Source organism: Athene noctua, chromosome 17, assembly GCF_965140245.1.
Source record: "Athene noctua chromosome 17, bAthNoc1.hap1.1, whole genome shotgun sequence".
NCBI classification, from domain to species: domain Eukaryota; kingdom Metazoa; phylum Chordata; class Aves; order Strigiformes; family Strigidae; genus Athene; species Athene noctua.
In genome coordinates, this window is record NC_134053.1 from 3,191,769 (window position 1) to 3,439,083 (window position 247,315).

Sequence of the window (247,315 nt, forward strand, 5' to 3'; positions counted from 1 at the left end):
TAGGAAACCAGGCTAAGAATATCAAAGGAATACTGAGTAGGAATATGGACAGAGTATTTGCCCATTCAGGTTTTTTGCCATTAAAATTCTAATTTTTTCTTAAGGACAGCAGATCTCTCTAGGGGATTTCTCAGCCAAAATAAGCAACCTCCTGGCTGATTTCACCTGTGTCCCAGCACACTCTTGAGGATGCATGGGATGTAAGCATTGAACAATGACAGGGAAGCGCTAGTCTGCTGTGGTGTTTGGCTGCTGGAGTGCAAAGAGATGTATGGCAATACCCAGTAGCAGAACAAACATTTATTTTGTTTAAGATCTGTACAACTTTTGACAGACATGTTGGATATTTGCCAGGGCTGGGGTTTTAGTTTCTTTTAAAATGTATCTGTTCATTTTATTTCTGCTAGTATCCTGACAAAGCCACCTCTGTAAGGTGGTGAGTGCTTTCAAAGATCTAATCATTCTCGAGGTATAAAGGAATAAAGAAGCTGTTTCAACACCTGACTTGCAGAATGTTTTGTGTTGCTTCTTGCCTATTGAAATGCAGCTGCTATTGAAATGCTATGATTCCCATCAGAATGTACAACCTGTTACTTTTTAGAATTCTTTCAATCTTATAAAACTCATGAAATAAGGTTGGCAATTCTAATCAACATTCTAAAGCTATCAGATTACTGAACATTTCAGTTCAGTGCTTCGTGGCCTCAACAGTACAGTTTTACCAAAAAAAAAAAAAAGAATGAAAAGAATGTACCATTTGAAAAATTCAGGCACTCGCAGAGCTTGCACCAAAAGGAAATGAAGATACAGAGAAGTAATCTGGAAGGATATTTTTGTATTAAAATACTTGTTTTCCTGGACACTTATCATTAAACAGTCTAGATGCCATGGTAGCTGGAGACCTGAGAGCCTTTTTAACAACTGCAGCGCATACAGGGAGCATTCTCATTATAAATGATGGAGTATAAAATGTTGCAGCCAGAAAAGTGATGACAGAGATCAAATGGAATGAGTTTAGCTTGCAAATCAGAGCAGTTTCCTCTAACTGGTGTGATGCAAACAACATATGACACAAGACCAAGACAGTTTTGCCCTTGACATTGTCGCCATTGCTCTGAGATCTGTACTTAAGGATACTCATCATGATTTATTTTTTGACAGGACAGTTGGGAGTGCCCCAGCTGGTCCACTACACCACGGTTTTCAGCCGAGCGGGCCAGAAGATGCAGAATTAACGCATGTTGTGCTATCCATTGCCTTTCGATGCTGCTGCATAACACCAGCTCCCAGTTGCTAAGCAGCTGCAGAGCTGTCTTTGCTCTCGCTACCAATCAGCTGTACTACAGGAGCAACATGGGTTCCCCTTGATCGGTGGAGAGGAGCCGGCAGCATGAAAACGGGAGCAGTGGCCATAGCAAAATTGTTCCTTTTCTGGCTGGCTGATGGGCCCCCTGGCAAAAATGCTGGAGTGAAGGGAAGGGACACTTGATGGCCCAGAAGCAGGGGGTGGTGGGGAGGGGAGAGGGAGAGCCAGCATATGTGCACAGCGGAGGTTACAAAGACAGCAGATCTTAGCAGAGCAGGGGGCACACACCGAGGAGAAAGAAATGGGAGAGAGGCCAAATGCACAGTTCGGAATAAAAAAACCCCAGGAGGAGAGTGTGGCATATGGAGAGGGGAAATAAAGCAGAACTTGCACAGCCTGCGAATAATTGAATAGAAAATACAGGAAGAGAGGGAAGGAGCTTGATTCATTACTGCCCTTCACCTTGTGGAGACAGCTACACCCGGGAAGAGGAGGTGTGGAATACAACAGCATCTTTCATGTTTCACAGTGAACTGTAGGTTTTACATTTCAGTCCCTGCCATTTGTGCTTTTCTCACTGCATAGTCCCTGCCTTTTGTTTAGACTTGATTCCTGCAGGAATCTTTGCCTAGTTTATAATTTATTTTTGTATTTGATGTAGCTTTTTGTGTTTTTTCAAGGTAAGTCATAAATTAAAGTACCTTTTCCAGGTAAGTTGTTTTAACCTTCAAGAGGGCAGGCCATCACTAATTCCTAACTGAAGTTTCCACTAAATCTGCAAAGCCATCACTGCTTTTCTCCCCCTCTCCTGGGAGCTGCTGATGGAGAACAGGGTTCCCTTTACTTCACGACACCTTTCCCTGCTTGTATTATTCCCTTTTCCCTGCACAATGCCTGCCAGCAGTCCGGAAAGACTTGCTGCTAGCAGCGTGCAGGAAGTGGTTCCTGTGGCAGCAAATTATCACAAACGCCTGACGTGTTGCATGGGGTGGGGTGGTCAAAAAAGTGTCATGAACATCTGCAGGGGGGGGGACGGACACACAAAAAGAGATTCTAGTTCCACCACCGCTCAGCTGCCCACGTGAAAAAAATACTTCATGGTCTTGGCGCCTAACATGCAATTGGCTGCGTAATAGGAAATGCCAGTAGAGCTGGCAGAGAAGCAGGGGAGCTATATGTTACTCTCTGGCTCCTCCAGACACAGGATTGAGGGGCACATTTGTACGGGAGGGTGGGGAGAGGAATGAAAGCTCGTGCAGCTGTTGCCCTCCTCTGTGGCCAGCTCTGGCTTGCTTGGAGGTTTGTTGACTGAGAACACTTGCCCAACTCCAAAACTGAGTCCTAAAAGGAAAACAGAGGTGCCCACCCAGATATGCAGTGGAAAGGATTTGCTATGGACTCTGTGTGTGTGTGTGTGTGTATATCTCAAGCCAATAAAAAACTTGACAAACGTGTGGCCAGATGTGGTTTATACTTGGAAGATTTTTGTCTAAGATGTCTGATTTGGAGGGAAGCTATATTTGCTTCCTTCTTCCATTTGTCTGGAGTCCTGTATCTTTGAACAGGCACTGTCTATACTATTGTTAGACTCCTAAGTCCATTAAAGGTCTAGGAGCACTGACATTTTACAAGTAGATTCAGCTGCCGTTCACACAGGGGCGTTTTTAGCGTTATGGGAGATGTAAGTTTAATTAGAATGGTTTTACCCAGGAAATCTCCCCACCTTAATAAATCAGAGCTACTGTGTTAATCCCAGTAAGCAACTGGGAACTTGACAGTGTGCCTGTTGTTATGATGAGAGTCACGAAGGGTGAAATGTGTGTAGGAAGGGAGAAGTGCACAGGAAACATGCCATCAAGGACAGCGGTGTCAAGCTCACGCAGGGCAGTGTGCCAGCCCGTGTTTGGCGATGACCGTGGGCTGGAGCAGCGCTGACGGGCGCTGCCCTCCACGTGCCTGCACACACCAGACCACAGCACTGCCATGATTGCTCAAACACCTTCCTGACCCGCTCTGGTGGCTCGCAGTGAGGATATCCAGCCAGGCCACTCTGCACTGTCAACCCGTCCAGCTCCCTGAAGTGTGGCACAGGCCAAAAATCACAGCTCTAAAGCAAACATGACACAATTACAACTGGGTTTATTTCCAGCGCCTCAAGTTATTAATTAGCCTGCTCTGAGCATCACTGTGTCTTTGCAGGATTGCTCTGGATGGGTTAATGGCTACTCTCAGGTCTGCGATAGACTCAGTCTGGGCCTGTCCTTTGTCTAGCAATGCACTGACAAGCCACAAACCTCTCTGGCTCCTGCCAAGCCTCCATCCCTATGTATGAGCTTTTTCCCAGCCAGACAACGACGAAGCAAGTGCTTCCCGCTTAGCTCTCCCCGTACACTCAACAAAAAACAGGCAGAAATGATGGTGTCTCCCATTGGGATATAAACAGAGGATTTTATAATCTCTTCAGTCTGCAGTTGCTGCCTTCGTGTAGGAAGTTTGCACAAATACCAGAGGGGAGGACACAAACTTCACACGTTAACTGCCCTTTAATGTCAGTGTCATGCATTACTCAGCAAAAGCTTACCCCTATTTCATCCACAGTCCTTTCTCTTACAGCCTACTTTGCCATCCTTTTTTCTCCTCCTGTGAATATTCCCAATTTCCCCACATTATTGTCAAGAGGTTTGAGAGCTTCCTGCCTGGGCCAGATGCAAGAGTGATGGTTATTGCACAACCAATGCAGCAGTGAAGTGTTGATCAAAGCCTGACTCCTCCAATGGCTCTGAAAAACACATGCTTGTTCAGGCTGCACTGTAGCTCACATAGTGGAAAGCATATTTAGCAAGCCAAACCTGGGATCATTTAAACTTGAGTTCTCAAAAGCCTCACAAAGTAAGTACAACTCCACACATTTCAGGTTTAGTGCAATCTAACGATCAACTTTTGGGGAGCATAACCCAGATTTGGCCATCCACAGTGGACTCACCTACTCCATACTTCTCCCTGCTGCATAAGCTGAAGAAGCCAAATGCAACTCCTGTTCTGGTGCTGTAGTCATCCTAACTAATATACACTCCTATTGGTTTCAGCCCTCCCTTGTCTCTAAACCAGCAAGTGCATTAAAAGAAAATCTCTTGTCTCTACCAGGAATTACATATTTTGGGAATGGGAGAAGGGAAAAGTAATCTGAAAAAAGCAGATACTCCAGAGAGTGCTCTGATTCAGAAAAAAATAGTATCTCAGTGCTTGCTGGGTCAGGTGAAGTGTTGGTTAATGAAAACACAGGAAGGCATAAGCCAGAGGGATTTTAGGGCTGTATACTAGAGATGGGTTGGATACTGGGTAAAAACACACTGTGTTGCAAGGGAAGCTATTTACAGCCCCTTTCCCAAAATTACTTCCTGATGGGATTTATTCTCTGCTGCAGATCTGGATGCAGAAAAGCATCTGACGCTGATTAATTTCGTGCAGATCTGTAGCAGAGCCGTGTGCTCTCAGCCATGAGGAAGCCTGTGCATCACTCCTGAACCCGCTGCTTCTGACTGTTCCCATGGTAAAACCAACCACAGCTACCAGCGCAAACACAACCTGCAGATCTCGCCTGAAACAAGGCATTTTGAATCCCTCTCTCTCCGGCAAAGCTCCGGATTCACTTCTCAGCACAGAGGTAAAGGATGAAATCCAGCATCACTGCGATAGCTCTGCCAGCCTGTGTTGACAAATTCCACCCCATAGCTCGGTGAAGCTGTGCCAGCACATCTGGGAGACACACATAGCGCCCAGATCCACGGGGGCAGAGTTATGGTGGTGTTGGCAGATACTTGCTTGTTCATTTCATGCTTTTCAGAGATCAGTCATTGTGTTTGATGTTCCAGAAAAGCACAGGATGATCTTAACCTTGTGTTTCCCATTCTTTACAAGAGAATTCAGCTTGAGAATTCACATTTCAGTGAGGAACAGAAACTTGAAACAGCCCCAAGCACCTACTGTATCAGGCTGAGGCCTTACCATGTTGATTTACACACTCTTCAGATTTGTAAAGTGGGGGTGTTTTTTTATCCCACAGCTGCAAAGCCAAGAACCTAGTTTCTAATGAGAGGTGAGATTCAAAATATAGCACGTTGGCCACGCATATATCAGGTAGGCTATACTTGGCCCACATAGTTGGCACCCCTGATTTAAAGCACACCAAGAGAAAATAACCCAAGAAACAGTATGTGTTCCCTATAAATAGCTGCTCTCTAGGTAGTAGTCAGTGTGCAGTTTATGATCAAAATCTGTCCAAACTACATCAAAGTGCCTGAGTATTTGCTGCCTGATTTTGCTGAGTTGTGTATCTAATTTGGCTAACCCCTCCTGTCGCAGACCGTTGCCCTGTTTTCTTTCATAGCCCTCTGAACTCTATGGTAGCATTTGGACAGATTTTATGTAGAGTTTATTGAAAGATTTTTGCACCGATTTAGCACATGGGGTACTTGAGCCAAGTGAAACAGGAACTATATTCCTAAGGCATGAAAAGGCAGAAAGGAAATTTTCTTATTGAAATATAATTTTTCCACATTACTTAATAGTCTAGAAAGTTAATACCTTTCTGGCAGCACTTTCCACTGGGAGAAGAAAATACAGTTCCTGCTCAGCCAAACAACAATGTAATAATGCTTTAGGTTGCATTAAACGTCTTAGAAACTGGCAGGTGTCACAGCCACCTTGCCTTCAATGAAAAAGGCAATTGAGAGCCCTTATGAAACAAGGGATTTACATCAGTAGGGGCTACTACACAAAAAACAGGCACATGGCAAGGTTTGAATAGATGGTGAATCATGTGGCCCAAGGGATTTTTCGGGATGGGGGCGTGTGTGTAAAATATCAGGCCATGAGGACCAGATGGTAGAGCTCTGCATGTGCAAGAGAAACAGCAAGAAACACTGCAGAAATGGATACTGAGAAGCAGCTGAAAGTCAAGGAGACGGGGAGCTTTGATTTTGAAAAGAGATAGTTCCAGGGTTGAGTGAGGGTCAAAAGAGTTTTGGCACTGTGAGCAAAAACACAGCTGAAAAAACAGTTTTGTACAGTTGTTCTGTAAACAAATTGAATTACCTTGAGTATATTCCTAGCTTTGTCATAGGCTTCTCTTCTCCTCTTACACTGGTACTGTCACCCATAACTCCTCTGTGTGTGCAAGGCACAGTTCAGCTCTCCTACATCACAGTTTCTCCTTCCCTACCCACCCTGTCAGTTCACACTAAATTCTGTGGGGCAGAGATTGTTCTTCAGTAAGGGTCTGTGCACATGACCAACAACTGTTCATCTGAAAATTCTCAGAAATTCACTCTACTTACATCATAAGTTCCATTCGTTAGGGTCTGTCTTCCCTATTGTAAACTCAGGGCGTTGTCTCTTGCTCTGTATGTACATGCTGTAGTGGGAATTCATCGCTGAAAACACAAATAATTAATATCACTGGTAGTGTTAAAAATAAATACTTAAGGCTCTGTCTTGTTAGGCACATTCTTAACTAAGTTCATTAATATTTCCTTCAACATAAATGGGGCTACTTGTTCTTATTTTTAAGTTTATGTTTAAATCTGTGTAAAGCTGGGGTCTGTATTATCGAGAAGAAAATTCTTTAATGAATTTCAAAAACATAGGTCTAAAGACATTTAGGAAGAACAAGTCCTCATTCCTGTCTACTTTATATTACCATATAAACTAATAAAATGACTATACAGCAGATGGCGTGTGCTGTTAACTCTTCTCTGCAATTGTGGCTACAAGGAAGTACCAGTAGTCTGAGACCTTGCTGGTTAGCTAAAATAGTTGTATATTCCATTAGAAATATTGCTGCAAGCCATGCTTCTTAGCCTAAGGGCATGCCTTATGATAGAGCTTAATTGACTGGAAACTTAAAAACTTTTACAGTATTCACAGTGCCTCCAAACAGAAGAACGTCGCTAACCAGAATATTTTGTCAAATCTGTTAACATAGTTACTATTTAAAACTGTATTTTGTGAGCAGAAAAGTTTATAATTATGCTTCTCTTCCCTCACTTGACTCTCTATAGTCACAAAACTCATGGGCTTGTAATATTATTGAATCTCAGTTTCCTTGACTTCTTCAAGCACGCCACAAGGGACGGAAGCAGCACAAGTGCATTGGTGTTGCTTCCTGAGGAGGTCAGGCTGAGGATATGCCTTGAGGTTCTTCTGTAGTGCCAGAACTGCCCAGGAGGTTGCAAGCACTTTTCCCCAGGCTTGGTGTTTTGGGAAATGGGAGTATCAATTTATTTCATCACCCTGTATTGTTAAAAAGTCATAGCTTCAATATTGGACCTAATCTGGGCATCTTTTTTGGGTGTCCTCATAACCTGATTTACCTATCAATACCATCTAGAGTGTTAAATCATCTTTTAAAAATCATAAACTTCAAGCAGTTTTCCTAGGCAGTGTCCTAACCTTTCACTCCTTCCTATTATTTTTCTTGGCAATCATGAAGTGACAAATTGGTAACAAGACTGGAACACAGATATTTACCATACCCCATTAAAATCTTGGTTTTGGTACACTCACTGTAAATCTCTATATGCATATTGACTCCTGAGCGGCTGATGTGTGAGCTTTAGATGAAACAGAACTTGGGCCAAAATCAATATACAGGTCAAAACACAAGGAGGAGAAGGACACTTGCAATTAATAATGATTAGATTTGAATTTTACCAACACAGGGTTGAATCTCCCTTCATTTAAATCAGTGGCAGAATTCCATATTAGACTTCAGTTTTTCAGAATCTGCAAAATATGCTTAGCTTTTGCACAGGACTTTATATGCCTAAAGCACTGCATACCTGTTAATTAAAAATAAGGAACTGAGACACAGAAATGCCATATTTCATCAATACTAAGTTGACTCACTAGAAATAGAACATCCATTACTTAAAAACAGTCTTTTGAGTGTTTACAGTTGATTTTATAATCTGCTCATTTTATATTGTTTCATCCTGAATCTGAAGGTATACAAATCTAAAAAGTTTTCTTAAATATAAAATGTAAAAGGAGACAAAGCTCTGAGAAATGTAAAGATTGGTTTGTGAGACTTGCAAAAAAACGAACAAAAAAGCAAAAAACCCCAACCGAAGTGACCCACAAAATACTTTTATCCCCCCAAAAGCTTTCATAGCAATAATTGAAAAAAACCCCAACTGAATTACAGTATTTGGTTACAGGAAGACTACTAAGTCTATCTGTTGATCGTATCATACATAGTGTGATGCTGATTTTGAGCCAGGTCCAAATAAATCGTTTCAGGGTAAACCAATTCTTTCCCGGACCAATCCTTCCTGTGCCATTACAGCTGACAGGAGCTGATGGTTTTACTGTGTTCCAGGTAAGATGTAGAAGATCGTGGTTCATAAAATCTTTTTGACAGCTTTTGTATTCTACACACTGTCATCAACTTTTTCCTCAGTAAAATGGTTAGCTTTAAATAGGTGTGCATTTGGCTGCTTTATTATTATTATTATTATTATTATTATTAATAATAATAATAATATATAACAGTTCGTTGGTTATTTATTTACATGTCCTTCCTCCTCCCTATTGCCGAAATACCCTTTTCTTGCTTTTTGTTTGCCCTCTGCACAAAGCAGGGTCTTTCTTGAAAGAGATGCGGAGCGGGGTTGTGTTTGCATTCGGTCTGGAAGGCCATCTAGTGACACAACCGTGCAGGAGAAAATTGCAAAACCTCGTTGTTTTTTTTTTTTCTTAGTTGAATTAAATGATCTTGCTACACTCAAGCATGCCCTTGGTGGTTTGTTGCTATTCCCACAAGTGGTATTTCAAAAATTTCAGAGTCAATTTTGATTTTTTTAAGAACTGACCGGGTTTGAGACAGAGCACACTCTTAATCCCTGATAGGAAAGAAGCATTTTTTTGTGGAGCATGGTGGCAGACTGGCACCTGACTTGTGTATCATGGCCAAATGTATCCGGCTGCTGTGACCCCCCTGCCTTCCATGGTACAAACCAGCCATGTTGGTGCCTGAGGCCCCCACATCTCTGCAATTAAAATGTAAAATTCCAGTTTATTTTCATCTCAGCTCACCTTGGATGGCTGCGACTGGGTGAATAAGCAACGAGCAGAGCCTGTTGGTTCCTACTCCGGCAATAAATACAGTAAAATCCAGGCAGCAAGTCACTGCCGCTCACGGGGCTGGCAACCTGGGGTAAACCACCATGGCGCTCGAGGCCCAAAGGGGCTCCCTGGAGGAGTAACTGAGGATGGGGGGGAGGACGGCGGCGCCACAGCTGGTGGAGGGGGACGAGCACCCAGGGGTGGGTGACATGGCGGGTTGATGCACAGGGAACCCGGCCCAAGGGCCCCGGGGGGTGGAGGCCATGGAGCCTCAGCGGCAAGACGGGGGTGAGCAGCCCCCGAGGGTTTTGGCGGGAAGAGGCCTGAGGGGGTGCGGAGGGGGCTCGGGCGGTGCCCACCGGGGCTGCGCCCCCTCAGCGCCCGGGCCGGGCGGTGACCCCGAGCAGCCGCGCAGCCCTGAGGCGCCGGTGCCGCGGGGCTCCGGGGAGAGGCACCGCCCGCCGCCCCCGGGGGTTACGCGGCCTGAGGCGGCGGCGCGGCCCCGGGCGGGGCCCGGAGGCACCTGAGGCGGAGCGCGGGCGGTGCCTGCCCGCCCCGGGGCGCCCAGAGGCGGGGGGGGGGGGACACCCGCGTCCCGCCGGCGCTGCGCCCTGCCCGGCTCCGCTCCATGGAGGCGGCCAACGGGGCCCTGCCCGAGGGCTCGGCGGGGGGTTCCCGCGGCGGCGCGGCCGCCCCGGCGGGCCAGAAGGAGGTGAAGGTCGTGATCGTGGGGGACGGCGGCTGCGGGAAGACCTCGCTGCTGATGGTGTACGCCAAGGGCGCCTTCCCCGAGGTGAGCGGGCGGTCCCGCCGCCCGGCCCGGCCTGCCCGGGGCGCGAAGGGGCTGGGGACCGCCCGGCGAGGCGGCCGGTGCGGGCTGCGACCTGCTGGGCCCTGGGTGGAAACCGCTGCTCTTCCCTTTGCAGCAATACGCGCCGTCCGTCTTCGAGAAGTACACGACCAGCGTAACGGTGGGCAAAAAGGAGGTCACCCTGAATTTGTACGATACCGCAGGTAAGGGGTTTCTCACACATCACACCTTCCGTTTGCCCAGCCCCAACGGTATCGGGCGGCAAGAGGCAGTTTCTGTGTGCCCGGTGGGATGGGACCGTGCTGGGTCACCGGCCTGGGACTGAGCCTGAAACCTGCCCTCAGGATTTTGTAATTTCAAACAAATAAACAGAAACTGCTTTTACCAGCATAAAACACAGCTCCTGGGGGCATGCCCTTATTTCTGTTCCAGCTGCTTTTGTTGCGTCAACTTAAACCAGATTGATACTCAAAGACTGTAAAGCTGGACGTATTTTCAGACTGCTTTTCTGCTATCATACTTTGAGCGTAATAGCACAGTTAAGACCGCTAGAGATTGAAGTACAAACAAAACAACCACCATTACCTGTTGCGTGCATAGATGTGCCTTCCAGAAAACAAAAGGGTTGCTCATCTAATGGCAGTTCTAGCCATGGACTCATTCATCATCTTAACAACACAGTTTGTGAAGAAAATCACATCAAATAGCAAACATATCTGAAGGTATTAAAAGTATACCAGTTCCCAGATGCAAAGCATAATACAATCAACCAGGAAAATATTTTAGCCTCCTGCCATGTGTGGTCACGTAGTGAAGGCAAAAAGGGCTGGTTTCTGTTCAAAATAAAAGGGCCATATCAGTAAAAGTTACTTGAGAATGCTGTAGTTTGTTCAGGTTCATTTCAGGAACTTGTGAAACGCTTTGTGTTCAACTTCTTTCAAAGTTGCCAGACGGTTATCCAGCTGCATTCCTAAATGAACCCTAAAATTGACACGTGCTCCATTTCAGCTCAGTGTAAATCATCCGTTTCAGTTCAAGGCTGTGAAGTTGCTCTAAATTTGCACCAAGACAAGTAAGAACTGAATGCAGTCCATATTCATTTTTAATAGTAGTAAAACACACTTACCTTGTTGAATACCATACATGATATCTGGATAATTTTAAAGGTTTTTAATCTAAAAGTGAATTTTATTAGTAATCTTTACTGCAGTATAGTAAGATCCTGAGCACCCAATTTGCCATTCTATCTTCTTGTGTCAATGTTCTCGAGTCCAGTGATTTGGATAATGTAGCTTCTACTGAATGTCAAGGGGCTTGTGTTTAAGTCTTAAAGGAAAAGACAAGGTCTGAAATCTTGTGTGAGCAACCAAAGAGGGTTTCCTTAATATAGCGTGTTGGCACAAAGAACTTGCCACAGTGAAGTTGTCAAGTTTTCATGTTTGCTCACTGTCGGTGTAGAATTTTTGCCTGTCACACAGTTCTTGATAGTCGTCCAGCTCTCGCACCATGCTGCAGCTTCCAGCATTTGCCTTTGGAGTCTTTTCCAGGCTTTAAGGAACATGGGCTGGCTGCAGAAATGGCAGTAGGTAGGGCAAGTTCAATATTGCAGCACTGAACTCTCGCAAGCCTGACGTTAAGTGCCCGGCTCCTTGCGTCACACAGGGAGTTCAGCTCTGTGCAAGACCTACAGCTTCCAGCAGCCCGGAGAGTGCTCACTGAACCCAGGGCTGGCAGCTTATCACAGAATCATAGAATGGTTTGGGTTGGAAGGGACCTTTAAAGGTCACCTACTCCAACCTCCCTTCAATGAGCAGGGACACCTTCCACTAGATCAGGTTGCTCGGAGCCCCATCCAACCTAGACTTGAATGTTTCCAGGGATGGGGCATGTACCACCTCTCTGGAAAACCTGTTCCAGTGTTTCACCAACCTCACCATAGTTTTTTTTTTTCCTTATAGCTAGTCTAAATCTACCCTCTTGTAGTTTAAGACCATTACCCTATGACTTATCGCAACAGGCCATGCTAAAAAGTTTGTCCCCAGTTTCACCCCATTTCCTTGTTCAGGCATGTAACTTTAGCAGAAAAGTCTACCCTTCCACATTTAGTTCATAGCTATAAATACTGCCTTGGACCAAAGCACTGCCCCATTAAAGAACAGCATATTTGTCTATCATAAGACACTTTGGGAAGCAGAGATGCTGTTCTTACCTAGTTGGCAGAGCTCTTCCCCATGAAAGAGCAATTGCTTTCAATTTCTCACTTGGAAACCTTGAAACCCAACATGCTTCACCACCCAGAACAGTGTTATGGCCACCAGGCTACAAGTTGCTAGAGGTTGCTGACACTTTTCTCCTCCCTTCCTGTTAAATTTCTTGTACTTTGCATAAGACACATGAAGATTATCAGGTGCAAAGAAAGGGAAGACATTACCACCTCGGTTAAGGCATTTGCTTGGGAGGGGGAAAGACTCAAGTTTTGGTTCTGTTTCAGAGCTGCTTACATAGTTTTATGCTACAGATTGGTGTCATACTCTGTACTTCAAGCAGCTTTTTATCCTTTTTCTGAAGCTGGAAGTTATGCTAGAGGAAGAAGTCACTTGAGGACACATTTTAATCCCATCCTGTTTTTAATAATACAAAACTGATACTAAGTTCCTTAAGGGTTGGACCGAGACCAAGAGTTGTGTCCTGTCCTCTAAGTTCAGATAGTGAAGCAAGAGAAGAGCAAGAGGAGTGTCCAGTTTGGTTGACAAGAGAGCTCCTGTCCCTCTGCCACATGGATACAGCACGGGACATGCAGTTTTGCAATCAGTGTTTCAGTATGTTGACTTGTTTCTGTCATATCACGCAGCAGCAGCTCATTAAATTCCTCTCAGCTGGGTGATGATCTGCTGGGTGTATAGCAGCAATTCCAGTTTAAAGAGGAGTCTAAACATTAAACTTGCTACTGGAAGTACAGTGGTTTAACAGTGCAGCATGTCAGTCTTATTTTATGAATCATCTTCTGACTTACTGAACTGCTTGAGTTGGTCTCGCTTTTTTCTAAAATCCTAAGACAGCTTTTGTGTTTTGCTTCTCAAGTCTGAAAGGTTCCTAAATCATTCAGATTATCAGAAAGTAATTTAAATGGGATCAAAAGGATGTAAACCCATTTCTGAGGTGAAAGGCTTAAGTGAAGCACCATGTAGCAGTATAGGGGAGAAGGCAAAGCTGTTCTTCTAAAAAGTGTCACTGGGTCTTCATGATGCAGAAGGGACTTTGATATTTTTAGGATCTTGCTAAGAGCAACACTAAGTAGAGCTGCATGTACTTCAGTGTCATGGGAAGGTGAAGGACAGGTTCAGCTCCGTGGGCTGTTTCAAGTTAGAAGGATTCTTTGTATTGTCAGCTCCTGTGCAGCTTGAGACTTTGAGCTTGTCCTACTTACTGAAGGAAAAGGACACAAATAAAGCACCTAAAAATCAAACACTTCAAGCTACAAAAGGTTGTGGGTTTTCTTTACAGGAATTTTGGTAACAAATGAAGTTAATGAGTTAGTCTAAAATATGCTAGAATAACAAATTTTTGTGAGACTTTTGTACTGTGCCACTGTATCTTCCTCATCAGACACCTCTTGCTGTTGCAGGAAGTTGGTGGTATACATATGCAATGTGTAAAGGCTTTGTAACATCACTTGACTTGTCTGCAAACAGGCTTTGCAGCTGCTTACCCAATTAAGTTTCCATTTCTTGCTGTGCTCGACAGAGGCAAAGGCATTGAGAGGTAAATTAACTCTGTTGGTTTTTTACATACTAAGGGAGCCGTGTCGATGCTTTAGTGGCAGTTCAGACACAAGGTTCAATGTCTGATGCTGTTCAGTGCAGGACTTTCTCAGACCAAAGCGAAGAGCTCTGCTGGGCTGTGGAGGAAGTAATGTCTCATCATTGTGGGTGCTCTCTCTGACTGGCAGGAAGCACACGCAAAGCCTCCAGGAGGGTTTTTCAGGTCTGTAATGACAGATGCACAGCATTCTGAGTCCTTAAGAGAAATTTTAGAAGCTGGTATATGCAAGAATAATTTTCCGTAACTTTGAAAGGGAAGGTGTGCCTGAGGAAGACAAAAAACCCCAACTTTTTAATTGGAAGTGTGCCCCACACACACACTCCAAGTGTCCTCTTCTACTGGTCTTATTCCTGCCAAGAACATATTTCCCCATTTTTTTAAAAATGAGTAGTAAAAAAATCATAGCTAAGAACCATGGTATTCCCATGGAGCCTGCCGAATAACAAATGAAGGAGAATTGGGTGCATTTCTGTGTGCCTCTGAGGGCTCACCATCGCACGGTTCCATGTCGATCTTAAACCATGAGTGTGGAGTATTACAGATAACATGTGGCCATATTTAGGAAGTGGTTGGCTGGTCTGGGTGACAGGATATTAACGTTCTTCCTTACCCGCTGGCAGTTGGTGGCAATGGACAGCACATGCTGGTAGACTCCTAGGCTGGGAAGTCTTGACTCTATCATTTACCCTCGGTGGCAGTGGGTGCTGAGCTGAGAAACGTGCAGGCTGGCACTTCTTCGGTGGTAAATTGTGAAGGGTGAAGAAGAACAGAGGTGAACAGGCATGTGAGACCGAGATCTGTGGTTTCACTTCTCCAGTTCACCCTCAACCATCACCTGAGGTCCCGCCCCACCAGTGGGTTACACAGCATGTCACAGAGGCATGCAGGAGCGTGATCTTTGCAAAAAATTCGCAAATTTTTTCTTTAAAAATAGCAAATGGGGTCTCTGATGCTACAGTGAATTGAGGCAAGCAGAGGAAAGTCACAGATACACTCACACATATATTTGTATTTAACTGATTCTTCCACAGCATGCTTTTTGTTAATTGGGGAAAGGAAACAGCTACCTGTGCTTGAGGAAGCACACTTGGGGGCTTTGCATATACATTCAGTTAGTGCTCAGGTTCATTTTAAAACTCTTCTAGAAGACCTAAATCTGTGCCGAATTAGCTCTGACCACAGACTGAGCAGCTTTACAGAGAAAAAGTCTCCCAGGCCCTTTCTCGCATTTCATCAGCAGCACTTAAGGACAGGGGGTGAAAGGGATTGTTTTCAGTGAGAAGGATGTCAATGTTTAGACACAGCTTGATCTGGATCCTGTTACATCCTCAGCAACTGAAGAACTGCATCTGAGCTCTTAGAGAATAGCTTCCTCTCCTTCCAAGTGAGCGCTGCAATCATCCGACCATAATACGAGTTAAGCAATTACCATCTAACCTTCTCCCTGTGGTCGCTGCACTACACCTTGTTCTGTCCTCTGTATTTGAAATTCCAAAGATGTCTGGAGTTGCATTTTATACAGCAGCATTTTCTCATCCATTTATTTTCTCAGTTTGCTTAAGAAAAACAACTGCACAGCTGGTTGTGAACATGAAGGGGCAGTTCACTGGGGCATATCTAGTTTCTGACTTGCAGTACACCATATTTGTGTCACAACACTGAAGACACCTCTTCTGTTACTCCATCCAGGAGAGTGTGAATTTAGCTGTATGTTCTGATTCCAAGCAAATGAACACGTTTCTTCCAAGGGGACAATCCTGTCTGCCTCACAAATTGCCACCAATAACTTGGAAGACCTTTTCATTTTACAAGCTACATTGGTAGAAGCTTAGAGACATTAACTTGAACAGGGAAAACAGAGAAAATCATACACAGCACATAACACTAGAGAAAGTTAGGAGAGAAAAAAAAAAGTTTGGTACCTGATGCGTTTAATGCATTTAGAGGATTAGCTCAGCAACAAACTGGTAGATGAGTTGCAGACAAGTAGGTGGATTTGGGAAACTAAGAAGGGCTAAGCACTACAGTCTTTGCTCTGAATGTTTATACAACATGCATCATTTTGTCAATTGTCTGTTATTTCTGGATTAAACCTTGAGGGATCAATCCTTCTTCATTCTGCACCTCGCCCATGGAGCATGCTGCTCTTGCAGGAACTCAAATACAGAGTAGTCCAAACCTGAGATTCCCGTTTTACAAACATCTCAGGCAAACTGAGTAATGGCTTACCCAGTAGGGATTGCCTTGTAATAACCTGTTTCTCGATCCATCATTTAAATTAAGGAGGGGAGCAAAGTATTATAGAATTACTTGCCTTCTGGTATCTGCAATTCTTCGGATTGCAGCTACAGGCAAGCATGTTGGCTAAGAGTGGTAAGTATGTGACTTGGGACTGAGCCAGGTGCCAGGGCGGGAGTAATTGGTATAAAGTCAGGGCATGCTGAAATTTTCAGCATCCCTTCATTTGAAATATCAGTACAAAGATTTGAGATGTGTAACTTCCCTGTAGGGCAGTTTCTGGGCTGTGTTTATGTTGTGATCGTGGGAAGGAATGGCATTCCCAAGTCTCGTTTTAGAAATCTGGTGCATTACAGAGACATACCTGATTCCAGGGGCAGCATTCAGGTGGCAAATAGATCTTCTACAGACTGCTTAAATCATGGTTTCTTCCTTATTAAGTCTCTGTAAAAATCTCAAAAGATTGGTTTTACTGAGCAGCCAACTATATCTGGTAATGACTCTCTCAAAGCAAGACATCTGCAGACCCCAGCGTGGTGATCACCGCTAAGTTATATGTACAGCAAGGGGAAAAGCACAGGTCTCAAGCAAATTAGCTTCCTCTTGTCACATCACGTGCTAGAATATCCCTAATCAGAAGTATGACAAATCCCCTGCTTTTCCAGAATTCAGCAGCATCCCTAAGATTTGCTGTGCAGTCCTGCTTCAAAGACCAGTTAAGCCTGGCTCATGTCGCGGCACGTCTTATAAAATCACGCACGGGGTGCTACAAGGAGCAGTGGTGCTAAAGGCACAGCGTGCTAATTGCTGCTGCTTCTCAGCTTTCTGGGCTGGGAAAAGCAAGTTTGCCACCAAGATTTTGACTTCAGCATTTGCATCTCGCAGATGTGGTGTTTCTTTCCCTCGCAGCGTCGCATGCGCAAATGTATTTGGGAGAATGGAGCCACTGCCAAATTGCAAATGTTTTAATCGATAACTGTCAGATTCCTCTTGCTGATTTTGCTTGTGAGCAGCAGCTTGGCAATTGGTGATTAGAACTGCTTCTATGTACTTAGCAGTAGGACAAAGCAGGCTTTTTATTAAAACTTGCCAAGGACATGTTTTTATACTCTAAAGCATCAATTTTGTCAGTGAAGGGGAATCTCCTGCATTTAAGGAAAGAAATTTTACAAGTGTGGAAAACTTGCAGTCTATGCAATTATAGTACTGTTGTTCTTGAACTCAGGTATGGATCTTTATATATTCCCATCATACTGCTTGTTAAGGACAGAGGCTTCTTTCATCCAAAACATTCTCTGTGTTTCAGGGCAGGAGGACTATGATCGGCTACGACCACTTTCTTACCAGAACACAAACGTCGTGTTAATTTGTTACGATGTCATGAACCCCACTAGCTATGATAACGTAGCAGCTAAGGTGAGAGGCTTTCATAATTGCTTCAACCTTTTAAAGGAATTGCATACACCCGATATATGTCAGATTAAAAAAGCCAGTGCTTTCAGTGTCCCGTACCCTGGGCGTGTGGATGCACAGATCACTCCTCACGCACTGAGCTGCGGGTCACAGACCTTAGACCTGGAGCTCACCTCTCCACAGCTCCTAAGTGCTCCGAGCTGGGATTGACTCTGCACTACACTAAAAAGATCAAACACCAGCTGTGAGATCACTGCTGTATCTGTAGCAGTCTCACATGACCAACATCACACACCAGCATTTTACATTCAAGCCTGCTTCCACCCCATGCATGTTTAACTACAGGGGAGATGTAAGCAGCCACTTGTCTGTACTAGGATTTCTGTAATGCTCCAAAGTAGAAGTGAGCATTCCTGTACAGAGCACCAGCAAAACTAGGAGCAGAATTTGGACTGAGTCTTGCTTTAATATGACTTTAGAGAAGCTCTTCTGAATTTAAGCAGATGTTAAATAAGTACTTTGGCACAGTGACAGATGCCACCTATGTTTTTATAAAGCAGCTGACTTTGGGTAGGACTCTTAAACATTTCTGTAATGCAAATAGTGCATGTCAGGCCCCTACCACTAGATTAACAGCTTTCAAAACTCTGAAATTGCAGCATATATTAAATGCTGGTTCTGTTCCTTGGCTTTACTGTTTTGATTTCAGAAAAAAATTTAAAAAGCCAGATGTGAAAGTTTTGTTTTTCTACCATCAGTGGTATCCTGAAGTGAATCACTTCTGCCGAGGCGTTCCACTCGTACTGATTGGGTGCAAGACAGACCTTCGGAAAGACAAAGAACAGCTGCGCAAGCTCAGGGCCTCTAAGCAGGAACCCATTACTTACAACCAGGTAAAGAGAAGTGAACTTAAAGCGGTGTCCTCTTGGCAAAAGATAAAGCACGCTTACTTCTGTGGCATTGTTCCTCACAAGTGCAATCACAGACACTCCAAAATCAGGTGACTGCAGTGTCCAGATAAAGAAATTATTGACAGTCTAACAGACCCACTAACAGGGGTTTCTGTAAGTCCCTTCTGGAAGTGGCCAAATCACCACCCACTTTTAGTACAAAATAAAGAGAAATTTGAAGAGTGTTTTGCATATTTTGGAGTGTCTGAAAGGACACTACTAGCTACGCCTTCTAGGCTCGTTACATCTCATTGTTGTTCCCTTTCACAGCTGGGTTACTGCTGTTACAAATTTGTAAGCCCCAACAAGTTTGACTCCCTTCGTAATTTTTATTAGCATACATTGCTCCCATCGCTGGTACTTTGATCAGGCTTGTGATAAAGACTGAAGATGCTAGGATGCACATTACAGGATTAAAAATACTGACCATTCTGGAAAAAATGTGTTTTGCAAACCCTACTTAAAAATAAATCCTTTCAAGGACAATAGCAAAAACATCTCCAAGGCTTCTCTAACATAAGAGGCTTTTGTTTGAAGTCTCTAAAGTAATCTTAACCAAAAATACCTACATATCATCACATGTTTTCAATTTAAGTATTATGAACCAGCGAGACTTACAACTAGTGTTAGAACACTGGCATAGCTGTCCTAGGTACAGGAGAAACTGATGGAACACCTTGTCCCATGTCACACAAGACCTTTCTGCTCTGGTCTCCCACTTTTTTTTTTTTTTTTTTTTTTTTTTAAACTACAAAGCCATCCTTCTCCCATCTCAAAGCAAAACCAGCAGCTTTCGAACCATTTGAGACACAAGGCCGGGGAACAGGGTTAAGTGCACCACAACCTTGAATGAATCACTACTTTTTCTAAACAGCAAGAAAAGAAACTGCAGCTGCGTCACCACTGAACCACACGGGGACTATTAGCTTGTTTTCCTTGCGCATAAGATGAGACACCCATCTTGTCGTTTCGTGAACAGCTGCAGATTGTCCCTCATTTGCATTAATAACTCCCTTCATCACCCTCATACATGAGGTTCAGGGCAAGGAACAAACACTTTTGGCAAGTCTGCTGAGGCCTCATGCAATTAGATTCCAGGGCCCACACGATGTACAAACTTTGTCTCCTATGTGAGCCCTCCCACTTGGTTTTTCTCCCCTTAAATATACACTACCTCAGTCTTTTACAGCTGATGGCATCTTGAGTCATGCGACGTGATGTTTCCAATGCCAGGCACAGAGGAGCTGAACAGTATCTGCCAGCACTGCAGCTTTACAAACAACTGGAAGGAGACAAACTTCGCTTAAACATGCCGAAGAAAAATCCCCCTATAGAAGCCCGAGTGCTCAAGTGACCCCACTCCCAGGGTTTATACTGAATAAATGCAGAGTTTGTGAGCTGTGGGTTGCAGACCTGGAATTCACACTCCAAGGCTCTCACAAGCATTCAAAACTGGGGGCTGACTCTGCAATGACAATAAAAGGATCATAAGCAAAGTAAGAAGTCGCTGTGTTTTGTCTGTAGTGATTTCGTGCAACCAGGATTGCATGCAAATGTTTTAGATTCTAGTCTGTTCCCATTGCATGCGTTTGGGTGAGGCTGAGAAACACAGGCACCCATTTGTGTATACGAGGATTTCAGCCGAGCCCCAGTGATGCTCCAGATTCTGTTCTTGCATGTGACATTCATTACTAAAGGTGACATCACATAATAGTTAAGACCAGGCCTGAAAAAAATACCATGGTGTAGACATCTTATTCTCACTTAAGTATCTACCTCAGCATTTCTTTTAAACGAATTTAACACTGAGAAAGATTTTTTACAGCAGTCTGCATCTTAAAGAGTCTCCAATGGACGGCACTGTTAGGCCAGGCTCTAGATCAACATAGGAGGAAAAAGCCTAGTTTATTTAACAGTGTCTCAGTTTATTACCAATGCCACTTACACTCCAGCACTATACTCAGAGGCAGCTTCTTTCTTCCTGACCTCATGATACAAAGATGTACAAAATAATCCCCTTTCTTTCCCATCTCACCTTCCTTCTCTCATACATTGGGTTTACATATATTTTCTTACCTTTTGTTCTTTCCAGGGTGAAGCAGCTTGTCAGCAGATTAATGCAGAAGTTTATCTGGAGTGCTCAGCAAAATGTCGTGAAAACATAGAAAAGGTTTTTAAAGAAGCAACCACCATCGCACTGAATGCCATGAAAAAAGCCAAGCGCCAAAAAAAACGGACAGTGTGCTCAGTGTTATGATCTGGACTGCAAGACAGCATTGACTGCGTGAGAGCCAAGCAATGATTTTTAAAACAGTATAACTTGAAAGACCTTATTTTTTTTTCTTTTGCTTGTATTCCTAGAACAATTTTTATTTTAAAATTTTAATTATTTTTTAGTATTTTTGCACTTTTCTTGCACTGCTCTCACAAAGTTTTCAAAGCTCTTTATCAAGGTTAACTGATGCTGCATGCCTTTGTCCATCTGGCTTTTGCTCCTAACTGCCAACAACCACCAGTCAGGTCTTGGACTCACTATTTAAACTGCAGTGAAGAGCAACTGCTACTATATGACTTGATTAGTGGGGTTTTCCTCCTCTGCAAAATAACTGTGGCATGTTATAGCTACAATTTACTCTTTTTCAAGCAGAAAAGCCCCATCTTTAAGAAGTGATGTTAGAGCAGCTTATCAGGCACCTTTGAAGAGACAGAAATGAAGTTTTGTCTTTACATTTTCAAATTAATTCAGCCGGTGGCACTGGTGGCCTCAAGCTGCCCCCAGGGCACAGACGGAGTGTCCACTACTGCCCCTATACCACTGGGCCAGCTTTGCAGAGCTGCACCTTTGGAGGCCTTTCAAGGCCTGCTGCTGGAATAGGAAGTGGTATTTATCAATGGAAAGGCACCAGCTGCTCCAGTTCAGAAATGGAATTATCATGGAAAGTATTTAATTTACAGCACTCGGAGCTAGAAGTACTCCAAGCAGCTACTCTGTGTAAAGGCAGTCCTACAATAAAGTGTTACAGTTTATTTAATACATGACAGATGCAAATATTGGTGCACGTTAGGGGAAATACTTAACTCACGTTCATTAACTGATGAAGTAATCTCTACCGCTGTAAATTAAATTTTTCCCTTTAGTGATGAGGGTGTCACTTGCCTGTTCTGTTTACGGATGAGGGGTGCTCCCACTGCACAACCTAGTACATGTGCCTCAAATCTTCTAGTTCTTTTGCACATCCTCCAGCAGCGAGGTCTCAGATTTTAGGAGCCATCACTAGTTTGTAGCCATCATAAACCAAACCCGTGAGGAGGAAGGAGGTTTCTGCCGTATGGGCGTTGCTGAAAGCTTTCTGTATAAGGCAAACTACGGCCCATCTTGAGGGAGAATATATAGGACTTGCGTAATAGTAACAAGACACAACTTTTGCCAAAAAGTTCAGGTGGTGTGTGCCAGGCGTCTACTAGAAGACAAACATTGCACAAAGAGCCTGGTAACTGCAGCATACAGATTTGTGCAACTTTGTCCTTCACTGGTTACATAACCAGCTGGTGAAAAACTCTGTTCTGGAGCAAGCCACCATTATTATTTTACATGCATGGTAAAGAGATCTTGATCCTTGAAATCTTTTTTTCCCCTTTCTTCCCCTCACTTGTTCTGATTTAATTAAGGCTTGTGAATCCCTATGAGCTTAAATGGAAGATTAAAAAAATAAATAAATTACAAGTTAGTGCAATCTTTGCCTATAGAAAAAAATCTTTAAGAATTGTGGAGCCCTTTCTCCACGAGAAGACATTTGTCAGTAAAAGACACAGAACAACCCATCAACTTACCCAGTACAAAACTGAAACATCAACATACAGGAAGTTACAGATTTACCATCAGCTCCACAGCAGGAATCTTGCTTTTTTTAATCTGAGTTTCTCACGCTGCAGAACTCAAGTTACTCGCCATGTGCAGAGCTCCCCACCCCTGGAGAACCAGGTCCACTGCTCGAATCCAGCAGGTTCCAGCATCGCTCTCAAAATAAAACAATTTACATTTCATAAATGGAGCGTTCAAAGGATTTTTTTAAAAAAAAAACCTCACAGGGTGTGCAAACGTCAGAAGTTAATGTAGCAAGATACATCCCAGTTAGCATGAAAGTAGTTCAAAATATGCAAATTGCAATTTATTGTTCATGCCCACAGGACAGTGACGCTGTAAAGGTAATTTTGCTAGCGTCGCAGCAACAGAAGAACTGATGAAACCATTTCAAGTCTGTAGTGCATATATATATATATATTTCTTCATGAGCACACTTACTGGGAGAAGGGCATCATTTTCCAGTCACACTCTGCCAAAGCATATGCCCAATTTGGGCTTTGTACTAGCTCAAAGGAAGCTTTCACCGTTGGGAAAGACCCTGCCTAAAGCAGCTCACAATACTGCAGCTGGCCTTAGGAGGTATGGATGTTACAGCACCCAAAACAAGCTTATTTGCATGAGTAAGGTTAAGTTCAAGCAGCACAAGGAGTTAAGGAGGATGGCAGTCAGTATTCCTCCTCTGCCATCCTCCTGAACGACTGTTTACATTCTCTTAATTATCGGTACAAGTGCAGCATCTAATGAAAGTATTTAATATTTCTGCTGAGCCTTTCCTCCCCTTTCTGGAATGGCACTGGGAGCAAAAAATACTGAAAACAGAAACCAAAGTACAACGGCACTTATTGCCACTGATCAAGGCCATTTTAAGGAAAAATGGTGTCTCGAAAAAACAACCTGAAGGACAGTGTATTTATTATTAAAAAGGGGCTGAAGCAGCTGCATATTGAATGGTTTATTTTGGGTCTGTTCCAGGCCTGGACAGATGACCTGGTCTCCCTGAAAGAGGGCTAGCAGACTTCCCTGCCATCTAAAAACTGCTTTTGCTTGCTTGGTTGTTTTCAAATGAGGATTTCTCTTCTTTAAATAGCTTTTTAAAAGTGTATATAGCAGCAGTACGGTACAAAGATAGGTGGGTTTTGTTGGTGGGTTTTTTTGTCTTCACAGTACACACAGGTTAGTATTGCCACTGAAAATATGCCCTAAACAAATGCCTTTCAAAACCAGCATTCGCTCTGTGCTACTGATCAGCCTGGAGTGTTCATAAACCTTCGCAAATCCAATACCCAGAATTTAAATAATAAAACACGAAAGTGTTAAATATCATTCCAGAATTGGAATTACAGTAGATCCCACATTCTCCCAATGCTGCTTTGCTGGGCAGATACATGCTGCTCTGTATACAGAAAAAAAAAAAAAACAAAAACAAAAAGCAAACACGTTTTGTATTAAATATACATAAATAGCAGGACTGCGGACTGGAGAGCCATGCTTGCGTTAATACTGAGTCTGTGCTGGCAGAGTCCAGATCCTTCACCAAACACGGGAACAGATGAGTCCTTCCGAGCCTGTCCATGGTGTCGCTGGGGTTTAGCAGGATCCGTCCCACACCCAGCGCCTGCTGCGGGCAGAGGGATGGCAGCCAGCATACCAAGGAGGGGTAGTTCACAGCTTCTTCATTTTGTCTTTGTTTTTTTGGAGTTTAGTGTGCACCACTTTGAGAGTAGTGAGGAAGTTCCCAAGGAAGAGCAGCAGAAACGTGAAAGCCAACACAAAAACCTGAGAGGGGAGGAGAAAAAAAAAAAAAAAAAAAAAAAAAGAGGAAAAAAGGTAAGAACTGAGGGTACTGCTTTGGCCACATTTAAGTGAGCTCTGGTGGGGCTTGGCTGGCAAGTCCAGAGATCCAAGGAGAGACAATCACAGCCAAATACATCCAGCTGTGTGGGTTAACAGGAAGTATATTTTTATCATGATCATTTAAGTAGCATTTAAGACTTCTTAATATTATAACATGGATTATATTTAACACTGCTGGACTCTACCAGACAGTAAAAATAAAATCATTAAGTCCAGTTAACATGGCACAAGCATGTTCATTGAGCAATAACACATCTCTGTGGGAAGGTGTGTTCCTCCTGAACAAAGCGAGCACGTGAGTTACAGCAAGATCTGACCAAAATAAAGACCATCAGATTATCTGCACCACTACACGTGTGACGTGGTTCGGTCTGGATCTACAGGAGCAACTGTAGAGCTGGAAAATGAATAGACATGTTTGATGGGTGTCAGCAACTGAGAAAACAAGTGGAAAGATCCCTAAAAGTGGGGAAACAAAGCAGATGATACGTTTTTAAAGTGACCCACTGCCATAATTTTTTTCATTGTCATATTTTTATATGTGTAACCCATGGATCAGCCATAAGAACCACCAGCAACTCAGCAGGCACTGTTATAAATGCCCGTACACTTGAACAATATGGAGAGTTATTTACCCATACATATTTTCTTCCCTCTACATGCTCTGCCTTTCAGTCTGTGTGGTCACCCGTGGGTGCAAATTTCTCTACAGTAACTCACATTTATTTTGAGTTCTCCTGTATAGGCTCTGTGCCACATCATCCTGAGATATTTAGATGGGGTCAGATGCCCAAATATCTAAGGATGTGGTTAAACACCCCCTCTTCCCCTGCTCTGTGCTTTTTCTGAGCAGAACCAACACCCACCTGCCATTCTTTGCACTCCTTATGCCTTGACAATCCAAAAAGCGTGATTGCATTATATAGCTGCCAGAACTAGAAAGGGGAGAAAAAAAAAAAAAAAAGGCAATTACTAGCAAAAAACCCCCAACCTTAGAAACATTTGCCATGGGTATGCGTAATCCAAAGTACCTTTTTATGGTGCTTCAACCACAGTGGCAAACCCTCCCCAGCCCTGCACCAGAGGGAGGAATGGGATTGCCCAACTTACATGCCCAAAGAACAAGAAGGGAAGGAGAAACGTCAGCCCCCGCCACATCCAGGACTGAAATCCTTCTGAAAAAGGTTGACAGAAGAGACGGAGTGAGCACAGAAGAGCCAGGACTGGAGCTGCAGCCCTCTCTGCCCAGACCACCTCCTAAGGGCTATTCCCGTCCTGCTCTGCAACAACCACCCAATATACATAAAATATTAATATATTAAAATATCTACTTGAAGGTGTGGTAACAGGAGGACAGTGAAGACTGGGATAACCAAAGCCTCCATTTAACCCTGTCAAGAGCTGATGGAGATCAGAGTCTTCTCCCAACCCAAGGAAGGAGCTAAAAGCCTCACTCCCCTTCCTGCCTTGGGACACAGGCAGCAGGGGAGGGGGTGGCAGCTCTGCACAGCTCACTCTCAGAAGGCCACACAGCCCTCTCCCTATCGCCACACCTAAAACCTGTGCAAAAACTTCACAAAGTACTGCAGAAAACCTCACCTACTGTAAGGTCCAAGTGGTTTCTCTCCCCCAAAGCACGGAGTCTGTAAAGGCAGCCCCTTTGATAATAATACTGTAGGAACTGAACGCAGCCTGGAGAAGAGAGAAAACATCACTGCATTGGCTATTCAGAAGTATGATAAATGTATCAAACTATTTTAATAATGTTTAATCCAACAGCATTTAATTAGTTTATATTTTTACATTGCCTATTTATATGTAGTCTTTATATTCCTACAGTTTAATACTCCAGTATTTACCAAAAAAAGTCTTTTCTTCTAAGCACATAAAGATACAAAACTACTTTATCCCATGAATTAGCAAAGTAAGATATACTCACTCTGAAATATTGAAAATGCTAAAAATTGACTGCGAAACATTTGATACATGAGTCCATCTGGCCTGAAAGCAAAATACAAAGGAGATCTATTTGATAAAAAGCGTATGATGCAGTGCCCTTCCCCTTCACCGCCAAGCCAGACCCCGTCAGCAAACGAAGCAAGCAGCTGGTCCCCAGCCCACTCCCCCCCACTGGGAGCCCAGAGGGTGCTACAGCCACACATGGCAACTCTGGAGCGGAGGAAATGCTCTCACTGATCAGGTTTCCCCTCTCCAACACATATAAATGCTTCCCCCTCTTATTCCTTTGCTTATCACAGTTTTCTCCAGGCAGCAGTCAAAGCCGTTCAGCAGCGTCTGCAACAAGAATCCAAACGGTGGAGCAGGGGGTGGTTGTGCTCCTTATCCTAAGGGTAGTTCAGGACAGACAGAGGACAGGGGACATTCTGCTCCAGTCACTATGTCATTCCTTACAGAATCAGGAGCAGAAACATTTGTTGGTTTAAAGCAATTTTTAATGATTAACTAATCAGTTCATGCCAAAGTTGAGCCAGGCTGCACAGGGGCTGTACACAGGCTGCATCGCTGCATTCTTTGACCAACACCACCACCCGTGGGAAGGCAACTTGCATTTTTGGCTTTAGACTTGGTTTGTAGTCTGTGTTCAGTAAAAGCACCAAACAGATTTATTCTGTGGTCTCCTCCCTCTCAAGCAAACTGCTGCTTGTTTGCTTCATTACACAGAGACAGAAATCAGGAGACTTGCAGAGATTTTGCTACCACCAGCACAACTACAGCTCACAGTTTGGGTTTCTTTTTTTTTTTTTTTTGAATCAGCAGTGTAAATACAAACTTGCAGTGTTGTATTTATCACTGAAACCATCTGTAACATCAGACAAATATGAAGTCTGATGCTTCACCATGTGCCCATGTGGCCACACTGGATTTAAATGCTCAGATGATGCAAACACTTGAAAAAAGGCTTGAAGCACCTTGAGCAGGCGAGAGCACACTCACCACGTTAACATTACTCCAGACAGGAATGTGGAGACGTAGTGGTGAGACACCCACCAGCCTTTGATCCTGAAAAGAAGAAACATGGCAGTTAGACCAGAAACATGGATTTCAGCATTAATAAGTCTGGTTTTAAAGCCAAAAAAAAAAAAAAGATCCTGACTTGTGGGAGGAAGAGGGACAGGGAACAAAATAGATGGCCTAGCTCAAGCAAAAGGGGTGCTGTGGAACACTGTCCTGGTGATATGGCTTAGCTGGGGCACAAATCCACGACTGCTGGAGCGAAGCTCAGGACTGGGGCACATCTCATGTGCTCCCACGAGCTCTCCAGCACAGCAAGAAGCAGCAGTCGCTGCAGCCCAAGGTACCGCCGTGACTAATGATGCACAAGTTTCAGCCCACACACCCTTTTTTTTTTTTTTCCCCATGCCATGCAAATAAGTGATGTTTCCAAGTCCTTCCTATGAGGTGGCTGTTTCTTTCAGACACGAACGCTGCAGAAAGCAAGGGCTGTAGCGAGGCAGAATCAAGAAGCGAAGAGCTACCCCAGGGACAGCGCTGCTTTGGAAGGTAAGTCAGCACGATGGGTTAATTTGGGGCATTTTCAACCAAAGGTGTGTGGCCTCTAACACAAGACAGCACCCTCGTTGCTGTGACCAGTCTCAGTGGATGTAGTGAACCCAGGCTCAGAGGTTTCTCTGCTGGCCTCAGGCCATCAACTTTATAACCCCATGTTTTGTTTTTTCCTCTTGGTCTCTGGCCCCACAGCGATACCCTCTCTCTAGAAAGCACCCCAAGCCAAGACATCACACTCACAGAAGCCCTGGGAACAGCCGTGCTTGTGGAAGAGACTGCTTCATCCCTGTTCCCCACGGTCTGCACTGGGAACTGTGTCCTCAAGCAGCTCCCAGAAAACAGTTTTTAAGATTTTGCCCCTCAGCAAAGCAGGAACGTCCTGATTTTCCCACCACACAGCCACACTGGTGCCTGCCTCCAGGCACAAACCCCCTCTTGCATCAGGAGTGGGGACCCCAAGCATCCAGCCAGCAATGCCAAGATTCCAGAAACGCTCCCTCTTGTCCCCATTTTGAGGGGATCATAGAAGCAACTGGCTGCAGAGAGGGAAGTGACTGGCTGAAACGAAGAGCCATGAGCTGCTCCTAGTCGATCATTAGATATTGCTACTTAATTAGCACAACACTGATTCCTGTTACTAACGAAAGTGCAGGTGCAGCCCTGTATAAGCAGTAACCACTACAAGGGAGCATACCAGTTCTCTCTGCAGCATTCAGAGCAAGAATGCCTGTGGGAGGCTGGGCTAACACCATGCTGACTGCTCAAAAGGTGACAAACGAGACAAGTTAGAAGCCCAATTAATTAATGCAACAGGGAGCTGCAAACATTGGAGCAGCAGCCACCACTCACCCCGCAGCGACACCCGTGGGAAGAGACGTGGCGACTGCTGCGGTTCCCCTGCACCAGCCCATCTGGATGATGAAAACTGGGGACGTGCAGCCATCAGGTTATTGTAAAAATCTAACATCAGACTCCAGGTTCCACACAAGCACAAACTCAAGCAACATCTTGACCCAGACCCAAGGGAGATACTCCAGAAGCGATTCGCCAGCAGGACCTCACCACCCTGCCTTTGGATCCTACTAAGAGTGCCATAAAGAAATGAGACCTTGGAGTAAGGATCATCCTTCAGTTAACTTCTCTTTACCCAATTATCCCCTCATCGCCAACTTTCCCTTAATACAACTGTGATTTAGTCACACACATCACAAGATGTGGCCGTGACCTGGGGGGCAGCCACACTAACCACAGGGTGTAGAGCCAGTACCTCAGGTTGGTCCTTTCACCAAACACACACACACGCTTACACCTGAGAGCACATCTACAGCTAACCCATAGCTACCAAAACCAGCCAACGCTTTGCACCAAGAACTTATGGACTTTTAGGAACTACACCTTCTCCTCCCTCCCCAAACCTCAGGTGGCCACATCTGCTCTTGGAAGTGACCATGGAGGAGGACATAGACAACAGACCCTGCATAGAGGTATCAGCATCTTGGATTTGCTGAGCTTCAGTGCCAAACTGAATCACCTTTTATACCTTGTTTTTCTTTTAAGGACATTTCATGCTTTAAATAGTTTTGCAGGTGGCACAGTACCTTGATCCATTGCTAATGAGAATGCTTTCCCGTATCGTCAGCGTGCAGTAATACCACACTAACAGAAAGTTAAACACTTCATCTGTCACCCTGTGATAGAAACAACACACGGTAAAAAAAAAAATCCTGTTAAAATAAAGACACATTAAAAAAAAAAATTTCCTATTTTTCCTCCTCCCCTTGGGCAGATGGAAACCTGCCCAAGTGAGGCCACAGACACAAAGCCCCAGTCCTGAACATCCCTAATCCACATGCAGAACTGCAGATGTCAGCAGCACCGCCAGGCTCCGAGTCCTTTCCTCTGGGAAGTGCCCCGTGATATAACACTGCAGATCTTGAGCCGATAAGCAGGTATGCAGAGATGACATTAATTCCTTCTGAAGGAGAGAAAGCACCATGGAAGCAGTGGATGATCCAATTTAGAAAGGCATTTCCAGGCTAATTCAATGAGTAGATTCCATGAGATCTATGTAAATCCAATCAACTAAAAGAGCAGAAGAGCATTACCCTTTGGGGGGGAAAAAAAACCCCAACTTTATTTTGCCATTTGCAAACCCCTGAGGCCAAGAGGATTTGGGGCAGGCTCTGTATAAGGCAGCATTGTTCCCTGGTACGATCCCACACTCACCCAGACCCACTGAGGTCTCTGTGGAAGGCCCCGGCTCCAGCATCTTCCTGATTTTTAAGCAAAACTGAATAGTGGAAGCTTGTTGGTGCTCAGACACTTAGTTACAAGAGACTCCAAAAAGAAGTTAAACAAGGAAAAGTGAGTAGCTAAAGTACAAGTCCTGCTGGTGTCGAAGAAGAGGTGTAAAAGCTGTCCTGCTCTCCAACTGTTCAAAGCCTAAACATTGCCAGAGCCTCTCCCACTGTCCTTAACAGAAGGGAACACTTAGTTCAAACCCAGCACGTTTTTATTCAAAATACTTGATTAAAATTAAAAAGGCTTACCTGTAGTGGAGAATAAACCTGCAGGCAACGGCTCCGAGCAACAAGATTATCGTCAGATAAAGTTTGAATTTCTCATACTCATCCTTGTAGGCGAACCTGAAAGGGAATAGCAAGTGCTTACAGACACAAGTCTGGTGGTTTACTGGAATGTGGCTTCACTTTTTTCAAACCAGATACAAATCCACATGCCAAGTCCAGAGACAGAGGTTTTGCCTGAAACATTTAGACGGCTTAAGTCCGTAAGAGCTCATTTCTTGCTTAAAGGCAAGTGATGAACTGAATCCATCAGAGCTACACAAAGTATCAGGTCATGGTCCAACCTGCCCACCCTCAATGTTTCATTTTTTATCAGAGCTCAGAGAAACCCATTCCTATCTCTGGACTTCAGTCCTCACCCACAGTTGGCCCCAGAGAAACCCAAATTCACACACGTGGAAACACTCACTTACTTTGCTTGGTTACTCAGGAGAGTCACATTCACATTTCCCAGCACCAGATTTAAGTATAAGCTGGAAGACAAAAACCAAGAGCAGACCCAAGTGAGTTTCATTTGAACACCACAGGATGACCCACATTGGAGCTGAAGAGACCAGCGTATCTGCCAAAACCACGTTTGCTGTAAGTTTTTAATTAAGGCAAACTGGAGAGATAAAACTACAGATGAGGATTTAAATGTGTAAAAATTGATCAGCATTTCCAAGCAGTTAGAGAAAAAGTTTATTGTCCTGGTCTCTTTTCTGCACTGAAGTCTAAGAGTGAGGTATGTAGTGGGCACTGTCCAAAACCAAAAATAACAGGGAGAAATTGGAAGACAATTTTCTGACAAAAACTTCCAAGGAGCTGCAGCATTGCACAGCCTTTGACAAGTGAAAGAAATCTGTCCTAGCAACCCCACTTGAAGCAAAGTATAAATTTTAAGTCAGTTGAAAACACTATTAAAAGAGAGAAAATTCTTGTGCTGATTTAGTCTAAAAAAAAAAAAAAGAAAGGAAAATATCAATGTGACACACTGATTGCAAGATCTTTTGCCAATGCAGGGTTACTTTTATTTTAATAAGAAAACCTGCACTGCCTACACGCAGTACATTTACATACACTTCCAGCTAATGAATTCTGTGTACAACTGACACAGCAGCTCAGCAAGAGATTTATGACTAATCCCGTTTTACATGTATTTCTTCAACATGCACATTATCCTTCGGGAACACCACCGCTGCGAACACTTGAAATCAGCTTTCCTGGGGCACACACCTCCCCAGCAAGGCACATACCCATTCTTCTTCGGCAAGTAGGCTTCCATGTCAAAGAAGGCATTTTGCCTCTCCTTGATCTGGGTGCTGATCTCCTGAATGAGAGCAAACTCTTCAGGACTGGCTCTGGGCTTGCACCTGCAAGAACACAGAAACAAGATATTCCTGTTCGTGTTTTTAACTCCTTTTTATTCCAAAGGAAAATAACGTTGTCATAAAACCCACGCTGTTAAAAAGCTAACTGGGTTGAGTCAATGCCATTGCACACTTTGCTCCTGTATTTCTGCAGCACTCTTTGGCTTACCATGATTTTATTTCACTGCCTGGTTTATGCTGTTGTAGGTTATTTCAACCAGCTGGTTTATAAATCAGCTTCTCTTTTCATCTCAGCTCAGTGACAAGATCCCGTACTTCTTTCCTAGTGGACCACTTAAAAGAATATTGTGCTTTTTTGCAGGAACTCCTTCCACTTTGGGAACTTTGTGCACAGTTTCAGGCACTGCCCCTGCAGAGGCTGCAGCTCTTCAGGCATGAAATATTTCAGGACGTAACAAACCGCACAGCTGATGATTTACTGACAAACTGTGGTTTTACCAATTAATATAAAACAGAGAGCAGTGCACGGCAGCATTAGCTGTGGTGTCAGAAGTGGTGTATTCAGACCTGCACACAAGGAATTTAGCATGTGGTTCCTGGGGATCAGCCGAGCAGCCAGAGACAGATCCCTCCTGTAAATCCACCCAGGAGCAAGTTACACCTTCAGGTTCAAGAATTGATGCTGGTCTTCCAGGACAGCTTATGGAGCAAAGCTTTGCTCACCTAGCAAAGCACAGGGACCAAAAGCTGTACGGTCCTGCAGTGTATGGCACATACTACAAGGACACAAACCCACACAGGCTCCCCAAAAGATCTTCTTTATTTTCAGGACTCCATCTCTCATGCAGTTATGAACATTTTACCTGGCTGTGGAGGCAACTCAAGAATAATATGGAGCAAAATTGCCACCACAACACAGATTGCTTACTAAAACACTAAAAATCCAAACATTTCAGCCCTTGGGGAAGGAGAAACATCCTATCCCCGCCTCCTCCACCCTCCAGGTGTCCCGTTACCGTTGCAGAGTGTGCTTCAGATCCCTTAGTGTCTTCTTCTGCCGGTGTATGGAGCTGCTGCAGGCTGTCTGCAAGCTGGTGACTTCTTCCAGTTTCTGCCTGTAAACTTTGTGTGTTTCCTGCAGGAGAAGAGGAGATGATTGGTAGGAAGAACCCTTCCAGGTTACACATTGCATTTGGTCCTCATCTCTGAAGGAAGCAAGCAAAATGCTGGTTTTTGGGGAGTCAACAGGCACCCCTGCAAACAACCCAGGAGGGGATGATGTTAAACCAGTGCAGATCCAACACAGCTTAAATGGACATTGATGAAGTTCCTGCAAACTAAAGAGCGTCCTCTGCACTCATTTAATTTCCTCTTTCTAACAAGCTTTCCCATTCAGAAGCTCGCGTTCCACTCACCCTGTAACGAAGCCCTAATCCTCCGTTTGATCCCAATCTGTTCCTATCAAATGGGTGGCTAAATCACAGAGCAGGATCTCTGATTTCACAGCCAGATTAAATCTGGGAAAAAAGAAGAAAGATGAGGACCCAGAGGGAAAAAAAAAAAAAAAAAAAACAAGAAAAGACACAAAACCAGCTACAAATCCACGCCTCAGGGTTTAGATGCCTCCTGACCACCACTGCCATCTTGACCCCAGGTATGTTCAAGCAACCCACTGCCCCATACTCTGGTTTAAGAGCTTAACCCACCCCTCCCTGTGGCATTAGAAGGTGCTCCTTGAGAGGAATTACTTTATTGATCCCCTGAAGTCCACAATTAGTGTCTGACTGGCTATAACGAGGATGACCTAAGCAACTGCAAGTCCGCTGAGAGGTGTCTCTGCTCTCACATCCCTCCCTCTGCTTGGGAATAAACGTGTTCTGTCTGCTTTTCCACCCTTTGCAATGATTTCACCACCTTCCCAAGTGCAGGGAGACCTCAGGAAGCACTAACCAGACACCAAGCAATGTCCTCTGGGCAAATTTAAAGATTTATAACAACTTGGAAAACTGAGTTTGCAGAGGTAGTGCCAAGACAAGGTGCGGGTTAAATGGCTATTTGCATGGCTGCTTTATCTACCAGCACATCAGAAAATTACCACTGGTTTTCCCAGACCATAAACATGGTGGTAAAACCATACAAAACAATTCTTTGCTTTTCTCCTCATTGGGACCTGGCTGTTAGCTGTTCACTATTTACAGGAGCAATGCAAAACAAGCTCGGGTATCCAATTTACAAACCTTAATAACCAAACTAACCATGTCCAGGCACTGCAGCTCTCATCACTTCAGGATTGGTTTGGCTTTGCTTTAGCACGGGCAGGACTTTGGGGCTCCCTGGATCACACAGTATCTTGTTCTGTTCTCTAGATATCATGCAACAGCCCCTTCTGCACAGAAATCCTTCCTCAGAGCCAGCCTGACCCTGCCCTGGGCAGCTTGAGGCCATTCCCTCGGGGCCTGGCGCTGGGGCCTTGGCTCCAGAGACTCATCCCCCCTCTCTGCACCCTCCTGGCAGGGAGTTGCAGAGGGCCAGGAGGTCTCCCCTCAGCCTCCTCTTCTCCAGACTGAACCCCCCCAGTTCCCCCAGCCGCTCCCCAGCAGACCTGTGCTCCAGACCCTGCCCCAGCTCCGTTGCCCTTCTCTGGCCACGCTCGAGTCATTCAATGGCCTGTTTGGGGTGAGGGGCCCAAAACTGAACCCAGTCATTGAGGTACAGCCTCCCCAGTGCCGAGCACAGGGCTCAGATCCCTTCCCTGTCCCTGCTGGCCATGCTATTGCCGATGCAAGCCAGGATACCACGGGTCCCCGCTGTCCTGAGGGGATGCTCAGTGCTGCTGCACAGCAGCATCAGCCCCTTCAAGGCCCCTCAAGTCAGAGCTCCCCAAATACAAGCATAGCCCCAAGTGCCATGTGGGCACATCAGGGGCAGAAGCTACAACCAGAGTCCGAGGTCCTCCTCTGCAGAAGGAAGACACGGCCCCTGACCCAGAACTTACAACGCAATTATAAAATATGAGACAGGGCAGGAGCGCATTGAAACACAGAGATCATTTTGCCCCACAGGGCCAGCATTGCTCTTGACACACACACAAAAATCTGCCCATCATCAAGTTTTTCTTCCCTGCTGGCATTGCACAAGAGACCCTTTTAGCAGAGGTGACCAAAGTACCCTGGAAAACACCATCCAGGAGCTCTTTGGAACTCAAGCAGCACCTCCTGCACATCCCCAGATCAGCACTTCCAGCCAGAGACAAGGGTGCGGAGGAGGGTCAAGCTGCTGCCAGGAAAACCAGGCTCCTCAAGAGCAAGAGGTGCCACAAATGTGACCAAAAAGCCACGTGCAAGGGCAAGCATGAGAAGCACGAGCAGATACCCACATCGAAGTACTAAACAGTTGGGTTTTCTAACCCAACACATCACGGTTTGACTTGAATCCAGTTCGGGAGCACAGAGCCTTCCTCCAAAGCACATTGAAGCACCACCAGCATCTCACAGAGCTGAAGCAGAGTCACATCCTCAGGACAGCACCTTGCTCCCCTCTTCTGCAACCCGCTTTCAGATATAAGCTCTGCCTGTGAGCCCTGAAGCTCTCAGAAAATGGATGTTAGTCCAACTTTTCACCTCTACAGTACTAACCACGGGGCAGTGATACCTTGTGTCACCAGGAGCCGCTACCCCACCGAGCAGCATTTCTACTCTCCTTTTACAGATGGGGAAACTGAGGCAGGCATAAGTCACTGACATTTTGCTGTGGTTTAGGTCAGACTTAAGTACCACACTCGGCGAGAAGGCCAGTTGGTGCACACAGCAAAGAAGTGATCAACAAACCACGCCAGCTGGTGCTCCCCTCCAACACCCAACCACCACCTTTTCTTTCTGTTAACTAGCGTACAACCTGAACTGACTTTTAATTAAGACAACAAGCTAAATCTGGAAAAAAAATCACACTTTTTTTCTTTTTTTTTTTTCAGCGCACGTTCTGTTTAAGAGCCTAAAAGAGGCTAACAGCCATGCGGAGCGAGAACAGCCGGTCGTGTTTTAAAACTGGCTTCAAGATTTAAAGCACATGTACAGGCACAGCATCGATGACATACGGGGGCGGAAAGGTTTCTGGAGGTAAAAGCATTTTGCAAAAACAGCTCTCAGTCCTTGCTCCGACATCTTTCTGTCCCTCAACGCACTTTTGCGAGATGGATAAACTGCACCTGAACGCCTCATATCCCACCACAGGATATTAAATTCCGTCCCGGAGATGCTGGCAGCATTGGCATTGCCAGCATCACTCTGTGCCACGCCACGAGTGCACAAAAACACCAGGTCCCCCTTTTTCCAGCCTTGCCCCGGTGGCGGGACGTACGTCCCCATGTGTCCTCGGGTACCCGGGTCACGGCCGTGGCTTGTTCTGGGGTGTCCCATGGGGGTGCCGGAGCACAGCAGCGTTTTTGGGGGGCCGTGCAAGGCTCTGCCTCCACGCACAGCTGCGTGCTCCGGGCCCGCACCCCAGACCTGCAGCCCAGGCGTCGCGACAGGCGCGGCCCGGCCAGGCGCAGCCCACCCGGGGCCTCTCCCGGGCGCAGCGAGCAGGGGCTGAGCCTCCCCGCACCCCCGGCAGCTCCTCTCTGAGGCCGCCCCAAGGCGGGCGGGTGGCGGCCGGGGCAGGGGGCAGCGGCGGGAGGGCTGGGGTGCGCACCCCGCTCCTGCGAGCCCCCCCCCGCCGCCGCCGCCGCCCCCCTCAGGCTTGCGGCTGCGCGCCCGGGTGATGGGGGCAGCCCCGGGCGGGGGGAGCCCGGCGCCATCCCCCGCCTCACGCCGCAGAGCCAAGGCGGGGCAGGCAGCGCCACCGAACCTGCGGACGCGAAACCGGGCGCGGAGCCGCGCGGAGCTCCGTCCGCCTCTCCCCCCCCCATCACACCCCGCCCCGTTCCCGCCTCACCTGGAGCTGCCGGAACTCCTCCTCCAGCTCCCGCCACTCGCCGCGGCACCGCTCCAGCTGCACCCGCATGGCGCCGCGGCGCGAGCTCACCCGGCGGCAGCGGCGGCGCGAGCCCGCACCCCGGGCCCGGGGGCCACGTGCGCCCCTGACGTCACCGCGCGGGGCTGGGCGCGGCGCCGCGGCGGCGCGCGCCGCCCCCACAGGCCCCGCCCCGTCCTCCGCCCGCCTCAGGCGGCCGCCGCCCCCCGCCGCCGGGCCGCGCTCAGCCCCGGGGCCTCTGCGTGTGGCGGCGGAGCCCGATGCGCTCCGTGAGGCGGCGGGGAAGGCGGATAAAACCCGGCAAGCGGCCGTGTGGCGCTGCCGGAGCCGTCGTGCCGCGGGGACCGTCCCCTCAGAGCCGGCCGAGGTGGCCGCGGGCGGCTGCGCTGGCGCCGCCCAGCCCAGCGGCTGCTTGAGGCCGGGGCGCAGCGGTTCGGTAGCCTGAGGGAGAGACAGTGACGAGACGATTCCGCGTCTTTGTTAGGATTAGAATAATGACCCGCTCGGCCGCAGGACTGGCAAACTGGGAGCGGGGCCCGGTGGCCGCTGGGCAAAGTCCCGCTCCGAGGAGCTCACGGTGAGAGCGATGCACAGGGCAGGGTGTGATGCCCGGGGGGTGCAAAGGCTGTAAATGCCGGTACTGGGCTTCTTGCGATGTGGGTTTGTTGCAAAAGGGTGGAAATAGGCAAAGTGGAAGAAAAAAAGGAAGGGAAAGGAAGCGATTCAAAATCAAAAGGTATAAGGGGAAGGGAGGCATGAAGCTGAAGTAAAAATTTGAGTGCCGTGTTGCCTTTTCATAGAGCATATCTGTAGGATCCTGTTTCCTTGGATTCGGCACAAACAACCAAAACCGGTCAGTACAGAGTCCCTCCTCGGTGTGCACGCTGCCCCTGGTCCTTTTCTAGGTCTGTATTAGTGCTGTCTGCTCGGTTTATGCCTTTTTTATATGTTCCTTTTTGTATGTGTGTGGGTGGACACCTGAAGTGCAATGTGACCCGCTGCCTGGCTCTGCGCTCGGTTTCCAGAGAAACCTGCTCAGAACTTGGGGTGGTTGGGGATTTCTGCTGATTTAAGAACCACCAACCACAGGGACGTTGCATTGTCCCTTCAGCTCCTCCAGGGAGGTCCATGGTTGCCCAGAGATCAAACACATGTATTGAGGCAGGCCTTGATAATCTTGAAGTAGAATAATTAATAAACGTAGTGTAAATGTCTCAGGAGTTTGTTAGGTCTGTATTAAATTTTCCTTGGATTTCATCCACAATCCTGTGTAATGGGACCTTATGTTACAGGAAGACTACAGGATTTGGGATTACAGAGGAAGAATCACATCTCAGATCATGGCTTTAATTCTGCGCTGGATACAAGGTTGGAGTCCTCCCTACCAGCAAAATTATTTTCCCTTCCCACTTGAAAATAATCCCCCCACCTTTTGCAGTTACTCTGTCAGCTCAGTTTATCACGGAGCCACCCCAAAGATGTAGCTGCATTTGTTTAGGGCTTGCTCTGCTCATTACATCACACTCTGAACCAAGCACGCTACAAATGCAGCTACACCTCATCCCTTCCTGCTCGGGGGAGGCTGGGGTGCTGACACCCCACTGCAGACCTGGGTGAATCCGGAGTGGAGGGTGCCAGCGTCCTTGGCGGGTTGTGAGGTGTTCAGTGAGGGTGGCAGAGGTGGGTTGATCCGAAAGGCGAGGGCACCGCTGCTGTCGGTCGCAGGTTTGAGCCTCACGTGTGTTGTGCACGTGGCCAGAGCAAATATCCCACTCCGTGCTGCTAGTGGGAGCGGTCAGTTCAAGAACACCTGGTTCTGTGGATGTTCCCTTATTTCCTTTAAGTAAAAACACTTCAAGTATTGTAGAACTGCTTGTGTCAATCCTAACATTCAAGAAGAGGTACTTACAGAATATATCATAAATTGTAAATAACCCTTAAAACTATGCACTTCACTCCTGGGCTATAAGCCTCAAAAGAACAGAAGCAAGCTCTCAATATCACTCGTGGATATTTGTCCTGGGCTGTAATTCTGCAGCCTGAGGACATGTTTGTTAGGGCCAGGGTCTGTGTTTCTGCAGGTGCTGTGTGTACAAAGGCAGGAAATGTTGTGCATTTCCTGCTCAGAGCCAGGCCAGCCCCGGAGCTCTCCGGGAACAGCCTCACACCGAGCCATTACCAGACCTTTATTCAAAACTTTCCTACCTACCTCTTCCCTACACCTCTTGACAAGGAACAATTCTTACGTGTATTGAGGCTGTGTATAATTATAACCTCAAAAGATTTCTTTCAAGGTCTTTTAACTAAGACATGCTAATTATTAATATTCATTCAAGAGATCTGTATTTTCTTTAAAACAGAAAACACGAAAGAATTTCATTGAGCACAAATAATAATGTGAGTGTAGCATGGCTGGCCATACGGCTGATTCTAGCAGTATTTAATGTTGCTCCCTTACAAATGATTTCAGAATTACCTGTAATCTCTTTCCACCTCCTGGAAGATTATAGCTGTTTCTATAATCTCATCGTTTCAATCACACCTTTGTGAATAAAACCAAAGCAAGTGAGATAACAGTGATTTTTTTTTTCATTAGAACTAGACAATTTGTTTATTATAGTACATATAATTTTACTTGCTAAGAATGGAAACTGCAGATTTTAATTAGATCTGTCAATTTTAAAAGGACTCTAATTTCTGAGGTAGGAGTCATAAAATTAAAAAATCACATAATATATATCACAGTCTGTAGTCCTGAGTGATTTAAGTTTCTATATCCGTGTTCTCAGCATTTGTTTTATTTATCTATCAACATATTTTTCCGTTTTAAGGCCTTTTGCAATTTTTATTTCTACAACAACTCAAGCATACTCCAAAACTAGATTTCTTGAAGATAAATGTGGATGACTCCCTATTCTAACAGCAGGTGACAGTAAGCCATGATAAATAAAATACTTGGCACATGTTTTGACTGGAAATTGGTACTGCTGATTCATTTTGCCATCTGGATTCAGTCCTCAGTTAAGGACTTGAAGTGAGGCTTAAGTATGGCCAAATTTGTCTGCCTCCACCTTCATGCTGTGATCTGCGTGTTTTAAAACAATCTCGAGGGTCCTGCAAAGCATTCCACAGCTGTGCAGTAAATAATTCTCAGTTTTGGGTAACTTAATATCATAACTCTACCTTTGAATAAATCTTGTTGCAAGTAGTTGAGACAGTTAGCTAAAAATCTGTAGCAAAAGACACTGATGGGGAGAGGGTATCTCCTAAGTGTCAGCTTCAAGGACTTTAACATTGCACTTTGCATGACTATCTAGATGCTTGAACATTGCAGATAACCTCGGGTTCTTACTCTAGGTTGTTTTGGTGTGAAACCAACTTGGTTTTTATCTTGAGAGAGCTGCTCCAAACAAAAAGAAGGGAAGAGTTTTAAAGAAATGCTTTCCCACAAGGCTGCCTCTTAAGCTAAAGTCAACCAGTGAAGTTTACATCTCAAACCTTTCACTTCAGTCCCTCCTAAATCCTGCTAATAATAATTCCTGAAAACAGAGCGGTGGGGAAGCTCCTTCAGTGCTGCACCCACTCTGTGCTCATTGGGCTAAACACGACACAGGCTTGGTCGGAGTCCAAGACCCTCCCACCTCTTCCTCTGGCTTTTCTTTTGAATATAGCAGCAATAAAACACACATCTGAGCATCCTACTTCCACAGTATGTTGTTGTCACATTCTTCACCTTTAAAGAATGCCAGCATATGTTTCTCTAAATGTTTTTTCTCTATTTATTCTACAAAGTTCCCAGAATAAACTTAAAGTATTGATTCTGACAGTTTTCAGTTGGTTTGGGCATTTCACTTGGGTGATTCCCCAAGCTTTGTGAGAGCAAACTCAGCTTGGAGCAGCTGTCTCCTTTCATTGCAAAAATGATTGGTTTCAGACGCAGAATACTGAGGACCTTTGGTTTTGCTTTTTGGTTTTGTTGGGGTTTTTTTAAAATCTTACTCTATTTTAAGAATTTAAACAAATATTAAAAAAATGAAGGCGCATCACATGTCATGGGACCTTGCTCCACAAACGGTGTGTTTCTGGGTATTTCCCCCACGCCTCCTCCCGTTGTTTGGTTTGCTCTTTGGTGTGTCCAAAGCGGAAGAAAGAGGAGAGCTAAAAGTCTATTGCAATAAATTGCATTGGCAGGATAATGGGCTAAGTTAAAGCATAATTTACACTGTCCGATTTAACAGCTTCCTTTCAGTCTAACTAAATGTAAGATTTAATCAAATACCAGACAACTGAAACAGCAATAGTATGAACAGCAACAGAACTGAAGCCCTGTCACTCCCCAGTGGAGGAGGCTTTGCTGGGTCTCCTCAGTGGCAGCAACCAACATCTGTGCAAGTGAAAAGAAAAACCAATTTAAAGAAAAAAAGCCAAGATGGAGATTTGAGGCCAAATTTTATCTGGAAAGGTCAGAACAAGGGGAATTGCATCAAGGAAAAACCAAGTTCTCCTCCTCACCCATCATAACCTGGATTTTGACTCTCCTTTTCATAGTGGCCTCAACCTTGTGTGCTTGGGAGAGGAAGAGGATAAAAGGGTTCAGTTAAGGCACTTCTGGGTCAGTTCAAGTTTATATCTCACACTTTGGCTGAATTATATATTCTGACACCCGTTACAAAAATTATCCACACTTCTTACTTAATAACGAGATTCCTTCTCTTGTAGCAGAATGACAGTTTTTAAATAAAATTTTACTTCAGTGAGTCAAAAGAGTTTTCCGATAAAGCTGCAAATATCATCAGCTTCTTTTCAAGATGACCTAATTTTGCCTTTCTTGTGAGAAGAGTACACTTACGTTTATCTGCTTTGTACCCTTGGAATACCAAAAGGTACAGAATGATAATAATGAATGTCAAAATAATTAAGTATAATTCAGATGTTTGTACGTGGACTAAGAAAACTGGAGATGGGAATCGCACACATCTTCTTCCCAGATAAATAATTAATAGAAGGGGCTAGTTCTGGTTGTAATTTAAGGCTGTAGTTTTGGGGCTGCTGTAAGCATTTTTTTCTTCTCCCTCATGGATTTCTCTCATGTCCTCCACAAACCCCTGTCCCCCACTCTAACCCCGTACAACTGGCCATGGTAAAACACAGGAACAATTGTCTTTGGTAATTCTTAGGCTCTGCCCAAAACCAGGTGGTGTTTAGTCAATGGGTGTGAATAATTCCTTCCTGAACATCTTCATCTCATTTTTAATAACAGGAATTATTTTCTCACACGTAACCTGGTCAACTTCCATAGTTTTCTTTCTGGTTTTCTTGCTTAAAGGGGGGTCTGAAAGTCCAATTTCTCCTACATGCCTGGATTTAGGGGATGCAGCCAGGGAGGAGATGCCGGGACCTGCTCACCAGTGGCTGTCATCTTCCCAGTTCATCTAATCCAGAACGAGAAATTCCATGTTTGTATTTCCTGTGGTACAGATCTCCCTCCCTCATTTCCACACCACCTCGCCCGTTGGATGTAAAGCACCTTTTCCCTCCCTCCAGCTCATTTTCCTTCTCCACCTGATTTCCCAGGGAGCGGCGTTGTCTCCTTCCGCTCTGTGACCCTCAGCCTTGTCATGGGAAACAGAGTATTTGCCTTCAGTCACACTCACTCTTGGAATAAGTCGAAGGAGGAGGGCTCTGTCCTTCCCTGCCCACGGCAGAGACAGTCCTGGGTGAAACAGCTTTACAGTTTCACCATTTACTGTATTCCCTGGTACTCACTGGTTCTCACCATCAAACCTGAAAGATCATTCCCTGCTCGGAGTTGAAAATTGTGTGTTACCCAGCAGTCACCATCCCCTCACACCCCCTGTCCTACCCAGGCATGGCCACAACATTTAAGCCGCTGTCAATGCTACAACCATTGAAGATGGCAGACAAACACCCATCAGGGAAGATCGAGATGTACTGAACCTCCGCAGGCACCCAAGGGTCCCCACCTACTTCAGAATTTGTACCATTCAGCCTGCAGCGTTGTCTGCGGAAAATGTGGTCAAAGGACAAGAATAAACAAACACGTTTGGCTCGTGGGAGTGAGACGGTTTTATACCTGAAATGTGCCCCGTTAAGCACCTGATAGGGAAGATTATCGCAGACCTCCACAAGGCATAATGGCAATCCTTGCTCCCGGTAGCTCGTGGCTCTGGAAGAAATGTAATGGATGAGGAAATTAGTGTCACTTTCACTCAGATTTCTCTCCTAAGACCTCTGATGTGCATTTTCAGGGGGGTTCTCCTTTTTCTCCTGACATTTGCAAGGCTCATTTATCTGTTACCCATCAGTACGGTAATCAGGGCTTTCATTTCCAGCCTTCTGCTGCTGCGTATATAAAAAAAACAACCAGAGGTGAAACACTCGTTGCTTATCAGGATTTTATATTCTGCTGGATAATCCTTAACTCGAAAACACGTAGCTCTGCAAAGAAGCCTGGCTCCGGGTCCATCCCTTGTGCTTGCCATGGGGCACACGCGGCGAGCCCCCGTCCCTCTGCGCTCTCAGTCCTCCGGCTCTCCCGGCTGCAGAGAGTTTGGCAGAGTTGCCATGACGACCCTGCCAATACAGCCGGCAGCACCCAGCCAGCACCGAGCACAGGTTGGTGTCTGCGGGGTGGCTTTCGGAGTGGGGGGTGGCAGGAGAGCGACGCGACAAACTCGAGGGTGCTTTGCAAACCGAGCACGTGGGCTTTCCCCCCCGCCCGCTCCCACCGCTGCTCGCCCTGAGCAACCCCCTTGGAGACACCCCCGTGGGGCGAGGAAGGGCCCGGGATGGCCCCTGTCATGACCTGGATGGGAAGCCCAGAGATTCACAACGGCTCTGTGATCCCCTCGGGTTAAATTAAGGTGAAATGACACCAAGCAACTGGTTAAAATCTTTTACTTGTGGTAGAAAACAATTTAAACTTGGAAAAGGACAATAAGCAATGTGGTCTCTGCCATGGGGGTGAGGAAGGACCGGGGATGGCCCGGCTGCTCCAGAGGGTGCCACAAAGGGACCCCAGCACAGGGCAGTGCCACAGGGCAGGGGTCAACAGGGCAGGGGTGAACTCACCCGGGGCAAAGTCAGGGTCGGGCAGGGTGCTGCGGCGTGGGCAGAGCTGGTGTGGAGGTGACACAACGGGGTGCGGTGTGGTGGTAGGCAGGGGGCTGGCAGGGACAGCCAGCAGCCCCTTCTCTGCAGCCGGGTGTAGTTTTCTACCTTACTCTTCATTAAGTTAAGATGTAAGACTGAAGAAAAAAAAAAAGTATAGTTGTAGCTATGGCATTGCTCTGAAGTTCTGTGAAGAGCCAGGGAAAAAAATGGGCTTCCCGTAGGGCCATGTAAACTAAAGCTGCGTTTTATCAGAGATCTGACAAAACTCCAAGATTTGGAGACTCTGGGACTCTGTAAGATCTTTATCCCCAAGCACAGCAGCGGTGGCAGAGACGCATGGGAGCAGCAGCCTCTAGCCGTCAGCACCGAGAGCTGCAGCTGCTGCTGGGAACCTGCAGCCAGAGCTCTTGCTGTCAGCCTTCCTTCACCCTTGTAGTGGGTGGCTAAAAACATCCAGGCTGGCAAACGCCGATGATGTGAACGCTTATGCAAACCTGGGATCGCTGTCGTAAATTTGGAAGGGAATTCAGCAAACAAAGGTGGCTCCTGCTGGCTGGTGTTAGGCCGGGTTCTCTGGGTGGGCTGTGCCTCTGAGGGCACCATGAGCAGGAGGGCCTGGGGCTGCCCCCGCAGCTGAGAATCCTCCCCGGGGTTTTTAAATCCTGAGCTTTGAGCTGAAGAAGTGGTCAGATGCGTGATGGGAAGGTGATGCTCCCATCTGGTGAGGGCAGCGGGGAGACATCTCACAGGTCCCGGCTGGTGTTGGGGTGGGTGCATGTTGCTGTAGCTTGGCCTTTCTGCTCCCCCAGCAAGGGAAGGACAGATGTGAGCCAGCAACGTGCAGCTTTGTGTCCTGCAAACCCCCAGCCCCTGGGAAATATTGATGAGATCCCCCTCCCTGGGGGCTGCAGCCTCCAAAGACGAGGGAGGAACTTAACAGCTGTGATGTATCCTGGGTTTGCATTGCAGAAAAACCGTCCTCTGCAGCGGGCTGCGACTCTGTCGTACCAAGGGCAGGTCCTGCCCTCAGCGTCCTCAAACCAAGATACCTGCCCAGGGGCCTCCAGCTGCCAGATACTCCTCTGCCCTCACAGACAATCCCGTCCCCAAAACATCTGCTTCAAGAGGTGGCAGTGCGGTGGTCTTCACCTTCCCCCCGCTCCTTGAGGTTGGTGAAGGAGGTACCTGCATTTGGCAGCTGAGGGGGAAGCGACAACCCAAGAAGCCCCTCTCCAGCCCCGCTCCTCCCACGGCAACCTGGCAGGAGCCCCCGGCCCTCTCCGGCTCCGAGCTCACCGTGCCCGGGCAGGTCCCCTCCCAGCCCTGCCTGCACCTCCCTGGCCCTGCCTGTGCTCCCCACAGCCCCGTGGTAAGGAGCCACATGGGATGCACACTCCACAACACAGCTGCGTTTTAGGGAGGAAGGCTCATCATGGACACAGAAGTACTTTTTTTTAGCAATGATATCCCTCCAAATAGCTGGTGAATGACCATTGCCCACAGCTACATGGAGAACTGAGGATGAACACTAATTATATTTTTTTTAGTTATAATTTCTAGCTTTTATTCTGTAGCAAGGACCCGAAGCACCTTTCTTTCCCAAGCCCCATGCTGGGCTCCCCACCACCCACAGCACAGCAGAAGCTGGAAGCTCTGCTCTGCCAAGAAGGGAGAGATGCAGCAAAATCACTCGATATGGCTCAGCCCAGCAGATCAGGACAGAAGGGGGAGCCCAGGAGACAAAATCAGAGAGCATCCCACCCCACCGGGCTCCAGCCAAGCTCTGAATGTTGATGGCATTCACAGAAACTTGCTTTTTGTTTCCACAGTCACCTTTTGGTGGTTTTTTATGGTTTATAGGAGACTCATCTCAGTGTCTGTGCTGGCATTCCCACTGTGCTGAACAGTGAGCGAGCCATTCCACCAGCAGTGCCCAGAAATCCCCACTGTGCCGCACTCTGCCATTGTCCTCTCTGTATGAATGGGCCAAAACATCATCTTCTCCCTCCTCTTCCCCCACGCTGATCATTTCCCTCCAGACCTCTGACACCCGAACCACCACCTCGCTGTGCCCATCTTCCCCTGCCTCTGTTCATGTTTAAAACCCCTGTCGCTGCGGAAGCCACCTCCTTGGCAGCTTGTTTGACTGCCGAGCGCTTGTCCTGCCCTGGGCAAGTCTGCAGCCTCCTGGTAGACAGAAATGTTGTGGGTTTGACCCTTTTTAACAAGACACCTTGAGCTATGTTATTGTTGGGCGTATGAAGTGTCCCAGCTCCTGGTGCGCCCCACGGACACCAGCCAACTCTCTGACCTGCTCCATCTCGTAAATGCTTTTCAATATCCTGAGATATTTCCTAGCAAACAATTTCCTAATTTGTTTAAATGACTGCTCCCACCTCCCACGGAGCCAGTGATGGAGCAGCCGTGGGAAGGAGCCCGGCAGGGTTTTGGCTCTACAGAGAAGGGGCCACCTTTCCCTGTGTTCCCCAAGACCTCTGGCGGCTGCAGAGACCAATGCCCACCACAGACCCGACCTGCTGAGACTTATTTAACATTTCCTAACAGGCCAGGCTCTTTTCAGATAGTGCTGGTTTGTACTTCAATATTTTTAGATATCTTCTGGTTTTTATATCTCTATTTTACCCCTCTGAAGCCAGACATCAATTACTGACTTGGGTGCCTATTAAAACATAGCTCACAAATAGACTGCCAGTACCTACCTCTCTGTAATTTATTGCTGACAATCATTTATTTTCCTCTCCAGCCAGGAACAATATGCCCATTGTAAAATACCCCAGGGCTACAGAGCCTCTCTGGCATGAATGGGACAGGAAAGCACAGAAATGTGGATTAAGACACACAGTCTATGCTGTAAATGGGGATCATTATACTGGAGAATGGCTCAACAACTTGAAACATGGTAAGATGACCGTTTTGAGAAAAAATTTAAATGTCTTTACAAAAGCTCCTAAGGACAGGGAGCAGTCAGTGGTTGTATATGCTCCTGGAAGACCATACAGTCATGTATGATTATATATATATAATGTCTTTGACAGATGTTGTGCAAAAATGTGTTCAAACTTACTTCTAATAGCTAAGTGAAGAGCTTTTGCATGTGCTCAGGAGCAATTACCTGAAATATCTAGGTTATAGATGTTTAAAAATCCCCTACAAACCCAACAAACTGCAGTCAGCTCCCCGCACCGGGACGTGCCCTGGCTGCACAGTCCCTGGAGCTCTCTCAGCTCCTGACTTGGCTTCAGGAATATTCCTTTATTCTGGAATCGTGGTGGGTGCTGCAGGAGACAGAGCAGGGGAAGGAGACCCTGATTGAGCCCTGAGCAGCCAGAGCAGGACAGGCTTGTTTACACACAGTAAACCAAGGTTTGGAAAGGTTTAAGCATGCTCAGCAAAGGCCACACAGGAAGCTCCTGATCGAGATTAATGATGCATCCAACTCGGGAAGCTAAACGGAATCCCAGGCCTCCGTGCAGGGAGCGCTGCCTTGCCTGGGGTGGAGCTGGAAGGCAGCCCCAAAAACCCTTCTAACAACTGCCCTGCTCTCCCCCTCGTTCCTCTTGTTTGTTAAACAGGTAAAGGCACCCAGGTATGGAAACACACCGGAGCTATTTATAGTGGTGACTGGAAGTTTGGGAAGCGTGATGGTTATGGCTCATACAGCATTCGTGACTCTGCAACCAAGGAATACAAGAAGGTCTACACAGGCTGGTGGAAAAACGACCAAAAATGTGTAAGTGCGATTTCCTGCACCTGCCAGTGGCAGCATACCCCAAACCATGGGGAAGATTTGGGTGCACACGTGCAAAAAGATCACTTGAAATACAAATTTTTCCAATACTGAGGAAGAATTGAGGGGGTCTGGGGAAACGAACAGGTGGAATAAGAAACTGAAAGCAAGAGCAAAAGTTCTGGTATTTAAGCCATCTCCCCCTGCCCTCCCCAACCTCGCTGCTCCTGGCATTACTCATGTCCCCACGTCAGATGCTGCAGGAGCTGCACCATGTCCCACGGCCAGCAACAGGGAAGCAGCAGCATGACTCCAGGCAGAGGCTACAGGAACAGACCTTCCTCCAGGCTTGGGTTGTCTTTAAATCTTAGTCTGAACCTGCAGAAAGCCCAGGAAACTTCAAGAGTAAAAATTCATCATTCATAAAAAGCCAAGCGTGGCTGAGGACACGCTGTCACCCACCACGTCCCCGGTGGAGAGGGACTCATCCCACCCATCCGCCGGTGACAGGGCTACAGCCCCGGCCTCCCCCCGCTGCCGCAGAGCAGCAACTGCTGCTCTGACCCACCTGCAGCTCTGCCAAGCAGGACAACAGGTTTCATATCCCATGTCTTAATCCTCCCCACCCATCCCTTTCATTCCTTTCATCCTTGAAGGAGTCAGAGGAACCTGCGGTATAAGCACTGCAGGAAAATGTACCACCTTCTGGGAGTTTTACAGCATATTAAACATTAGACATACTCAATAACATGAGTTCTTTTAGAAGTTAAACCCGTCACATAAATCACTGGTTTTTCTAAAGAGAACACAATGAGGAAGTCATCTGGTAAAAATGACTGCAATCTCATGTGCAAAATCCTTGTAGGAACGTTTTCTGATCTGCCAATGGAAACCTTGTGTTTGCCTTTGTGTCTGCTCTTAAATTAAATTAATAGCCTCTTAGGCTTCTAATTGGCATGTGGCTCGATGGCTCCAGTCTCTTGGAGGGAGCTTCCCCTCCTGTTCTTTGAGGATATAGTTTGGATGATTGAGCTTTGGTGAAAGATTTATAAAGACATCCAAATATCACTAGGGTTGTTTTTTTCTTCTACAAAAGCCTTCCTTTTATATCAATGCAGTTTAGTAAAATTAATGCTCAGTAAAATCAGTTATTTCCAGAACTGATTTTATTTTTTGTTTAGAGATAAATTAAAGCTTTATTCTTATGGGAAAACTTATTAATAATATGTAAATATCTCTTAACTGTATCACTCCCCAGTATAGGGAGTACCTCTGGATTTCTCTTAAGAAATATAAAACAAACACATCTGAGGGTCCCCAGCTTGCACACACCCAGTGATCTTAATTCAGAAGTTCACCAACCAAAGCTGCCAGCAGCAGTGAGCCTGAGGAAGGGAAGCAAAGAAGGAAAGCCCAACGTCAGAGCTCGCCTGCCTGCCGGGGTGACGCCTGCCGCCTGGCACGGCGCCCGGCTGCGGGGGGGCACGCGTGGCACCGCTGCCTGGGCCTGCCCCTCTTGCCGCAGGGGGCCTGCACGGCTGCCCTTAGTTTCTTGTGGAGGAGGAAGGCAGGCAGGCAAGAGGCTCTTTAGGACATGACCTCTTTGGGGGTATGGATGGGGGAGAAGGCAAAACTGTCTCCATGGTTAGCATCACTGAGAGACCTCGGCTCTGCCCAGGGGTGAGGGAAGGAATCACCCAGCCTGGGACACTCCGGGTTGAGAGACGGGTCTTTTTAACACTGCCTATCCCCAGCCAGGTTTATGTACTAGTAAAACCCGCTTTTAGTTAATATTAGCAGCAATCATGCCAATAATAACAGATATAAACCTGAGGTTTTGTCATGGCAATAAAATGATTTGCCAATAAAAAAATCCCATACCACCACCTCTTGTTTCCTTCAACACGGAGCTGGGCTGCCAGCAGCCACGTGTAAGAGTAATAACCAAAGGAGCAGCCTACCAAGAAAGTAACATCCCCAAATTGAACACCGACCGGTTTCAACACAGAGGCTCCTAACCAGCCGTCTCTGTGCTGCCCCCCAGGGCTACGGGGCGACGTTCTACCCCAGCGGGGAGCGCTACGAGGGCGAGTGGAGCGGCGGGCTGCGCAGCGGCTGGGGACGGATGTACTACCGGGACGGCTCCATCTACGAGGGGCAGTGGCTGGAGGACCAGCCCGGTGGGCAGGGCATGCTGCGGCTGCGTAAGTACCGGCCACCCTCGCCCACGGCGACTGCCTGCCCCCCGCTCTCCGGCTGCCTCTGCCGTTCGGATTTCTCGATGCTACACGGGCATCTCCCGCTGCAGCCTCCTGTCAGGGTTGTGGCTGCTCCCCTGTGTCTCTCCCCTCCTGGGCTGGGGCTGGAGGCAGCGCCGGCTGTGCACGAAAGCTTATTTTTGCTGTGATTTACATTTAGATGACCGGGATGGTTAGGGTTAGAGATAATGTACTGTTGGGTCAGAGAAGAGCAAATCTCTCTTTTTAAACCAGGCACTTTGCCAGACGCATTTTCTAACTGCTGCATACCAAAGAGGAGTCCAGTTTCCAGCACAGGAAAAAAAAAAAAAAAAAAAAAAAAGGAGAAAGTTTTGTTTCTGAGTTCACTTCATTCCTTTTCTTACTTCCGACACTGACTCACATTGAGTGAACACGGAGGTTTCATTAGTACACGATCCCTTCCCAGAAATAACACCAAGCACATCATGGATTGGGAATGTTGGGGGCAATCTCATCATAAAAATGGGAATTTGGAATTTTTTTTTCATTTATTTTGCTTGGAGTTTTTCCTCAAAGTCAAGAGTCCAAATCCTTTGCAGTACAAGGCACTGCATTCAAGGAACATCGAAAGAAATGTTATCTCCATATTATTATGCATCTATTCTATTTTTTTGCTTGAAAGTGATCCCAAGGCTAGTAATTAGCTAAGCAAAGCAGCTGGGAGGAACGAGCTGCACATCACATGCACGACTGTGCTCTCTGCTGACTGTAATGTCACTTTGGAGTGATGGCGCATCTGGATGAAATCAGCACCCACTTCCAGGGGTAACTCCTTCCACTGATCTGCTTCCTTCCCATCAAAGTCACTGTTATAAACTAACAGCCTCTGTGGGCTCAGCCATGGCTGCTCCACCATTTCAGAGCCCAGTTGCCTCCAGCGTAGCCTGCAACCGATTGCGAGCTGGATTCCTTTTGGTTAAAATTAACCAGAGCAATTATTTCATACCCACAAGCTTAATGTATTCAGCTCAGCCACTGGAAGCGTGCCCACGTGCCGGCAGCTTTGCGATGGTGAAAGGAGTTCTTCAGTGGAGGTCACGATGAGCTGCAGCTCAAGATTAAATTGCTTGTAGTGGCAGCGTGCCCGGCGAGGGCGAGCTTGGCTGGGAGCACCGCGCTGATTCGCCGCCTCTGCTACAGCCCGTTGCCGAACGGCTTCGAAACGGGAGCGTTGTGTGTCCGCAGAGATCTCAGTCGTGAGCAACGAACACAGCCCCTCAGATGCTCTGGGAGAGGAGCAGATGGGAGCAGCCGGGCACCATGGTGCAGCCAAGGCCTTGGATGGCCCCTCTGTCACAGCTGCGTCTGTGATTTCGGTGGTTTCGGTGTTGTGGGTGGCTGGAGAGGCTGAGCTGCTCCCTCCAGGGCAGGGCAGGGGGTGGTGCAGAACAGCACACTGCCAAATGCAAGCTGAGGGTAACCACTGCCACAGCTCCAACCTCCAAACCAGACCCTGCCTGAAGAACCTGGCAGCCACGCTCCCCAGAAGCATTCCTGGGTTTTCCCTCTTCCCTTGGGGGTTCTGGCAGTCCCCAGCTCCCTCCACGGCATTTTGGCAACCTCTTGCCCCAAAGAATGGCACAGTTCAGCTGAGACCCAGAGATATTTCCACTAAGTCACCTGGTCAGAAATCCCCATGTTTTTTAGCTTAGAAACACTATCTATAGGAAAAAGGGACAGCAGAGGAGTCTCCTAGGGAAAGCAGGGTGTGCTGGATGTATCCCAGCCCCAGCATTACCGTGGGTATGATGCTCCTTCTCAACCAGCATCCTTGGATGAAGCTGTGCTTGCCCTTGCAGCTCCACTTTCCCTCTTGGTGATGGATGGCTGGATTCCTGGAGAGCAGCACAGAACCCAAAAAAACCCCTCTTGACTTGCAGAAAAACTCCAAGAGATGCAGTACAGCTGGAAAAACAGTCTGTAACTGACTGCCTGGACCGTTTACTGACAACAATTCTTGCCCTGTAATTCACTGAGGAAAAAAATAACTACAAGTATTATTTGAAATCAAGATTATTTTGACTGGACAACAATCAGACAGTGCTGCTGTTCCTTGCCCAGACAAGCAAACCTCATCAAGCCAGATATCCTGCATGATTTGTTGCAGTGACAGAGCTGAAACTTGTGTCCTATAAATTTTCATGTTGTCAGGAGCGACTCAGCAACTAGTCCCTTACTCTGAGCTCACTTGCTCCGCATTATCAACAAAAAATGAGTATCACCAGGAGAAGAACAAAGCAGGTGAACACAGTTCTTGTTCCAAGTGGGCAAGTGTGGGCTCCTGTGGCCTTTTCTCCCTCTGTGGCATAGCAAACTGAGCACCATGAAAGCAAAATGACACACTGAGCTGCAGCCCCCTTGAAATGACTAAGAAGAGCCAAATAGATTATTTCCTCCTATGTTGCTTTGCTGTGTTGATTGGTTTCATTTGTAGCCCCTTAATGAAATGGGTGAAAATTTCATGGTCTGTTCATGTATTTAATTGCAGCAAATGAAAATCGGTACGAAGGAAGTTGGCAAGATGGAAAGAAGCATGGCCCAGGGAGATTCTTCTACTTGGATAAGGGGCAGTTGTTTGAAGGTATCTGGGCAGCAGATTTACCAAAATGTGGAATTCTGATTGACTTTGGCAGAGACGAAGCTCCTGCCCCTACTCAGTATCCAATCCCAAAGGTAATTGCTTGGAAATTTCGGTTTTGCTGATATTTGTATTCATCAGTGCACGGGGCAGCTCTCCGGGGAGCATTTCACTCTCCAAGTGATTACCCCTGTGGAGTTCCCAGCTCACGGGGTGTGTGCTCAGTCTTTTGGCCAGCAGTGTCCTGAACAGCCCCATAGGGACAGTTGGCCTGTCCAGCTACTGCTGGAGCCTCCAAATCACCTACACCTGAAAAAATGCACTTCTCGTGCACTGAAACTGCTCAGAGACCTGAAGCAGCACAAAGGAAACGGGGACAATAGAGGCAGAGACAATAGTGGGATTTACGTCAAACCCAAATGATTTCACCAAGCCTAAGTGCTAAGGCTGACTAGACCTTACTGAAACCCCAGCAGCTGCAGCACCGAAGTCAGCTCTTTCCTTTCCTGGGCACCCCGAGCCAGGGGCTCGTCCGTGCCCAGCAGGATACGCCCAGCAGATGGGTGTCTGGGAGCTGATGTGCTCTGCTCCCCTTTTCTGTAAGGTTGACACGGGCTGTGGAGAAGGAGCCAGTCCCTGTCCCCATCCCAGTGACTCGGTGAGATGCACAACAGGGCACACGGACACGCCGGGCTGTCAGCCTGGCCACTGCCAGTTCCTTGCACGTCACATTGGCACAGGACACAGAGGGCGGGAAAGCCTGTGCCCCGCTCCATGCCCTCGGAGGACAGGGAAGGGGGATCACAATTACAAAACCATCTCATTTGGAAAAGACCTTGAAGATCACCTAGACCAACGGTCACACTGACTGCTCCCAACTCCCCCAGATCCCTCAGCGCTGGCTCAGCCCGACTCTTCAACCCCTCCAGGGATCCCGGGGACTCCCCCCTGCCCTGGGCAGCCCATTCCAACGCCCAACAGCCCCTTCTGCACAGAAATCCTTCCTCAGAGCCAGCCTGACCCTGCCCTGGGCAGCTTGAGGCCGTTCCCTCGGGGCCTGGCGCTGGGGCCTTGGCTCCAGAGACTCGTCCCCCCTCTCTGCCCCCTCCTGGAAGGGAGTTGCAGAGGGCCAGGAGGTCTCCCCTCAGCCTCCTCTTCTCCAGACTAAACCCCCCCAGTGCCCCCAGCCGCTCCCCAGCAGACCTGTGCTCCAGCAAGTGGATCAGTTGGGGACAGACAGGGCTCCCAGTGACACAGCTGGCAAGAGTCTCAGCTTGAACCCCTGCAGTCCCGTGCTGCAGGTGTGAAACACATTGCCCAGGGACAGTTCCTGCAGGGTGCATTGGGAGGCTCCTCTTTGCTTAGAGCCGAGCAGGACCACGCCGCTTTACCCCAGTAACACAGGGAATAGCACGGCCCCGGGGCAGGTAAAGCTTCCCACCTTCCTCCTCTGCTCCAGGGACAAGGTCGTTGCAGGTACGGGGCACGCGCAGCCTACCCAACCTCACAGCTGCTTCCCTTCTTTTTTCAAGACTGGTTTCTGTAGCAAGGGCCCTCTGAGCACAACTTCTGACAAGCCAGTTAATCCTGTAAGCACTAGGCACACCCATGGCAGTGCAGAATGATAAAACAACAAACATCAGGGAAAAACAATCTCAGTTTTGCAAAGAGTGAAAGGCACAGTACTTCCACAGCTAAAAATATTTACCTTACAAGGTTTGTCAAAGGTCACCCAAGAACAGCCTCCTCAACAGCCCAGCCCACCAGCCTGGGATGAACTGCCATTTCACCAAGGCAGGACGTTCAATCCTGGCTGTTTATGTTACTCCCTGAAGAGTTAATTTTCTTCTGCTCTATGAGCAAAAAGAAAGCATCAACTTTCACTGCCGTTACTGCACTTCCTCTCAGAAGAGATTTATTGATCTCGGAATATGAAGGAAGTAACAGATAAAAGGAGAAAAATTGACTTCAGATTTTCATAAAGCTTTTGGCAAATTACTGTTGCAAGCAGCTGTTAGAGAAAAGTAGATGACGGGTGAGCGTTAGAAACTGCCAAAACCAGAGATGGACTAGTCAGCTTTTGCCTGGCAAGAGGCCAACAGTGAGGAGCTGAGCTTCTGCATGGGAGAGGCATCACTGTCCATCTTCATCAGCAGGTAAAAGGAACAAACGGTGGGGATGCACAGGATGGAAAATGGCTGAAAGGTAGAGAGCGACTGTCACAAGCTTTGAAGGAATCCAGAGGTAGATGATGGAGTTGCATCAAGGCAGGATTTGAACAGAACTGCAGAGAGCAGAAAGACACAACACGGTGGACTTGGGATATTTGCTGTTGTAATTATTGAAGCCAAGGCTTCAGGAAGCGTGACAAAATTAATGAGATTAGATGTCTTGTGCCTGGGAGAAACCCCCCACCATGAACCCTCACAAAAGCGTCCGGGCATGAAGCAGGTTGGAGTGACAGGACAAGCTCCTGGCAGGGTTTTGGCACTTCCCTCTTAAGAATCTGCATCCTGCTGCCTGCAGGTTTCAGGACTCTGGGGTGACTGCAGATACTCACCTTTTACAGCTGCACAAGAGACCCAACAGGCTACAGATCAAAAGCCAGTTTTGTCTAAGAATGTGTTTTGTTAAAAGCAAATCAGTTCACTCCACACAGAGCTATTTCAAGGAGATGATGTTCGACACACTAATAAAATGAGGAAAGCACAGCAATGTTTCTAAAATAACTGAAAGGCTGCAATATAAATTTTAGTCCTGATACATGGGAGATTCTCTGTTAATTCTCGAATAATCAAGATCTATAAAACCTTAAGCTTCTTCAATTACACGGCATAACTGATCTGTATTCTTTCTATTTAGATTGAACTAGCTGATCCAGATGGTGTTTTAGCAGAGGCCCAGGCGATGTTTGATGACAGCCAAAATTAATAACCGGATGCTGAAGAAAGAAAAAAAAAGATGCAAGATAAGAACATGATCCTGGGTTACTTATTTGAGTCTCAAATCCACACTGTGGCATATCGTGTTGTGGTCTGCCTCGCCTTCCCCTCAAGGCTGCTCACGTAGGCTTCACCCTGCGGGTGGCTTTGCTCAGAGGCCTCCTCCCACCCCCCCAGTATTTTGGGAAAAAAAAGAAAAAAATAAAACCTAAAAGCAAAATGCTGGAAGAGAGGCAGTGACTTGCTGCCCTGCTCCCCTGACTTATTCCTCTTGTAAAGAAATCACATGCCTGCTGGTCTGAAGGCCTTTCACACTGCCTCAGAGAAGCTGCAGGGTTTCTATTACACACTGTAAAAGCAAAGCTCTGGAAAAGTACAAATCATCATCCTCTCCCACCCCACTCCCCAAACCTACCTGTGACCCGAGATGCTTTTGACAATGTAACAGATCACGTTTCACTATTTTTATTAATACAACTCCACTGTGTACATTTTCCATAACGTGATGCTGATTCTCCTCCGTATCCCCCGGGAGCGCAGAGGACGGGATCCCCCCAGCTCTGCTCCCTGCCCAGCCCGTGCCCCCGAGGGCACTGCTTCTCCATTCCCGCCCCCCCTGCCCCCGACAGCCACGAAGAGCCACGACAGTGGGAACTCTGGGCCAGCAGGTCAGGAGTCCACCCGACCAACACCACGCCCCCGAGCCCCACCCGACCAACACCACGCCCCCGAGCCCCACCCGACCAACACCACGCCCCCGAGCCCCACCCGACCAACACCACGCCCCCGAGCCCCACCTCTTGTCTGTGTTCACTTGGTCCCTTGACTCATTTTCTCAGCTGAAGGACAACCCACTTTTCTATTTGAGAACTGAGAGAATAACACCACAACATGTTTCATCCCAAGATTTAAGCAGTGCTGACAGGAGGAACAGCACGTCAACTATGTTATATCCTTTATAACTGCGTGAACAGGAAATTTTATCTTCATATGATGACTGAAATGAGTAACTGAACACATTTAGGAGATCCTCAGAAATACACAGGATTAGCACAATATAGCTGAAGAGGTAAGTGATGTAGAGAAAATAAGCCTCTACTGTAGGCCTCTAGGTAACAAATAATCAGCAACAATATATTTTATTTCATTAAAGTATTTTATATCTAAATAAGTGATATACAATAACCAATGTTTAAAATGCTTGAGGTAAACGCGTAAATACCATTCGTATAAATAAGGGATAAAAAAAAAAAATTTTAAGTGCACTCATTGTTTAGATCCATGTGTTTGGGTCTGGTTACTGCCTCTGGCACGCAGTTAGGAGACTGTGCCCAAGGTGTAACTTTCATGACCATTTCCACAGGTGGAAAACTAGAGAAACATACTCGATAACATGGCTTAAAGCATGGAAAATAGTTAGAAAAGCAGCTGTAATAACAGTGCCATTAGCTCAGAGCCTACCAACTTGAGAAAGATAAAAATAAGGTTGTCCCACTTGCTTCTAATTCTGTATTTCTTAAAACAAAAAACCCCACACTTCTCTGTCACTTTGTAAAAGATCCACAAAATAAAGAGAAATTCAGCTACTTATCCAGGACAGCAAGTCATTTTACAACATAAACTTGGAAAGTATATTTTCTGGACTTCCATTCAAAAGAACACTTTAACTTTTAAATGCACAATTTATGGACAGAAGAGTCATTTTTAAGCCTAACAGCACCCTTTCAACCATTTACTCCAGTGTGAATATTGAGTCAAGTTTTCTTCCATTACTGAGGGTTTTTAAGAGTCTTTTTTTCCCCCCAAGACAGGACTAGTATTCCAGTAAAGGATGGGAAAATACATTTTGTGCCTACTAACAAGATTTTTGTGTTTTGAAATCCTGCTTCATTAATGCTTTGCTAACACAATCCTTCCAGTGCTCCGTGACCGGACACCTGTGGGACTGTACTCACAGTTCTCACCATCAGCAGATTTACATCAGTAACCGAATATATTTGGAGCATCGTGTAATGGCAGAGCTAGAGAAAATCCAGTTTGACCTCTATATGTCAGAAAGACTTGTGAAAAGCGACAAGTGGAAAGCTGTTTTCTGTTTGTCAACTAAGAATGCTGCTGGAAAAAAAAAAAAAGCCCAGCAGGTTTTTTTTAATCGTTATTTTTCAGAATACAAATGCACCACAGGTGACCTTGTCAACACTTTCCACTGCGGTGGTGCTGTCACAAGAAATCAGTCCCATTCGCTTCAGGAGGCTGCTGCTTCAGTAGCAAACACACTCTGTCACCCTAACTCTGCAGGTACATCCTACAGCTCGTAAATACATGGGGATAACCTGAAATGGAGGTTGGGTGTGAGAGACCATGTTCAACCCAGGCTCAGGCAGGTACAGCTCCACTGTCACGTTCACATCTGCCTAATTTAAAAATCACAGATTTCTATTCTACAGAGTTAGCTACGGTAGGGAGGTCAAGTTTTGTTCCACTAGATTGTTTGTGTTAAAAAAAAAAAACAAAAACAAAAAAAACAGCTTTTACCCACTGAAGCCCAAAGCTGCTCCACAGAAGAACTGCATTCCAAAAACTTCCACTTCCAGACATAGCCAGAATTACTGAAGCAGCCCAGGACAACCACCGCAACCTTTCTTGGACAAACCTCTTGGCTAAGAGACCAAATGGAAGTTTGTGCTTCAAGAGGAAATAAAAACCCGACACAGTAGCCTCGCTGTCACAGACGTGTGTCTGAAAGTAAGCAGCAATATTAATTACAAATAACCTACTTTCATAAATAAATCTACATAGAGAAAAGTAGCCTTCCAGATCCTTTGGAAGCCAAAAATTAAGAAGTTATTAAATACAACACTTCAGCAAGGAGAAGACTTTTTCTAAACAAGGAAGACCAAGGCATAGATAATTACTTGGGAATCCAACGCAGAAAAAGCACCTTTTGCTGCTTGTATCTGAGGATTTATTAAAAATATATTTTTAATATAAAAGTACAAAATAATTACTACTTTGGCTTGGAAAAAAACACAGCAGTGGTTCTGATTTTCAAGCAAAAAAAATTATCCAGTGGTAATTTCCATCTAGTTCCTTCTTTTTAAAAAAGATTCCTAAATGGGAAACAGGCAAATCTATCTCTCCAGATAATATGTGCCAGCTTGTGAGAACTTTAAAACAGTTATTGCTTTTATTTTCTTCCATAGAAGAGTAGAGTAGAATCTCATTCCTACTCATGTGGCCATACCACATCGCAGTAAGACTAGTCATGGGTGTTTAACGAGTTATAAAATGTGTAACTGCCACGGGAAAAAGGCGCTGGAGAAATCGGTGAAGTAATAATTATTTGGCAGCAAAACATACTGGGGAAGGTGGTGGGAAAGCTTTCACTTCTACCATCTGTCAGGTTTTCTAGAGAGAACAGCACTAGCACTGAAACCAAGCGCTAATTGCTGCATATCCCAAGTAATTTGTATCATGCCATGCAATATGGATCAGACAAGCAGGATCTTCTAGTAAATGCCAACATCAAATAAAGAGAGGAAAAAAAACCTTCTCTATCCATCCCTAACATATACCCAAATTTACAGTGTTATTTGCTGTGTATTTATACAGCCACCATTCAGCATTAACAAGAAGCAGCCCAGACAGTGCTCACAAGAGGGGTGCACGCACAGTGCAAGCACACCCCACCATCCACTCCTTCAGATGTCAGATAGCCAAAATTTTATGAAAGGAACCACATTTTTTTTTCCTCTCTAAAGGGTTAGAACAACATTTATAATCTCTCTTTAAACAGTAATCAACAGTTTGACCAGTTCATCCACAGGGGAGTCAACATAACAAGGCAGAAGCAGAATAGTGGGTTTATTTTCTTTAAGTACAGGTTTATGCAAAATGGGTAACAGCTGAGGACAGAGCATCACCTCTGTGATCCAGCTGATCCTGGAGCCGTGCAAATTCAGCAAGTTCATTCAGTTCTTGGAACTGCCTGTCTGTTTTATGGCTCACCAGTGACCTGTAGAAGTGGACTGCAAACACAATGAAAATCAATCCAAAGGGAACCATAATAGACGTTGATGCAATGGCTGCTGCCTGTCCTGACGTGATGGTAGAACTGTTGCTCTGGAGCGGATTATCAGTTTTCTTCTTTAAAGGAAGAAACTTCACCCAACACAGTAGCACCACCTCTGCAAGAAAGAGCAAAGTCCCAATGACAGTAGAAAATGCCCACGCGAGCTCAATGTGCCGATGCATACGCTCATGAGGAGATTCCTTTACGGAGTTGAGGTTATGCACATTGCTAACGGCCTCTATGTTTGGCAGAATGCAGGTACTTATCATGAGTGCAAACAGGTGTACTGCAACAAGGACAGTAGTACAGGCACTGAAGGCTATCAAGAGACCTTGAGGGTAGTCATGTTCTACGTCCAGCTGAACTTCCACCATAGCCACCTGAAAACAAAAGAAAAGAGAGATGCCATTACCTACGTTACATATTATTTGGTTATAGATTACTTTAAATCACATTTTTAGAAGATCATCCATTCTAGACAATAGTCTGCATTTAAATTTCTCTTCATGTCAATCTGTACCTTTTTCACTAGGTTCAAATTTAACTCTGAGCAGAGGCTACCATTCTCTTACTTACTGTTCTGTTGTAGAGCAAACCATCAGTACGCATAAAAACCCTTGACAGCACAACCACCACAGCTCATCCCAACAGAACAGCTGGACTTTGTGATCAACGTACTTAGATTCCTTGAAGTGAAACATTTCTTCTTTCCTGTGTTATACTGTAGAAGCACTTTTTGATATTTTACTACAGATTATAAATTTCGCTGGGTATTGGGAAATGTTTTGTGGCTCATATGCATGTAGAACGAATACCACGTGAAGTTTTTTGAAGTAGGTACCTACAACATGAAAGCCTGCAAGAGCAGCAGACTGACCATCACAATCTTGATGGTCATTTCTCCTTGAATATGTTTTTAAGTCCTGAGAGAGAGCAGGAGCCTTTCATTAGAAAGATCACCTTTCCCCGAGGCTCTCACCTATATTCTTTCACTCAAAATCAGTATTTCAGTAGACTCTAGAACACAGATCCAAGTCATCAAAGTCTCCACAATGCCCACAGCAGCCAAAGAGGCCTGTCAAAGGCTGGAGGAAGGACAAATAGTCATCTCTCAGTTAAGATAATGCAGAGAGCTCCCAGCCATCACTAGCTACTCTCACTCTGGAAGTTGTGCCCAGGCTCATCTCTGGGTGAGCCGTGCTATTCTGTGAAGACGCTCCAAGGTCCAGCCCCTCCACTATCGCACGCAGCCATGTGCTTTTCTAAACTTAGATCTCCAAGCATGCCTGGGCTTAAGGAGCAGAAATCAGCATTAAATAACAGCACTAGGAAGCTCATAAAGCCAGCTCAAATATTTTTGATAAAGAAAATTAACTAGAATGCCTTTTAAGAGTTTTTAAAACTGTCAGGTGGTTTTATGCATACGCAACTGATGAGTGACATTAATCCCAGCAGCTCTCTTGAAAAATAATCTTTCCTGATAAATTTGCCTTTCAGACAAAGCACAGTTCCAGAGAGGGGATAATGCAACAATGTCTCTATGTTTAGTACTCTTTCTCAAAGGATCTCATTAGATAGACTATGTTTAAAATGCAGGGAAAAAAAAAAAAAAAAAGAACAGCAATCTTAAATATTTATAAACACATGTACAACACATAAGGAAGACGCAGAGGCTGCCATTCAGCACAGTTCCACATAAGCCCTTTCCGCACCCTGGGCTGCCCACTCTCGATCCTTTGTTGAAATGACTCAACTTGCTAGGCTAGCAAAAGCTAACCTGGTTAAGAAGTGGTAATCTGCTAGTTCTGGAGAGGAGCTGTTTCTGCAGTGCCTCTGACAAACACCGGAGCTGGCACAGGCCCCTGTGTAACGGAGGAGGAAGCATTTGCACTGGGACCTCAGACTCTTGGCAGCTCTAAGCTAGAAGCCTAGCTCTTCTGTGACATACCAGTTTGCCCTCAAAAAGACCCTGAAATCAGTTCGTACAACACAGTGCCTGAAACAAATCAGCTCTTCTGAGTCCCATCAGTACAGGTTTAGCCCACTACCACGTTCCATTATTAATGGTTTGGACAGTACTCGGCCTTCAGCATGCATTTCAAACACCTCAATTCTCATCAAGCTGATAGAAAGAAAATTTCATAAAGTATGGATGCAGGGAGACATAGGAACCAGGACCTAAAGACAGCTGCAAAACCAGCAAGAATACTCAATCCTCATTATATGGCAAGAGCTGAGCCAAGCTACACCTAGTCTGGGATCCCATCACCTTACGGGCCCAGAACCAGCATGTTCCAGGGCACCAGAACTCTTAACCACTAACAAATATTAAGCCAACCGAGGGTTTTGCTCAAACATGTTTCAACAGGCATTCAAGGCCATCTGCCAATATTTTAATTCCTTCATTGAAAGCTTTCATCGTCATAAGCCGAACCACCCAGCCAACTAGCAAACAGTTTCCAAGTGTTACAAGAAACTCAAGAAGAAATTATATTAATATAATTCTTGCTCAAAGATTTAAAAATACCATTTCTCAACCATGGGAAACTTCACATTTGAGAGGATAAACATCTGATCGTCAAGTCTCTCTTCTGCAGGATTGTTTGTCAAGTCCCAGTGCACTCACGGGATGTTGGGCTTCCTGTGTTTTTCACAGAACAACTGCAATCTTTCACCACTGAGGATTCATTTTTGTACTTCCAAGTTTTTTTTTCCTCATACATTTTCTGGTATGTGTCTAGGCTCAAAATCATCCAGCACGGCAAGACATTCTACTCCTTTTTCCTGGTACTTATTACATTAACATAACCATGACACTAAAGAGCTTCATAAAATGAAGACTTTATTTTCTTTTAAGAACTGATGTATTTAATTTGCCAAATATGAAGACATTTTATATTTCTGTTAATCAATGTCTCCACGTAATAATGGTATCAAGTATCTAATTCTGAACTTCAGTCAGATTCTCTTAATTCCAACGTTACCAGCTGACCTGAAGCTACTGTTCTATTCCCATTTCAACAGAGCATCAAGAATAAATCTTTTCTTCCTCTTCCTAGCTTAGGCTGAGCTAAAAAGAAATGCTAGAATTATACAAGTGATTAAAACATAATCTCACAGGAAACCAGCTTAATTTAAGCAGCATTCAGATACTCAGCTCTGTGCCTAGATAACAACTGACAGAATCATGGGGACAACTAACTATTAAAAAGAGACATCCAGAACAGGAATCCACATTTTCCTGGATTGAAGAGACTTCATTTTAATATTTCTGGGTGTTTCTCTAAAAGAGTGACCCCAGGAGCACCTACAACAATGCCTACCTGGCATTATACACTGATGGGATAGCTTAAATCTGAGTTTAACAACAAGCAAGGCTTCAGTTTATACTGAATACACTTAGACAAAACACACTAATGCTGACTTGCTTTGCACAGGAAGCTTGTTGTGTAGGTAGAACCTAAATCATCTCTCAGAAAAGGAGTTTTCTGAAATCCAGCATGACTGTAGTTGCTTAAGACTTGTCACAGTTTACCCCATGAGCAGGAAGGGTGTAACTGCCTTCAGGTCAACCCACACCATGCAATTACTTACTGTAATTCCAAGTGTACTCTCTCTGTAAGAATAATTATGGGTAGCATCAACATCACTTGAAAGGTAGCTTAGGCACTACTCTTCTAACACGTGCAAAATAAACTGGCAGCCGAGTAGCCACTGCCATACACACTGCCAATTATTCCCAGTTTGCGATGCTAACAAAGTGTGAAGAAAACAGAAGCAGATCAGCCAGCCATCCCAAACCTGAAGCCTCGCATACACCTTCACACAGCTGAAAGCTGCAGGAGGGACGCCACGAACCGCAAAGCACCAAGCGGAGAACAAGCTCCCAAAGGAGACTCCCAGAAAAGACCAGGGCATCCCACGGGGGGTGCCTGGGCCAGTTTCAGCATCTTCTCCCAACTCAGGCCCTCCCAGAGTAGTTTCCATGCCAGCACAGCCCTGATGCTAAACACCAAGGGAGCCTGGCATTAGGAATGACACCTGAAGTTGAAGTCATACTTGGCTCTCCTGCCAGAAAGCAGTGCAACCTCCTCTCCATGGCTGGAACCAAAGGGCAGACTACGAGCTGCATCAACTGCTGGGCCAGGAAAGATCCTCCGTCAAAGTGAATAACAGAAATGCTAAAAGGGGCACAATTATCTGCCTGCTTTGAGGGAAAGCATCGCAGTTTACCCACTTGGGAGACTACAGCAGCTGCAGAAATACTCCTCTATCGACACTGAAGGGATCACAGCTTTATAGGCTGAGCCCTCCAAAGGATGAGTGTAAGAGACCCCCACTTTGTAAGTATACCCTGAATATTCAAAGACATACACATTGGGTGCGTGAGGAAACGTGATAGAAGCTAGAGGGTATGTGCATAAGAAATAAAACAAGAGAGTTTTTCATAGGTTCACAGACAGGACAGGAAAAATTTATGCTGAAGCTAACTAGCTGGACAGAGACGCTTTCAAGCAAAAAGAAAACGCACAGTTCAACTGACAGAGATGTTAGAAACACCCTAAAAGCAGGAGTGGGGGTAAGCAAGAACACACTTCTCTTCCCCATTCATTCAGGATGAATTAAGACACTTCAGAACTCACTTCAAATGGAGACTTTTGGGGAAGCTGTTGGATGCAGAATGCCTGAAGGATTTCAAAGTCTACTAAAGTTGATGCAAAGTCTCCAGGGGGGAAACAGCAAAGCCTCCTTGTGTTCATGCCTGGCAGAGTAACTCCAGCTTGACCCAGAAGTGAAAAATCAGTTCATGTTTTCTGTCTCCTCAGACTGTCAAAGCAGCTAATTTGGGAACCTTTTCGCTATAAACTAGCGGAAAAACTGCCAGCCCTTTTCAATTGCAAGTCTCTGTTCTTTGCTTCCTGGGCCAAGCTTGAGCCAGGCACCTAAAACAAAAAGCTCCATTTTTCATTATGAGGCCCCGTGCCTGTTTTCAAACAGGAATGCAAAACATCAGAAGAAGTTCTTTCCTTTACGCTGCAATTCCAAAATGCACAGCTCTCAACTGCTCTCACAGGGTAACACTTGCACAAACAGGGCCCGGGTGAGCTCATCTGGTATGATCCAAATCCATGCAAAGCCTGAACTCACAGCTACACGCCGGTGTTCCACGCAGGAGGATGGTTTTTTGGGTCCTCTGTTCGGTTTCTACGCTGATTCAGAGGGCTGGCCCCTCAGGGCAGGAACTGCCATTGACGTTTGCACAGTATCCAGTACAACATGTTTCAGCACCTTCTCCTTCGCCACTTTCAAACCTTCTTTGAACACTTGCCACATGATTTCTACGGTGCAGCTGCCGTGCTGCAAGCATCCTGCCTTGCTGCATGACCATAGAATAACGTAGGTTGCAAGACACCTCAAGAGGTCATCTGGCCTAATCCCTGGCTCAAAGAAGAGCTAACTTTAACTTCAGATCAACCTGCAGATATGACTGACATATTTACTACAGCTCTTGAAAAAGCTGTAGATCTGAAATATGGTGTCTTGACAAAATGAAAGGATTCTCCTGATGTGAGGATGCAGGACCGGAGTTCTCATGAGCCTGAAGGAGGTGGACATTCAGATGCTTTCAAATATAACCAAATTGGGCACACAATCACGTTAAGGCTTCTGACAGCCCTAGATTTCAGTGTTTGAGTAATACCATATTGCAAAAAATGTAACAACTTGCCCTCTAGAATTCGCATTTCAATTTTATTTAACATTTCATATCCTGAAAGAAGTTCATTTCTCTTGTGCATAATGCTTCCATATCTTATTAGACCAGAGTGGCTTAAAAGAAGCTCCTTCTTTTAAATGAAAATGAAAATCCTGAATGCTCACAGAAGGTTTCTATCCATACAAGAGCACTTGCACAGTGCCTCTGACTGACTCGACCACTTTGCAAGAAGTGAGCTGTGATACACTAATAAATCAATTTTCACCAGCAATAACAATTAATATAAAGGCCCAGTCACATAAATTGCTGCAAATGAAGCTCATATTGCTACTGAAATGCAGGATAAGCAACTGTCCTGGTTTTTCACTTGTCCATTTTTACCACAGCAGGACAGAAATTAATGACTTGCTTCAAATTTTAGCATTGTTCCCCAGTTTTGTAAGCTACTAGACAGTATGCTGGCTTTACTTAGGTTGGTTTTAATTCCAGCATAACACAAGCTTCAAATTCAATTCCTGCTTTAACATAGGGGTTTCTGAAATATTAAGTATCCAAGGAAAATAAAACATTACAGTGATCGGAAGAAAAACGAAAGGAAGAACTGTAGGAAGAGTCACCCATGTAGCAGGTCATACTGACACTCAAGACTTAACACACACACACACAGAAGTTAAGTGCTCGGGTCTCATGTGTAATAGCAACAGCAGTGAACAGAGTATTTGAGAGTTTTCTGCCTTAATCACAGGCTTACATCTTCCTCAGAATCAGCAGCCACTGCTGTAAAGAAATAAAACGCCTTATCTCAAGTAAATCTGTATTATCTACAAGCTATTTATAGATAACTTACCTCTCTGCCCCTTCCCTGCAATGATGATTCTGAGCTGGGAATGTGTGCTGTAACTGCCACGCTATCTCTCATGGTATCAAATACCAGCGTTAACACAAAGCTGAGAGTCACAATTGACTTCAGCATGGCACGGATAGCCAGCTTCAAACCGGACAGAGCCACAGCTAATTCCAACTCCTCCCTGCTGAGCACAGTTGTGAAGAATGCGCGTGGCCACTTTTCCCATACACTCGATTTTAGCTAAATACTCTGTAACCAGGGGGCTGCAGGCAGCACCTACTGACGGCCCCATGATGGGACGGCTGCACATTTCTCTCCCATACCAAAGATGCTACCTGACCAGCCTAAAGCTCCAGTCACAACTGCTCTCCTGTCCTTCGTATCTGACAGATTCAGACAAGAATCACAGAGCAAGAAATCAATCTTATTAAAAGTTACTCGGTGTAACGACCCATTTAATGGAATACTTTGAGAAAACACTGGCACTTGGTATGATTCACATTCTTACTGTGTCTACTGCTCCTGCAGTTAGGTGCCTCACAGACTGCAAAACCCCTTTGGAAAGGACAATGTCAGCTTCAAACATCAGTCTTACTAAAGACACCGACCATCTCTTAAGGAACAGAAGTTGAGAATTATCTGCATACCCTTGCAAGATTGTTCTCACCTGCTCATCCCTGGCCACAGCTCCCATTCCAAAACAGGAAACTGATTAAGAGGACAATTCCTATAATCTAGCATGTCAGGAACGGCTTAAAAGAAAGCCACGTTGATCAAACGTCATGGCTGCATTTTGTAAGAGTCCATGCACACAGTGAGAAAAGGATGTGTATCTTACCTGGAGAAATGTATCAGTGCTACAACACCTTCACCCTGCTGGACCAACACACACCGAGGTAAAACTGCACATGGTGATCACTGAAATCAGTCAACACCCACCTGCAGAAATATTTCCTTCCCTTCGCTTGTTGGAGCTAGTACTAGACTTGACTACATCTAATCATCCATACGGTTACAAGTGACTGCGTAGCACACACTACTCTTAGCAGGTAAAAAAACCCCACGCACATTGAAGTGGTTTCTCCAAGTCTTGGGGTTCACATCACAAGGTTATTTCAGTAACTCCATCTTCTACCCCATTGCTTGTCTATGTGTGGGACCACAGGAGGGGAAGGTCGAGAATGAGAGACATCATCACTGGAAATTAGCACTCCTCTGGCCGTCTCCTCAGCTCCGAGCTGGTCAGCCAGTCACTGTTTTCCTGACAGTACTATTCACTCCCAGAGAGGCGCAGAGCCAGGCTCTCACAGAGTGTCTGCACCATTCATTAAGAGTTACAAACAACTCATAGAAAGACTCTTTATGAGCCACAATCAGTCACCGGAAATTAAAAAAGTCAAAATAGCGATCTTATTACTGGTTTTATACAAAAAAGAATGTAAGCACCATTTATCCATTAGTCTAGAATCTTGTCTCCGTGGATTATATGTTGCAGAATGGCAAATCACATTAATATCTGCTAAAGCTAACACCAGAATACAAATGCAGGATTTCATATTATTTTGTTAGTAAACATGAAAAGGCAATAGCCATATAATCTGAGTAACTGCATCTAGAGAAGGCAATATCTCTACACAGCGTTACTTACGGTAAATCTATTCAGTAAGTACAAGGTCAGATTAGACAGCACAGCAGGAAGAAACAGTGGCTCAGTATCACCTTTACATCCTCCAACCTACAGGAGCCAAAGGCAGCCACTCGCAGCTGCTGTTAAGACAGAGAAGAGTAAGAGCCCGAAGTGCTCCACACTGCCTGCCTTGCTCATCTATCACCCCGAGATGGGGATGCTCAAAGGAGCAACAAAATGTTGCTTTCATGACCAGAATAGAAGAAATGTTTTATATGGGGGAAGATTCTTGAGGGCACAGTGCTAACCAGTGAGTGCAATAGTGATATGAAAAGTAAGTGGCAGCAAAACCGTGAAACTAGGCCTGTAATGCTTTCCTGCAGTTACAAAATGCTGCTGTTTTATGTTATTCCACTAGCAATCCAGTTAAATAGAGCTAAAACAACTTCTACAGAGATAATTTCAGTATTTAGAACCACAGAGTAACCTTTACTAGACAAGAACTAAGCTGTCTTGAGCATCAGGACAGCACTGACAGAAGCAGGGCCAGAGTCCTACTTAGAATTACTTCAACTGGTATTATGGAAATTAGCTTCATATTTATCAGTGCAGTCACGTTTTCTACAAAACATGACTGAAGCTGTCTTCAGAAGACCATATTGACTATATTTCAAAGGCAAGAGTTGTCAATTCTTTGATGATAATCAATATTTGAAGGGTATATACTACACCTAGGCAACAGACTAGCCAGCTTGAATCACCAGCGGTATTTAAAAGAAAACTGCTGTCTGGTAAATAACATCCAAATTTTAAATATAACGTGTATAATTTTAGTGTATAATTTAGACTCCTAGTTTAGGCTTAATTTCACAAAGCTGCTAACTGGCGGAGGGAGGCGTTGTTTGAGTTTTCTGGTTTGATGACTGTTAGTTAGGATCTAACACCACCCCTACGAGTTGTGACGTAGGCATACTAAGGTATGATGCATCCCTGGTGACAAAATGATGCTAACAAGTCAGCTTAATTGTTCAAACAAAACCAACCTGCCAGGAGCCTGTCTACACTGGAGCTCTTGATACTGCTACTATAGATGTGGATAAGCTACTGCTTACACTACTGGACACAATCCGCAAAATATTTCCAGCATTCAGATAAACTGGATTAAGAAATAAAACCAGATAAAGCCAGGCACGGATTGGGAAAAAAAAACCAAACATACATCAATATCTGGGATATAACACAGAAGTGAGGAACAGTCAGTGCCTCCACGCACACATGGAAGGAATCCTCCGTTCTTTCATGGACTACACACACCCTACAATCTACAATTTCTTTATTTACCTCTAACTGGGAGGATTGATATTACTTGCTGGCCCCTTAAATAGCCAAGATTATAAGCTTCCTAGATTTCCTCTTAGACACTGAATGATAGCAGCCATGGAAACCTGCACGAAGTAACTGCTCGGGTTTACTTGTGGAAGCTTAGTTCTCATATCAGCTTGTGATCATCAGGCTCTGGAACTGTTTCTGAAGCTAAACCATGATTAGTAAAATAAAACTAATTGTAAACGAGGTTTCTCCATGGAAGCCTAACACATGCGACTTTGAAACCTGGCTGAGCATTTCATACTCTACACATCACTAACCCAGGCAATCTCTTGACTTTGGCATGCATCATTTAACCGGCGCACGCGTAACCAATACTGAGGAAATAAACTTTGCAAAATGGCTGCAGTTATACACAAAATTAGACCAAAAAAAAGGAACAGTTTAGCAAGGATAAACTTAGCTCATACTAAAGGATACAAGCACCGTTTAATTAAAAAGCAAGGATCAATGGGGCTGGCATGGAAACAAGCACATTCCACTCCTGACAATTCCCATTAATTTGCTGGGTGGTCCTGGATGTGTCATTTAGGCTCTTTATTCCTTGTGTCCATAGGGAAAACAGAGGAACAATGACACTTAATTGCTGTTGTAAACTTTAGATCCAAGACTAGATTGTACTTCAGCAGCGTTTTGTTCAAATATCAGGTGCCAAAGAATCTGCTGAATTTAGTAAACAATGCATAGGCGTGACAGCAGAAAGAAGGCTCTGCATTTCAAGGCAGAAGGACAACTTTAAAAGATAAGCAAAGTTATTCAAAAGAAATCTAAAAATACTTGGAAGTTAAGTCAGCTCTTCTGAAAATAAATTAGGAAGTCTCAGCTAGAGACTGTCATAGCAACACCAATGAGGCTACAAGTTGATTTCCAGCATGACCTTGTTAAAGGAAGGAAAAAAAAATAAATTAATTTTTTCGATGGTACTTCCAGAAAATAAAAATACAATGAATGTTCACATGTAACATTTCTGGCAACTCAGAGATTTTGTTAATCGGAACAAAGTGGCTTTTTCCTGAAATACTCTAATTCAAAAGCAGGAGTTTTCAACTGCCCGACACTGAACTCTTAGGACTCTTCTAGAGAATCAAGAAAAAAGCAGAAGCTGCCTCACCTCATATACCCACGGGATTTTAGGAGTCACATAGCATACACTTAGAGAAAAGCCACCGGGATTTAAGAGATTAAGCATGACTTTTAAATAATAGCATTTTTATTAACAGAGATGCAACCTCCCCTAGATGAAAATTTGTAAAAACCAACGCACTACAGGGTGGTTTTTTTACCACGTTCTCTCTCTCGGTGTAAAAGCCTGACAAGAAACCACCCTGACAAACTGCTCTGACACTGGAGAATGAGGGTACAATAAGGAAAACTCATTAGCAGCAGCGATGAGCTGCCACCATGATGCATGTTATCCAAGGAGAACCAACTCAAATATGCCGCTGCGCTAACACAGTCGCCTGTCAGTCAAACAAATACCAGTCCACCACCACCCCTGAGGAGCTGTCGTCTGTTTTTAGCCAGTGAAGGAGGACAGTGACATTTATTTGACCGTCAGAAGGCTGCTGCAGACCGGCTGCTATGTTTTCAAACAGCATCCTCTAATTAGAGCAATGGCTCTTAAGGGAAATGTATCTTGTGTCTGAAAATACTCACCTTGTTAGAAGCAGAGCAAAAATCAAAACAAAGCAAGTCAGCTGTACAATTCGGTACATTTTTAACAAATGAATATAGGGGCTGACTGCAGAGTTAGCAGCTCAGTACGTTAGACAACTGGACATACGAAGCCTCGAAGTTACCATATTTCAATCCATATGGAGCTTTTGTTTGAGACAATTAGGATTACTTGACTACATTTCTATATCAAATGTGAGAGCAAAAACGATACTAACAAAAAAAGACCTTTGGAAAACAGGCACAAAACTTCAAACAAAGCGACACCCAAGATCTCTTTGGAAAAAAAAAAAAAACAACCACCCAAACACCGCAACTGCAAATGACTAACGATGGATGTAATGAGTCAGAGGAACACCGACAACTTTAATCAGTTCTTTTTCCTAATTTATCTGAAAATAGCTCCAGTGCAACACCTGCCCTCGCAACGTGTGCGGCTGTGGTCTGGGAAGAAGAGCGGGAGTACAAACCACCAAACCCTGGCAGAGCTGCAGGACTCTGTGCTCTGCTCCTGACACCAGAGCACGAAGCAAAGTGAAACGCGGAAGAGAAATAAACGCTAACCTCCACATTTACAGCACCGTACGGTGCTTCCTATGAGAGCCCGCGGGAGGAATGTCCCGCCAAGTAGGATTTTTGGCGCGCCGAGCATCCTCCGCAGGAAAAATAAGCAACGAGCGAAAAAATCCTCCACGAGGTATCGGAGCTGTGTAAGAGGAGGTAAGAGCCGTCAGGCAGCTTTTAACTTGCGGCATGACAGCTTCTCCACAGAAAACCCGATGCGAGCCCACCGGGTCACCCCACCCGGCCCCGCTGCACCCGGGGCGGCCCCTGCGCCGCCTCCTCGGGCCCGGCCGCGCTGCCCCCGGCTGCCCCGAGGGCTGGAGGCCAGGCCGGGCGCTCTGGGGAAGAGGCCCAGACCCGGGCCCGCCCCGTTCCCCGCCGCCCCGAGGTGCCACACGCCGCCTCACGGGGCTGCGCTCGACTGCGCGTCGTCCTCCCCTCTGCCCCAGCAGCCGGAGGGGAGGCAGCGACTTCCCCGGCGAGAAAAAGGAGAAGCGGCGGCAGCGCTCCCCGCAGCCGGCTCCCCGCTGCCGCCGAGGCCGCGGGCCGCCTGCCAGGGTCCCCGTGTCCCCCCCCCGCCCGCCGGGCGAGGCCGGCCGCTCACCATGGCGAAGCCGGAGAGCAGCGCGGAGGTGCGGCTGGAGGCTTTCAGCTTGGCGCGGCTCAGGTAGAGCTTCCGCCAGGACAGCGCCTGCATCGAGTGCTCGTTCAGGCTCATGGGCTCCGGGGGTGGGCAGCGGCGGGCGGAGGTAAGGGAGCGGGAGGCGGCTCCTGCGGGCGAGCAGAGCGAGGGCTCCGGCCGCGCTAACACCCCATGGCGCCCGGCGGCGGCTCCTGCTGCCGGTGCTGGGGCCGCGCCTGCCGCCGCGGCGCTGGGAGCCTGCGCGCCTCGCCCCGCCCGGCCCCGCCCCGCCAACGCCTCATTGGGCGGCGCGGCCCGGCCCCGCCCCCGCCCCCGCTTCCCGGCAGCCCCCGAGGGAGCCTGAGGGCGGGTGCGCGGGCGTCGCGCGCCACAGGCCGCTTCCCGCCGCCGCGGTGGGGAGGGGGGAGCGCGGCCTCCGCGCCAACGGGAGCCGTGAGCCGGGCCTGCCCCTGCCCCTGCCCCTGCCCCTGCCCCTGCCCCTGCCCCTGCCCCTGCCCCTGCCCCTGCCCCTGCCCCTGCCCGGCTGGAGCCCGGGGCGCGGCCTCCGGGCGGCTGCGGCAGCGGGGCGGGTGAGCGGCCTCAGGTTGGAGCGTAGTTGACGGGAATTTGTAATTTCTCAGTTTTATACATCCCTGTCCGGCGGTGGGTGCCCTCTTGCTCGGGGCTGGAAGGGATGGGGTGCCCCCCGATCCATCCCCTCCTCACTGCCTTCCCTCAGAACACGACTGCGAGGCCATTTCTCAGCTACATCCTTTGGCCTCCCCTCCTAAAAATTTTAAATATTTACGTTTGTCCTGTGGATCTAAACCAGTCTGAGCACTCGCCCTTGCTTCCAGTTAAAACTGGTACACCTGTTTATCACATAGCTAGAATTTTCATAACCATTTTGTACACCCAGAGCTGATAAACTGGTTTTTTTATCAGCAGGCAGTTGATAAAGTTGATTAAGGAGAACATTTCAACAGATAACGTATGTCAGCGTTGAAAGATTTCTTTTTTTATTATCACATTCATGCAAACCCTTTAAACCATAATTTATTTTTTCTATGTTTTACAGAGGGAAAAATGAGGCATGTAGCAGAACTCCATAGCAAATACATGGCACAGTCATGAAGATGATTTCTGAAAAGGTGAGACTTAATACAGTGCTTGTGCCACATCAAACTCGTGGGTCTGGAGAATTAAGGCATGTGTAAGAAACCCGTTGCTACTGATTTCTAGTAAGCAAAATACAATTTTAGCAGTAGAAATACTACTGGACAAGGACACTTTTACTATTTACAAGCACGTGGATGGTCACATACTAGCTCAATCACTGCAATGCTAGTTCCACTAGCAATCAAAAGCTTTGGTGACTATTATTGCCTTGACATTTTCCACCTTATTTGCAAGGCAGCACATTGTCTTTAACATTTTTGCTTTTTTCCTTTCTTCATGCGTTTTTCTGTTTTGCAATGTCGTTTATTTACTTATTCCTAGTAAAGGTGATAACGGTCTATACCAACAAAAAAAGCATTGCTAAAGCATCCATGAAAAAAGTCTTAACTATCTGAAGTCCTCGAAGGCATTCCCTGAAACTGCCTTTTCTTAACAGGCAGATTCGATCTCATTCCTTTCTCAGGAAATAAATGGAGTCGTCCCCTTGTTATAAACAATTTCTGGTTAGATTTTTATCTACAGGGGCATTAAAACACCTCTGTAGAAGAATGAGTTTGACTTAGTCTTTCCATAAAAACCTTTGCTGTTGTATAAATGACTCCATGGAGTGTTTGCCACCTTTCTACTCTTTTATGGGTGATGCTACTATTGTACAGGATCCATTTGAGTGAAAGTCCAACATGTTAGCATTATAAAATCCTACTCTTTGTTCAGTGTGCTTTAATTCTTAAAAAAAAACCACAACAAAAGACCTCATCAGCACAATCGTTATATTCTGTGTCTTCCACTGACGCCTCAAGCTAAGTCTGAGCACCACATTGCAAAGGAATGAGTAACAACCATATTGTGATTTCATTACCACATTTACTTGGGAGATACGATAACCATCAAAGCACAGTCATGTAAAATATCCTCCACATCTCAAGCAAACATTTAAGTCTTTGTCATTTAGTTTCTGTGGAATCATACATTTAAAAAATATTTTGCATTGCTGCTCGTAAGCTAGGAAAAATGTTTATGTACATAACCAAGATTGATTGTTCACTATTTCTTGTTTCTTTATTTCTTGTGCAAAATTATGGTTGAACTGTAACATCATGGGCGAGTACTACTGCACAAATAATACCTAGGTCTTGACCTGTTCCCTAAAATCATATTTCTCTAAAAAAAAAAAAAAAAAAAAAACAACCCCAAGCTGCAAGAGACGTACAGCTGAGAAGGACTTAGAGTGTCTTTCTGAATAGCTGTATTAAAATAGACTCTTTGAACTCACCGTTGCTCTGTTCTTCTGTCCATTACTCCTATTCCTGTTTATTGGGAAGGGCTCTGAAAGACAGAACAGTATTGCACGCTGATGTATTGTGGAGTTCATATTTCATTCAAAGAAACGTACGGAAAAGGACCTACTGAATCAGTAAAGAAATCTCATCTCATCCCGTCCACTTTTCCAAACCAAACCCATGTGTAATTTTAAGCTTCCAAGCCCCCCAGCATTGTAGGTTTAAAATAAGCCTTACTTCCTTTCCTTTCAGAAATAAAAAATTGTTTTGTTACATAGAAGAACATAAATTAGGGACTAAGCCGCCTTCTGCAACTAAAACTTTAGGGCTGTCGCAGTGTACCCTCTTCCCCCATTATGTTCCATTTTACAGCTCCATTCCGAGGTACAAACTAAACAGGATAAATTCTTGTATTCCCAACTCTAATTACTTATTATTACACACCTCTATACTGCCACTCTAGAGTTAGCTGAAACAAAAAGAGTCAGTCATGCTTAATTAACTCTTGGAAATGCTTCAGGGACTTCTGAAATCATGCTGGAGTTCAGAGCTGTGGTTTGATGTTACCTCTGATCAGTGCAATTGCAGAAGGCCACCAAAAGGGTGTAGTCCTGCACTCTTCCTTCATCTCACCCCACTCCTCGCCATCCTGTACATCACGCAGACCAAATGATTACAGAGCTTCAGTCAATTGACCTGATGAAAAAAAAAAAAACAAACCACCACCGTGGTTTTTTTTCTTAATGGTTGAGTTTTCTGCTGGATCAGGTCACTGAACTGACTTACCCTGTGGCTGCACAAACACTAGACCTAACACAGGAGAAATGAGGGACACACACGCAAGAGAAAGGGAACTGGCTCTTTCAGTAGCAGGCTGTTATTACCCCTAATTAGAGGTAATGTCAACCCATTCTCTGGATCATTTATGCATGAACACAATCGGAGCAGGTGGCAGAAGTCCAAGTTTCCTTCCAGAAAGCCCTGAGAAATCTGTACACTGTCACAAGGATACTCACAGGTTTTTTCCTGCTAAAAATGTACTTCTCTATTTTCTGTAGGAGGACTGAGTAAGAATAGGTTCGCCGAGTACCATATGATTAATGTGATACGGTACTGAGCATGCAAAGGTGCTACCCTTTGCATAGCAGTTTTTCTAAAACATATTTCCAGCTTCAGATGCAAATTATCACTTCCATTTGTTGCTGTTATTGTACCAAAACCAAATAAGGTTACCACAAAATGGAAATTATGGTAGATCTATATTAAAACCAACACATTAGATGTTGCAAAAGGCAAACAGACGTTCATCTGCAGTCCCAAGCAGCAAGGAGGTTAAGGCCAGCATATCTGCCAACCTCGCCTAAAGTAGAGCTTAAAGTTCAGTTGATGGAATTTCTGCAAAAATTTTGACCTGTCACGTCTAGAAAAACTGTATAATTTTTAACTTCATAAAGCAACGACATGGTTAAGTATCTAGACTTCCATCTTAATCCGAGGTAAGGTATAGAATGGTAGGTCTTACAGGATAAAATATACAAAATACATATAATAATATATATATTTTATATATATAATAATATATAAAAAAAGTTTTTAAATTATTTCAGTCCATTCTCTCCAATGGGAAATAACCGTATATGAAAGCTCAGTAGGGGTAAAATTAACCCATTTCTTCCTACAGCCTCCCCAAGCACAACACTATAGTTCTTATTTTAGCATCAGCCCTGTGGTACAAGTTTAATTAAATGACAGATCCTAGTTCCAAGCTAACAAGGATCCAGCACACTGTTATGATGAGATCTTAAATAATTTAAGTTACATTAACATCCAGCAAAGAAGTTTCAGTGTGTTGGGGTTTTTTTAATATAGTTCAGACTAGCCCCTTTCAACTCAATAATCACCGCTCCCTTTTCGCAGTATTGATACCTGAAGTGTTTTTACCCCATTTTTGCCTGCGAAGCAAACCAGCCTCGTGGTAGCCCTGGCAGGGCCCAGCTCCGGGCACTGCTAGAAACCTGTGGTATGACCTGCTCAGAGGGGAAACGAGCCCTAACCCTCATCTGCCAGTGCTTAACCTGTGTCCTCAAGCACACGGGTTTAATATTGCTTCTAAATGTTTTTATCCTGTCTAATGCAGCTGTGGGTATTCTCATCATCCACAGCCTACCACCCCCCTTTTTTTCCCCAGTTCTTTTAAGTTCGAGACAGGTTTTTTGTCATTAATGCACAGATTACAGTGATATTTCAATGATAAAATTAAATGTAGATTAATAGGAATCTGTCTTAAAAGAAGGTTAAAGATGTGTTTTCTATTTTTGGAGATCTATAGATTAAAACTGTGACATTTCTGAAACATATTTACTTCCACACTTCAATAATGTGCTGTGGTGTTTCCAGGTGTGATTAATACAGTCTTTGGTGGGTTTGCTTGATACACCAAGAGTCTCAGATTGGTCATGTCCAAAAAACCAAAGATTGAGAAAAATTAGTTTTCTTTTATGTCTCTGATCTTTTTTGGTGGACTTTTGTGGAATGGATGGATTATGTGGGTTTTTGTCTGATGATTATCTAGTAATATCCATTTATTTTGTACAATTACTCTGGCCTCAATCCTACAGATGTACACATGCATTTGATTTTAAAATTGAGTAATCTTGGCTGAAAGGTCAACATATGCACGCATCTCCTCAGGATTCTGGATTAATAATGCACTTGCTGTAACAAACATCTGGAATCCACACTTCAGTATATAGCCTATACAACACTTCTATGTGATAATAAAGTTCAATCACCTGCAAATAGGGAGATGTTAGAGAAAGATTACATGATTTTTCAAGATTCTGCAAACAGTTATTGGCAGATGCAGAAGGAGAAGCTTACTGCCTTAAATCCCAGGTTAGAACTCTATCCTTTCCTGCCTTTATCCCCATGTCACAGTTCATTAAAATATGGATCTTTACAAAGAGATGACCAACAAACAAGGCCCACAAAGTTGAACTTTAATGCGTTTTAATTTTTTTGCATAATATTTAGTATGTTTGATATAGTACCTAGAACATGATCGGTTAGGTATGCAAAGGGCAACTGGATGCTCTATATTTCTGTTGGTAGAAGCAGACAGGAATAGTAAAGAAAAATGCCCTATTTCAAGGAGAGTTTCAATCTCCGTTCAACTGATTTGAGAATTAAAAGCATGTAAGGCAGTTTGACATTTATTTGAGCTTTGTACTGGTTAGATCACAGCACTCCCCATTTTTGCTGGCCCAGGAGAGACAATAGTGAACGAGTATTGTACCAAAGGTAGAAACAGGTTTATTCTCAACGTCCATCTCACAAAATTGCAAAAAGGAAACCCAAGGAGAACCGTCAGCGCCATCAGCCCCTGTTGCGTTTAGGTCTGCTTTGATGTTCCCTTTCTTAGGGGGGCATGGAGGGCAGGTAAAGGATGTCACTTCAGAGAGGAGCCACGCTTTGGAACCCGGAGGCTGATCAAAACCCCAACTCTGACCCTGCTATTGCAATCAGATGGTCCCAATATTTGCTCAGCGTCAATTTAGAGTAGATGTGAATTAGTGGTTTAGAAATTAGACCCTCTGATAGCCTTAGGAACCTGCAGTATCACTACACGTGGGATTTTTTTTTCCTATCAGAAGCTGCTTTTTGTGATTTTTACCTACTTTTTCATGCCATTTCTAACTACCTGTTGTACATGCATACTACAAAGGCAATTTCGCTTTATTTCACACTGAACAGTACGTTATTTAGACCCTGCTCTCAAAAGACAAATGTAGGTGCAGATCCTGGAGCACTTTAAGCACCAGCCGGTCTTTGCCTTCGCTGGGGGCTACCTCGTCGGGCTACTCGCCGCCTGGGCGAGAGAACATCGCGAGCCCGAGAGTCGTAATGAGAAGGCTTCACTCATCACGGCAATTAACCGTAACTCCGGGCATTGCGAGATTATTTCGCTACGTTAACTCCCCACTTTTTACAGGAGTTCCCCAAACCCGCTCCTAGGTTTAAAACCTGAAGCTGGGCAGCCGCCGCTCAACACCCCTCCCCGTTTAAACCGTATTTTTAGGGCCCGTCGCTGCTGGCACCCCCGCGGGGACACTCCGCGCCTTTGTGGATATTCCCCCCCCGCCTCCGCGTTACGGGATTATTTTACTACGTTAACTCCCCACTTTTCACAGGAGTTCTCCAAACCCGCGCCTGGGTTTAAATCGTGAAGCTGGGCAGCCGGCGCTGAACCCCCCCCTCCGCGTTTAAACCCAACTTTGAGGGCCCGTCGCTGCTGGCACCTCCGCGGGGACACTCCGCGCCTTTGTGGTTCCTCCCCCCCCCCCCCCCCCGCGGGCCGCCGCGCTGCCCCGCCGCCGCTCAGCGCCTGCGTACGGCGCCCGCTGCGCACTCGTGACCCGGCGGGCAGCCCAGCGCCGGTACCGCACCCTGGACACCCCCTCCCCAGCACCCGCCGGTGTCCCCCGTCCCCCCCCTCATCCCCGTCACTGTTTACGTTCCGGGCACTGCGACGCCTGCGCCCCCGCTCCGCAGGCAGTGCCTGAAAATGGTGCCTTAGGACTTTGCAAAACGCAGCGCCGCCGCCCCCCTCCCCTTCCCTCCCCCTCCTCTTCCCCCCCCCCCCAAAAAAAAAAAAAAGTGCTGGTGCAAAATTGCAAAACTTTAGAGAGACCTGGATGGCTTTTGTTTTTCCTCCTCCCCATTTGGGCCAAAAATGCAGGACAGGAACTGTTGACAATTAAGTGATGAAACTCTCCAAAAAAATGGAGGCAGAGAAAGACTCTGGAAGAAGATTGGTGTGTAGCTGGCTTCTGCCTATTTCCTATTTGTGCCTTTTAATTGATTTTGCTTAATTGTTTGCAAAGGGAGAAATGCATGTAAAACGTAGGCAGCGGAGCGACTTACTTTGCAAGAGAGCAGCTTAGACACTGGGGAAGGGGGTGGAATTTAACCGAGGGGAAGGAGAGGGTGGGACGAGAATATATTTTTTTTTTTTTCCTCCTGTGGGTAAGGGTTTGTGCTGATCCACCGCGCGTCTGTGTAGGGCTGCCTGCCGGGGCGGATTTGCAGGGAGAGATGTGCCGCAGGCAGCTGGTGCATGGGGTTGCCCCCCCCTCCAAAATCACCCCCTCTCCACCGGGGTACCTACCTTTGTGCGCGGCCGGCCGGGCAGCACCGCAGGGCCCCCCCCCCCGCCGCCTCCAGCCCCGGCTCCGCACCCGCCGCAACTTCCCCGGGGGAGCGGCACCGACCTCCGCCGAGCCCAAACCCCCCCTCTTTGCCTTTAACTCCCCCCCCCCCCAGCTTTCAGCGCTGTAAAAGCCGGGGGGGAGGAGAAGCGGGGTGGGGGCTGCGCATCCATCGCGGCGTTACATAAAGCGATCGGGTTTTTAAATCGCGGCTTCCGGTGTGACTATGGAAACCCTCACATTATGTAAATACCGAAACCTGGATGCCGTGCATCAGATTAAATGATTCGCCCCCTGTTCCCCCCCCCCCCTCCCTGCCACCTTCCCTTCCCCGCGGAATTATCTTGTGTTCACGTGCAAAAAATAATAATAATAAAAATGAACCGGTTGCTAATGAGCGTTGGCCACCGTTCACGGGGTTTTACGGGATTGCAGAGCGCATCGGGGCAGTAGCCTGTGAATTTTCGGCGAGTTACGCCAGTCTCCTCGCCTTTAAGTGCCGGCTCTGCACCGCAGCCCAAGTTTGAGTTTTCCTGCAGCCAAACACCTGTTATTCTTGTCTAGTTCCGTGTCACGGCATGGAAAAGGTTGTGCATGCAGCTGTGTCGGAGCTTGGTTTTATTTAGTTTGTGTTTTACCATCTGCATTATTTCCCCCAGAATCTGTTTATCAAATCGTCCTGCACGATCCATGTGCTTACCTCCCTACCGACCCTCTTTTTTTTTCTTTTTTTTTTTTTTTTTTTTTCCGGACAATGTGGGTTTTATTTTTGTTTTGTTTTCTAGCGATCTATTGGCAGAAGGCGATACGATGAGAATGAGGACCTCTCGGACGTGGAGGAAATTGTCAGCATCAGGAGTTTCAATTTGGAAGAGAAATTAAAGAGTAAAATGTATCACGGGGATTTCGTGCATGCCATGGACGGGAAAGGTAACTGCCCGGGGTCGGGGGGGGTGTGGGGAGGCTGCCCAGCCCGGGCTCTCCTGCTGCCGGAGCCTCCACGTGTAGCTCCGCGCTTGGCTTCGTATTTCGCGCCCGCTCCCCCTTCCCGGGGATCCGGTGACGACGCCGGGCCCAGCAGCGGGGGGGCAAAGGGGGTGGGGGGGGCCTGCAGCTGCTGCCCCGGGGCCCTGCAGCCCACACGGCCGGGGTTTGAGGGGAGGGAGGGAGGGGGCTGCCCCGTCCCGCACCCCGCACCCCGCACCCCGCGGGCGGGTTTTGCCCCGACACGGGGCATGGGAAGCGGTGTGGTGAGACATGACAGCGCCTTTGGGTGTCCCCCCCCCACACCCCCCCCCCCGTGATTCGGTACCGTGACCCCGACGCACCACCGAGTCGTTGAGGAATTAGTCCTGGCAAAGGAGAGGCAGAAATCCCAGCCCCCACTTAGCCGGAGGGGATTCCTGCCCCCTTCCCCCCCACCCCTGTTGAATCCAGGACCCCTTTTGCCAAAGGATGCTATTGATGAGCCTGTTCACCAGGGTCGGGGACTTAAAAATCAATAACTTCTTTGTGTTTCTATCATATATTAAATTACAGCGCTCCCTGAAGTGAGTTGGTTTGCTTAGGTGACTTAAATTACGGCGCGGTTAAGCAAAGCCAGACAGCCCAGCTCTGCAGCGCGGTTGCCGGGCTGGAAGGAAAATGGGAAAGGTTTGCCCGGGAATCAAACGGGCCGGGGGGGAGGTTGTGAGTCACCTTTATTTACTTGCAGCGTTGTTGAAAGGGATCCTGAATCCCAGATGGCTATCACCAAAACTCGGCCTTACTGAGGACTCCCTAGGCTAAACTGGTTTTCTCAGGAAAGAGTACTTTGGGCTGTAATCCTCCTGAAATGGTTATAACTGTGGAGCCACTAATCTAGTTTAGAAAATTTCCTTTTCTCCCTTAGGCTTAGTTTTGCATGAGCATTTTAAGCTCCTTTTAGAAAAGTTAATGTGGTGGAGAAATTAAATACCTATCTTGTTTAGGAAGGTATTTGTTTAGGAGATAAGCTCAACCCTGACCCCTCTTCCTCCAAACAAAACAAACACCTATTTTTTAGCTGGGAAATGTTAATTAATTTTCCAGAAAATGATTGCATTCTACCCTCATCTTCCAAATACTCCAGTGGTTGCCATTGCTACATGCTAACTATAATCCAATCCACAGCTTCCCTAGCTCAGCAGCTCTAAAATCTTTGGGCAGCTTTCTCCTTTCTAGGGAACTTGAAAATAAATGAGTGTCTTTTGTTATTTTGTTGTGGTCTGTGTCTGCTTTGTTCGACCCCACAAGGGATTTAAATGCTTTGTTGGGGCATTATGAAGAAAGGGTCTGCCTTCCTATTTGCTCTGGTTTTATTTTTACTATTGGTTTATTTTTTTCTGTAAATCTGAGAGTTGAATTCAATCTAGGCAAAACAATGACAGTGGTTAGTAAGAATAAAAAAGTTGGTTTATATGAATACATGGAATTGGTTGAGCGGTATTTATTTTTATTTCCCATGTCCTTATTATTTTTAATGATAACTCTTTGAATTTTTTTTTTTTTTTTTTTGCTAGGAATGTGGGTTGAAGATTTTCCTCGAGGTGCTGCAAGGCACTGGTGTGATTTTTGGCTTGAATACAGTTTGTCATAGCTACTTCTTCTCTGGTCTGCGAGGCTATATAGCTGCCTCTGCTTCTCCCACCAATGTTATTCTTGATGTTTGTTGACTTTCTGTCTTGGATGAGTGTCCTTAAAAAAACATCTGTGGTTTATTTATTTGCTTACCTAAAGCCAATAGTTCTAATGGGAATGCCTATGAGAAATGAAGATTTCTCTAGTACAGAAATACTTATTTGGTAACCTTAGTTAATTGGACTATTCATTACACTTATTTTGAGGCTGGTAGCAATAAAGTTTCTGTAATTTTAATGTTTTTATAAATGGATAATTACTGTGCTCTGATTTGGTGACTTTAAGTAGGAATATTATATCCCTACTTGTCATAATTACTAACTGAATACAGCAAGGAAAAAGTTGTAAAAATAGAGGGAAATACATCTGCAGGCATGGGAGCTTAGCCACTGCCTCCCCCATTTCTTTCAGCATGGGTTTTTATAGCAAAGAAACATCACCGATACGAGCTTGAGTCTGAGGTTCTGGTGCTTGCCTGGGGAGCGTGTACATTGCTGGCTGAACCTTGGAGAAGTTAAATTATTTGTGGGTACCTGAATATGATACATAGAGTGCATAGTGTCTTTGGCAGTGTGTAGTATGTTTTGAAGTGATGAAGAGTCAAGCAGTGTTTTCCAGTTTAAGGTAGCATATGGATGCTATATTAAAGCCATTTTTTCCTGTAAAAAGGGGGAAATAGCAGAACCATAGAAACAGAACGTGGCCACTTCAGGAATTCCTCTTCTCTCTGTGACAGAAGGCTCCAAATGGAGCGTGGGGTTTTGTAGGCACGGCTCACCCAAATCGCTGCCTTGTAACTTCCCCTCTAATCCCCAAATCACTGCTATTGTATCGGACATTGCATAAAGAAATCCCCAGGAAAGACCAGTTCTGTGTAATCCTCCAGATACTGGTCAGTGTTAACATAACAAATTTATGTTTAATTTTCAGTTTGCTTGTGTGATATACTGTGATTCCCACACAAAATCTATGCCTTTTTCACCATCTCCCTAAGCACCAGGAGCTGTGTAAGATTTCTGTCAGCTCCTGCAGTTACATTTCTGATTAATTAATAATTTTAAAAAGTACTCTGAAAGTAATAGTAACCGTCGCATAAAAAGAAAATGATGTGTTCACAGAATCAGGGCTTTCTGCTATACTCAGCACTCACAAAACCCGATGTTTTTTCCTAAGTAGAAATACACAGCTTAAAATGTATAAACTTAAACATACCGTTTAAACTACACATTTACCCCAAAAGTACTAGGCTGATTTGCAGTAATTTAGTTAGGATTATCTTTTAACTGTTAATTTGGTATTTCATTACAGCCTGGGTGTTTCAACCCAGACCTTAATTGACAAACTCTGACTGGATTCTATTTTATGTGCATCAGTGAACAGGAAAAATAGAGAGCAGCTGGGAGAGCATTGTCTGTCATCTGGTTTCCGGTTTGGACCTAAAATATGCATTCTCTTTATATTTTTCTTGAAGTGATAGTGGAGTTCTTTGGTGAGGAAAGAGAAATGGGTAGCGTTTTGAGAAAATGTAATGTGAGGTGCTAATGGCATTGTAATTGATTTTGGATTTTTTTTTTATTCATTATTCAAACAGATTTTACTTTTGAGTATGTGCAAAGAGAAGCTCTCAGAGTTCCCCTTATCTTCAGAAATAAGGATGGACTGGGAATTAAGTAAGTTACAACCAATTCTTGATGATTAATAAATGCTTTTATAAAATAACCATTATGCTTTCCACTTGTATGTGATATTTCTTTTGATGATCTCAAAATGTATTGCAATTAGTAAGACTGTCAGCACCCTTGAGAAGAGGAATGATTATTTTCCGCTTATAAACAAGCAGATAATGAGGTCTATAAAAGTTAAGTGCATACAGCATGGTACTACACAATCAAAAGTAAGTCAGTGATGAAAGTTAGGAATAAAATTCAAAGGTTCTTGCATCCAATCCATGCTGTAATGACAGAACAACCTCCCTTCAATTTTTGACTTCTCAGTTGTTTTCTGTGTTACAGGTGGAATGTCTAATGATGCCTGTCATTTTCCATTATCACTGTATCTCTTCAGAATGTTATAGCTCTGTAAATATTTAATGATGTCTAGTTAAAATGTGGTATTATTAGAGTCTTTTTGAGGTTGCATTTTGTTAATATCCAGTCATAAAGGATTTGGTATTTTAATAAGAGAATCCTGCAAGTTCCTTTGTTGAAAGTGACAGTGTGTAAGAGAGAAATAGTAAAATTATATACTTTATCAGCCACATAATGCATAGTTTAGATAAATGTTCCTTAATACTTTTGGAAATTAGAACTCTGTAACTGATTATATCTGGAAGATGGAAAATTAACTCTCTGAAAGCAGAATTACTTTGTTCATTTTCAGGTAGAACACCTCAAAGTTTAGGGAACTGAAGAGTCCCAATTATTTAAATATAAACGATCAAGCCACCCCACTGTAACTTAGGGAAAGAGAAGAAATAGTGTTGGGGTCTTTGAGAAGATATGTCACCTTACTGTAAGAGCAAACAGGAGCTGCTGTGATCTATTTAATGGTTGGACTGGGTGATCTTCAAGGTCTTTTCCAACCTATCTAGATGATTCTGTGATATCCTCATGATGTAGTAAAATAGTTTTATATGTTGAACTCTGAACAAGAAGTGCTTAATAGGTCCTCAGTAATAATTACAGTAATGTTTATTTTGTTGAGCCATTATGTTGTACTGGGATTTTTTTATTTTAGTTATTAAGCCCACCTATTTCTGTACTTAGTCCTGGATGCACAGTCTAGTTTCTTGTTAAAGAAAAAAAAAAAAAAGGCAAACACCAAGATACCATCTCTTTTTTTGTTGTTTGTGCAAAGCCTTTTTCCTAGATTGCATCCTAATTTGCTGATGAAAACGTGCACGTATTCTGTAATCTTTTAGAAGACAGGTAGAAAACCGAGCTATTAAGTGAGAAAGGCTGGTCAGTTCTTAGAGTTCCTAAATAGTTCTATGTTCCTGTGTAGTGTTGTAGAAAAATAATTTGACATCCCAGTTCCTTGCTTCCTCTCAGCCTCCAAATACAGGAACTTTCTCTCCTGGAATGATTTTTCCTGCTGCATTAGAGCCTCTGTTTTTCTGACTCTCCTTTTGACTTCTCTGCTCAACTTCTCAGGGGGTTTCTTTCATTGAAGGTTGTTGCTACTTTTTTGTTTTGTTTATTTCTTCAAGAGATGCTTCCCTGGGAGGAGTCAACTGAAAGACATATCTACTGTGGAAAATGGTGGGAAATCATCCAAGATAACTGCTCTCTCTATATGCATTGGTTTTAGCCTGCCACTTCTGAAGGGCAAGGGATAAAAGTGGCAAGAATTTCTTCTGGAAGAAGCCATTAGCTCTTCTGTGTGAAACTGGGGACTGTTTAGGAGCCAGGGATACTCCTGCACCTTCCTAGGAGCCAGATCTTCTACCTGTGTATGAGGAAGTTCACAAACTCCCCACAGTACAAGAAGAAAACTAACTGGGGAGATGTTTCGCCTCTTACTGTGCCAACGGTACCTGTTGAGCTAGTGCTCCATCAGCAGGGAGGTGTGGGAGTGTGAGCTCATCCTGCAGACACAAACATTACTGGGCTTCAGGCCCTGTAAATGGCAGGGCATTATCAGAGGTGGATGATGAGTACTCCAGCCTGGGACCAGTGTGTCCTGTGGCTGCCCGTACCAGACCATGGTGCCTCCAGAGCTCAGGCTGCCAGATGTGCTGTAGATGTTGCACGAGATCCTTCACAAAGATACCTTTGTGTGTCTGTAACCACAAAATGTAATATCTTTTTCTTCTTGATAGTTCAATATTCAGCATTCTGCAATGAGGCAATTTCACCTTAGACATTTCAACACTCAGATCTCAGTTCACACATCGTCATCGATTTCCTTATTGTTCCTGTGCCCAAAATCTGGAGAGCTGCCATCTGGCACTCCCCTCCACTTTCGGTTAGCAGTGTGCTTTCACTGAAGTCTCCTGGTGTGATACTGCCTTTGGAGAGTGGTCTTTGGTCTTTCTTGATCCAGGGGTTCAGAGGCTCCCCAGGCTAACGGGATGATGTAAGAGTAATCTGTTTTTTTGTGTCATGTGTTGGCTTGTTTTAATTCAAGATGTGTTGTTTTTAGATGCGTTTGCAGTCAGCCTTCCTATTCCTCTTCCTTCCTGGAAGCCACCAGTAATGTTTGTTAGGACCTTGAAGAAGGGAGCCCTTTGGCTGTGTCCCTGCCCCTTCTGTGGTTATATTCCATGTGTGCAGACAGGCCAGGTTATAGATGTGTTTCTGTGTTCTGCTGAGGCAAAAAAATCCCCCTGGCCTCAAATGCTTATGTATATGCACACATACATGGCAAATATCCATGTATAGATGGCCACACCTCAAAGACGACTATTGAAAATCAGGTACTTTTCTTTGTAAGCGTTATCAAAGCAGTTAAATAAATAGCAGTTTTGGAACATGCATTGGAAGTGAAGAAGTAGCAGCACTGAATGCTGGGTGCCTTCGTTTTCAGTTGGAGTTCTGCAGCTCTGGCAGTCAGGATAATGCATCTTTGGAATTCTCAGCTGGGTTGCGAAGAGGTGGAAGAGGAGTAAATGCTAATCCACAGCAAGAGTTTTGGAGTCACTCACTCAACTTTGTCACACACTAATGCTTTGGATAGTGAAGGAGAAATATGTGTTTCAGTTTGCTGTGATGAGCTTAAAATAGTCTCAGCAGCCAGGCTCAACTAGCCAGCTTTTCAGTTTCCTCCCGACTGCCAGTACCATTCTGATACTATTCTGACATCTTTCCTCCTTTCTAGGCCTGTTTCCCTTTCTCCCTTTTGTGAACCATCCACACATCATGTGCAACAAATTCTTCTAGCTGGAATTCACTGTCAGAGAAGAGAGTAAAAATACTGAAGCTTTTTTTTTTTTTTTTGAGGATATTCTTGGTGAATTAGTATGCTGACAAAAGTAAGAACAAATTTTATCTGATACATGAGCTTTGGATGGTTGCTACTTGGAATCAGTAGGATTCTCTGTTTCACAGTTAATTGGGTGAATTGTTTTTATATTTCCATTCTCTGCTGAATCATTGAATACTGACTGCTCTGGGGGGTTAAAATGCTAGAATTTGTAGATCAGTAATCTCTTCTAGGACATTCAGTATTCTAATATTTTTTATTTAATGAGCATGACTTACTAGTTTGAAATGATGTTGTAAAGGAATTGTACACACTTGGGCATAAATGTCACTAGAGTGAGAGAAGGTTGGAAACAGTTTATGTGTATTTTAAATGACAGAAGTGAAATGCGTGAGCAAAATTTCCTGTTTGGCACTCTGCAGGATAACATGATTTAATTTTATTTACATTTCCACTTTTACGTGCGTCTATCAAAAGTAGCTGGCATGCAGTATATGAGTTTTGTGGATGTGTAGATACATAAATGCTGTATGAGTTGTGTTCCAGGAAGATCAAAATAGATTGACACCTGCCTAACTGATCCAAAACGTTGAACACCTTTAGTCTGATCATCCTGACATTTACTTCTTGAATTAATGAGTGGCATAACCAGCCGTCTTCCATCACTAGAGCGAGACTGGGCAGTTTGCCTCTGGATCCGAGTCATCTGCTGATTAGATTTGGGAACCTTAAGTTCCACTTCAGGCTCTGGAGAAAATTATGTTTTACTGGGTCTTTCTCACACTTGTCCAGAGTCTCTTGTCCAGAGGAGACTCTGTGTATCATGATATGGTAGATTAGGTGATCCACATATATGTGAGGTGACTTTTGAGATACAGTGGTCTATAAAATATGTGATACAAGATGATTTTTAGACTTCTGACTTTTTGAATAACTGATGATACGTGCTTCCACTTCTGTTTGCTGTTAAGCAGTCAGCTTGCACGTCTGTGCCTGGCAGAGGTACAAAGCATAGCTGAACAGTTTGGTTACAGTGTTTGGAGGTACTCCGAAATGGCAAGGAATGAGATGAATGAGGAAAACTTATTGTAACAAAACTCTAAAAATTGCTTCCCTGTGTATTTCTGATCCTCGTGAGCTGTTACCTGTATGGCTAGAAGCAGCAAAGTCCACCTGTGATCTTTTAGCAGAAGAGGAGCTGTTTTTCTCAGAGGGTTGTTTGGTGTTTCCAGGAGTGCAACTCGGAGAGAGAATGCTGTCAGGAGAGATGTTGTCTCTTTTATCTGAACAAGCGGTCATCTGGCATTGTATTGTGGTTAATCAGATACATATGCTAGCCAGAGCTCATCCTCATTAGGATTTGAATAGAAGACCTCCAGCAAATCTTTAAACGTTTATTAAAATGAAAGTTTGCACCCAGTACACACTAAGGTGTTCGCATTTCTTTTCTGTTTGAGGTACACGCTAAGGTGTTCACATTTCTTTTCTGTTTGAGGCAACGTGATCTGTATATAACAGAATGCTGAAAATCTCAACTGTAGTCAGTCATAATTTGGTGTTGTCACCCCACTATACTATTCTTCACCTATTTTATCATTGGAAGCATTCAAAGTGTTTTTACTGAGCATACATTTGCCTGAAAATGGCATAATAGTGAGGGGAAAAAAAAACCCACCTCTGCTCAGTTCTCGCATTGTTGGTATTCTGGATGTATATGCAGAAAAACAAATGAACCAACAGTTACTGATTAATATAGGACTGATGACATTTAAGAAAGCAATTTTGTTTTGGCCATCATAGTGCTGTAGCAAACCAGCCCTAACTGTGTGCGTGTGGCAGTCACGCTGGGTGGGGCTGGAGATGAAGCAGTGCAGTCAGTTATGGTCTCAGCAGCCAGCAGCATGGGTTTAAATTAAAGCTGGACCTCTCAAGGCAACCCAACTACAAAATGTGTTCTTGCACTCAAAACCCGCTGTGTTTAAGCCTGAATTCTTCTCTTGGTGTACTTTTTCTCTAATGTATCGTACATCCTGAGATTGCAGAGAAAAAAACCCAAGGGTCTGCCAGGTGTGCTCTCTAAAGATCTAAACGTGCAATTTTACTGTTAGGGAGGGTTGTATTCTTCCCGTTTTAGTAATGTTTATTGTTGGCTGCTGCTGGAGCTCTGAGAAAGATCAGATTTGCTTGTATGCAGCTGGATTAGGGTTGTTACCTATCTTGGTTGTTGATTTTTATTTTGATTTATACAAATGTGAGAAAGATTGCCTGTCTTAATTGTTCTACGTGTCTGGCATAAAATAAAGGCAAGCTGTGTCATTTGAAGATAAGGTTTGCATGTTCATGTCGCCCACAAATAGTTTCTCCTTCCCCTACTTTTTACTTTCTAGTGCTTGGAAAAAAAGATGAGCTCTGAATGAACCCTGAAGGTCAGTAGATTCAGCCTGTTTCATTCCGGCAAGGGAGTGAATTCCAAAGCTGTGGGGCCCTCGCAGCTAAATGCAAAGATGTGAGGGTTGGCGGAGAACTAACAAAAGATATTGTCCAGTCTCCACATCCCACCAGACGAAGGTGATAAGGGTAAAAGAAAGTGGACAAACAGAATTTGGCAAATAGTTCTCAAGATACGTGCATGACAGTAAAAGCATTTCTTAACTTTACTTTTCAGTGTTTTCTTAATAGTAAAAACTATTGCTCTGAAAGTTTGCCTGTGGGCTGGATCGTTCTGATTTCTAATTGAATTATATCGAAAGTCCTTTATGACCAGAAGTTGTTTATCTTCAGCCCAGGACGGTTCAAGAGGGACTGAGCACCTAGCTGGCAGGTCCCACAGGGCTGTTTTTCATTACAATTCCTTAGTCAGTTTGTGTATGAGCGAAGTGTGAAATACTGTCATTAAAATGAAGTCAATCAGCTTTAAAACCTCACTATTGTTTTTGTTTTCTTTTTCTGTCTGGTCTATATGTTGCAGAATTTTACTCTCTACCTGACAACTAAAACTCACTCACCTGAGGTACAAGGCTATTGTCTAATTACATGAAACCCTAAAACACTGCCTGTGTTAGAAATGATCGTATAAATGCACTGACATTGGTGAACCAATTATGCTACCATTTAATTTAGCTCTGATTTAGCCCAAATTGAATTGAACAATTTCCCTGCCCACCAAATACAGCCAGGTTGCCTTCTGCCAGACAAGGAGGATTGGAATACTCATTATAACAAAGGGGCTTTAATTCATTATCTTTTATATTTTATTCCCAAGCAGTGAAGCCAATCTATGATGATGGGACCTTGAACAAATTGGTTTACCACTCTATGCCTCAGTTTGTACCTGGTGGCATATGTGATAATGCTCACCTGGGGGAATATTGGTGAGGCACCACCAGTTGCAAACCACTGCAAGTTGCTTAGCGGGAACAAGCTATAAAGGTTTAGGATTTTATTGAAATCACCCCCAACCCCTTCCCTTCCCTCCCACTCCAGTGCTGCTAGAGAGTGCTTGAAAAGACACCTCTTCTCCTCTTTCATTCTGAGAAACTTTTGTACACTTGCCAATGCAAAGATGTTATGTATGTCATTAAAACTTGCACTGTCCACACTTCAGAGAGGCCTCGCTTGATTCTACCTACTGCATTATGGACAAAGAGCACTATACATTTATTTCTCTTTTATTATGGTAACGAAAGTGTACCCATACTTATCTTGACGGTATTTAACATTGCTTTCTTTGCTAATTATAGAATGCCTGACCCGGATTTCACCGTCAGAGATGTGAAGCTATTAGTGGGTAAGTTATTTTGAATGCACTGGATTAAGTCTATACAGAACAGAATTGCTTTGAAATACTTGTCCAGTTGTGTTTGTAGACATTTGTGATAACTCTCAGAATCTGGGAGAAGGCATGGAGAAGCAATTTGTAAATTAAAAAGGCTGAGAGAACCCTAATTAGTAGTTGTGCTGACCGGACTCTGATCTCATGCTGGATAATTGGACATTGGAAAGAGAGTGAATGCTTTTGCTCTTAACAGGTGTCCTACAAACACTTTTGTGATCCTGGAAAGCGGCAGCTCTATTGATCAAGTTCCTTTATTTTTAATCTGTTGTTGAGCATCTGTTTGTAAAAGGTATTATTGGAGCTGTATCACCTTTTGCCTGTGCTCTCCCCGCAGTCTTTATCAGTGTCAGGCCAGGTCAGTGCTTTGAGGAAAGGTTGCTAAGAGAGACTGAGCACAAAGCTTTGCAAACTGCCTGTCTTTCTGATAAGACACAAACCAGGGAAGTGGTGACTGTAATCATCAAATGTTCCCTAACAGTTTTTGCAAAAGACATTTTTTTAACTCTTAAGAAAAGCTACGTTTTGAGTAGGAGATTATACTGTATGTTTCTTTGAAATCTGCTTTTACTGAAGATGGATGTGTTATTTATTGTTTATCTGAAATTGTTACTGAACAGTGATACTGCACTGTGAAGTCGTTGCTGTGGAGCTTGCTGAGGTTTGGATTTGTTAGCTGCAGTCCTTCACAGAGACTTTGAACTGCATTCCTGCTATTTAGAATTTACTGGGTTTATTTCCCTGTGTTGTGGAGTTAATCTTTTAAATTAGCCTAACTGCTGCATTCTCAAAGACAAATTTTTGAAAATTACTCGAGTTTAATAATCAATAGGAGTATCAAGTCTGGAAAAGCTGTAGTTAAGAAAAACAGAGGAGAGGAACTTGTGCCTCATTTCTGCTCACTTGAGGTTATCTCTGAGACAGGGGTTATCTCTGATAACCTTTCTTCACAAACAAAACTTGGCAATGTTGGTTAATTTATGACCATTTACAGTGCGGGGGGGGGGGGGGGGGGGGGGGGAAGCCCCAAACCTCTTTGGCAGAAAATGTTAGGGAAGTGGTGTGGGAAGTGCCATTTGGTAGTATTTCTGTTGGTCAATCTGCAGTTAAATTAGGAAATAATAATGAGGGTATTTGGAATTCCTAAATTTTACTGATTTCCTAAATACCTGTATGTGCACATTTGTAGGTACAGAATATCTCTTTTTGCTGCAGAGGAACCTTGTGTGTAAACCTTGTAATCATCTGGATGCAGTTTGCAGTTTTCTGTGAATTTGTTGCAAAGCTGATAAACTGCCATTTCTGTCTGTGAAACGGCTGAAGTTGAGGGTCTGACTTTGAGGTGTTTTGTAACATCATAGTGTTGCATAACAACATTGTTTTTCCTGTACAACAGTCAAAGTATGGGAGTTGCATTTCCTCAAGATTGATGTACTTTGAAGTGTTAGGGGGGGTGGAGATTCCTGTGTACATGGCCAGCAAAGCGGGAGGATATTTATAAATACAAGTAGATTTATAAAACAATGGAACAGAAATAACAATTGTAATTAACTTTGAGATTAACTTTAATGTTAAAGTGCGCTGTTTCTCACAGCTGGTTCAACAATCCATGTATATACTCTTGGCCAGATACTGCAAGTCATGGCTCTTTTTTATTGTGTTTGGACAAACTCTCTTTGGAGTCATTGTACTGAGCCTGTGATGTGGTCAAGAACATTGTCACCTGCTCTTTTTTTAATACCGTTGATGACTTCTGGCATCACAGGTGGAAACTTTGATTCAAAAGATCGAAAATATTTGGGAAATTGATTGTTATACCTGAAAAATCATGGTTCTTATGGCAAATCGTTTCTGTCACTGTGGAATTTGTGCTGTATGTTAACAGCCACATTGACACTGAGAGCACATGGGGACAATTCCTGTCTCCATGCCAAATTTCCAAATTACCTGCTAATGACTTCAGGAAACACTGGTGAGCAATTTTTCTATTGCCTACTAGTGCTGATAATTTTTTCTACTTTTAGGTTAATATATATGTTACACTCACCATCTTATGTTCAGATAAAGCAGATGAAAAGCCTTGTTTTATTAATATCTCCTGTGGTTGTTCTTGCCCGAACCTCCAGATATCTGCGTTTCTGAAGCGCAGTGTTTTCAAAACTTTTTCAAGGCCTTGCTGAACCTCGGAGGGGAATGATGTTTTGTGACCGTGAAATGAAATGATCATAACTCTGCATCTGAATGTGTGTGGGAGTTGACAGAGAGAGAACATAGCTTGAAAACTGTTGTGTTCTCTGTAAACTTGTTTTTTGAAGCGCTTGTCGTTATAGTATGCTATTTATTTAAGCCATCATTTGTTCTCTTTTCTGATTTGAATCAGGGGAAACACGTTTGTTATAGAATGTTTTAAAGCGATGGTGCTGGGTTTTTCCAAAGCACAAAAATTCCATAGGAAGTTACTGAACCTTTGGTCTCAAATTACTCTGAAATCTTACTTTCTATTTCTAATGTGATTGTTGTATCATCTCCGTATCTGAGTACCTATAAGTCACAAAGAAATAACAACAGTTGGTAGCCCAGATTTTTAAAATTTCTCTTTAAGGACTGTAGTCTGTGGCAATAATAAGGAGAGAAAAAAAAGGTGGGGTTTTTGATCATCATTTATGATTAATTTTTTTAGTGTTTCGCCAGACTTCCAAAGAAATATTGCCGTTGCTTGTTGGGTTTTCTTGTTTTAATTGCTTAAAAAATACAGATACCAGCTGTAATTTAGGTTGGTAATGTTTATGACCTAATGTTTATGACTTGCATGTTAGTGTGCATGAGTGTGCACCTATGTGTAATGTGTATGGAGGAAACACTCTTCCCATACAGTAGCTTTACATTAAAGAGCAAACACTTTAAACTGCACGGTTGGAATAGTGGCCATAACTTAGACTCCTGCCTCCATATGAAAGATATCCTAGATATTCTTTAAACCTGAGATGGTGGGTTAATTTCAGCAGTTGGAATTTGTCTGATCTCTGAAATGGCTGTGAGCCAAGAATACAAATGGAGAAGCAGAGAGGAATTGCTGGCCTGCTTGGGAACCTGAGACAACTCTTGAAAAAAGAAAAACTCTGCTGTAATTTAATAACTATTAAGCTTTGTAATTTCATTGTCTAAGGTGGATATGATTGCTAATTCTGAAGGACACAATGTCACTGTCATCTCTTCATAAATTGATTTAAAATTTGATTAAGAGGATCATAGACTTTCTTAATGTCTCTCTAAACATCTGCCACATCTGCACTAAAAGTCTGATAAGTTATTTCTGCAGGCTCCTTATTTTTCACTCTTGGCATGCCATGCTGGTGTATTGGTGGTGTTAGTATATGCATATGGACTACTTAAAAAACAAGTGCACAGCAGTAGCTAGTACGTACTGGGGCTTTGTTTTATTCTAAAACTTTTTGCAATTGTCTTCAGTTCTGCATAGTATCTTGGTTTATGTCCTTTTTTTCTTTGATGCTCTCCTATTCCTTTGTTTTAAGGGCTCCCAGAAGTTCAGAGTTCTTGTCCCCATTGACCATTACTTCTTCTCTGTAACTAGATTCAGGCTTCCAACCAGTGAATGGTGTATCTCAAGGATTTTCCCAGCTAGGGCTACTGGTGGGGCTCTCAGACACTGTTGTTTTTTTTTCCTGGCTGCTAGTCATGTAAATGTAAGTCACAAAGCTCCCTAGAAAACCCCAGAAGTGTCGTTGCTGAAAGAAGAAAAAGAAAAAAAAAAAAGGGTCAAGCTAGCTGAAGAACTGATTATGGGGAGTAACAGGTATATGAACTGGTAAGTGCTGGGACAGCACAATAGCTGTTACAAATTTTTCCTCAGACTCTGTCATTCTGAGTGACTTATTGCTCGTGTCCGGGAGAGGCAGCTATACAGAATAATTCATGTTTTCCGGGCCTCTTGTGCTGGCTTCTTCCACCAACAGTGCTTCTGGGCCACAGCATGGAGGGGTGTCTGTCACAGATGGGCAGAAAAGAAAAAGCATGTTTTCCCAGCTGTGTATGCTTGATTCTCCATACATACGTACATACCTGTGTGAATGCTTTATGCTAATCACACTAAGTAACCAGTGACATGCACTTGCCAACGTTAACCTAGGGCTGAGCAAGGGGAAAGGTAACTGCCTTGCTCAGCGAGCTGTTCGAAAGCTTCTGTGGTTGCTGTTGACCATCTCTAGCTTTTGCTGCTCCTGAATTCAAGGACCAAATGCAATCATTTACTTTAGTCTTTGATGTCAGAAAGCCAAGCATTCCATTTTTTTTCATTTGTTTGATTTTTGTCTTGATATTATTCTTCACGGACACCATACAATCTGAAGAAGGGAGCACTAAGTAGTTTTGGAAGCTATGAACCATGTCAAGGAGAGAAAAGGAGGAAGCATACATGAATGTGTGCATCAGTCTATCAGTCTGAGCTCCTTTCTCTTTCTTTGATTACTTTTTTTTTTCTTTAAGTGGTTTGCTTGGGTCAGCACTGATTGAATTTAAAAGAGTATCTGCTTTTCTGTGGCATCTGCAGTGTCTCGCCCTTTGACTTGTAATTGATGTCTGCACTGCCTTTGTCTTCCTGGGTTGTCACAGTCTGCCCAGGAACTCCCTGGGTAGATGTGGAGTCCCTGCACGAGTCTGGTGTCTGTATCTAAACAGTAATGGCTAGTCTGGATGTATTTGCTTTTATTTTTTATTTTTAGCTGACCTCTCTTCAGTTGGCTTGCCACAGGCTGGCAAACTATGGCCACTGAATCCCAGCTTTTATACTCATACCTACATAAACTAAATAAACCACTAAATAAACCTGAGTGGTGCTGCTGGCTGTGTAATGTGTATCACCTCCTCTTTCTACAGGCTGGTGTAGCTTTGTGTGCCAAGGTATGTATTATACACCCCCAAAGTCCAACCTGCAATACTGGTTAGTGGCAAAAGGGGTGATTTCAAAACATACTGAGGATTGTAAGAAAGAAAAGAGACTTTCAGTTATTGTGATCCCTGGGCTGAAGAGGTTAAAGTTGTGACCACAGCGGTCACTTCTGTAGGATCAGCAGCATTGTTGTATGGAATTCACCGTGCCCAGCCAGGCATTGTATCAGTGGGAACATTGCAAGTACAGGACTTACACTATTCATGGGGTGGTCTAACAACTGACATCAACTCACTGATTGATTTTATTTAACTAACTCACTAAGGGTTTATTTATGGAATTAAAAAAATAAGTGTAGGAGCAGTGAAGAATGTATCATTAGTCATGTATTTTGTTGTTAAAATCTGGTGCTGTGGACTAGACTGGGCCATAATGCTTACATGGATAGAAAATGTTTGGTTCCCTTCATTTAGTTGCTGTGTTCACAAACTGTGTTGAAAGGCTTTGGTGTTTTCATCTTGTATAAAGAGCCCAAGTAGAGTTGAAAGCAGCAAAGCTTTTAATTGTAATAAAATTTGTGCATTGAGGTATGGCAGTAAAAAGCAAACATGACAAAGCTCCAGAAACTGTTGCAGAGAGCAATCTTCATCTGGCCCAAGGAGATGATGCACAAAATGGGACCTAATAGATCATTTCAATATTTGATTTCTGTGATTCTGTCAAATCTTTCAAGACCTGGCAGCAGGCTTTGATCTCCAAGACAAAGGGTGAAAGGAAAACCAAGGCTCTACATATCGCGTTGCTTTCTTTGCTGGGAGTAGCTGAAGAGATACCTGATTGTTGCTGGGTTTTGTCTTCTCATTAGAAACACCAAAAAAATAGGAGCTGAGCCAAAAAAAAAACAGTTGCAAATTGAGTGTTTAAAGAAATATGTGTGAAGGTCTCTGCCTCAACTATGAGTTTATAATCATGGTGTCAGTGCCGAAAGATAATAGAATAAATTACATCATTAAATCCCAGATGTTTTCAAGGGAAAAGTGTGATAAATAGGGGGTTTGGCCCTGTAAGTGCAGGTCAGCCTTCCCTTGTGCTGCTGACAAGTACCGGTTCTGGAGGAGATGCTGTGTGCAGACACAGCTGCTCATGGTTTATTCACCGAGTGGGTAAGATGTTAAGGACTTCACCGTACTGCACTGAAGTGAGCAACTGACCATTTTTTAAGATCGGTGGAAGCAATTAGACCTGCAGAGGAGTATTTTACTGGCTGTTAAGTGGTTTGTTTATTTTTTTCACAGGGAAGAGATCTAAGCAAGTTTTCTGAAGTTTGGCATTGCAACATTTTGCTCGTTGTAGGAGTAACCGCAATTACCAGTGTAATGGTGCACAGTAAACAGTGAGTGTGGCATTCTTTTCCCAGGTGGAAACTGGGCCTGAAAGGTGAAATGATCTGCTCAGGTGACTGTTCAGTGTGGTGCTGGAAACAGAATTTGGGGACTCTCAGTTTCAAGTTTTCCTCTAAATGGTAAATGATGAACTGAGAGTGGTGAGCCATGGCCTTTGCTGTGCAGGGGACTGAGATGGGGTAGAACAAGTTCCCTTACTAGTTATTGTAAGCAGGCTGATTTAAATAATTTAAATTCACTTGAGACAGAAAGGATTTCTACCCATCAAGTGTATGTAACAGCCGTAAGCTGTGTCTTTCAGGTAGCTATTTTAGTTCTGTTAAATACATATGCTGCTGTAGTCCCCAGGAACTCCAGCTAAAATGAGAATATACATGCCAGGTACTTCACAGAAAGGCAAGGACCCCCTAATCCATACTTCTGGAAGTAGGTGATAATGAAAGGGGAATGGAAGGAGATGCAAACGTTGTAGGTAATGATTATTCTAGGTTTATAAATTGTTATTTTAAAATATATTAAAAACTGTACACATATTTATGGATTAATACATATACGTATGTGTAAATTTAATTCAGTAATCCATTAAGAATGATAAGTGGTGTCTCCACAGAAGAGAAAATTGTGGTGGTGGTGGCTGCAGATCAGGTGGGTAAAGGCAGGAGGGAGGGCAGTAAAACATTTATTTTATATTAACATACATTTTTTCTGGTGTGTTAGCACAATAGTTCCCAAGCTGGCTGTGCAAATATGTTCTGCTTTTAGTTAGTAGCTACTCAAAAAAGCTGAAAGCAAACCGTGTAACTGTCTCTGAGTAACTGCTTCCTAGTGATTTTTTTGGTTCATTCCTCCCGCGTGTTTGCTCCCCCTCTCAAATTGATCTGTTCTGAAAATTGTATCATGGTTGAATTCACACTGAACTACAAAGCAAGTTGAGAGGCTTCTAGTGTGGTCTGCGGGCAAGTAGGGGAAATTTTGTCTTAATCAATGTACAGTTCTCCATCCTGTGAAAGAAAATTAGCCGTGCAGATACAAAAGAAGGACAAAGCAGCCACACACTGCAGTTCAGAAAACTTTCCATCATTTCTGCTGAATAGGGACCGAGTGTTGCTTTTTCTATAGAGCAACGCTCCATTTGTTTCAAGGAAGTTTGTGAAATTGGAGACCGAGAGGAGTTAGGAGGGAGGCTCATTAGAGAAACTTTGTTGTAAGGAGTGCTTCCCAAAATTAAACAGGCTGCTCAAAGGAAGTGCAAAAGTCTGCCCTCAGACTTGCATCTAAGTCTTGATTAAGATGTATGGTTCTCCCCCTGTGCGGGGATTTGGCCTGTGAATGCGAGTGGCACGTTTGGAAGAGCAGAAGAGCTGAGTCAGGAGTCATTAGCTGCTGGATCTCCAGGAATCTTGTGTGGAGGGACAAGGAGGCAGCAGTGAGGTCTTTGCTCTGTTCCTAGTGTCCAAATAATGCATTTTTCAAACCACAGTAGATCAGGGTCTTCTAGGGGAGAGGAGTCAACACTGATCTCATGGGAGGGGGGGGGTACTTGTATGAAATATTTACATTCGCTGTAAGATTTCTCCTCGTGTTGCTCATGGGGTTTTTTGTGCCCCACAGTGTGATCTGTGCCTGGCTTGATCTCTGGGTTCTGCTTTTTTTTCTTTTTCATGTAAGTGGGACTGTTGGAGTATTAACCAAAACTGAGTTAATGAAAGCATCCTCATTGTTGTGGTTTGGAAGGCCAATGTCTGTGTAGTTTTATAAAAAAAACAACTTGTGAACATGTTCTTCAGCCTGTGAGGGTTCCGATTGAGGGTACCTCAGTCTCTGGATCCTGCAAGTCCCTAAATTTATCAAGGGACTTGGATCCACAAGAGACAGTACATCTCTCCAGTAGCTGAGAGGAGCAGGGGGATCCAGCAGCACTTTGAAAGCAGGAGAATAAGGATGGTCCTAGCAGGATGAGGCTGAGCTTGGACATTCCTCAGAAGTGACTGTAAATAATTGCATGTCAGTGCTGTTCCCACTGATCTGAGGATACAAACCCAGAACCTGTGTTTTAAGGGATCCGAGTTAATGTACCTGGCTACAAACTTCTTCAAGGGAAAAAAAAGGAAAATCAGAAAGCAGTGTATGTCAGGGCCAGTGATTTGTCTCAGATGTTATAAGACTATTTGCAGTATTACAACAACATGTGTTTGAGATCCAGTCTTTATAAAAACAAACAGTTCTTCCATCATATTGCTTTGTGGCCAAAACTTGATTTAAAATCTCCCACTATTTTTAAAAAATACTTTGTTTTTAAAATCAAGTTCCAAATGTCCTCACAGTCGTGCTGTTGGGACTGCCAACGTGCTTTGTGCTCTGAAGCATCTCTGTAATTGGGAAATCTGCTAAGTCAGACCTTGACTAAAATCAGCAAATAAATATTACCACAGAAAACGATAACTTCCACATGTCTCTAAGCTAGGATGGAGTCAAACCAATGGTCTATCAACAGAGGGGTCTATAAGCACTGTTGATGTGAGCTGGCCAGACTTCTAGCTGTTGCATTTCTTTTTAAATATAAGAACTACAAAAAGGAAACATCTGGACAATTAAAAAAAAAAAAAAAAACAAACAACAAGGCACTGTTTTATTGAAGTGATTCATTCCAATTATGTCTAGCAGGTTTCTCTTTTCCAAGTACAGCACTGGAGACCTATTGGCTCATCCTTTTGTCTTTGTCTTTTTTTCTTTCTTTTCCTTTGAGCGACCTCTCCTGTTTTCTTGGATCCCTCTTTCTTTGACGAGGCTACTTTGCTGTACAGGACTGATTTTACTCCCTAATCTCATAGTAGCTTGTGTGGAAGTACAGATAAATCTTTCCAGACTTGAGCAAGTGCTATTAGGATACTCTTAACCACCTATGAACCAGTAATGATAGAGAGATCAACATACTTTGTAAGCAGGACCAGTAGGACTTGACAGGTGGGTTTTTGTTTGTTTATCATGGGTTCTGTTCGTTCTTTGTGGGACACCAGCAGTTGTGTATATTCATCAGACAACATAATATGATTTCTGAACTGTTCTCTCTGCTCTGTGTTTGCTCAGGGCTAGGAAGAATTACAGAATTGTGGAGCTGCACTGTATTCTTTCCTGGGCAGAATTAAAATTAGAAACTAGACTTCAGAGTTTCTGAATGGATTTTTTTCAAGTGAAGGTTACATTAGTGATTTTCCTACAGTCTGAGGGTTCCACCTAATTTGTTGAAAATTAAAGTGGTTTGTAGCAGCTCTGAAGCAATCCTTTGGGACTTTGGCATCCACTGATATTAAGGTAGAGCAGTGCATGTGTAAAGTGCAAATCTCTCTATATTAATAAAGTGGCATATTGCAGACTTTCAGAGGACATTGCTTCATTTAACATGCACTGGGTTTGTGCCTCTTAAATAACTTATTGTTGAAGAATAAAAGCTCCAGTCTGTAATATCAGAAAGGGATGTTGGGACTAGGGTTTAGTGTCACTGTATGATTCTCCACAGCAGCCACCAGCGCTGGTGCTGGATGCACATCCCTCACCCTGATCTTTGTGGAACTGTGCTGTGAAGCAGGCAGGGAGCTGACCCCACTTAAAAAAATTATTTAAGCCTCATCAGTTTCTTGAGTATTGGTGAACAGCTTGTATCATGAAACCAGGATCTAGGGCAGAGAGAGGTTAAAACTTACCCAGTATTCCTGATAGGCTGGAAATAGAAACTTGTCCCTCTAATTCCAGTACTGTGCTCTGATGCCAGACCATCTTTTTTCATCTAAACTGGCATCTAGTTTCTGCTATTGCTGCATATTATGTGCCCTGGTATGGTGTCTCTATTCCCCGTCCTGCCTGTTGCATCTAACAACTTTATTTTTTTTGCCATACTAATTAAGCAAGTCTAAAATTGTGTCCTGTTCATTATCTTCCTCCACTTCCCCACTTCTGGCATTGTTCTGCTATCCCCTTCCTGTGTGCTGGCATGGGCTTTGCTCTTCCTTGCAGTAAGGTGGTTCAGAAAGTTGAACTGGCAGAAAACTCACAGTCTTCCTCCCCTGCAGAGAGGGGGAGGAATATATATATATATAATTTTTTTTTAATGCTGTTTTAGCTTTCAGCACTAACTGATGCTGGGCTAAAACATGATGGATGTAGCCTTCTGCCTCTGTTGTGAGTTTCCACTGGGGAGCTGTGCATCAGAAGAGTGCCTGGTGAGTGAGCCTTGATCCATGATTAGGGCTTTTGTGCAATAAAATTAATAAAAAGAAGGTATTTGATGCTCCCTCTTTATGCTTTTTTTTTTGGCTCTTAGAAATAAAAATGAAATACTATAACACTCGCCTATGTTTAGCATGTCCGCTGACTTGCCATTTTGGAAGTAGAACCATTTCTATTTTTAGAGCTGAGCTTCCTGTTTAAGCTCTCTTTAAGTTTGTCCTTTCCCTAACACAGTCAAACTCTTTAAAAAAATCTAAGTTAAACTGGGACAGTTTTGCTAAAAACAATCATGTTCATGTCCGGATATAAACAGCAGTAAATTCACTTTGAATGAACATTATAATAAAAATTCAACCTCTCACAAGAATGTATTTCCATTATGTCAAAACATGAAAGTGAAACTGAGCTGATGTGTTGATGTGGTCACGGTTGTCTCAAAGTCTCTGTCTAGAAATGGATTTAAAAATGAGTTGTCCATGAGGAAAAATTATCCAGAACAGCTATTTTAGAATAACTCCCTGTAGTCACACTGTTCGTGTGCAATAAGCATCCTCTGCCTTAGCTCATCCAAACTAGAAAAGAGCTGTCTTAATCTGGAGGAATAGCACCCAAAATCCTAACTATTTAATGGTAGTTGTTATGCTCTACTGCCATAATTTACTTTAGTCCAAAATGACCTTCGAGTGTAGCTATGCTTTTACGTAGAAGTACATATTAGTATCAGCATGTTCTGGGGGTTTGATGTAATCACAGCTATATACATCTTCAGATGTCCTCATTCAAGTGTGGATACTAGATGTGTGGTGGTGTTGCTGACCCTTTGATGGAACGCCTTTAAATAGCGGTCTAGACCAAAGGAGAGCTGCAGGATTGCTGATCTAATTCACAAGTTAGTTGGTAACGTGAATGGTAGTTGAAGGTCATCTTCTATTCCCTAGTTGCCAAGTATCAGGAGAATCCAGGCCATGCTGTTTGTTACAGGCTGGTGATGAGGTTTCAGGAGGGCAGCCTAAGGGAAGAGGCAGTCTTCCCTCCCAGTTCTGGCTCTTTCACTCCTGCTTGTGCTGTGCTGGCTCTTGCTCCCAAGGTCCTTCTCCTGCTTTAGCTTTGGTGCATGCCTAATCCTTCAGTGATTATCAGCAGAAAACTAGAAAACGGAAAATATTTTCCTGATATTTTAGTAATCTCTATTTGCTTGCCCCAAAGTCGGAGGAGTGCCAGGGTCAAGGCGAGAGGTCAAGGCTGCAGAGCCCAGGACAGGGGAGGGGAGACCTTGGCAGAGCAGGGAGCTTTTGAATCCTCTCAGCCATCTCCCAAACCTCTCCATGGTGGAGAGGCATGCTCCGTCCCCAGGAGCTGGATGCTGGGTTGCAGGCTGGGCTCTGTCCCGCATTACCAGATGCCCTGGGCACAGCTACACTCTTCTTTCCACTATTGATATTGCTAGAGGAGCACATCACAAGAAAGTATCTAAATAAAGCCATAAAAACCTAAATTGTCCTTTCCTTGTTGGGGTGTGGTTTTGTGTCAGAGGCAGCTTTTCTAAACATAAAAGGAGAATAGATTGCATTGATCCAATCAATGCTCCTTTGTACTTGGCTTTTGGAAAATAAAGAACTCTGCTACTGTCAGATTAACATGTCACTTAATGAAAGAATTTAATTTCTGAAGGATTCTTAGTATGCAAAGATGCTCTTGATAGTGTAGAGTACAATGATACTATAAAATGTTCTTAACATGAAATTATTTAATTTTTATAACGTTTTTCCTGTATTTTATGTAACTGTTAAATATATTTTATGTTGAGACATTTTAGGGAGCCATCAATAGTCTTAAAATAGATTTGGTACATAAATAAAATATAGGATTTTCAACAAAGTTACATCCCTTCCCACTTGCCTTAGAACTTGTATTATTTTCCTTTTTGTAATTATTGTGTGCTAGGTCTGTCTTTTCAGCTACCTGGAGTATGCTTGTACTACAGGTTAAAGCATATAAATACTGTAGAAAAACTAAAAGTAAAATGTTTCTTTGTATATGGATTATTTTTGTTTCTTTGTGGTTTTCACTGGCTGAAGTTTCAAAGAATCACTGGAAAATTACAGTTTATGTTTTGGGTAGATGTAAGGATACTAATTGATTCTATATAATGCTACTAAAACACATTATTTGCCCTGAGCCTCTTTCTTTAGTCTAGTCCTGTAGCATTAAGGCTTAAGACTTTTTGCTGGCTTAAGCTCTTCCTGAGGACATGCTCTAAATACCTTACCTTTTGTTGCGTGAAAAAAACTAATAACATGGGTTATTGCAATTTGGCAGTTTTATACCAAATGATAAAGCTGCAGACACGGAAGAGGGGAAGGAGGGGGAAGGTACATGTCAAGTACTCATAGCTTTACATCTCCATAAGAAGGAAATAATTTAACCCCACTGAAAATCAGGCTCCTGCTCTGCCTCCAGCGTGCGTGTGCTGGGGAGCTGGGTGGGGGGCAGATACCTGGGCGAGGGGTGTAAAGGGGAAAGGCAGAGAGCACTGCAAAGGGGGAGCTGGATGGCTTGCGGATATTTGTTTCATGGTGGACCAGGCTGTGCTGGGAAAAATGCTGGGTGAGAAAACTAACTGGGAGGTGTGGGGCAGAGATGTGTGCAAGTGTCCGAGCTGGACTCCTACTTCCCTTTGTTCTTCTGTGCCCTCTGGTGGATCTGGGAGCGATGGTATTGGTACGTGTCTCTCCTGAGTTGTCCTTATCCTGGGTCTGAAACGCGGGGAATGTCGTCAATAGCTTCTCTTGAGCAAGGACTTTCTGCTCTGATTCACGTCCCTCCCAGTTAGGATGGAATATCATAATAGTCTCCTGTGGGTAGCAGATGAATACGTGCTTTCCAGCTCCGGGAGCTCCGGAGGGATTAACCAGGATGCAAGTCAAAGCCTCAGTCTTTAGGTGCAATTAACCCACTAGTGAAGCTAACAGATTTCCTAAGGCTCTGCCAGAAATCCTGCTTTACAAATCAAGGGGGTTTTTTTCCCAGTAAGAAGCATAAAGATTAGAAAGGACCTGCAGGCCTGTCCCTTGGCATTTGAGGTTGGTTTCTGGTTGTAGATGCTATATTGTACCTTGGGCACAGATCTTAATTCAGTCACAGAGGGTTAAAATAATCCCCCAAGGTAGCTTTATCCTCTTAACGGACAGGCTCGATAATTATTCTTACAGAAAGGACATTCCCTCTTTCCTCTGCAGTGGGAGAGTTGCACCTTTTCCTGCTGGTGGTGCGCTGCGGAAGAGACAGCAGCCTAGAAAACACTGGTGTAATTTTCACTTCTGATTCACAGTTCCTGTGCGTCTCTCATGTTCTACTGTTGGTTCATGTCTGCTTTGCTAATGGACCACCTCTTGCTTCTGCTGTGGCTGATAGCAGTGCTGAATCCACATCAGGGCAAAGAGCAGGCTGTTTTGAAGACTGGAGTCTGGTAGCCTGGATAATGCAAGTCTGAGGCTGTTTCAGGTCAAGGCAGAGGAAGGCAGTGCTTCACATTTTTAGAACTGGGAAATGGCAACTGTTGGACTCCAGAGGAGATTATTATAGTCCCAGAATTTCCCATTCACTGTTCCTTTTCTGGTAAATTGTTACAATATTCTATACGCAAAGTGTGGGTGCAAATTCTGCAGGGGACGTTGATGAGACCTTTGCTGAATGACTTCAGAGCTGGAGCCCATCGCTCCTGAAGTCTCTGGGGTGGACTTGCTGAAGCTGTGATTTGTGAAAGCGTTTGCTGATGCAGGGAGGGTGCCTGTGTAACGTGCATTCGCAAAGTGCAGTTCTCTTTCTGACTAGAGGACAAGGTCTGCCTCCCTGTTGTGTTGCTCTCGAAGTATTTTTGCCAAGCAGCCCAAACCAGAGAGGAGCAAATCTCTACCAAACCAACTTGTACAGGGTGGGCAGTGGGAGGCAGGGACTCTGCACAAGTCATTTTTCTTCTAGATGTTCATATCTGTGTAAAAAAAAATACTGGTGTTGCAGCATATAATAATGTTGTAGAATTTAATCTGTTAAAACCTTTACAGCATCTTGGTCACTGGGCTTCTAAATAAAGGGAACAGATAGTGTATACGCTATTCCCTCCCCTTAGTTTTACTGTGGATTTTAGTGATACGTGGGCTGCAGTAACTTCCTTTTTTTTTTTTTTTTTTAGGTTTCAAATGCAACATAGTTTTTAACTAGCTCTTCCTGACTGATTTTATTTTCCAGCTTCTGCAACTGATTTTTCCCTCTCCTTCTTGCTTTTGTTTGTTCCTCTTGTCAAAGATGGCGCTAGCTTGTTTCTTAGTTACTGTCTTTGTGATTCTTTGGGGATTCGCTTGTGCTTGATGAGTAAGCAGCAGTAGAAGAGGAAGATGTTTCTCCTTTAGGCTGTAAAATCCCCTTCCGTGAACTCTAGCATCACCACTTTGCCTCTGAGTCACATCTGCTGCAGGAGGGGAAACAACACCTCTTAATCCCACACTGTCCAGGCGTTTTCCAGTCAAGTTATACTGGAAAAAAAATACTGGGAAGCCAAGGCTGAGGTGATGCGTGGTGCACTGAAGCTTCCCATGTCAGCAGTAAGAGGTGCTCTTTGCCAGCTAGGGATCCAGGTGTATGTTAATCCATCACAGCGAGTGATGAGCTGAGTGAGTGAGGAATATGGTCTCTATGAGGGCAAGAGGCTGCCAGCGTCGCTGAGATCCTGCTGGGACTTGGTGAGCTGCATCGGGCTTGATTGAGTGGGGTCCTTTCTTAGAGGACAGGATGAGAGTGTGGCAAGAGGATTATCTAGGAAGTGGTTAACAGAAATGGTACATCAAGTAAAATGGATGTCAGAGATGTTCAGAAATCCAACCTGACCTGAGATCTCTCAGCCTGCCACTGCTTTTTGGAGCCTCTGTGTGTTTCTTTCCCTTGTTCTTTACCTGTCTCCCCTTCTGGATGATATTTTTTAACCTTCTCTGAGGGGCAGGAGATAGAAGAAAGAGCTGAATCTTTTCAGGAAAGGAGAGATGAAGTTGGCAGTAAGCCAGAACCGTTAGGAAGTGGGCAGCGAGCACAAAGCTGTTAACCTGTAATTCATACATCTCAAATTTTGCGAGCGGTACTCCAAGAATCATTATGTATGGGCTTGTTTGATAGTACTGTGGTTTAAAGAGAAAAACATCCCTTCAAATTAAAGAGTAATTTGGAAGTCAAGACACTATCAATTCAAATCTTAGCTCTTCTGCCCATAATTGATGGTCGTGTGCATTTAAGAAACCTGCTATTGAACTGAGCCTCATACTTTTAATTCATCAGGTAACTGCTGATTTTTCTTACAGAAGGGATAATTGAGAGGCTATACAAGGTTGCTTTCAGCAAAGCTGAGATCAAATCTAGACTATAACATGGCAGATCCCAGACTCTGCCATGCAGTCCTTCAAATATAATTTTTTGGCATCTGTCCGCTTAACCTCTCTGGGCTGTAGCTGTTGCTTTAATCCCCAGGCACTGGAAGCCAAAAATCAGGCTGGTGCATATTCAGGAGCTGTTGAACAGGACTTCACCCCCATTGGTAACCTATAGAGTTGAAAAAAGACTATTTCTCCTAGATAGTAAAGTTAACAGTTAAAAAAACAACAACAAAAAACCCCAACCCAAAGCTAGATTTGATGCATGTCGTTTCAAACATGCAGATACCAAATTTAAGGACTCTTGTGCTTTTCCACACATAACTGAACTTTCTCCCCATCCTGCCTCAAGGTGGCAACGCTACTTACAGTCCCGAGCTCAGACTAAGAATGAAATCCTGTTCACCGGCCTCGTAGTGAGGAGTGTGACTGACAGGCCAGTGGGACTATTCCAGATTTACACTGTATAAATTTTTCTTTTTGATTACAAAGCTTTATGGTCTTGAGTTCCTTTCCAGAATCATTATCACATCTGTCACTGTCATTGCTATCAGTGGCTAAGGATGTTTTTAATGGAGTGATGCAATCCAAACTATCACTCTTGCTGAAATACTGCTCCCAAGCACACAATAGGCCAGGTGCTGTAATTATTAATAATTCCCTCTGATGGCGTATATCGGCCCTCCATTTTGTTTTAATGCAATTTATTTCGAGTTATTTCTTCGGCAGTGAAAATGGGTTTGGAGTGATTTTTTGGAAGCGTTGCGAGTTTGTTTGCTGGAATCCTTCTCTCCTGGAAATGAGGCATGTCTCTCATGGGCTCCGGTTTGCTCACACACAAATGAACTGCTAATTAGGATGATGAAATTGCTGGGAGAGGTGAAACCTTCCAGTTGGACGAAGAGAAGATTGTGGATTAATCTGTGTAAAGCTGAAGGCTCCACTAAAACTGCTGTTCAACATTCTGGTGCTAATGAGACTTGTATGTCTGCCACTTGAGAAGCTGAAAGTATGTCCTGTAGTTTTTGTTGAGAGATCCAGAGTGGGGGCTCACTCTTCTATGGCATTTAGTGCTTTCATCTCCATGGATGATGGCTGGAGTTGAGAATACTCAGCAATCTGTATAAGGTGTTCAGCAGTTTATAGCATCCGGTGATGCAAGGCAGTTTGCTCTTTATGGATAATTTTTGTACATGAGTAAAAGCATCTTGAGAGGCATATGGATGTTTAGAAAATTGCAGAGTACGATTTGGAGAGCTATTTGTCTTGCGTGCCCCCTGCTACTGTATTGTATCGCTTCTTCATAGTTTTTAATGTACATCTGCTTGTGTCAATTCTCGTAAAGGAGGAAACTACTCTCTCCATCTCTGTGCAGCAGGGACACCAGGTGACTTGTTCAGTGTCATACTGGGCAAAAAGTCGAGTTCAAGATAGTTCCCTGCTCACTGTTTGAGCTGCTCAGGACCCGTGGAGGGACCGACGCTGGTCTCCTGTCCTCTAACAACAGCTTCCCTGCAGTCATTGAGAATTTATACATATGTACATAATAATGTACATACATATATATATACACACATATATATTTTAAAAAAATAAAGCCAAGGCAGATGTTTTGAGACTGTTTCTGTGTGCTTGCAGGAAGCCGAAGGATAGTGGATGTGATGGATGTGAACACGCAGAAGGGTGTTGAAATGAGCATGTCTCAATTTGTGAGATACTATGAAACACCAGAGGCCCAGCGTGAAAAACTCTACAATGTCATCAGCCTGGAGTTCAGTCACACGAAGCTGGAGAACATTGTCAAGCGCCCCAATGTGGTAAGGGATCCTGTGGTGATGGTGTTTATTTTCAGTTTCTTCCCAGTCACTGGTTGCTTTGTAAGAAATAAAACATGGAGTTTAAACAAGGTAATGTGAAGTACCTGTAACTCCTGTCCATTTAGCATTAGAATCTCATTTTTACTAAGTAGGAAGCTGGTCTTCGTGATAGTGGAACTTAATTTACAGGAATTAGGTACCTGATGAGCTCTTAATCATGCAATTTTCACAGATACCCAGTTCCTCTCAGGTATTTAGGGGAAATTCCAGCCAAAATTAAATACCTCTCTATTGTTTTTCCTCCTCTAAGGAGGCTTACATTGTCAGGAAGCTTAAATTCCTTATATATGAACCCTCCTATTAACTAAAAAATGTTCAGGAGGCTCCAAAGCAAAAAGGTTGCAGCCACATGTATTAAATGTCGAAATCTATACATAATTAAATCAGCATAATCACTGCCAGAATTGGCAGTGTCAGATGAAGGGGGTATATTTGTAAACATTTTTTAAAGGTAAAGGGCTCTTGTGATTTTGTTTCCCAATGGAGTCACCAGCAGTGAAACTGTGACCTTATTAAAAAAGATTATTTCTTTTATCACTAAGGTGTAACCATGTGTGGGTGAGGGTTAGAGTATCAACTTAGTAATACACAGTGATGAAGGAAATGGCATTGGAGGTTTCAGAGTGTCTCCTCAGGATGCTCGGCAGTTGATGAGGGAACAAAGGAACTTCTCAAAGTAGAATGCATGTGCTGCTTGTTCCCTCCATACCTGCTCGTGGCACTGGATGCTCAAGGCACTGCTGGATATGAAACTATTGCTCTGTGATGTTTTGTTTTCAGACACTGCTCTCTTCATTTCTAAATGCTATTCCCATTATACCAGCAGTTTTTTTCACTGGGGACATCCCTTGCCTATGCATAAACACCACACTTCTGCCTGAATGGGTCAAAACCAGTTCTAATTGCCGATGCGTAGAAGTGATTCTTAAGTAGGCTTTTGTGTTCTGTTACGTATCACAAATCGAATATTAAGCACATATGTAGAAGGTTTTGCAGGTTTTTGCTGTCACTCAGGCACTAGCGGGGAGTTTGGAAGTGCTCTGGGGAGTTTCTGGTGTTCAACTGAACCTGGTTTTCCCAAGCATATCATGCTCAGTGAGCTTTTAAAACATCTGTGCAAAATTCCCGGGTGCTCAGAACTGAAAAATGCAATTAGGTACCCGTTACTACATGTAAATGAATACTTCATATCCGTTTAATACAGCCTGAGTGCACAATTGTTTGTAAAACCAGGAATATTTGGATCTTGCTGAAGGAGAGATTTGCATACTTGGGAATAGAAGAGAGGGTGCTGGGGAAGTGGGTGCTGAGAGGAGGTCCAGTACATAAAGTCAGATACTAGTTGAATACTATATTTGTATAAGTGGTTCCCTTGAATTCTGCAGAGCTCTTTTAGCCCACGTAAGGCAGAAATACTTGATACATGTTCCCTGTTGTGTAAAAACTGTGGGTTGCAATATCAGGATGTGGGAATTATTTCAGAATCAGGGCAGTAACCATCAATTTTGTTTTCACATACAATTGTGAATTGGTTCTATTTCTACTGGCTGCATTATCTCCTTTTGCCTCTTCTCAGAGTACTGTGTGTTATCAACAGTACCTGGTGCAGATGGAGAAACAGATAGGGATCAGCCCCAATCTGCAAGAATTTCATGTGCTAATTGCCCTGTTATGAAAATCCTCTGGGGATACAAACAGTTGAGTTGACTCATCCAAATAACATCCCTGGGTGGGCCTTTAAAAAGATACAGCAGTCAGGAGGCTAAGTGGGGTGTTAACGATGACAGAGTTGGACTTCTCTGTTCTTGCTGCACACAGTGAGAGGACAGCTTTGTCACCCAACGCCTGGGATAGGTCTTGCAGTCCTTATTGACCAATAAATGGAGGTTCATTCACGCGTTTTTCGAGCTGGGTCGGGGTGTACAGCCACACTGTGGCCAAACGCTGCACTACAGCTTGCCTCGTTGGACTTCCCAAGTTGCTTGGTGTTTTCCCCTGCTTTGAAATCTAGCACATGTGATCCACTTGCTTAACCAGAAGGGAGCGTTAAGGGTATCTAGCACAGGCACCATCATAAAACAGACCAAAGAAGGAGTCACAGGCTCGTCCCTGCTGTGGCTGTGATGGACAGATTGCAGTTCGTGCTCAGGTATCCAGCACAGGAGCTGTGTTTCAGTGTCCCTGAACAATCTTCAGTTTCTATCTCTTCCTCAACTTGCTGGCAGTATGTTTCCAATTGTTTGGCTTCTGCTGTTCTCTCCTGCCCATCCTTCCTAAAAGTTCGGCTTTGGGACAAGAACTTTGAGTTTTATGTCCAAGTAGAACAATGAAGGAAGTGCACGGTAGGCAATAATGTAATTAATCAGAATTTGGCCAGAACAGTGGTGATAATGTTCGTGGAAATGTAAGGTATTGGAATGGTATAATCTCTTTTGTGTTTTAATGTTAATAAATGCAATTTCTAGGCTGTTGGCTACAAAAATGCATTTGAATACAGACAGCAGGTGATGCTGCAAGAGAAGGTGCTCACAGGTGAGCACGTGGGTGGGCACCCAATTAAATTGACTGCAAACCCCTCCTTACTCTGGGTTTGAGAGGGCTGAGTTGTGCTGAAGTGCTGCACCTTACATGTTGGGTCCATAGGATTTTTGCTGAACACTGAGGTTCTTCCTGTCTGCAAGCATCTGCTGCTTCTGTCATTGTTAGAGTTTTAGCCAACAGAAGTATATCCTGCCATGTGTTCAGTAACTAACAATTGATTTTGGTGGGGCTTTCAGGTGGACTTGGTTGACTGGGTGGATAATATGTGGCCACAGCATTTGAAGGCGAGACAGACGGATGCTACTAATGCTATCTCAGAGATGAAATACCCCAAAGTGAAAAAGTAAGTTTGTTTAAGGCTTTAAAAAGCTCTACTCTTGACCTCCTTGATTAATTTCCAGTTTACTGAATACAATCTTCAATCAAATCTCTTTGAAAAGTGCATTTTCATTTTTCAGTTTTGAGCAACTGTTTTGAATATGGCAGACTGACCTTACAGAGTAAATTCTCCAAAAGTACTCTCCAAAGAAATCACTTCACAGGATGCAGCTGTGTCACACAGTTCACACAGTGGAGTCAAAGTCCTTCTGTAGGCTGGGTTCAGATCCTTCCCAGGTTCTAAACTACTAATGGCTCCAAAATTATTAGCTGAGAGATGCTTTGTGAAATGAACTTGAAGTCCATTTTTAATAGGTATGTGTCTCCCCAAAAACTCATCACTGCCCTTCATGCCATTTTATTTTTCTGTTGACTTTTTCAACAGCAAGGTCCAATACTGGACTGATTATATATAGGCCGTGTTTCTTGGTTTGGGGGACCTGCCCAGGGCAGGTTTGAGACCAAACACAGAGTGGCTTGTCCTGCTTCTGCCTATCTTGGGTCTAGTTTTTTGGGCAAGTTGTGATAGCATAACCTCTCCTGTTTCTTCTGTTTGAATGTCTTCCTTGAAACTTTTTATATGATGATGGGAAAAGGGAACTATTTTGGGGACCTGAAAATGTGCACTGTAAGTTTCATAGGAATTACTACCACTGAGATGGGGATTACTGTTAACAGTATAATAGCTATTGACCTGTATGGCTGATGAACACCATAGAATCCTGGAAGCCCTTTGCTGGTGTTTCTGTTTTAGAGGCATTTTCTATTGGCCAGACCTAATGCTGGCGCTTCCCGGGCTCTGCTGTTGAACCAACCTCTAGTGTTTTACAAATCGCTCAGAACTCCTTCCAAACTGTAATGTCTCAAATAAATTGGTACCAGTATCTACAGAGGAGTGGGCAGTCAGAAAGTGATATACAGCATTTACTCTCATTCTGTAAAAATAAACAGTTTGGAAGGTAAAGGTCTGCATAATAGAGGAGCCTCTGTGGCAGGCATCATGGGGAAGCCTGGTCCTACGATATGCTCAGCACCATCGATTTCAGTGGAAGCTAAAGATACTCCCAAGTTCTGAGGCGTAAGATGCTTGTTAGGGTAACTAGATCTGGATAGGCGTGCCAAATTTCACATATGCATTTGGAAATGTCCTAAGTGACTTGCCTAAGGTCACACAGTAAGTCAGTGGCAGAGCAGAAAATAGAACCCAGCCAACTTGCTTCCCAAGTGGTTAGTCTATAAAATAACATTATTTATAATCTGCTAGAGCTAAGAAACCAAATCAGGATTCAGGGCTTCAGAATTCATGGATTGTACATGTTAAGAAGTAAAGAAAACGATCCCTCTCCTAGAGCAGGCACACTCCAGATGCTGAAAAAAATGTAACAAGTAAACAAAGCAAGGCAGAGATGGTTTAAAGGATAAGGTAGCAACATGACTAACAGAATTTAGCAGAAAAAGCAGAGTATACTCTTGCAGTTCACTACTTGCATCATGAAATGCCAGATGGTAGGTTTCAAAGAGGGATTTTAGAGAAGTAGCAATTCAACAGATTTTGACATGGAGCTTTTCCCATGTGTGGGGGATGGCCTGGTAGAAAGGAAGGAGATGCCTGATGAAGAAGCAGACACAGAGCCACTGAGGTTGCTGTCACTGGCAAAGTGAAGGTGGAGGTTGACAGCTTGATAAACTAGTAGATGTGATAGGTAGAGGAAAGCTAAACAGTGAAAGACTGTAAGCACTTGCAGTGTGACAATGGAGTTTGATGTGGGGAAAAGGAGTTACCATGCATGAGAGTTAAAGGCAAGGGTGATGCAGCTGGAGGGATGAGGATGTTGCTAGTGAGCATCATCTGGCATAAAGACTAGAGAAAGCTGCTTTGCAGCACTGTTGGCACAAACCCCTCATCAGTCTGAAGAAGCAACAAAGATAAAAGCAATAACAAACATTGACAGTCAAGGAGTACAAGGGAAGTTGTACTGGATCGGGACAAAGATCCGTGGCGCTCAGTGACCTGTCTGCTGTTGGGTGCTGTCATAGATACCCTGGGAGGAGTGTAAGAACAGTGTGAGCATAAAATGATGCCACCTCTTAAAATTATCTTCTGAACTTCCACGCTCTGCAGTTCAGGCAGGGGCTGTCCTGAGGTGGAGGTGGTTTCTGTGTGCTTAGTGACTCTCAAGAGACTTCTTTTCCGTGAACTTGTCCAGTTAAAATATGAACTCCTCAAGAGGTTAGCTTTCTCCATCTTTGGAAATTCAGATTGGCCCTTTCCTGTACAGATATTAGTCCCAGCTATTGCTGTGAGTACCCAGAGGGTATAAGCCCTTATTAAAGAGATCGTGTTCAGTTGTGGAGCTAAATGTCAGTGCTGTCACTTGTTTCATGCTGCCCATTCTTTTATGTGAATCGTCAATATTCATATGCTTTATTAATGACTGTTGTTGCTCAGAAATGGGCTTGTTTCATTTCATTCTTGTTCTTAGCATTCTCATAATACTAAGAGTTTGCAGTATGCAATACCCACCATTAACGTGTTCCCTATAAACAAAAAGCACTCCAGCGAAAGCGTTGCGGTTTTGCAGACACAGATGGCATTACCAGACACAAATGTCTGTCTTGGCTCCTGCACGTCAAGTTCCGTGCTGGGAGTGAAGTTAGAGAACGCTCCATCTGCTGCGCTGCTTCAGTTACCAGGAGCACTACGCGCGCTGGAGACCGCCCTGGCTTTCACTTGGACTTGCACCATTAACTTTTTTAAAAAATTCTGGGTAATGAGGTTATTTTTCTGTCTGTAAGTAAATGACTACTTACCTAGTAGGAGCCTTAGAGGACTGAATTAAGTGGGGAAATGGTTTATGTCAAAAATATGTAAAACTTTCCAAGTACCACCTCTTAAGCAGTAAACCAACATAAATTAAGGGGATGGCTAGCTGAGATTGTAGTGTGACAAACTTCAAACTGGTATAAGTTGGCATTGCCCCTGAAAAAACAGTCCCATGCCCACATTGTTCCACCCTCATCACTTGAACACGCCATTGTGCAGCTGCAGAGTAAACTGGACTGGGGGCTGGTCTGGCTGAAAACCGACTTGGAAATAAAGAAGAAAAATTGGTTACTTTTCAGGCCATCCAAACCACCACATGGCTGCATAAATGTTTGCCGCCAACTGATGGGCAGTGCAGAAGTGTGAAAAAACCATAGCAGTGGGCTCATCGACAAACCCCTTTTCAGTTCACACAAGGTGCAGGGCCATGAGACACGGGGTGAGCTGAGCGAGCAGCTCACTGCTACCGAGGCAACCTGCTCCTGCCTCTCCTCTTTCACATCCCTGGGTGCAGGTTCCTGCAAAGGGCTGCACAAACGTGGGAGCCTGCGTGAGAGCGGGCAGCGTGCTGTGTAACCAGGAGCCAAGGTAGGAGGAAAAGGCAGCGCTGTTCTAACGTCACCTTTTAGGGGCAGAAGCTTGTTAGATCACGTCAGATGTCTGTGGTACTGCAAATCCTAAGGGTAGGAAACTGTGACAAAAGGAAACTGAACGGGGCTCTGAAGTGCTTCCTTTCATCATGGTGCACCATAACTATTTTCAGGTAGCTCAGAACAAGCTCAGATTTAGTTTTCTGTTTAAATTCAACCAGGACTGAAGCAATCTGGATACAGCTGAACCTGAATCAAACAAAAAATAAAGTACTAATTTGATTTCTCATTTATCAAAACAGTCCTGCTGGAATTATTATCCCCTTTATTAGGTTTTGTGTTTGTAGCCTTGCAAGATTATTTCCAAAGCAGTGGCAGTGAAATAGCTGCTGTGCCAGGACATGATGGCTATAGAAATAGTAACAGGCACTTCTAACAACTTGATAAAGTTTGTGCTATGGAACAAATGCAAACGAAAGCCTCTCTCACTACAACACTTTTTTTTTTTTCCTTCAAAATTCTTCCTATTACTTAAGATACCTAAACACTGCTATAATAGGTCTTTATATTGCTGCTGTCCTTCAGTTAAGGATGGGGTATTTTGCATGAAACATCTACCTGTTCACAGAAGGATGATGCTCTGTTACCATGTACTCAGCCTTATATTCCCTCTCCTAGGCTGTTATTCAGCCATCCATTCCTTTCTATTAATTCCTTTACTAAATAGGGATGGATTTAAACAGATGCTAAAATACTCTGCTGAGCTGCGGTCTAATTAGAAGCTGAGGGTGTGCCTCTGGAGACAGAGATTGCCCTTTGAATTGAGGGAGCTCACAGGTCCTGCAACACAACCTGATGCAGTCTTATGCATGTGAGATACTCGTATGCACTTTATATGTAATTTGTGATTTGCTTGTGATACAAAACTGCTCTATAAATATAATTAAGTACAAGAAAATTAGACCAATAAGCCCAAGTTCTTATTAAAACTTTCCAAGCTAGCAAAGTAAATAAAATTTAATGTCTTCAAGTCACTGCATTAGTCTCAAATCCTCCTTTGTGTAGAGCTTGGAGGACTTGCAGCATCACACATGTAACTGAAATAAGCTCCAGCATTTAAAATGGTCTGTGGTGAGCTTGGAGCTGAACAGCCATGTCACAGGGACGGAGAAACGAGTCGTGTTCTCACTGATACCAAAACGCTGTTCCAGGGGCAGACAGGCCCAGCTCTCTGTGAACTGGCAGCTTGGTTCATTTCCTCGCAGTGGCGGGTGTCTTCTCAGAAATTTAACCTTCCAATCAAAAAAAAAAAAAAAAAAAAGCCTCTTAATTCTTAAAGTTCAAAGGTAACCTTCCCAGCGGTAGCTGAACACACGCCACAGCAACGAGGCTTGCAGGCAGCCTGAGATGGTAGCTGGGTGCAGTTCTGCTGAGCCTCTACGTGGGCTGTTCATGCCAAAATCTGACGGCTGGAAGGTAAATAACGCTTTCCCTGTGAAGTCCCCACTCGTGGCAGCGGTACGCTGAGGTGTGAACCCACCCCGCGCACACCAGCCTGGCGTTTCACCTCGGATGGGACCGGGGCAAGGGTGGGATGAGGAAAGTGTTGCCCCTTACTTTGGTCCCAGCGTGATCTGTGAGTGTAATTTGCAGTCGCTTCACAAAATCGCCGGCGCATCTCGCAGAAAATAGGCTTTCTCTTATCTTGGGTGTTGTTTATGTCTGACTGACTCAGATCGTAACCCCCTCAGGGCAGGAACCGGGTCTTTCATGTGCTTTTGAAGCGCCTGCTGCACGCACCCTGTTTAATGATTAGTTACTGTTTGGTCTCGATAGGTGGTGGTTTGCTTTTACTTCAGGCTGGAAGCCCTGGCTACCCCAGCCCTGCTGCCCCGCTCCTGCGGGGGAAAAGGGGGCCGGGGGGGCGGTTCTGCCTGGTCCTGGTCCCCCGGACCATGCCTCCCCCCCCGGCTCTGCAGGGCCCCTCCACGGGCAGGGCCGGCCCCGCTGGGTGGAGGTGGGTGCTGCCCTCCCTGAGGGCTTTTCCCCGAGGGGAGAATCCCCCGGGCCCTGCGGTGTGGGGGAGAGGCCGCCCGCTCCCGGGGGGGGTGGCAGAGGGGCCGAGCGGGCTGGCTGGCCCCGTGTCTCCCGGGTGACAATGGTTTCTTTTGTTTTGCAGCGTAATTTGTGGCTTTGGGTTACAGGGCCCCAGTGTGGGAGTGTTGCTGAGTGCGGGTCAGGCCGTTAGCCTGCGGAGTCGCCCAAAGGTAGCCATTGTTTCCTGCCGGGTCCTTCCAGCTCCCGCTTCCAGATGCTGTGAGGCGAGGCCTGGGAGAAGGGGACCCCGGGATGCTGCCGGGGAGCGCCGCAGCCTCCCTCGTCCGACGCCTGGGAGCACCTCTCCCGCCTGGGGGAGAGGAGGGAGCGAGCCAGCGAACGCCCAGAGCAGGGCCTGCTCCTTTTCCCCGGTTTGGCACTTGCAGTTGGCTCATGGGTTTGTGGTATTCGGTTTCAGGCTTAGGGATTTCAACCAGCCGGCGCTGCTCCTGGGAGGAAGGAAGAGTGAGCTATACTTTTCTCATTGGCCCGAACAAAAAACAGAAGCCTCTGCTGGGGTTTGGGAGTGGTTTATGGGCTGAGCTCAGTGGCAGGGGAGCCCTCGCAATGCCAGAGGGAATAGAGCCGTATGGTGCGCTGTACCTATTGCGAGAGAAAAGGAGCTAAGCTCAGGGTAATGCTGCCTCTGCGTGTGCTCGCGCGTCTCCCCCGAGTTCATGTGCATGTACGTTGCGCCTCTGCGTCCCCCTGCCCGGGTGTGTGTGCCTGCGCCTGTGTGCCTTCGCATCCCGGCGTGTCTGTCGCTGTCTTTGTTTCTCTGTTTGCTTGCGGGTTTGTAGCTATGCGTGGCGAGTGCATTGTGGGTTTGCCTGGGAGTGTGGTATCTGCGCTGGCTTATGGAGCGGTGTCTCTGTGTTGTTTCTGTGTTCCCAGCTCTCTGTGTTTGCTTAGTGGTTTACCTTCGTTTGTATCCTCTCCCTCTCTTTTTTTGGGGGGGGAATCTCTGTGTTTGTTCTTCCCTGTGAGTTTGCAGGTTACTCCATATTCCTTCGCATCATTTCTCTTAACAAAATTCCCCACGTTTCTGGGGGGAAAGTTCCCCTTTCCCCCACACTGCAAATCCTTCCTCCAAAATAACAGTACATTAACTTGAACAATTTCAGGCTTGTGGAGAGCATAAAACAAACTCTTCAGTGGGGAAGGGAAGCTCCCCCACAACAGATTACAAGCAGCTGCATGTTTTAAAACCCTAACTGAGGCTGTGCAGGGAGATAAAGTGGAGTATGCAGGGATTGGATGTGGTAGCAGTTGTGAAAAAAAATTAAAGTTGGGGCATCTTTTGCAGCGCCTGTATTTTCAGGGTGTAACTCTGGTCAGATTGTCTCCCCGTGCCCTACTTGGGATTGTGTTCCTGTAACCCACATTACCTGCTCTGGCCCAGAGCGCTGAAGGCAGAGAGCTGCAACCAGAGCACGCAGTGGGATGTAGTTTCTAGATTTCTTTCAACATGGATGCTGTGTTATGGCTTTTGGTTGGTGTGTGGTTTTTTTTTTTTTTCTTCTTTTTTTTTTTTTTTTTCCTTTTGTTATAGAAAAACCTGAAAAGTTGAGTTGTTCCCCATATTAGCAGCTGTTAGCGCTGAGAAGCCGCTTGCTGAGGTTGGAGCCGAGCGGTGTATAAGATTAGCCGTGGCATGGAGCTGTGCTGGGACCATGTGACTGCGGTGTACATTGGAAGAGGAAGCTGTAGAGGTCAATGCAAAGGCATTGTGCCAGACTCTGGCAACAAGGGAGATTGCTATATGGCGGAAGATCGCTTTTTCAGGCTCCTGAGCCTTTCGGTAGCTGTTGGGGTTGGACAAAAGCAGCCCTGTAAGATTAACAGCAGAAATTAAATGGCATGGCTCGTTTGTGGATGGAAAGAAAAACTGTTTTGTTTTGTTTTGTTTTTTTTTCCAAATGCTTTGTAGGTTTTTATTAATCGCCATATGTGGCTCTTTCAGTAAACCCACCTTTATTGGAATGGAAATTGTTGTGTTTAGAGGAGTTTCAAGAAAGCAGAGGGAAAATGGGGAAAAACAAGGGAAAAAAAGAGTTGCGTGTTCACAGTTATATCTGCCTTGGTGTTTTCTCACAAAACTAAATTTTAAGCACTTTGATTTGACAGAGAATTCAATCCTGTTATTTCCTCTGAACACAAACAGATCGACGGCTTCAAGTTTAGATTATTGACTACCGGGAAATAAATAAAACCAGCTAATGCTTAGGCCATTTATGCTCTTTCAGAATATCTTAACATGAACGGGTAATTTTTGGTAGGTAGCACAGTCTTAGAAAATTTTTGTTAGTGTGATGTATTTTACATCTGACCTTTTGGAAACTGGAAATAATTGATTCCATAAGGATTTGGATTTTTTACTTTAAACCAACATGAACCTCTAATACTCAACACTGCCCACAAACTGAGAATTTCCATGTTGTTTTTTTGTTTTATGAGCAATTATTCAATCTGTGACTTTTTGCAGTTTGGCTAGAGGAAAGGCAGCTTCCTTTCTGGGCTTCTTTTATTGTTTTTAAATTCTATCTGACTTGTAATCAACAACATCTTGGTAGAGAAAACATAAAAGAAGAAATTAAAAAAAAAATGTATTTGGGAGGGAAGGACTCATATTTTGAAATGGAGCATATTGAGAGTCTAGACAGCTTCTTGGCTAGCTGTGATTTTTGAAGCATCTGAAATACCCCAGGGGCAGAAAAAGCTCTCTTCCTGCTTCTGAAGGATAAAAAAAAAAAAAATAAAAAATTCCAGAGTGGGCAAGAGGGGAAACATGTAATTGCACAAGGAGAGGTTTTAATTGTGAGATGAAGGCGCAGGACCTTTTTTGAAGCCCACAAATTGACTGTCTTCATGACAGCATTGCGTATCATTCTGTCAACTCCAGCTCGGGATGTGGTTGCTAGGCAGCGGGCTCTTATGTACCTATAGTCTCTCTGATTTGCCAGCCTTCTGCAGACACATGGTAAGGTCCTTTCCAGCCTATCATCTAGAGGGACTTTTGCACGCCGTCTGCATACTGCTGAGATTCTCTCTACCTGAATGTGATGAGAAAAAGACACAGTTAAATGAAACCTTTTTTCTTTTTTTTTACAAATCCCCTTCTGGTACTGTTTCCATAATACCCCATCCCCCCCCACCTTCCAAAAAAAAAAAAAAAAAAAAAAAAAAAAAGCCATGAAACGGAGACCGGAACAAGGAAAAGAGGTTAGTGGGTTAAGTGGTGTGTGTTTCCTGCGTTTGCAAAGGTGCCTATAGTGAGAAGGGCGGCTGTAATTCGGCCATTAGTTACAGATGGTGGCTGGAGGCTTGAGATTCATGCAGCGAGATGAAAGCTCTTGTATCTCTTTCCAGTGATGCCGACTTTAAACTGCTTTGAAAACCTGAATCAAGACGGCATTAAAAATAGTGGATTTGATACTTAGCGATGCTGCCAGCTGTTTCCTTTATGTATTTTGATGCAGAAATGCCTAGAAATGTGAACAAAAAGGAGTTAATTTGCCAAACGAGGTTTCTGTCCCCCAGTCCTTGCATAAACGGCATTAGTGGCAAGTAGGTAAAGAACATTCAGGTGGATTTATAAGAAAATTAGATTTTTCAAAACTTTGCTCTCTGAAGCAATTTGTGTACAACTTTTGGTGAAGGTTATGTCTGTCAAGCAGTGAAGGAGAGCATTAAACAGATCACCCCGGGGACTGCGAATGGCATAAGAAATATTTCTGAACAGCATAACTTTTAATGTTTTTCCATTCCTTAACTCTGAAAGCTTTCATTCCAGTTGCATGAATAGTGAACTCAAATGTGGAGAGCTGCATTTTTCAGCAGAAACCTAGTTATAGTTACTTCAGGAGACAAATCCCAGTACTATAAATGCAGAAACTTAATTGGTGGAAGCAGTATCGCACATGCAGTTAACCTCTGCAAATTAAGATGTGAAAAATACTGGTTCAGACTGATTAATTTTTGTCCTTCACTCTGCTTACAGGTACTGTTTGATGAGTGTGAAAGGATGCTTCACTGATTTTCACATTGATTTTGGTGGCACTTCTGTGTGGTATCACGTTTTCCGTGGGGGGAAGGTAGGTGAACCTTGTTTGGTATTTGTTTTTATTTCTCTGTGCCTCTTACTGAGGGGAGGGGTTGCTGCTTTTTTTTTTTTTTTTTTTTTTTGCCGGAGGGGGGGAGTAGGGGCTAGTCAGTCTTTCAGCTAGCTTTGTTGATGTATGCAGAGTTTGCTGAACTGGAAGGACACCATTCAGCTTTATGCAACAAACCAGTGGTTTATTTAAAATATGAAATGTGTTATTTGCTGTTGGTGGTGCTTTTAGGCTTGCTGGTGCTGCATGGCTTAGAAGTGTCTTGCAGTATGTGGCTGTGAGTACCCTTGTTGGGTCAGAGTGCCCTCACAAGTCTCCTTCTGTAGTCAGGGCTTGTGTTTCCCTTTGGAGATTGCATGTTCCTTTCATGTGCACATGAACACTATGCCAGAACTGAAATATTACAGGATACAGAAGCTTTAAAATATACAGCAGGTATGGCTACATTCACATCTTTACTGGTTTAGGTTGCTTTTTCTGATTCTAGTATAGGCAGGTTGTGGTGGGAACTGAAATAAATACAGCAGATTGAACATCCCTGTGGTACAGGTACTGTTCATCTCTGTAGTCCAATGAAGTTGTACTGTACTGATAATCTGTTTTGAACAGAAAGTAAACTCTGCAGGCACCTTCTGAGTAAGATTTTTCATGGAAGAGATGAGAACTGTCAGTTATCTTGCCACTTCCAGCACATGGACTAATTGCTGCTGCAGTCTGCTGTGTGCCTCTGTACAACACCTGAAAAACACGTGTTTTATGCAGAAAGCAGACGTGGTGTTACGCGTTCATTTGTCTAACACATGATAACCTTGTTGGAATCTCTCAGCTATTTATTTTTGTTGGCTGTTGGTAATAGTTAAATCTTTCTTTTATTTTTAGATCTTCTGGCTGATTCCGCCTACTCTGCAGAATCTAGAACTTTATGAAGAATGGGTTCTCTCAGGAAAGCAAAGTGATATCTTTCTGGGAGACAGGGTGGAACGATGCCAAAGAATTGAGCTGAAACAAGGCTATACGTTCTTCATTCCTTCAGGTATCACTTCTTAACTAACTGGATTTGGAATTGCTGGAATTGTGTCTGACCAACAGCTCTCTGTAAAGCAACTATTCACGTCTAAACCCTGTATTGACCTCTTTATTTGCTGTGGCAAAAGAATGGTTAGGGACTGAATGCACTTAATTTTCCAGAAATTGACCCATCCAGACTGATGAAAAATATACTGGAGGAAGTGTGTGTGTGTGCAGTGATCGCTTGTGCTGGACCCGGGAAAAGGAGAGAGGACTTGAGTCTCTGGGGCTGTTGGTCCACCACTTCTCATCAGAGTCATACTCACTTTTGCTATTGTTTGCTTTCTTGGATTTTTTTTTTTTTTCTGTTTTTGTGATCTCTTCTGGCAGGTTCCACCTGCAGTTCAGTAACCGACTTCTTTGCCTCTGTCTCTAGCCAGAGGTGGGTCTTGATTCCCTGATGGAGCTCAGTGGATATTGCAGTATATGGAAGAGCAGGTGCTGTGCTCCCTCAGGGTTGCTTCTTGGGAAAACAACTCCTCAGATCTGGACATCGTCCAGTAGCCCAGCCACACTTAATTTTTCTACTACTGCCTACCTCAGTAGCTGGGGTGCATGATTCAGGCTCTTCTTGCAAAGCAACCAAATAGTTGCTTTTTTGAAGGCTGGTGGCTTCATCCTTTTCTGCTCCTGCCTAATTTGGATTAAGGATGGTGCAGTCGGTAACAGTTCTCATTTAAGATGATATTAGGCTTTGCTTTCTTTGACTGTTATGGGACTGTAAGTTTGTTTATAATGATATAACACATTGTCTCTGTCTAGTGGATCCTGCCAGGGAAATAAATATAGGTAGCCTTTCTACATGGCAGAAAGACAGGTTGGTAGTTTTTCAGCTCTATAATTACTCTGTGGAGATAGGATTATTATGTTTTAATCCTGGAGACAGAGAGAATGCAGGTCATGCGGAGACAGTGACAGTGTTCTTGCCAGCCAGGGAGCGTTGTTAGTATCAGTTGAAGGCTCCAAATTTGCACATTTGTAAGTATTTGGTAAGAATCAGCCTGGAAGGTGACAGGTAAAATGATTTTGAGGGTGGAGGAGTTAATCCGTTACAGGAATTAGGTCTTCCCTTGAAACAGGTCAGAATGTGCTGTTACTGTTCAAACTGGGTGTTTTTGAATGTGCCTGTGCTGTTTGCTTAGATTTACTGCATGTTCGTATTTATCTCCATTCCCCTGTGAAGAGCCTCCTGTGAATAAGACTGTTTGTTGGTCTGGCCATGCTCTGCAGTTGGAATATGGCAAGTTGTGGGAGCTTGCACCAGACACAACTGTAACATGGTGGCTGAAGTGAAGTGATTCCAAATGTGGGTTTTGGCTGTAGTTTCTCTTTTCTTGGGAAAGCCCAAAATGTGTAAATGCATACCTCAGGCATTTTAGGCTCCATACCCTATTTGAAAGGCATATATGAATTATTTTCTCGGTAAGGATCTCATGGATTCAAGGGGTATTGCTCTGCTGTATTTTGTTCAGAAAACTTATTTGCAAATCTCTTATTTATGTAAAAGGGCATTATTTCTATGTTTGTTTTAAGAGTATGGAAATGTCTAATTAAAGGCTGTTCCAGGTCAACAAATTGAGCATAGCTGTGTAAAACAGGTCAATTCCTACGACCTCTCTGCTCTGGTTTGTGGGTGTATCACATTGGTTAATGTTTGAATGCATTTTGTATTTTGTATGTACTTTATAAGTGTTCCTAGTATTTAGGTTCTGATACTGGGTGCCTGTAAGACCAGCATGTCTCATACTTTCAGTTGAGCCTGATAAACTCTTGACCAGCCTTAGCTCATCCACAGGGAAAATACCTTCTAATTACAGGTCTGGTCACAGGCAGTATGGAGTGATACAACTGGTGCTCAGCTGGACTGTGAATGGAGAACATTTCAGCAAAGGACCTTTTCCATAAAATATCCTGCTCTGCTCCTGTTTTCAGGTCATTTTTGGGGGTGATCCTAGAAATGCTATTAGACCATAGCAGTGTAAGGATGGAGTAGGCAGAGAAGACTGTTAACAAGACACATGAGAGAGTGAGATTGTAGGCTTGTGGGAGATGGAAGGCTTCTCTGAGAGTCTAGGATCAGCAGTAGATCCAGTAAATCCCTGAAACTACAAACCACTTGGACAAGAATGGGAATTATTCTTACAGAAGGCATAATTATAGTGCTCACCAGGCCTCAGGGTATTTTCCTCTCCATCACTGCCATCATCCTTTCAGGATTAAGTTTAAACCAGTTAATTTCTACCTCTGCTTCTAACCCTGTAAAGCACTGAGAGGCACGATCACAGCTGCGATGTCAAGGAGAAATTGAGCAGGATTGTCAGCACAGCGAGTTGTTACGGGCCAAGGGTGCATCTTGCAGCATTTTAGGAGTCCCTCCTAAGTATGGGATGGGGGGAAGTAAACTGGGATTCTGAGGGATACTGTGTCTGGGGCCTTGTGTAGGAGCCCAGCTGTACTCCTGATGACCCCATAGGACTTCTCCAAAGAGGCGATGCACCGTTACAGGTTCTCACCTCCCACTTTACCGGTTCCCACTGATGAGTCAAGGATGATCAACTCTGGTAAAGTCTGTGGTAAAGTGATTAAATCAGCTAGGAACCTGGCCTTTTCCATTAATATAATTGTCTAAACCAATCTCAGCATAATTGTTGATTGGGAAATATACCACATTGTGCCATGCTGAGGTTTGTGGCCAGATGTAGATTCAAGATGTTAAAACAGTTGAAGGTTCAGGAGGAGCGGAAGCCAGAGCTGCTACAGTGTCAACAAATGATTATTTTTTTCTGTAGAAATCTGACTGTTGTTTTCCCAGGATGGGAGAGAACTTGCCTTTATGCAGGAAGACATTAGTAAAGAATGCTACGGCCCGAGGGTGTTAACACTGTGTATGTTACCATGAGCAACGTTTAATCTTTCATACGGTTAAGTGTTCAGCACAGGTGAAGCTTGGTCAAGGTAACACATCTTACTCTGGTGTAGTGGTCAGTGTGTGCTGCATGTCTGACCCACATGCCAAACAGAAGGGAGATTATTTATAGAGTATGCTTCTCTTTTCAGGTATAAACTGATGATCTGGAAGAGGAAACGCGTAATCTCAGTGCTCAGTTATTGTTTTAGTAGGGAAATAACAAACTTTTATCAGTCACAATCAAATCTAGAGCTTGTCCAGTATTATTTGTGCTGTAGCTTTCTTTTGTACCGTGTGCATGTCCAGTGGTGACTTGCAGGGAGGATGTGTGAAGTGCTTGGAGTCCATTGTGGTGCTGTTACAGAGAAATCGTTTAGCTGTCTCTCATCACCGTGCTAGCAACGCGCAGATCCAGTGTTCGGGCAGCGTCCCTCAGATTTCTGCAGCTCTGGATTATGGTAGGCACGTGTTCCTGGCTTGTGTGCAGCCACGTGTTCTCTTACGTCCCGATTGCTCCCCTGCAGCCTGTTGGAATTCCTGCTAAGTTAATGCCAATGCGTTACCCAGTTTTTAAAATATATTTAGTGCTTCTCTTTTTACTTCAAGTATTTTTGTCCTTTTACATTGCTGCATAACTTCACTGGAACCTTTTCTCTCTCCTCTTCTCCTCTTCTTGCCCTTCACTTGCCACTCCAGTCTTTACGCTCTGTAAACCATCTTTTACTTCTGTCCTTCCACTTGTTTCAAGTGGTGCATTATGCATCGAATTCCTTTCCATCTTGATTCTCTGAACACTACATTAGTTTCTCTTCTGTACTCCTAAACGTCACTGTTGTTACCTAAACCCAAGCTCAGAACTAAGCATACACAAAATTAAAAATTCATTCTTTTTTCAATCCACTTGCTCTTTTGAGTATTTCAGTCTTGCTAAATATGTAATTTTGGTTCTAAGTGATGAAGCTCTGGCATGGATATTGTTCTTTCCTTCCCTGTCGTCCTCTACAAACAAGATCTTGCAGTAGTTTGATATATGTTAAGCTTGTTGGCTTTTTTTCCTCAATTTCCTGCCAGACCTCTTGTTTCCAAAAACTGACCTTTCCTTTCATTTCATGTTCTTGGTGTAGACACTTGCACTTCAAGAGAGTTTACACATGCAAAATTGTGACATAGAAATGCAGGCCAACTAATAGTCTCTTGTGGAAAATTTGTCTTGCAGTATTTGTCTCTTTTAATAAAGTGGAGTAAGAGTGTAATCTTTATGTGTCTTGAAAAGGCAAACTCAAGCCAGTTCTGGATTGTTACTGATAATGTAGTCTGCCAGAATGTGGATAAACTTGGATTTTCTTCTCTTTTTGTGAAGACCAGTTTTACTGACCTCCAAGGTTGCCACGCTTACTGTGGATACAGTTGGATTCCAGGGTTTGCAGTGATTGGTCTAATAAAGTTGGCAAACATAGTTGTTTTGGCTCCTTTGGGAGGAGATGGCTAATACTACCAAGAGTTACTCTATCTTCTGTTCCTTACAGTCTTTTCCTGAGCCTCTGCTGCTGGTCAGAGGCAGTAGAGTCATGAGCAGCTATGTTTTTGGATTGACTCTGCATGCATGTTCCTACTGTAGGCTCTCCAAATACGTAGCTTTAATGTGAGTACACTGAAGAGGTGAGATGTTGTGATGTGTGTGAAGTAGTAGTTTAGAGCAATGTTTGTGGGGGAGCACAAATCCTCAAGTAGTGGGGACATTTTGAGTGACTTTTGTCTATTCTGTAAATTTGATGGTAATGGTCTTAGTAATGGACAACTACATGATCCATAAAATAACGGTCCAAGAAGTCACTGTGCGTTTAATATTTCTGAAAATTGAGTAAGGGACTGCCATTAGATACTGTAGAAGACTTTTGCAGTGCTGATTTATTAGATATTCCTATGATCAAACTCAGGAGAGGGTAACTTACTGTCAGCTGGACATGGCACTCCTTTGTGATTCCTCTTCAGACTTCTCACTAGTGTTGCTCCATGCTATTTTATAACAGTTGTGTTTCACCTCAGAGTTGTCAGTGTTCCACTGAGGAGGAAGCTGTTTGTTTTACTTTATTTTTCTTACGTTTTTATAATGCACTTTGGGGCCTTTGACATGGAAACATGCTATTATAGTCTCTCTTAATTTCTTGAGAGCTGAAGAATGAGCCACAGTCTAACAAAATATTCTTGTTGGCCTGTGGTGATTATTATGGTAACATGAGAGTGCTCCAAAGTTCTTGTTTCCAGTCAAATGCAGAAATAATGACTTTCCTCAGATGAATGTTTTGGGGAAGGAGAGTGGACAGAAAGAGATGTTCTGTGCTAGACTCTAGGCAGCTATTTGCAAGGATTCGAAGTGCTTCAAATACAGGATTCTGCTTATTACGAGTGTGCGGTCGTAGGTCACCTCTGCTATGCCAGTCAGTATTTGATGAATTATTGTGTAATGGGGCCAGAAGGTAGCATATAGTCTCTATATCAAGGAGAATGACAGGCTATTAAAATCTGACTGGTAAATTTTTTGCAGGGAGTTGTGCTAGGACTGCATAGCTGCCTGGCTATTTTTGGTTGCTGTTAGCTTTTCCCATTTTGGGAGCTTCCGCTGACATTAATGGAAGCTCCATGCCTGGAACCTTTAGGGACCAAGCGATGAAGATCAGTGGAGAGGATCGGAGAGGAGAGGTTTTTTTCATGGAGTGTCTGTCTGCTTTTAGGTAGAAGGAGACAGCATATTGTTGTATTTTTAGTTCTATTCCTCTTCACTTCTCTACTTGATTCTTATCAAATGATGTAAGATTGAGAGTTGCTGTATTACTTGTGCTGCTGGGGCAAAATTTGTAATTTTTTTTACTTTTAAAATGTAAACATGATGTTTCCTTGATACATTTGATTGTGGACACTGTTATGATGCAATCATTCTTCTTTTGAGAGGAGAGAAATAATGTTTCATGTGCTGGTAGTACCCACTCTAAGGTTATCTCTTCAGTTACTTTTTATTTTTGAGACATATATTTCAGCTCTTCCACCCCAAGATGCTGTAGAATTGCAGGAAAATATGTATGCTTTCTATATCACAAAGCAAAATATCTGTTCAGTTACTAATGGAAACAGATGCACCATGGTTTTGGCTTGGAGCTTGTAGTCTGTTTGCCCCATAGCTTTACAAGTTAATATTCTTTTTTATTATTCTCAGATGGATGATTGCACCCTTGAAGATACAGTAGGAATTTGCAGGCCCCTGAAACCTAACAAGTTTGCAATGTTTAATAATGCTTGTTTTATAAATTTCAAAAGATAATGAGATTGTATCTTTCTTTTAACTGTTTAGAAAAGCTTTTGTTACTGTTAATTTTACCTTCTTGATTTACTAGAGATGATAACATCTAAATATTCAAGTGTATCTTAGGAGTGGTGGAATAATTCGCAATTGTAAATCAGCTGAAAGTATTTCTGAGCCTCCTGAATACAATTCCTGCTCAATGTCAGATTGGCTTCCTAAACTAGGATTGTTTCGAGAAGGAAAAAAATACTCGTTAATCACCAAGAACTGAAAAAAGATGAACTTCAGAAAAACCCTGAGTGGACAGTCATCTTCTTGAGGCTTGAAACGAAGGTTGTGAACAGTGGCTATGCAGTGTCTGTACTCCCCAAGCCACCTGTCCCCCAGTTAGGGGGGCTCGTGGCTGGTGTGTGTGGTCTGGGGTACTCTGCTCGTGGGGCAGTGGCCATGCAGGAGCTGTTCCACTGCCCCGAGAGCTCCAGCCGTCAGCCCAGCCTGCGAAGGAAGGACGGGCTGGTTCCATCTTCACTCAGTCCTTAACCGCTACCGACACAGGCTGGTTTGAAACTCATCACCCATGAGGAAGAGTTTTCTAATTCATGACTAATCCTTGAAGCCACACAGTGTATGTCTTTCATCTATAGGATTTAATTGTAGCCTCAGATAATGTTTAGCAGATGCTTTTGTTTGTGTCTTTCAACCAAAAATGAACAATATCTTACTCCACTGACTTTTGACTTTTTCAGTCCTTAATCCATTTTTTCTCATATTACTCCAGTGCCTTTTTTACCATTAAGGATAAAATTAAATTTGTGGCATTTTGTTCTGTGTTGCTTTCCCTTTTTTGGAGAATATTACAGTTTTTGAGAGTATTACCAAAGGGAGAGATGTTATCTCCTGTCTTGCGCTAACCCATGAAACAGGCAGGGTTGTGCAGTAGTACCAGGGTTTATGCAGACAGTAGAAAGCATGAGAGAAACCTCTCTCACTGAGGAGAGAATGGATGGCACTTGCTTCAGAGATGTCTGTATCGGAGGCTGTGTGGCAAGTTTTTCCGGTGAGAGCTGAAAGATGCAGACATGACACACTGTCCAGCATAGAGTGACGTGACCATACATGTCAACAGACCTGTCAGCTCATGTCCCGAAAGGTAATGACATAGCTGAAGACGAGGTAGGCAGGACATACTGGTGTGGATGGTATTAAAGCAATCCCCTCGGCCATCCTTTTTGTCTTATGCATACATGCTCCTGTTCTGGAGGTCTGTCTTCCTCTCTAAAAACCTTTGTACTTGGGAAGATGGGTGTTCTTGTTTGCAAATGGTCGCGATGAACATTCATCCTCCTCAGTTTATTTCTGAGTCGTGCTTGTATCTAAGCTGTGGGAATGAATTGAATGTGCCATCCAAGCTTATCTGTTCTCAGAGCTTATTTCCACAATATATTACCCTCGTGGAAACTGTTTCCTGTTTTCTGCTCATCTGTTTCCTCCTACTTCTACTTTTCTGGTGCTGGCCTATTTAGTTTTTCTCTGTACGTAGCCTTATTAATATTAGAACAGGATTTTTTTTTTTCCCCTTTGTGGCATCTGTGCCAATCTTTCTGTGGTTTTCTACCTTGTCAATTCTCCATCTTTTTTGTCTAATCTTACCCATAGTGTCCTACATCCCTGGAATACACCTCTTGGTGCTTGTCTCTTTACAGTTTCAATATTGCACATACGTTCCTCAGGCAAGTCAGAACTATTTTGGGATGCAGCCTGACTGAAAAACACTATACAACTGAGTAGCCAAAAGTCTGTATTATGAGAAGGTGCTTGCTCTGACATGGCTGCATCCTGTAGCTGGCAGAGGGGCTGTGAGCTGGATCCTGCACCTGGGAGCACAGGAACTGCTGGGGATCTGGGGATTCCCTGGGACATAGCTGTGTGCCTGGCTCAGCACCGTCCAACAGTGAAGGGATGGTACCCACAGGCATTGTCCTTGCCTATTTCTGAGCTATGCCTGGAAATGATCCTACATCCTAGGATGTAGGAACTTTACATCCAAGGACTTTACAGTTAATGACTTTCTGTTTGTTGCTTGGTCTCTGGTTTATTTTTATTTTCCCAGTACTGATGGATTTTAGTGCTTTGTTGTTACAGCATTTTGTTATTGAGAACTGTGTCATGAAAAGCAGTATTTCCAATCTTATTATTAGAGATATGTGCATCTTGAAGGACCTATTGTTTAGTTAGTTCAGAAGTTAGGAGCTGAAGGTACTAATTGTAAGATGAGTTTAGACCTGGATTATAAATGTAAGTATGGAATTAAATACACTATCTGCAGAACCAGAGGTTGTCTCAAATACTTTATGGAAGACTTTGGGTTTGTACCTCTACCAGCTCTTCAACAATACAGGAGTAAAACTATATTCATGTTTGTTACTCTTCATACTGAAGGTTTATCATGTCTGGGACACCATTTGTTGGAGCATTGGCTCAAGCCAGTGATAGATCCTTTCACATTTCTCCCCAAAATATCAGGATTACTACTGAGGAAGTCGAGTGGCTATTAACACAAAGACCCTTGGCATCTAGTGGGGGCAGAGTTGAGAGGTCAAGGAAGGTGTGATGAGAGTGAAACCCAAGGAGCATGAAGCAATGAAACCAACTGCACTCCAGTGTGAAATTTTTACTGAGGAAATAAAATTTATAGGAGGTGGCTACTCTGTGGTTGTAGTAAAAGCATACACTTGAGAAACAACTGTATTGATGGGATTTCATTTTATTTCTTATAAAATGAAGAGTATCTACTTTCTACCTGTCACATAGGACTGGAAATCCATGTTTCAGCTCAGTTACTCTTTTACTTAAGCTGCAAACATTTGTTAACAGATTGTATTTAGAATGATGTTGATCATTCCATTAAGATAACTTGTTGCATCTGCCAGCTCCAGTATGTTTGTACGTTGACTGATCTGTGCTGAGAGAACTGCAGTGGGAAGCAGTGGTGAGGACTCAGCAATGTTCTGCTGATAATTGGCTGTTTCTGACCTGTCTTCTACTGCCACTCAGTTGGGTGGCTACAGACGAGTCATTTCACTTTTTCGAGCTTCAGTTTGTTCATCTCTAAAGCTGACAATTAAGGTGAATTGTTACAGAAATTGACCCTGTGTTTCGGCACCTATCCAATAAGTTGATTTTGGGGACCCAGAAATAGATTTGTTTCAGCCATGTGGCTTCCATTCTTTCCCTCAACTACATAAATCTTTGATGGTGGAAACAGTGGCCCCAACTTCCTTGACTTTGGATCTTTTTTCCTTCCCAAAGACTAGGCTCAGGAAGATCTTTATTTTTCCAATAGTTTGCTTGTAGTACAGACTGATGTATTTCATGCGAGGTGTTGGACTACTTCAACTGTGAAGGGTTTTTATAGCATTGATGTATGTAGTTGCCACGCTACCCTTACATGGGGAAAAAAAAAAAACATCTTCCCTAGTTGGTTGTTCTTGTTTTGGAAGTAATAAACAAGCTGGATTATTGTGAGCAACTCTGTAACTGAAATTATTCGAACTGGAGCAGGAAAGATGCAGTAGTACTGAGAGCTGCCAGAGCTATGAGCCACCTGCTTTTTTATAGGCATCACATTTATCATGTGGAATCAGACCTGTAAATTGACTGAGCACTGGAACAGGTTGCCCAGAGGGGTTGTGGAGTCTCCATCCTAGGAGACACTGAGTAGCCATCTGGATATAGTTCTGGGCAGCTGGCTCTAGGTGGTCCTGCTCGAGCAGGGGAGTTGGACCTCCAAAGGTCCCTTCCAACCTCAACCATTCTGTAATTCTGAAATTAAGAAAAACGTATCCTGAGTAATGATAGTTGTGTTTCCAGGGAGAAAATTCTAGTGCCGATTTCTTTTCCTTCCCATATCTCTTCTACCAATATCCCCTTAAATGAAAGCCCAGTTCTGCCGTCTGCTGTGGCTCAAGGACTTCTCAGATACAGCTTTGCAGGCCTTCACGGTCTAAAGATTGTTGCCAGGGAGAGTTTTCATGGCTGCAAGCTGGAGAACCCTTTAGGCTGAATGGCGTTTTCCTGCTCCATCACTGATCTTGAAGTGAAGGAAAGCTGCCACAGCTTTAATGGGAAGTACTGCACAGTTAGGAGAAAATTGACTGCCCCCTATGTTGCTTTGCTGTCTGCTGGTTTATAAATTGTAATTCTTTTCATTAAAAAAGAAGAAAAAAAGAAAGTGTCAGGTCTCGGTGGGTCCCAGATCATTAGCAGGATCAATTCCTTTTTCACTGCAGAGATCAGAGGCTACAGTCTTGCATAGCCAGTCCTTCAGCTGCTGACATACCAACCAAACAATGCAGAAGCAGAAGAGCTGGTGTGGCAGCCTGAATTGCTATGCCTGGATTTTTGTTGTGATAAATTCTTCCCTTGCTTTGGAGCCTCTGAAATTAATTCAGTCCCTTGCAGGATTGGGTCAGAACAGTCTCATCAACTCCAGTACTAGAAATGTTAAATCCCTTCACTTGGGGCTTGCAGTGAAAAAGTTTTTTTTGGTTGCTTCAGGAAGTTGATAAAAGGATACGAAACTTTCACCTCTGAAGGAGGGCTGGTAAGAATTTTAAATTGTTGCTACCTGAAGATGTGTTGCTCTGGTGCTGGTGTGAAAGAAGTTCAGTTCCACAGCCCTAGCCCACTGCCACTGCTGACATGATTTGCAACCCCACTGGAGGTGCCAATAGATACGTCTGAGAGCCAAGTGTATCGAACAGACTGAATTTACTTCTTAGTCATGGACATGGTTGAGTCACGAGCTTGCGTGTTCTCAGTAAACACTGTAACTATTCTGTGAATAAATAGAAGAACCCAATTTACAGAGGGTTGTAAAACTGTACATCATAAGATGCTGTTCTTCTGCTATGACAGCCTTAAAGCGTGGCTACAAGCATGCCATTTAACCTTTCACTGCTTTAACCTCTCAGCCCCTGCAGAATTGGGTTCACAGAGTTGTTAAAATTTAATCATAAATTGCTCTGTAATACTATGTAGCACGAGGCATTCTCAGTTCTTTGCTTTCCCTCTCTAGGGTGGATACATGCGGTTTATACTCCAGTAGATTCTCTGGTGTTTGGTGGAAATATCCTGCATAGCTTTAATGTTCCCATGCAGCTTCGCATCTATGAAATTGAGGACAGAACAAGGGTAAGGATACTTAATTCTCTTTTTAACTGAACAGTTCTTGGTGACTATGATCTGTCATAGTCTCCCCCTTGTATTCCCTTCTAACAAACAAGAACTGACGGGATCTCCGTGTTGGAGTCATTGAAACAAAGAGGTAAACGTGAAGTAATGAGACTTTCAAATGTTGGCTATTTTTAGTGGGATTTACTCATCTGTTTTTCCCTACTTCCCACAGACGTGTCCCTTCTGTGTCTTTTGTCTGCCTGTTAAACTTTCATAAAACACCTTCCCTTTTGCACAAAAACATATTGCGCCTTACAGACCTTTGTACCAGTACTTCTGGTACCCCCCTGCTTATCATCTCTGTGCACACCTGGAATGGATACCTGAACCTGGAGAACTAATGGGACTGGGATGGTTCTGCTGCCCACAGCTCACAGAAGTTGCATATGAAACAACGTCTTCTATACTTCTCAGAATTTTCTTCTACAATGACTCAACGCTGCCAGAATTTCTTGGAACACAGAGAGTCTGGGGTGGGACATTAATCTTTGTTCATCCGGCTGTAGCATCTGCCTGATGGAAAGAGAATTACATCCTGCAGGTGGTTACTCTGCAGACTCTGTGTTGGGAGTGAAAATTTTACCCTTGATTAATAAACAGGACACCTAGTCATCATATACTTTGCAGTTTCCTAAAGCAGCAGAATCTGAAGGAAGCACCACAGTTTTAGTAGGCTATTAATGCGAAGCAATTGTAGTATTCTGGTGCAAAAATGGACCAGTGCTATGTGCAAATTCAGACGAGGACTTTTTGTGGGTGACTTTTGGAGGTATTGCACTGAGATAGTGCTGGTAAACCACTGGCACGGGTGCCAGCTGTGGTGTTAACTGAGATTTGGGCTGGCAAAAAGGCAGGAAGTTGCAATTCTTTTTCAGTAAAAAGTCTTGGTCATCAGTACAGTTCACTGTTGTTCACGTCCAGAAGAGGGCACAATTCTGGCTCCAAGTGGGCTTTTACCCCAGATTGCTTTCTTTGCAGTGAGAGTGCTTAGTTCTGAAGCATATATGTATTATTTTGAAAGACTTCTTAGACTCAGTGAGAGGAAGGGTGTCCTCCCCCCAGCCTCCCTTACTTTGCAGGGGGTACAAGGTGTGGTAATCTTCACATTGCAAAACAGTGGTGGGAGCAGTTGGTTTCCTGGAGTGATTGTAATGAGGAGAAGGAATATTAATTCTTACTGGAAGAGAGGTGAAGACAAAAGCTGAAATTCAGGGAAATTAGAACAGAGGGAATGTAATAGAGAGCAGAAGGAGAGGCAGAGACCAGAGTGGAGTTCAGTCTGGCTTTGAATTGGTGTCCCAAGGCAAGAATGACAAGTGTCTTAAAAAGTGTAAAGGGACTTGGACAGGAAAAAGTTTTGATGGCAGAAGCAGGAAGGGGCTTACTGTGGCTGGTCAAAGGTGCTGAGCACAGGAAGGTTTTTCAGAGTGACTGTAAAGAGGAACCAGCAATATATACCTGATATCTATGCTGCAGGTGCTTAAGGGGAGGGTCTGTTGTGGCTGGGAAGGATGCTAGCACAGGCAGCTTGCCTGGAGAATGGAGGAGACTGGGAGGAGGGATCAATGCCAGAAACAAGTGATTTCCATTGATGTCTATGGGGAAGGTGGGAAGGAAACACTCCTGAAGTTCTATGAAGGCTGACATTTTGTTCCCACAGAACTTGAGCAACCCAGGATCACATACCTTGGGTGTAACTGCTCAGTAGTGCTTTGTGTCAGGCCCTTCTCCTTGGGAAGCTGGGTGCAGCTTTGATATCTCTTATTTTTTATATCAGGAGGCAGAATTCTCTCTAACAGTGAAATATTTTGGTAACTTTTAGGAACTTACCCGCCAGTTACACTGAAATGCCTTTAAAAGTCACTAACACCCTGATCCTATGGGGAGGTTCTGGGAGTCGGGTATCTGCCTCTGCAAAAATGTCTTGTCACAGTTTTTTGGAACGAGATACTGCCACATTTGGAAGTCCCAAATCAGACCTTTACTCTTGTCAGTTTTGGTTTAGGTTTTCTTCAAAGTCTGTGTAGTTCTTTATAATTTTTTCTTCCAAAAATACTTAAATACTTTAAAAAAGACTAATGAAAGCCAACAGCCCAGAATTTCCATGACTTCATAGAAACAATTTCAGCACTTGCCTTGCTGTGTGCTAGCGATGTTACGCACAGCCTGTACCTGTGTTCACAAACTTGTGCTCGTAGGCAGCCATATAATAACAAAGCTGTGTGAACAGAGAATAGCAGGAATTTCTAGACAGAAACAAAAGATAAGCCGTGCAACTAAGATATACAGAAGTTTGATAAAAGGCAGGAAAATCAATACTGTTATTTAGAAATAAATAACACGCGCCCCCCCCCCCCCCCCCCCCCCCAAAAAAAAAAAAAAAATCATGCAGGAATCTTGAAGGGTAAATGCTTGCAAAATAGGATTCTAGTGTGTACTACTTTATTTGCTTTACCAATCAGATTTTGTAATTTCTTTGTTCCAGTAACTCTATTCATACACTGGCTAGTATAGCAGACTCAGTACACTGTGTAGTTCACACGAATTTGCCAGCGTGAACATACTGCAAATGAGTTTCTCATCAGTATTGATCTTTCCATTGTGTATAGCACAGAAGTAAATTGCGTGATGTGATTGACGAAGTAATTTGCCACACTCAAATCAGAGTGTAATACAGGTGTGCTTCCCCTCTTCATTTTGCACAGAGCAATTTTATGGAGGTTTCACTGTGTTTAAACATGCTATATAATGCTTAATCATCTTTGCTGATATTCAAAGGCATTTTTATGCTAGGTGTAGTTGTTATTGTTTTAGCAGCTAAGACAAGAATAAATACATGGTTGAAACGGTAATGCTGATTTACAGCCTGATAAAATTGCCTAGTTTATATACTTGTCATGCTTATTCTAGCTTAATTTCTCATATCCCTGGGAGACTTTTTAAGAGGGTTATAGCCATTTAAAAATAGTTTTAAGGAGTAATAAAAAACATGTCTATTGTTGGAAACAGCTCCTAATGTGCAATTGAGGTAAACAAATATTCTCCAGCCTTACAGTTTGTAGAGACTCTCATTTTGCAGTCTGGCTTTCCTGGAGGCCAATTAACAGCTAGTCAAATAGGCCAAGCTGTTTAGCTCTCTGCTAGACCAGCTTGAATAACTGCTAAGCAGGCTGCCATGCAGAGATTCATCATCTTGGCATAGGGGTGTTACAGCTCTGTATTACTGAAGAGGAAGAACGCGTCAAACTTACTCCCAACTCATCTAAATTTAACTGCGTTAAAATATTTGAACACGGATAGGGACGAAAGCACTCAAAATATATACGTAAGGTGGTCACTCACAGATGATGGTGTTTGCTACTGATTTTGTTTTCTGGAATGTAAAATAACGTTTAGAGTGGATAGATTAATTATTTTGTAAATAATCATAAATAGTTTTTCAATATTATGATTAGATTGATTAAACACAAGTGGAGTTTGTAATGATTTTAATGGACATTGTGGAAGAGACTAATTCTCTCTTAAGGAAAACGTGTGCCTTTACTTGCTTAGGGTTTTTTGTTTTGTTTTTTTGGAGGGGGATATAAGTCTCTCAAATAATTTCACTTTGAACTGAAGAAATGGATCATATTCCAGAGAGGATTTTTCTCGCTGCACAGGAATAATTAAAAAATTTATTCAGTGGATTGTAAATTATTAATCACAGAAGTTAGAGCTGGAAATGCCTATTAGATGATCTAGTGTATTTCCCTGCTGGTGGGGGATTTAGTCCTCTGGCAGTGTCTGTATCAGATATTACACTTTAAATTCATCACAGAACGTCTTTAATTTCTTTCTTTCTTTTATTCCTCCCCCTCCCCATAAGAGTTCATTTGACCATAAGCGTACAATGGAAGAAGTATGGACATGTACATAATGCACTTCACATCCATTATAATTAATAAATGTCCAAGGATATAATAAAGAACCTACTCCTCTATACTTTTCCATAAGACAAACTTTAAAAGATTTTTAAAGCACTTGTTAGACTTGCTTTACTGGCAAAAGGCACTCCAGATCTTTGCACAGTATCTCTTGCTACATACAGTAGCTCTTACGTCTGAAGGTTTGTAAAAAGCAGAGCCTTCTCGGGCAAATAGTGAATTACAGAGGCATGGAGGGATTTGCTGTGGGTTGGAACATTGATAGTGAGGCAATTAGGAACTCAAATTGAATATTAAAGATTGATATACATAATGGGAGCACTGCATGCGTTACTGCCTTGTCTTTCACATTGAATTAACATTGGTAACAACTAAATTTGGTGAAGCTCAGAATCTGTCAACAAATGTTGAGCAATGATGTCTTTAATATTCCCAGGCATGTGGCTGAAAACCTTTTGAAGGCTGAGGGGTGGAAGGCGGCTTCCTGTTTGTAAGTCAATTCTTTGCAAATTTTGTTTCCTGCAGTGCTCTCTTGGAAAAATTTGAGTTCCTTTATTAGCATATATTTTAGCATGGCTAATTTCCCCTGTGTTCTGTAATAGTGATAAGTGACTCGATCTCTTCTCTATGACAAATAACTAAACCAAAGGAAGAATATTCTTCAATGCAAAAAGGCCCTGGGGTTAAATGTTCTCACATTTAGGGGGATGTTGTATGGTTGGTTGTTTTCTCTTTTTTAAATTTCTTTTTAAACATTTTTTTCCCTTCTGTTTTTTAACAAACAACACAGGGAAACATTTGAAAAGGTGCAGCATCACTGAATGCATGACCCATAGCAACATACAGTTCAGATTTGCCAGCTACATTTGTGCTGAATTTAAGAGTTCTTAACTTTTGGGAATTGCCATGGAGTATTTAAACCCTGTGATACCTTTAGTGGGACAATACAGTGTATTTTCCCCTTGTTACATTTTGTTTTGCTGCTAAAAGTGTTTGCATTTCCTGTGCTCTTGGAACAGAGGCAAGTTCTTTGACTGTCCACCTAGGGGACAGTTTTCAAATATGGGCATTCTAGAAAGTCACTGATATGCTCAAGTGGATGCTTTTATCACCACCCAGATGTTTCAACAGCGCCTGCTTTGCAGAGCTGAATCTGAGTTTCCAGGTGCTGGTTTAGTGGTGCTGTTTAAGACTTGGGGGTTTTGAGTGATCTGGGGCGGGGTGGTGTTTTGGTTGTGTTTTTTAAAAATCGGCTTTCTAAGATAATGCGCCTTTCTGGTGCAGCCCAGCTTTTCATTAAAGGTGGGTGGACACCTCTTGGCTAGGTGAGCAGTTAATATGCATAGAATGTCTTAAAGCCGTTCCTATAATCCCAGTGCAATGCATGCATGCAAGCCTGCAAAATGCAAATTTCTCTGCCACCAGGAGAAAGAAGTGTACAGTGTAAGTACAAGTGCATGCAAGATGCATGGCATCCATTTTTAACAAATCACAATAAATACACATACATTCTTGCATTTTAGGAACTTCCCAGATTCTTCTTTGGTATAGTGACCTCCCGTAGATAGAAAACCATGTTGGCAAGGAAGGAAACCCACTTCATTTTCTTTTGAATCGGAAATAATCTCACAAGTACATAGTGTTGGAGAATAAGCTTTCTGTGTGAGAACAACAGGTCTGAGATACAAGAACAAGTGCACAGCTTAACAGGATCTTTTGTCAAAATCTTGCTTTTCCATTCTGTTTGTGGCAAAAGCTAACTTGCTATGAAAATATTAAGTGTAAACCGCATAAGGGATTTTTACTTTTAATGTGTAGCTATCAATAATTTGTGTGTTCATTTGTTTAATCAAATTGTTGCGAAGACCATAATTGAAAAAATATGTATTTCCTGCTTGACTCATTTTAGGTAATGTTGCCATTTTGATAAAAATCATGTGATAATGTTTAGGAAATAAAAAAACCCCACACCTTTATTTCAACTTGAGTTTTAGTGACTAACATCTGTATGTGACCACCCTATGTTTATACAGTAGGTAAATAATACTGTAGGGGCCATCCATCAGTTTCATGATTTCACAAGAACACAAACCCCTTCCTCTCCCTCCACCCCAAGAGGATACAAATTAGTGAACCAAGAAATGATGCTATCATGGCAGGCAGGCAGGCAGTCTCCTCATTTCGTATGCTGAAGGCATACATCTCACTCGGCTCCCACCCTCTCTCCCCTCCCCCTCCTGCATACTGTTTGTGCTCTTGATAACATGATGAGAATGATGACTGGCCCTTGTGCTGCAAACTTCTCTCCCTTCCCCATGGACTGACAGTCTTGATCTTGCTTTCAGGTGCATGCCAAATTCCGTTATCCTTTCTACTATGAAATGTGCTGGTATGTTCTGGAGAGATACGTGTCCTGTGTGACCCAGCGCTGCCACCTCAGCAAAGAGTACCAGAAAGAATCAATGTTAATTGGTGAGTGAATCCTTTGAGCGCATATTCAGAGCGGATGCTAGCACCTCAGGCTAGTTACTGCTTTGGTTTCTGCAAAGCAGATTATAAATTGAACTGGAGAACTGTAGAAATTCTAATGAACTATTTCTTTATTTTGGGGTGGGGAAGGTTTTGACTCTTAAGCATTTCCATCAAGTACCAACCTACTTCGAATTATATATATTGAGCGTACCCATAGCAAGTAGATCCCTGAAAAATAATTTTTGAATGCACTTGTTCCGTGGTTTCAGTAATGTTTGTGTTGAGATGATCTGCCAAACAGTTGAGGATTTACTGCCATGTTTGGCTCAGTACCTTAGTAGCCAGAAATGTGTGCATTGCAAATGTGCTCTGGTGGGATGCATATTTAGTCCTTTTATAGAGCGTCTCCTCTACAGAATGTGTTTTGGTCACTAAACCTGGCTTCTTTCTCTTCTTTTTAATCTCCACTGCAGTTCTCTCTGTTTGGTGACTGACTTCTAGATCTGCAGAATAACAAAACCAAGAAAACACCTGCACAAATCTACATGATCTATAACCTAAGTGCAGGGAGGTCAAAGAAACCTTTACAACAATAGCTGAAAATGGACCATAGCAGAGACAGATAGATGTGCCTGAAGCAGGAAGGCATTACCTTGGCACTGATGTGAGCTTTACATCAATGTGTGACAATTTCAGTTGTTGTCTTGCTGAACTGCCCCCTTTTTCCTCCGTTTAATGGAACGAGACGGTAGGCCATGTTGCCTCCCAGCTTTTAAGCACAGAATGGCTGAAAGTAGCACAAGCACCAGCTAAATCTTAATTGATACATGTTAAGTGTGGAGGAGGGCTAAACTATTTCTGTGCCTCCTGCTCCCTGAGATGCCACTTGGAGTGAACCTGCATGGGTGGAACTGCCCCGGGTTCTGGACAGAGGAGGGAGGTGATCACCTATTAACATAATTCTTACTAGAAGGGATTGAAGAAGTTACAGGCAGACATCACTCTCCAGTGAGTTTTACTGACCAAGAACAACTTGAGGGAGCTAATAGTCTGTGTAGATAGGCCAGAGAAATCTCGGGGTCACTGGGAGTTTGGGTGCTTCATATTTTGTGTCTCTCCTTAGCTCTGAGACCCTGCTCAGAAAGGGTTAGTTAGAAAATCTGTGGAGGAAATTTTCTCCTTATATAAGATCATCCTAGAGGAAAGGGTGAATTAGCCCCTTGGATCAGCTCTTCATAAAGCAGTGACAAAACTCTGGTAACTGCATTTGTTGGAAAATAAAGAACAACCTCCTGTTGTCTAAACCACTGTCATGGAAATGGGCTCATCCTGCAGGCAGAGTGGGGGTACCAGATCATTGAGGTGTAATTTCAGAACAAATTAGATGTGGAAAGTGGATGGTTCAGGATATTGAGATGGGACCTTTTCCAGCTAAATTACCAGTGTGAATTCCAGTGCAACTCAGTAATTACTGATAATGGTTTGGTGATCCCCATGAAAAGTGCCTCAGTTCAGTTACTAGCTGAGAGATACTCAAATCACTGAGTAACCCAGAGAGATACTCACTGGGAACCATAGATATCCAGTGTCTAGAGAGAAAAGGAGTGTTCTGCGTGACCAGAAAGTGCCAGCTGCAAAGGCATCAGGAAAAGGAGCCTTGCTATTTGAAAAAAGATTTGGTGGTGACCTGGTTTGGGGTCTTGTCTCCTGTGGTGGCTTCAGTTGTTGGCCTAGTGGAAAGTGAATATGAAACTGTTTTGCTGTTGTTTGGGCATGGTCTTATGGTCATTTCGAGCTACTGTGAGAAACGTGCTGCTCTCACAAGACTATTCTCTTTTGTGAACTCTACAGATTGTGCAGCTGCCCCGTGAGCAGTGATCTGACTGAAAATTAACCTTACTGAAAAATAAATCTATTTGTTATCAGGAGGATTGATGAGCTGAACTGACTTGCAGCCTCACTGCGTGGCTGCAGGTGCCGAGTCGAGGTTGGTGCTGGGAGTGTCCAGCTGGGCAGAACTTGAGCTGTTGTTACCATCTTGAATGGATCAGTACTTCCAGCTTACCGAGGTGGTACCTACTGACAGCGTGTAGTTCATCCACCTGCCTGCTATCTCTTGACTTCAGAGTATTAGCATGCTGATAAAGTCTCTGACATTGACATCCAGGGCCTGTCTCTCCTGGAGAGACAGATGTATACTTTTTTTTTTTTTGGTCAGAAACATGCTTTTTATTTCTTAGCAGAATCTTAACCTTAAAATTATTATTTAACTGGGGATTGTGGTTCAAAAGCCCAGATCTGCTGTATCTGCTGGATCTTTCACTTTGGCATTTGTCAAATTCAAAGGAGTAGAAGTACATTATTTACCTTTACAAAGCTGCGCTGCTTTGTTCTGCATGAGTAATACTATTTCAAATACTTGCTTGTCTTCTTTGAACTGGTCTCAGTGTCCAGCCTCTTGACTCAAACAAATCTCTATGAACTATAATCCTTGAATTACACTTGTTTGTTCTGTGGTGTCTGTATCTTAATATCATTCACCTGCTGCAGGATAGGATATCCAAATGAGATCAGTGTTCCAAAACCCTGCTGCTTTGTTTTTAAGCTTTTCTTCAGAACTGCTAAGGTCCTTAAATTGTTGCTTCCTTAGAGACTCCTCTATCTGCAAGCAATTTCTTGATTTCCCATGAGAGAGTATCCCTTGATGAAGAATTTCCCATTGCTCTCCTTAAAGAGCAATGAAACAAAGTACTTAACTTCTCTGCAGACCCCTCAATAGATTTAATTGTCTTCAGTCTTTGGTTTAAGAAAACATTCTTCACATCCTTGTATTAATTTTCAGAATTTTCTCTTGAATAATCAATGTTTCTCCTATTTGTAAAAATAATTTCCTTGACATAATTTACTTTAAATACCTACTTCCTACCTTTCCTTTTGGGTGCTAGAACTTGCTACTTTTTATGCTTAAGTTGTGCTGCTTTCTTTTCTTATACACCTTCTGATACAGTGGTTTTACTAGTCTCAGGAAGCAACAGGTGATGATTAGCTGGGGAGCACATCCACCAGAGAGCACCGGGTGCTGCCCATGGTCTCTGGGATTCACACAGTGGTAGTTTTCCCAGAACTGGTAGAGACTCTGTTCTCCTGAATGAAAAAAAGAAAAAAAAAAGAAAAAAAAAAAAAGGAGATACTGTAGTGATAGAGAACGTCTTTGGAGAACACAGAAAACTGAGTTCATCAGCAACTGTGTTTTAAAGATATATTTAGACTTTTCATACTGTGTTTTCATTACATCATATTTATTTGCTTTGATGCGAAGGTTGCTAAATTCAGAGTGACTCTTTCAAGACATTGCCTACTCATGAAAATGGATTGCTGTGACTGTGTTGTGGTATATCTGTCCCGCTAGTTGTATGCTAGTATAACAATTGATATTGTTCTTTCTATTTCTGTTTTCTAAGTATCTCAACTCACAAAACTTCAGACAGGGAAAAAACCCAACACCTCCTGTGTAGGCAAGGCTAAAACCTTGAGTCTTCCCACTCCCTAAATAAAAATGTTTGCGCTTCTGAATGAGTTGGAAGAAGATGACCGTGGCTTCCTTCCCCATTCTTCAGGCCCAGAATGAGTTTTCAGGCAGTTGCCTCCCAGTCAGCATGTGCGACCATTCTTTTTCAGATCTCTTCCACAGAAGGGCAAACACTCAGGGGAATGATGACATGACAGCAATCACAGGCTGCTGTAAAAGCACACAATCTCTCTTTCTCTCTCTTTTTTCTCTTCCTTGTCCCTCTCAACTGTGACATTTGTCCTGCCAGCTGAAATCAGAAAGGGATCCTATTTGGGTTTCCTACTAGATTTGAACACGCACTGTTTCAGGATGGATATGTCTTCATTATTTTTACTCTCGCCATGAATGAGTCTGTACTGGATGTTTTCAACCACAATTGACCTTCAGTGAGATATGGATCTTGAGAGTGCACTGACAAAGAGTAATTGGGAGAAGATACTGGGTTATCAAAAATGTGCTTTCTCTGTCGGCTTCAGGTTTTAAGATTCCTATTGCTAAAATTTTAACAGGATGGCTCCAACTGTATATTAAGCCTGATGGGTGAAGAAAGTATGCCCTCTGGCATGTTGAAGGAGCAGCCATGTCTGGTTTTTTCCTCCCTCTTCTCAGGGGATAGAAGAGATTTGCTTACGATAGACAGGTAGTGGACTTTAATGAGTGTGGTGCTCCATGCACTGGTACATTTCCAGTATGCTTAGGGGTTTTTTCTGCTAATGACAATGCAGTTGCTGTCTTTAGCAGACCAATAGGAACTCCTGCTCCCAGGTCACAGTGTCAGGGTTTGGAGGTGGGAATAGCAAGGTAGATATTACATGCTGGACTGTTCTAAAGAGTTTAGAAAGATTTCGTAATTATACATCCCCCCTCGCCCTTTCTTTTAAAGTCTGTAATACAGCGAGTTGCTTTTCAGCATGGAAAGAAGCTGTGTGTAATTATCCTTCTTGTACAAGTGGATAACTGTGGGGAAACTGAAGTGATTTGCCCAGAACCACAGGGAAGAGAACTGCTATAAGAAAAAAGGTATTTCCAGCTCCCTGTCCTGTGGTCAAGCCTGTGCTGCTCCTCCTCTTCACTATTATATCACTGGCTGGTTTATATAAGCTGGTTTTATTTGCTTTGAGATGGAGAGGGGTGAAGGTCTTTTTGCATGAAGTCATGAGCCCAGACTGGATAACCACTCTGAAACTGGAGTCCTAACAAGGTGTTGGCTGGTGTATTGACTCAGAAGAAGAAACCAGAGTTGCACTTAGCAGGAGCTCTTTTCCTTGGAGAGACTTTATATACGGAAAACCTCCAAGTCACTGGAACCCTGGTAATACAGTGCTTAAAATGCACTTCACGACAAAGTAAATGCAGATTATGCTTATGTATGGCCTCAGCTCACAGCATAGTAACTCCCAGTCAGATATGGCTTTCATTAAAATGAGTAAATAAAAATCGTGGTGTGTTGCATTACAACAAAGCACCTGAAAACAGAAAATTGAACCTTCCTCACCTTGAAGTTATCCTTCCATTATTGATTCCCTTGGCTTTTTCTTTTTTTTTAAATTAGTAGCAGTAGCAGACTGTTGTCTTTCGAAAGCAGTTCACTCTAATCTGATGGTGCCAGAGTATTGTAATCCCTTAGTGCTCTAGAATGATACACTTCAGGTTAACAGCAAGGCCTGTCCCCAAAGAGACATCCCCTAACTGCCAGGTTTGCAGAGAACAGGCCACAGAGCACTTGTTTGGTGCTGGTTCATTTTAAGGTTAGATTTAGACTGGGTTTTGTCTCTCCATACCCAGGTGTCGCTGGCACAGCAGGGCCTGTCTCGTGCAGACAGCCGGTGGCAGGGAAGCGGTGGCAGCTGGCAGAACAGAATTGCTGCCCCCCCCCCCCCCGTGTGCTTGCTTCTGATGGGAATAAGCCCCCAGTATGCTGTGGTGTTCCACTCCTCGCTTGCCTTTTGTTTCCATAGATTAGAGCAAGAGACAAAAAGTGGAGATCCCTCTTGAAGGCTGTTTTCTCTTCACACCAGCACACTGCTTGGAGTAAATTATTCACACCTCCATAATGTGATCTCCCTCTCTTTCTTTAGGTCTTGTCTACGCTTGTGATTTGCCCCAGTTACAACCATCAGTTCCTGTTCAGCAGAACCACAGCCTAGGAAGACAGAAACATAATTTTCTTTGTGTAGATTTATACCGGTTTCCATCGATGATGCTGTACTGGTAGCGTAGGGATGTGTATCTGCTTTCACCTTCTTGTTTTATCAGTGGCCCCTTCTCCCCCATCTAGGCTGGGCTTTTGTGCTTCAGTCAATTGTGAAATAACTCACCAAGGCAGTGTGGCTTAGAGAAGGGGCTCCAGCCCTGGATCCAAGAGCCTGGATTCTGATTCCTGGTTTTGTCCTAGATTTGATGTGTGACAATGAGAAAATCGTGCTTTCTCCCAAGCATCTGTTTCCTCAGCTGTAAAATGGGAGAATGACATAAGCTGATTTTATAGCCCTTTGAGGTGGGTAAACGTGCTAGCTACTGTGGACAAAGGAAAAAACAGTGTTAAATAAAATTTGGATAACCTAGTAGTTTTTAAATGTTCTGGTTAATATATTTTCTAATCCTGTTTATTTTTCTAAGAGAAGCATGGGGGTGTATTAGCACAGACCAGAGAGGAGGAGCTGCTTTGGAGTGTTGCATGCTGCCACCTCAGCACACAAAATAAACTGTGCTGTGCTTCTTCATGGTGAAGCTTTTTTGGAAGGATGCAGGAAGGAAGTTAGCCTGCACTGTGGATAGAGCTGGATTTGGCTGTGACAAGCCTTGCTGGTAGCTGGTATTTTTTATGACTGCCATCTTTTCACAGGCATTTCAGCTTAAATGTGCCTTTCAGGGGTAATTTTATGGCCATTTTGGTTCTGAGGAAAAATGCAAACATGGCTGAAGGAGTAGACTGGAGAGAGATGCTTGATTTTTTGCAGACACTGGAGCAGCAACATACTTACCCTGAGAAGCATAAAGTGGCCAACTTATACCTCTCGAGTACTAACACACAGAGATGCACCTGGCCTTACAGAGTTTTTATTTGAAACTGTGAAGCTAAGCAGCTAGGCTAGCTGCCCTCTGACAGTTACTCTGCCACTGCCTGTTGCATCTTTGTTACCCAGCTGACAAGTAACATGTATATTTTGCAAGAAGATGGTATAGACTGTGCAAGAGACAAGGTGCTTCTCTGTGATGAGGATGAATTTGCCATCTTGGAACTGGGCTTCAGTGTTTGTTTTGAACCTCGCTGTTAAACAACAGGATGCTGAGATTTTTCTTTAATGTCCATTTAATCCTTCCTTAAGCATAATTAACATTGTCTTAATCCAAAGCTACTGCACTGCAAAGTATGAAGGCTGTGAAAGGAACTTTTCATTAATTGTTCACTCACTTTTTCTGTATGACTTCTGTTTCCTTTGCAGTGTTTTTGTTTGCAGCTTGATCTCATACCCATTTCAGCCAGTATTAAAATTCACATTGACTTAACTGGGTGTTGCCAGCCTTAACTGTATTTTCCACAGAAATTCCTGCTGTTGCTAGCCTGCATTCACTTAGTAAAGGAAATTGTGTCTAATAAATAAGAAAAAATGTGTGCTTTAGGGAACCTTGGCCACTAGTTTCCTACATTGCTTTCACTGCTTGATTGCACAGAGTTGGGTAACAGTTGGGATTTTTAGGGAGGAACCTAGTATAAAACTAAGATTAATAGCTCTTTAGACTGAGAAATTTGCCTTTAAATCTTCCTGAGAAGTACCTAGAATGTATCAGGGATGGCATTAAGAAAAACAGTATCATGTAACTCTGTTGACAGTCCTCGCATTTCTCAGCGTGTTTAGGCTGCTTGTCTGTAAAATAAGCATCATTGTAATCCTCTGTCTCAGAAGAGCAATGAGTATTTATGCAGTAGCAAGTGGGGCTTCTTGTTTTACCAACAGTTGCTCACAAAGAGGAAAAGTATTGAGAAGTTGATTTTGTGCTGTGCAGAATTGTGGAAGAATTATGATGTACAGCTTTTTAACGTGCTTTCTCCCATCATTTTTCCCCTCCTCTTTGTGTGCTAATTCTCCTTGTAAAGCTGTAAGGCTGCCGAATCTGGTCTCTTTTGGATTTGTGGGAAAACTAATTGTGTGTGACCTAAGAGCTCTGCCTACTCTTAATTGAAGGCATAGAGGACTGAAGCTTTGAAGAAAGCATAATTTTTCTCTAAATGTTTCCCAGTCATTTGAACTGAGTAGATGTTAATGAAAACCAGCATTAAAACAAACAAACAAACAACAACACCCCCCCCCCCAAATTAAAAATCAGCTGAACAGAGCCCATTCCTGTTACATACTTATTAGGCATTATCCAGTGCCCTTTTAAATAGGTAGTGCCTAGCCCCGGTGGCAGAGAAGTGTTTAAGCTATGAATTACATCGCATAAAATTTCAGCATTCTTTTTCTAACTTTCAGATGCAAAAAGAAAACGCAGCACAGACAGCTACTCATCAGATTCGTGGTTAGACATGGATGAAGAATCGTGTGATGCCCATATCCGTGAGGAGAAGGATGACAGCTTGGATAAGAACTCCAAATCCTTGGTAGATGGCTCCTCCTCACCCAACAGCACACACTCAGAGGGGAAGGAGAGCGCAGGAAGAAAACAAAAAGCCACAGTAATGAGATACCTAAAAAGAACTTTGTCTAATGAGTCAGATGACAGCGTAAAATCAACGACCCCCACGGACTATCCCAAAACACCAACGGGGTCTCCAGCTACAGAAGTTTCAACCAAATGGACTCACCTCACGGAATTTGAACTGAAGGGTTTAAAAGCCCTGGTGGAAAAGCTTGAATCTCTCCCAGAGAACAAGAAGTGTGTTCCAGAAGGCATCGAAGATCCACAGGCTCTCCTTGAGGACATGAAGGTGGGTGTGATAGCTTGCTGATCCACACAAACTGTATTCTGTGGGCACAGAAGACAGCAGGAGATCAGAAAGCAAGTTCTGCAGCAGAGGGATGGCAGCTTGTGTATAGTGACCAGCTCATACCAGCCTGCTGTGCCACAGAGAGGGCAATTAAGCCTCTCTCAAAAGCCATGTCTGCTCTGGGGAGATGGCTGTTTGCAGTCTGATGTAATTGATACAGTCCTTTCTGACTGTCACAGCTCTCACCAAAAGTTTAAATCCTCTCATAGTTCAGTGCTTGTTATGTCCCAGGTGTAAACATTATACCTCAAAAAAGTCTGTTTATAGTCTTAATCTGCCCTTTTTGCTCTAGTGTCTTTCTGGACTACATCTGATTAACTGACACATACAAAATGTAAATACTTGATTGTAATTCAGAAGATATATTGTCTAACATTTTCAGTTTCTTTTTTTTTTCCTTTCACCTTTTTCATTTTCTTTTCCTCCATTGCCCTCTATAGGCTGATAATTATTCTCCACTGGTACAATATACTGTTTTTGGAGATGGTGTGAGGAGTGAATGCTGACTAGTGACAGAAGTCCTCTTCAGGTTTTTAGCATACTGGAAGTAGTACCTCATCTTATTTAGGGTTAAATTCCTCCTGAAGACTAGCATGGCCTTGCTGCTTCTAGTCCCAGCCCTGCCTCTGATCTGTGACATCCCTTTGTATAAAATAGGCATATTAATTTTTTTTAAAAAACAAAGCTGAGAGCAGCATACTCTTGTAATTTTGCCAGGACTTGTCCAATAAGGCTAAAAGTGTCAGCCTGTCCTCCATAGGTCCAGTACCATGGCAGTTTGGCCTGATTTGGGACTATGAGTATTGATTTGTGGTCTTGTGTTTGGGCTGCTAGTTTTGTGCTCTTTCTATGTACAGTATGGCTCTGCAGTTACACATGTTCTGTACACAAGAGCTGTGTAAGCCACAATCTGAGGGAAAAAATACGTGTTTATATGGTAAAAGGAGACCCTGTACTTTTTTAGTGCAATTAGTGTAAACAGCTGTTTAGAAGAGGCTTCAAAGCCAGTTAAAGAAGACTGAACATATGCAGTGTGCAGTGGAACCATATTCCACAATCTTGGAGCCTGGAAGTGTGATACACGGCACTCATTTTGGTAAACCACAAGAGCTCATAAAGTCTCTTGTTGCAAAATCAGCCACTTTGTGTATGAAAGTGGACGCACATGCCCAAAGTCATGGCTGTGTATTCACTGCCTTGTTCTGTGATCTGTCATCTTCTAATCAGAAATCAAAATGAAGCTTTAAGACCAGGAGTTGAATTTGTGGTGAAGGAGAAAGAATGGTAGTGTTACTTTTCCAGACTTGATGCACAGACCAAGTTTCGTTTAAAAATAAACTGCCCCTTCTTAAAATCCCAGAAAAGGGTACAACACATAATAAATGGTGCAGATGTTCAGAATATGATCATGCATGCTCTTTTGATGACATACTCCAATGCACTGTGAGACATCTTACTAGAACACGGCAAGATACCATATGTGAATCTGGTTTAAAGCACTGTGTAGGAGTATATGTTTCCTTATTCCTCTCCAGAGCAGTGGATTCACTAGCTACAGAGGTGGAGAACTGAAAACGGACATTTAAGAGAAAGGCCCAAGTCGTGCCCTTTTTGGTGATATAGTGCTTTAACTGGTATTAAGTGGACATCTGCCAGTTTATTTTGTTCATCTTGCAGAGCTGCAGTCTTGATGTTCCATCTTCTTGATAACTGCCTGCTTCTAAACTTTCTCTCCTTGCCAGCACACACTGTAACCATCAGGATGTAGCCCAACATCTGGATATTTATGGTTCCCTGCTGGTTAAAGAGCCCATGACCACATCTAAACATCATGCATGCTGCAGAATTGTTTTCTCTGGGATCACCTCTGTATGTTTGGTGAGCCTGTGACTGATTAGTCAGAGTAAGACCTTTCAGAAAGATGTTAACTCCAACATTTTCTTGAACAGTATGTCAAGAACTGTTAAAGAACTGTCTTACCCATCTTTTTTATACTTTCGGCCACATATAAGGCAGCTCTCAATTTTCAGAGAATGGGAGTCAATAGGGGATAGTAAATTAATTAAAGCCTGTATAGTCTGCTTCCTCTGTAACTCTCCGTGCAGTTGCATAATCTGTTTGCTGGGTGCTCTGAAGGAATTGGGGCAGTTAGGGGTGGTTGCACTCAGATCAGTGGTTGGTTTAGTACACTTCCTCTCCAGTCAGGAGTAGAACCCAGGAGTCCTCATGCAGGCCTTCCTGTTCCCATCTAGTGTTGGGACCCTGGATGCAATAACCCATTACTCTTTCTGCTGATGTATTTGTTAACATGGTAGAGAACAGTGCAGTAGAACCACAGCAGCCTATCTCCTTGTAACCCATGCAATACCAAAGCGTGAAGTTTGGTTTGATTTATTGGCTTTAAAAAAAAAAAAAAAAAATCAAACCCGAGTTTATCAGTGCATGTTTAAGTCTTCTACCTTCAAAGGATAGAGCAAGCTGATGGAAGAGTTGCCAAGTGACTGATTTCAGCCCCTTGAGCATACATCTAGCATGATGGTCCTTGCAGGGTTCCTGTGTTACTTGGTGTGCACAATGCCACTGTTCAGTATTTTGTTCCATCCTTGCTCTTTGGTGAGTGTTAGGTCTGTCACACTGCTCAGACCCTCAGCTGAAGACAGTGATACGACTGTTCCCTTGGGGTTCCCAGGGCTGCTCATCACTACCATAGTCATGTGCTTCACAAGTGGTAATTGATGAGCTGTTGTTATCTCTGGTTCACAGGTAGGGAACTAGGGCACAAAGAGATGAAGATAAAAGTGACCATAATTTTGGATACCGGTTTTATGTGCCACAGATGTGATTTTCAGAAAAGTTAGTGTTATTTAAGAATGATACATGCAAAAGATAATTTTAATGGTATTGAAAGTGTAATTGCTTAATGTTTCTGCAGAACAGTTCTGATCTTCAGCCAGGCATGAGGAAGAGTAGGCATAAACAATTCATGATTGACTGTGGAAACTTGATTTAAAAGATTTGCCCTGTGTCACATAGCGATGTAATGGCAGAGAAAGAAATACGGTCCATTTTTTCCAGAATGGTATTTATGTCCTTGCCCACTAAATCATATTCCCTCTTACTTTGCTACTAGTTTTCCAACTTGTACAGAAAATAACGTGGGGATTTTGCTGATAGCATTAGCAGTAGAGTGAGCAGAAGCCTGGCACCTTTACCTCACCCTGAAGAAATCAGAGCACCAGTCATCTGTGTGACTGAATGGAGGCAGAAATCCTGCAGAAGCTGCTCTACAGATCATACATAGTGTGACTGTATTCAGTTATATTCACAAGCTTTGTTTCATGGGCAACCTGACTTTTGGGCATGTGATGTATTAATAATACATCCTATAAAAAGTACCCTTTTAGTGCACCCATTTGAGAGCTATTTTTAACAAATGCATAGCAAGAACATGCTCTGACAGAAAGTCTGAAAGCTCTAGCTGTGCTTGGAAAGTCAAGCTTCTTCCTGAAGAAAATAAATCCGTGTTTATTGTAGCAGTTTTATTTCTTAATGAAATACACTCAGGAACTTTTCTGTATGACATTCAAGTCTGTCTTTGTGCTTCAGTAAGAAAATTAATGTTTTCAGAGAACAGGATATGGGTAGTTAAACTGGGGAAAGGAAACCATTTTATTCAGTGATGTGAAATTTCACAGAATGAATCAGGGTAACTCGCAGAGAATCCATGCTTTCCCATCTGAGAAAGAATACAGTAAAGGATGGGCGACAGGATTACTGCTCTTGGTGGTAAATACAGCTACAGCTATATACAGCTATTTAATGTCAAGTAGGTGAGACTCTTTGAAGTAAAGTAATTTATTTTCCTTGTGAGAAGGGAGACTGAAAACTAAACTAAGCTTGTGTAAATTCCTTACACGTCATCTGAGCTCCTAACTAACTGCGACTATCTAGTGGGGACACAGCAATCCAGGAGTGCCAAGCTAATGCCTCTGCAGATTGAGAACCCATTTATCACCGTGATCGATGGCGTGCAGCAGCACAAGGGAGACTTATTTGCAGAGTGTAACATGGGCCTCACTTGGGGAGCAGGTCAGTTCTTCCCTCAGCTCAAACAGGGAATTAAATTCTTGTTGGCTGCAGCTCTGCTGCATGGGCACTGTATCGCATGAGGCCAGTGTTTGCCACCAAAGGAGCTTCTCAGAGGCCTCCAAGCAGCGATTACTGACAGCACTGTTCACTCCGTAGCAGATGGCATCTGAACAATCGGCCGAGGAGAAGCAATGCTCTCTGTATCCAAATGTCTGTGGATGGGCTCTGTGTGAGCTGTATGTGCAGCAAATGCGAGGGGAAATTGTTGTACAGATCAACATACCCTCCCTGAGAGTGCTCAGCTGACCCAGGTTGCAGAAGGACAGAAGGCTTGGCAGTGTACTTGTTGGGAGGGTGAGCAGCCAGAAGACACTGGAGCCGTTGCCCTCACATCCTTGCTGTCGGTGTTACTGTTGGAGCCTGCAGTCGTGCCTTGTTTTCCATATATACGTGCCCTGAAATGAAGCATGAAACAGTACGACTACTCCAGCTCCCAATTTAAAAATTAAATAGCAACTACACTGTTAGAAAAGTACCTACACTGATGAGAAAGAGAAGGAGGAAAAAAAAATTACCGAGAAGTAATTTTACTTTGCAATTTTACTTTGTAATTTTCTATGGTGGCCTTGGGGATTGGAAGAGTTTAATCATGTGACTTCTCCACTTCATATTGAGCTACCAAGTAGTATGTCAGTCTGCTAAAGATGCAATTGGGCTGGACTTAGGCATGAAGAATAGAATAGAATAGAATAGAATAGAATAGAATAGAATAGAATAGAATAGAATAGAATAGAATAGAATAGAATAGAGAGGTAACCATCTTACTCCTTGGTGTAGTTTGTGCCTCACATCACAGGGCAGGTAAAGCTGAGCAGAGCTTTGACTGTGACAGGCTGTATCCCACATTAAACACTCTGCCAGTGCTACTTGTCTGTGTGCAGCCTCTGATTTCAGCACACACTGTCTCTGTTGTGTTACCAGCAGGATGATAATTCCTTTGCTGCTGTTGGGGGAGAGGATTGTGAGATCTGTGTCCTATTAATGCCACAGACCTATCCCCACTTCAAAGCAAAAATGCTGCCCTTCAGAAGGGACTGTGGAAGTCCATTAGGGCAGAAGAAACTCGGTTTGAAGAACAGAGTTTGTCAAATATCCGCAACTCCTTGGCAGCAGGAGAAGATTCTTGTGCAAGACAGATGATATCTACTGAAATATGTTCTTACTTTTCCTTGCCAAGAAATCTTACCCCCTTCTCATTCTGATGACAGGAAAAAAAACTCCCTCTACTGAATGCATTTCAGGGGAGTCATTCTGTGCTGTGCTTTTGAAATTAATGGCTAAGCTGAATTCTTACATACTTAATCAGTTTCTTTCCTTCATACCTGCTGTTGCCACCACAGCCTTCAAGTGTAATGAATCAGGCAGCCTTGTGCTGGATGAGCATCATGTTGTTTGCCTAACTGGAGCCCCATGGCTTTTCTTTATCTTTTTTCTGGTTTTTTTTAAGCAGGTGAACAAAAGTCTGCTGCCTCTAGCCTGTTGTGTGCTGACACTTGACACTACAGTCAGTGCAACTATGGCTTGGTTATGGTTCTGCTGCTCAGACATCCATTGTTTTCAGCTGGCTGAGATGATAAACTGCCATAGTTTTACATTTCTTCTTGGATAATATTTTCACGTGATACATATGATAACAAAAAAACCTTCATTATCTTGCCAAGTTCTTGGAATATACTCTGCTTTCTATTGAACTCAGAGTCTCTGACAGTCGTTAGTGGAAATGTTAAGGTTTCCTGTCTTACAAGCTTTCAAATCTAAGAGTAGCAGAGTAAAGAGGGATTAATTTGTCCTTTGTTTATATGGCTCTCAAGCTGCCGCCTTGTTCTGGAGAATTTTGGCTTTGCTGTGAGAATACAAAAGACCTTTCAATTTTTAGGATTGAAAACTAACTTTCAGAATGTGGTCACAGTTCAGTTAATGCAGTGATCACTCTCAAAATAAAAAGGACATGAGCAAAGAGATACTCGCTTATTCTCAGCTCAGCCAAGATTTAATTTGCCAATCACGAGTCCATATGTAAAAGTCTTTAGCTGTTTCACTCACAGAGTATATGGCTGGAGGTTTGCTACGCATTCTCCAGCACAGTCAGGTTGGGACAAGCTGCATTTTACTCCTCACCATCCAGGCTGTGCCTATGCCAGCTCCTGAGTGCAGCCACAGTGCCAGGCTGACAAAACTGGGTTTGTACTGGTATTGCTTATTTTGGTCATTGGTTCTGCTTTCAGACTAACCAGTATCAAGAAAGGCTGTACTGGTATGATTGTACCTGAAGAGGCAGCACTGTGCTGGCGCTATAGGGTGTTAGTAAAGCATCTCTCATTTAAGCACAGTCTGGGGAATTGGGCTTTATCCAGCAGGTTGCCTGAGCTCCAGGGAGAGAAAGCCAGCCCCAGGGACACTCATCCAAACCCTAGTTTAGATGTTAGTCTGCCTGCTTAGGCTCATGGGGCCTGGAACACGCCATTGTACTCTGGGCTTTAGTTGGATGATTACAGACAAATTCCAAGTGCACTTCCTATTAAAACAATTACCATCTTTTAAGCTCTTTTTGTGTAGTGTGGGAAATTTCTAATTATTAAAGCTCTGCACTGGGGACTGACAGAGCCCGGTGCCTATTGTTGTCTAATTAAGCTTTTTTCAAGAAGTCAGTGTACTTGGGAGAAACACCGTTGAACTTCATTGTCTGGGGTTATCTCCTAAATTCTATTACAAGGTAATTTCCAACCTGCAGTTGTTGTTTGTTTTATTGGAGCTTTTTTTTTTTCCCCATTTAACCTATTAGTGCTTATTTGGGCGTCAGTTTTCAGCAGCACAGCACAATCCTCCTTCTACTTGTTTTTTTTGTTTTTATTTGTTGTCCTTTTTAGCTACCTGAACTAGTTAGGTTAGTAGAGCACGTAGAGAGCCCTGGGAAGCGAGCGTGGACTATTCCCAAGTGCACAATTAAGTACACTTAGAAAGAGTTCTTCCCCACCTCTGTGTTAAGTTATATGGTTATGGGAGTGATTCACAGTGGTAGAAGCTGTGTAAGCCAGTGCAACCCACTCATGAAATTTCTAGGACAGTGCATCAAAGCAAAAGGATTTGGTGGGGGTGGAAGGGAGGGAAGACCAATCTTTTTTCCTTAATACTGTACTGTCCAGAGTCAGATCCTTTCCTAGTGAATACTCAGGAACCTGAATGCCTACGTGAACTAGATTACAACAGCTCTGGCCTGCCCATCAGTGTGGAAGGAAGGCCAGTGGAAATGGCCATGCCCTTGAATTGCCACATGCAAAAAGATGAAAGGTTACAGTGCACACTTGTATCTTGACTTACCTGAATGTTCAGGCATCTGAGGATTGCTCTAAGCTACACACTTGGTGCCCTGTGACTGCAGAAATAATGGTGGCAAAGCCTTGATGTTTCTCAGGTCTTTTGTAGACTTGATTAGGAGTGAAGGTGTTGGTTGTGGTGACTGCTTGCTTCGGTTGTTCCAGGATTTAGTGAGCTGGAGTTTAAAGGGAGAGGTGGCATTGGTATTAGACTGATATCAGTGGAAAAACAGCAGTCTTTTGGGCACACCACTTTTAAAGAAGTCTGTAATATTTGATGTGATTCCTGGCTGATTTTGCTGTCTGTTTTGCAAGAAACTTCACATCTTGGATCTTAATGACAGGTGCGAGAGTTTTGGTGTGAATTGGAAGTTTGGAAGCAAAAGTAACTTGCAGAGATCTTGTCACTCTGTCTTTTATCAGAGTGGAGTGTTGTCTTCTGTAATCTCTGCAGTCTTCAGCTGGAAAAACATTTCTCTTGGTTAATAAAGGCCTTTTCATTTGCAACAGAACATACTGAAGGAACACGCTGATGATGACCAAAATCTTGCCATTTCGGGTGTCCCTGTGGTCAGCTGGCCCAAGAAGACCACAAAGGTAATGATACACAATTACTTACTAATCATTGTTGTGCTAGGTCTTGGTGTTTATTTATCTACAACCTGACGAAGTGCTGTACATGATACTTTGGCAGCTGCTAGCATTTTTAACATGAAATGTTATTTTTAATGAGTTTATGATTAGGTGTTGAAGGAGAACATAAAAAGGCCTCAGCAGGGAGAAATCGTTAGAGTTTCCATTTTAAAATAATTTGTCTGGGCCTTGCTTACCAGTATAAAATCGTGACACGTCTTGGTCATTTACTAGTCATGGTTAAATCTAAAAATGTTGATGGAACATTTCGTGTAAAATTAAATGATGTGTAAATCCTACAAACTGGTCACTTAGTAAGCACTCTCATCTAGATGAGAAGATGTTTTTTCTCTTATACTATGAGACCTCCTGAATTCTCTGTACAGGTGTGCCACTGTGACTTTGGAGAGTTGTTTTCTGTCACTGTACCTTCATTTTTCCTCCTGTATACAAGAGTAATTCACTTTGCAGGAGAACCGTAAGGCTTGCTTTATTAATGCTTACAAAGAGTTTGAAATAATTAACTAAAGAATAATGTCAAAAGGCTGGATGTTATAAATAACAATGATATGTTTACCACACTCCAGTTATTCAGCATGCTGTAAAAGCAGCTTTGCTTATTTAGAAAATGCCTCACCGCTTCTATTTTTACTTTCATTTTTCACTGAATTAGTTTTATAATACATAATTTCTTCAGAAATGCTGAAAGGGTCAGTCAGCTTAAATCAAGCTTCTATCTGAAAAATCTGTTGTTGTTGTTATCATTGTAAATAACTTTCAAAAAATTAACTGAGTGAATTATTTTCCCCGTTCTCACATTTTGTGCTGGCGCACTTGTCGTGGCTTTGCATGTAATCGCTTGTAGCCACAAGAATTTGCTGTTTTCAGGTGTGAAGTAGGAGACCATAAGCATCAAACTGCTGGAGGAGAGTGGGTCAGAACGAGTATATCATGTTCTTCCTAGGTTTCTTTTTTGGGTTTTAGCTGAACACATTTCAGATAAGTTCTGTCTTGTTAAATACGTATTTCCTTTTTAGCTTATGAGAAATCTATGGGAATATGCTTTGTGTTGAAAATGTTTATTTGCTTAAAAACAACAGTGGGGAACCTTGAGAGGAATAGGTGTCTTGATTCTCCACTGCTTTGATAGCTGCTGTTCATTCATCAGTCAGGTGTACTCTAGGCACTGAGTAAAGCAAAATCTCTGTGACCAGAGGAAAGCTGGTGTGTGAAATGTATAAAACAGAGCTAAGAAAGAACTGACTCTTGTGCTGTATCTTTTGAGCTTGTGGTAGAATGAGGACCTTAGTGTTTCAAGGCTTTTATAAACTTTGGCATTTGCTAATGTTCTTGTTTGCTTTATTTTGAAATCTTTGATAAACGGTTCATTTCTTGTATTTTATTGCCGTGCATTGGCAACATAACTGTAACAGTAAAAGATTTGTATTTTTTGTGACTTAAATCTTATCCCTCTTTGCAAAATCCATCTTGCTGGCTGCAAGGGGTTTTTTTAACTTTCTGATGTATATTTTCGTTCAGCCTTTCTGAAAGCAATAACTTTTAGAAGGCATCATTCCCAGTGCTAAGGTACAATAACAAACAATTAAACACATCAGATAATAGCAAATACAAGGAAAACTTTAACAGAAAGGCAGGCTTTAGATTGAAGTTTGGAAATAAAAACAAAAATTTATAACAGAAAAACTCCTTTCACCATTCTCTTTATATTTACTTTGCTTAATCTGTGATCAGTTTGTGTTATGTTTTAGTTAAAAGGTAAACATACAAATATGGCTGAACGTTTCCCAAAAGGAGTTTGTGACTGCTAACTGGCAAATGTCCACATCATCTCACATGTTACAGCTCTTTCCCTTGTCTGGGAACAGAGGCCAAGTGAACAGGCTAGGAAGACATGTCTTACACTTGAGCCTTTAAGTCCCAAATTAAAATATTTTAGAAAGAGAATATAGGGGAGATATGTATAAAGGCAGTGTTAGTAGATAAGCTTGGTTATTTCTCCTTTGTTCCCTGTAAGTCCTGATAATGGAACAGAAGATCTTAAAGAGAAGAAAACCTTTAGGGAGGGGGAAACTTCCTTTAAGGAGCAAGTCTCAGTGGCCAGAAGACTCCATGAATGTCAAGCATGAGGCAGGGGAGTAAAACCTAACAGTGATTTTGCTTTCTGTAGTATTGCTCTTGTAGCATATAGGAGAAATGCCAAATACTCAACAGAGCCTTTCCTGAGACACTTGTGTTCAGAGGGAGTGGCAGATACAATACAGCATGGCACCAGCTATTGTGGGGCTGGTAAGAAGACATTGTAGCTGGTATTTAAGCTTCCAGGGAGATGAGTATTGTCTGATTCCAAGTCCATAAAGAAAAAGAAAGGAACTGAAATCCAGAAAGAGGAGACAAGAAATGGAAAACGTGGCTCTTACTTTCTCCCAAGAGAAGGCTCCAGAAGACATTTAGAAAGACAAGATCAGCAGATGGAGAAGGAAGAATAAAGCTAGCGTTAAATGCCAAAACATTTCAAAGAAAATGGAAATGACTGTAAAGAAAAGGAGGGGAAGAAACTAGAAGCATCGAGAGAGCCGGATGAGAAGAGAAGTACTGTAAAGGGCTGGAGTGGGAAAAGCATAGAGCAGAGGGAGAGAACTCTTACTAAAGTAAAAGACCCCTGGAGTAGGGACAGGGAATGGCTTAAACAATGTGAATAACTCAGGCTGTGGAAGGACGGGCTTAGTTATGTTGACTTGCTTTTGAAAGAACATGCCTTTAATAATCCAAATTATTTTCGAAGCAGCAAATAATATTTCCCTTGAAAATTGACTTGCAGTTTCTTTTGTGTGTTGTTGGGTTCTTTTGTGTGATGTTCTGTACCGCAAAACAGTTGCTTGAAGGCTCTGAAATTCTGGGGTTTAGGGAAGAAACATGTTCACTCACCTTAAATCACAGTTCACGGTGGATAAGGTGTAATGGGCAAAATGCTTAACTAAGTACATGGAAGGCCCATCCATATGTTGTGCTGCATCGCTCCTGTCTACCTTTTCTAAAGGCATTTGGGGCTGTCAGTTTTACAGCAGCTCACTCTCATTAAAAAATTACTCGCTGAGAAAAGAAACAGAAGTAATGATCAGAAACGTTTTTGTGAGATGAAATAAATGGGTGACATTTGATGATCTTGTGGTTAGTGTACAAAATGGGAGGCAACGGGCTGCGTTCTGTTTCCAGCTCTGCTGCAGCCTCCTTGTGTTGCATGAGGTGAATGGCACATTTCTGCTCCCCGAGCTTTTTCATATGGAGATGGTGCTTCCCATCCTGGGAGGTTGTGAGGCGAAAGTAATGTTTATAAAGATCTGTGACATCTTCAGCAGAAAGTTTCATAGCAAAATGTATGAACCATTATTATTTTATGGTAATATAGAAATGGTGTGTGATTCGTAGGCACCTCTTTCAGATCATATTTACTCATCTTTATAGAGCATTTCTGAATCTTTTGCATTTTTTTCTAATTTATTGATAATTACTTAGCACAATAGCACTCCAGCAGGCACTTTTTTTTTTTTTCAAATCATCTTTCAGAAGCAGCAAGAACCTGCCTTTTTCTTTTAGTTACAGAGTAAAACAGCCCATTTTCAAAAGAAGCCTCTGTCTGATAATGATTCATTTACCAAAATGTTTGATTTTGCTAAGGATCCTAGGATATGTACAACAATCTTAATTTAGGCCTCTTCAAGGAATCAGGAATGTGGGACCAAGTGGATATTTGAGACCTCCTTGTCCTGCTAGCTGACTGACAGTTGACGTACCTTCAGACTAAGCAGCACATTTTTCCCAGCTGGCTGCCGAGCAGGGATGCAGCTGTGGATATGTAAACCCCATCCCTGTTCCTTTGTTGGGGGTTTGTGCAACAGTAAGTTGTACTTGCTTGGTGCAGTGCCGAGTATTATCAGTTTGTAATTTGTAATGGTAGTCTGCTGTCTGAAAGGAAGAACTCCATAGTGTATAAGTGACTAAAGAGGAGGGAGAAATAATCCTAACAAATTAACTCCTTCCCCATCCCTGGGACAGGAACTTCTGGGTGATGTGAAAAGAGAGCAGGGCTTAAACTTGACTTTCCATCGTGGTGACAGATTGCTCATCGCTGGTGTGGAAAGATGACTACCAAGCCAAATCTTGAAGCCCACTCTCAAGATTTGCTCAACCCTACGATACCAAAGCTCCTGTTTTATCTGCATAGGAATTAGGGGCAGCATTTTATTTAAGGAACTCAGAGTATGGCCCAAGTAGAAACCATGCATTTTTCAAACCATTTCCTATTCCTAGAAGACAACAGTCAACTATAGTAGCATGTAATTACACTCTATGGCAGTGCCTTCTGTTTTTATTGTGGTAAAGATCTTTAGTTGTCTATGAAGAGCAGCTATAAAGAACTAAAATATGTTTGGACTCTCTTGTTCTGTGAAGAGTTAGAAATGCAGACTGTGAGCCAGATTCTCATCTCTCTTACCTGGCACAAACCTAAAGCCACTGCATTTGTAATGATAGCAAGTGTCCAACTATATATAGGCCTGGCTGTGAGCAGGAGTTGAAGCTGTAATTTTCAGTAGCTGGTTAACAATGCTGCACTATGTGGCTGTTTTTCTGATGCCCATTCATATGCATTTTATATGTAATTTTTACCTGTTGATTTTAAGAGAAGATACTGGAGAAGTATAATAAGGAAATGGTAATATTCTTATTTAAAGGCGTACTATTAATTAGTAAAGGCCACAAACCAAAATTTTAATTGGATTATGTTTTTTTTAAAAAAAAACAACCTTCCCTGCAATTGGCAATGCAAATAATGTTCGTAGCTGTGTATCAGTGCATGAGAACCAGGAAGAAAAAGTGATCATAAAATTTAAAAAAAAAGAGAGGAAGACATCTCTTAGATTGTTTTTTTTTTCTGTTGTTTTTTGGGTTGGGGGTGGTGGTAGGTGGGCACAGGATTGAAAGGGACCTTTTGAGGTTTTGACTCTACTTTCCTGTTACTACGGGCAGCATCTGATTCCAGTCATTAGCAAGTTCTGTCTTACAGCAGTTTATTTTTTACCCAGTTATTTTTACTAGAAATCTTTTTGCAAAATTCTACGGATACATCCATATATCTGAAAAAGGATTAAGTCGTAAGAACTATTCTGCAAGAGGCAGAGCAAAAGACTGGTTAGTATGATGGAGGAAAGGTTGAGCTAGTCCTACTCCACCAGAGCAGAGAGTCCTTACAGCACAGTGTCCTGTTTCTGATGGTGGTCAGTCACAGCTATTAAGAGTTTTAAGAACAAAGGGGACCTACAACAATCCTTCCGTTGCTTATCTTCCCAGTTAAGATAGAAGACAGATTGTATCTTCATCTTTCGTGTTTAGTGTCCCCTGGTAGAATTTTTTTTCCTCTATGAGTTTACCTAATAATTTGTGGAACCTGTTTGTCATTTTGATCTCCATAGCATCCTGTGGCAGTGTCCCCCGCAGTTTAATAAAGCTCTGTGTAGATAAGTACTTCCTTATGTTGTTTCAGATCTGTCCTTTAATATCATAAATACATTTCATGCTCTCTGTATTATGCCTTTTGAGAAATTTGAATGAGGTTCTCTGTTTACCTTCTCTGTGCTGTCAGCGATTTTTTTTTATGTCCCTATTACTGCTTTTCAGACTCCCCCCCCAATCCCAAGCTGAAAAACACTAGTAAATTCAGTTTTTTCTGGTACCATACCGTATGTTTGATCATTTTTCTCACTCTATTCTAGTTCCACTATAGGTAGTTTTGAGATGAGAGCGGATATGGGACTCCTTAACCACAGACAGTGTTCAAGATGTGATTTTTAAGAGCGGAGGCTAGAAGAACATGTCTTGTTAAACTGGCACAACAAAGTTGAAGGGGGGATGATTGTTGTGTAAGTACTTCAGGGAGTACAAGCACCAGGGGAGGAGAAGAGTTATTTAAGCTAATGGACAATGTTGGCATGAGAACAAGTGAGTATAAACATACCATAAATAGATTTAGGCTGGAAATAAAATTTCTGATCATTGTTTGTAGTCTGGACTAAACTGCACAGGAGAAAAACAGTAGACAACTGTGGTGAAAAGGGTGTTAGATTCTTAGAATTAACTTGTATTTTAAATAATAAAAGGCAATGGTACTAGTCACCATTTCTAGATCTGGAGCCCAGAGAGATCCTTGGGCACATTCATGTGTCTGCTGCCATTTTCCGGCAAGGAACCTTTTCCACTTTTCATGGTATTTCACATTAAAAATGCTGGGAAGAGAAGCGAATCTCTGTTTTTAGTAACAAAGCTCCTTTATGTATGGCTCCAATTTTGTGAACATGTATGCAACGCTATGTGTTGGATCAAACCTAAGAAATAGTAAGTAAATGGACTGAGAATCACTGGACAATGAATTGGATTATATTCATAAATTAGGGGGTGAAAGCATAAATTCAGGTCAACTTGAAACCAGTGTGATTTTTCAGACGCGTTGAGCATTGTTTTACATCAGGTTTTCTTTAAATTCAGAGGTGCTGGTGGACAAAGAACATTCCTGAACACCTTTGAATAAATACTTCCAGTTTTTACTTGCTTGCTTACCAAGAATTCCTACCATAGCTATCACTAGGCCAGCTCCACCCATAGAAGCAAGAGCAGCGCAGGTACTAGTTACAGCAATTAGTGTTTTAACCAGAGTGGTGTCTGAAACAGATCTGAGCACGTATAAATGGCACAACATCAGAACAGCATCAGCTTCAGGAGCCTGCCCCGGGGCTACCACCAGGAAAGCAACATTCCTCGTAGGAGCAGTGGGAAAACTCTGCCAAATTCCCCAAGACAGACCAGTCCCTGGAGATCTATTCAGGGTACTTCCTGTGGGAATACGAACATATTAGAAAGCAAATACTGACAATTAAAAATAAGCATTGAAAGTAAAAACTGAGTCCTCCTAGTGTTGGAAAAAATCTGGGAAGGGGGGAAAAAAGAGGTAGAAAGACAGCAAAACAATTCTGTGTGAATTATTGTATGATGTATTTTTCTGGGTGAGATTCAAATAAATTTTACATCAGTCATTCCAAGTGGTGCAGGAGCAAAAAGGGGTTTTAAACTGTCACATTTTGTCCTTGCTAGGCACCAGCTAAAGGGGTTTGAAGTGGTCTCGCACAGCACTGCCTGAACTCTGCTTGGTGTCAACAACAATTTTAAATACCAATAGTCTGCAAGAAGATTTGCTTATACAAATATGTGTGTTGTGAATCCTTTTTGTTGATAAAAATCCTGATTACGAAGTTCATAATCTACTGCAAATCAGACATTTCTTGGTAGTTATCAGATGCTAATAATTAATTTATCTTCCAGAAAATAACAAGTACAAAAGAAAATGAGGATTAAAATAAATTTAAATTTGTTTTTCTCTTTACTGATTTAAATTGTGATTGGAATCGGTGATTTAAATAATTTTGAATAATTTCTGCTCTTTTACACTGTAGGATAGTAGATGCCATGTGGTAGGAGAGAGCTGAAATTTATTCAGAAAGATATCCCTGTTCTGGGATCTCTACAAATCTATTAAGAAACAAAACCACATAGTTGAGGTTTGAGGGATATTTTTTTTTTTTTTTTTTTTTTTTTAGGGGACTTCCCACAGTAGCTGTACGCATATGAAACTAAGCCCTTTCCCTGCTAAATACACTTGGGAGCAGGAAAAAACCTGATGCACCAGAACCAAATACTTCTTTGGGTACTGTGCAAAGGAGTAAAAGCTGTTGAAGCTACTGGGAGTTTCTGTCAAGTGTCTGCTTTCCTGGGGCAGCTCCTTGCCTGACTTGTTTATTTTTGTGAGCACTGCTTCAGTCTCATATCAACATTAGTCCTCAAGACAAATTCATTTCTGTGGTAACTCTGTGCAGGCCAGAGGAGTTTTCAGTTTGGTGTATGTGTATCATACATAACATGCTCAAAGAACCTCACTTTATATTGCCTCAGTATTTTTCTAAAAGCTTTGCCTGGTGACTTGACAGATTATTTCTCACCTCAAGAGGCTGTACTTGAAATATTGTGTCCCTTCAGGGAGTAATTATAAATAGCAAGGACTTGAATGAGCACCTTCTTAATCTCCCATCTTTGACTTAATATTTTCCCTTCTTATCAACTCTCAGCCACTTGCTTTGAAATCTGACCAATAGCTTTATGTGATTAATATATCAAACAGGTAAATTAGAGCCATTTTGGCTCAGAGTAGAAATTTGAACGGATTGGAAAAAATGAACAGACATCTCTCTTTTCAAACTGTTGTGCTCCAAGTATCAGATGAGAAGATTTATGTATTCTTCCCCATTGTCATTCCTCTACCATATGCGTGAATATTCAGTAACATGAATTTTTCCCGACTACGTCTGCCATTTTTCAAGATAGCAGCTTTCTCTTTTATTTCATGATAGTAAAAGTGCTGATGAAAACTACTTCAGTCTTAAGACCTTTTTCTTAGACTCTGTATGTGAAATGAGTTGTTGGGTCTCAGATTTTATGACCAGCAGCTCACCTACATTCATTGCTGAGTTGGCCAACAAAACCAAAGAAAAGGTGAAGGTTTGAACCTGGTTTAAGTATTTCACCATCCTTGTGCTCTCCCCCACCCCGGCATTAAAACCATTCAAGCTCTGAGTTACGTATCTGAGATTTAATAGTTTTGTTTCTGGATCGAAGCACATTGGCAGAGCAATGGGGAAGGCGTTTGTCATTCCACAGTACGTGCTGTGCAATTATGGACATTAATCCTGCGTGCACTTTTCAGAACAAAATTGAATTGTATGTTCTGTCCCTGAGAAGATGGCTTCCTTTTAGTTCCATAGCACATTGAAATTAAAGTCTGCTGAGAATATAAATGAGGTCTTGTTTCAACTTTACGACTTTCCTGCAGGCACTAGTAGACCAGATAGAAGAGGTACAGAAGTTCTTTCGTTTTTCACAATTAGCAAATACAACAAAAGATATGGATAAATTCTGATAAAAGCGAAGCAGCAGAGACTTAGTCTAGTGTGGTTTGGTTGTTTATGTCCTGGAAGTTTCCCTACAAATGCAAATCAGGTTTGTAGGTGACAGGAGAGCACCTGAGCTCTCATGAGACAAACTGTACTTCAGCTTTTCCTTTGCTTATCATTTGTTTGCCTCTAAATGTTTGGGTTTGGTCTCTAGATTTTAAAGCTGCTGCCCACACGTTGGACACAACTGACCATCTTACAGCATTCTGTGCTGCGTCAGAGTGTACTCGAGCCACTTACAAGAAAGCAGGTTACATATCCTGGTTAATGCACTCTTTCAGCTAGCAGCCACATCTATTTGCATGTTCCTCCACAGCGTGGCAGTCACTTCTTATCTTCTTAGGAGCCTAGTTTTTGCATTTACAGGCAGAACATGGCTCTTGGAGACACAAAATGTGCTGTGGAAACACTCTGTGGCGTAAGGATCTGTGGAAGAAGGAAGAATGGTGGGATTTCCCTCATTTCCCAGTGGGTAGTCCCAATCTGGCCATGGCTCTTTGTGTAGAGAAGAGCCTGTCTTGTGTGATAGCTGAACTTGATGTTTCACTGCTCTGCAGTCTTATTTATTATATTTCTAAGATGACAGGGATGTTGGTGTTTTGGGGGGATTGTTTTGGTTTTAAGGTTTATAAGAGAGAGAGTGAGTGAGTTATTATGAGCACCTTCTGTCTGGGCTCTTGCTGGTTTGGGTGCTGCTCCTCTACTGTAATAGTCCACAGTTTTTGTCCTTCAAGAGACAGTCATACAGCACTTGCTGCCTTTGCTTCTCCTGTGTTGGATACTGGTTAGGGAAAGTATGTGCAGTATAGGCATTACATGAAGGGAGCAATCAATTTATTATTTTGTCTTTAGTTGATCTAAGGTTGATCAATCAGACTGTTTATTAAAGAGATTTTGATGGATACTCAGTGCATCTGATGACTACTCTTATGTCATAGTTCAGGTAGAATAGATAGTAGGAAGTAGTAAGATCATGATACTAGATGGATATTTAGGTTGTCAGAATGTCACTGCTAGTGTTGAGAGTATGACTGAAATATTGGCTAGAACTCTTGAGAAAAGTGTCGTGAAATTTGCCCAGGCCCAACAGTTAAGATCATATTTCATGTGAATGGACACTTACACCAAAACAATGAACCTTAGAAAGCTATTGGGTAACTCTCTTATTCTGATACAGGTCAATAATCGTGACTCATAAACATCTCAGTGGGTTTCCTTTTCAGAAACATATGTGCTGGCCTGCAGAAAGCACCAGCAGCTCAAATCACAAGATCTTCTTTCAAGGGCTTCCATATAAACCAGTTTGAGGTGGTTTTTCCAATGTAAATATTTTTTTCCAGTACCAGCTAAATATACTTTTCTATTAAGATGCATAAAAAGTTTAAAGGGAAGGTTAAATCAAAGGGGGGTGTGCCACATTAAAAACTTTATTTCACCTCATTGAGAATCACAGAACCCTAAACTCTAGTGTCTATTATGAAAACACAGATCCTATTTAGCACTGGTAGGAGCAGCTGAAATCTGTTGGTACAGAAGATGCTCAGGAGCAAGTGAGTACGGCGCAGGGGTTGTAGTCTTCCTCCCCCCATCTTGGTTTTACTACTTAAGGATATTTGCATGAGAATAAAATCTGGTTCTTTGGCACTCATCTGCTCCTGCTGTTTATTCTTTGCTTGAGGTTATTGTCTCAGTTTGTGACAACATAATTGGTTTCTGTGGAGAAGATTATGATATTGATGAGACTTATATATGACTTCAGGTGAGGTGCAATCAAAGCAACAGTTCAGAATAGAAGGTACTGTCTGTTTTCGTGCAGTTTTCACTAAGGCTCATTCAGCAGTTTAATTAAGGATGCTATTTATTACTAAATTACACCACGTGAAGCTGAAGTATGGACACAGTTATGTCAATACCAGCATGACTAGGGTCAGTGCTGCTTATTTTGTTTTCTAAGCTCATGTAAACTGCACCAGGCTAGTCAAATACACATTCTTCACACAAGGGTTGTTCACTATTTGTCGTAATTTAGTGTTCTCTAGTGTAGACACACTGGAAGAATTGAGATGGAAAATGCTTTCTTAATAGTTCTTTCTGTGTGTTAAATATTTCTTTAAATGGTTAGCTGCTCTTGTACAAGATGAGATTCTTTGAGAGCAATTATAATCAGAAAAGTTTATTTTATTGTGTTGTTTTCCCCCCACTGATTCCCAATTTGCTATTTTATATCATACCCTATCCAATTTTTTTTTTTTTTTTAAATGCCATCTCAGCAATGTTTACCTCACATTTGGAAATCATTCCGAGATCTTCTTGGCATGTGTGTCTTCACTCCTAACACAGGCCTCGTAATTAGAGCTCATTTGTCAATTGTGTTGCTGTTGTAAGCAGCAGACTGGAACACGCTCTCCCGTGGCAGGGCTGGCTGTGGAGTGAGGTTTGATGTGGGTTACACTTGGTGACCTGCTGCAGCCCAGATAGGCTAATGCAAATATCAAGAGTGCTAGTATGCGTTGCAGATGAGAGGAGTAGGATGATCTATGTCATGATTTAATTTGCTGTGAATGACATTTCTCTGTGGTGTGACTGGTGGATTGTCCTTGGGGGATGTCACAAGTTATGGTTTTTTTTTTTTTTCTCCTGTCTGGATTACGGAGCCAAAAGGCTGGAGGGATGAGCAAGTGTGAGCCAGGTTACGCGGAGCCTCGCGTGGAATTGGCACAGGCTAGTGGAGACTTGGTCTGCCCATGGGCAGGTGTGGGACCAGGCGTCTTCCTTCCGGATGTCATCTGTTCTCCTGCCTCTGCTGGAGGCCAACTGTGTAATCGAACCGCAAACACTGCTGTAATCATGTCAGTTATCCTTGCTCCGTAGTTTAAAGCTCTCCTCTGTAGGCCTGTCTTTGAGACGCGCATCCCCCCCTTCCTCTCTCCTGGATTCTGATATTACCTTGTGGTTCTGAAAGCCAAGGCCTTAGGCACATGCCTTTCATGCCTCAGCTCCTGCTCCTAGTTGTGTACAAACACAATGGGGAAAGAGAGAAACCCGAGGAGACGGGCTGAACGTACCCAATCCCATTCTGGAGAGCCCCATCTTGTGTTGCAGGTAAAATGCTCCACTCCCGGCCTTGTGGATGAGCAGGACTGGGAGAATACCATCACGTACCCGTAATTTGAGTTTGAGTTGGCGAGAGGACAGAAGTACAAACAAGAAATGGATATTTAAGGTATTCAAAATAAGGAAGGGGCATAATTAAATGATTCACTTGGCTCTATCAGCACTCTCCTGTAAATATGTGTTTCAAGTTTGACTGTGTTTTGTTAGTTAAACTTGAGCGACCAGGCTTTGTGTAGATCACGGTGTCACAGGGGCTGTGAGTGGGTGTAAGGCAGCATTGCTGCTCGCTCCTGTGCCTGCTCCTGCCTGTTGCTGGCCTCCTTTTCTGGGCTACCCAAAGTTTTTGTATGGCCATGTGGTAATTCAGAGAAGGGAACTGAACTTGAAACTAGTTTGGCAAAAAATCCTGATACAGGGACCATTAGATGTGCTTCTTTATGGCTTCTTGGTTGCTCAGCACATGCAAATATTTAATCTCATGTTTAATTCTGTGTTGTGGGCGTAGGAGCCAGAGGCAAAATCCTAACAACTTGAATGGAATCGGGATTTCCCCTGAAAGCAGGCCCATAAATCCAATCGGAAATTTAATTCTCAGCGCTCAAATTCAGGCCTGTGTGTCCTGACCCTCAGCCTCAAGCTCTCGAGGGCGAAGGCAGCGTCCGCGTTCAGGTGCTGGCCCTGCTGTGACCTTTGGATCCAGAACAGGTCCCCGACCGACTGCTGGGCAGCATTTCATAGCGCAGGGAGGGTATTTTATTGTAAAACCCCAGGAGTGGGGTCAGGATGTCGAGCGGGGCTGGAAATGGTTCCTCAGGAGCAAACAAAAAAAGGGGGTGCCTGCACGGGGAGCAGCGTGAGGCCAGATGCGAGCAGCTCTGCAAGCCGGGTCGCCTTGTTATCCCATCATCACCGCATCCCATCGCATCCCGGCGCTGGTGCTGCCGCAGCAGGGGCTTCATCGCTTGAAATCCCAAAGTTTGCTCCGTGCCTTCCTCCTCCCGAGGGACGGAGGTTCCCTCCTCCCGTCCCGACCCTGGCAGCGGCAGGTAGCGAGGCGGGGGGGGGGGGGGGGGGGCGTTTGTGTCTGTCTGTCTGTCTGAGCGCGTCTCCTTTGTCTCCGGCAGCCCGTGCAGCGCCGTGCACCCTGCGGGCGGCCGCGCATCCCAGCGCCGCGCATCCCCTCCCCTCCAGCCCCGCTCGGCACACCCAGGCAGGCCCAGCATCGGCCCGCCCCCCTCCTCCCTCCCTCCCCTCCTTCTTCGCTCTCCAGATCGCGGGGCTAATTACCAGCAGGGGACTAATTGCCAGCAGGGCGTTAAAGCCACCGCCGGCCCCGGCTGGGCTGGGCTGCGGCGGGGCGGCCGGCGCTGCCCCGGCCGCGCTGTCCCCGCTGTCCCCGCAGGCCGGCTTTGTGCAAGCGGGCCGCGATTGGCCGTGCCGGCAGGGCCAGCCCCTTCCTGGCTGCCTGGCATGAATATGCACGGCCCCCCTTCCTCCTCCTCCTCCTCCTCCTGCATGTGTGTGTGTGTGTGCGGGGAGCGGGGCTCCGCCAGCAGCGCCGCTCCAGCCATGTCAGCTCGGCTCCGCCTGGGCCCACCATGAGCCATGGCCATGTCTGCGAGCGCCGACGAGGAGGACTACGAGTCGGAGCCGGAGCCCGAGCCGGGGCCGGGGCCCGAGCTGGGGCCGGAGCAGGTCCGGGGCGGGCGGCGAAGTTTGCAGCAGGAAGGGAGGGGAGGAGGCTGGGCCGGGCAGCGCCGAGCCGCGCCGGCAGCGGGGACGGGGAACAATGTGGGGGGGTCGGGAGCGGCCCCGGGGCTGCGCGCCCGGCGGCGGCGCCGCCGCGGCTGCGGGCGTGTCCGCGGGGCGCGGAGCGGGGCGCGGGAGCCTCCCGCCGCGGGGCCGGCCCGGGGCGCACGGCCTCGCCCGCCGCGGGCGCCCGGGGGCACCGGGAGTTGGGCTCCTCCGAGGGCCCCGCGCCGCTTCGGAGGCGGATGCGCTTGGAGTGTGTGATTGTGCCTCTCGGGGGGTTTCCCTGCCGCTTCCAGAATTTTTTTTTTTTTTAATTTTTTTTTTTTTTCTAATAAGATTCCTCAAATAGCTGAGAGGGCTGCAGGACTTCAGGAGGGAGTCTGATGCTGAGCCCGGCTACCTTGTCTTAGTTTGATTTATAGCCAAAACCTCCTTTCCATTCCCAGGGACGAGGGATGTGGAATAAAGAGAAGGATGTGTGCTGAAATTAAAAGAGAACTTTTATTAATACTTCCAGGCTTTATTCTCTGATGGTTTTTTTGTTTTGTTTTGTTTTGTTTTTTTTTTTTCCTGTGGGGGAAGGAGAATAAACTTTTTAAATTTATGAAGTAATCTGCAAAAAATAATCCAGAACATATGTTCTAGATTGCAGATTTTGCTCTCTAAGAACTGCCTAAGCAATTAAAAATGCACCAGGAATAGAATTAAACATGTGTATGCAATTTAAACATAAACTTGATAGTTTTATTCCTAACTCAAGGTGTTTTGCTCTTTAAATAGCCTAATAATTTGCTTTTAGAGAGAAGTTCCTATGTAGGCCGGGTGTTGAGTCTATCCTCCAAACCCCATCTAATTTCTAATAACTTTACGATGTTTTGCTTCATAACTGCACCAAGAAAGCAGGGTTGAAAAAGAGTTTGGACTGGCCATTCTGGTGTGCCTTGGGTGCTCCCCAGGGATGGCAGATCTGGTGTGGAAACCTTAAGAGAGATGTTAATGTGCTGCCCTGGCCTGGTGTAGTGTCAGTCCACGAACCTAAGCTGGATCTTGGACAAGTAACTTTATTAAGGCTTTACTTAATTCTGCAGATCGTGTGAATGTGCAGGCCTGTGCTGCTGCTCAATTCACTGCTCAGCTCCCAGACCTGGTAGTTAAAATATCCCAGCCCCCTTTCTTTTCTTAAACTTTGTCCCACACCAGGCCTTTTCCATTTGCTTCTCTGTTTTGGTGTGATTACTGTAGGCTTTTTGAAAAGAGGTAATGTTCGGGGAGCAGATTGATCTCAGCTGCATTGTACCAGCTGTGCAATAGCTACTGGAGGTGCTAGTTCTTGCTGGATGAATTTGGAAAGTTGGTTATGTTTTGGGATTCTTCAGCTCTTCTAGAACCTGAGGCTTTGATAGCAAATTTTTTTATTTAATAGTTAAAAATTAATACAAGAAAGTGGAGAGCCTTCTTGCGGATTTCTGAAAAGGCTTGTTCTGATCCTAAATTATAACACTGTGACCTACGGAGTAAAGACCTGTGGGGTGGTTTTTTTTCTTTGTTCAGAACTGTTCCATGATAAAACGCGTTGTGTGGATCCAACTGTATTTTCATACAAGCCTGCTTTAGCTTGTGTAGTTACTACATTTTTTTACACGGGACATGTCACACTGGTATCATGTAGCGCTTCTACTGCCATTAGTCTCTGGTGTGTAACAGGTGAAAGGCTTCAGCTCTACAGGTGTAGTTGAGCAGCACAACTTCAGTGCTTGGGTAGGACCTGTGGGTTTTGTCGCTCAAACTTTCTTCTGACTTTGATTCCTCTTTCTTTAGTCTATGTGTAAACTAGGAAAGCAAAAAGACTGCCAGGTTTCCCAGCACGAGAGCAGGTAGGATTTACTGCGCTTGTACTAGTTGCAGTCAGCACTGGGGGCTTGGAGGTGTGTGGGTGCTGGGGTTCATGTCCTGCCTGGTGCTGGCCCTTGCTGGGTAGCTCAGGGAAGGAAGAAATTCAGTTTTTGATGGTGACGCTTCAGCGTGTGTAAACAGACTGAGAAAGAAGCTCCTGGGTGTGGGTAGGGGGATTTGTCCTGAAGTAACAGTAAGAAGAAAAACTACACTTGCACAATGTGCCCCAAGTCTGTATAACTTGTGTCTGTCTTTCTTTTTAAGAGCTCCTACTTTGGATACAGCTTATCTGCAAAAGCATTTTTTTTGCCAATATATCTTATTCCACAGTCTAGGCCTAACTTCTACCTCCTCACCACCAGAGGAAAATAAACGGGGGCACTTGTATTGGCACTGACGTGCCAGTTTATCACACCCTAAACAACGTAGTTGGCAGAAAAGCTGCTGGAGTGTCACTAATGCCCAGATGAACCTGTGAGGTATCAACTTTTCTATTTACTTGTGGCAAATTGATTTGTTTATTCAGTAGTGGAGCTCTGTGTGGTCGCCTGCCAGTGATCACTAGGAGCCACGCTGCTTTTTTGCCCGAGAGGGTGAGAAAGTTTGTAGGTATGAGTTGGAGGAGATGGTGGCAGTGAACGTGTGGAGAGCATTAGTCCTATTTGGGGATGGCTGGGCTTGGAAAAGTTCCACCGCCTTCCCCTTCCCTCTGATGCTGCTCGCGTAATGGGGGACCTTGGCCTTGTCTTGCAGGACACCTCCACCCCGGCAGGAGCCTGTGCTGATGATGGGTGATAGGAGTCTTGTAAACAGCCACTGCTAGAGGAAAACAACTCCCCTGGAGTTGGTGTGTGTAGACTTTGGGCTGATACGCTGTAGTCAGACATGTTAGATCTGTGGTGTTGGCTTGCACTCTTCAGTTAATACTGCTTGTAAGGATGTTATTGGCATCGGTGTGATTTTTTTTTTTTTTTTTTTTTTCTGTCTTAAACTAGCTTCTTCCTCATCCCCCCTGAACTCTTGCAGTCACATCATCCTGTCCTTTCTTCCTTCTTCCTCCAAGTTCTTCCTTTGACAAGGGTTTCTGTTAACTGCTGAAGAGATGTAAGGTTTTAATGCTGAGGAGCTGCTGACTTGGTTGTGATTATCTAGTGCAAGACAGTGTGTGTGTAACAGGCTGTCAGCCTGCCAGGCAGTTTAATGCCAGTCCCTGCATTTCAGGGTTAATGTAGAGTTAATGACGGGGTCTGTTTCAGAGACCTCTGGTAAAGTGACTTTGGTGGATCTCAGTCCATTGCATTGGTATGTGTGTTGCTGTTCTACACCACTGCTGGTAATTGTCAATTTGACTGGTTTTCTTAGCAGGAAGGCCAGAACTGCATGCCTAGGAGGCTAGGGGAGGGACACGCCGCTGCAGCAGTCGGGACAGTGTTGCTTGCTAGCCCTGGGCAGCAAGCAGGGAGCTTTGTCCTCCAGAACTTCCACCCTGTTTGAATTGAAAAATGCACCTCTGTGTCTGCACACCTCTGTGTCTGCACACCTCTGATGCTATGGGAAGAGGCAAGGAAATAATTGACCAGAAGCCTTTGCTGTGGCACCCCGTGGGATTCTCCAGCACCCAGTGTCAGCCCGTGACCCAGCCTGTTTAGGGTGGTGTTTTAGCTGACTACAGTTATGAATTGTGGGTTAATGTGTGTGGCTTTTTTTTTCTCCATAGTGTTTATTTATCAGATATTATAAAGAAACAACTGGTAATTAAATTTGTCTATTCTAATTCTGGTCAAACAATTGTACTGGGTTGCAGTGCCATATAAAGATCTAAGTGCAGGACTGGCACCTGGGAAGTCCTGAGCCCTTGTCTGTCTTTCAGTGCTGATACAGTTGCGTGGACTTGGGCAAACCACAGCAAATCACAATAATCTGAATCTGTCCATGTGTTACAGAAGGAAATCACCCCTGTTTTGCAGACGGAAGGGATGAACTTACGTGGCACAGCACCTTAAAGCAATGAACACTGCACATGTATGGTGTCTTGTCCTGGAGAGATTTACACAGTGGATACACAAGGTGTTCAGCTAGTACTTGGTTGGGAAGTGAAGCGCTTCAGGGTCTCACTGAGTTGGCCACGTGATAAGCCCTTCTGAAGGGCTCTGCACATGGCCCTGGGTTTTTCTCAGAGTTGTTGAGTCTGAAGTAATGGTACAGTGCCACTGGCAGCAGTTTAAGCAGGTCACTGAAGCTGAGTGGTGGAAAGACCCATGCCCAGGTAAAGGCCGCTTGCAGAAGAGCCTGTTTCTAGGCTGCAGGCTTGGTCAGCCTTGTTTTTTAGGACCAGGAACCCCTCCTTCCTGGGACTTGGCAGCAGGGTCTGATGATCTTCCTCTCCAGAGCAGAGGATTTTTTGTGTGAAGTTACCTCCTGGTGTTGGGATAGCAGTTGGGGAACATCAGCACCTACTTAATGATGCATTTAACAGCTGATAGCTACTGAAGTGTTGTCTCCAAAGCTTGAGGCTCTTGCTATTTTTGTTTACTCGAGGTCTTTTGAGTTATTTTTTACAGCTGTGAAGATTTGAAATCTGTTGCTGTAAAAATCAGACTTGTCTTTCTGTTGTAGTAAGGGTTGTGCTCAGGGCAGAGGTCCTTAGTGCCTTTGCTGCTTTTGACCCTCGTGATGGTGGGTGGCTTTTCGGTCACTGCTGAGCAGGGAAATGAAATATGGTGAAATTGTGGTCAGGTACCTGTAAGCAGGCAGTGAAAACTTCCCAGCAGCCAACTGTTTGTCAGTAGCCAAGATAAACTAATGTCCTGAGTAGTGACTTTTTCCCGTAGCATTTTCTAGGCGTTTGGTTTGAGTTTAAAGTGTCATACCTGGGCTTATTCTGAGATCTACATAGCCCTGTTGAGAGAGACTTCAATTGTTTATGACACCCTACACAGTCCCCTAATTATTGTCCAACTGGAGTGTTATCTAATTCCCTGGGGTTTGTAGGAGCTCAGCACTTCAGTTTGAAAATCAGTTTGCAAATTTGTCCCCTTTCCTGTCTAAGGAATGGGTGTGTCTAATCACTGTGGTGTTCGAGGGTGATCCCAAATTAATGATTTGTAAATGGCTTCGTAGTTGATGGTGTATTACCTTTGATGGCCTAAGTTTACTTCCAGTACCCAGGTGCTGTAGAGACCATGGTACAGTCTGCTTCAGGGGCAGGAGGAGGTTACCTTTGTGTATTGCATGGCAGTAATCTGGAGGGGACCAAAAAAACCCAAACGAAAAAAAAAACAAACCACCAAACCCTAGCAGGATGTCCTGTTAACAGGTCTTGTTTTAGAGGGCAGTGCAAGTCCACCAGCTTTCTAGTTTGCAGTGTAATAGAGGTAGGTATTTACCATATTAATCCTAATATGTTTCAGCAGCTGTTTGCAGAGCTTCATTAGGAGATTGGGAGAGTGGTTGCCATCACTTGAACATTCTCCTGCCCATCTTTTGAAGACTTGCTTTGGCCAGAGAAGGATGGGCATGGGTCCTCTGGAGGCGCTGGAGAAAATAGGGGAATGCTTGTGATAGCATTCCGGGCGGGCTCTGTCTCAACTCCCTGTTTTTTGTTGTAACACTTCAGAAAAAAAATCTTCAGATTTGGTATAATCTTTGTCTTTTTGACAGTTCTCAGAGGTGGCTGCTGGGGACTACAGAGTAAGCAGGCACAGACTGTGCTTGAGGGTTTCAGCTCACCTCCTTTGGAAAGGAGACGATAGGATCTGCTACACAGGAGGGAGACTACACCGGTTTAAACCTAGTTTAGGGCTTAGTGTGTCACCCGGCTGTGGAGCTGCTGTTTGCTGGCCACCGTGGTGAACCCAGCTTAAGGAATCCTGCTGTCCTCTAACAGTTGCTTATTATTTACAAGACAGGTCCACAGATCTGTGCTAGGAAGGTGGCAAACTGCAGTACAAAGATGGGAACAGGAGCTGGGAAAGAAATCTTCACTTACTTTCGCTACCAGGCCTGGTACATTGTAAAACTGCAGTCTGGGCTGGAAATTTTGCAGCATCTCTTCACTAACATCGACCTGGAATTTATCTGGCTGTCTGCCATGTGCTAAATAAACCCCAAGTCATGTTGGAGGCTCCTTCTACCCCCTTGAATCCCAGCCTCTTTCTGGGATAGCAACCCACAGGCCAGATTTTCTTCTGTGGAAGTTTTTAAGCAACCACTTTGGAGCCCCTTGAAACTAGATACTAGTGGGAATTCCTGCAAGGCCCCTCTAGCCTTGCTGGCTGTGACATCCTGGAGTGAAAACGTGGCTTGGACTGAGGATGGGTCGGTTGGTAAATTAATACAAACCCAGCTAGTACAATTGCTTGAATTTCCTAATGAGCAGTGAAGAGCTGTGGGTAGGTAAGAAATATTACATACAGTGAGATCAGAGGTCTGCACCTCTGCTGTGTGGTGATCTGTAAGGAAAGCTGAGTTGTGTGGTCTGGCTTCAGACTTGTTCTTGTACCTTCACCTTCCTGTCTTTTTTTTTTTTATTCTAAAATTCTATGTTCAAGCACTGCATTTTAACCACTTGCATCTTTGCGGTGTACTGGAGCTTAAGATGCTGTCCTCAGAATTAGGACTTGGCTCGTATTACTGTGGCAGAATCAGCTGGAAAAGTACCGAGTTTGATTTTTCCTTGAAAGAGACTGCATTTTAAAAAGACCATTCTGATGGGGTCCTATCTGTTGTTTGCCTTCTTAAAAAAACTTAATCATGTTCAAACCTAGTTGGAAGGAGTCAGATGCTCATGCAGAATCTTCCATGTGCTCTTGGCAGGGGGAGCTGCCCAGGTTGTTGTATGTATTTTGGTTTAACTTGTTCCCACTGATGTCTAGACTTCGGTTTGTGTCTTGCTTCCCTTGCTAGTGGAAGGAGACTCTAATAGGGAGAATGGAGGAGTGATTCATGCTGAGGAAGGAAATTATCTCTTATCTAGGTTGCCTCTAAGCCAGTCCTGCCATAACTGACTTTATCCTTGAGAGGCTGAAAAGTTGGTTTAAAGGGTAAATATTTATTCTTTGGAGTGTCTGAAATTTATCTGAGATGGAGGTGTCTGGTGTGGTTGCTGATGGGAAGGAAGCTACACTTGTCTGTTCACATAGCACAGTGCGATTCAACCTGCAAGCAGAACAAAAACTGTTCTAGAGGAGCATAATTAAAAACTTGCTGAAATCTGTTTAACCTCATTGACTAAGCAGTGTTTTCTCCCACCTCAGTTATGATAGTACGTCTGTGGGAGAGAAAGCTAAGAGGTCTTGCTCCTGGCTTCTCTTTTCCAAGCACTGAGGTTCCTGGGTTGGAGACTCTTAAAATACCAGTGCTCTTCTGCATCTTAGGGAAAGTCGCTGGAGCTTTGCTAAGTCAGCTGGGAGGAGGATCAAATACTCAGCCATGTGGCTTTTCTTCAGGGTTGTATAGTAGGACACTTTGGGAAGTTTTTGTAGTACCAAGTAGGATGTTTCCATACCCTTTCTTTTAAAAACTGCAGTGGAAATTCTGCATGGCTTTCTATAGACAACCTGCCCCTTGCCTTGGTGACTGCCCAGAATTCAGCAGAAACAGAAAGTGAAACTGCCTGGTCTGTTGGTCATATGCAGAGATGTGCAGAAAGGGGAAAAACTGTATAAATGCTAATCCAGATGATCTTTGCAGTCCTATTATTACCATCTTTATGGAGAAAGCTGTCAGTGGTAAGAATGAGCCAAGCCAATTCTTGCATAATTAGCCCCATACAATTACATGGTATTTAGTGATGTTTGGCTTGAGTGGTAAGTTCTTGGGTGTAACAGGGAGTTTCTGATGAGAACATGAAATGTAGATATCCAGAGTGAATATGCTGCAGTTAACCTAATCATTTAAAATCTTTTCATGCTCCTTTAGCTTCTGTCTTAAAGGTCATTGAAATCTAGACCTGGGATGCCCTTTCTAGCCTTTGCACAGCATCAGTTAGTGTTCTATTTTTGAGCACTTGCAGTACTGGATATGAGGGGAGCTACTTTGGAAGGGTTTTGTAGTATTTGTGGTTTATTGCCTACTTTATCGCTTGGCAGTAGTTCGTACTCTCCTGGTTTTTTAGGGAGATTGCTGTGCCTTGAGCCATTGTTGCTGAGGGTCTCTCTGCTGCACCTAACCTCAAAATTACTTTTGCTGCCTCCTTGGATTCTTCCACTTCCAGCAGAGGAAAGTAGACCTTCTGGCTTAACCTGAGCACAATCCTAAGAGCTTCCTAGCCCAGAGCTCAGCAATGGTGCAGACCTAAGTCAAGCAATATCACTTGGGACTTGGTCCTGCGTTAAACTGGGCATAAATTGAGTCTCCCTGCCCTCCTGTTGAAGTGGGCTTGCTATAGGTTTGGGATCTCTTGTTTATGCCTCGGTTTCTTTGTCTTTTTACTTTTTTTTCTGGAAAAAGTAAAGGAACTCCTTTAGCTACAAGAGTGCTAGTATGCATCTGCTGAGTATTACCCATCTGCGTATAACTCTGATACATCTGTCAGTTTTACATCGAAGATGCGTACAGTTTAGGTGGGAAGCGGGCTGTGCAATTAACTTTGTGTGTCTGGCTCTTTCAGAACAGGGCAGTCGGACGGCCCAAAGGGAAGCTGGGCACTGCTTCCGCAGTGAAGCTCGCAGCTAACCGGACAACCGCCGGAGCGCGCCGGAGGAGGACGCGATGCCGCAAGTGCGAGGCGTGTCTGCGGACAGAGTGCGGCGAGTGTCACTTCTGCAAAGACATGAAGAAATTTGGGGGACCTGGCAGGATGAAGCAGTCCTGCATTATGAGGCAGTGTATCGCAGTAAGTGTACTTGTCACTACAGCTGGTTTGGAGCTTTCTTTCCTATATCTGCGTGTCCTGGCGACAAGGTGTGGAACTGAGAACCCTGCTAAAGCGGATCAGACAAAACGGTGTCACTCCTTTCCTCTCAGTTCAGATTTCTTCTTCCTGGTGCTTTTCATCCTCCCCAAATCTTAAACCAGAATGCTACTAAAACTAAATAGCACAGCTTTCATGCTCAGTAATACAGAAGTGCAGATTCTCAGTACGCTGGAAATTGGCACTGAAATTCTGGGATTTGGGGGAGAAGAGGAAGAGTGGGACGTTCTGATTCAAAGGGAGAAGAGCCTGTTTGGTTTGGATTTCTGAATTTCCTGAGAAAAGCTGATGTGCAACTATTTAAGACTTGTAACATCTTAACGACTTAACCAAATTAAGATACAGAGAAATCTTTGACTGGCATCCTCCCAAGATTTTGGCATTGGTGACCCCAGCCCCGGGCTACTAGAGGTCTAAATTTCCATTTGTTTGCTGTTACCTAGAGGTGTGGCAGAGGGTCTGATCCAGATGAGCCAAAGAGCCATCAAGCCAGGAAAGATCCTGGTCTTCCTCAGGGACTGGAAATGGCTGTTAGATGAGCATCTGAACAGGGCAAGCAGGAAGTCAAAGAGAGTTTCCTGGGCTTCTGCGATATGTTGCTCAGAAGCTTCTTGAGTCATAAGTGATAGTTTTGTATTTAACAAATATTGACAGATTAATCTTCCGTTAAGTTGTCCAAGCAGCTTTTGAATCTGTTGCTTTCACACTTGACTGTTGTGGAGCTTCTCAGGTCTCATGTTCACAGTGTCCCTGTTCAAGGATAAAAAAGAGCTTTAGCTTTTATCTTGATTCTTTGGAAGGTCTTGTTTATGCAACTTTTAAGGGTTTGGTTTTATGTTGTTTTTTTGTTTTTTTTTCTTAAGGAGAGGAATGTTGTTTATTCATAACTGAAATATCACCCCATCTATACTGATTTCTCTCTTAACTCTTGTTACAGTTCCTTTCACTTAGGCTTTTTTTCTTTAATTCTGATGAGGAAACTGAAGTGGAGGCATTAAATGACTTGGTCTGACACTGATAAAAAACTGATAAGCACTTAAGGTTTCCAGTAGTTGCTTCTGGTAGCTCACTACATGTCCTGTTCTAAGCCATGCACTGTTCTTGTCATAGAGGATTAGATGCAACTCTGCTGGATCTTTCAGTAAAGTACGTAGAATATCTACCTTTCCACAGTGTGCTTTTGCAGCTCAAGTGTCTTTCTTTTGAACACTTGATTTCCTGGAGTGAGGCATGAATTGAACAGCATGGATGAAGAATACATTATTCTCCAGGGGGAAGAAATAGTGAAATCATGCTGCCTTTTTAGTGGAGGGATTAAATTAGGACTGCAGTGTGCTTTCTTGTCCTGACTGATGAAGGAAACTTTCATACTAAGCTGTTTCACTCCAGATAACACGGGCTGAACCTTTTGGAGATGAACTGGGTTCTCTTCTGCATGAGTGTAGTCATCCTCTCATCTCCTGTCTTCTAATGAAGAAGTATTTTTTTTGTCTTGCTATTTGCTGTTTTTATTTCCAGAAGCTGTGGTTAGAGCACAGGGCTTGGGAGCCGGGGTACTCTGATTCCTTGTCCCACCCCTTGCATGTGCTCCAGAAGACATCGCTGTCCTTCATAGGTTCCCATTGGTATAAATAGCGGGGGGAGTATTACAGACTTTCTTAGAGCAACAAAAGCATAGAAAAATTAGCAAGTTGAACTGTTGTAACTTTTAAGGGGCCTTTACGTTTCTATAAGCAGTCCTGTTGTCTTTGCTCTTGTTCCTTATGTTCTCTCAACAATTGCAGCAGTAATATATTGTGGTACCTATCCAACAGCTTCCAGCCAAAAAGAAAAACCCAAAATGCCGAAGCAAGGCTCTGTGGAAGTAATGATCCCTGCAGTTCTGGGATTGTGCTTTCCTCTGGTTAATAACATTGACAATATTAAATAGACACAGACTTTCATTAAACTCGAAAGCCTTAAGAGAGCCTGTACTGCCATTCAGAGAACAAGAAACTCCTCTGCATCACTGGTTCAATCAAGATGGGAAACAGGAGTGCCTGGGACACTTCATGCTGCATGGAATAGGTCTGAAGGGAGTGTGGGCCTCTGTGCTGGGAGGACAAGTTGTGACAGCGTGACTGCTGTTCCAGCCCGCCAGCGGGATGGAGCTAGCTGGGACACAGAGGAGAATCCTGGATTCCCTTGCTCCTTCCCCAGCAAAACTGTTTTGCTCCTGGGCTGTTTGGTTTTTTGTGTGGATAGAAATACCTGTGTGGGAGATCAGGCAAAACAAGTGGACAGAGCACTTGCAGGTCTGCACAACTTAGCTTTTCTCTGGTTTACCTGCTGGTGGAATGGGATCTTGGGGATTCCTATTTTGTGCTTGGAGGAAGGGTGGGAATTAAACAGCATTTGCAAAATGCTCTTAAAATGGAGCGTGGGTAAGTACTGGCATGAAAAAGCAGGAAAGTGTTGCCATAAATGTATCAGATGTTGGTGTGTGGGGCAGCACACTGTACTCTGTAATGGCTTACTATAGCTATGTTTTTCCCTGTCTGAGACTTGCTGAAGGATGCACTATTGCTGCATAGATTTGGTTTGGTGTGTGTCCTGGTTTTGGCTGAGATAGAGTTAATTTTTTTCCTAGTAGCTGGTACAGTGCTGTGTTTTGGATTTAGTGTGAGAATCATGTTGATAACACACTGATGTTTTAGTTGTTGCTAAGTAGCACTTATCCTAAGCTAAGGATTTTTCAGTTTCCCATGCTCTGCCAGCAAGCAGGTGTACGAGAAGCTGGGAGGGAGCATGGCCAGGACAGCTGACCCCAGCTAGCCAAAGGGCTATTCCATACCATGGGACATCATCCTCAGTGCAGAAACTGGGGGTGTTGGCTGGGGGGCAGGTCACTGCTTGGTCAGCAGGTGGTGAGCAATTGCATTGTGCATCAGTTGTCTTTTCTTGGGTTTTTTTATGGTATTCCTTTTCATTAGTATTATTATTTTAATATTGTTATAATTTAGTGATTAAACTGTTCTGATCTGACCTATGAGTTTTAGGTTTTTTTCTGATTCTCCTCTCCCATCCCACTGGGAGGGGGGAGGAGAGAGCGAGCAGCTGCATGGTGCTTAGTTGCTGGCTGGGGTTAAACCATGACAGTGTGCAAGTATCCATTTACGGATTTTATTCACTCCATCTACAAGGGATCCTTGCCATGAAAAGCCACATCTCTGCCTCTGGCTGCTTAATAGTTAAGGACTTGCAACCTAATCGATTGCATTTCACATTAGAGCCAGCTGCTTATGAGGATCTTCCTTTTCTTTCTTGCAGTGAGGCTTATACCTTATTACTGCAAACCAGAAGTTTGTTCCTCATTAGCACAAAGGTGGCTTTTTAATTAGACTGGCATTCAGTGCTTTGACATGGGTGACAGATATGTGAGATGCTGCAGTTCCCTTTCTGCCTTGGCAAAAGACAGAAAAAAAAATCCCCGCGTTTCTCAACTGTGACACTTGCAGGAGAGGAATTCTTTTTAGTGTCTGTGCAGTGCTTTCTGCAATGCTCAGGTTGGGAGCTGGGCCCTAGATAATAGACTGTCGGTCAAGAAAAGGTCGGTTCTTGGTTCTGTTGTGGGCTTGCTGTGAGACCTGGATTGGGTCCCATAACATCTGTCTGACCTGCTTGTAAAATAGGGGAGCTGCCAAATTGCTAGTCAGATCGTGAAGCTTAATAGATGTGAATAGTGATGCTCTAGGTTGCTGCTTCTCCCTCCCATTGTACACTACTGAAGTGACTTGCATGCCAATGTCTGTGTCAGCTCACAGATTCAAGGCACCCACAAAAAAAAAAGCTTTATCATCCAGCCCTGGGATGCCCCGTGAATCTATGTGGCTACAGGGAGGGCACTTTCAATCCATGAAACATGTCCTGTGATGCCTGGTCTGGGTACCCAGCCCCACTTGTTACCAGTTTTTCTTGCCTTTGTTGCTCTGCTGGGCTGGAGCCTTTCAGCAGTTCGCACAATTAATCCCTATTTATCTCCTCTTTGAAATGAGGATACTGTAAATGCACATTGAGTTCTTGTGTTTCCATATGTCTTCCGTCTCCTGATCAAAACTTCTTTCTGATGTGTGTAAACAGCCGGTGTTGCCTCATACTGCTGTGTGTCTGGTGTGCGGAGAAGCTGGGAAAGAGGACACTGTGGAAGAGGAGGAGAGCAAGTTTAATCTCATGCTAATGGAATGCTCCATTTGTAATGAAATCATACACCCAGGATGCCTTAAGGTGAGTACAAGGATGTGATACATGTTGGAAACAAAAACTGGATTGGTTATCACCTGAATGGAAAAGCGTAGTGCACAGAAACTGGAAAACTTTCATATTTTCATCTTTGGAAACTTCAGTGAGCAAAGAGTTGGTGTCAGAAGCAGGGTGACAGCCCGTGACACACGCAGCCCTGACTCCAGGCAGGGATCCTTTGATGTAACAGCATCCCCTGTAAGCAGAGACTCTTGCTTTGGACAGCCTCTGAAATGTGTGTGTCTGCAAATGTCTTGTGGGGTTTTGTTTTTCTTTCTTTTCTGCCTCTTGTTTAAGGAAGTGAGGAGTTTCAGTTGGGACGGGAAGCTCAAGAGGACAGAGAAATCTGCCTGTACTTTTGGATGAGTTAGTTACACTCCCCGTATCGGTAACTCTTTGCGGTGTCCCACAAAGTACAAACAAGTAGCTTCCTCGTTCGTGTTTGTCCAGGCACAGATGTGCCTTCCAGTGGCTGCTGGCTTTAAAGATGTTATGAGGAAATGTTGCAGCAGGAGGACTGTAGCTCTAGAGAACAAACCGAGCGAGTTTCAGGCTGCAGGAGTGCTCACCCCTGGCCTGCTTGAGTCCTGTGAGCAGCTATCTTCTCTGCTGGTGACAGAAGTGTCATTTTGGGCATGTCTTTGTGTATTAGCATTTAGAAGCCTCCTTTCTCCAGAGCTGGTTTGTTTCAGCTCATCAGCCATTTCTTGTTGTTGATTTGTTTATGGTTAAAGGGATTTGCCAAAGCAAATGTATTCTGACACACCATGCCCCAGAAGGCAGCTTTTGGCCCTTCTGGGATCTCTGGGAGGAGAAGTATGTTCCTTGTGCAGGCCCGGGCTGATGCTCTCTCCTGGCCTTTTATTTTTCTTCTGCTGTACAGAGTATTGCACCAAGCTATGTGCATGTCATTTATTAGATCAGAAAGTAGGTAGCTGGCAAACCAGACCTGTGGCTGTCTCCCTGATTCATGAAATTGGTGCTCGCAGCTCCTGGCACAGATGGGCTCTGAAAGGGAGCTTTGCTTGCTTGGCTCTGCTTAAAACAAGGCTTCGGGGGCTGATGAAGCAAAGGAGGGAGCTGCTCATTTTCAGAGGTACCTTAGTTCTGGTTTGTAGCTGCTGCTTTGCCATTCCAGTCCTTCCTGAAAGTGCCCTGCGCTCCCCCATCTCTTGGTTTGCAGTGTCAGTGACACCTCATGGCTGAGTCCAGAGGACACGATTGTTGTCTAGTGGCAGTTCAAGTATGGTTTCCTCCCCTCATACCACATTTGGGACTAGTTGCACAGGATGTGGGTCAGATCTGTGAGATCAAGCAAGTGCTGTTTGTTCTTTTATGCATGTGTGGTGTTCTGAGTGCTGTTTTGGTAACTAGGAACAATGTTGCTTTGGGTGTTTCTGAAAATCAAGCCGTGGGAGATTTACAGCGTGCCTTGTGTGTCTTGTATTTTAATTTCTCAATGCTTCCGTTGAGCTGAAATGGTGGAGTAACTGGTACTGTTTATTTACTGAGACAGAAGGGCACTGGTGGGGTTTCAGAGCCGTCTCGGAAGGTGAGGTTGAGAATATGCACAGGGGAACAGCAAAAGGAAAATGGAAACACTTCCTTGGATCCCTCCTTGCTCTTTATTCCCAGATTCCATGATTTTCTATAAGGCAAAAAAACCTCTTGCCGTGTTTTACATGTTGCTCAAGCCCTTGATGTGGGCTTAAGCCCCGAGGATGGAGCCTGTAAATAGTCCTTGTTGGGAAGCACCTTTGAATGCAAACAGGGCAGCTGCTTCGGCTGTCCACCGAGAGAAAGTCCCCCCGTCCTTCTCAGGAAATGGGCAGTAGTACACGTGAACAGTCAGTCATCTCCAGTTAAATGTCTGGCAAATGACATTTTGGGGGAGACTGGAATAAACTGGATCAGTGAAGGGAGGAGTGTCCTTTCCTGGCTGAAGTGAATACCTGCCAAGATGCATCTCCAAGGCTCGTGGAGTAGTTTGGCACATGCGGTGGCTAATTTGTGCTCCAGGGCAGATTGTTCTTGGTTTGAAGTCCATCCCCTTCCAGCTTCCCGGTTTAGCTTTACATGTTTGTGGTGGGTTTTCTCCATGAAAAATCAGCGTCAGAGGCTGACCCCTGTGAGGAGATGGAGGGTAGCTGAGGTGCATAAGCTCTCTCACAAACTCAGGGCCTTGAGGGGCTTCGGTGGGTGCCTCTTGCCGGGGGAGCCCTGGGTACCAGAGTGCATTAGGTGCTTGTGTTGGAACCACGCTAAGGACAGCCAGGATGTTCCATACACCGAGAAGTGTCATGGGAGCTTTCTGACATGCTTCTTTCCTTGAAAATACAATACCAACACAAACACTCGTTTTGCTGAAAAGTTTCCTATGAAAACGATCTTGGCGAGCGTTTCGCAAGCACAGCATTGTTTCCAGAGGGAGCCAGCGAGATTTCTGGAGGAATATTCCCTTTCATTGTTACCGAGTGTTTGAGTTGAACCAATACTGATGAATTTTTCTTGCTATGTCTCAAATTGCCAGTAGTGCTGGTTAGCACATCTGAGTGCTCTTTCCTTAAGGAGAAGGGGTGTGTTTTCCCCAGTAAGAGCCTGTTCTTTTTCATCTTGGGTGCACATAGGGATAATGATGGAAAAGGTGAATATTTAGGTGCCTTGTCGGAACAGCAGAAATACAAAGACCTTTTCCAGCACAGCTGCACTGCTGCCCATGGTTTCAGCCCAGGTGTGTATTGCTGCTGCTGTTGTTTCAGTCTTGGCACTGCCAGGATTCATGGCTCTGGCTCAGCGATGTCAGATCAGCATCCTGGGGTGTCCATGTTCCCTAACAGGAAGACTTCACCGTAGCGTAGTCTCATGTTTAGACTTTCTGGATTGCTGGCCTCGTGCTGCAGGTACCTTTCTGAAGATGCCTCATGCTGTGGCTCAGACACCCACCTGCTGTTTGTAGCAAACACTCAGCACTGGCTCCCACCCAGCCTGAAAGGCTTGGGACAGATTCAGTGGCAGGTTTGTGTGTGTCTAATTAGTTTGCTTACAGTTCCTCACATCTGTTCGGTTCCTTAAACTTCACAGAAGGGACAGAGCTGTAATGCTTTCCCTTCAGTAGCATTTGCTCTATATTCAGTGCGGGAAATAACTTGTTCCCAACTTGGACTTGAGCCAGGAATTGTTCCCCTGAGGCAGAGATGTATACAACAACTCCTGGAGTATCTTACACCTACCATGGGAAAGAAGGTTCAAAGGCACACAGTTGTGATAAAACCAGTATTTAAATTCTGCCCACTTCATTTACTCATTTATTAACTCCAGAAGACTTGCTGAGAGAGACTGACATGTCATCACTCTCTCTAGATGGTGAAACTAGAATGGCTGCTGTCTGGCTCAGGGACTTGAGGAAGTAGTTCCCCTAAAAACAAGGGCTTGCTCCTGCACAGCTAGTGCATTTTCACTGAGCTGGGAGGAGAGGAGGAAATGTTTTAGAAACGTGAAAAATCTGTAGATCTCTGCCCTTGCCTGTTTCAGCAGCAGCCTCCTGCTACTGTGCTGCTGATGCCAGTACCCAGCTGTTGTCTTGAGTAGCATGTTTTTGTTGTCTACAATAGTAATAAATTAATCTTTTTTTTTTTTTTTTTCCCCAAAGGATTTTTTCTGAGTATATAACCAAACCCTTAAATGTGAATGTGCCATCAGTGAGCGTATGTGTTTGCGTGGAGGGTGTTTTTAGCTTAGCTCTACTTCTCATCCTCAGTTTCATTCACAGAAATGTCTTTTCAGAAACACCTATCTCCTGTTTGGAAAGTAATGTGGGCTCTTACATGGAAATACAGAAACCAGCAGCTTTTCAACTGTGTAGGGCAGGACTGTGCTTTTATTATAGCATAACAACACTGAGCGTGTGTCTTCTCTTTCGAAAAGCAAAATGTCACAGAGGTAGTGAAGTAGTAAGCATTTTTCTTACACTAGCTGAGTAACTGTGGGTGTGAGAAACCTTAAAAATGCCTTCATGTGTCCAGCCTTCTGAATAAAAGTGCCTGTTCTCTAGCTGACTTGGCAACCATCCTTTTTATTGGCACATGGGCTTGAGGACTGGAGGCATGGGACTGCTAGTTCTGATCCATAAAGAAAAATATTTTAAGGAACACTTGATTACAGTGCAGGGTGCTTTGCTTCTAAAAATGCCAAACGGTATTAACGTATGTGAGAGTGTGTGTATGGGGAAAAATCCCTTCCTATTAAAAGATCAGACTGGGCCTCACTCCGGTGGGAAACAGGACGGGAATTTAGCTTTGCACACAGGTGGTGTGAGAGGAGGTTTGGAGATGGCGTGGTTACAGTCCTGGGTTTTGGTTTGGGGTGTGGGGATGTGTTTTATTGGTTTGGGTTTTTGCCCTGTGTTGATGGGGGTTGTCACTGACCTTCATAAAAAGCCCAGACCTGAACCCTTTGTCAAATATCAGTATGGCCAGTGTGCTTTCCTCCCCACTGACATCATCGCAAGGGTGATTGCGCAGCACCGAGGGCTTGCTCAGCACCGGCAGTGATCTGGGCTTCTTTTCTGTGGCCATTGGGAGGGCAGCAGTTGATCAAAGAAAATACTGAACTGTACGAAATCCCTGTAAATGATCTATTTGTAGACTGTTGCAGCTTTTTGCAGCTCGGTTGTGAACTGAGTTGTGCCTCTCTCTCACCAGGTGAAGGAATCGGACGGTGTGGTTAACGATGAGCTGCCGAACTGCTGGGAGTGTCCAAAGTGCAACCACGCAGGGAAAACTGGAAAAGTGAGTTTAATGGGAATAAGTGGTGCTGGAATGTGATACAAAATCTCAAGCATTCCCTCTGGCTTGTAGCTATAATTTTGCCCAATATTAGCTTTTGATTTTGTGCTTAATTCAGTTGAGTTGAAGGAAACAAGCTGATGGCTTTCCATTCTTTAATCTTGTTCCGTGTACCAATGCTTCACCCAGAACCTGGGGAATATTTAGGTTAGCACTTGCTGTGTGTTAATTTCTAAACTGACAATATTTAAAAACAAACAAACAAAAAAACACCAAACAAAAAACCCACCAGACAACAAAATCCAGACGCGATTATGCGAAACCTGAAGTGTCTGTTGGAATTAGTGAGATGTTTTTTCATTGCAAATTGACAGATACTTGCAAGTGTGTAGTTACAAAAGTAACTGCATGAAGGTTGAAACTACTCTTAACTCCGTGCTAATCATTTTGTCTGTTACAAAGTGATCAACCCACCGATGTCGGAGGCAACTTAGACTAAGAGCTGAGAAAGGCATAAGATATAAAGTTTGTTTGTGTTTTGTGTCTCTTTGGCGTACAAGCAAAAGCGCGGACCAGGATTCAAATACGCATCAAATCTCCCAGGCTCATTGCTGAAGGAACAGAAAATGAACAGAGACAATAAGGAAGTAACAGATGCTGCAAAACGGAAAGGGGATTGTGAAGAAACTCCCAGGCGGAAATCAGAGGAACATTCCAAAAAGACTCAAGTTGACTCAATACTGAGGAGAAAGTCAGATGAAGTGCATCTGTGGAGAAAAAGGAAATTTGAGAAACCCCAGGAACCCACTATGAGAAAGCGGGTATGACAAAACACTCTTTTCCATGTACTTACACAGATGTGTGTGGGCTGGTTGGGGCTGATGTCTCTTGCCTTCTGGCTTATAGCTCATCTTGAAATCCCAGATTGTTACAAAAGAAACTGTGCTGTTTTACCTTCCTTCCTGAAAACTGCTAGTCTAACAGGACAGTAGTTTGAACAGTGACACTTGGGTGGACATTCAGAGGCCGAAAACACTAGGCTATGGCTGTTGTTTTATTCATAATACTGGAAAACCCACTTTAACTGAAAAGTCTTTACAGGATGCTTGGAGGAGGAACAAAGTGAAAAATAAATTTTTAATGGAAACTTTTTCATCTCTATCCACTTGGTGGCGTATGGCAGCTGGTTTTGTGGCTGATTCAGGGATGTACAATACTCATAACCCATCAGAGGACCTCTAGAAATGACACCTTCTGTAGCCTGCAGAGAGGAGGAGCTGCTCACAACAGCGATGTAGACAGCTTTTCCCTGAATTTGACAGTCAGAGCGCTTGGGCCAGGCAGGAACACTCTGAATTGTCACGTGGATTGCAAAATATGGCACTTGGGATATAGAGAAACGCTGGTTTGCACAAGTAGAAATGAGGACCTAGATTTAATGTGTCTCATGAGTAAATGGCTGATGGCCTTAAAACCAGAATCAGTGGCCGGTTTTGTGTTACATTTGTAGTTGCTGAGGAGGGGCAGTCAGTCTGCCCTGCCAGGCTTGGCAGTGGGAAACTGCAGTAAGGTAAAAATAGGGATTGGGGTTGCTTTGGTGGAGTGAGAGAGCAAAATTCACCATACCAGTTTATTCATATCTGCTTTCTGGCCGTGCTTTCCTTTCCCATCCCTTTGGACTCACTGCAGTGTTCATGGATGGCTTGAATTGCTCCATGAAAGCCCCCCAGTGTGTGAGGAAGGCGCTGTGGGGTCACCAAACCTTCATCAGACAGCACAACAAATGTCGTGGTTTGGGGTTTTTACTTTTCTTTCTTCCAACAGCTAAAACTTGGAAAAGAAGACAAACTCTTCAGGAAGAAGGTACTTTGCCTTTTTAATAGATGTGTTCTCAATCCCTTCTAATCCCTTCTCCTCATGTGAGCTGAATGGTGAGCCAGTTTCAGTCATGTCCTTGTGTCACTGCAGGCATTTTTATTATCCCATTTACATCTTGAAATTACAGAATATCTCTCTCATGGAAACCGTCACATGTTAGTTTAGCTGCAGCGTCTGGTTTTATATCTTCTGTTCTGGTATCCCATGTTAAAAAACAGCAGCAAGCTGTGGTTTGGGGTTTGTTGGGTTTTTTTTTTGATGACCCAAGGAATACAATTTTTTTTCTATACTGATGTTTCGCTCTTCCTGTGTGGTTGAATCTTGCCCCCACCACACAGCCCCTCAGCAGTCTGTGCCACAGCCTGTCCCTGGAGTCCCCCACTGACACCCCAGGGAGCCAGGGGTGACCTGGCACAGAGGTATTGATTCCCTCCTGCAATCCACCACGATAACAGAAGTCTGATACCTTTAACCTAAGCGCTCGTCAGTGCCCTGTGGGAAGGATGCTGCAAGCTGCTAGCAGTCTGATGTTGTAATGTTTTTATTCTAACCTGTCATTAACTTACCGTGACCTCTCACTTTATAATATGTTAATTTAAAGACAGGGTGATCAGCTTTCTCCGCTGCGCGCCGCAGTCTGAAGCATCCACTGACTCGATCCAATTAGTTTGTTGCAAAAGCACAGACCTTCTGATATAACAAGTGTGTTCACAGCAGTTCACCTTCTCTTGCCAGTCCAGATCTCTTCTTATTAGAGCTATTTCATTTTAACAGTTGGTGGCTTCTTTCTTGCTTGTAGTGATCAGATTAGACTTGAAGTCTTCCCTGATCTTGGTTTGTACGTCTCTTACACTTCTGTCTGGTGTACATCAAAGAGAGATTTGATTAACGTGAGCAAGTGCTGTGCAGTTTGCTGCATGAACAGTGACCGGGGCAGGGAGGAAGGTGCCAGCTAACCCCTGTCAGCCTGCGTTGCGTCGGAGATCGTGTCAGCGTGAGGTCTCTGTCAGACCTGTCAGTCAGATCCCCCCTTCTGCACGCACTGGCGCTGGGGGAAGCTTGAGAAGACGAGCAGAGTTTAGTAGGATGTAAAGGAGCAGCTAAAAAAGCATCATGAAACGAGGCTGTGAGTGTCCAGTGCTCAGGGCCACAGCCACGCTTTTGGAGGTTTCAGGAATTGACCTTTTGGCCATTGGGCGTGAAGACGTGTCAGCCAGTGTTTAAAGTGGGTGCCCAGTGAATGTGTCCCAAGCCTGGTTTCTTCTGGCCTGCTGGGGAAGAAAGCTGTCTGTAGTGTGCTGCTTATCTTCTCTATACGAATGGTCCACTGTGTAATAAAGGCCCTTAAATCTGCAGGATTATGCATGGTGAATAAATGCATTTATCCCTCTCTTGGAGTCCAGAGAGCCAATAGCTGGACTCCTCATCCACGATGGCACTTGAACTTGATACCTTTGGCCAGTGAATGTACCCCTGTGCTCGGATGGGTGGGGCCCAGTGCTGGCAGGCAGCCCGATCCCCCCCCTCCCCTTCCCCCCCTCCCCCGGGCAGGGCTGCCTGTGTGGAGCATCAGCATGTGAAGTATTGCTGAGTACGTTCTTGGTCGAATAGTCAGGCCTTGTCTCTTCCTTTTCAGCGGCGATCGTGGAAGGCTCCAGATGACCGAACGGCCATGATCAAACCCCTGCGGCGCCTGAAGCAGGAGCCCGAGGACGACCTGCCGGAGGCGCCTCCCCGCTCCAAGGACAGCGACCAGTCGCGGTCCAGCTCGCCCACTGCAGGTCCCAGCACGGAGGGCGCCGAGCCCAGGGACAAGAAGAAGTTCAAGATGAGGAGGAAAAGGCGGCTTCCCAATAAGGAACTGAGCAAGGAGCTCAGCAAGGAGCTTAACCAGGAGATCCAAAAAACCGAGAACAGCCTTGCCAATGAGAATCACCAACCCATCAAATCTGAACCTGAGAGCGAGAATGAGGAACCTAAGCGTGCTTTGAACAACAGTGAGAGACTTCATAGGTTCAGCAAAGGGTTAAACGGGACTCCCCGGGAGCTGAGGCACCAGCTCATCCCCAGCCTGCGGAGCACACCTCGGGGAATAACCCGGCCACCGCCTTCGCTCTCTCCTCCCAAATGCATTCAGATGGAACGGCACGTTATCCGGCCGCCTCCCATCAGCCCCCCTCCGGACTCGCTCCCCCTGGATGACGGGGCAGCCCACGTGATGCAGCGGGAAGTCTGGATGGCTGTCTTTAGCTACCTCAGTCATAGAGACTTGTGCATCTGTATGAGAGTTTGCAAGACCTGGAACAGATGGTAAGGAGGGCGGGAAACCGAGCTCGGTCTAACACGTAGCGGGATGGACTCAAAAAGGGAGCGGGGGACGGAGGCACTAACATCTCCTGGAAGAGGTGTGCGGGTTGTCACTGAAGCTCTGTTGAGCCCAAGGAGAAGGGGTGACCCGCAGTGTCTGGAGAAGCAGCATGTCTTCTCAGAAACAGCCATTCCCAGCGTTTCTGGTGGGAATTTGTGTGTGTGTGTGTGTGTGTGTGTGTGTGTGTGTGTGTGCGCGTCCCCAGAGCAGCCTGTTCTGTAGTTAGACACCACAATGTTCTCGCCTGCTGGAACGGCCAGTCTAGGTCATGCTGTCTTGGTGTCATTCTGCCCCCAGGACTTGCTGACTGCTACTGCAGTTGTTTGTTCAGTTCCACTATTAAATACCTATTGAGATATAGGGAACATCTCCCAGTGCCCTCGGTGTTCTCCTCTGAAGGTCTGTGCCGATTGTTTCCTTGGAGAGCCACCCCCTTCGCTGTGTTCTGTACCAGCAGAGCTGATGGAGGAGTCATTTGTTAATTGTATTTACTCACAGCATGTCCGTTTGGTGCTCAGGGTACCAGAGTGTGAACATTGACACAGTCGGTGACTGTAGAGTAGCAGGAAGCGTTAGTGGACAGATTTATGTGTTTCACTGAACTCGCAGGAAAATCTCTTGTTGGCTGTCGCCTCGGATTTGACTGTAATGTGCACACAGATGGGCAGATTGTAACAGAGGCTCCTTTCGAGCACAGTCTAGTAACAAACCAGGGGAATGACAGAAAGGTTGAGAGGTTGATGATTCGGTGCAAGATTGATGTGTGTGGAGTGTCTCCTCCGTGGGCTTCTCGGTGTCACAGGAAGCTGGTAAATGCCTTTGCCACTTAAGTGCAATATCTTCAATGGAAAAATGAAAAATGCAGAATCTTGCACACTCACTAGGACTTCTTGCTTGCTGCTCTTAGAGAATCATAAAGAGCATAAAAATGCATAAGCCACGTAGTTGGGAATAACACACAGGCACAGAACAGGAGAGAGGGGATCTGTTCTACAGAATTTGCTGGTTTTAAGTAAGGAAAGGGCAGGGGAAATCAGGACAGTAATATTTAAAACCAGTGTTGATACTCAAAAGGTAAGCAAGAAGGTGTGGCTTGTCTTCAGGCTCAGACAATGGGTTTTACTAAGTGCTGTGATGACTTAAAACGGGATCTAAAGTTGCTGACACTTGTAATTCTGTGGAAATATGCTTGATTGCATGATATATTTGATGGAGAAACTTCAAACCTATGTAGCATTGTGTGGTGGTGTGCTTATCTTAGCATCGCTCAGCCTTATTTTTGCTATTTCTAGTTAAATGCTGTCGTTTTTCCCTGCTGTTTAAGGTCTTGCAGAAATCGAGTGCCAAATTAAGTTCTGTTGGCTTTTTTTCTTTTTGGGTAGGTGCTGTGACAAAAGATTATGGACCAAAATAGATTTAAACCATTGTAAATCCATCACTCCACTTATGCTTAGTGGCATTATTAGGAGACAGCCTGTAACCCTTGATCTTAGCTGGACAAATATATCTAAAAAGCAGCTGAGTTGGCTTATCAACAGACTGCCAGGTAAGTGACGTTTTTTTGACAACTTCCCTGAATTTACCAAACCGAGGAATGTCTGCAGGGATCTGGGTATCTAAGAGAGGAGTTAGATGGGTGGGAATGACGCATCAGCGAGTTAAGACGGAGCCAGAATTAGTTGTGTTGTGGCTACTTGACATGCTGGGTAAAGTAATTTGAGGCAGGTCTTTGTCCACAGGTAAAACGTTGCTGTGGAAGGTGCCTGCGCTGACGTGATTGGGGGTGTGGGGGGGTGGGGTGTCTGCTGTCCCCCACAGTAATGAAGCTCCAGATGGTGGGAGAGCTGGGCAGGAGGAGGCTTAAGGGGTCCCAGCTTGCCCTGGAGCACTGGCTTGTCGCTCAGAGCGGCCCTGGGCTGGCAGCCGATCCCTGTGGACGCCTCTCTGGGTAGGCCCCATGCTCCAACTTCTTCTGTATCCACAGGTCTTCGAGACCTGCTGTTATCAGGGTGCTCGTGGATAGCAGTGTCGGCACTTTGTAGTTCCAGTTGTCCTTTACTCCGAACTCTGGACGTGCAGTGGGCAGAAGGACTGAAAGACGCACAAATGAGAGACCTCTTGTCACCGCCCACAGATAACCGGCCAGGTAACCGGCGGGAGGAGCACGCGGGCCACCTGTCCCGGCCGTTCCGTGGCGTGTTGTGCTGGTAGTGCCCCTTGGAGGAGACGGGCAGAGCCCCCTGCGGGGCTCTGGGCTTTGCTGACGCGCGAGGTGTTCGAAGTAGTGGCTTGTAACACCTCCTGGCTGGAAGCCACTGGGTAACGAGTGATGTTCTCTGGCTGCTGAACAGTCATCTTGAGCCACTGTGCTGGTTTTCTGTCTGACTTTCTTCTCTTCAGGCTGCAACGGGTGTACTTTAGAGAGTATGGAAACACTTTCTTCCAGTTCAGGGAAGGAGCAGTTCTGTGGGTCATGCCACATTCGCCCGGATATCAGCTCAGGTGAAATTTTGAGCAAATCAGATCTGCTTTCTGGCATGCACTGCACAGCCTACTGCTTATTCCCGACTTGTAATTCCGCTGGGCCCCTGCAGTTACTTTCATCCCTTTTGTTTTGAAATCAGGAGGTGGCTTTGTCCACGTGCCTGTTCCAAAAATAGACAAGTGTTCCTGCTGATGTCCCCTCCAAAGCTCCAGACAGGCAAAAAGCGTCTGAAGTTGACGTAGGGCAGCAGTGTTGTGTGTCACAGTGCATTTCATATAGATCTGCAGATGTTTGCGATACAGGGCGAGACTTTTGGGAGTGACCCGCTGCCTCCGTTTTCCAGGTCAGATCGACAACCGGAGTAAACTACGGAACATAGTTGAGCTGCGCTTGGCTGGCCTGGATATTACAGATGCTTCTTTGCGGCTGATCATAAGGCACATGCCTCTGCTCTCCAAACTCAATCTTAGTTACTGTAATCACGTGACAGATCAGTCTATTAACCTGCTGACCGCGGTCGGAACCACCACGCGGGATTCACTAACGGAAATTAATTTATCAGGTAAGAAACACAAGCGCGGGGGAGGCCGTTAGACTGCTGGTGGGAGTGGTTTTACCCAGCTCTTCCCCTGCCCCCAGGGTGGCTTCACCGTTTAATGTCCCGATCCAGCGCTGGGGGAGGTTTCGATAGGATCCCAAGAGCGAGATTAAGACACAAATGAGGCCAAGTGCCGTCCGCCCAAACCAGGTTTTGTTATTAAAAGTGAAGAGGGGTAGCGATAGGGCAGAACAGAAGGAAAAGACAGAAATCGAGCAAGCAAGAGTTGCAAGAATAGTCACCACCGTAGATCCTCAGTCTTCAGTTCTTCGGTGGTGGGTGCACCTGGATCTAGCTCTGGTGGGGGTACACACATGGCAAAGTTTTTTTTAAGTTCATCCTGTCAGTTGATTAGCATACTAGAGCAGGAGGGACAGCTATTCCGCAAACTCATTTCCATGAGAAAAGAGGAAAAAGGTGGAGCATGGGTTCTGCGAATGCATTGAGGGGGAATCCAGGGTGCACCACCCCTTGTCCAGTTGAGTTGGTGGTCGTACTCACCCTGCCCACATTTAGTTCTTCCTCTCTGGTGCAAATGACCCGGCAGCTGTGGCGTGGGCTCCACGTCCGGCGCGCTGGGCTGGGTTACACAGAGGAGGAGTCACAGGGAGGTGAGAGGGGCCGTGGGCAGCACGGGAGGAGCACGCAGGACCCGCCGCCGTCAGGATAAATCCTCAAACTGAGACTTGCTGTTCAACTTCTCCCCCTTTTTATTTTATCTTTTTCCATCAGACTGCAATAAGGTTACTGACCAGTGCCTGTCTTACTTCAAACGTTGTGGAAACATCTGCCAGATTGACCTGAGGTACTGCAAGCAAGTGACAAAAGAGGGCTGCGAGCAGTTCATAGCGGAGATGTCCGTAAGTGTTCAGTTTGGGCAAGTGGAAGAAAAACTTCTGCAAAAACTGAGTTAGTTAAAGGACACGTGTAAATACTGGGGCGGGGCGGGGGGAGGGATTAAGAACACGTAGGGATTTTATTTTCAATTGGGAACTTGGAATATTGGAAAATACCGCGATCGGATTTTACAACTCTTGTCGAAGAGAGAACAACGTGAAACTACCCATGTTAAGAATTTCAACTTGTGCCACTAATTCAGTCTACCTGGGATGTCCTGCACTGGCTCTTATGCAAATTCATAAGGCGACTGTTATTGATGATAATTGTTCACACCCGGAAGACGACTGATCTCCAAGAAATACTGTTATTTAAAAGTACCACAGCATGTGCTTGGTAGTGTAAATTTGATTTCTGCTTTTCATTTCTTAAAACAAGAAAAAAAAAAAAGTTGGTGTCATTAAAGTGGACCACGCACTGCATTTCTGCCTTCTTAACACGTTTTGTTTTGTTACATCTTACATTATGCAGAACTATTTTTGTACAAAAATTGTTTAAAAATTATTTATGCAATGTTTGAATGCATTACCAGTGTTTCGGTTTTGATTGCCAATTTTTATCTTTACTTATGGTAGGCGAGAACTTAACCTATACTTCGTAGACAGTATCTATCTACAAATGTGCCCAGGTCAGGAAAAGTAGGTTAATACTTTCAACTTAAAGCATGTTTTAATGGAAGTTTATATCCTGCTTTGTATACTTCAGAAGTGACATAAGCATGTTGTGGAAATAAGGTGTAAATTATAGTTGAAGTAAAACACTTTTATCTGTATAGAAATCACCTTTTTTCTCAAAATTTTAAAAGATTCCAATTTCAGCTTTTGCACATAGGAGGGTTTCACTCTGTAGCATGAGCTCTTGTACTCAATATGAAATTAATTTATACAGTGAGTCCAGCCGTAGAATAAATGGTCAAACGTAGTCTCTCTTTCTTTGAAGTGTGAGTTGAGTTCTCATTTAAGGTTTATAACATGGTTATTTCCTGATTGTAAAATTCTGCATTCATAAGTGCCATTGTTGTACGGTGTTGTTTTCGTAGACCTTCCTGATGCAGTTTTACCTTTGTTGAATTTGTATAAACAATTGTACAAAAACAGGGGCTGGCTCCGGGTTTCTGTTCTGAGGGGGGCAGGGGGGGTGTTTTGGGGTGGGGGGAGCTGGTTTGGGCTTGGGGGGGGTTGTGGAGGGACTGTAGCATGTGGGATGGGGAGGTGTTGTGTGTAGTTTGGGTGTAAGCTGGGAGTAAGAGTGGTGTAAGTGGGAGTGGCAGCCCCTTGGTTGTGCTGCCCCAGGGAGGAGATAAAATGGAGGTAAAATACCTCTGTGCAGCTTTCCGGCTGCCCAGCCCCATCTCAAGGAACAGACACAGCTCAATAATAACATTAAAGCTCTTAAAGAATGATTAAGAATGTCCAAACCACCCCCCCAGCTGCTTAAGAAACAAGGCAGAGGCGGGGAAGGCCCATCACCAACCTTTATTCAGCTCGTGTGGCTAATGACCAGCATGGAGGTAACAGCCGGGGTGTTTTTCTTCGTTAGTTTACCCACTGAGCAGAGACTCCAGGGATTAAGTACCATTAAAAAGTTACTTCTAAAAAATAAAGCCATTGAGAGGTTTGCTCCCTTCTGAAAAATAACCAGCAGGGTCTCCAAGGTGTCTATTTTATTGTGAGGCGCTACTTTCTCTTTTTTAAACCAGCTTTAGTTTTTGATGTAAAAGTGGAGAGCGGGTGAGCCAGTGTAGCAGCGGGGAGAGGGCTGGGGGTGCTGCAGCCTTGGCAAACCCCCTCCCTGGCTCTGGTACTTCCCCAGCATGGGGGAAATTAAAAGGAGAAAGTGCAGCTCTGTAGCTCCACCCTGTGTAAGGGATAAACCCCCGGACAGAGTCACTCCTTCCTCCCCTGGGCAGCATGCTGCTGGGGGTAGAGAAGCAGTTACTGGTGACTCAGCCTTGGGTAAAAGTCCATGAGCAAGTTTTACACAAATCCCATTTCCCTCCCCGCTTAAGGTGAGTAACACTCTACATTCCCCAGGTTAGCAGCGAGGAGCTTGGTGACCCTGGTTAGTATTCACAGTAACATCAGGTTGTCGGCACAGGGAGTAAGTACAATCATCACACATAAGATTTAAGAGGTACAACAGGCAGGAGTGGATTAAGGACCACAGTAATATGGTTTACTATACCCCTTTTTAAAAAAATATTTTATTCCTAAACTAAAAAACACTTAGTAATCAGTATTTGGACAGGACGTGGTGGAGCCCTGCGAAGGGACGGAGCTTTTGGTGCATTTACAGATGGATTTGGTGGCAGATGTTGGGAGGAAGCAATTAAGGGCTTAGGTACAGTCCATGGCAGTGCTTTCTACAGTCATATTTTATACTGTTAACACTGTTGTGGGGACAGTGTCGGAACAGTTACATTCTATAATTACATAAAAGCTGAATATTCAACCAGTATAGTTGTTGCTTCTAATGCACTAGACGATGTAACACACTAAGATGGCCCAGGAGAGGTTGTTTTCTGGCCACTTGAGTACCGAATGCGGCAATCAGAGGTGATATTCTTCAGAAGAGAGCAAGAACTGCTGTAAACAGTTTGACTCGAACAGTTTGTGGGTTTGTAAGGTACGTCAGGCAGCGCTACTACCGTACACACGGTACCACCCAGCCGTAGAGAAACGTTTCGCAAACTTCTAGAACCTGATGTTGAAAACGCGTTTAATCGAGAACTAAAAAGCTGACACCCACCCCCCCACCCTACCCCACCCCGCCCCGAGGGTCGGCAACTCCTGCCCACAGCAATGCCCGAGGGCGACCCTAAAACCCGGGTTTGGTCTGGGTTTAGGACTTGAAGACGTGCACGGCCCGCACCACGTACTGGCGGCAGATGGGGCACTCGCTCATCCTCTTCCCGCACTTGGTGCACGTGACCATGTGGCCGCACTCCAGCAGGACGCAGTCGATGACGGCGTCCATGCAGATCCGGCACAGGTTGTCGTCGTTGTCGTTCAGCTGCATCTTCTCGCCCTCTGAAACGCCACAGAGAGGGAGGTCAGGGCCCCGGGGCCTGGGAAACCAGCAGAGCTCTGGCCCCGGCACCCACCGTGGGACACAGACAGCTGACCGAGCCTCCAGCACTGCTGCGCTGCGTTCACAACAGGTTTACTAACCCCCAGCTAAGAGAGAATCTATATCCCTTCAAAAAAAGCAAAGAAGCAAGAACTAAAAAGCCCCTAAGTGAACATCCACTATTTGGCTTCATCCTTCGAACTCACAGACCATTTTCAGTGCAGAATACAATGACTGAAATAACGTGCTGGATTAAAATTCAGAGCGTGTTGGTTTTCTATCTCAGCTTATTTGTTTGGCAGAATGCTTTCCTCAGAAGATTAAACACCATAATAATAAAGCAGGCTATGAAGTGGAAGCCTTAAGAAGGCCTTAAAGGTGGCGGAACTGAACAAAACCTGTCAATTTTCCCTGCAAATAGGCAGCATCCTCCAGCAATAACCAAATGTTCTGTCAGATCATGTTTAAAAAAACCCCCAACAAACCCAAACTGTGAAGTTCAAAGTTTGATTTCAGACAGGTTTTCAGTTCTAGCTCCTGACCAAGCCACAGGTCTCTCTCAAGCCGTGTTCTGACATGCACTAACAGTTCCCCACCCTCACAAGCCTTCTCCACCCCAATTAGCTGATTATTTCCCACCCAGTTATCGCACTCCCAGCGCATGTGCTGGCACAGTCTGGCTGGGCGGTAGCCCAGGGCTATTAAGTTTTCCAGTCCCCTGTTCTTTGCAGCCTGGCTGCAGGGATGAGGAGCCAGGCAGGCATTTCTCACTCTGGTAATCACATCAAAAAGTTGCTCCTGGGATTACACTCTGCAAACAGGAATCGGTCTGGGGCTGCACTACAGCCACACACCAGTGAAAGGCTCCAACTGTTGAGGGCAACAGAGGGGTGGAAGAACAGAGTCACTGAGCCACAGCCACCAAACCACCTTATCACGAAAACATGGACTGAGACCAAACCACCTGAGCCTGGACTTCTGCCACTGCAGCTTTTATTTCCGTGCGGCGGTGAAAGACCTGAATTGCCCTGCTCTGTGACAGCTACTGAGCAGCTCTCTCACTAATGCCTTGTGAAACCTAATAAAAGACACAGAGGTGCCAAGTTTCATGTTCTCTGAGGAACCGGTTCTCAGTTGCGCAATTTTACCTTTGCCATGAAAGCTGAGCTCTCTAAGCTTTGGAAAAAAAGTCTCAAAACCCAGCACAATCCTGGAAAGCATCATGTACTCACTAGAACCACATTCAACTACTCCAGATGCACCTTGAGCTGTTAAAACCCACTTTTCAGTTGTTCCAGAACAGAGTTAGATATCAAGCCCTTCTGTTGGCAGAACCAGCTACTGGAAACCTGAGAATTAAATAGTCTTAAGAAAATAGAATAAAACATAAACCTACGTGTCTTGTGGTTTTCCTCACTCTCTCTGTATAGTCTGCTGACTTTCTCCACAAGTTCCCATTTTTCACAGCATCCTGAGTAGTTGACAAAATTACATGCAAGTATTTCCTTCAGCTGCCGAACACTCAACCCTTCAATGTCTTCCAGACTTGAAATGTCGGACAGAGACGCCCTCGCTCGCTTTCGGGACAATCCAGGGGTCTGAAACACATCAATTGTATGTTTTTACCTGTCCCGGTAAGCTCAGAGCAGCAGGTCTGGTGCTACATCAAGCTGCAGCAGCCTGGCTAAAGTTTAACTCTCTTTAAAGCAGATAAGCATTGCCAGACACAGCTGACTGAAGAACTAGAGCACGATACTAAATGCTGACAGATCTAAACAGTTTATGGTGTCACATGCCAAAAAACTTCATCTTTGCATAGTTTGTATCTCACCTGCTCCTCTGCACTTTCTTCTTCTTCATTATTTATAGATGTTTCTGTTTGTCCCTGTGTACAAAATGAAACTAATCAGGATAAAACACACATTATCCTTTATAAAACATTTTCCTTTGTACCAAACTGATCACAGATGACAGTGACATTTTGAAGTTTCGACTGGTACTAAACCTTACTGATTTAAGTCACCTCTATCATCTAAACTAGTAACCTTACCTAGGAAAGGTAAAACTCTTCTGTTTTCAGGTGAGAGATAAAAAAGGCATTTTTCCTGCCACCCCAAACTGTACCAACTGGCATTTTATTTTCAATATCTGTGTACCTATTCAAGAATGTTATGCTACACCATAAAACACATTAATTATTGTACCCGTAAAGGTGTTCCATTTCCTGTGCTTCCCCTTCTGTTTGCAAGTTCTCCTTGAGACGACACCGATACAGACATAGAAAATGGATGAGTAAAAAACCCCGAAGTCTGTGAGCGTGACGAATGCAAGCTGCTAGCGTCCATGTCCTCCTCCGACCCTAAGCCATGGTGGCACAGCACCAGATCCACCAAGTCTTCTTTCTCTCGACAAGTATCCGTTGGTATGTTTCTGAGAATCAGATACTGACGCAGATCCTTTACTTTCAATCTCATTAACTGAGGTCGCTGAAAGGCTGTTTCTTGCAGCAAGTGACAAGTGGAACATCTTCTGAGATTCTCTTGTAGGACTGAACAAACTGAGCAAAAATCCTTCTTGCAGTCACAACACACGTGCTAAGGACAAAGAGAAAATAACCATTCAGCTGTATGCCACAAACAAATCTAGACCCTGCTCTCCCCTTCGCCAGACTACGTAATTATTCCTCTTTCCACCGTCAGTTTTGACATGCATAATTTTTAGGATTTAAGTCTAGAACACTGCCTTGTCACATAGTTCTGCAGGCATTCCACACCAGGCTGTCACTTTCGTAGCACTACAGAAAGGTGGTTTGTTTTTTCATTGAAACCTCATTATGAATAAACAAATCAGTAATATACTCAGGTTGTAGTTTAGGCCATAAACAAAACTGAAAGCCACTCAATTTTATGGTATGTTAAAATACTTTTGAATATACTGTCATTGTTCTTCCCTCATATAAAAACCAGTATAATTCCCAAACTTTAAAGAACATACTTCTTCCTCAATTGATTCCCAGAATTCAAAGTAGGCTTTAAACGTGATGACTCACACGGCAGGTAAACACTCCCCAAATGCCCAGCTGTCATTTCTGACAAACGCTTTGTTCAAAAGACTCACTACAATATACAAAAGCTGGGACCAGGCAAGATTTCCAGCAGCGATTTTAAATGGTCATCTCACCTGCTGTGATCAAACCCAGACTCTTCCAAGTTTTTCAGGATTTTAGTAAATTAGTATCAGCTTCAGAAATTGTCCCTACACAACCCTTACTTCAACAAAGTGTTTGCCATGTGAACAACAGGATGCACAGGAAGGGGGAAACTGAACACACACACTGAGGAGAGAGGCTTCATGTTTATCTAAATGAGCTGCAGAGAATTAGGTCACTGAGTGGATGAATAATGATGCTGGACAGTCATGATACATACAAATATTAACTATCTCAACTCTCTTTATCTTCATTAACTCACCAACCCGCCTCCAAATGAAGGAAGAGGCTATGGAGCGCAACAGTGTTTAACAGAACTAAACCTGGTTAGGAAACAGAATTACACGAGTATTTCACAGACAGCACCTGTGATACTATATTGTGAGTCTTTAGCTTCTCCATCACCCAGTGTGTTCATTCCAGTACTCAACCACTATGTTCGGTGTCATCTTCTAAACCAGATTTATTTTAAAGATTCTGAAGCTAAAACACGTATCTTACAAATTAAAATCCACTAATTTCTGGTCAGACCAGATCCTGTGTGTCACCGATTAACGAACATCAGACGTCTTAGCTTCTAATCCTGTCTGACATTAATTTCCTGTGACCTCAGAATAAGGCACTTACTCCCTCCCTGGCTATCTGCCTCGGGTCTCCTTATCTAAGGAAAAATACACATTCACATCCCAGTATGCCTACAGATCAGTTCATAAGACTAAAAATGCTACGTGATAGGAAATATACTCACTTTTTTCCTAAAAACTGAGAAGGAAAGTCCACAGGCTTTGCAAACGATGTTAGCACCCGCTGCGGCTGGAGATGGATATGCTGAGAAGTCTGTGTTTGGTGCGAATCTGAACGGGCCAGCACCTCCCCCAAAGCCAGCCTGCTGGCCCCGCACAGCTCCAGTCCCCATGACTTCATTCAGCAACCCACAGCAGGAAGCCCACATGGAAGTAGCTCCTGCCTGGAAACATTCACAAAGAAGACAAAAAAAAAAAAAAAAAAAAAAATTAATATCTGAAAGCCCACATCAGATGTGACTTGCTACTGAAGAGCCACTGCACTCCATCTGTCATCATCCCAAAAGTATGTGGTGGGAACTCCCAGAGCAGCAGGAACTGGGCACACTAATGTCTATGCCAGCCCAATAATCCCCACTTCCCAGCTGCAAACCAAAGTAGGTAAGACTTGCTTCTGAGAGGCTAATGCCTGCACAAGGAGCTCGCTTGCATAACTCCTTTTCTAGCAGAGTTCCGCACAAAAAGGGTAAGGAATTTGAGGAGGTAACGCAATAGCGGAGCAAAGAAGGAAGAGACTAACAGCCAGTCATAGGTGAGGGGCAAAACTGGAAATGACGACAGGCACAACATAACAATTTACCGTAATTAGTGCAGAGCTGTCCCCTGCAGGATCTTCTCCAGAACTAATCCAGCTCTTACATGGCTTACAATAAAACTCTTTCTAAAAAAAACATTTCTGGGACCTCAAACTTCAAAGTAACAAACCATTCTTCATTAGAAACTAGTTATGGTCTTGTTTCCCTGAGGGGAAAATGTTTTTTAAGACCTCCCTGAACCTGCCGTTTCGTTGTCTTACAAAACATCTCTCAAAAATTAAAATAAATCTGAATTATCTTATTCTAGATCAACTGGATTTCAGTTTTGAGTCACACAATTCAATCTTAAAACATCACAAAAAATTTCTAAATACATAAACTGCTATTTCTTATCCTTGAAAGCCTTCAGCGCTAGATTGTCTATCAAAAGTGCATATTCTGCTTCAATTTGGAATTTGGACTCTAAGTTGCTCACATCACGTGTTTAATCACTGTCATGTGGCTCACTGAAATCTACTGAGAAAAAAAAAAAAACCACCAGCGAACAGAATTGCACCAGATTCTTTCTGAAAGGAAGCCAAGTGGTACAACTTCCTTTAAACATATTTTCTTTTTCATCCTTCGTTTCTCAACTATGCTGGTTAGGAGCAGTTCTGGTTTTCATTTTTTATTTTCTTTTTCTTTTCTTTTTTTTTTTTTTCCCCCCAAAGCATGAAAACATAAAATAACTGCTGTTGAGACTTGTAGGTCTTGCTGTAAAACCTAAACCAACCAGAACATGCACTTCAGCTCAGTAATGATGGATCTTTAATTCCTGTAGTAACTCATTTCTATATTAAATTGCACAGTTCCCCTGAACTGAACACAGTCCTGTTACATATTGTGGGAACTTCACACAATAATTGGGGATGCGCCAGGACATCTCCTTTCAAACCACGGAGCACAAAAGGTAAAAGAGTCCTCACTCTGGTTTAGAGAGAAGCCGTGAGAAACAATGCCATAGGAGCAAACATGTTCTACACCACCACGCTCACGTAAGTGCCAGAGGTGTGGAACATCAAAAGCATCGCTCCAACCCACACAAACGTGGTACTTCACTTTTGTCAGTTGTAAGCTGACATTAAAAATGTTGCAATACAGCGAAATATTGAACACAGTCATTTTGCTTCTGAGCTGTACAACACGTAACACTGCGTGCAGTAATAACATCAACTCTACATGCACAAACTAAATTCACTAGTCTAATTTTATAGGTATTTAATGAGAAAAATTCATCCCAGGCATAATAAGAGACCTCTGTGCAGTGGGTACCCCATGCATAGGAGAAAACCTTCCTAAGCTTCCTGTGAATGGAGTTCAGGGGGGATGACCTCCCGTGGCCCTTCCCTGACCTCCAGCCAAGGCACAGGTAGCCCCAGCACAGGGCTGCACTCAGGTACGCCGTGTGCCTGGAGCCTGTCTGGTGTGTAATCAGACTTCTGTGGCAATCATTAAACTATCGCCAAAACAAGACTTGTTTTCTACTCTTCAATAATAAAGAGTGGAAACAGATCAATATTAATTTTTCCTATACAAAACAAGTTATGCATAATCATCCTAGTTTATTAGGTAAGAGTAATTAACTTTTCAGAAATACATTCTGAAAACCTTAACCCAAGAGAGCTCCAGGTTTTTAAATTTGGGACTTTTGAAAAATATTTTTTCTCATCTTAAGGTAAAGTTGTCAGTTGCAGAAACGTTACTCTAGTTCTTCACATATTCTTAAAAACTGATGAGCAAGCCTTATATTTAAAAGATTGAACAATAACCACATACAAATAACAGAAAAATAAAACAATGAACCAAAAGGGTCTGTCAGAATTCAACTTGCTTCATTATATGATGAACTTTTTTTTCAGGGGGTCACAGCAGCAGGCGGACACACAACGACTGAAAGGCCATAGCACACTTGCCACACAACCCTTGCCCAATAGTTCAACACCAGCTTCTTAGACTTATTTTATTCAAGAGCCTGTATCAACTGCTCAGACATCACTGGCAACACCAAATAAATATAGACTTAAGAAAGTTTTGTTACCTATTTTGGATATGCAAACATTGTTAGTATCAAACAGAAAGTCTCTTTACACTTACTGCCAAGCATTCAGTCGCTTTACGGTGAAAGGTAAGGTAATGCAGGCATCATTAATTTTCTCCTTAACCCAAGCCAGCAGTGGATTCTTCCTATGCACTAGTGTCATTAACTGATAATTCAATTACAGCGTCTAAGCTCTTCTCATTACTCCGTGAAAGAAATGAGACCATGCTGAAAAGCACCAACACAAATACAAATGAGACATGCTAAATCAAAAACTCCCTTCCTCGAGAATTAATTAAAATTTTGCCTATTTCTGCACCAAAAGCCTACCCAACTACATCAGCCACCACTTCCATATTCTCTTCTCACCAGCTGCCATCAGCTACCTTCTATCTCCATCCCTTATGTGCATCCTATAGGGGCAAAATACTGCTTTTGAACATGTTCGCTCTTATTTTTAGCTTTAAGGGTAACTATTTAGCTTGTATTTAGCTTTAAGGGTAGCTATTTAGTAACCTGACGAGAATATCACCTCAGAAAGACACCCACCCCAAGACGCTGAGAGGCTGTATGCTGCTCCTTACACATCTGTGCAAGCAGGCTACGCTGTCAAAGCCAGACTAAGCACGGAGAAGCAGAAGGAATTTTATTTTAGCTGAAATTCCGTCCTTACACCCACCCTGAGATCGAGCATCCCTCGGAGCTCACTGAGTTGAGAGATCCCCGGTTACCACAACCCTCAGCCCTGACCTGAAAGCACAACGGTAACCTCGGACGGGGAGACGCGCCCGTGGGGAGCGAACCCCGCGGCCGGCCGGAGCGGGCCCGGCCCGCCAGCCCCTGCCGTGCCCCCCGCAGCCCGGCCCGGCCGGGGCTGGCTCCCAACCGCCGCCCCCCGTCACAGGCCCAGCCCCCACGTACCGCCCCGAGCCCGGCTCCGTCCCGTTCGAAGCCCTGCCCGGTCCTGCAGCCGCCGGCGGGGATCGACCGCGGACGGTGTGTGGAGACTGGGGCGCGGGCTCGCCTCAGGCGGCGGCACCAGGCCCTGCCCGGCTGCTGAGTCAGTGAAGGGCGCCGGGGCTTCTCGGCAAGGCGGCCCCCGGCCCGGGCGTCCCTTGGTAACGGGGCAGGCCCGGGGAGGGACCGGCGGCCGCGGCCGCGCCGGGCGGCCTGAGGCGATGAGGGAGGGGCGGCGCGGCCCGTCCCACCGGGGTCCCGGCCCCCTCCCGCGGCCCCCTCCTCCCTCTCCGCAGCGAGGGGAAGGACGCGCTCCCGGCCGGAGGAAACCTCCCCCGCCCGCCCTTCACCTTCATGGCCGCTTCGCCACCGTCGCTCACGCTCCAGCGCCGCCCCCCGCCGCCGCCTCAACCGGGCGCCGTCCGCCGCGGCGAACCCCCCCGGCGCCGACCCCCCCCCACCCCGCCTCGGCGCGGGCCCCCGCCCTCCGCCGCGCTCCACGGGCCGCCTCACGGAGGGCGGGCCTTCCCGCCGCGCCGCACCCTATTGGTTGTCTCACCGCCGACAGCGAGCGGGCGGAGCCAATGGGAAGAGAGGAACCTCCCGGGTGTTGGCGGGGGCGGGCACAGAGGTTCCGCGGGCGCGGAGAAGGGCGGGGGGGGGGGAGGCGAAAATACCCCTCAAGCGCGGAAAAAAGAGGCCGCTGACAGCTGTGAGTGCGTAAATCATGATGTCACTGGAATAAGAGGGAACTTTTACCTCATGATTTTGGGCTGGTTTGGGTTTTTTTCCTGTTTTCAAAGTAGGTTTACACGGACGCTGCCTGTAATGAAGGCGGCAGTGACCCGCCCAGAGAGCTGGTCCTGGGGTCTGGCACGGGGCTGGGGGGAATCCGGCAGTCGCCAAAATTCAGGTGTTTTGGCACCTCTGCGTACAGGTAGGTGTCTGTCACAAACAGAATTAAAAGCCTCAGTGCGGTTGGCAAAAAGCCAAAGTGCTGGTTATTCTACCAAGCCCTTTGGTGATAGTCTTTAAATAATAGAAGGTTTATTATTTAAAAATCCAGTTCCGGCTAGCTTCTAGATCCCATTATTATTTTCTCTATGCTGTGAATGGGATACATCAAAAAATAATAATAATCACAGGTTGTAAGAACTGAAAGCTTTTAACCAGAAGGTTATATTAAAAAAAAACCCCAACAATACAAACCCAACCAAGACTCCAGGAAAGCTTTTATATAAGAGCACCCAGGGCCAAGAACAAAGAAGGCCTTTGCCAAAAAGAGGAACAGACAAAAGTGGCTGAAAATAAATTTTGACCACAAATCAAATTCTCCTGTACAAAGGGTTGCATGCAATCTTCACTAATTTCTGCAGGACTGATCTATTTTTGGAGCAAGTCAGATATAAGAACTGAGTCAAAAAAAAAAAAAGAAAATCTGTATGTAATTGCCACAAGAACAGTCTTGGCAGCTTTAGCATCAAGAGCAGATACTTCATGCAGTCCAACTTCTGGATTTGCACTGACACTATATCATAATTCAAAAACAGGTCATCTGTTTTCAGAAATGCTTATGCTCCTCGACAAGCTTTTGATATGCTATGAATGTTTACACATGATTTAATAAAAAAATTACTTTTTTTTTTTCCAATAATAGCTTGCAATTTTAGTCAAAGCAACTGAAAAGAGAGTAGAAAAGCCTTGTGAATACAACGTTGGAACAAGCGATGGCACATTTCCCACATTTCTCATGCATGAGATTGCTTTAAGACACCTTAAGAAATATCAGTACAGCTTGGGTTTTAAAAACTTGTCATGCCTAAACTGTTGATTCAGAGTCATCCCTGAAGTATCAAATTATACACAGATGTATTTTTTAATAATCTTACATTAAAACATGAGAGCTCCTCCTGCAATCACTGTAGGCGGGGTAAAAGCTCTGTCCCACAGATGAGCCAAGTCGAGCAAAATCTAAAATTTTTCCGCTAGCTCTTAAGGACTTGCCAACAAGAAATCCTCCCAAACACAGATGTTTTAGGGAGTAATGTGGGCCTGACAGAGCTGAGATCTGGTGACTGTGCTGGCAGCTGCACTTGCCACTTCCGTCTTAATTTGGGCAGATCTTGATGAATCATGTTTGTAACATGTGATTTGAGATCACTTTTAATGCATTAGTGTGTCTAAAATATAACCACACAGACTGATTTTCAACGAGGAACTTTAGGTCCGCTGGCTACTCTGTGGCTGAAAAGTAGCATTTGGAGAAGTTCTATTAATAAAAGACTTGCCCTCAGTGAGCCTTCGGGGTTGTGCCAAAGAAGCATTAAAAGATTTAAATCTATTAATGCTAGATGTCCCATTTACATGCCACGAAATAACAAGTGAGGATGACTCGCTGCAGCTCGGTAATCCCCCAAGGTTTTACACATCACGAGAGAGTGAGGTAGAGAAGTGATTCTTACCAAGAATATTCATTAGTTTTTAATGTAACAATCTGGAAAATTTTATGGCAAAGTTAAAAAAAAAAAAGTAAAGTTAATTGCTGGGCTTTATTTGGGAAATTTAGATTGGATATTAATACCTATAAGAAGAATCATTATCATATTCACTTTTTATACCACAGTAGTGCGGAATTACCTTTGAGAAGGTTTTCAGATTACAGAGACTTGGTTTGACAGATTCAGTGTTGCACTAAATATCCCCAAACCCAGATGGAAGCTATTTTATACCTCATAAACTCAGGCATATTACTCGGGCTTGAGCCTGTTTTTGGTAAGAAAAAAAGATTACTTTCTCAATTGCATTACCTAATCTTGAATTTAATATAACCAAAATAATCTCTTGCTGCTTATTTAGAGGGCTGTATTTTAGGCGTGCGAGTTTATATAAAAAGCATATTCTAAGTGTTCTCTGTGCCACATGCTGAAGGATTGTCAGCAGAGTTCACACATTGGCTTCAGAGCGTTACGCAGAAATGTCAGAACCAGATGTGTGTCATTTCCTTCTTCCTCCAAGTTCTGAACACGCTGGCTGCAGCCTGGCCTTTATCTCCCACCTCTCCCCACCAAGCCACTCCACCATTTCAGTGTCTCCGCCCAAGCCGTCATACTTTGTTTTCAGGAAATGTCAGTAAATTGACCTTTATAACATAATAGCTGTAGTTATTTCCTGGGTTTTACTTTCAGATATAGTTCAATGAATATTCAGTTCATTGAGGGCTAGGAAAGCTATCATTAATTATCCCAGCAACAACTAAATGCAACATTAAGTGTCTTAAATGTAAACGTATTCTAGAAAATTACTCCATGCTTGATTCGCCTACTCCTCCTCTCACCACCCCCAGGCATGAATCAGGAGGAAACTCAACTGAAATCCCCGGGGACATGCAGATGTCTGATAATATTGAGCTTTGTTTTGCTCTCACTTACAAAAATGAGAACTATTATAATAATTGAAGTATTTTCTTTGAGAACATGATGCCTTAATGAAGTACTTTAACAGATTAGTGAGAAAATAAAAACTTATGTCTGGAAATATCTTCATCGCCTTACAAATAATTTGCAGGACACCCAATCCAACAGGAGTGAGTTCACTCCATGGTGTTCTCCAGCCACACCAAGGGCATCGGGGCGCGGATCAGTCTCCCGGTATGGCCCAGGAAACCCCCTCCTGGCCTCTCCCGTGCCGTGTCCTCGCCCAGTTGCTGTGCCTCGGGCCCCTCAGCGTGGCTCTCCGCGCCGGGACACGTGGCCCGGCCTGGGACAACGCCGGTGGCGGTCACACCTTCCTCAGAGGGCTGCGGCACGTCCAGGAAGGGCCGTGAGAGGGTCCCCGGGACCTCACGCGGTCACGGTTTGGGCGCCGGCCCCACCGAGCCGCCGGCCGCCGTCCCTGCAGGCCCCGCGGGAGCAGTGCGGGGGCCGCTTCGCTCCGGGCGGCGCCGCCCGGGCCCTTCCCTCCCCGGAACGTTTCTCCTGGGCTCGGGCCGCCAGCCGGCCCCGCTGTGGCGGCGCACGGATCCGCATCTGATTGGCCGCGGCGTGTGACACGTGACGATTACGGCGGCGGCGATTGGTTGGCGGCCGAGCCCGGTTTCCCGGGCGACGGGGCGGCGGGCGGGTGCCGCCATGGCGAGCGTGCACGAGAGCCTCTACTTCAACCCGATGATGACGAACGGCGTGGTGCATGCCAACGTCTTCGGCATCAAGGACTGGGTCACCCCCTACAAGATGGCGCTGCTGGTGCTCCTGAGCGAGCTGGGCCGCGCCGGCGCGCAGCTCGGCCTGCTGGAGCGGCGGCGGCTCAACCGGCTGCTCCTGCCGCTGCTGCAGGTCGGGGACGGGCCTGGGCCTGGGCTTTGGGCCCGGGGGGGACGGGAGGGCGGCCCCAAGGGACCTCTTGCATTGTGGCCTGTCGCGACATTTCGCTTTCCTCCCCAGGGCCCTGACATGCCGCTGTCGCGACTGCGTAAGGCCATCGAGGAGTCCTGCCCGCACCTGGCCAGCTCCGTGCACATCAGGTGGGAGCCGGGGCCGCGCCTCCCCTCCCCGCCCTCAGGAAACCCCTAAACCGGGTTCTTGCGTCTGGGGAAGGGGCCGGGGTGGGAGAAGCGGCTGAGGGCCGGACACTGGCCCCCGCTGTGAGCTCTCAGCGGAGGGGACCGAAATCAGAGCGAGCCGGGCTTCCCTGCTGCTGGAGGCCAAGGAACTGCTTGCGCTCTTCGGTTAATCCCTTCGCTCTTGTACTTTCTGTGTTTTGTGTTGGAAACGTGAGAACACTGCCGCTACAACCAGTATTTCTGTGAAGGACGATAAAGCCGTTATATGCAGGCTCTGCCTTATCTATATCCGCTCTGATATCTGTGAAAAAGTGCTCTGGGATGTGTAAACGTCCCAGTTTAAAAAGTCATACATTTGGAGCCAAAATATACTTCTACAGGTTTCTCAGTTTTTGTAAATAAGTTCTGAAAGGTACACAAACCAAACGTCAAAGCCATTCGTCTTAAAGTTTCTGTCATACAGAAGATCTGGTTTTAAAAATCAGTCTGGTTTGGGTTCCAAATTATTTTGTTGAAAGAATAACAATGTCTTCTAATCGTTCTCTTTATTAAAAGAACTCTTTAAAAAGGAAGAAAAAAACCCCAAACCTGGTTATTATTTGGCTTATTATTGATGCTTAATATGTTTTGATTTGGCTCATGAGTGTAAAAACCTTCTGGGCCTAATGAATTAGCTGCCACTTGGTTCTGTTTGTGTTTACTCATCTGTACCTGAAGCGAGTATTTTATTTGATGCATTTAATTAATACCCCCAAAAAATGTGTTTTTTCCCTGTTTAGGTTAAAACTTATGGCAGAAGGAGAATTGAAAGACATGGAACAATTTTTTGATGATCTTTCAGATTCATTTACAGGGACAGAGCCAGAAGTTCATAAAACAAGTGTAGTAGGTAACTAATTGTTATCCATAAGCTATATTTGATGGGATAGCTATCACTCAGGATACAGCTTTAGTTTTTGTTTTGGGGAGGTGTAAAAGTTGCGTAATAGGATTTTTCTCTTGCTCAGATGTTTCATATTAACCAATAATTTTGTATCTATTGCAGTTCTCACTGATCTTAACAATTTTTCTGTGATCAGATAGCCTGTGAGATTTGCCTCTAAGTTAATACCAGATTTACACCCTGCAAAATTGAGTTTTTCCAATTGGTAGGCTGAGATGAGACGCTCAAGCAAGATTAGTTAATGTCATTTAAGCTTGTGGTTGTTATGATTTCTAGCCTCCTCCCTGAAACAGCAACCTTACAGACAGTTGTCATAACAAATGTTTTCCTTTGCAGGTCTGTTTCTGCGCCATATGATCTTGGCATACAATAAGCTTTCTTTTAGTCAGGTCTATAAACTTTACACTGCACTTCAGCAGTATTTTCAAAACGATGAGAAAAAAAATGGAATTGATGAGACTGATATGGAACTGACAAATACAGAGGAACTGGAGGGGAAAATGGAGAAAGAAGAACTTGATGTACCTTTAAGGTGATATATTAATATTAAAGCCTTTCTTTTTTTTAGAGAATTACTCTTTTTTCAGATTACTTCCGTATACCTCAGAGTAAACTTAAGCATTATCCTGGTAAACCTTCTGAACTCCACGAATGCTCATCTAGGCCCTGTGCGTGTCCTACCACTAACGACTTCAGCTGCAATATTGAGATATAGTGGACTGTTAATCTTGAGGGTTTGTTTTTGTTTTTTTTCAAAGCCTGCTGCCCACTGGCAGAGCTGGGTGGCCTCTCCGTTTCCGTGGTGCCACCATGTGGTAACACTTGTAAATGGCAGCAGTTCTGCTCAGTGTCTGGTAGAAGATGGCAGTCCTGTTCTCATGCTCGCTCAGGGAATCGCAGGCTAAAGGCCAGATGCTGCCCACAGTTCCCTTCTGTAGAGCCCGCGCTGAACGACTTCTGTGGTTGTGGTAGGGTGTGATGTGCCAAAGCTGCTGGAGTGGTCACTTCTGCTTCTAACGAGGAAAGATTCCTCCCTAAGGAAAAGTTTAAGCTTAATGGTTTTGGTTTCTCTTTTTGTCCTTCTCCAAATAAAAGAACTTGTGTCTATTTACATCAAAAATGAGAAACAAATATTGAGACTTTTCACCCGCTAAAGAGGTGCTCCACTGTAAGAATAATCCTAACAGTATTTTGTGTATCCATACATATAGTTAAAATGTAGTTTCTAAACTGTCTTTATATAGACTCCTGTTTGTGCATGCCCTGCTGCAGCATGAGTCAGTTAACAGCTTTCTGGCTGTTTGCTGTAGTTGCTGCCTTTCCGTGGAATAAACTTCTATCTGCTCTTGCAGAACAGCTGTTTTCTGGAGCGATTTATGCGGCCAGAGTGTCAGTTCATTTCATTGTGACTGTCTTCAGAAGAAAGGAAAACCAGAGCAAAGCCATTTGAATGTGTTAACCCCAAATCTTCTATTTGCTGTTTTTCTTTGGGTTTTCGTGTGTATTTAGGGTAACATTCATACTGACTGAGGTCTCTGCAGGTTGAAGATTGCAGCTAAAACTGTGAAATCATTTGGGTTGCTAACTTTGATGTAGTGGATTTTATTCTTTATTAAGCTTTTTTCCCTTAGTTTCCTTTCATGCTTTGAGCTGTAATATCATAAAACTTTATAAAACAAAAGCGTGGCGTGTCTAATAAAATATATTTCCTTGTATTCTATTTCACTGGCCTTGTTTCTAACCAGAGTGCTTTTTATCAGGGAAGAAGAGATATCTTGCAGCGGGCCTCTTTCCCAGAAACAAGCAGAGTATTTTCTTTCTCAGCAGGTATGTTAATTCTGAATAAAGTCGAGTAAATGATCCATAACCTGAATTTCACCTTCAATTTTATCCACAGTGTCAGACAAGATGTTTTCTTAGGTCTGTTAAAGATTTGTTGATCTCTTGCACGTAGTTGCTCAGTATGAGCACCTGGGGCTAAAAGTGTTTTATCTAGACTTTACACCATATGATTATACTTGATTCTGAGAAGGTCACTTCTGTTCTGACCGCTCACCTCAGAGTTGATGTCTGTGAAATGTGCACTTTTGTTGATTATTCCAGCTGGTAAATACAAAATGGAGCAGAAAGACACATGGGCACAGATGTCAGTAAATGCACTGCATGCTTATAATAGCTTGCTAAAAAAAATAAAATACAGATATTATTTGATGTTTCATATACATTTTAAAAGTTTAAAGTAACTTCTCAGTCCTGTTAGTTCTTTACTGTTAGGGGTTGTTGAATCTGGCAGCCTGCTCATGACAAGGCTCCTGCAGCTCCATGAGCCCAGGTGCAACCAGTGTTGAGGCTGAGCATCCTGTCTGTTAGCCTGTTCCCTCTCTGGCTGATGAGGATGAAGATCCATTCGTGTGGAATATACACACATGTGTGCTCTTTCTCTCTATTCCACCAGTAACTGGGCTTATAGGCTCAGTTTATCAAGTAACTGGCCCCTGGATTGTCTTGTCTCCAGTTGTCTCCAGCAGAAAGACACACCACACATACAAACACATCTCTCTGTTGACCCAAAGGCCCCACAGTCTTCATCAGTTGGCTCAGGACCTCCTGGTTGGCCTGGACTTTCTCTAGTTCCCTCATTCAGAGAGGCATATCTGGCCGTCTTATCACTGTTTCAATACTTGGCTCAAGCTGTTTATCTGACTTTCTGCCTAGTCTGGGTGGACGTTCACCAGTGGTCACCCACTGACACGGGTACTCCTGCTCACTCCAGTTGCTGGCACCACAGACACACGGGCCTCTGTCACCTCTGGTCCCCACTCCAGTTGCTGGCACCACAGGCACACAGACCCCTGTGATCTAGCTCCAGTTGTGTGTATACATTTATTTTTTTTTCCTAATTAACATTTTTTTCCTCCCATTAATATTTTTTTTTCCTCCTAATTAGAGTATTATGGAGGAATTAGGATGTTTAGGACGGTTCTGAAATTTGAAATGTCTTTATTATTCACTATTCAATGATGCTTATTCTAGGAACTAAATTATTGCCAATTTTTATTAATTGATCTACTTCCCGAATCAAACTATAGATTTTAGTTTCATGATATATTTTTTTGGTGAGAAGATACATGTAATTCCAGTGAGCCATCTGTTGTATTAGTTCTTCAAAGAGAAACTTTGATGGAATTCTCTAAATACCTTCAAACGTTTCTTCAAATAAGCTTTTACTTCACTTGGTCTCTCTGATCTCTGGAAAGTGAATGCTATACTATAGTATAGAATAAAATTGCCACTGATGTTTCAGCATCACAGTAGACAGAGCTGTTACAAAATAATCTCTAATGTTCTCTCCAAGCAGATAACAAACTGACAATCATGGATCAAATTATATTGTAACCCTGCAGTTTGGTTTGAGTTACTTATCTTACTTTTACTTTTCCATTTTTAATCCAGGCTTCTTTACTGAAGAATGACGAAACAAAGGCTCTTACTCCAGCATCTTTACAAAAGGAATTGAACAACTTGTTAAAATTTAATCCAGACTTTGCTGAAGCGGTAAGTATTTTTTTTCTTCATCCAACATGGTTGTAAAGGGATTTGTTATCTCTAGAATGGGATTATTTGGGAGTAATTTATTCTATACTGAAATATAAGCAGATGATAAAAATGAGCAAGTTGCATGTAAATGTTTAGTAATTCAGACTGAAACTCCTGAAGGTACAGAAACCTTAATTAAGCTAAGTACTTAACCACATGTCTAGGTTTTTTGCACAGATATAATCCTCTTAATTTTGGGGGGACTATGTGAGCTCATTCTTGTTGAAGTAAAATTTACTTCTTTTTACACACATTTTCCTAAGAAATTTCAGGCCTCATGCTCCCCAAGTTTAAAAGTCTGTGTTAAGTGCAATAAAATCTGTTGATTTTGCTTATTGACCTTCACTTCTGGTGCTTAATACCAATTTGTACTGAAAGTGATAGACAACTTGCACTGAGAGTTGGTTCCAGACCTGTGCTGTGAGCATTTGTCTTTTTCCTTGACAACTTATTCTTGAGAGAGTTCCATGAGTTCCCAGTCAACTCTTTCCTGCCTTACTTTCTAACTCATCCTCCTGGTAGCCCTGGGCTGAGGCAGACAGGATTTTCTTTGCTCCCATTTGGGGACAAGTTTTTGAAAGGGCTGCACTAGCAGGGGCTGCACTTCACAACTCCCCAAGTCCTCTCCAGTGTCCTGCTTGTCTGACATAAAGGGCTGTCCTGCCCAGGTCTCAGTACCAGGAAGAAAATAAAAAGTTTTAGCATCTCCTTTCTATTTGCACAGTGTTTGGAAGCAGTGCTCGTGCTTCTGAGTACCTTCCTGAGCGCAGACACTGTGGGAGTCATGCCTCATTCCCACTCTTGCTTAGCACATAAATAGAGGCATTCTGTCAACGTAGAGGTCTCGGACTGGATGGGATAGTTCTGACGGCCAGATCTTGGCCCATGGGACACCATTTGGAAGATCCTTTTAGGGAAAACAACCAATTGTGTCCAAGGTTTGCAGAAATTTTGCACAGGTAGTCTCAATATTGCTGCAACTTCTGGTCAAGCACTTTCCTGGCCATACAGTATTTCAGGGTTGTGCTCGTTAGGCAACCTTTATTAGTAAGAAGATACACAATAATTATAAACAAAACCTTTGTTTTAATAGTTCTATATAGTTAAAGCTGTTTTTTCTTCAATTTTTAGCATTATTTAAGCTACTTAAATAGCCTCAGAGTGCAAGATGTCTTCAGTTCAACACACAGCCTCCTTCATTATTTTGACCGTTTAATTCTCACTGGAGCAGAAAGCAAAAGCAACGGGGATGAAGGTTACGGTCGGAGTCTGAGATATGCTGCTCTGAACCTGGCTGCACTGCACTGCCGGTTTGGCCATTAGTAAGTTCTTATATTGTACCACGCAACTAAAATTCATCTTGTTGCTGATAAATAGACCTTTTGTTCCTTCTGAAAATCTGTTCAGGAGAAGGAGGGGCTTTCTCTAACTTGATGACAGCTGTACTTGGGTTGGGTTGGAATTTTCTTGGGATCTTAATTTATTGTGGTTTATTTTGACATTTATTCGGTTTCCATAATAACTGAGCCATCTATAGCAGGGTTAAGAGTTGACATTTGTCTATGTCTGGTTGCAACTGTTCCTAGGTATTTAAGTTCTGAATTGCTACATTTCCATGACCTCAGAAAGGTCAATGGACATGACTGCCTATTTTCAGCTATATTATCAAGAAAGTGTGGTTGCTTTTCTGTTAACGTTCAAATCAACATAGAGCTGGTGATAGAAAGAAAGAATAATTTTAAAAAAAGGAAAAAGAAGCCATCTGGGCTTTTTTAAATTTTAAAATGCCATGGGGTGGGTGTTATTTTATTGATAAAGCTGGCTCACCCATCTCATATATGGTTTGTGTTTATTGACTGCTGCCTGGATGCATCATGTAAAAGGACTGGAGATGGCAAGGACGGCTGCAGAACTGAGAGCAGCAACATTTTTCTATGCAGGCAGATACTGAACGTTACCCCTGTTCAAACAATAGCTTGGCAGGCTGGCCTGGACAGGGTTTCACAGCCCCCTTAGGGGTTACAGTTGCATTTTTGTAGTGGCTTGCAAATTATCCTCAAGACTAGAATATACTTCTAAAGTGCTAGGAGGAAAATACAGGCTTTCTAAAATCAGTTATCTTCTGAGTGCGATATGCATAATTTAGATCAGTATGTCTCTGGATCATAATGCTGTGTTTTAAGCCCTGTGGGAATACTGATACGTTCTCCCTTTTTGTTTGCTGGTAGCCAGCAGGCTGAACTTGCACTTCAGGAAGCCATCCGAATTGCGCAGGAGTCTAACGACCACGTTTGCCTGCAGCACTGCCTGGTAAGATAGTTGTGCTGAAACAGAGGTTAAGTCACCTTTGCCTCTGTTATCTGAGCCTTTGCCCGGTGAACACTCTTACAATAGTATCTCATCAAATGCATCAGTAATTTAAATGTGACTGTCCAGCAGCAGGATGACACTGCTTCTGGCAGATGGGTCACCCAGAGCAACAAACTGTAGGGAGATCATGGGATGGCTTTGTTGCAATGAAGGATTGATTACTTTCTTAAACAGGAATTGTGATCCCACAGTATTAACAACTCACAACTCAGCTCGAAGTTTAGTCTTAGAAGTTTTAAAGAGACAAAGTATTTCCTAAACTTCCTCTTTATTCTCTATTGGATTCTCAGAGTGTAATCAACCTTCTTTTGAGCAAACAAAAAGGAGGAGGGAAGGACTTGGGTTCCTCTATATTTTGTTCTGTAATTAACTGATATAATGAATTGGCGTCAGTGCTATCAAACTCCTGAGATACTGCTTTCTGCAGCAAACTGTATAATGGGGTTTCTGTGCATTAGTATCAGTGTCCCAGCCTAGCTGCACTTTTGATCTCTTTTGCTGTGCAGCATTTAATAGAAGTTTCCTTAGTATCATATTAATTCTAAAAAGTGGTTTGTCTTTCCAGTGAGTTTTTGTGCGGGCTGTGCAAAAAGTGAGAGAAGTTAAAAGTGCTGCAGCCATTAGCTATTTGCAATGAGATTTTATCTTTGTTTCCTTGATAGAGCTGGTTGTACATCTTGGAGCAGAAGATATTTGATAGCTGTGTTCTGCTGGAGCACTCTGTAAACAAATCCTTACATTTTGGGTTGCCAGTAAGTCCGTTTCATTTATCCTTAACTTTATTCTAGAACAAAGACATGCGGTGAGGAGAGCACGTGTGATAGATAGGGTTTGGGGTTTTGGTCTGTTCAAAATACATCACTGAATTTAGACAGATCTGTTTTAACACTCCAGAATGTAGCTGTTACTGTTGTTTTTTCTCTTCACGTTAACAAACCAGAGTTCAGTTGCTTTAATGCCAGTTCATTATTGCCAGGCTCACTGTTTTTCCTCCTAACTTGTTTGTTTTTCAAACAGAAAAACTCTCTGTGGCTACTAGCCTGGCCCTGTGGACCGTTTTGGCCTTTGGCCTGTAGCACAATCTGCTGGGGCTCAAGGGAGGTTCTTAAGCCTCTGCCTTCCCTGAAACTCAGTGCTGATGCCTCTGGCAGGGCTTTGAACACATGTTTACTTCTATAGCTCTGTCCCAGCTGTGAAATCTTGCAAGGCAGCCCTCCCCTGAGATAATTTTGTGCCCTGAATCTGTTGGCTGTTTAGTTCTGTCTTCCTCAAGATCTGCAAACTCTTTAAGAGAATTGTTCTAAAAGGAACTAAACTGCTGATGTTGGGAGACGAGAGCAGACATGACTGCTTGGTGGGGAAGGGGAGGGAAGGCTCTGTGTTTTCACAGCTGTTTCATCGTTGGAGAAATCCAAGTACAAGCCCTGTCATCCTCTTTAAGACTTCTGTGTGGGGGAGTGGAAATTACCTTTCACATCTGACAAAATGGCATTCACATACATGTGGGTGTGCATAAGTGGGTATTTAAAGAAATGCCTCGAGCAGCGTTCCTTTGTCTGTGCTGAATAACATCACCTCTTTGGGATTTTTTTCTTAGTTTAGAACTCTTGCTCCGGTGTAATTTGTAAGCATCCTGTACTCTATTAGTCTTTCAATGCTGTTGGTATTTTTTTTTTTTTTTTTCCTTCCCAGTACCTTGCTTCCCTGGGAATACAGTCCTTGGTTCAGCAAAGAGCTTTTGCAGGAAAGGCTGCCAACAAACTAATGGATGCCTTAAAAGATTCTGATCTGTTGCACTGGAAACACAGTTTGTCAGAGCTTATTGATATCAGTATAGCACAGAAGACTGCCATTTGGAGATTATACGGCCGCAGGTATTTTCTTTCTTTTGACCTCTTGGGTTAGCTCACTGTGCTTATTAGCACATAATGCATTTTGAGTTATTTATATAGGTGTAACAAGTGACTGTGTCTCTCCAGTGCACTAAAATAAAGCAATCAGACTGTGATTCAGTACAGGCTGAGTGCAATTATTTCCATTCTCTTGTGTTCCTTTAAAACTCGTACTGGAGAAGGGATTGAGTTTCCATTTAGTAGCAGCAAATAGATCACAAGTTGTTCCTGTGCCCCCATTTTCAGCATCTCTGTGCTTAGGCTGTGTGCAGCTTTTGGTATGTAGTACTTGACGTGCCTGCATAGTGCAGAGTTCCTGAATAGCAGTTGTTTTACAGGTTTTCATTCTCCCCCAGGCCCCTGTCTTACCAGAAAATGTAGACTGTTGTCATAACAAGACCATAGATTAAAAAGGGTGGTTGTTTTGTTGCTTGAAAGCTAAAAGATGTTTCTCTTGCACAAGCACCATGGCACTTCAACAAGCCCAAACACTGCTGAGCATGAACAGTCTGGAGGCTGTGAATGTGGGCGTTCAGCAGAATAACACAGAGTCCTTCGCTGTAGTATTGTGTCACCTGGCTGAGCTACACGCAGAGCAGGTGAGTTTTATGGCTAGTTGCACAAAATGTCATCTGGGTGAGAAGATGCGTGGGTGTTATTGACAGAGAGGGCGAGACTTGACTCGTGGTTTGTTCTGCCTTTAATGTCTGCGTTGGGGGTGAAGAAAATGCAGGGTTTGTGCTTGGCAAGTTCTGTCCATGAAGGTTGTGTTGAAATCGAGGGGAGTGGTGCTTGCCCCAGCGTGCATTAATCAGAGTGCTGTTCCTGTGTTGCAGGGATACTTTGCAGCTGCTTCTGAAATATTGAAACATCTGAAGGAAAGATTCCCTCCCAATAGTCAGCATGCACAGGTAGAATATTTATAATTTAACCTGTAAATTACGTAACTATTATACAATAGGATCTGAATTCCGTTGCATCTGAATGCTTTCCTTAAGGCTACACATTTGCTAATTCCACTTGGCTCCTGACCTCACAGGAAGCTGTGGCATAAACTTTTCTACAGAAACATGAAAAAGATGCCTCTGTTTTAGACAAATGTCTCACCACAGCCTCCTAAGAAAAAGCTGTTTAAATAGAAATGCCATTGACAGAGAAATAATACATCTCCTTTGTGAGCACATACAGGATTAAAGCTCTGCGTTGATTCGGAGCTTCAAAGTTCTGTTTAATTAGTGCTACTTATTTTGATATATTACAATCCAGAAATAACTGAGAGAGTAGGCTGGTTTCTGTGTGACTGGGAAGCACGTTAACACACGGGCCTATAAGACAGTATTTACTTCGGAGTGTTCGAGATTCCATGAAATATGGTTTGGTCCTTCTCTTTTTGCTACAGAACAATTCTACTCTTTCAAAGCATTAATAATGATTTAAATGAGCTTTTTTTACTTAAAATGCAGTCAAATAGGTGAGCGTTGGTATTGAAGCATTAATCCAGACAGTGAGGCATTTCCATTGAGGACAGTAATTTAGTAAATACAGTAATTGGACAGTGGAATGAGTTGTGTCTAGACATAAATATCCACAGGGGAAAATAAAAAGCAAGTTCTAATTTGGGATTAGAAAATGAGCAGGCACAACTTCTAAGACTTGTTCCTGAATGTTCTTTGTTTAGCTTTGGATGCTGTTTGATCAGAAAATCCAGTTTGAGAGAGCCATGAATGATGGCAGATATCATATAGCAGATTCTCTTGTAGCAGGAATTACAGCACTTAACAGCATTGAAGGCGTATACAGGTAAGAAATCATGAATCTGCATAGGCTCACAGGTGTGTTCTATGAAGATAATGAAAAATTTAGCAAAATGATTGCTGGTGGTCATGTGTGCTTACGTGCTCTTCCCTTTCCAGAACTAATTGTGGTCATGTTGTCTAACCTTTAGTGCTTATTCCATTAGAATGTGTCCTGCAGTAATAACTTCTAGTTGTTTCTCTGGACATTTTAAGAACTGGAATAGCACTGCTGAAGTTGGTGTTATTGTAGAGCTGTAGATCTGTTGTGAGAAAACAAAATGCTTCTTCAAAATCTGCCATGGTAACTGTCCTCCAGCCTAAGCACAAAGCAGAATTTTACACCCCATAGCCTGGTCTGAGCTTGAGTGTCTTCCTCTGTGTCCTAGTTTCTACATCTACAAAATGGAACAATATGATTTTTCTCTCACCTTAATGGCTTCTTGTTTCTAAATGAGAACGACGTGTTAGAAGTAGGTAGGGTTAAGACTTGTCATTTGGTGTGTACAGAAAACAACTTACTGTTGAAAATCAACAAGAAATTGCTTTTAATGAGGCAAAACACCTAAAAACATAAGCAGTGCCAGTAAGCCGGAAGATCAGTATTCAAGCTGTGGGACCTGATGCTTGTCCTTCTGGAATTGGATTGTTTGTGATTTCCCTGATCTTTAAATATTCTACTCAGTGTCTGGGCTCAGGGCATTTGTACACATCCCCTACTGCTGTGTATTTGTTTCTCATTTCCCTGTTGCTCCATATCGTCGTTAGCTCAAGCCAATTTTAGCTACTTGACCTCATACCTGGTTTTCTTACAAATAATTACCTATGCTTTCTAGCTTGCATGCCCTCTTGCGTCTGCTGCCTCTTTGGCCTTTGGTTTTGGCAATCTCTGTCTTCTATCTAAAGCTGATTTATGAGTTGGATCCTTTCTGCCTGTGAGTTGTCCAGTTGGAATCAGAGATATCTGTTTTTCCCCCCTGCCGGTGTGTGTAGCATGCGTATGCCTTGCCAGAATGCCATTCTGCAGTTAAAACAAACAGAGGTCACAAAAGAGAGACCTCTTTTACTGTGTTCTGAAGAGCAGAATTGTATCTAAAGTATAAAAATATGATCAGTGATGTTTTCTTTCTACCACGGCAGAAAAGCCATTGTCTTGAAAGCCCAAAATCAAATGTCAGAGGCACACAAACTTTTGCAGAAATTGTTGATCCACTGCCAGAAAATCAAGAACACTGAGATGGTGATTAGGTAAGAATGTTTAATTTTCAGACTATTAAAGCCACTTTGCAGTGATGAGAATCAGCCGTTTCAATTTGTCTGTGTTCAGACTTCACTAGTCTTCAGATTACCTACTATGATTTGGAGATTACAGAATAATTTATTAATCATGGTATGGAGGAATCCTCAAAATATTGTGGAATTGAAATCTAGTAAACTTTAATATGGAAGCTAAAAGGTAGAAAACTTATTTTAAAGTTCTGTGAAGACTTGGGAGAGGAGGAAACACTGCATCCAAAATAAATAGGGAATAGAAACGTGTGTAATTGTAGCCTGGTCCTAACCTTCGGAGTAGTTTCAGTGTTATTTAATCTTTTGTGTGTCAGTGGCATCTCCTCTTAAGGGTGTAATTGAATTTTATGGTATATGCAGTAATGTAATTCAGAATAAAACCCATATCATTAGGGATGGAATAATTGGGGAACAAGTGGACATCTTTCATCAAAAGAAAACGTTTGCAATTCTCTCGCCCTGTTTTGGTTAGTGTGCTGCTGTCAATAGCAGAGCTCTACTGGAGATCCTCATGTCATACCATAGCGCTGCCCGTCCTGCTGCAGGCTCTTGCCCTCTCTCGAGAATACAGTCTGCAGTACTTGGCTTCTGAAACTGTGCTGAACTTGGCTTTCTCCCAGGTATGTCTGATTTGTGTTTTCACAGGGCTGAAGGCACCATTTATTCTGGGGATCTGGATACTGTTTTTACTCCTGTGAGACTTAAGAACACAGCCTTGTAGGAATTAAATTATCGATTTTGAAGTAGTATATTCTAAATGTAATATGTGTTGAGGAAGTTGTTAAAAGTTGAGTTTCATGTATATTAGTAAGATGTGTAGTTATTGCATGTAATTAAGCAGGCAAATTGGCTCTGCCTTCATTTCTTTAGTTGTTATTTTTTCTGCTAGTATTTTGGTTTTCTAGTAGCACGGTTTGGCATGAGTTTGAATTAAAAATAACACTTGTAATGGAGTTCAGTTATAATGTTTATTCTGAGCTGGCAGAGATGGGGTTGTCAGCACTGACTGCAGCAGAGAAGCCATGCCTAATCATTTCAGATAGTAGCTCATTTCTACTAATAAGTTTAGATTTAAAAGAAGATTGTGGGGAAAAAATTTACGTCCTTGCCTGTGGTGTGTTACGTTATTAGAAACAGATGTGGCTTATGTTGGTCTTCTCTGAAGAAGCTGCTCTCACCAGTGGATTCTGGTATTAGACCAGCAAGTATTTATCTTTCAGCTGATCCTTGGCATTCCTGAACAAGCCCTGAATATTCTGCACATGGCAATAGAACCTGTCTTGGCCCACGGAGCTGTCCTGGACAAAGGCTGTGCCATGTTCTTGGTGGCCAAATGTCAGGTGGCTTCTGCGGCTTCCTACACTCCACAAAAGAAGATTGAAGGTAGCGTGAAGAGGAATTCTCCTCACTGAAACTGTGCTCAGAAGTTGAGAAGTGCAAACCAGTGTACATATTGGAGTCCTGCTGCACCATCGCTGTTAAAAAAGTTTAAGTGATACAGCAGAGTGTGTTTTTACCTAGCTATCGGATGGTGAAATTAATTTGGAGTTAGTTATTCAATAGGTATTTATAGTGTTTATGATGGAATCTTGTTTATCTGCATACTTTCACACCCATATTTTGCAGCAAAGGCTGAATAACAGAAACTAGCTGAAAGACCATGTTGCTAAGACACAAAATGTTTTGAAAAGCTAAGGAATTTCTAATTGTGCGCCTTAGAACTGAGCTGTGCTGCTTGGAGTTGTTATTGTGATACTATCTTAAATATGACTGTCTCCCTTCTTTTTCCACAGCTTTGGAATCTGCAATCTTGAATCTAAATGAAGCCAAGACTTATTTTGCCAAAGTGGACTGCAAAGAGCAGCTCAGAGATGTTCTCTACTTCCAAGCCCGGCTGTTCCACACCCTAGGCAAGACCCAGGAAAGGAACAAATGTGCCATGTTGTTCCGTCAGTTGCACCAGGAACTGCCGGCACATGGTGTCCCCTTAATCAATGCCTTCAAGTGATGCAGTTAAAGATGAGATGCGTTTGTTTTCCTGTTTTTTTTGTTTTTTTTTTTTTACAAATGTCTTTTTATTATATTCAGTCATCCGTGTTTCAAAATAACTGCCAATAAATCATGGTCTTCTGTTGAACAAACTTGCGTTTTGTTTGTAATGACTTAACTGAAGACGTAAGTTTCCACCCATTTCACTTTTATTCTGTACTTGAAATTAAGAGTAAGAATGGGGAAAAAAAATAAAAGACTCTCTTGACTGTGTTATAAACACGCTGAGGGGAGTAGCACAGTCACGATGAAATAATATCTGTTCTTAGTAGTGACATTTTCAGAATCAATGCTGGCTTTATGAACACTGGGGTACAAAAAATAGTGGAAAATGTAGGCGAAGCTCCTCTGTGCTCATTTTAAACAGTATAGAACTGGGAGTCCCATTTAAAACATGTCCTTGCGTTTAACCTGTCTACAGTCGCTGTTTGCTCTCTAGACTCAACTACTCTGGTGCTGGCAGAGGGGAAAAATCCAGGATTCAGTTGGAGAGGTCTAATGGTGCAAAGTCCTTGCACTGCTGTTACATGTGTCCTTGTGCAAAGAGTAGCTGAGAAAAGTGAGTGCTGAACAAAATCTACGGTTCAGCTGAAATGTTTTCACTGCCTGCGTTCTCCCCTAGGTGCTGTGTGTAAGTTACCTGCTCTGGTTTCATGGGTGAATAAATGATCACAACTCACTTGGTATCCGACATGCTGCCTTTGACTTCCAGCAGTTAGAGCCTCGTTTTTGGAAGAAAATCTCATTTCGGATGTGGTGTGGGATTTCGAGGCAGACGGGCTTGCACTTTTGGGAGCGTAAACTTTTTGCAGGTGAACCTTGGGGCTGGGGGTGCCGGTCCTCTCACCTTGTGACTGTATCAAGGCAGAACATCATTAGTGTAAACGCCTGGGAATGCCCTACTAGGAAGTGCTAGATTAAACTGGCATTGGCAGCAAGGAGAAAGCAAGACCAGACCTAAACCTGGCTCTGCTGGAGCCCTGCCAGGTGAGGCAGGAAGGGAGAAGCTCTAAGGTGTGGTTGAAACAAGGGTAGTCCCTTGTTAGTTAACCCATCTCATTAATTAGCGTTGCAGCGTGGCTGTTGGCAGATAATCAGTGCCTTGATCTTAAAAACCGAGTCTAACAGTGACAAGTAACCCAGCTTTGTGGGAATGCTGGGTTTGGTGGCTCGCCCCCTCTCACAGCTACGCTTTAATCAGCACCAAGGAGTTTGATCCATAAAACTTTTAGAGCATCTACTATTTTTACGGTAAGCGCATAAACTTGATTTCTAGAGTGACTTTTGAGATCCTGGTCAAAGTAGCAGCGTTTATCCATAAAGCTCAGATGGAAGCGTGGTCCTGCTGCCGGGAGCTCCGCAGGGTCGAAGTGGGGCCCACAAGATTCGAAGCAAAATGAGGAAGAGGGTTTGTGTCAGCTGTGGTTTTTGCATCTGCTCGAGGTTGAAGCTGCTGCTCCGTGAGGAGTCGATCAGGAAACTGCAGGTGAGCTCGGCACAAGGAGGGTGAATGTGCTCGATAAGAAAAATAATTAACACGGACAAAACAAGGGAGATGTTTACAAAGGGCTGGTGCGAGCTAAAGGCTGTGCCTGTGTGGAAGCGTCGCCTCTGTCCCGGCGCCGCAGAGCTGGAACCTGAGCGGGAGCTGGGCCTGGTGGCTGCTGTGCCATTTCCAAACAGCTGGGCTGGGTTTTTTTAACCCCCCCCCTTTAGGTGGTGATTTTGGAAGCGTTGGGCAACCGTTTAGTGAAGGGCCAGAGGAGCTGATGGGGGTAACCCAGTCTGCACCCGGTCGACCTCACGCTGGAAATTCTCTGCACAAGGGCAGAGGGGAGGGAGCCCCGGGAGGAGGCGGGGGGGTATTTCTGTCCCTCTGGGACCTGGGGTGCCCGCAGCGGGGGTGCGGGTTACCCCAGCTGCATCCCGCGGCTGCGCTGCCCGCGGCCGGAGTGGGATAAAAAATACTATTTAAAAAACAAAAAAAAATCAACCAGCAACAACGCCCCAAAACAAAACAACAACAACAAAACCCCACCCCAAAGAACGGTTTACAGGGGGTGGGCGGGCAGGATGCGGCTGCTGGGAGGGGGGGGGAAACCTCCCCATCCCCGGGGCGGAGCGGGGCCTGCCTCCCTGCCTCCCTCCCTCCTTCCATCCCTCCCTCCCTCCTTCCCTCCCTCCTTCCCTCGCTGCCGCCGCCGGAGCGGAACCGAAAGCGAAGGCGGCGCAGCGCGGCGGCGGCTCCGGGGGCTGCGGGGGCCGCTCCCTCCGTCCCTCCCTCCCTCCCTCCGTCCGTCCGTCCGTCCCTCCTCCCGCCGGCGGAGCGGCGGCTCTCGCCAGGTCGGTGGCTCCGGGGGCGGGCGGGGGAGGCCGGGCGGGCCCGGGCGGGGGATGCGCCCGCGGCTGCGGACACAAAGCCGCGCCCGGAGGGACCGGCGGGCGTGGGGAGGCCGGGGCTGCCCTGCGAGCAGAAACCGGCATCTCCTTCCAACGGGGCTTTTCCCGCGGGGCTCGCAGCCGGCCTGGGCGGGTATTTTGGCGATGGGGACGGCGGGGGGGTGGGGTGGGGGGGGTGTGGATCGGGGTTGTCATCTCCCCATCCCGCTGCGGTGTGGCCGCCCGGGCCCGGCAGGAATCCCGCTCCCGCCCGGCGGGGCCGGTGGTAGCCGGTGGGCTGGCAGCATCCCTGGCTTGGGGAGGGGACAGGGTGGTGGCCGTCCCCGCGGCATCAGGCGTCCCGCAGACCCCATGGGGCTCCTGCCCGGGGAGGAGAGGGCTGGGAGCAGGGGGACCGGGGACAGTTAGGCCGTGGGGTTGGGAAGAGGATTTTTAAGGTCAAGGGGCAAGGGAAATGCCTGGGGGAGATGGAGGGGGTGAAGTTGGGGTGACTGTGTGCAGGGGCCGGCTCTCCTTAGGAGAAGCCGTGGGTCGGGCTGCTGCGAGTGGCCGAGCTGGTTCGGAGGTGGCTGCAGCCCTGCGGCCACGCGTAGGGCGCGGAGCATCGGGACCGCCAAGGTGACGGTGAAGACCGAAAGCAGCGGTGGGATGGAGCTAGGGGCTGCCCGCCTGCCTCTGCGGTGCTGCAGGAGCAGGAAACCATCCCTGGGGATGGGACCAGGTTGTCCTCAGGGCCAGGGGGAACCGTGCTGGGGAGGGGGAATGCGGTGGCTGTGGGCGCTGGAGCTGCCTTCACGGCCCCCAGGTGGAGAGGCAGCCCCTCTCCCGGGAGAAGGAGCCCCATCCCTCTCCTGGCCCCTCTTCGTGAGCACCTTGTTTTGGGAAAAACAGCCAACAAAACCCAAGAGCCCATCCCCGAGAGCTCTGCGAGGGGTGTCTGCTTGACCAGCCCCGTTCTGGGGAAGGCGGAATGTTATCAGACTGGGGAGGTGATTTGGAGGAGGATTCGCTTTCAACTCAGCCCTAATGCCTTCTCAGTGGTGTTCACACAGTGCAAAGCCGCTCTTGGTTCCACTCTCGTGGGCATTGTGGGCTGGAGCTGTTGTTTCCAGGAGAGCTGGGAGCCGCTCAGCAGCGCTGGACAAGGTGATGGTGATACCCTGAGCTCATCCCGGCCCACGCTCAACGCCATGTCCAGAGCTTACCCTCTGTTTTGGGATGCTCATTATATATTGCTTAAGCAGTATTTGGCGGTATCATCAAGATTATAAAAAAATCTTGGTGAAGATGTGAAACCTGCCATTGGGTTTCGTGTCGTTACAATGCCACCAGCCCAGCTTTACATTCTTTCCCTGATTCTTTTCACCCCGTGTTGGCTGGGCCAGGCAGCACAGGAGGCTCTTCCATTTGCCCCGAGGATGATAAAACCTTTGCTGGTCGGTCACAGGGACCTGGTGTAGATGAGGGCTGGGTGCCTGTTTCCAGTATCTCATTATTTTGAGTGTCCTCTGACTTCTAGAGATGCTGCTGAGAGATTTTTTTCCATTAAAAGTCAGGCGGGGGTGCATATGGTCTTTGTATACTACAGTGACTAATATATTTCTGGCAAGGTTTGTGCTCGCCTGTAGGAAGGGAAACTGTGATCGATGCCCCCGTTGCTGCAGATGACACCGCTCTTGGCACTGCTGCTTCCACTGCTGACAGTGACCGGGGAAAGCAAAATAGCCACTGGACTCTGCCCAGCCAGAGCCTGTAACTGCCCCGTGTGCTGGCCCTGATTAACTTTTAACTGCAGACCTTCAGTGGTAGCCGGGGGAAGATCCTCTGTAAGTAAAATCAACCTCGGTTTAGGTGGTTTGTGTTCAGTTTTGTTATGAACAGCTTTATTTTGCAGTGCATGAGCTGACCCCCAAAGGAAGGATGGATGGAGGTGTCGCTGCTGGAGCTGCCACCAAGTCTTATTCCCTTGGGAGGGTCCAACCCTGACACCGTGTCTGGCCTTGCCGGAGGGAAGCGTGTAGAGGGGGAAGGCGAGTGCGTGGCAGCTGGCAGGAGCTGGGGGCACCGTCCCATCGCCCGCCCTGTGCCTGGGTAGGGAAACAGCCCCAGGGAGGGAAGGACAGGCTGATGCGTCGGTATACTCCGGTTTAAATCTGCGCAGCCAGTGCTGGCTGCAAGGTGTCATCCTCTGCGCCTCCCAAAATCAGTTGGCGTGTTCCCATCCGGGGGTGGCCGCGTCCCCCCAGGGACCAAGCAGGGACCACACGCTGGCAGCGGAGCTGGGGCGGCAGGAGGGGGCTGTAAAAATCACTTCACCCTCGCAAGGGCCGATTTCACTCCCGTTCATTTCCGCTAAAGCCACGTGGATGCTGAGCGAGAGGGAGAGCCGCTGCCAGGGTTTCACAGACCTCTTTTCATTTTAATATCCCTCTCCTTGCTGAATTAGATGTGAGACTGATTACTTCGATAATCCTGCCGCAGCCGCTATGGGTTATATATGGATTGCAGCCAAAAGCCGTGCCGATAAATCATTCCTATATACCAGGCTGTTATATTTCCTGAGGATTTTGTGGGCATGTGCTGCTCGCTTTTACATAAGGATCTGCTAGAGTTCACAGCAGTATGTGCTGCTTGTCCCTGGGCACGGCCCTGGGTAGGTTGGTGAAGCCAAAGCCCCCAGGCTGTATTTCCCCTGTTTGGGTTTATTGTCCCCATTCCAGCTATTTTAGTTTTCCCTCTGGCTGGGACTGTGGCTGTTCTCTTCTTCCTCCTCCTCCTCCTCAGCCTCCCTGTGTGCTTATTAAGGAGAACTGGCTGAGTTACCCTTAGCGGTTACCCCATGTCCCACGTGGCTGTGTTCAACAACGGGATCCCACTGCTGGGCTTTTCTCGGGCAACTATCATCTCACAGGGCAATTTTTGCAAAACCACGCAAAAAGGGGGAAAAAAAAAACCCCTCCAATTTTCCACCCTAGCCGATGTTACGATGGTGCTTGGATGACTTTTAGCCTGTTTACAGAGCCTGGGGAAGCCTGCTTGAATTAATTAGCCTTGATATATTTATCCTGGTCAAGCCAATTAACTCCCGCCGACCAGGGCACGCTCAGCTCTCAAGTGTGGTGGAGACTTCATAACTCAATTTTGCTGTAGCCCGGCAAAGTTTAGTGTGAACCCTTGGAAATTCAGATGCAGGCGATGCTCTGGGGGAAGGACGGGATGCCCAGCTGTGCCGTGCCACCCCTGGGGCTGGCGATGCTCCTGGGGTGGTTCCATCCCGGGGCCACCTCGATGAGCTGCCTTTTTTGGTGTGGCCGCAGCCCCGGTCCCCGGTGAGGGTAGAGGGCACGGTGTTCGGGGTCGGCCTCGGCTCGTGGGGATGGCTATTTATATGTGCCCGCTGGCGGGGTGCCCATAGCGAGCCAGGCAAATGGCAACTGGCCTTGAGATGCATCCCTGTGGGTTTGGGATGAACGGGGGGTGAGGGGGGCTGCCTGTTTATTTTAATCCATTTTGTGAGTGTGTTAAAACATGCTGCCGTGACCGTCAGCAGCACCAGGGGGGGAATTTTGCAGCCACGATGCCCGAGATGCGGAGCCCGGGTTCGACTTGGCTGGTGGCTCCCGGCTCACTTAACCAGCAAAGCCCCAGCCGGGAGTGGATTCAGCCCCGCGAAACGCAGCATTTCTGAAATAGTTTGTCCTTGTTGCTGTTCATCGGCTTATTTATAGCCCTCCCATCCCCTGCGTTTCTCTGCGCCTTGAAGCAGCAAGCGGTGCCGGGTTGGCTTTAGCTTCGGTCTGATCCCGTTCGGGGAAAAAAAAAAAAAAAAAAAAAAGGCTCTGGTTTATAGACTGGTGTTGAAAACAGCAATTAGGCTATTGTGAAGCCTGGAGGAAGGGGGAGACGACTTGATTTCTGTACTTGACCCGTAATTTCTGCAGGGCTGATTCAGAGCGGGTGTGCTGCGGGTACATCACGGAAACTTCAATGGAGATGAGCGGAGCTAATTTTAACCGGCCGCCTCGCTGAGGTGTGGGAACCAGGCAGAAAAACGCCTCAAACCTTGTTCCTGCTTATGGGCTGTTTGTTTCAGGATAATTTTTTTTTTTTTCACTTGCTTCTGCAGCAGCTCGTTAACCTAGAAATTAAAAACAGCACCAGCCTTGCGGCAGGGAAGAGCGATGGTTTACAACCAAACAACCATTGAACTGCCCCAGCTGCTGCGGGCTGCCCAGCGTGTGTGAATTAACACTGTTTTCTCCCCTTTTTAAATTATTATTTAATTATTTGTGGGTTTCTTTTTCTTTTAATTCTTTGTTGCTAACAAACTTATTTTCTCATTTATCTCAGGGTTCAAGAACCTGATTTTTGCACAGAAGGCTGTAGGAAACCTGGGGCGAGGAAGAGAAATTGCTGGAAATGACAGGCTGTGGGAGGAGGCAGTGAGCTGGGGGGGCTGATCCTGCACCCCACACTTGGTAAGCAAGTCCCTGTACCCCTGAACTGCTTCATTCGGGGAGTGTTTGGCAGAAATGTGCCCACGCTGATTGTGGGACCGAGCAGTAAAGCAGGGATCTGAGTGGTATTGATGCTGGTACGGTGCAGGGCTGGATCCTGCCCCCGTAAAATATTCCTTTTGGGGTATTCCCGTAGCGGAGACGACGGGGTTGTTATTCTCTGGAGTTGTTTTGATAAAGGGGCGGGAAGGAGTGATGGCTGCAGCCTTGAGGCTGAGGCTGGCCCTGCCCCGTGGCAGGGTGGGTGCACATCCCGGTGCCATCCTGCACCGCTGCCCTTGGCTTTAGCGTCCCCTCTGGGATCAATAAATTAATCTGTAGAGTAATGACCGGCAGGAGGAAATCCCTCTTAACAGGGCAGCCTGGCTGAGCCTGCCCTGTGTTTGCAGGTGCCCCTCCCCGTTGCAGCGTGGCCGGGATGAGGCCATCGGTTGCACCATGCCATCATGCATCCCCGGCAGCTCGCCTGCCCCGCGGCCCCTCTGCCGTGATGGAGGCTGCGGCCACCGAGCACCCGGGGCAGCACGGGACCCCCCGGCGCTGAGCCCCCGCCGCCCCGGCATGGCCTCGCTCATCGTGGTCACCGAGTACGACGCCACGGGGAGCGCGAGCGAGGAGGAGGAGATGAACGCGCCCGGCGACGAGGGGTTTGGGGACGGCCGGGAGCCAAGGGCGAAGCTGCACCTCTCCGGCCGAAAGCTCTCCCTGCAGGAGCGCTCGCAGCCTGCCCGCTCGCCTGGGAACGGCGACGGCGCCAACGAACGCTTCATCTACCCGTCCCTCCCTTACTCCCCGGTGACGTCCCCGCACTCCTCCCCGCGGCTGCCGCGGCGGCCGACGGTGGAGTCAAACCGCGTGTCCATCACGGGACTCCAGGTGAGGGGGAATCGTTGCTTCTCCCGCGGTTCTCCTGCCCCCATCCTCCTGGTTTCCCTCCCCGTGGTGTTGCTTCTCACTTGGGTTTTTTTGGGATAAAACCCGGCAGCGTGGCCACAGGTGCGTGGGCAGGATGCTCTGGTCCCTCCTGGACCTCGGGGACAGCCCTCGGGGAGGTGGGACCCAGCAGCTTGCTGCGTTTCACACCTTGTGCAGACGCCGCCAGTTCTCATGGCTGCATTTTGGGGGAGCTGGCAGCATACTGCAATTTTCTTTTTCTCCTTAAAAACAAAAAAAAGTGAGAGACCTACTGAGATCTAAAGAGAAAATGGCCCTACCTGCCCCCAGCCTGGCAGTGCTGACAGAAAACAGGCAGCAAGCAGCTTCTTTGCCCTTAAAAAATTAAAATACTCAGTGCTGGGTTGCCGGTGTTAAGCCCCCCAGGGCTCGCCCGGCCCTTGATCCCCACCACCGCCAGCCCGTCGTGCACTCTCGTTCCACGTGAGCGGATAATGTTGCCTGCCCGGCCGTTAACGTTTGTAATTAGCCCTCTATAAACACACCTACGCGTGGCCGAGCGGCTGGCATTTATGGCTCATGAATCAAAGCTGCTCAGCCCCGAGCGGGTGCCCGGGCAGAGCAGAAATGGGTGTGAGTTTGCAGAGAAAGTTTTGCTGGAGATATAAAAGGAGGAGAGCAAATGTGAGTGGTTTCGTGGCTCATGTCGGACCTCCCCCTCTCTCCCCGCAGGACTGCGTGCAGCTCAACCAGTACAAGCTGAAGGATGAGATTGGGAAGGTGAATACTGGCCGGGTTTGGGGTGGGATGGGGGGGATGGAGGGTGTTGGGCTCGGTTTCGCTTTCCAGCTGGTGAGATGGCAAGTTCAGCTGTTCACCACGGCGACTTGGCTGACTCCTGGCTGCCACACCAATCTCTTCTAGGTTGTGCCGATTGAATTGTAGATATTTATTTAGTTATTATTAATTTTCCCCATTCCCCCTCCCTGCCATGAGTTGGGGCATTTGAAGCTTTCCTTTGCTGGCGGTGCGATGCCAGACCATACACCCCACTGCTCCCAGCATCACCCACCAGCCCTGTGATCCCAGTGGGGCCGGATTTGCGGAGGTGCCTGGAGCGCAATTCGGTGCTGTGGGTTTTTTTTTTGGACTGTCCCTAACTGATCCCCCATGGCTGTGCCCCTTTCTAGGGCTCCTACGGGGTGGTGAAGCTGGCCTACAATGAGGACGATAACACCTACTATGTGAGTAGCACATAGCCCTGGAGCCCACAGCGGAGCAGGTGGGATGGGGATGGATTCCCTCTGCTGATTCCCTGCCCAGCTCTGCGCTGGCCTCATGCTGCCAGCCCCGTTTTATCCTTAATTTGTCCCAAATCCCATGTTTTTTCCCCTCTTGCAGGCAATGAAGGTTCTCTCCAAAAAGAAACTGATGAGACAGGCAGGCTTCCCCCGTAAGTGGCTCAAAATCTTTAGGGTGGGAGATGATGTGGGCACCCCGGGGGCCTGTTCCCAACCGGACACCCCATCTTTGCCTTTCCCACAGGCCGCCCGCCGCCCCGCGGGGCCAAAGCTGCCTCCGAGGGCTGCCTGCAGCCCAAAGGGCCCATCGAACAGGTCTACCAGGAGATCGCCATCCTGAAAAAGCTGGACCACCCCAACGTGGTGAAGCTGGTGGAGGTGAGCACCGACCAGCCCCCAGTCCCTTCCCAAAACCCACCCCGAGCGGGAAGGAGCCTGGATGCTGCGGGGATGGGCTACACGTCGGCTTGGGTGGGGGAGAGAGACCCCAGAGGGACTGGGATGGCTGTGGCAGATCCTGCCTATGGGAGACTTGTGTTTTCACTGGTTTAAAAGGTCTTTTATTCCCCTGCTCTCAAAAGGGTTTGTTGGTTGTTTTTTTTTTTTCCCCTGCTCAGAAAGGGAAATGCAGAAAAATGTTGTTTCCTTGGAGGAAACAAGTGGTCAGATGGGTTTTGGGGGAGGAACTGGTATTGCTGCGGGTTCTGTGGTGCAGCTGCCCTGCCCTCTGCCCACTGCCTGCATGAAACGGTCTAAAAATCAAGAATTAAGGATGTGCAGACTGGAGTTTGTTTGGCTCATCAGTCAGATGATGCTTCCTTTGTGTTTTAAAATATTTACTTCCTTGAAGTACAGCTATATCTCTGTCCTCTCCCCCCCCACTCCTTGTCAGAGGTCAGCAGACCATGCTAATGGTGCAGATGGTGCAGAATCGAGATGGCTGCTAAATAAAAAATCACAATGTTTAATTTGCAAGGTGCCATTTAATTGCCTTTCTGCTTCTTTCGGCAGGTCCTGGATGACCCCAGTGAGGACCACCTCTACATGGGTAACTGCCCGCTGCCCTGCGGTGCTCACGGGGTGTCAGTAGGATGGGGCAAAGGGTTCCCCCCCGTGTTTTGGGGCTGCTGTGTGTGGGGTTGGGTCTCTCCTCTGGAGCAGGTATGGCCTGGATGTGCTGGTGGAGCAAATCCTCCCTAATAGTTGGAGCAAACAGGAACCAGTCTGGGTTCAGAAAGGAGACAGGAGTGCTTTATATCACTTTATAGGCTTTAATTCAACATCAGGGCATGCTTTGCCATGAGAGGCACCAGCATTTATGTTCTCAGCTTTGAAACCAGGCTGCTAGAAAGTAGGTTTATTTGGCTTGGAGGACAAGGCACATGTTAATTATCCACGGTACAAATGAGCCACTTCCCAACCTGTCTTGCAGACTGCAGTGGTTTGCTTGATGTAAATACACATGCTTGGAGGAGGCATTTCTTTTCCATCATTTATGTTCAGCCTGTACTAGTGGAGAAGCCTGCGATGCCTTCATGGCCAAGCGCAGAGGTTTGCTGGAGGCGTGGGCTTGCAGCAAACTGAGGGTTTCAGGGTGCTGTGCGGAGGGTGTTTCATAATGCTGAAGCTGCAGCACAGAGAAGTTAGTTGGCAGCATCCCCTTAATTGGAGAGGGAATCATGCAGAATGGCTGTGCCTTGCATAAGGTAGCGTCTCCTTTTTTAAAAAAACTTACATTGTTTTTGTAATTTCTGCCACCAAAATAATTGCTTTTGTGCTTGCAGGAGCTCTAACCTGTAAGTGATCAGTAACCACTTTTTCTTTTGCGTTTCAGTGTTTGAACTGGTGAAGCAAGGGTGAGTATTGAATTCCAGACGGAAAACATGAACATGGGATGGGTTTGCAGGTGGCACAGCTCGACCACCTGAGGCAGGTGTAGGACGGGGAGGTGATGGGGGGTTTGTGGTGGGTCTCCTGCGGGTTTGGGTAGCATCTCCCCAACCTAGTTACGGTGTGTACACCCCATATGTGCCTGTGTTCAGCACTGTGTGCTGTCACCGGACGGTGGCAAAGCCTCCGGGACTTGTTTTGTCACATCTGTTGGGGAACAAGCTCCGTTCTCTGTTGCCTTTGCAGCCCCGTGATGGAAATCCCAACCCTGAAACCTCTCAGTGAGGACCAGGCTCGGTTCTACTTCCAGGATCTGATCAAGGGCATCGAATACTGTGAGTGTCTGAGCAAAAAGGATGGGATTTCTTATTTTGCTTGTTTTCTACACACCTTGGGCTGGACTTTCTGCTGGTGTACGGTGCTGTTTCTGGTGGCTTGTGCTCCTGCACAGGGATTTTTGAAGCTGGGGCTGGTCGTGGTGTTAGTGGAAGGGCTTACAGCCATGCAGGGGCTTCGGGGCTCCTTTTGCTGCTGAATTGCTGTTTTTCCTTTGGCTGCAGTGCACTATCAAAAGATAATCCACCGGGATATTAAACCTTCCAACCTCCTCGTGGGGGAAGACGGGCACGTCAAGATTGCTGACTTCGGAGTGAGCAACGAGTTCAAGGGAGCTGATGCCCTTTTAACCAACACAGTGGGCACCCCTGCCTTTATGGCCCCAGAGACGCTCTCGGAAACCAGGAAAATCTTCTCTGGAAAGGTATTTAATAGTGATTTTGAGCATTTTTGGACTAATCTTCCTTGAACACACTGTCTGTCACAGATCTAATTATGCTTTCTCCTCTCCACAGGCTCTGGATGTCTGGGCCATGGGGATCACACTGTACTGCTTTGTGTTTGGGCAGGTAATGAAATGAATTTTTCAGTGCTGTTGGTGGCCAGGGGTGGGGGTTTGGTGTGTGTCTCCCACATGCCAGGTATGCAATGGGATTTGCACCCTGCACCCCTGTTTGAGCAGTTGGGTATTGCTGAGGGGAGATAGGGATGTGCGGGTGGAAATGGGAAACCTCTGCCTGTACCCAGGATCGAAACATCCAAAAGGAATGTGCTTCTCTTTTTTTTTTGCAGGGAAATCTCCATGCCTTGCCAGATTTTTTAGCAAAGAAGCTGTTGTAGTAGTTTGGTCATTTTTAGTCAAATGTTATTTTCATTGTGTTAAAATGAAAAAAAGACATTGACATAATAGGAAATATTCTGTTATTTTCCTATAGCTGGCTCCTTGCTCTCCTTCAAACCCTACAAGATCCCAGTGCTCGACTGGCCACCCCACTGCTGCTTCTTAATAGAGGTTCTTAACATTGTTTTTTTTCTTCATGGTAGTGTCCTTTTATGGATGAAAGGATCCTGAGTTTACACAATAAAATCAAGACCCAGACACTGGAGTTCCCAGACCAGTAAGTACTCAAAAAACCCCAAACCCTCAGCCCTTATTCTAAAGCTCATTTAAGTTGTTTCTCAGGTGCTGCCGCGTGGGGCTCGCCCTGCTCTGCTGAAGTTTTACAGAACTCAGGCTCTGAGCCTTTCTCTTGGCCCTTGGCCCTGGAAAACTTCCTTTGCATTAAACATGAAGGCAACATCTCTTGGTTTGCAGTTGCTGAAGAAGGAGTGATTGAAGTTGCAGAGGCGTGGGGGGGAACAAATTAACCTCTGCAGTTGCTGCTTGTTGGGTTTTAGCCTGTGTGGAGTTGGTGTCGGGCTCTCCCAGCCCTATACACACAGGATTGTGCTTCAGATTGCCCAAAAAGGGGAGATTTTGCTTTCCTGGGGGTGTTGGGGAGGAAGAGCTAGAGCTTCATGGCACCTGCGTGCATGAGTACCCAGAGCTACATCCCTGCCAGGGCTGGGGCCCAGCTCCAGTTTGCCTGGAAGGCCCCCAGCAGCTGGCACTGGGATGAAGAAGGGAGGTGGCACCCATCATCCCCTTCCCCATCTCATCTCTTCCCTCTCCTTTCCCCAGGCCAGAAGTTACAGACTTCTTGAAGGATTTGATTACACGGATGTTGGATAAAAATCCTGAATCTAGGATTTCGGTTCCAGAAATCAAGGTACTGACCCAACCACCCCGGTGTTGGCTGTGGCTTCACTTCTGTTGGGTTCTCCTTGCTTGGCTTTTTTTTGGGAGTCAGTTTGATCGCGCCAGGCTAGGTCCTCCCCCTGTGCCCAGGGCTCCTGGGCAGGTAAGTCTCAGCTCCTTCCCTGCTCTGGGACTTGCTCAGCTTTGGGACCTTTGGTGCCTACAGAAGTCACAGGCAAAAGGAAATCCCCTGAGTACAGTATTTCCTCTGCTACCAGGAAAGTACTGTGCAACAGCCTTTCGCAGGAGATTTCTGGTCCTCTGCCCCTGCGGGAGCCTGGAAGGGGCGAGAAGCTGAGAAAATGGAGACTAAGGTAGGGGGAAAGGATTGCGGGGGAATTGCTGAACCGTTTTGTGCTCCTCCTGCAGCCACCCAAGATGCCAGGTGTGTGGGCAAGGAGAAAGAGAGGTTTCTGCCTTCTGTCGTGGATTAATCCAGGTCCAAGACTAGGGCTCGGTGGGTCTCCCCATCACCGGTGCTCATACATACAGTGTGGAATAAATCACTCCAGCCTCTTGGCGTTGTCTCTTCTGTAAGATGAGAGGGAAAATAGGTCTTTTTCCCTAAAACCCGCTGAGATGCCCAGTGCTGTAGGTCACCAAGGTTATTGCTTGGTTGTGTAGATGGGGCCAGTGCTGGCTCCAGACGACCCACACTGTGGTTCACTTCTGCTCCGGGCTGAGCCGTTCCCAGTGGTGCTGAGGAGAGACAAGATCACCAGTGAGATGGCACATCTCTGCCCTGCTCCCTGGTATTTCAGGAGCATGTAGGGGCCGTAGCTTGGGAGAGGAGATGCGTTTGCCAGGCTTATGTAGTTTGAGTTACGAAAAAGGGGAAATCGTTCCTGACAGGCTGTGTTATTCATTGAAGTTGCACCCTTGGGTCACCAAGAATGGAGCAGAGCTGCTGCCCACGGAGGATGAGAACTGCACCCTCGTCGAGGTGACGGAGGAGGAGGTGGAGAATTCGGTCAAGCACATCCCCAGCCTGGCCACTGTGGTGAGTACCGGGGAGGTGATGATCTGTGGACACACATCGGGCTCTACGCTGCCTGCCGGGGCGGTCCCGAGGAGCTTGAGGTTGCTGCTGAAAGACAAAAGTGTTGGGCAGGTTTAGAACAAACCCCTTCCCTTTCTCAGAAACAAGCACTGCAAGACGGGGGCTCAGCATCTCGCTGGAGGTGGCCATACCCCACAGTGCGGGGGAGTATTTCAGAGCGGTCCCAAAGGGACTCGTCAGCGATTGCCAGTCTCCACGCTTGAGCTGGCTGCCTAAATATCACTGTATTTGCTCAGGGCAAACCAGCATCTGGTCCAGGACCTGCCCACAGCTGGAAGTGGGTGTTTTGGCCAGGCACGAGGAGCTCCTGCCCTGCTCTGCCCATCTGGCCAGAGTGGCTGCAGGAGCTTCCCGGGATGGAGATTTTATCTGGGCCATGGTCTGTGCCAGCTCCCACCTGCAGCTATTCTTGGTGAATTCATCTCATCTCTTTTCAAGCTCATATTTTTATTCTCTGCAACCCACTGGTGGTGAGAACCACAGTGTAACCCTTCCCTGTGTGGAAAGAGAAATTTGTTTTGAGTTTTGAACCTAATGATTTCTTCGAGTGCCTGATAGCCCTTATGCTGGGAGAAACAGTGAACAACTATTCGCAGTTCCCTGGCACAGTGTTATCTGCCTGTAGACACCCAGGCTGTGATTTTTTTTGAAGTACAGGTCTCCTTTTGAAGCCCCTTTTCCAACTTGTGGCTTTGCCCACATCTGACTTATTTCTGGACCTCTCTCCCGCTTCGGTACCCTGCAGAAGCCTCTTCAACCATGGATAACGTTAATATGCAAATGTGCCGTGCACTGCTCATGCTGAAAAAGCAGATCTTGCTCTAAAGAGATCACCATTGATGAGGGGTTTTTCCCCTCCTTGTTCTGTTCAGAGGTGATTTCTTGCGATGCAGCAGAGAACAGCTCAGTGCTGCTGGCTCGGTTGAAAATCATTATAGAATCCCAGGTTGGAAGGAACTTCAGCGATCATCTGGTCCAACCTTTCTTGGCAAAAGCACGGTCTAGATAAGATGGCCCAGCACCCTGTCCAGCTGAATCTTAAAAGTGTCTGATGTTGGGGAGTCCACCACTTTCCTGGGGAGATTATTCCAGTGGCTGGTTGTTCTCACTGTGAAAAAATGTCCTCTTGTGTCCAACCAAAATCTCCCCAGGACTAACTTGTACCCATTACCTCTTGTCTTTTCCACATGGCTCCTTGTAAAAAGGGACTCTCCATTTTCTTTATAACCACCCTTTAAATAGTGGAACATGGTGATAAGGTCTCCCCGAAGCCTTTTCTTCTCAAGACAAACCCAATTCTCTCAGCTTTTCCTCACATGGCTTCTCAGTCCCTTGATCATCTTTGTGGCCCTTCTCTGGGCCCTCTCCAGTCTGTCCACAGCTTTTTTGTATAGCGGGGACCAAAACTGAACAGTGTATTCCAGGTGTGGCCTGGCAAGCGCTGAGTAGAGTGGGCTAATGGCTTCTTTATCTCCGCTAGTGACACCCTTGTTGGTGCAATCCTGTTGGCTTTCTTTGCCACTGCAGCACGCTGGTCACTCCTTTCGAGCTTGTTGTCTGCCAGGACCCCCAGGTCCCTCTCCACAGAGCTGCTCTCCAGCCAGGTAGATCCCGTCTGTGCTGGGATCCAGGTGTGTTTAGCACTGCTCAGGGCAAATGAGCTTTTATTGCCACTCTTGCCTCTTAAATAACACACTGCTTCCAGGCAGATCTTGTATTTTTCCATTTGCGTTTGTTCTTCAAAATTATCCTCTGGTGCCTGACCTTTGTGCATCCACCTACAAGGATCCACATGGCTTCGACTCTTGTATAAAATGCCTTCCCCTGCAGGACCCTGCTGGCATGCACGTTTCAGGTGTGTAAGGACCCTTGGAGCACCGTGGTGAGCAGATAAATAAGGCACAGAGGGACGAGAAGCAATATCAACTGAAGCCGGGGGTTCCCAGAGCAGGATGCACACGCTGAAGCAGGGGCCAGTGCTGCTCATGTCAGTCTCTGCTCCCACCAGCAAAACAAATTGGGGGATGCCTGGGAAGAACCCCAACACTTGCTCTGTACCCAGTAGTCTCTGATTGCAGCTGACGCTGAGTAACTTTGTGTTTTGCAGCCAAAACTAGACAAACAGCCAATTTTTCATCTTGGTTTTGGTAAACTTTAAAGCAAAATTGTGCCAGTTCCTTCCTTACCCTCTCTCCATTTCCAATGAATTCCCCTGCCAGGTAACTGTAGGGAACTGGGGATTTGCAGGTGCTGGATGCAGTAATCAGTAAAACCCACTTCTGAGTGGAGAAAATCTTCCCACACTTGGATTTGGTCTCTTTTCCAGCCTCTCACACCTAGTGTGGCTCCCATCTGCATGCTCGGTTGTTGCACCGTGGGTTTCAGACAAGGATACAGCCCCTGTATTAAGCAGCTGGAGACTTGTAGACATGCTTCCTTCTGCTTTTTTTTTTTTTTTAAAAAAAAAAGAGAACTTTGACTTGTTTCCACTTGTTTTCTTAATTACTTGGTCATGAGGATTGAATGTTCCTTTTGCTCCTGAACGAAAGGAAAGCGTCCCTGACAAACTCCAATCTGATCTTGCAGATCTTGGTTAAAACGATGATCCGGAAGCGATCCTTTGGGAACCCGTTCGAGGGGAGCAGGAGGGAGGAGCGGTCACTGTCTGCCCCTGGGAACCTGCTGCCGTAAGTGTCACCTCGGCCTGAAAAGACATTTGCAGCTTGTCTTGATGCTCTGGAAATTGCTGCCAAGCACGGGGGGAGAATTCAAGGAATTGGGCTTTGAGTCATTCGTGTGGGGCCATGACTGGGATGTTCACACACCCTGTCTGACCTGTAACTGCTTTGTGGGATGATTTTTGTGATGTGGCATATCCTACCCCTCCACTGGGCTGAAAAGTGTCTTTTTGTGGCACTTCCAGCCTGTTATAGGGGAGCTGGGGGGAGACAACACGTGCTCTGGGTCCCAAAGGTCCCATGGCAGGGAAGGGGCAGATGCTGGTATCTCACTGTCTGCTTTGCCTTTTTCTGAGTCGCTCAGCGACTGGTTTATTTTCTTTTAAAGCAGAAAACAAGGCAGTGAAGATAATTTGAAATGCAACGACTTGCCCAATGTGGGAGAGGAGGAGCTTCTTTCGTGAATATTGACTTTATGGTTCTGTTGAACAACTTGGTCCGAAGCACATTATAAAGTATTGCAGCTGGGGATGAGCGACATTAACAGAGCCAACAGCAAACACAGCATGACATGGCGCTATTTCAGTATAATGCTGGATGTAGAGCTTACATAGCAGCATGTTATAAGACATCTGACTACTTGTCATAAACATTGAACATCTCGCTTGGACCGATGACTTCTTGTGGGAAAGACGCTGGCTAACAGCAAAGAGGTGAGCTATGGTGTTGAGCAGCAACAGTGCTTTGCAAAAAAAGAAAAAAAAAAAAAAAAAAGCGATCAAACAAAAATGCATTTGGAACTGCTTTTACCTGGTTTTAATGCCAAATAATTTCCGGGGACTAACGCCAGCGTCCCAGGGGTGTTGTATGCCCGTCACGTAGTCAGTGGGCACACGTGGAAGGGTGAAGCTTTTGCCAAGTGGCATACTACAACTACACCTGTGCACTTGGAGAGTTCACGACCTACCGGAAATGTTGTTGCATCTATTTCTTGTTGTTCTGGTTTGTTTTTAATTGACATCTTTTTAACTGCATGGGAACAAAGCAAAAACCCACAGTTTCAGCTTTTTAAAGAATGCCTACCTTTGTGAGCCGGGTTGTATTAAACAGCATCTTTGGGATGTTCAGAAAGTGAGGTTAATTACCTCCTCAGGTAATTAATGCCTTTCCTAAGGTCTTGGTGTGACTAGGACTTGGTAAGTTGAGTATTCAGTGTATGAAAGGAAAAGGTATTTAAGGGCTTAAGTTCAGTCTGAACTATTTTTGCTGCAGATGTACGAGTGAAAGGTGGTATTTAGCTGAATGTTTGTTTTGAACAGCAGATGAAGCACTAAAAACAGTTTGTTTCTAAATCTTTTACTTGATCTAGGTAGATATATTATTAAATATAAAATTCAGGGTAAAATCCTTCACTTCCATGTACATTACATGGTTTAGTACACTTAAAAATAATACAACTTATGCTATTTTTTAAGTATAGACTTAGGGCTTGCTTAGAATTTAAGATCTTAATGAAATACTTAGATTAGCTAGTAATTTTCAAAGAAACTTTTGTTTTCCAAACTCTTAATCTGGATTCTGGGGCCAATGCTATGTATTTTTTGCAAGTTTGTTACCAGTAAATTGTGAATGCCTGTGGATCAGAGACTTGTTAGTAAATTCAGTGTATACCTAATTCATGGATTGTTTCTTATGAAGAGCTCTTTCACCTTCAGTCAGATTACTCTGATTATTTTGTGGTGCTTGTAAAAAAAAAAAAAAAAAAAAAATCTGTGGTGTGACAGGAGAGATTTTCTCATCCAGACTCACTTTCCCAAGTTCTCTGTGCTCAGACAAAGCTGGAGAAGAGTCAGGGTTTGCTTGAGGAAAGGGGTCACGGTAAGTACAGGTGTTTTGTGGATGGAGAGTGGGACCAGGCTGGGACAGATCTGACTTCTCAGTCTGATGTGGTTGTGTGACCTCGAATGAAGCGTTTAAAATACCTGAAAGAGGGGGAGGATTCGAATGTCCCAAGCATGTAAGGGACTGCTAAGGCCTAATTCTTTGCCCTGAGGAAGAAGGCACTAGGAGAGACACAAATATTTTGATTAATGGTAAGATCTCTGCCTGCTAACCCTGCCTTTAGGAAGTGACTGTCCCCTTGTCTTCCTTGAGCTTGTGTACTGCAAGCAGCAGCGCGCCGAGGTCTTTGGTCCCGCTGCAGTCAGACCTGGCCCGGTGATTCCTGGTTAGGACAGGTCTTTGTTAAAGCCAGGACAGCATTAGCAAGTGCGCAGGTGCCTACACAAACTGTCCCTTACATCTTTTGATCACTTGAAGCAATGCTCCCCCCAAAAATCGCAATTTCTTAGCGAGACATTGCGCTGCTGGCCTCTTCCCAAAGCCAGTGGCGATGGTTTGTGGTTTAGGAGCAAGTACTGTGGAGTTTGGAGCCATAAGACACGCACTGTTTTCCTCCCATTTTAGTCCGAGGCTACGCCAAAGCCCTGCAGCTTCAGCTATGGGAAAACCAAACAGGGAACTTGGGTGCCAGCACTACTTCAGCTGCCTGCTCCCCCTTTCCCAAACAGGACTTTTCATTGCGGAAATGCCTGCGAGTGGGCAGCTTGGTTCTCTAACCCTGTAAATGGACTTGTTCTGCCAAAAAAAAAAAAAAAAAAAAAAAAAAAATAGGGGATCTGATTATTTGTAGCTGGTGCGTAGTAATGTGTGTAGTGTGGGTTGTTCTTTTTTTTTTTTTGGTTAAAGGTGAGCTGTAGAGATGCTGTGTGCTGCGTATCGCCGGTTTGTGCTTTGTCAGGTGCCTAGTGGGACAGTTTACATTCACCCAACAGGCTTGCGGGGTGCAACGCAGCTTCTAACCAGAATAAGCCGTACCAGTTCCTCGAGGCCCAGCCACAGAGTCACTGGGCCTCAGCTGTTGCACAGATCAGTGTCTTACAGCTAGCACGGGTGGTAGGGAGCCTAAAGCTCAGCCCTTCCCTAAGGCGCTCTCCAAAATGATTGTGTCTCAGTGCCGGCGCCATGGGGCTGCAGCCAAATGCACATTTCTGAAAGAATCTCTGTGTAGATTTTTCTTGTTGTATTACTTCTGTTGAAAGCAGAAAGCGTGGCTGTGTGAGGACGATCTAGCTAAATGCATGACCTGTTAGAGAAGCTGTACTGTATATATAAACCTGCTCAGTTCCCTAGCTGCTGTTCCTTAGTAGTAAAGCTAGCTTTTGCCCTTAGAGTGAACATTTTGCTTGTGCCTTGGAACTGGGCTGTAGCTTGATTTCCCCAACTCCCTTCCTTTCAAGCAAAGCCCAGTGCTGACTGTAGGCTTAATGCTGGGTACTAAGCCTTCGTGGCTCTGAAAGCACACAGGAAAGTGCTAAGGGGAAACCAGGCCTTTTGTCGGAGTAGTTTTTCATGGTGGTCCCCTCTTACCTATCAGGCGATTGATCTGTTTCTTTTCTAAGGTCCTGAACTATTGCTGATTTTTATACTGTTTGTTTAATGACCAAGGCTTGTGTTTCATCCCTTTATTATGCATTTAACTTTATCGGGTGTATCAAGTTTAAATACTGTGTATTTACCACTTTTAAATTATATTACCTAAGGAGAAAGAAAAAAAAAAAACAAAACCAAACAACTACATGTTTTTTCCACACAGCTGTTCAAGCTTCTCTGTACAAGTTGAAATAAATGACATGCAACCAAACCCGGAGTTAGTTGATCAAGTGGAACTCTTGTCCTGTTTGACTGGTCTTTTATCAAGCTCTGTGAGTTTCCTTGTTGGAAGAGGAGTCTGAAAGCACATTCCTGTGTTAGTGAAGTCTGGTGCTCTACCATTGCTGGGGATCTTGGGCTGGGAGGAGCCCACAGTGGCTTCAGCCCCTGCGTAATCCAAAAAGCCTTTCACATGCCCAGACTGGTGTGTTGACTCTTGAAAAGGCACCCTTGGAGCTGGGACACTCAGCTTAGTGCTCAGCAGCAGGTGGCAAATAAAGAATAAAACAAACAAATAATGCTGTAGCAAACCCATTGAGCTGTTGGAAAAAGTCAGCAAAGGCCCAGCCAGGATGCTGGAGGCAGGGAGTAGGTCCCAGGGCTGTGTAACACTGGAAAAGGTTTGGAGAAAGGGAAGAGCTGTATCTTGGGTGTCAGTGTGATCGCTAGAGATGCTCAAGGCCTTGTGAAGGTAAAAGCCAACAAATTCACTTAAATCAAACTGTGTAAACCCATTAAATGCAGCAGCCCAGCTGGAGGGTCGGGGTGGGGGGGTGAAAAGCAGGGGAGGCACCAAGGAGT

At 44.6% G+C, this 247,315-nt stretch overlaps 8 protein-coding genes across 22 annotated transcripts; 5 read left to right on the forward strand and 3 right to left on the reverse strand.

Moving 5' to 3' along the window:
* The first annotated feature begins 10,058 nt into the window (after positions 1-10,058).
* On the forward strand, positions 10,059-22,798 carry RHOF (ras homolog family member F, filopodia associated). Its single transcript, XM_074921011.1, has 5 exons — positions 10,059-10,223; positions 10,357-10,444; positions 17,608-17,717; positions 18,473-18,607; positions 20,757-22,798. The coding sequence occupies exons 1-5, from the start codon at positions 10,059-10,061 to the stop codon at positions 20,919-20,921; spliced, it is 663 nt and encodes a 220-aa protein (XP_074777112.1). The 3' UTR covers positions 20,922-22,798.
* A 125-nt stretch (positions 22,799-22,923) lies between these two features.
* On the reverse strand, positions 22,924-36,870 carry TMEM120B (transmembrane protein 120B). Of its 3 annotated transcripts, none has more exons than XM_074921008.1 (12): positions 36,739-36,870; positions 32,823-32,941; positions 31,732-31,848; positions 30,910-30,969; positions 30,461-30,556; positions 29,510-29,599; positions 27,339-27,404; positions 26,323-26,384; positions 25,983-26,075; positions 25,494-25,555; positions 25,250-25,318; positions 22,924-24,305 (listed from the first exon to the last, which is right to left on the reverse strand). In XM_074921008.1, exons 1-12 carry the CDS (start codon positions 36,805-36,807, stop codon positions 24,192-24,194), a joined length of 1,017 nt encoding a protein of 338 aa, XP_074777109.1. In that variant the 5' UTR covers positions 36,808-36,870; the 3' UTR covers positions 22,924-24,191. The 3 variants fall into 3 exon arrangements, with proteins under 3 accessions (XP_074777109.1, XP_074777108.1, XP_074777110.1); XM_074921007.1 differs by having other exon boundaries at positions 25,494-25,558; XM_074921009.1 differs by having other exon boundaries at positions 25,246-25,318; positions 25,494-25,558.
* Positions 36,871-37,000: 130 nt separating this feature from the next.
* On the forward strand, positions 37,001-55,845 carry MORN3 (MORN repeat containing 3). The gene is made up of 7 exons (XM_074921436.1): positions 37,001-37,354; positions 38,070-38,145; positions 46,676-46,831; positions 47,505-47,662; positions 49,704-49,863; positions 52,427-52,611; positions 55,379-55,845. Exons 2-7 carry the CDS (start codon positions 38,118-38,120, stop codon positions 55,445-55,447), a joined length of 756 nt encoding a protein of 251 aa, XP_074777537.1. The 5' UTR covers positions 37,001-37,354; positions 38,070-38,117; the 3' UTR covers positions 55,448-55,845.
* A 726-nt stretch (positions 55,846-56,571) lies between these two features.
* LOC141967540 (calcium release-activated calcium channel protein 1) lies at positions 56,572-79,706 on the reverse strand. Of its 3 annotated transcripts, XM_074921439.1 has the most exons (4): positions 79,593-79,706; positions 74,993-75,121; positions 74,419-74,471; positions 56,572-59,910 (listed from the first exon to the last, which is right to left on the reverse strand). In XM_074921439.1, exons 2-4 carry the CDS (start codon positions 75,051-75,053, stop codon positions 59,344-59,346), a joined length of 681 nt encoding a protein of 226 aa, XP_074777540.1. In that variant the 5' UTR covers positions 75,054-75,121; positions 79,593-79,706; the 3' UTR covers positions 56,572-59,343. The 3 variants fall into 3 exon arrangements, with proteins under 3 accessions (XP_074777540.1, XP_074777539.1, XP_074777538.1); XM_074921438.1 differs by lacking the exons at positions 74,419-74,471; positions 74,993-75,121; positions 79,593-79,706 and adding an exon at positions 71,949-72,223; XM_074921437.1 differs by lacking the exons at positions 74,419-74,471; positions 74,993-75,121; positions 79,593-79,706 and adding an exon at positions 64,174-64,899.
* KDM2B (lysine demethylase 2B) lies at positions 79,207-198,096 on the forward strand. Of its 5 annotated transcripts, none has more exons than XM_074921431.1 (22): positions 79,207-79,239; positions 80,418-80,562; positions 83,882-83,960; positions 90,954-91,000; positions 108,634-108,812; positions 111,650-111,756; positions 121,303-121,396; positions 122,294-122,447; positions 133,766-133,881; positions 140,192-140,318; positions 148,365-148,819; positions 156,853-156,939; positions 179,416-179,640; positions 183,838-183,981; positions 188,697-188,783; positions 189,341-189,601; positions 190,605-190,643; positions 192,295-192,968; positions 194,409-194,572; positions 195,011-195,172; positions 195,855-196,073; positions 196,842-198,096. In XM_074921431.1, exons 1-22 carry the CDS (start codon positions 79,207-79,209, stop codon positions 197,021-197,023), a joined length of 3,780 nt encoding a protein of 1,259 aa, XP_074777532.1. In that variant the 3' UTR covers positions 197,024-198,096. The 5 variants fall into 5 exon arrangements, with proteins under 5 accessions (XP_074777532.1, XP_074777533.1, XP_074777534.1 ...); XM_074921432.1 differs by lacking the exon at positions 79,207-79,239 and adding an exon at positions 195,427-195,528 and having other exon boundaries at positions 80,313-80,562; positions 189,332-189,601; XM_074921433.1 differs by lacking the exons at positions 79,207-79,239; positions 80,418-80,562; positions 83,882-83,960; positions 90,954-91,000 and adding exons at positions 105,111-105,196; positions 195,427-195,528 and having other exon boundaries at positions 189,332-189,601.
* Positions 198,097-198,465: 369 nt separating this feature from the next.
* RNF34 (ring finger protein 34) lies at positions 198,466-208,139 on the reverse strand. Of its 3 annotated transcripts, none has more exons than XM_074921320.1 (6): positions 208,007-208,139; positions 204,032-204,250; positions 202,280-202,669; positions 201,907-201,960; positions 201,472-201,673; positions 198,466-200,035 (listed from the first exon to the last, which is right to left on the reverse strand). In XM_074921320.1, the coding sequence occupies exons 1-6, from the start codon at positions 208,010-208,012 to the stop codon at positions 199,848-199,850; spliced, it is 1,059 nt and encodes a 352-aa protein (XP_074777421.1). In that variant the 5' UTR covers positions 208,013-208,139; the 3' UTR covers positions 198,466-199,847. The 3 variants fall into 3 exon arrangements, with proteins under 3 accessions (XP_074777421.1, XP_074777424.1, XP_074777423.1); XM_074921323.1 differs by lacking the exon at positions 208,007-208,139 and adding an exon at positions 207,621-207,956; XM_074921322.1 differs by lacking the exon at positions 208,007-208,139 and adding an exon at positions 206,756-206,927.
* Positions 208,140-211,774: 3,635 nt separating this feature from the next.
* On the forward strand, positions 211,775-226,229 carry ANAPC5 (anaphase promoting complex subunit 5). 2 transcript variants are annotated; one of them, XM_074921028.1, is made up of 17 exons: positions 211,775-211,987; positions 212,096-212,175; positions 212,994-213,103; positions 213,494-213,689; positions 214,918-214,984; positions 216,611-216,712; positions 217,886-218,076; positions 218,983-219,064; positions 219,787-219,876; positions 220,817-220,998; positions 221,480-221,615; positions 221,853-221,927; positions 222,695-222,816; positions 223,950-224,057; positions 224,572-224,719; positions 225,320-225,482; positions 225,893-226,229. In XM_074921028.1, the coding sequence occupies exons 1-17, from the start codon at positions 211,784-211,786 to the stop codon at positions 226,105-226,107; spliced, it is 2,271 nt and encodes a 756-aa protein (XP_074777129.1). In that variant the 5' UTR covers positions 211,775-211,783; the 3' UTR covers positions 226,108-226,229. The 2 variants fall into 2 exon arrangements, with proteins under 2 accessions (XP_074777129.1, XP_074777130.1); XM_074921029.1 differs by having other exon boundaries at positions 220,853-220,998.
* A 2,113-nt stretch (positions 226,230-228,342) lies between these two features.
* On the forward strand, positions 228,343-243,816 carry CAMKK2 (calcium/calmodulin dependent protein kinase kinase 2). Of its 4 annotated transcripts, XM_074921016.1 has the most exons (18): positions 228,343-228,491; positions 232,899-233,026; positions 233,455-233,941; positions 234,692-234,739; positions 235,150-235,203; positions 235,361-235,412; positions 235,505-235,638; positions 236,272-236,308; positions 237,095-237,116; positions 237,397-237,485; positions 237,711-237,910; positions 238,002-238,055; positions 238,531-238,604; positions 239,168-239,255; positions 239,503-239,598; positions 240,156-240,284; positions 242,931-243,031; positions 243,414-243,816. In XM_074921016.1, the coding sequence occupies exons 3-18, from the start codon at positions 233,504-233,506 to the stop codon at positions 243,484-243,486; spliced, it is 1,689 nt and encodes a 562-aa protein (XP_074777117.1). In that variant the 5' UTR covers positions 228,343-228,491; positions 232,899-233,026; positions 233,455-233,503; the 3' UTR covers positions 243,487-243,816. The 4 variants fall into 4 exon arrangements, 3 of the variants coding, with proteins under 3 accessions (XP_074777117.1, XP_074777118.1, XP_074777119.1); XM_074921017.1 differs by lacking the exon at positions 239,503-239,598 and having other exon boundaries at positions 243,411-243,816; XM_074921018.1 differs by lacking the exon at positions 239,503-239,598.
* The last annotated feature ends 3,499 nt before the right edge of the window (positions 243,817-247,315 follow it).

What these genes read in the sequence shown, in the direction of transcription:
- RHOF (XM_074921011.1), top strand. Translation starts at nt 10,059, where the DNA reads ATGGAGGCGGCCAACGGGGCCCTGCCCGAGGGCTCGGCGGGGGGTTCC. An exon ending in ATGATAACGTAGCAGCTAAG is followed by an intron (nt 17,718 to 18,472) that starts GTGAGAGGCTTT and finishes TTCTACCATCAG; the next exon opens with TGGTATCCTGAAGTGAATCA. An exon ending in AACCCATTACTTACAACCAG is followed by an intron (nt 18,608 to 20,756) that starts GTAAAGAGAAGT and finishes TGTTCTTTCCAG; the next exon opens with GGTGAAGCAGCTTGTCAGCA.
- TMEM120B (XM_074921007.1), bottom strand. Translation starts at nt 36,807, where the DNA reads ATGCGGGTGCAGCTGGAGCGGTGCCGCGGCGAGTGGCGGGAGCTGGAG. An exon ending in CTCCTGAGTAACCAAGCAAA is followed by an intron (nt 30,557 to 30,909) that starts GTAAGTGAGTGT and finishes ATTCCCTTTCAG; the next exon opens with GTTCGCCTACAAGGATGAGT. An exon ending in CCTTCTTGTTCTTTGGGCAT is followed by an intron (nt 25,319 to 25,493) that starts GTAAGTTGGGCA and finishes TCCCCTTTCTAG; the next exon opens with TTCTGGCAGCTATATAATGC.
- MORN3 (XM_074921436.1), top strand. Translation starts at nt 38,118, where the DNA reads ATGGCTTTAATTCTGCGCTGGATACAAG. An exon ending in AATTCTGCGCTGGATACAAG is followed by an intron (nt 38,146 to 46,675) that starts GTTGGAGTCCTC and finishes TTTCCTCTCCAG; the next exon opens with CCAGGAACAATATGCCCATT. An exon ending in CTCAGTATCCAATCCCAAAG is followed by an intron (nt 52,612 to 55,378) that starts GTAATTGCTTGG and finishes CTTTCTATTTAG; the next exon opens with ATTGAACTAGCTGATCCAGA.
- LOC141967540 (XM_074921437.1), bottom strand. Translation starts at nt 64,290, where the DNA reads ATGAACACAAGGAGGCTTTGCTGTTTCCCCCCTGGAGACTTTGCATCA. An exon ending in CCCAAAAGTCTCCATTTGAA is followed by an intron (nt 59,911 to 64,173) that starts GTGAGTTCTGAA and finishes TTTTGTTTTCAG; the next exon opens with GTGGCTATGGTGGAAGTTCA.
- KDM2B (XM_074921431.1), top strand. Translation starts at nt 79,207, where the DNA reads ATGGAGGCAGAGAAAGACTCTGGAAGAAGATTG. An exon ending in AAATACCCCAAAGTGAAAAA is followed by an intron (nt 111,757 to 121,302) that starts GTAAGTTTGTTT and finishes CTCTGCTTACAG; the next exon opens with GTACTGTTTGATGAGTGTGA. An exon ending in GAAAGAATCAATGTTAATTG is followed by an intron (nt 140,319 to 148,364) that starts GTGAGTGAATCC and finishes TCTAACTTTCAG; the next exon opens with ATGCAAAAAGAAAACGCAGC.
- RNF34 (XM_074921320.1), bottom strand. An exon ending in TCTCAGTTTTTAGGAAAAAA is followed by an intron (nt 202,670 to 204,031) that starts GTGAGTATATTT and finishes CTTTGTCCTTAG; the next exon opens with CACGTGTGTTGTGACTGCAA. An exon ending in AAGAAAGTGCAGAGGAGCAG is followed by an intron (nt 201,674 to 201,906) that starts GTGAGATACAAA and finishes GATGTGTTTCAG; the next exon opens with ACCCCTGGATTGTCCCGAAA.
- ANAPC5 (XM_074921028.1), top strand. Translation starts at nt 211,784, where the DNA reads ATGGCGAGCGTGCACGAGAGCCTCTACTTCAACCCGATGATGACGAAC. An exon ending in GAACTTGATGTACCTTTAAG is followed by an intron (nt 213,690 to 214,917) that starts GTGATATATTAA and finishes GCTTTTTATCAG; the next exon opens with GGAAGAAGAGATATCTTGCA. An exon ending in TTTGCCTGCAGCACTGCCTG is followed by an intron (nt 219,065 to 219,786) that starts GTAAGATAGTTG and finishes TTTCCTTGATAG; the next exon opens with AGCTGGTTGTACATCTTGGA.
- CAMKK2 (XM_074921016.1), top strand. Translation starts at nt 233,504, where the DNA reads ATGCCATCATGCATCCCCGGCAGCTCGCCTGCCCCGCGGCCCCTCTGC. An exon ending in TGAAGGATGAGATTGGGAAG is followed by an intron (nt 234,740 to 235,149) that starts GTGAATACTGGC and finishes GCCCCTTTCTAG; the next exon opens with GGCTCCTACGGGGTGGTGAA. An exon ending in GAGACAGGCAGGCTTCCCCC is followed by an intron (nt 235,413 to 235,504) that starts GTAAGTGGCTCA and finishes CCTTTCCCACAG; the next exon opens with GCCGCCCGCCGCCCCGCGGG.